Below are 288,358 nucleotides of genomic sequence, written 5' to 3' on the forward strand. Positions count from 1 at the left end.
AGAGGGCGCTGCTCACAACACATCACTTAAGTGTGTGATACCAATAGAGTGCGTTGCTCACAACACTCATCACTCCAGTGTATAATACCAAAAGTGGGAGCTGCTCACAACACTCATCACTCCAGTGTGTAATACCAATACAGGGCGCTGCTCACAACACATCTCTCCAGTGTATTATACCAAAAGAGGGCGCTGCTCACAACACATCACTCCAGTGTGTAATACCAATACAGGGCGCTGCTCACAACACTCATCACTCCAGTGTGTAATACCAATACAGGGCGCTGCTCACAACACTCATCACTCCAGTGTGTAATACCAATACAGGGCGTTGCTCACAACACTCATCACTCCAGTGTGTAATACCAATACAGGGCGCTGCTCACAACACATTATTCCAGTGTGTGATACCAATAGAGGGCGCTGCTCACAACACTCATCACTCCAGTGTGTAATACCAATACAGGGCGCTGCTCACAACCCTCATCACTCCAGTGTGTGATACCAATACAGGGCGCTGCTCACAACACTCATCACTCCAGTGTGTAATACCAATAAACGGCGCTGCTCACAACACTCATCACTCCAGTGTGTAATACCAATAGAGGGCGCTGCTCACAACACTCATCACTCCAGTGTGTAATACCAATACAGGGCGCTGCTCACAACACTCATCACTCCAGTGTGTAATACCAATACAGGGCGTTGCTCACAACACTCATCACTCCAGTGTGTAATACCAATACAGGGCGCTGCTCACAACACATTACTCCAGTGTGTGATACCAATAGAGGGCGCTGCTCACAACACTCATCACTCCAGTATGTAATACCAATACAGGGCGCTGCTCACAACCCTCATCACTCCAGTGTGTGATACCAATACAGGGCGCTGCTCTCAACACTCATCACTCCAGTGTGTGATGCCAATACAGGGCGCTGCTCACAACACTCATCACTCCAGTGTGTAATACCAAAAGAGGGCGCTGCTCACAACACTCATCACTCCAGTGTGTAATACCAATACAGGGCGCTGCTCTCAACACTCATCACTACAGTGTGTAATACCAATATAGGGCGCTGCTCACAACACATCACTCAAGTTTGTAATATCAATAGAGGGCGCTGCTCACAACACATCACTACAGTGTGATACCAATAGAGGGCACTGCGCACAACACATCACTCCAGTGTTTAATACCAATAGAGGGCACTGCTCACAACACATCACTCCAGTGCGATACCAATAGAGGGCGATGCGCACAACACATCACTCCAGTGTATAATACCAAAAGAGGGCGCTGCTCACAACACATATCACTCCAGTGAGTAATACCAATAGAGGGCGCTGCTCACAACACATCACTCCAGTGTGTAATACCAATAGAGGGCACAGCGCACAACACATCACTCCAGTGTGTAATACCAATAGAGGGCGCTGCGCACAACACATCACTCCAGCGTGTGATACTAATAGAGGGCGCTGCTCACAACACATCACTCCAGTGTGATACCAATAGAGGGCGATGCCCCCAACACATCACTCCAGTGTGTTACCAATAGAGGGCTCTGATCATAACACGTCACTTCAGTTTCAGTGTTAGGCTACTTTCACACATCAGTTTTTCGGCGTCAGGCGCGATCCGGCGTCGTGCCGGAGCGCCGGATCCGGCAAATATTTCGTAAAACCGGATGTGACGGATCCGTCTTGTTCTTGACAGACAAAACCGGATCCGTCTCATCCGGTTCATCCGGTTTTTGTTCCGTTTTTCGACGGATTACGCCGGATCCGGTTTTTAAAATCGCCCCTTGTGGCCTTCCGAACGGGATTGGCTACTGAAAAACTATATATACTGTGTTCCTACAGCCCTTCTTTGACAGGTTGTAGAGGAGAAAGTGCAGGTTGGAGAGAAGAGCAAGTTACTGGCGAAGATGGATGTTGTGATTGGAAATATTTTGAAGAATTTGGCGGATTTTACAGCGGAGGCGAATCGTTTGAGGGTGATTGTTCTGGAGAAGGAGAGAGCGAGACAGCAGCGCATCAGGCATCGTAGACGACGTTTGTGGATCCACCCCATCACAGCCAAGAGAATGACGCGTGGGGTCTATTCTACACTCTGCATGGACCTTAGACGAAACCCGGATACATTTTTTGGATATGTTCGGATGAAAATGGAGAATTTTGATTACTTGGTGGAGCGCATTGCACACCTCATAAGAAAAGCGGACACCTATTGCCGCTTCTCTGTTTCCCCCGCAGAGCGTCTGATGGTGACTTTAAGGTAAGCCACATTTATTGGATCTGCTCGCTTCAGAGCACACTTTCACTGCAATCTTGTTGGTGGTAGTTTGTATCTCCAAGTGTTATAGCTGAGTTTTGGTATGTAATGCTGTGATTTTAAACTAATTGATTGTTTTTTAATTCCCCACATATTTCTTGCAACTGGAGAATCCCTTTCGTCACTGCATTTCCAGTACAGACTCGGGATTTCCACCATATCTGGAATAGTGAAGTACACATGCCGTGCACTGTGGGACTCCTTAGCTGAAGAGTTTTTACCAGAGCCCACAACAGAGAGGTGGATTGAAATTTCAGAAAAGTTTCAACAGATATGTCAGTTTCCGAACTGCTTGGGCGCTGTGGACGGGAAACATATCCGCATTGTAAAGCCAGCCGGATCGGGATCGGAATATTTCAATTACAAGAAATATTTTTCAATTGTCCTCATGGCCATCGCTGATGCGGAATACAAATTTATTGCTGTTGATATTGGGGCCTATGGCCGCTCCAATGACTCTCAAGTTTTCAAACTGTCTGCCATGGGGCATAAACTGTATGGAAACACCTTCCAGTTCCCACCCCCTAGACCGCTGCCGCAAACATCTTGTCCACCTATGCCATTTGTCTGTGTACGGGATGAAGCCTTCCAGCTGTTAGAACACCTTTTGAAACCATACGGTAGCAGAGGATTGTCAAGAACAAAACGCATTTTTAATTACCGCCTCACAAGAGCAAGAAGAATGGTTGAATGTACCTTTGGTATTCTGACAGCCAAATGGCGGGTCCTATTGACGGCGATCAACCTCAAGACAGAAACTGTGTACGAGGTGATCAAAGCTTGCGTGGTACTCCACAATTTTGTTATCTGCAAGGAACCCATTTCCATTGAGGACACCTCTGAAGAAACCATCTTGCAAGATTACCATGACATTACCACTAGAAGTTCTGTGACGGTTTCAGTAATGAGGGACAATTTTGCACTATACTTTATGTCACCTCAAGGCAGAGTACAGTGGCAGGATGACAGAGTGTGAAAGATTTGTGCCCTTAACCAAACTTGTGTACCTTCTGTACCAACAGTATATACCTTTGCCAAACAAAGTTGGCTATCTTGTCATGGTCTTACTATTTTTACCTTTAGGCCACAGGTGTGTATCTGGTTGTGTTTTATGCAAAGTATTTCACCTTTTAACAAAAGTTGTGTACATTGTTAGGAAATCACCAACAATAAACACAACTTTTTAGATGAAATACTTTGCTTCAAATACAACCAGGAACACAACTGTGGCAAAAAGCTAAAATTTACCCACAGTTATATACCTGGTTTTGAATACCTTTGAAATACCCTGTATTTAACCTTTTTTCTAAACATAGTTCGCCGCAGAAAGAAATGACAGACAACCATTGTGAAACGATAATTTAACTTTTATTTAAAATATTTTTTTTTTTGTAAAATGTTTTTCATGTCCAAAAAACTTTTTTAATAATTGTTTTAAACCCAATGGGCATATTTATTAAAAAACACATTATAAATCTGTGTAGTGTGGGGTGGAAATACTGCTGGAGGGGCTGCGGGACACTTCGACACTGGGAGTGTGGAGAGAGGACTGGGATCGTGGTGGGGAAGGAACAGTTAGAGGTGAAGGTGTGGAAAAAGCTACAGAATGGGTGGACATGTGGGAGGCAGAAGAGGTGGTGGGCGGTGGAGTGGAGGGTTGGGCAGGGACTGTAGGAGCAGATGATGTTGATGGCAAGTTGTATGGGGAAGGAGTTTGGTACGGGGAAGGAGTTTGGTACGGGGCAGGTTGCTGGAAGTGGGGAGATGTCTGGTACTGGGGAGGTTGCTGGTACTGGGGAGGTGGCTGGTGCTGGGGAGGTGGATGGTATGTAATAGGAGGGGGAGGATGGAAAGTGGCTGGAGGGGGTGCAGGTGGAGGAACTACTGGGGTGGGAGGAGGAGGTTGGGAGGTAACGTGCTGGAGAGCACCGTGGCATGAATCCATTACATGCATCTGCTGGGTAGGAGAAAGCGTTTCCATGCGCTCCACAACAGACCTGAAAAAGGTGTGGTTTGGCGAAGATCTTGCTTCTGAATGCATGGTTTGCAGAAGTGTCTTCACCTCCAGAATGCTGGAGTTGATCTGCTGAAAGCCTGCGGAGATTTGCTCTGACAAGACTTTTAGACAGTTCTGGAAAGATGCATTCAGATGCAAGAACTCTGGCGCATAAGTCTTTTCCTGACCCCTCTGCCGCTGCCACCCAGTACCCGCAGGTGTACTAGAGGTTGCAGGGGCAGAAGGGTGGGGTAAAGGGAAAGCGATCTCCTCACCAGCAGCTTCATGTAATGTAGGCGGCCATGATGCTCCTGTGCTGGTGGATGGGACAGATGGGTCGAATGTGTGGGAAGGCTGAGAAGGTGCAGATGTACCGGGGCGGTCGAAGTGTCCCTCGGTGCCGGTCTCCTCAGGGATCGCCTCAGAAGGATCCAATCGTGCAGGCTCCCGAGTGCTGCTCACTGTGCTGTGGAATAAAGAGAAAAAAAACCAATTAAAATAGTGACATGGCATGGCCCTGGCTGAAAAAAAATTGTTACATCTAAACATTTTTTTTCACATGTGTTGTGTAATATTTACTTCTGGTGAAAATTGTATCCCAGAGGAATGACAGAGCTCGTGCGTACTTGTACTTGCTCCTGCGTCCTCCAGATCCACTCGGGGCCCGCATCTCTTTATTGAATTCCTTCTTGAAACGATCCCTCACAGACCGCCACTGCTTCACAATTCTGTCCCCTGAAACGAGAAAGGACAAAGTGGTTAGTATACAACATCAGTGTTTCCCAAACTCCAGTCCTCATGGTCCCCAGGGGTCATGTTTTCAGGATTTCCATAGTAAATAGAAATCCTGAACACATGATCCGTGGGGACCACGAGGACTGGAGTTCGGGAAACACTGGTTTACATCAAGCAACCGGTACTGTATATACTTCGCTCTTTAATCTGGGCCCGAGCATCGAGGTCCTCCCAGCGGTCCACAAGGAGCGAACAGATTTCCTCCCAGAGTTGTCGGGTAACGATCAGGTCAGCATGGCGGCGGTCAGCCATATTCCATAGCGGCTCCCTTTCTCTGACGAGATCGATGAGGTGGTCCACATCAATTCCTCCATCCTCACCGTCTGAGTCGGGAGCACGCTGTGATGGCTGTTAAAGTAAAAGAGAAAAATAGCAAAATTAGTCACCACACTTAAGACATGAAATAAAAAGTGTACCAAAATTTCACTTAAATATTATACTTACATGCTGGTGACCGCCGCGTTGCTGTCGCCGACGACCCTGGGAGGCACTGCGAGGACCTCTTGGCCGAGCACCAGATTGGGAAGACTAGAGAAGAAAAGAAAAAAATTTATGTGTTTGGATGTAGGCATTTGTTTGCTGTGTGTGGTCTGCAGAACATTGTTTTCTATGTGTTGTGTGTAGTATGATGTTGTGTTTCTGCGTTTGATGGAAAAAACTTACCAATTGTGAGCCCACTCCAGGTGTCTGTCCACCCCTTCCTTCTTCTTCTGGGAGCTCCTCTTCAGCTTGTGATTCCTGTTTTGAAATAAAAGGCAATGAATAGACATATATTACAGAGATGATGGATTTTGGAAATAAAAACTTACCGTCAAACGCTGACGATGCGAGGGAGGGCTCCCAGAAGAAGATGTGCTGTCTTCCTGCTGGCCAGACTCCATGCCTGTGGGTGGTGTTACTGCTGCTGCCAGTGCTGCCAGTGCTGCCACTGTTGCTGCTGCTGCATCTCTTGGGCGGCTGTTGAATAAAGAGAAACAAAGGGCCAATGAATATCTTGATATTCCATGGCCCTAGTTTGGAGGAATGGGGGATTTGATAATTACCGTCTCTCATCTGCTGCTGGACTCCCCTCCTGTTGTTCAGCATGCTGCTCCATTTGGGGTGGTGGTGGTGCTGATGGTGCTGCTGCATTGGTCTCCTGCCTTCTCCTTCGCCTGGTTGCTGTCTTGGGTGGCATGTTGGGTGTGGCTGAGGGTCCCACTGTCATGCTTTTATATATGTGTCTTGTGGGCAGAGCTACTGAGCATGCTCAGACCAAAAAAACCAGATGCGGCGCTCATAGGCTTTCATTGTGTGAAAAAGCCGGACACGCCGGATCCGGCGTGTCCGGCTTTTTCGCCGGAGACAAAAAACGTTACAGCAGCCGTTTTTTCCAAACGCTGGATCGCGACACATTGCCGGATCCGGCGAAAACCGGATGAAACGCATGGCCATCCGGCTCGATCCGGCTCTAATGCAAGTCAATGGGGGGGAAACCGGATCCGGCATTGCATTTCGCCGATCCGGTTTTTGTCAAAAGTGCCAGATCGCGCCTAACGCTGAAAACCTGATGTGTGACAGAGGCCTTAGGCTACTTTCACACATCAGTTTTTCGGCGTCAGGCGCGATCCGGCGTCGTGCCGGAGCGCCGGATCCGGCAAATATTTCGTAAAACCGGATGTGACGGATCCGTTTTTCTGCCGGATCCGTCTTGTTCTTGACAGACAAAACCGGATCCGTCTCATCCGGTTCATCCGGTTTTTGTTCCGTTTTTCGACGGATTACGCCGGATCCGGTTTTTAAAATCGCCCCTTGTGGCCTTCCGAACGGGATTGGCTACTGAAAAACTATATATAGCGTGTTCCTACAGCTCTTCTTTGACAGGTTGTAGAGGAGAAAGTGCAGGTTGGAGAGAAGAGCAAGTTACTGGCGAAGATGGATGTTGTGATTGGAAATATTTTGAAGAATTTGGCGGATTTTACAGCGGAGGTGAATCGTTTGAGGGTGATTGTTCTGGAGAAGGAGAGAGCGAGACAGCAGCGCATCAGGCATCGTAGACGACGTTTGTGGATCCACCCCATCACAGCCAAGAGAATGACGCGTGGTGTCTATTCTACACTCTGCATGGACCTTAGACGAAACCCGGATACATTTTTTTGGATATGTTCGGATGAAAATGGAGAATTTTGATTACTTGGTGGAGCGCATTGCACACCTCATAAGAAAAGCGGACACCTATTGCCGCTTCTCTGTTTCACCCGCAGAGCGTCTGATGGTGACTTTAAGGTAAGCCACATTTATTGGATCTGCTCGCTTCAGAGCACACTTTCACTGCAATCTTGTTGGTGGTAGTTTGTATCTCCAAGTGTTATAGCTGAGTTTTGGTATGTAATGCTGTGATTTTAAACTAATTGATTGTTTTTTAATTCCCCACAGATTTCTTGCAACTGGAGAATCCCTTTCGTCACTGCATTTCCAGTACAGACTCGGGATTTCCACCATATCTGGAATAGTGAAGTACACATGCCGTGCACTGTGGGACTCCTTAGCTGAAGAGTTTTTACCAGAGCCCACAACAGAGAGGTGGATTGAAATTTCAGAAAAGTTTCAACAGATATGTCAGTTTCCGAACTGCTTGGGCGCTGTGGACGGGAAACATATCCGCATTGTAAAGCCAGCCGGATCGGGATCGGAATATTTCAATTGCAAGAAATATTTTTCAATTGTCCTCATGGCCATCGCTGACGCGGAATACAAATTTATTGCTGTTGATATTGGGGCCTATGGCCGCTCCAATGAGTCTCAAGTTTTCAAACTGTCTGCCATGGGGAGTAAACTGTATGGAAACACCTTCCAGTTCCCACCCCCTAGACCGCTGCTGCAAACATCTGGTCCACCTATGCCATTTATACTTTATGTCACCTCAAGGCAGAGTACACTGGCAGGATGACAGAGTGTGAAAGATTTGTGCCCTTAACCAAACTTGTGTACCTTCTGTACCAACAGTATATACCTTTGCCAACCAAAGTTGGCTATCTTGTCATGGTCTTACTATTTTTACCTTTAGGCCACAGGTGTGTACCTGGTTGTGTTTTATGCAAAGTATTTCACCTTTTAACAAAAGTTGTGTACATTGTTAGGAAATCACCAACAATAAACACAACTTTTTAGGTGAAATACTTTGCTTCAAACACAACCAGGAACACAACTGTGGCAAAAAGCTAAAATTTACCCACAGTTATATACCTGGTTTTGAATACCGTTTTACCTTTGAAATACCCTGTATTTAACCTTTTTTTTAAACATAGTTCGCCGCAGAAAGAAATGACAGACAACCATTGTGAAACGATTTTTATTTAAAATATTTTTTTTTTTGTAAAATGTTTTTCATGTGCAAAAAACTTTTTTAATAATTGTTTTAAACCCAATGGGCATATTTATTAAAAAACACATTATAAATCTGTGTAGTGTGGGGTGGAAATACTGCTGGAGGGGCTGCGGGACACTTCGACACTGGGAGTGTGGAGAGAGGACTGGGATCGTGGTGGGGAAGGAACAGTTAGAGGTGAAGGTGTGGAAAAAGCTACAGAATGGGTGGACATGTGGGAGGCAGAAGAGGTGGTGGGTGGTGGAGTGGAGGGTTGGGCAGGGACTGTAGGAGCAGATGATGTTGATGGCAAGTTGTATGGGGAAGGAGTTTGGTACGGGGAAGGAGTTTGGTACGGGGCAGGTTGCTGGAAGTGGGGAGATGTCTGGTACTGGGGAGGTTGCTGGTACTGGGGAGGTTGCTGGTACTGGGGAGGTGGCTGGTGCTGGGGAGGTGGATGGTATGTAATAGGAGGGGGAGGATGGAAAGTGGCTGGAGGGGGTGCAGGTGGAGGAACTACTGGGGTGGGAGGAGGAGGTTGGGAGGTAACGTGCTGGAGAGCACCGTGGCATGAATGCATTACATGCATCTGCTGGGTAGGAGAAAGCGTTTCCATGCACTCCACAACAGACCTGAAAAAGGTGTGGTTTGGCGAAGATCTTGCTTCTGAATGCATGGTTTGCAGAAGTGTCTTCACCTCCAGAATGCTGGAGTTGATCTGCTGAAAGCCTGCGGAGATTTGCTCTGACAAGACTTTTAGACAGTTCTGGAAAGATGCATTCAGATGCAAGAACTCTGGCGCATAAGTCTTTTCCTGACCCCTCTGCCGCTGCCACCCAGTACCCGCAGGTGTACTAGAGGTGGCAGGGGCAGAAGGGTGGGGTAAAGGGAAAGCAATCTCCTCACCAGCAGCTTCATGTAATGTAGGCGGCCACGATGCTCCTGTGCTGGTGGATGGGACAGATGGGTCGAATGTGTGGGAAGGCTGGGAAGGTGCAGATGTACCGGGGCGGTCGAAGTGTCCCTCGGTGCCGGTCTCCTCAGGGATCGCCTCAGAAGGATCCAATCGTGCAGGCTCCCGAGTGCTGCTCACCGTGCTGTGGAATAAAGAGAAAAAAAAACAATTAAAATAGTGACATGGCATGGCCCTGGCTGAAAAATAATTGTTACATCTAAACATTTTTTTTCACATGTGGTGTGTAATATTTACCTTCTGGTGACCATTGTATCCCGGAGGAACGACAGTGCTCGTGCGTACTTGTACTTGCTCCTACGTCCTCCAGATCCACTTGGGGCCCGCATCTCTTTATTGAATTCCTTCTTGAAACGATCCCTCACAGACCGCCACCGCTTCACAATTCTGTCCCCTGAAACGAGAAAGGACAAAGTGGTTAGTATACAACATCAGTGTTTCCCAAACTCCAGTCCTCATGGTCCCCAGGGGTCATGTTTTCAGGATTTCCATAGTACATAGAAATCCTGAACACATGATCCGTGGGGACCACGAGGACTGGAGTTCGGGAAACACTGGTTTACATCAAGCAACCGGTACTGTATATACTTACGCTCTTTAATCTGGGCCCGAGCATCGAGGTCCTCCCAGCGGTCCACAAGGAGCGAACAGATTTCCTCCCAGAGTCGTCGGGTAACGATCAGGTCAGCATGGCGGCGGTCAGCCATATTCCATAGCGGCTCCCTTTCTCTGACGAGATTGATGAGGTGGTCCACATCAATTCCTCCATCCTCACCGTCTGAGTCGGGAGCACGCTGTGATGGCTGTTAAAGTAAAAGAGAAAAATAGCAAAATTAGTCACCACACGTAAGACATGAAATAAAAAGTGTACCAAAATTTCACTTAAATATTATACTTACACGCTGGTGACCGCCGCGTTGCTGTCGCCGACAACCCTGGGAGGCACTGCGAGGACCTCTTGGCCGAGCACCAGATTGGGAAGACTAGAGAAGAAAAGAAAAAAATGTATGTGTTTGGATGTAGGCATTTGTTTGCTGTGTGTGGTCTGCAGAACATTGTTTTCTATGTGTTGTGTGTAGTGTGATGTTGTGTTTCTGCGTTTGATGCAAAAAACTTACCAATTGTGAGCCCACTCCAGGTGTCTGTCCACCCCTTCCTTCTTCTTCTGGGAGCTCCTCTTCAGCTTGTGATTCCTGTTTTGAAATAAAAGGCAATGAATAGACATATATTACAGAGATGATGGATTTTGGAAATAAAAACTTACCGTCAAACGCTGACGATGCGAGGGAGGGCTCCCAGAAGAAGATGTGCTGTCTTCCTGCTGGCCAGACTCCATGCCTGTGGGTGGTGTTACTGCTGCTGCCAGTGCTGCCAGTGCTGCCACTGTTGCTGCTGCTGCATCTCTTGGGCGGCTGTTGAATAAAGAGAAACAAAGGGCCAATGAATATCTTCATATTCCATGGCCCTAGTTTGGAGGAATGGGGGAATTGATAATTACCGTCTCTCATCTGCTGCTGGACTCCCCTCCTGTTGTTCAGCATGCTGCTCCATTTGGGGTGGTGGTGGTGCTGATGGTGCTGCTGCATTGGTCTCCTGCCTTCTCCTTCGCCTGGTTGCTGTCTTGGGTGGCATGTTGGGTGTGGCTGAGGGTCCCACTGTCATGCTTTTATATATGTGTCTTGTGGGCAGAGCTACTGAGCATGCTCAGACCAAAAAAACCGGATGCGGCGCTCATAGGCTTTCATTGTGTGAAAAAGCCGGACACGCCGGATCCGGCGTGTCCGGCTTTTTCACCGGAGAAAAAAAACGTTACAGTAGCCGTTTTTTCCAGACGCCGGATCGCGACACATTGCCGGATCCGGCGAAAACCGGATGAAACGCATGGCCATCCGGCTCGATCCGGCTCTAATGCAAGTCAATGGGGGGGAAACCGGATCCGGCATTGCATTTCGCCGGATCCGGTTTTTGTCAAAAGTGCCGGATCGCGCCTGACGCTGAAAACCTGATGTGTGACAGAGGCCTTAGGCTACTTTCACACATCAGTTTTTCGTCGTCAGGCGCGATCCGGCGTCGTGCCGGAGGGCCGGATCCGGCAAATATTTCGTAAAACCGGATGTGACGGATCCGTTTTTCTGCCGGATCCGTCTTGTTCTTGACAGACAAAACCGGTTCCGTCTCATCCGGTTCATCCGGTTTTTGTTCCGTTTTTCGACGGATTACGCCGGATCCGGTTTTTAAAATCGCCCCTTGTGGCCTTCCGAACGGGATTGGCTACTGAAAAACTATATATAGCGTGTTCCTACAGCCCTTCTTTGACAGGTTGTAGAGGAGAAAGTGCAGGTTGGAGAGAAGAGCAAGTTACTGGCGAAGATGGATGTTGTGATTGGAAATATTTTGAAGAATTTGGCGGATTTTACAGCGGAGGCGAATCGTTTGAGGGTGATTGTTCTGGAGAAGGAGAGAGCGAGACAGCAGCGCATCAGGCATCATAGACGACGTTTGTGGATCCACTCCATCACAGCCAAGAGAATGACGCGTGGGGTCTATTCTACACTCTGCATGGACCTTAGACGAAACCCGGATACATTTTTTGGATATGTTCGGATGAAAATGGAGAATTTTGATTACTTGGTGGAGCGCATTGCACACCTCATAAGAAAAGCGGACACCTATTGCCGCTTCTCTGTTTCCCCCGCAGAGCGTCTGATGGTGACTTTAAGGTAAGCCACATTTATTGGATCTGCTCGCTTCAGAGCACACTTTCACTGCAATCTTGTTGGTGGTAGTTTGTATCTCCAAGTGTTATAGCTGAGTTTTGGTATGTAATGCTGTGATTTTAAACTAATTGATTGTTTTTTAATTCCCCACAGATTTCTTGCAACTGGAGAATCCCTTTCGTCACTGCATTTCCAGTACAGACTCGGGATTTCCACCATATCTGGAATAGTGAAGTACACATGCCGTGCACTGTGGGACTCCTTAGCTGAAGAGTTTTTACCAGAGCCCACAACAGAGAGGTGGATTGAAATTTCAGAAAAGTTTCAACAGATATGTCAGTTTCCGAACTGCTTGGGCGCTGTGGACGGGAAACATATCCGCATTGTAAAGCCAGCCGGATCGGGATCGGAATATTTCAATTACAAGAAATATTTTTCAATTGTCCTCATGGCCATCGCTGACGCGGAATACAAATTTATTGCTGTTGATATTGGGGCCTATGGCCGCTCCAATGAGTCTCAAGTTTTCAAACTGTCTGCCATGGGGCGTAAACTGTATGGAAACACCTTCCAGTTCCCACCCCCTAGACCGCTGCTGCAAACATCTGGTCCACCTATGCCATTTATACTTTATGTCACCTCAAGGCAGAGTACACTGGCAGGATGACAGAGTGTGAAAGATTTGTGCCCTTAACCAAACTTGTGTACCTTCTGTACCAACAGTATATACCTTTGCCAACCAAAGTTGGCTATCTTGTCATGGTCTTACTATTTTTACCTTTAGGCCACAGGTGTGTACCTGGTTGTGTTTTATGCAAAGTATTTCACCTTTTAACAAAAGTTGTGTACATTGTTAGGAAATCACCAACAATAAACACAACTTTTTAGGTGAAATACTTTGCTTCAAACACAACCAGGAACACAACTGTGGCAAAAAGCTAAAATTTACCCACAGTTATATACCTGGTTTTGAATACCTTTTTACCTTTGAAATACCCTGTATTTAACCTTTTTTTTAAACATAGTTCGCCGCAGAAAGAAATGACAGACAACCATTGTGAAACGATTTTTATTTAAAATATTTTTTTTTTTGTAAAATGTTTTTCATATGCAAAAAACTTTTTTAATAATTGTTTTAAACCCAATGGGCATATTTATTAAAAAACACATTATAAATCTGTGTAGTGTGGGGTGGAAATACTGCTGGAGGGGCTGCGGGACACTTCGACACTGGGAGTGTGGAGAGAGGACTGGGATCGTGGTGGGGAAGGAACAGTTAGAGGTGAAGGTGTGGAAAAAGCTACAGAATGGGTGGACATGTGGGAGGCAGAAGAGGTGGTGGGTGGTGGATTGGAGGGTTGGGCAGGGACTGTAGGAGTAGATGATGTTGATGGCAAGTTGTATGTTGAAGGAGTTTGGTACGGGGAAGGAGTTTGGTACGGGGCAGGTTGCTGGAAGTGGGGAGATGTCTGTTACTGGGGAGGTTGCTGGTACTGGGGAGGTTGCTGGTACTGGGGAGGTGGCTGGTGCTGGGGAGGTGGATGGTATGTAATAGGAGGGGGAGGATGGAAAGTGGCTGGAGGGGGTGCAGGTGGAGGAACTACTGGGGTGGGAGGAGGAGGTTGGGAGGTAACGTGCTGGAGAGCACCGTGGCATGAATGCATTACATGCATCTGCTGGGTAGGAGAAAGCGTTTCCATGCGCTCCACAACAGACCTGAAAAAGGTGTGGTTTGGCGAAGATCTTGCTTCTGAATGCATGGTTTGCAGAAGTGTCTTCACCTCCAGAATGCTGGAGTTGATCTGCTGAAAGCCTGCGGAGATTTGCTCTGACAAGACTTTTAGACAGTTCTGGAAAGATGCATTCAGATGCAAGAACTCTGGCGCATAAGTCTTTTCCTGACCCCTCTGCCGCTGCCACCCAGTACCCGCAGGTGTACTAGAGGTGGCAGGGGCAGAAGGGTGGGGTAAAGGGAAAGCGATCTCCTCACCAGCAGCTTCATGTAATGTAGGCGGCCACGATGCTCCTGTGCTGGTGGATGGGACAGATGGGTCGAATGTGTGGGAAGGCGGGGAAGGTGCAGATGTACCGGGGCGGTCGAAGTGTCCCTCGGTGCCGGTCTCCTCAGGGATCGCCTCAGAAGGATCCAATCGTGCAGGCTCCCGAGTGCTGCTCACCGTGCTGTGGAATAAAGAGAAAAAAAAAACAATTAAAATAGTGACATGGCATGGCCCTGGCTGAAAAAAAATTGTTACATCTAAACATTTTTTTTCACATGTGGTGTGTAATATTTACCTTCTGGTGACCATTGTATCCCGGAGGAACGACAGGGCTCGTGCGTACTTGTACTTGCTCCTGCGTCCTCCAGATCCACTCGGGGCCCGCATCTCTTTATTGAATTCCTTCTTGAAACGATCCCTCACAGACCGCCACCGCTTCACAATTCTGTCCCCTGAAACGAGAAAGGACAAAGTGGTTAGTATACAACATCAGTGTTTCCCAAACTCCAGTCCTCATGGTCCCCAGGGGTCATGTTTTCAGGATTTCCATAGTAAATAGAAATCCTGAACACATGATCCGTGGGGACCACGAGGACTGGAGTTCGGGAAACACTGGTTTACATCAAGCAACCGGTACTGTATATACTTACGCTCTTTAATCTGGGCCCGAGCATCGAGGTCCTCCCAGCGGTCCACAAGGAGCGAACAGATTTCCTCCCAGAGTCGTCAGGTAACGATCAGGTCAGCATGGCGGCGGTGTTAAATATTAATAATCCGTTAATTTCTTATAAGACTCAGTTCTGTACATTGCTTTAGCTTACACGACATAGGCTATTTTTAAGCTTGGCTCATGGTAGAAAGACAGCTCCATATATGTAGAGACCACGTGCTTTAGGAGACGTATATAATTCATGGCTAACTCTAGAGGTCGCTGAATCCTTCCCTCACCATCATGAGACACAGACACAAGATGACATAACTGAACAACTGGTATGTTACTTTACTACAAAGAAGCCTAAGAGAGACAGAGGCCATTTGCCATGTGAGATCCCGGAGAGAAAGAAGAATACATGTCGCTTTTGCTATGAACTGATGGACAATCTCTCTTTCACCTATTTTTTATTCACCTGTTTTTCTGTAATAACCTTTCTTTGATGGAAGAATCCAAATAAACCACTATATTTTTATCTGGTAACTAGTCCTGAGTATTTTACAGGATAGGCATTATTTTACATTGGAGAGCCAGCCAGATCTGAATTTTGTATTTTTTTTTGTGGATTTCCCTCCACTTGCCCACAAGGGGGATTGAACTTTGCTCATATGTGCAAGTTGTCAGGAACTCCACTAATCACAAGAATCAGGCAGAACCTAGACGTGAGGACTAAGAATTGCCAGATGGATTGAGAAGTACTACAAGTGCCAAAAGTACCAGACGTGCTGAAGCCAGACGTGTGAAGACAAGTGCCCAGCGTTGTCCATCAAAGGAACAAGCTGAGACATTTCAAGGTAAGATAAAATGGATGTCGTTAATTTTTATGCTAAGCAGAGTAAATTGAAATTTAAGTCTGTAGACAATTCTAATTCAGAAGTATTATGGCTTAGATTATATGCTGAGTGCGAACTGGCGAATCAGAAGTTAGACTGTAAATTCTTCAATAGAGAAAGAGAGAGATTAAAAAATATTCTACAGATGGTAGATATATTTCATAGATCTGTGTCAGAGAAATCCAAAAATGATTGTGTAGAGGATAGTGATATTCCCGAGATTCACTGTAATGTGGAGAAACAGTTACAAGTAGCAGCAGCTATTGAAGGTGACCTTGCAGACGTGGAACAAGATGGAGAAGTAGGAGGAGACTTCAGAACTGACGTAGAGGACGTACAAGGGAAAGACGTACCACTAAAAATAGACGAATCAGAGGCCCAAATCCGAAGGAAAGTAAGAAAAACTTTGCTAAAGATATGCAAAATAATACCTGCATATGATAATACAATCCATGTTTGTAGAAACTCTGAGGTTTTTGAAAGTTGTGTTGATAAATTTGATTTATCTAACGAGGAGAAGAATCAGTTGTTCAAAATGTGGATCCCTGTAAATTTTGCTAGGAGATTGACTTTAAAGTTATCTGGTGAAACACATGAGAATTTAACTGATAAGGACAGATTAAAAATTCTGATTTTTTGTTCATCAAAAGAAAATCATCCAGATATTGATATTCTTCAAAAATTAAGGATTGGTCGGAAGGAATGTATTTTTACGTTCATGTCCATATATGAACGTTTGTATAGAATGCTGAGTGAGAATGTCAAAACACAGTCCCTCATAAGGAGTTTTGTAAGCAAATTTTGGTTTTTAAATCCTGCATCTCGTGTTATTGCGTCACAAAAAGATTCTTTGTTTGAATGTGCGCAATCCCTTGATTTTGCCAGAAAACACGAGAATCGTGAAAGGAAAGTAAATTGTGCTAATTTTGTGAAGACAGGCAGAGTAAAATCTTATCAGAAGCCTGCATTAGCAAAACCTTCTAAAATGAGTTTTCCCCAAAATCAAATCTATGAAGAACAAAGAAAATCACATGTTTGTTATAAGCCATATGGAATGATGCAAAGGAACACCGAAAAGACACAAATTGAATTAAGAAAAATGATGAGCTTTGATTTTCTTTCTGTAACCAAGATGGCGGAATTTGACAGACAAAAGCAGGTGGTGAGTGACATCATGGCCTGTAAACTGAATACTCTGCTCCAAGACTCTATCAGCTTCAAAATGGCAAGAACCTTTCAGGATATTTTTTGCAGAGAAATAAGTATGGGTTTAGGAATTGGCTAGAAAAAGTAATTATATATAGTGTAAAAGTGTTATACGATGTATTAGTTATATGTAATTATTATATAGAGTATAATCCTGTAGTTTTATAGTTTGTGGATATATACATATTCATACAGTATATACAGAGTGTTTGTAGAAGTAGAAATAGTAGAACTGTATTTTTTAATGAAAATTAAAATCTACATCAGTAATAATATTTAGAATTATGAATATGATATTAACCTTATTTTTTATGTTTCCTTAGAATTTTCATTTCAAAGCAGGACTTAATCGGGAAAAATTCTCTTACAAGGATTTATGCCTTTATTTACACAGGAAGTTGCAATAATTGCATGAATTTATATATTTAACACTGAAATAATATGCATATAACTAATTGCATTTTAAAATATGTTCTGTGTGTGTGCCTTCACTGCATGGCATGAATGACAACCACAGCAGGTGAAATTTGAACCTTGTTCTAATAATAAGTATACCAGTAACCAGTATACTAGGTCCCTGTTCTTTAGGAAAATAATTTTTAAGGGGTCTCAACTTTTGCAAACCAATGGAATTTTTTTTCCAGGCCTAAATGTCAAGTATAGCTATACATATACATATATTTATGTCATGTGGGGAATATTCAAAGAAATATTAAGACTAAATTTAAATAGTTTACAATGCATTGATAATTAGGATAATTTGGGTTAAAATACGTGTATTCATCACACCTTCGTATGTGAGGTATTTGGTTTAAACTTAATATGTGACACAGTCTGAGTGACAGTGACTGAGTGTATGAGCAGCTGCTGAGCGAGTAATGTGATACGTTTGTGAGGCCTCAGGATCCTGAATGCATGAGAGAAAGAAAAAAAAAAAAACCCCCAAAAGCTTTTATCTTTAGGAGGAATATGCAGATCAGTTAAATTATTAGAATATTAGGATATATAATGAAATATTATCTATACAACATATATTTCTATAGTAATTATTATTTCTTGATTTAGTTAATTGTGGATAAGTGCAAAGTGCAATCGCACATCAAAATGGTTTATGCAAATTAATATTTCCAAAGGATAATTTTATGATATTTGAATTAATCTTGATGGTTACACATCTTCAGACAAATAATGGTATAAGCAAGTATAAATTCACATAATTTATACATTAATTATTTTTAATTTTGGTTTTGATAAATTAATTATTTCATAGAACAATATTTTTTGGTATTAAGGGGGAAAATATGTTTTTGATCCTGACTACATCATCACATTTGATTAATACCTCTTCTTCACACATTTTAATAGGAAAAAAATAAATAAGGTTCAATGGTATAAGTATTGGGTATAATAACATTAAGTATTATAAAGAGTCATTTCTTTACAGTAAGAGGAATATTATATGCAAAGTTGCATAATTTGAATATTTCGGTAACACAAGTTTATGACAATTATGAAATAATCCAGATCATGGAAATATTAAGGGTATATGTTACTGAAGACATAACTACTCTGCATCAACATAAAGGCCTTATTCTTATTTTTTATTCTTACTTTTCATTATTTTTAATTCTTTCACCAATATTTAGTAAAGTAATATCTACTGAGAATATTGCTTCATTAAATATAGCAATTATATGGTTTTATTACTAAGGAAATGTTTCACTTCTGGGTTATATGCAACAATTATTTTATTCATTCATTCGCTCACTCATATATTCTTATTTTGGTTCATGGCTTTACATTCCTACATATTATTTGTATAATAAATAGATTCCTTATTAATAAAGATGAAAACACTGGTTACATAAAACACAGTGACACCTATGGGTTGAAAAAGGTAATTACACCTATGACATAAAAAAAAAAAAAAAAAAAAAATGTTCTATCACATGGAAAAAAAATATGGATAATAATGTATTATCACTTATTATTGGTTTATTATTTCAAATATTGAAATCTATATATGGTACAAATTCTGATAATAATTATATGGATATTACTGATTGCTATGGTACGCTGTGATATTATAGGATAGGAAAATTACCAGATTTGGTATAGAATAGGGAATGAAGACTTCAAGCAAGATATTGAAATTACGTTAATAAAGACTTTTCATATTTCTAAACTTTATTGATTCTTACCAGTTGCAAGAAGAAGAATGCCGCTATCCAGAAGTCCCAGAAGGTAACAAAGCTGTGATTTCTGAGTAATAGACTGTGTTACTTACAAGTGCAGTATCCACCACTGACAGTTACAAGTGCAGTATCCACCACTGACAGTCACAAGTGCAGTATCCATCACTGACAGTCACAATTAAAGTGTCTAACCTGACAACCAGAGGACGATGCTCCTATGATGCTGAGATGAACTGTGTTATCACGTTCTAACTAAGTTTCAGAGGTTTCAATCACCTGAAAAGCTTTGATGTAAAGCTGGTGAACAATAAGGTAACCCTGACATATGTCCTGTGCATTAGGACAAGGACTGGTTATGGTGCTATGTTTAGCAAGGAAGAGTCATTTTAACCCTTGCTTTGCTGACCAAAGACGTCACACCTGTTCAAAGACCAGTGCCGATGGAGGATTCCAGAATATCCAAGGCGAGCCAATGTAAGCCCAGGTTTTTAAAGATGACACTGCACAGATATTAAAGCTGCATAGACTTTGTTTTCGTATTAACATTTGAATTTATGGACTTTGATTTTTACACAACATGATTTCTACAACATCTATATGCTATAGAAAAACTGTGTTTTTAAAAGAACCAAGAAGAAGACAGAAGACATCAAAATAAAGACCAGATGACATCAGATGATGATGACTGGACCTGAGATGCTTCAATTTAGACTTAGGGAAGTATAATTATACATATTTTATATGAATATTGTTCACGGCTTACCATAACATGAATTCACATCAATTATGTCATTGAGTACTTATAATGGTAATCTGATATTATTATTATTGATATTAAATTATTTTGTCAAAGAAGAAGAAAAGAATAAAAAAAGATCTCATTATATTTTGAGGGTTCCAATTAATGTCTGTCTCCCTCAAAAGGGGGAATTGTTAAATATTAATAATCCGTTAAATTCTTATAAGACTCAGTTCTGTACATTGCTTTAGCTTACACGACATAGGCTATTTTTAAGCTTGGCTCATGGTAGAAAGACAGCTCCATATATGTAGAGACCACGTGCTTTAGGAGACATATATAATTCATGGCTAACTCTAGAGGTCGCTGAATCCTTCCCTCACCATCATGAGACACAGACACAAGATGACATAACTGAACAACTGGTATGTTACTTTACTACAAAGAAGCCTTAGAGAGACAGAGGCCATTTGCCATGTGAGATCCCGGAGAGAAAGAAGAATACATGTCGCTTTTGCTATGAACTGATGGGCAATCTCTCTTTCACCTATTTTTATTCACCTGTTTTTCTGTAATAACCTTTCTTTGATGGAAGAATCCAAATAAACCACTATATTTTTATCTGGTAACTAGTCCTGAGCATTTTACAGGATAGGCATTATTTTACAGGCGGTCAGCCATATTCCATAGCGGCTCCCTTTCTCTGACGAGATCGATGAGGTGGTCCACATCAATTCCTCCATCCTCACCGTCTGAGTCGGGAGCACGCTGTGATGGCTGTTAAAGTAAAAGAGAAAAATAGCAAAATTAGTCACCACACTTAAGACATGAAATAAAAAGTGTACCAAAATTTCACTTAAATATTATACTTACACGCTGGTGACCGCCGCGTTGCTGTCGCCGACGACCCTGGGAGGCACTGCGAGGACCTCTTGGCCGAGCACCAGATTGGGAAGACTAGAGAAGAAAAGAAAAAAATGTATGTGTTTGGATGTAGGCATTTGTTTGCTGTGTGTGGTCTGCAGAACATTGTTTTCTATGTGTTGTGTGTAGTGTGATGTTGTGTTTCTGCGTTTGATGCAAAAAACTTACCAATTGTGAGCCCACTCCAGGTGTCTGTCCACCCCTTCCTTCTTCTTCTGGGAGCTCCTCTTCAGCTTGTGATTCCTGTTTTGAAATAAAAGGCAATGAATAGACATATATTACAGAGATGATGGATTTTGGAAATAAAAACTTACCGTCAAACGCTGACGATGCGAGGGAGGGCTCCCAGAAGAAGATGTGCTGTCTTCCTGCTGGCCAGACTCCATGCCTGTGGGTGGTGTTACTGCTGCTGCCAGTGCTGCCAGTGCTGCCACTGTTGCTGCTGCTGCATCTCTTGGGCGGCTGTTGAATAAAGAGAAACAAAGGGCCAATGAATATCTTGATATTCCATGGCCCTAGTTTGGAGGAATGGGGGATTTGATAATTACCGTCTCTCATCTGCTGCTGGACTCCCCTCCTGTTGTTCAGCATGCTGCTCCATTTGGGGTGGTGGTGGTGCTGATGGTGCTGCTGCATTGGTCTCCTGCCTTCTCCTTCGCCTGGTTGCTGTCTTGGGTGGCATGTTGGGTGTGGCTGAGGGTCCCACTGTCATGCTTTTATATATGTGTCTTGTGGGCAGAGCTACTGAGCATGCTCAGACCAAAAAAACCGGATGCGGCGCTCATAGGCTTTCATTGTGTGAAAAAGCCGGACACGCCGGATCCGGCGTGTCCGGCTTTTTCGCCGGAGACAAAAAACGTTACAGCAGCCGTTTTTTCCAGACGCTGGATCGCGACACATTGCCGGATCCGGCGAAAACCGGATGAAACGCAAGGCCATCCGGCTCGATCCGGTTCTAATGCAAGTCAATGGGGGGGAAACCGGATCCGGCATTGCATTTCGCCGGATCCGGTTTTTGTCAAAAGTGCCGGATCGCGCCTAACGCTGAAAACCTGATGTGTGACAGAGGCCTTAGGCTACTTTCACACATCAGTTTTTCGGCGTCAGGCGCGATCCGGCGTCGTGCCGGAGCGCCGGATCCGGCAAATATTTCGTAAAACCGGATGTGACGGATCCGTTTTTCTGCCGGATCCGTCTTGTTCTTGACAGACAAAACCGGATCCGTCTCATCCTGTTCATCCGGTTTTTGTTCCGTTTTTCGACGGATTACGCCGGATCCGGTTTTTAAAATCGCCCCTTGTGGCCTTCCGAACGGGATTGGCTACTGAAAAACTATATATAGCGTGTTCCTACAGCCCTTCTTTGACAGGTTGTAGAGGAGAAAGTGCAGGTTGGAGAGAAGAGCAAGTTACTGGCAAAGATGGATGTTGTGATTGGAAATATTTTGAAGAATTTGGCGGATTTTACAGCGGAGGCGAATCGTTTGAGGGTGATTGTTCTGGAGAAGGAGAGAGCAAGACAGCAGCGCATCAGGCATCGTAGACGACGTTTGTGGATCCACCCCGTCACAGCCAAGAGAATGACGCGTGGGGTCTATTCTACACTCTGCATGGACCTTAGACGAAACCCGGATACATTTTTTGGATATGTTCGGATGAAAATGGAGAATTTTGATTACTTGGTGGAGCGCATTGCACACCTCATAAGAAAAGCGGACACCTATTGCCGCTTCTCTGTTTCACCCGCAGAGCGTCTGATGGTGACTTTAAGGTAAGCCACATTTATTGGATCTGCACGCTTCAGAGCACACTTTCACTGCAATCTTGTTGGTGGTAGTTTGTATCTCCAAGTGTTATAGCTGAGTTTTGGTATGTAATGCTGTGATTTTAAACTAATTGATTGTTTTTTAATTCCCCACAGATTTCTTGCAACTGGAGAATCCCTTTCGTCACTGCATTTCCAGTACAGACTCGGGATTTCCACCATATCTGGAATAGTGAAGTACACATGCCGTGCACTGTGGGACTCCTTAGCTGAAGAGTTTTTACCAGAGCCCACAACAGAGAGGTGGATTGAAATTTCAGAAAAGTTTCAACAGATATGTCAGTTTCCGAACTGCTTGGGCGCTGTGGACGGGAAACATATCCGCATTGTAAAGCCAGCCGGATCGGGATCGGAATATTTCAATTACAAGAAATATTTTTCAATTGTCCTCATGGCCATCGCTGACGCGGAATACAAATTTATTGCTGTTGATATTGGGGCCTATGGCCGCTCCAATTACTCTCAAGTTTTCAAACTCTGCCATGGGGCGTAAACTGTATGGAAACACCTTCCAGTTCCCACCCCCTAGACCGCTGCTGCAAACATCTGGTCCACCTATGCCATTTGTCTGTGTAGGGGATGAAGCCTTCCAGCTGTCAGAACACCTTTTGAAACCATACGGTAGCAGAGGATTGTCAAGAACAAAACACATTTTTAATTACCGCCTCACAAGAGCAAGAAGAATGGTTGAATGTACCTTTGGTATTCTGACAGCCAAATGGCGGGTCCTATTGTCTGCGATCAACCTCAAGACAGAAACTGTGGACGAGGTGATCAAAGCTTGCGTGGTACTCCACAATTTTGTTATCTGCAAGGAACCCATTTCCATTGAGGACACCTCTGAAGAAACCATCTTGCAAGATTACCATGACATTACCACTAGAAGTTCTGTGACGGTTTCAGTAATGAGGGACAATTTTGCACTATACTTTATGTCACCTCAAGGCAGAGTACAGTGGCAGGATGACAGAGTGTGAAAGATTTGTGCCCTTAACCAAACTTGTGTACCTTCTGTACCAACAGTATATACCTTTTCCAACCAAAGTTGGCTATCTTGTCATGGTCTTACTATTTTTACCTTTAGGCCACAGGTGTGTACCTGGTTGTGTTTTATGCAAAGTATTTCACCTTTTAACAAAAGTTGTGTACATTGTTAGGAAATCACCAACAATAAACACAACTTTTTAGGTGAAATACTTTGCTTCAAACACAACCAGGAACACAACTGTGGCAAAAAGCTAAAATTTACCCACAGTTATATATCTGGTTTTGAATACCTTTTTACCTTTGAAATACCCTGTATTTAACCTTTTTTTTAAACATAGTTCGCCGCAGAAAGAAATGACAGACAACCATTGTGAAACGATAATTTAACTTTTATTTAAAATATTTTTTTTTTGTAAAATGTTTTTCATGTGCAAAAAACTTTTTTAATAAAGGTTTTAAACCCAATGGGCATTTTTATTAAAAAACACATTATAAATCTGTGTAGTGTGGGGTGGAAATACTGCTGGAGGGGCTGCGGGACACTTCGACACTGGGAGTGTGGAGAGAGGACTGGGATCGTGGTGGGGAATGAACAGTTAGAGGTGAAGGTGTGGAAAAAGCTACAGAATGGGTGGACATGTGGGAGGCAGAAGAGATGGTGGGCGGTGGAGTGGAGGGTTGGGCAGGGACTGTAGGAGCAGATGATGTTGATGGCAAGTTGTATGGGGAAGGAGTTTGGTACGGGGCAGGTTGCTGGAAGTGGGGAGATGTCTGGTACTGGGGAGGTTGCTGGTACTGGGGAGGTTGCTGGTACTGGGGAGGTGGCTGGTGCTGGGGAGGTGGATGGTATGTAATAGGAGAGGGAGGATGGAAAGTGGCTGGAGGGGGTGCAGGTGGAGGAACTACTGGGGTGGGAGGAGGAGGTTGGGAGGTAACGTGTTGGAGAGCACCGTGGCATGAATGCATTACATGCATCTGCTGGGTAGGAGAAAGCGTTTCCATGCGCTCCACAACAGACCTGAAAAAGGTGTGGTTTGGCGAAGATCTTGCTTCTGAATGCATGGTTTGCAGAAGTGTCTTCACCTCCAGAATGCTGGAGTTGATCTGCTGAAAGCCTGCGGAGATTTGCTCTGACAAGACTTTTAGACAGTTCTGGAAAGATGCATTCAGATGCAAGAACTCTGGCGCATAAGTCTTTTCCTGACCCCTCTGCCGCTGCCACCCAGTACCCGCAGGTGTACTAGAGGTGGCAGGGGCAGAAGGGTGGGGTAAAGGGAAAGCGATCTCCTCACCAGCAGCTTCATGTAATGTAGGCGGCCACGATGCTCCTGTGCTGGTGGATGGGACAGATGGGTCGAATGTGTGGGAAGGCGGGGAAGGTGCAGATGTACCGGGGCGGTCGAAGTGTCCCTCGGTGCCGGTCTCCTCAGGGATCGCCTCAGAAGGATCCAATCGTGCAGGCTCCCGAGTGCTGCTCACCGTGCTGTGGAATAAAGAGAAAAAAAAAAACAATTAAAATAGTGACATGGCATGGCCCTGGCTGAAAAAAAATTGTTACATCTAAACATTTTTTTTCACATGTGGTGTGTAATATTTACCTTCTGGTGACCATTGTATCCCGGAGGAACGACAGGGCTCGTGCGTACTTGTACTTGCTCCTGCGTCCTCCAGATCCACTCGGGGCCCGCATCTCTTTATTGAACTCCTTCTTGAAACGATCCCTCACAGACCGCCACCGCTTCACAATTCTGTCCCCTGAAACGAGAAAGGACAAAGTGGTTAGTATACAACATCAGTGTTTCCCAAACTCCAGTCCTCATGGTCCCCAGGGGTCATGTTTTCAGGATTTCCATAGTAAATAGAAATCCTGAACACATGATCCGTGGGGACCACGAGGACTAGAGTTCGGGAAACACTGGTTTACATCAAGCAACCGGTACTGTATATACTTACGCTCTTTAATCTGGGCCCGAGCATCGAGGTCCTCCCAGCGGTCCACAAGGAGCGAACAGATTTCCTCCCAGAGTTGTCGGGTAACGATCAGGTCAGCATGGCGGCGGTCAGCCATATTCCATAGCGGCTCCCTTTCTCTGACGAGATCGATGAGGTGGTCCACATCAATTCCTCCATCCTCACCGTCTGAGTCGGGAGCATGCTGTGATGGCTGTTAAAGTAAAAGAGAAAAATAGCAAAATTAGTCACCACACTTAAGACATGAAATAAAAAGTGTACCAAAATTTCACTTAAATATACTTACACGCTGGTGACTGCCGCGTTGCTGTCGCCGACGACCCTGGGAGGCACTGCGAGGACCTCTTGGCCGAGCACCAGATTGGGAAGACTAGAGAAGAAAAGAAAAAATTTTATGTTTGGATGTAGGCATTTGTTTGCTGTGTGTGGTCTGCAGAACATTGTTTTCTATGTGTTGTGTGTAGTGTGATGTTGTGTTTCTGCGTTTGATGCAAAAAACTTACCAATTGTGAGCCCACTCCAGGTGTCTGTCCACCCCTTCCTTCTTCTTCTGGGAGCTCCTCTTCAGCTTGTGATTCCTGTTTTGAAATAAAAGGCAATGAATAGACATATATTACAGAGATGATGGATTTTGGAAATAAAAACTTACCGTCAAACGCTAACGATGCGAGGGAGGGCTCCCAGAAGAAGATGTGCTGTCTTCCTGCTGGCCAGACTCCATGCCTGTGGGTGGTGTTACTGCTGCTGCCAGTGCTGCCAGTGCTGCCACTGTTGCTGCTGCTGCATCTCTTGGGCGGCTGTTGAATAAAGAGAAACAAAGGGCCAATGAATATCTTGATATTCCATGGCCCTAGTTTGGAGGAATGGGGGATTTGATAATTACCGTCTCTCATCTGCTGCTGGACTCCCCTCCTGTTGTTCAGCATGCTGCTCCATTTGGGGTGGTGGTGGTGCTGATGGTGCTGCTGCATTGGTCTCCTGCCTTCTCCTTCGCCTGGTTGCTGTCTTGGGTGGCATGTTGGGTGTGGCTGAGGGTCCCACTGTCATGCTTTTATATATGTGTCTTGTGGGCAGAGCTACTGAGCATGCTCAGACCAAAAAAAACGGATCCGGCCACCGGATCCGGCGCTTTGTGGCGCTCATAGGCTTTCATTGTGTGAAAAAGCCGGACACGCCGGATCCGGCGTGTCCGGCTTTTTCGCCGGAGACAAAAAACGTTACAGTAGCCATTTTTTCCAGACGCCGGATCGCGACACATTGCCGGATCCGGCGAAAACCGGATGAAACGCATGGCCATCCGGCTCTAATGCAAGTCAATGGGGCGGAAACCAGATCCGGCATTGCATTTCGCCGGATCCGGTTTTTGTCAAAAGTGCCGGATCGCGCCTGACGGCGAAAACCTGATGTGTGAAAGAGGCCTTAGGCTAGTTTCACACTAGCGTTTTGAGGCAATCCGTATGCGTCATGTGTCCCTATCTTTAACATGGTGTATGTAGGGGCATGACTTTACATCAGTTTGCGTGTGTCAGCGTACGCATGTGTTGTTTTTCGGTGTGCAGCGGGCGAACGCATTATGTTGGATTTTTGGAACCGGCAAAAATCTGTCAAATATGCGCATGCGGATGAGTGCGTCAAATAAACGCATTACTGTCTATGGGAATGCATTGGTACACAAGGACATGTGTACACATGCGTTTTTCACATAATCAAGTCCGGGAAATGAGACACACCCATTGGGTGTGGCTTGTGTCAAGGAAATTCTCCGGACGCATGCGCTGAAAAAACGCAAACGCATGCAAACAGCATTTTTTGCCATCATGCGAAAGCTGATGCGAATAAAAAATGCAGGATAAACGTGTTTGTATGCGTTTTGATGTGTTTGTGCAGGCAGACGATACGCTGCGCACACAAACGATAATGTTCACAACCTTTCATTTAATGGTACAATCTCTTCTGCTACAATCCCTGCTTGCTGTCATCTAGTGCAACCTTTCATTTAATGGTATATAACAGTGCCTACTGAATGTTTGCTAAATTCATTTGTTGCATTGATCTCAATACTTACTGCTGTATAGCCATCTTGGGGACAGTAGAGATATTATCAGGTGTAAGGTGTTACTAGCATATGGATGTAGCCAGGCCCTGTGCCTTTGATTGTCTAACATCCCCTGGTGTGCTAGGCAATTGGTAATTTATCCCAAAGCAGTTCCCACAATCCCTCTCACCTGATCCTCTACTCAGTCCTATATATTCAGATGCCTTCTAGGGGGGAAAGTGTGTCTCCCTGGAGCAAAAGTATAACGGCAGCAAAAGTAACTCGAAAATGCAGTTATTACTACGGCAGTTAGTCTCGGCAGGAGTCAGGACCCCACACTATCTACCTGTCTCTTTTGGGTATGTCTGCTGAGTCAGCCCTTCTTATTACTTGGACCTAGCTTCTCTTAACCTGTCTTATTTCTTCACCATGTTAACATATGCCCTCACAGTGTTTGCTCCTTTAGTCCTCACTCTCCTTCGCTATCCCCAAACCCCAGCACCCTCTAACCAAATAATCATCTCTCCTTCCCTCTTTCCTCCCCACCTGACCTCCTCTGCTGAACTGTTCCTCAACCTCAAATCTGTCCGAATGAAACATAAAACAAGCTGCCCACTCTCCTTCTCCCATCTGCTCTCCCTTTCTCTGCTTCTCCTCACTGCTGGCGACATATCTCCCAATCCTGGACCCCCACAGCTCTCACCCCCTACTACTTCCCCTTCCTACCACTCCCTTTTTAACAAGAACTACCACAATCTTTCCAACTTAAAACCTGTGCCATTGACACCCAACCCCCTGCTCCCTCTCTCGGGAGCACTTTGGAATGCCCGCTCCATATGCAATTAGCTCCATGTGATTCATGACCTCTTTCTCTCTGACAATCTTGCCTTCCTCGGCCTCACAGAAACATGGCTGACACCCTCTGACACCGCCTCCCCTGCTGCGCTGTGTTACGGCGGCCTCCACTTTACCCACACTCCTCGCCCTGGCAACAGACACGGTGGAGGAGTGGGTCTTCTCCTTTCTTCCAACTGCACCTTCAACCCAATACCACCTCTTCCCTCCCTAATCCTCCCCTCTTTTGAAGTCCACTCTGTCCGCATCTACTCTCCCTCCACAGAAACCTTGCACACCTAGACACCCACGCGCTCTCTGACTATTTTCTACCACTGGCATCCATATCCTCACTCCATGACACAGACAGTGCCACTGCTTTCTACAATGCCACTCTCGCATCAGCTATTGACATGGTTGCCCCTCTCGTTCATGGCAGAATGCGACGTATCAACAGACAACCCTGGCACAATAACACCACTAAAAAGCTCCGGCAAGTGTCCAGGATTGCAGAGCGGCACTGGAAGAAAACAAATTCGCAAGATGACTTCACCACATTCAAACAGGCAACACTCGATTTCAAATCTGCCCTCACCTCTGCTAAACAAGCTTACTTCACAACCCTCGTATCTTCCCTATCTTACAACCCAAAACAGTTATTCAAAACTTTTAACTCCCTCCTCCGCCCACCACTGCCTACTCCCACCTCCCTCATCTCTGCCAAGGACTTTGCCACACACTTCAAAAACAAGATTGACCAAACAAGGCAAGTCTTCATCACTCAACCACCACAACCGCTTTGTATACCAGACCAATGCCCAAACCCCATAACCTCACTCTCCAACATCACTGAAGGGGAGCTTAATCGCCTCTTCTCCAAATCGCACCTCACAACCTGTGCACTTGACCCCATCCCATCTCCTCCCCAAACTCACCACCACACTTATCCCATCTCTAACGCACCTCTTCAACCTATCACTAATGTCCGGTTCCTTCCCTTCTACTTTCAAGCATGCCACAATCACGCCTATCCTTAAAAAGCCAACCATCGACCCAACCGCTATGTCCAGCTATCGCCCAATATCGTTGCTTCCATTCGCTTCCAAACTCCTGGAACAGCATGTCCACGCTGAACTTTCCTCCCACCTATCATCTAACTTGATCTTTGACAATCTACAATCTGGTTTCCTCCCCCATCACTCCACTGAGACAGCCCTGACCAAAATTACTAACGACCTACTTACAGCCAAATCAAATGGACAATACTCTATACTACTGCTTCTAGACCTGTCTGCTGCATTGGACACAGTTGACCACTGCCTCCTACTACAGATCCTCTCCTCCTTCGGCATCAAAGGCCTTGCCCTATCCTAGATCTCCTCATACCTTTCCAACCGCACATTCAGCGTCTCCCACTCCCACACCACCTCCTCATCCCACCATCTCTCTGTTGGAGTCCCCCAAGGCTCTGTTTTAGGGCCCCTACTCTTCTCAATCTATACACTTGGTCTGGGGCAACTCATAAAGTCTCACAGATTCCACTACCACCTTTATGCTGATGACACTCAGATCTACCTCTCTGGCCCAGACGTCACCTCTCTGCTGTCCAGAATCCCAGAGTGTCTATCAGCCATATCCTCCTTCTTCTCCTCTCGCTTCCTCAAACTCAATGTAGACACATCTGAACTCATCATCTTTCTTCCATCTCACAGATCTTCTTTACCCGACCTAGCTATAACAATTAATGACATCACACAATCCCCAGTCCAGAAGTCCGCTGCCTCGGAGTAACATTTGACTCTGCCCTGTCCTTCAAACCGCACATCCAAGCTCTTTCTACCTCCTGTCGCCTCCAGCTCAAAAATATTTCCAGAATCCGTCCTTTCCTCAACCCTCAATCTACTAAAATGCTTGTGCATGCCCTCATCATATCCCGCCTCGACTAGTGCAACATCCTTTTCTGTGGTCTCTCTGCTAACACTCTCGCACCTCTCCAGTCCATCCTTAACTCTGCCGCCCGACTAATTCATCTCTCTCCTCGCTACTCCGCCGCTTCTCCCCTCTGCAAATCTCTTCACTGGCTCCCACTCCCTCAGCGTATCCAATTCAAATTACTACTGACCTACAAGGCCATCTATAACCTGTCTCCTCCAAATATCTCTGAATTAATCTCCCGATATCTTCCCTCATGTAATCTCCGATCCTCCCAAGACCTCCTTCTCTCCTCCACACTTATTCGCTCATCACCCAACCGCCTCCAAGACTTCTCCCGAATAGCCCCTATTCTCTGGAATTCTTTGCCCCAACAAGTCTGACTATCAACCACATTCGGATCCTTCAGACGGAACCTGAAAACCCACCTCTTCAAGAAAGCCTACAGCCTGCAATGACCCCGCTACCTCCTTCTCTCTCACCACTACCGGTGATATCACCTCAACCAACACCAGAACTGCTGCAACCCACCAACCTACTGTCTCCTTCCCCACCATCCTGTAGCATGTAAGCCCGAAAGGGCAGGGTCCTCTCTCCACTCTGTATCAGTCTGTCATTGTTCGTTTGTTTACTGTAAGTGATATCTGTAATTTGTATGTAACCCCTTCTCATGTACAGCACCATGGAATCAATGGTGCTATATAAATAAATAATAATAATAATAATGTGAACCTAGTCTTAGGGGGAGATTTGGCCCTGAAACACGTAAACCGGTGTCTGGGACCTTTGCTATTTCTGCCATTTTTTCTATTGTCAGTTGTCTATGCTTTTATATGAAGATTTTGGAATAAAGTTTGTTGGAGTGCAACTTTTTGGTGCTGGATTTTTCACTACATCACAAGTGTGTAATACCAATAGAGGGGGCTGCTCACAACACAGAACATACACATCGCAGGTGTGTAATACCAATAGAGGGCGCTGCTCACAACACATCACATCACTCCACTGTGTAATACCAACAGAGGGCGCTGCTCACAACACATACACAACACAAGTGTGTAATACCAATAGAGGGCGCTGCTCAGAACACAGAACATACACATCACAGGTGTGTAATACCAATAGAGGGCGCTGCTCACAACACATCACATCACTCCACTGTGTAATACCAACAGAGGGCGCTGCTCACAACACATACACATCACAAGTGTGTCATACCAATAGAGTAGTTATAATGCCTTTTAATGACTAACAAAAATAAAATAAACCATGTTACAAAGCAAGCTTTCAGGACTTCTTAGGGCCCTTCCTCAGGCATGGTATAAGGTCTGGTTCACATTAGCGTATGTGTGCTCAGCGTATACCTGCATACCGATCCGCATGCATCTTACGTACATATATTTAACATTGTGTATGAAGAGACATGTGTTCGCATGCGTCATTTCACGGGGCATTTTATGAGGCGTCAATTTGGCACAGACATACGCATTCAGATGAGTGCATCAAAACAACGCATTACTGTCTATGGGAACGCATTGGTACGCAAGGACTTGGGTACACATGCGTTCGATACACATGCGTACTTCGCACTAATCATGTACAGAAAATTATTTCGCCACCTGCAAAATCTCTGCTGTATAAAAGGGGGTCTGGAGACAGAAATTCTTCTGGAACAGCATTTGCCGCATTACAAAATGTGTTGAAAATTCAAACGCATGTGCTGAAAAACGCAAACGCATGCAAAAGCGCATGCACACAGCATTTTTTTGCCGTCAAGCTTAAGATGATGCGGATAAAAAACATGGTGCAAACATGCGTTTGCGCATGTACATGATACATTGTGCACATAAATGCTAATGTGATCAGCGAGCTCCCAGCGCTGTAAGCAGTCGCTGTCGCTGGGAGCTGGTATCCAAGGTAAACAGCGGGTAACTAAGTGCGCGGCACTTAGTTACCCACTGTTTATCTTGGATACCAGCTCCCAGCGTCTGCTTACAGCGCTGGGAGCTCGCTGATTGTTGCTCTCCAGCTGCCACACGCAGTGATGCATGCTGGCCAGTGGGAGACCAACGATCAAAAAATGGCCCAGTGCATTCCTGCACGATCAGCAATACCCGGCGGCGGCGGGGGGGGACGGCTGCTGATGAGTCACAAAATCGGTGACTCATCAGCGATCTCGCTAGCGACCTCGCTTAGTGTGAAGTACCCCTAAAAGATCAGAGGCCTGGTGCCCTCAACTTGAGCAGATTCTTCAAATTTTTCATGATAGATTTAGTCCTGTGTGGATGGAATCAAAGACTAAGGCTAGGTTCACATTAGCGTTTGTGCGCGCAGCGTATCGTCTCCTTCAGTTAGCTCCGCCTATTTCTGCATGTGGCTTGCGTACCCTATCTTTAACATTGGGTACGCAGGCCGTGCAGCAGTATGGAGATGCCGCTGCATGCGTCATTTTGTGCACCGTGCGCAGTGCAACCAGCCTAAGGCCTCTTTCACACATCAGGCTTAAGCCATCAGACGCAATCCGGCGTCTGGAAAAAATGGCTACTGTAATGTTTTTTGTCTCCGGCGAAAAAGCCGGACCCACCGGATCCGGCACATCCGGCTTTTTCACACAATGAAAGTCTATGAGCGCCGCAATGTGCCTGATCCGGTTTTTTGGGTCTGAGCATGCTCAGTAGCTCTACCCACAGCACACATATATAAAACCATGACAGTGGGACCCTCAGCCACACCCAACATGCCACCCAAGACAGGAACCAGGTGCAGGAGAAGGCACGAGAGAATTCCACCACCACCCCAAATGGAGCAAAGGGACCATGCTGAACAACCGGAGGGGAGTCCACCAGCAGATGACAGACGGTAATTATCAAATCCCCCATTCCTCAAAACTAGGGCCATGGAATATCAAGATATTCATTGGCCCTTTGTTTCTCTTTATTCAACAGCCGCCCAAGAGATGCAGCAGCAGCAGCAGCACCACCCACAGGCATGGAGTCTGACCAGCAGGAGGACAGCACATCTTCTTCTGGGAGCCCTCCCTCGCATCGTCAGCATTTGACGGTAAGTTTTTATTTCCAAAATCCATCATCTCTGTAATATATGTCTATTCATTGGCTTTTATTTCAAAACAGGAATCACAAGCTGAAGAGGAGCTCCCAGAAGAAGAAGGAAGGGGTGGACAGACGCTTGGAGTGGGCTCACAATTGGTAAGTTTTGTTCATCAAATGCAGAAACACAACATCACACTACACACAACACATAGAAAACAATGTACCGCAGACATCACACAGCAAACAAATATGCCAACATCCAAACACATAAATTTTTTCCTTTTCTTCTCTAGTCTTCCCAATCTGGTGCTCGGCCAAGAGGTCCTCGCAGTGCCTCCCAGGGTCGTCGGCGACAGCAACGTGGCGGTCACCAGCGTGTAAGTATAATATTTAAGTTAAATTTTGGTACACTTTTTATTTCATGTCTTAAAGTGTGGTGCCTAATTTTGCTATTTTTCTCTTTTACTTTAACAGCCTTCACAGCGTGCTCCCGACTCTGATGGTGAGGATGAAGGAATTGATGTGGACCAGCTAATCGATCTCGTCAGAGAAAGGGAGCCGCTATGGAATATGGCTGACCGCCGCCATGCTGACCTGATAGTTACCAGACGGCTCTGGGAGGAAATCTGTTCGCTCCTTGTGGACCGCTGGGAGGACCTCGATGCTCGGGCCCAGATTAAAGAGCGTAAGTATATACAGTACTGGTTGCTTGATGTAAACCAGTGTTTCCCGAACTCCAGTCCTCGTGGTCCCCACGTATCATGTGTTCAGGATTTCTATTTACTATGGAAATCCTGAAAACATGACCCCTGGGGACCATGAGGACTGGAGTTTGGGAAACACTGATGTTGTATACTAACCACTTTGTCCTTTCTCGTTTCAGGGGAGAGAATTGTGAAGCGGTGGCGGTCTGTGAGGGATCGTTTCAAGAAGGAGTTCAATAAAGAGATGCGGGCCCCGAGTGGATCTGGAGGACGCAGGAGCCCTGTCATTCCTCCGGGATACAATGGTCACCAGAAGGTAAATATTACACACCACATGTAAAAAAGAAATGTTTAGATGTAAAAAAAATTTTTCAGCCAGGGCCATGCCATGTCACTAGTTTAATTGTTTTTTTTTCTCTTTATTCCACAGAACGGTGAGCAGCACTCGGGAGCCTGCACGGTTGGACCCTTCTGAGGTGATCCTTGAGGAGACCGGCTACGAGGGACACTTCGACCACCCCGGTACATCTGCACCTTCCCAGCCTTCCCACACATTAGACCCATCTGTCCCATCCACCAGCACCGGAGCATCGTGGCCGACAACATTACATGAAGCTGCTGGTGAGGAGATCGCTTTCCCTTTACCCCACCCTTCTGCCCCTGCCACCTCTAGTACACCTGCGGGTACTGGGTGGCAGCGGCAGAGGGGTCAGGAAAAGACTTATGCGCCAGAGTTCTTGCATCTGAATGCATCTTTCCAGAACTATCTAAAAGTCTTGTCAGAGCAAATCTCCGCAGGCTTTCAGCAGATCAACTCCAGCATTCTGGAGGTGAAGACACTTCTGCAAACCATGCATTCAGAAGCAAGATCTTCGCCAAACCACACCTTTTTCAGGTCTGTTGTGGAGCGCATGGAAATGCTCTCTCCTAGCCAGCAGATGCATGTAATGCATTCGTGCCACGGTGCTCTCCAGCACGTTACCTCCCAACCTCCTCCTCCCACCCCAGTAGTTCCTCCACCTGCACCCCCTCCAGCCACTTTCCCTCCTATTACATACCAGCAACCTCCCCATTACCAGACATCTCCCCACTTCCAGCAACCTGCCCCGTACCAAACTCCTTCCCCGTACCACTTTCCATCCACATTATCTGCTCCTACAGTCCCTGCCCAACCCTCCACTCCACCACCCACCACCTCTTCTGCCTCCCACATGTCCACCCATTCTGTAGCTTTTTCCACACCATCACCTCTAACTGTTCCTTTCCCACCACGATCCCAGTCCTCTCTCCACACTCCCAGTGTCGAAGTGTCCCGCAGCCCCTCCAGCAGTATTTCCACCCCACACTACAGAAATTTATAAAAATGTGTGTTTTTAAATAAATGACCAATTTTCTGGTTTAAAAGATTTATTACAAAATTTTTAAATTTCAAAAAAGTATTCTAAAAAAAACTTTTCAATAGAAGTTTAATTATTGATTTACACTGGTTGTCTGTCATTTCTTTCTGCGGCGAAATATGGTAAAAAAAAGGTTAAATACAGGGTATTTAAAAGAGAAAACAAAAAGCAAAAAACAAATATCCTGAACTAAAAAGTAAAAAATATACTGCAAATAATGCATAAAGGTAATAATAATAATAAAGGTATTTAGTAAACATAATTTTGATCAAAATAATGCCATCCCGCCACGTCACGGCAACCCTTGTGGGACAGTCCCTAGTCTAGTATTTAAAACCTTTTCACTTGCCAAGTGACGTGAATGTGAATAAGGATCGAGCGGCTGAACCACTAGTAACAGCTTAGGCCAGACTGGATGGCTTTCCCAGCTCAGAAAGAGGGCGGTCACACCCATATATGCACTGAATGCACAATGAAATGAATAAAAAACAAATCTGAACTGAGAAAAGTAAGTTAATGTGTATGCACAATGTAAGTGCATATTAACACATGACCATTAACCAGAGAAAACAAAAAGCAAAAAACAAATATCCTGAACTAAAAAGTAAAAAATATACTGCAAATAATGCATAAAGGTAATAATAATAATAAGGGTATTTAGTAAGCATAATTTTGATCAAAATAATGTACAAGCCATCCCGCCACGTCACGGCAACCCTTGTGGGACAGTCCCTACTCTATTATTTAAAACCTTTTCACTTGCCAAGTGGCGTGAATGTGAATAAGGGTCGAGCGGCTGAACCACTAGTAACAGCTTAGGCCAGACTGGATGGCTTTCCCAGCTCAGAAAGAGGGCGGTCACACCCCTATATGCACTGAATGCACAATGAAATGAATAAAAAACAAATCTGAACTGAGGGTTGCTGTGACGTGGCGGGATGGCTTGTACATTATTTTGATCAAAATTATGTTTACTAAATACCCTTATTATTATTACCTTTATGCATTATTTGCAGTATATTTTTTACTTTTTAGTTCAGGATATTTGTTTTTTGCTTTTTGTTTTCTCTGGTTAATGGTCATGTGTTAATATGCACTTACATTGTGCATACACATTAACTTACTTTCTCAGTTCAGATTTGTTTTTTATTGTTTTTTAGGGTATTTAAAAGGTAAAAAGGTTTTCAAAACCAGGCATATAACTGTAGGTAAAAGGTAAATAAATTTTACCTTTTTGCCACAGTTGTGTTCCTGGTTGTGTTTGAAGCAAAGTATTTCACCTGAAAAGTTGTGTATCTTGTTGGTGATTTCCTAACAATGTACACAACTTTTGTTAAAAGGTGAAATACTTTGCATAAAACACAACCAGGTACACACCTGTGGCCTAAAGGTAAAAATAGTAAGACCATGACAAGATAGCCAACTTTGGTTGGCAAAGGTATATACTGTTGGTACAGAAGGTACACAAGTTTGGTTAAGGGCACAAATCTTTCACACTCTGTCATCCTGCCAGTGTACTCTGCCTTGAGGTGACAAAGTACAGTGCAAAATTGTCCCTCATTACTGAAACCGTCACAGAACTTCTAGTGGTAATGTCATGGTAATCTTGCAAGGTGGTTTCTTCAGAGGTGTCCTCAATGGAAATGGGTTCCTTGCAGATAACAAAATTGTGGAGTACCACGCAAGCTTTGATCACCTCGTCCACAGTTTCTGTCTTGAGGTTGATCGCAGTCAATAGGACCCGCCATTTGGCTGTCAGAATACCAAAGGCACATTCAACCATTCTTCTTGCTCTTGTGAGGCGGTAATTAAAAATGCATTTTGTTTTTGACAATCCTCTGCTACCATACGGTTTCAAAAGGTGTTCTGACAGCTGGAAGGCTTCATCCCCTACACAGACAAATGGTATAGGTGGACCAGATGTTTGCGGCAGCCGTCTAGGGGCTGGGATCTGGAAGGTGTTTCCATACAGTTTACGCACCATGGCAGACAGTTTGAAAACTTGAGAGTCATTTGAGTGGCCATAGGCCCCAATATCAACAGCAATAAATTTGTATTCCGCGTCAGCGATGGCCATGAGGACAATTGAAAAATATTTCTTGTAACTGAAATATTCCGATCCCGATCCGGCTGGCTTTACAATGCGGATATGTTTCCCGTCAACAGCGCCCAAGCAGTTCGGAAACTGATATATCTGTAGAAACTTTTCAGAAATTTCAGTCCACCTCTCTGTTGTGGGCTCTGGTAAAAACTCTTCAGCTAAGGAGTCCCACAGTGCACGGCATGTGTGCTTCACTATTCCAGATATGGTGGAAATCCCGAGTCTGTACTGGAAATGCAGTGATGAAAGGGATTCTCCAGTTGCAAGAAATCTGTGGGGAATTAAAAAACAATCAATTAGTTTAAAATAACAGCATTACATACCAAAACTCAGCTATAACACTTGGAGATACAAACTACCACCAACAAGATTCCAGTGAAAGTGTGCTCTGATGCGAGCATATCCAATAAATGTGGCTTACCTTAAAGTCACCATCAGACGCTCTGCGGGTGAAACAGAGAAGCGGCAATAGGTGTCCGCTTTTCTTATGAGGTGTGCAATGCGCTCCACCAAGTTTTCAAAATTCTCCATTTTCATCCGAACATATCCAAAAAATTTCTCCGGGTTTCGTCTAAGGTCCATGCAGAGCATAGAATAGACCCCACGCGTCATTCTCTTGGCTGTGATGGGGTGGATCCACAAACGTCGTCTACGATGCCTGATGCGCTGCTGTCTCGCTCTCTCCTTCTCCAGAACAATCACCTTCAAACGATTCGCCTGTGCTGTAAAATCCGCCAAATTCTTCAAAATATTTCCAATCACAACATCCATCTTCGCCAGTCACTTGCTCTTCTCTCCAACCTGCACTTTCTCCTCTACAACCTGTCAAAAAAGGGCTGTAGGAACACGGTATATATAGTTTTTCAGTAGCCAATCCCGTTCGGAAGGCCACAAGGGGCCTTTTTAAAATCCGGATCCGGCGTAATCCGTCGAAAAATGGATCGAAAACCGGATGAACCGGATGAGACGGATCCGGTTTTGGCTGTCATGCGCAAGACGAATCCGGCAGAAAACCGGATCCGTCACATCCGGTTTTATAAAACATTTGCCGGATCCAGCGCTCCGGCACGATGCCGAAACGCGCCAGACCGCGAAAACCTGATGTGTGAAAGTAGCCTAAGGCTAGTTTCACACTAGCGTTTTTTGCCAGCAGTGCACGGCACGGCTAAGCCCCGCCCCCTCTGGTCATCTCCGCCTAGTATCGCACACGGCTGCATGCGATCTGCACACCCTATCTCTAGCATAGGGTGCGCAGACAGTGCGCTGACTGTGCGCTAGCCCTTTTGACGTGTGCGCCGAATGCACCATGTTGCATTTTGGCGCGCTCAGAGCACCGTCAAAAGGGCGCAGCGCACGCTAAATTCTACTAGCGCACGGTCTGCGCACCCTATGCTAAAGACAAGGTGTGCAGATCGCATGCAGCCGTGTGCGATACTAGGCGGAGGTGACTGGAGGGGGCGGGCAGGGGCGGGCAGGGTGCGGGGCTTAGCGGCGGCATGTGCTGCTGGCAAAAAATGCTAGTGTGAAACTAGCCTTAGGCTAGTTTCACATTAGCGTGCGCAGTCCAAACGCATACAAAAAACGCTTCAAGCATTTTGCATGCGTTTGCTTATTTTATGCGCATGCATTTTAACCAGTTTGTAGCCATATTGACTCTTAAAACGCATGCAATTTTAAACGCTGACGTACGCATGTCCGTGCGCACGTCTGCATTCCCATAGAGTGTAATGTGATTTTTTTGCCGCATTCCGTGCGCACGCGTGCGCATGCGTTTTTTGAGACAGGTCGGACGGACCAAAAATGCAACAGGTTGCGTCTGACGCGCCTGGGCGCACACCACAAAAAACGCATGCGCATGAAAATGCATACGAACGCGTGCAAACGCTAGACCATGCGCCCCCATGTTAAAGATAGGGGATCAGGACGCATGCGCATGTACGCACACGATGCGCTGCGCTAAGAAACGCTAGTGTGAAACCAGCCTTAGTGAGTCCACTTACAGAAAGAGCAACTACCACCTCTGAAGGGTCCCCGACTATTTTTGTTAAGGATTTGTGAGTCCAACTCTTTATCTATATAAGGCTACTTTCACATAAGCGTTTAAAAAAAACAAAAACGCATACAAACGCGTGCAAACGCTAGACCATGCGCCCGCCATGTTAAACATAGGGGCGCATGGCCGCTCATGAAGCGCAGTGCTAAAAAACGCTAATGTGAACCCAGTCTAACACCCAAGCCCCTTGACTAATCTATTTAAACTAGTTTTCCATTATAGGACCAAGGGGCCTACAGATCTCACCCCAACCCCTATGAGAAAAAACTTCTTGTTGTGGCCTAATTGGATAATCAGTTTACACCTGCTGGGGGTGGTAACCCCTCTTGCTGTGTTCCTCCTCCCTAAAGGTACTGTCACACTTAAGGTACTGTCACACTTAGCGATGTACCAGCGATCCCGAGCAGCGATATGACGCGGTCAGGATCGCTGGTACATCGCTAAGTAGTTGCTAGTGAGCTGCCACACAGGCAGATCTCAGCAGCGACATCGCTGGGGACGGGGGTCGCTACTTACCTGTCACACTAGGCGACCCTGCGTCCTCCTGCCCGGCTCCACGCTTGTCTCTCCACAGGAAGCTGATGACGAGAAACAGTCCTGGACATTCTCAGGCAATCAGCGATAACCAGCGGGGGAGCGGGTCATAGGTAAGTATCAGACACAGCGATATCGCTAGCAATATCGCTATAACGTCACAAGTTATAGCGATATTGCTAGCGATATCGTTAGTGTGACAGTACCTTAACTATGATCATTTCTCTTGCTAGGGGTTCACAAGGGCCACACAGGGTGAGTCTTTGTTGAGCGGAGGAGCCAATTTGCGTTTCAGGCTAGGGTGCCAACCTCTACAGCAAGGCAGGGTTGTCCACAGGGAAAGATCAGGGCGAGTGATAGGTTTGTCCTGCAACCTTCTAGCTTTCCTGTCTCTTGTTGACAGGCTTTTTTGTGTACCAGGATATTTGGGTCCCTTTGTGCCCTTTGTACTTCAGCCAGTGTAATTTTTGTGCCTGTATGGGTAAATGTCTAAATAAGGCTACTTTCACACTTGCGTTTTTTTGCGCTGCGCACCGTGCGCAGTGTAAACGCACTTAAAAAATGCATCATGCGTTTTTGTGCGCTTTTTTTATTATAAAAAACACATGCGTTTTTGCGCACCCATAGACTATAATGGGTGGTTCGTGAAACAAAAACGCATTTCGTGCGCATGCGCTTTTTTGGGACAAGTCGGACGCACAAAAAAATGCAACAGAGTGCATTTTGTGAGCCCGAGCGCACACTACAAAAAAACGCATGCGTATACAAACGCGTAGAAACGCATGTGTATGCGCACCCATGTAAAGAATAGGAAAAAAAGCATGCTTTTTTTGCGCAAAAAAGGCTGGTTTCACATTTGCGTTTTTGCACATACGTGCGCATGCGTTTGCCCCCTATATTTAACATGGGTGAGCATACGTGCGCGTTGGCATGCGCACGTATGCGTTTTTCGTGCACTGCGTTTTTTTTGGTGTGCGTCCTTAATTTCCAGACGCTACATGTTGCATTTTTTGGTCCGCCCAAACGCTTAAAAAAAAGTATGTGCACGTTTTGCGCAAAAATTACCATTATGGTCTATGGGTGCGCATACGTGCGCATTGGCATGCGCATGTATGCGTTTTTTTTGCGCATGCGTTTTTTTGGTGTCCATTGGTTAGACTAGTTATAAAAATCCCCACCAAAAAAAACTTCATGTCTATATAAAAGGAGGTGTCTGCCTGCAATGTACCATAACTATAGAGACAGCCAGGAGAGCAGAAAGACTGCAAAAGAAGACACCATTTTCAATTCCAGCTTCAGCGGCAAGAATGTGAGTATTATTACATCTAATGTATGCCTGTCCTTTTAAATTGTATATGTACTAATGCTTTGTATTATTTTTACATGCAGTATGTCATCGGAATATTCACCATCCCGGCAGGAACTGGCGCAAGCAGACCGCGAGGTGATTATTTTCGTGCGTTTGGTAAGTATATCTGCTGCTTCTCAAAATCTCTAACGTTTGTTGGCTTTTTTCAGACATCGTCATCTTTAGCGGACGCGACTAGTGAGGGCGAACAGCAGGAGCAGCAAAGCCATGTACTGGTGGTGATACGGAGAATGTAAGTATCAAATGATTTGTAATGTTGTTTATTTTTTATCTTCTATATTTCCTCTTTTCTGGATCTTTTTTATAACATTTTATTCACACAAAATTCTAATATTCTAATGAATGTGTTTTGTCTAGGTTCCACAATGGGATGAAGATGTCTACCTGGATAATGAGCACCTTATCCGCCTGGTCCAGGAGCGTGCCCCATTGTGGGACAGCCGTGACTGGCTGTACAAGGACAATGTGGTGACCCGGCGGCTATGGAATGAGGTGGCTGCAGCGTTGATGGATGGCTGGGACAGCGCCACTGCATCCTCCAAAAAGGCGTTTAGTAAGTATTTCCTTGCTCTGTTATGCCGCAGTGACTATTGCCCTTGATGGCACTGTTGGGTTTCGTGCTAGATATATTCTAGCAGGAAACCCAACAGTGTCATCTGGCTCAACAGTGACTGCTTTGGGTATTGTATTGCTGTATTGTGCCGCAGTGACTATTGTCCTTGATGGCACTGTTGGGTTTCCTGCTAGATATATTCTAGCAGGAAACCCAACAGTGTCATCTGGCTCAACAGTGACTGCTTTGGGTATTGTATTGCTGTATTGTCCCGCAGTGACTATTGTCCTTAATGGCACTGTTGGGTTTCGTGCTAGATATATTCTAGCAGGAAACCCAACAGTGTCATCTGGCTCAACAGTGACTGCTTTGGGTATTGTATTGCTGTATTGTGCCGCATTGACTCTTGTTCGTGATGGCACTGTTGGGTTTAGTGATAGCATATGTCGTGCATCATACACAATTGTTAAATGTTGTTTGTTTTTCCAACAGTGGACAAAGTCTGAACACGTTGGTGCTCAATCAGGGACCGCTTCAACACTGATGTTTGTGCTGAGGGCCAGGTTCGCAGTGGTTCAGCGTCAAGGACAAGAACAAGATACCGGTACTATCAAGCGTTGCAGTTCCTAAGACCGGTCCTTGCCACCAGATCGTAAGTATTATAATTTTTTGGTTTTTATTTTTATTAATCTGTGTTTTTCTAATCCAAAGATGATGCTTCTTGTAAAGGCATGATAGTAATGATTTTCCTTTCTTCCACAGCACCTGGAGCAGCACCCTGCAACCTGGCCCTGGAGCGGTCCTTCATCGGACAACCTTGGACCAATCTCAGCCATCCGACAGCCAGGAAGCACCTTGCACATCAGCAACACAAACAGCTGCTGACCAGGAAGCTGGTCAATCAGGTGTTCCCCTGTCCCAGGTCTCTGCCACTGGTTATGCGGGCACTACCCGCCAGCGGAAGAGGCCTTGGACAGGAATGTCTTGACCGAGTTTATGCACTTGAGCGAGGCCTTTAATGCCAGCCTCAAGTCGCTGTCAGAGTGGAAAGCGGTTTTTCACTCATGGAACGTGATTTTAACCATGTGGAACACCGCTTCCATTATGTCAAACAGCGCCTTGACCGTCTGGAGGCCGACCTCAACAGACCAGTGCACCATTTTAGTAAGATTGAAAAGGGCATGGTGGAACACCTTAGTCCTGAGCAACAGCTGAGTGTGCTGCAGGCCTGCAACAATGCTTTCTTGCAGGCTATGTAGCCTAGTCGGTACGGGCAGCAATCAGTGGTGTCATTTCCAACTGTGCCACCATTGACTCGCTTCACCTCACTACCGACTTGTGCTGCATACCACTGCACGGACACCTCTATTCAAAGCCAGGACACCCACCATTACACCACCACAAGTCTGAGAGCTGCAGGTCACTTCACCGACACCACCATGACAAGCGCTGCTCCTGTCTGGAGCACCACCGCCACCCCCATGCATGCTTGGAGCACAGCCACAGTAACCACTCCTCAAACGTGGAACAGCCCTGCCGCAAACACTACAACATGTACTAGCCCTGCCACCACCACTCCGCAAACTTGGACCATCTCTGCCGCCACCAGTCCTCCAGCAATGATGAGCACTGCCACCGCCACCACAGAGCATCAGCGGCAGCCACATCTGCAGCAGCAGCCACAGCAGCAGCAGCCACAGCAGCAGCAGCATGCACAGCAGCAGGCACAGAAGCAGGCACAGCAGCAGATGGGGGACCCACATTCCTTATTTGCCCCAAGTTCCAGGTGGCTTCAACAATCAAGGCGGGCATTTGGCCCAAGTAGGTCCAGGCAGGCCAGTTTAAGGAGACAAACAGTTAGGACCACTGTAGCTGAACCTCTATCCTCTCCTCCTAATGTGTCAAGTTCCATTCCCATAACTGGACTCCCTTCCCCCACAAGTTTTGTTGCCCCTTCCCCTAGAACACCTTCATCGACTATAAGCCGTTCATCTTCACTGCACACCCCCAACTTGCAACCATCTGCCCCCAAACGCAGAAAAAAATAAAGTTTCTTATAATTTTTTTGGTTAAAAATAAATTTAAATTTCTGGTTCACCATAACAAAGTTTGATTAATGTTTTTGGCGCCGCCTACACACTGCGCCGTACACACAATGCGCCTTAAACTTTGCAAGGTGTCATAAAAAGTGTTTTGAGGATTGGCTGTTTTTACCATCCTCTTTTCACTTATTGTGATACTAGGCAAGGGAGATTATAGATATACCTTGTAATTAACAACATACTCCTATTACGTGTGTTGAATCTACTGATGCAAAAAAAAGTCGGAGTTTCTTTCGAAACCCTACCACAATGTTACTTAATGGGAGAGAAAAGTCGGCATTGAGCGCATTACATTCATCCACTCAATGCAGACTTTTATTCCCCATTGACTTGCATTGGGGTCGGGTTTTGAACGAAACTCCGAATTTTTTTCCTCTAGTCGGACCAGTTTCATTTGAAACGAATTTGGTTTCATGAAACCCGATCCTACCAAAGTCGCTCAACTCTAATCATAACTATTTATCAATCATGGCCTGGTTAATACACATATCATATTTAACCTGCAGCGTTGCTTACGTACAAATATATTTCACGCAGACTAGTGATGCTGCAGTTTAACTCATTTGTGTATTTACCTGCCCAGGTGTGAGAACATCATGAATTCACAGGTATACATGGGAATTTTTTTATTTTATTGGAGTGTAAAAAACATAGTGCACTCGGTACTGGTATCAAAACAGGTTTTTTATTAACATACACACACAAAAACATTTTTACACCATTTCATCTTGCCAGTGCACCCATCCTACATCAGAGATAAAGTAGGCCACAAATTGGTCCCTCATTTGACCAACTTCAACGGATGACCTGAGAGGGTACTGAGTGAATTCAGGCAATGGGTTAGGAGCAGCATCATCGAGTTCAAAGGTCGGGTGCTCTTTAGCCATCACAAATTTATGTAGAACCACACACGCCTTCACCACCTCATCCACTGTTTCAAGTTTAGGATTAATGGCTGTGCCGAGAATTCGCCATCTGGAGACAAGTATACCAAAGGCACACTCTACAGTTCTTCTGGCCCTGGTCAGCCTGTAATTAAAGATTTTTTTGGTGTGGTCCAAGTCCCGGCTGGAGTAGGGTTTCAGTAGGTTTGCGCACATTTGAAAAGCCTCATCCCCAACCATTACAAAGGGCAGTGGCGGAGCTTCGGTGTGAGGAAGAGGCCGTGGCATAGGGAAATTAAATTGGTTGCCATACAACCTCCGGCCCATGTCTGAGTTTTTAAAAGCCTGGGAGTCATTACCATGGCCAAATGCCTCAATGTCTACTGCTACAAACATACATCCGGCATCCGCAATGGCCATGAGTACTGTTGAAAAGTACTTTTTGTAATTATAGTACTCAGATTCAGTTCTTTTGGGTTTGATGATCCGTATGTGTTTACCATCAACAGCTCCCAAACAGTTGGGGAAATTGCAGACTGTCCAGAATTTGTCAGCAATTTCCATCCACTTTTCAGCGGTGGGCAGGTGTCCGCAACAATTCCAGACAAGGTAGAGATTCCAATACGGTACTGGAAGTGTAGTGAAGATAGGGTCTCTCCAGTCACCAGGAATCTGCAAAACAGAGAAAGAAGTAAAATTAATATTTCTGTATATGGTTTTTTAAAACTATAAAATAAAAAATTAGTACATTCACGAAAAATAATTAGGTCAGGTTTTGAATAGTACATGTAAAAAAAAAAAATCAGACCCCACCCCTTGGTTTCTAAATATTACGTACCGTAATGTCACCAGGAGCCGTTCCTCAGGAGGAATCGCACGACGGAGCTGTCCTGTCTCCGGATGGATTCTTGGACACGAGCAAGCAAATCCCTGAAGCTTTCTTGGGACATCCGGATATAATCTGTAAATTTCTCCAGGTTTGCCTGTAGCTCACTGTAGAGGGTGTGGTACACATAGAATCATAGAATCATAGAATCATAGAATCGTAGAGTTGGAAGGGACCTCCTGGGCCATCTGGTCCAACCCCCTGCTCAAAGCAGGATTCGCTAAATCATCCCAGTCAGATGTCTGTCCAGCCTCTGTTTGAAGACTTCCATTGAAGGAGAACTCACCACTTCTCGTGGCAGCCTGTTCCACTCATTGATCACTCTAACTGTCAAAAAGTTTTTTCTAATATCTAATCTGTGTCTCCTCCCATTCAGTTTCATCCCATTGCTTCTAGTCTTTCCTTGTGCAAATGAGAATAAAGTTGATCCTTCTACAATGTGACAGCCCTTTAGATATTTGTAGACAGCTATTAAGTCTCCTCTCAGTCTTCTCTTTTGCAAACTAAACATTCCCAAATCCTGCAACCTTTCCTCATAAGACAGGGTTTGCAGACCGGTCACCATTCTGGTCGCTCTTTTCTGAACTTGCTCCAGTTTGTTGATGTCTTTTTTAAAATGTGGTGCCCAAAACTGGACACAATATTCCAGATGAGGTCTGACCAAAGAGGAGTAGAGGGAAATAATGACTTCACGTGATCTAGACTGTATGCTTCTGTTAATACATCCTAGAATTGCATTTGCCTTTTTTGCTGCTGCATCACACTGTTGACTCATATTCAGTCTGTGATCTATTAGTATACCCAAGTCTTTTTCACATGTGCTGTCACTTAGCCCTATTCCTCCCATTCTATATATGCTTTTTCCATTTTTATTGCCCAGATGTAGTACTTTGCATTTCTCCCTGTTAAAAACCATTCTGTTAGTTGCTGCCCACTTCTCCAGTTTATTTAAATCTTTTTGAATCCTCTCTCTCTCTTCTCTAGTATTAGCTATCCCTCCTAGCTTTGTGTCATCAGCAAATTTAATCAGTTTACCCTCAATTCCTTCATCTAAATCGTTGATAAAGATGTTGAACAATACAGGGCCCAGGACAGAGCCCTGTGGTACCCCACTTGAGACATTCTTCCAACTGGATGTGCAGCCATTTACGACCACTCTTTGGGTCCGATCACTAAGCCAGTTATGAATCCACCTAACAGTTGCCTTGTCCATTCCATACTTAATCATTTTTTCAATAAGGATTGTATGAGAGACTTTGTCAAATGCTTTGCTGAAGTCAAGATATACTATATCTACAGCATTTCCTTGATCCACCCAATCAGTGATACCGTCATAGAAGGAAATTAAGTTAGTCTGACATGACTTATTAGTTACAAACCCATGCTGACTCTGTTTAATCACTTCATTCTTATCCAGGTATTGACATACATGTTGTTTAATAATTTGTTCAAAGATCTTTCCTGGTATAGAAGTCAGACTCACCGGCCTATAGTTACCTGGGTCCACCTTCTTCCCCTTTTTGAAGATAGGAACAACATTTGCTCTTCTCCAGTCTTCTGGCACTTCTCCTGTTCTCCAAGAATTTTCAAAGATTATAGAGAGGGGTTCAAAAATTTCTTCTGCTATCTCCTTCAGTACTCTGGGGTGTAATTCATCTGGACCTGGAGACTTGAATTCATTTAGGCTAGCTAAGTGTTTCCTCACTATCTTTCTGTTTATAGATATCGTGGATTCTTCTATTCCCTTAATAGGACAGTGAATAACAGTTGATGTTACATTTCCTTTCTGAGAGAAAACAGATGCAAAATAGGAATTTAAAAGTTCAGCCTTCTCAACATCCTGTCTTACCATTTCATCATTTTCATCCTGTAAAAATCCTATAGCATCTTTGACTTTTCTTTTACTTTTGACATATCCCCAAAATCCTTTATTATTGCTTTTGACATCTCTTGCAAGCCTCAATTCATTTTCAGCTTTAGCTAATCTGATTTGTGCCCTGCAGGTTCTGCAGACAGCATTATATTCTTCTTTAGATATGCCTCCCTCTTTCCATTTTATAAACATTTTTTTCTTCCTTTTTAGCATGTGCTTAAGTTCTGTGTTCATCCATCCTGGTTTCCTTAACTGCTTCCTATTCTTCCCTCTTTTCGGAATTGTTAACAACTGTGCTTTGAGAATTTCATTTTTCAAGATTTCCCATCCTTCCTGGACATTTTTGTCTTTAAGGATACACCACGGCTCTCCCGGAGTTCAACAATCGGATGTATCCACATACGCCGCCGCTGCCGTCTTCGCTGTCTCTCTCTCTTCCTTTGTTCATGGCAAGCAACTGCATATGCCCTAGCCATCGCGATGTCCAAATCCAAGTTGAAGTGAAAACTCTTCAAGCGCAGATCCATGTTGACACAAGAAAAATCAAGCAAATGTGAAGAATACTGTAGACAGGGTCTATATATTAACATAACACACCACCACTGAAGTCTAGATTTTTTTTTGATGAGGACAAACAATGTGCAAAAAAACGCAAACGCACTAAAAACGCATACAAACGCTGCATTTTTTCCTGCATGCGCATAAAAATGCTTGAAAAAAACGCAGAGCTTGTATGCGCTTTTATGCGTTTTTTTCATGCGTTTGTGTGTGCAAAAAACGCACCACAAAAAACGCAAGTCTGAAAGTAGCCAAAACCGTGCAAAAAAACGCAAGTGTGAAACCAGCCTTAGGCTAAGTTCACACGTGGCGTTTTTTTCACGTTTCCACGGCGGATTTAACAGTGCGATTTTGCCGTGAAAAATAAGCATCCCATGCATGCCTATGGGATTCCGCAATGCTGTGGTATTGCTGCGGTTTTTACTGCGGCGGAATCACTTCGCGGTAAAAAACGCAGCATGCTTATTAATTTAGCGGAATCGCGGCGATTCCGCCCACATAGGAATGCATTGTTCTGCTTACTTCCCGCATGTGGCTGTGCATACCATGCGAAAAGTAAGCAGAACATTTGCGGATGGTAGCCACGGTCCGGAGGAGAGAAGACTGTCCTCCGGGCTCTGGGTACCATATCCCTGTAAAAAATAGAATTTAAAATAAAAAATATTGTTATTCTCACCTACCGACGTCCCGCGCAGCCTTCCCGCCTCTCTCCACGCTCCCGATCCCAGTAATCCTTCGCCAGTGATGACGTCCGTTCTGGCGGGATCGCAAAGTCTCGCGGTCATCCGCGAGACGTCGCGATCCCGCGAGAATAGACGTCATCGCGGTAATTGTCGCAAAGGATTACTGGGACCGGGAGGAGCGTGGAGAGAGGCGGGAAGGCTGCGCGGGACGTCGGAAAGGGAGAATAACAATATATATTTTTTTTATTATTATTTTTTACATTCTTTTACCATTGAGGCCGCATAGGCGGCCTCAATAGTAAAAAGTTGGTCACACTCGTCAAACACTATGTTTGACGAGTGTGACCAACCTGTCAATCAGTTCTCCAAGCGATGCTCCAGATCGCTTGGAAAACGCTAGCAATTCTGCAAGCTAATTAAGCTTGCAAAATGCTAGTTTTTCTGTGGGAAAATCGCGGGAATTTAAAATGCGTTTTTCCCGCGGAAAGGAATTCCGGAATTCTCTCGGTAATTTCCACGAGAGTTCCGCTACGTGTGAACCCAGCCTTAGGCTACTTTCACACATCAGTTTTTTGCCGTCAGGCAGGATCCGGCTATTTTTAGAAAAAACGGATCCGGCATAAATTTTGGAGAACTGTAGAAACGGATCCGTTTTTCTGCCGGATCCGTCTAGCAGGTTATATCTGTTTCCAGGGGGCTGGTCAATTGGATCTGAGCATGCGCAGACTTAAAAAAACGGATCCGGTGGCTGGATCCGTCTTTTTCTGGATCCGGCGCATTCCGGCGCCCATAGACTTTCATTGTGGGAAAAAGCCGGAAGCGTCGGATCCGGCGCTTCCGGCTTTTTCGCCGGAGACAAGAAAAACGTTACAGTAGCCGTTTTTTCCAGACGCCGGAATGAGACAAGTAGCCGGATCCAGCAAAAAACGGATGAAACGCAATGCCATCCGGCGCTAATGCAAGTCAATGGGGAAAAACTGGATCCGGCATTGCATTTCGCCGGATCCGGTTTTACAAAAAAAAGCCGGATCGCACCTGACGGCGAAAAACTGATGTGTGAAGGAGGCCTTAGTTTCTCATAACACAAGCCCATACACATCATAAGTATATAGTACCAACAGAGGGCGCTGCTCACAACACAGCACATACACATCATAGGTATGCAATACCAATAGAGGGCGCTGCTCACAACACATCACATACACATCATAAGTATGCAATACCAATAGAGGGCGCTGTTCACAACACAGCACATACACATCACAAGTGTGTAATACCAATAGAGGGCGCTGCTCACAGCACAGAATATAAACATCATGTGTGTAATACCAATAGAGGGCGCTGCTCACAACACAGCACATACACATCACAAGTGTGTAATACCAATAGAAGGCGCTGCTCAATCGACCATACACATCACAGGTGTGAAATACCAATAGAGGGCGCTGCTCACAAAACACATACACATCACAAGTGTGTAATACCAATAGAGGGCGCTGCTCACACAGCACACACAAATCACAAATGTGTAATACCAATAGAGGGCGCTGCTCAATCGACCATACACATCACAGATGTGTAATACCAATAGAAGGCGCTGCTCACAACACTGAACATACACATCACAGATGTGTAATACCAACAAAGGGCGCTGCTCACAATAGAAGTACATACATATCACAAATGTGTTGAGCATTTGCAAGTATTTTTTGATCTGGTTGTATTCTTTGCTATAGGTGGTGACAAATATGGGTTTTTGATTCTCCTGGTCTTTTTTATGGAATTTTACCATGTCAGCTCTGGGAATTTTTTCCACTGTTTTTTTTTGCTGCTTCCAAAGACCAATTCTGATATCCTCTTTCCCTCAAACATGCACAGATTTCTTCTCTTTCTTTAGTAGTGATGAGTTTATTAGTCAATGGAACTTTACTGTGTCCAAGAGCTCTAAGGAGATGAGTAGTGTTGAGCATTCCGATACCTCAAGTATCGGCCGATATTCACTGTATCGGAATTCCGATACTGAGTTCCGATACTTTTAGCATATCGAATACCGGAATCGGAAGTTCCCATAATGCTATGAGCCAGTTTGATTTGATTCAGCCAATGACAATCCTCTGAAGTGTGGGCACATCCTGTTAGGCATGTAGGCATGTTAACTAATGGCATGGCTGTGATTGGTGTCTGAAATGATGTCATGATGCACTATAAAAGCCGCTGCAGCCGCCATTTCTGGTTCACTCTGCTGTGAATTCAGTTAGGGAGAGGCTGCTGTTCAAGACTGTGAGGGACAGTTAGAGATAGCGATTTTCACAATCATAGTGTGCTTTACCCAGGCTACATAATCCACCACTGTAGCTTTCTTTTGCCTTGCAGCAGTGTTCACAGCTGTCTGCAAGGTCTGTGTGAGTGCAGCTCACGCTGAGTAGTGTGTCCTGCAGCCACGTCTGGTTGTAGGCCGCTCAGCGTGTCACTGCCTCATACATATTTTTATTTTTTTCATTCTCCTATTAGTGTGCACTGTGCATCCATCTGTATCCATATACACTGGTTGCAAACACTCTAGGAGTACACAGCGGAGCCTTTCTGCAGCCTGTCAGTGCTAGTGCCCAGTTTGCTGCACTGTTCACGGCTGTCTGAGAGGTCTCTGACTGTGTGTGAGTGAAGCTCACGCTGTAGTGTGTCCTGCAGCTATGTCTGGTTGTAGGCCGCTCAGCGTGTGTCACTGCCTCATACATATTTTTCTTTAATTGCAGCACATTTTTTATTCTCCTATTAGTGTGCATCCATCTATATCCATCTACATTGGTTGGTTGCAAACACTATATAGGAGTAGATAGAGGGGCCTTTTTTCTGGCTTGTGCCCTTCAGCTGCAGCCAAATTAGTATTACCCTATTTTTTGGAGCCTCATCTTTTGCATTGTAGGTTTCCTTCCTGCATTGTAATAGCTCCAAAAAGTTTGTGATACTATCACTTTCAAATCTTTGGTCACATCCTTTTAGTTTTTTTTCAAAAAACAAAACAAAATAAAGTTCACCAAACACTCTATTTGACAGTTGTGTAGGCCACATTAGCTCCTATTAAAGTGTAGTCGACACACACACTTCATAAAATTAGTGTTTCTTATACCTGTAACCAGCTGTTCAGGAATAAGCAGACTAAGCCCCCCCTTTGTACTTTTCTGCCTATCTTTCTCAGTCTAGCAAGATGAAGAAGGCAGGGAGTAAGGCACGTGGCCGTGGGCGTGGAGTTTCAGCAGGGAGAGGACATGGGGATTCTGCTGGGAGAGCACGTGGGGATTCAGCAGGGAGAGGACGTGGGGATTCTGTGCCTGCTGCGGGCACCAGTGAGTCAGCATCCCCCCCCCAGTTTTAGCAGGCAACAGTCCTTTATGCGCAGCTTTGTAGTACCTCGCCATACCCCACTGGTGTGGGAGGAACAAATTGAAGCCGTTGTCGGATGGATGGCAGCTAACGCATCGACTTCAATGACTTCCACGTCCTCTCAGGGCCAGAGCACTGAAGAGCAACCATCTGTCTCTTCACCACCTGCCAAAGTGCCCAGGCAGTCAGAGAGCCCTGGACAGGAGCCATCACAGTCTCTTCTTCTGTTCTCTGAATCTGTTGGCTTGGAAAGAGGGGGACAGCCAAGCAGCATTCAAGAATGTGAAGAAGAGGGAGTATGCAGTGATGCGCAACTTCTTTGTCCCTCTGAATCTGAAGAGGCGGGTGGGCCAGTGCCTATGGTCAGCACACCTCAGTACGCATCAGATGATGACGAGACTCAGGTGCCACTTTCTGGTGCATACGCTGCTGGCGAGGCAACCCAGGAGAAGCAGGTGTTTGAAGTGGGGAGTGGAGATGATGAGGTCCTTGACCCATCATGGCGTGAGGAACAGGAAGGTGGTGGGAGCAGCTCTGAGGAAGAGATTCCCCGAGCGGCCAAAACAGGAGGGAGAGGGAGGGGGCAGACTTGCCTGTAGCCTCCACTTCAGCACCGGTTAGGAGCAATCCTCTTTCAAAAGCCAAAACGGGCGCTCCCAAGACTTGCAGTGCGTGGTCCTTTTTTGACACAGTTGCAGATGACAATGCAAGCTGTGTCATCAGAAAGTCAAAAGAGGTAAAAAATGTCAGCAACCTCAATACCACAAATATGTGGAAACATGTGCGGACCAAGCACGAGGTGGAGTTACACAGGCACACTGAAGACGTAGGCCAACGTACAGCACCACCTACCACCTCTTCAGCTCGTGTTGGGGCCTCTTCCTCCAGCTCACACACAGCTGGTTCGGTTTCCTCACAGGATTGCCAAGGAAGAACCTCTGGCACTGTTGTCCGGAGACCCAGTGACATTCCACCCACAGCACCACGTTCCCAGTCATCCTCACACTCCCAGGCCACTCTACAGCTATCGGTAGCACAGGCATGGGATAAAAGGCGGCCATACTCGGCAAACCATCCCCGAGCACAGGCTCTGAATGCTGGCATTGCCAAACTACTGGCCCTTGAAATGCTGTCATTCAGGCTGGTGGAGATTGACACCTTCCAGAACTTCATGGCATTGGCAGTCCCACAATACACCATGCCCAGCCGCTTTTATTTCAGCAGGCAAGCCGTCCCTGCCCTGCAAAAACATGTGGAGGGAAAAATAAAACATGCGCTACTAAACGCCTTCAGTAGCAAGGTCCACCTGACCACCGATGCGTGAACCAGTAACCATGGACAGGGACGATACCTTTCCCTCACTGCCCATTGGGTCAATGTTGTGGAGCCGGGTACAGATCTGGAGAGTGGCGCTGTACGTGTTCTGCCAACTCAACGGATTGCAGGAATCCAGTCTGTACACATTGACTCCTCTTCCTACTCAAGTTCCTCAGAAACAGCGCTGTAGGAGCCTGTTAAGACCGATATGAGCACAGCCGTGGCCAAACATCAACAGGCCGTACTCAAATTAATTTCTTTGGGGAATCGAAGCCACACAGCGCAGGAACTCTGGAATGCCATCAAGCAGGAGAGCGACGTGTGGTTTGTGCCAGCGAATCTCCAGCCGGGCTTGGTAGTGTGTGACAATGGCCGAAATTTGGTGGCAGCTCTGGGCCTAGGCAACCTCACTCACATCCCATGTCTGGCACATGTGCTGAACTTGGTCGTGCAGAGCTTTCTGAGGGACTATCCGGATCTTGATGCACTGCTGCACAAGGTCTGCATAGAGTGCGCTCACTTGCGGCGTTCCAGCATGGCAAGATCGCGCCTTGCTGCTCTGCAGCGCCGATTACGCCTTCCGGAACATCACATCATATGTGACCTACCCACCAGGTGGAATTCAACATTACATATGTTGGAGCGGTTGTGTGAGCAGCAGGCAGCAGTTATGGAGTACCAGCTGCATCAGGCACAAACAAGTCGCACTGTGCGCCGGTCACACTTCAACACCACTGAGTGGGCCTCTATGAAGGACATCTGCCTCGTTTTGCGTGCCTTCGATGATTCCAAGCGGATGGCGAGTGCAGATGATGCACTAGTCAGCATGACTGTCCCCCTTATCTGCCTGCTTCAAAAAACACTGCAAGCACTAAGGGAGGAGGTTTTGGAAGAGGTGGAGGATGAGGAGTCACAAATGCCATCTGCTTCTGGACAGTCTGCGCTACGTGGTTCCTCACAAAGGCCTAGGCAGGGGACACTTTGTGACCAGGATGAGGAGGAGTCAATGGAGGAGGAAGACATCTCTCCAGAGGAGGGAGGTACACAATGCTCTAGTCGGTATGTACAGCGAGGGTGGGGTGATGCAGAGCAGGCAGAGATGACGACTCAAGCAGGGGACAGCGTTTCTTTGGCAGTTGGGAGTCTGCAGCACATGGTTGATTTCATGCTGCAGTGCCTGAGAAATGACCGCCGCATCGCCCACATTCTCAACACGACTGATTATTGGGTGTACACCCTCCTAGATCCTCGCTACCGGGACAACTTACAAAGCCTCATATCACCGTTGAACCGGGAGCGTAAACTGCGGGAGTACTAAGACACACTGGTGCAGTCCGTCATGTTCTCCATTCCACCCAACAGCAGTGCTGCTAGTGCTTTACAAAGCAGCTCTGTGCGTCGAGGCAGTGGAGGAAGCTCGGCACAAAGAGGGAGCAGAGGCAGCACCTCAGCACAAGGCAAGACCACTATGACCCAAATGTGGCAAAGTTTTGTGTGTCCGCCACAAATGTCTACACCATCACAGACGGCTCCAGTCAGCAGGAGGCAACGTTTCCGTCAGATGGTGACAGACTACATGTCTTGCCCTGTCAGTGTACTCCCAGATGGCTCTTCCCCCTTCAAGTTTTGGGTCTCAAAGCTGGATACATGGCCAGAGCTTAGCCAGTATGCATTGGAGGTGCTGACTTGCCCTGCTGTCATTGTATTATCGGAATGCGTCTTTAGTGCCGCAGGTGCTGTACTAACAGACTGTCGCACGCGACTATCCTCCGATAACGTTGACCGGCTTACTTTTCTGAAAATGAACAAGGCCTGGATCTCGCCAGAATTTGCCACTCCTCTACCAGAATAAATAATTGGTTGGCAACAGTATCCAGGTCTCCTGTTGTGTTGATGTTTCTACCACCTGAACTGTAATCCCTGGGCTTCAACACAGCCAGTTGTCGCTCAGAAGTGCCATCTGCACAGAGAAAATCACTAGCTCCTGTGTTAGTGGGGTTCAGTAACGCCATCTGCTCCCCTGCTGTGTGGATGGCAAAGTCTCCTGCTCCCTCCACAATCGAACTACTACTGATTTTTAACCGTGCTCCACTATGGCCTCTGGCTCAACTGTCTCTAGTATTTCCCCTGGCCTCCAATCCCGCCAGTTGCTGCTCTGAAGTGGCGTCTGCACAATCCACACTTGTTCCTGTGTTACTGGCGCTCAGTCACTTCAGTTGATCCCCTGATGTGTGTCCGGCAAGGTCTCCTGCTCTGTCAACATTCCCATTACTAGTAGTGGGAATGTGGACAGAGCAGGAGACCTTGCCGGACACACATCAGAGGATCAACTGATGTGACTGAGCCCCAGTAACACAGGAACAAGTGTGGATTGTGCAGACGCCACTTCAGAGCAGCAACTGGCGGGGTGGGAGGCCAGGGGAAATACTAGAGACAGTGGAGCCAGAGGCCATAGTGGAGCACGGTTACAATCAGTAGTAGTCTACAACCTATATCAAACTTGCTGCAAGTTGGCCTCCGCCTGCTGCATGATTGATCCTGGGCTTCAACACAGCCAGTTGTCGCTCGGAAGTGCTGTCCGCACAGAGAAAAACACTAGCTCTTGTGTTAGTGGGGTTCAGTAACGTCTGCTGTTCCCCTGCTGTGTGGACGGCAATATCTCCTGATGCCTCCATATTCAAAACACATCAGGCCTCAGCCTGCTCCATGCTTGATCCTGGGCCCCAACAACGCCAGTTGGTGTTCAGAAGTGTCGTCTTCACAGAGAAAAACACACTAGCTCCTGTGTTAGTGGGGTTCAGTAACGTCAGCTGTTCCCCTGCTGTGTGGACGACAAAGTCTCCTGCTGCCTACATATTCAAAAACCATCAGGCCTCAGCCTGCTCCATGCTTGATCCTGGGCTCCAACAATGCCAGTTGGTGTTCAGAAGTGCCGTCTTCACAGAGAAAAACACACTAGCTCCTGTGTTAGTGGGGTTCAGTAACGTCAGCTGTTCCCCTGCTGTGTGGATGACAAAGTCTCCTGCTGCCTCCACATTCAAAAACCATCAGGCCTCAGCCTGCTCCATGCTTGATCCTGGGCCCCAACAACGCCAGTTGGTGTTCAGAAGTGCTGTCTTCACAGAGAAAAGCACAATAGCTCCTGTGTTAGTGGGGTTCAGTAACGCCAGCTGCTCCCCTGCTGTGTGGACTACAAAGTCTCCTGCTGCCTCCAAAATCACACTACATCTTATTTTCTACTCGCTCCAAGTAGGCCTCAGCCTGCTCCATGATTGATCCTGGGCTTCAACACAGCCAGTTGTTGCTTGGTGCCGTCCGCACAGAGAGAAACACTAGCTCCTGTGTCAATGGGGTTCAGTAATGCAAGCTGGTCCCCTGCTGTGTGGATGGCAAAGTCTCCTGCTGCCTCCACATTCAAAAACCATCAGGCCTCAGCTTGCTCCATGCTTGATCCTGGGCTCCAACAACGTCAGTTGGTGTTCAGAAGTGCCATTTTCACAGAGAAAAGCACAATAGCTCCTGTGTTAGTGGGGTTCAGTAACGCCAGCTGCTCCCCTGCTGTGTGGACGACAAAGTCTCCTGCTGCCTCCAAATTCACACTACATCTTATTTTCTACTCTCTCCAAGTAGGCCTCAGCCTACTCCATGATTGATCCTGGGCTTCAACACAGCCAGTTGTTGCTTCGAAGTGCCCTCCGCACAGAGAAAAACACATGCTCCAGTGTGGGGTTCAGTAACGCCAGCTGCTCCCCTGCTGTGTGGACGACAAAGTCTCCTGCTGCCTCCAAAATCACGCTACATCTTATTTACTACTCACTCCAAGTAGGCCACAGCCTGCTGCATGATTGACCGTGGGTTCCAACATCGCCAGTTGCTGCTCAGAAGTGTCTTTGGCACGGGTACTCCCTCCTGCCCAGCCTGGTTCCAGCATGCCTGCTGTTTCCGGGGATTGTCAAAGTCACTTTGCCACCAAAATGTTGTCCAGTCGTGTTGCGGTCGGGTTAGCCGAGTCTATGGTGCCCGCAGTTTAGGTGCTTCCTATGTGGGCTGCGGGCTCTGGTACTAAAGGCTGGTTCCGTAGTGCCAATAGGACAGGCACCCGCTGTAGGACTGTGGGTTTCGGTAACTGTAGCTGGCTCGCGGCCTTGCAACGTTGTTTTTCAGGGGTAGCTTCTGCTACCCATCCGGGTTCCAGTACCGTCAGCTGGTTCTCGGCAGTGCCTTTAGCCTAGGTGCCTCCTTCTCGGTATCCGAGTTCCAGCAACGTCTGCTGGTCCTTGGTAGTGCTTTGTAGCACAGGTACCTCCTGCTTAGTAACCATGTTCCAGCACTGTCAGCTGGTCCATGGTTGTGCCATTGGCTCTTGTTCCTTCTGCTGCCACTCTGGGTACCAGCACCTTCAGCTGGTTCTCGGTAGTTCCATTGACACTTGTAGCTTCTGCTACCCATCCGGGTTCCAGCACCGTCAGCTAGTTCTCGGCAGTGAATCTGGCCTAGGTGCCTCCTTCTCGGTATCCGAGTTCCAGCAACGTCTGCTGGTCCTTGGTAGTGCTTTGTAGCACAGGTACCTCCTGCTTAGCTACCAGGTTCCAGCACTGTCAGCTGGTCCACGGTTGTGCCATTGGCTCTTGTTCCTTCTGCTGCCACTCTGGGTACCAGCACCGTCAGCTGGTTCTCGGTAGTTCCATTGACTCTTGTAGCTTCTGCTACCCATCCGGGTTCCAGCACCGTCAGCTGGTTCTCGGCAGTGCCTTTGGCCTAGGTGCCTCCCTCTCGGTATCCGAGTTCCAGCAACGTCTGCTGGTCCTTGGTAGTGCTTTGTAGCACAGGTACCTCCTGCTTAGTAACCGGGTTCCAGCACCGTCAGCTGGTCCACGGTTGTGCCATTGGATCTTGTTCCTTCTGCTGCCCCTCCGGGTTCCAGCACCGTCAGCTGGTCCTCGCTAGTTCCATTTGCTCTTGTTCCTTCTGCTACCCATCCGGGTTCCAGTACCGTCAGCTGGTTCTCGGCAGTGCCTTTGGCCTAGGTGCCTCCTTCTCGGTATCCGAGTTCCAGCAACGTCTGCTGGTCCTTGGTAGTGCTTTATAGCACAGGTACCTCCTGCTTAGTAACCGTGTTCCAGCACCGTCAGCTGGTCCACGGTTGTGCCATTGGCTCTTGTTCCTTCTGCTGCCTATCCGGGTTCCAGTACCATCAGCTGGTTCTCGGCAGTTCCTCAGCCTTCTTGTACCTTCTGCTACTTTTCAAAGTTCACGCTTGTGGAAATGGTTTTTGGTTCTCACTCTGGATCTCCCTGACGACGACCCTGAAGACGACGACCCTAAAGACCACACCGAAGAAGACCAAAAAGATGACCCTGAATATGATGACCAAGAGGACAAAGAACATGAAGACAGCCACCAAGATGCAGAACAACAAGAGACAGAAGACCAAGAAGCAGAAGAACAAAAAGCAGAAGGACCAAAAGCAGAAGAACATTAAGCATAAGACTAAAAATCAGAGCAAAAGATGTTATCTAAATTATAACATATATTTCCACAATAAGGGCCTAAGAAAACATGGCACTTCCCAACAAATATGTACACCAAACAGATCAAGGAAGCATATTGCCATAAAATACATATTGCTTTATTGAAATACATACAAAAGACACAGACATTATAAAAAGAGATGGATATACCAATAGAAATCACAGATACATATGTGTTCATAAGATGTAAAAAAGTATATACCAGAGGTAATATATCAAGAAAGTCATAGTAAAATACACCCAGTAAGGAACATAAGGGGCACACAAGGGGCAAAAATCATGAGCAAAAAAAAACATTGTGTAACCCACTGCAATCGCAGTGATGCCTGAGAGAGATGCTCCAAGAGCATCCAAGATTGTGAAATGATATGTTTAATACAACCAAGGCAATGAATGCTGAAATGGAAAGAAAGCTCTCTATTATCTTGGGGATCGCGTTATCACAGGTCATATGTTCATTTCTTTTTCTTAAGGGGCTGCTGTTACACACTTTGAACAGGGGAACACATGCTATGTGCATATCCCTGTTGATAGTTATATTGCTTACATGGCATTTAACTTTGAGCACACAGTGTGAGATATGCTTTATGCCATTGGATTATTATTACTTAGCATCTGTTGCTAGTGCATTATATCATATACTCTTTGTCCATAATTAAGACAGTGGTAAGCACTGAGTCTGGCGACATGCTTACATAGATTATAATGAGTCTCTCAACTAATACTTTTTCTCTATGTTTACTGCTCGGGCCATAGTTAATGTAATTTTGGAAGCCATTGGAATACCACTGCCCAGTTTTATTATTATTTTAGCAGAATAACACTAACTGTTAGTACCTTTTTAGTATATGTTTTCTGCTTGAAAGCTTGCTAGTGATATGCACTGAATTTGGCGATATGTCTACATAGATTATAGAGAGCTTTCTTTCCATTTCAGGATTCACTGCCTTGGTTGTATTAAACATATCATTTCACAATCTTGGATGCTCTTGGAGCATCTCTCTCAGGCATCTCTGTTAACACAATTTTTTTTTTTGCTCATGATTTTTGCCCCTTGTGTGCCCCTTATGTTCCTTACTGGGTGTATTTTACTATGACTTTATTGATCTATTACCTCTGGTATATACTTTTTTAAATCTTATGAACACATATGTATCTGTGATTTCTATTGGTATATCCATCTCTTTTTATAATGTCTGTGTCTTTTGTATGTATTTCAATAAAGCAATATGTATTTTATGGCAATATGCTTCCTTGATCTGTTTGGTGTATATCTAAATTATAAGCAGAAGACGACTAAGCAGTGTATGGGGGTGAGTCCGTTCCTCCTTGTGGTGCCCCTGGAAAAGGCCTGCTGCTGCAGGCCAAACTGAACGCGGACAAATCCTGTTGTAAATCTTTTGTGACAGGCAGAACGTAAGGTGTAATCTTATAACTTTTATAGATAACAACTACAGGAATGCCTGACACAAATAAGAATATGATGAAGAAGAAGAATAGGAAGAAGATGAATAAGAAGAATATGAAGAATGTACAAAAAAAGAATAATAGGAAGAAGATGAAGAAGAAGAAGATGAATAAGGTGAAGAAGAAGTTGATGAAAAAGATGCTGCTGCTGCTGCGGGTGATGATGAAGGAGAAAGTGTTGGAGAAGTAAAAAAGAAGGTGAAGAGCATGGAAGTAGTGAAACATACATATCTGACAAAATATACAAAAGGTTCACATAGTCAATATCTTTGTAACTCCGAACACCTTTAAAAAATTTTTTTATTCCTGCTATTCCATTTGATTGGGCTAAAGCTCTATGCCTTTAATGTCTCCTCCACCTCCCCCAATACATTCTACATTATTCTTAGTTGTTTTTCTTCATGTAGAATTAAACTACAAGGAAAGAAATTTTTTTTTTTAATTCCGATATTTCTGTTCCATTGACTTGAATGGGACTTCCGGGATCGGAATCGGCGATACCTGATACTTTTTTGATATCGGCCGACCCAATCCGATCCGATATTTTTCAATATCGGGTGGTATCGCTCAACACTAGAGATGAGGCTTATCATTGACAGAGAAGAAAAAAATCCTGAGTGAATTGAGGGGGTGGAATTCCTGCAGCACAGAAGTCTATAATCAGGTCAGTTTCAGGTCAACAGTTTGATATTCTTGATAAAAAGCTCAAAGAAAAGATAAAAAAGTTGGAAACTACATCGGTACTTAAAGGATTATGAACTGGACAAAGTTTACACCTGGGCTATTAAGCGTGATATACCGGCGACACCTAAACCTATATGTAAAAAGCCACAAACTGAGGTCCCTAGACAAGGCAGTTCAAAAGTCGGATGAATTTGCTGTCTAAAGGTCTGGAATACACTCCGGATTTTCACTTTGACTTTTTCAATACAGTATTGGATGTAAACCGTTTTGTCAGGAGTCTCAGAATGAAAAGACATGTTTTCAAGGAACCATTGGAAGCTAATGATATGGATCCAGCAATGACACCTAGTGAAGATATGCATGTTGCTATGAAATGGGATGACCAATTTGTACATAAGACTTTGATACAGCTGGACTTCGAGTCTAGGAGAGAACAATCTACTACTCAGTTGCTGAATATTTTCGGACAAAAAAATCCCTCTTTTTATCCGGTCCAGTCTAGGGTGCCGGTATTGGACCGTTTTCAGGAATTAGTGCAGAACGAATTGAAAAATTTGTATTTGCGTTCCTCATATAGCAAGCAGAATTTCAGAGTGGTTCAGTCTTTACAGGATAATCCTGAATTGGTAATAAGAAAAGTGGATAAGGGAGGGGCAGTTGTCTTGTTGAACAAAACCCTGTATAATATCTTAAATTGCCAAATTCTGGAGGATAGTAATACTTATTCTGTTTTTCAAGGTAATCCAACCTTGAGATGTAATGAGAAACTTAAGAAACTTCTTGATATGGGTCATTCTATGGGGGTGCTGCCGGATAAAGAGGTAGAGTAAATGTACATAAGTGATCCAGTGGTCACAATTTTTCATTCTGTACCTAAGCTTCATAAAGAGACATTTCCTCCACCCATGAGACCCCTTGTCTCTAGGATGGGATTCTTTAGGGTATGTGCACACGCTGCAGATTCTGCTGCGGATCCGCAGTGGATTTGGCCCTGCAGAACCGCAACAGTTCTGCAGGCAGTGCACAGTATAATGTTATCCTATGGGATTTCAAATCCGCAGTGCACATGCTGCAGATTTTTCCGTGCGGAAAAGCTGCGGTTTGAAATCCGCAGCATGTCAATTCTTTCTGCGGATTCCACTGCGGTTTGACACCTATTCCATTGTCCAGGTGTCAAATGGCAGGGGAAAACTGCTGGCCAATCTGCAGGTCACTTTACCTGCGGTTTTACCTGCAGATCCGCACGGAAAAAATCCACAGATGAATCTGCAGCCTTAGTGAAAAATTATCTAAATGGGTGGACTCTCTCTTACAGCCTGTGGTCCAGATTTGTCCAAGTTACATCACAGAAGGATGTCGTTTACTGACATTTTGGATCATACTGTGTGGAATGACAAGTTTATGTGGGTTACTTACAAAATAGAATCTTTCTATTCGTGTATCCTACATAATATGGGCATACTAGCTGTTTCCGAAATGCTGTTCAAGTATTCTACCTACACCTCTGACTTGATGTTAGTTTCCTGCCTTTGTATAGGAGGAATCCCGACCCTTGCCTTCTGCGGTCTCCCATTCCTCTCCAGCCGCAGAGGAACGTGCTCAGCAAAGACGTCGCTCCTGGCGTCTTTCTCAGTCTTCTACTGTTGGCTTGGTTATTGCTGTTGGGTTCAGCTATAGTAACCTGCAATAGCCAGCAGCTCTTGGGACTAAGTCCTTCTTTCGGCCCACTGAGCATGCCTGTGGGAAGTCGTCTCATTGGAGGTCTGAGGTCACATGCTCAGGACCTATTGCTGCTCACATTGGACCACTAGGAAGGTCCCGGAAGGATGCTGCTATAAAAGAGTCGCATGGTCATGCGCTAGTATACATGGTAATTGGTAGAGATGTGTGTGATGATGGATGCTTGTGACCAGCTGACTTACTCATTATGAAACCCCTTCCCTTTGATACGCATTTTGGTAGGGTTTACAGTCCTGAGTCAGCGCCGAGTTGTGGCACTGCTTAGCGCCACAGTGCTCCCAGCTCCACACATGCTAGCGCCAGAGTGCACCACTTTACCTAAGGCACTACGCTACTGCAGGTACTGCAGCATCTGAGCAGCGCCGTGTGCATCCTATGCACTTTCCAGCCCTGAGGGTATGCTGGTTAGTGGCGTCCGCCAGAGCTGCACTGTACACAGTGTGGTAAGCAACGTGCAGCTGCACCCTGTGACTGCTAACAGGGCACAGCATTCTATGTCTGTCTATGCATCGCTGTTGCGGTGCTGAGCGCTAGTGGGGCTAGTGGGGCTCTAACCCTGTGTCCTTGGGGCAGAGTCCTGTGTCTTAGTACTAACGCTCTCCTGCCGAGTCCTGTGAGGATAAGACTGCTCTCGCACTTGTTCCAGCGGCTCAGTGAGGTAACTGAGTTTGCTCCTGTACACACCGGGGCAGCGGTTAACCCGCCGGTGTCTAGTTAGTGCTCCGCCATTACTGAGCAGCAGTTAACATCTCTGCACAGTGGACCCCTGGCTGCGAACGCACCTCTATACCATCTTATATTATTTGGTGCATTCCGGAAGCCCATAACACTTGATTTCTTTTGTTTGCAATGCCGTCGATTTCCTACTCAGACACAATTATTTTCTGTACAATTTTTTTTTTTGCATTGTTAGGCTGGTTTCATTCGCAGCAATACCCGTATGCGTGATGATTCCCTATCTTTAACATAGTGTACGCAGGGGCATGCGTTTGCATCAGTTCTCAAGCGTCAGCATACGCATGCGTCGCTTTTCGGTATGCAGCGGGGTCCGGCAAACGCATCATGTTGGATTTTTGGAAGCGGCAAAATCCGTCAAATAAGCGCATTCATGCACATGCGGATGAGTGTGTCAATTAAACGCATCACTGTCTATGGGAACACATGCGTTTTTCACATCATCATGTCAGAGAAATGAGACTTGCCCATTGGGTGTGGCTTGCGTAAAGGAAATTCTCCGAACGCATGCGCTGAAAAAGCGCAAACATGTGCAAAAAGCGCATGCAAATGAAGCGTTTTTTTGCCGTCATGCGTAAGCTGATGTGGATAAAAAACACGGCGTAAACATGCATTTGTATGCGCTTTTACACGCGTTTGGGCATGCAGACGATACGCTGCGAAAAAAGAAGGTATCCAGCTCCAGAGATAAAATCCAAAATCTTTATTGAAACAAATTAAAAGGTAATAAGCTGCTTGATAACCAGTGTATACTGGAGGAAGGAATGTCCTAGATAACTGGACGCGTTTCGTACAAGTGTAGTGCTCTTAGTCCTCAGTTTCACAATGAGCAGTCTTGCAAAAGTTAAAATACTCCCCAAACAGGTGGTAAACAAATGAAAATAATTGCTCCACTAAGAAAAGTTTAACACCCAGATAACATGGCAGAGAAGAAAAAGAAAAACAAAAACAAAAAAAAAAAACATAACACATTTAAGTTACGACGGTGCATGTCATATATAGATGGTACAGACAATAGTCAATAGTGCAACATAAATTCCTTCTTTAAGTTCAAGCCCAAAGGTACTCGGGTGTTTAATACGCTGCGCACACAAACGCTAATATGAACCTAGCCTTAAGGCACGTCAATGGGAGCAACATTCTCTCCATCTTTTGCCAATTTATTTGTGTCTTGGGGAAGATGCAAACATCTTCTCTAAAAACAATCCACTGCAGTCTAGTATATTCAGCTATGCTAGATATGTGGATGACATGATTATTATTTGATCTGCTGACGTTTCTGATATTGTGATAACTCATGAATTTGGGAATAACAACAATTGTAGCCTTTTTTTACCCACACTTATAATAAAACCAACCAGTTTTTTGGACCTATTGATCTCTGTGGATGACAGGAATTAGGTAAAAACTTCTTTCTGCAAGGAAACTATGGGCAACACCATTTCAAGAGCGGATTCATGTCATCCCAGACATGTGAGGGTTAATATTCCAAGGGGAGAAATATATAGACCCAAAAGAAACTGCAGTGACCATGAATCCAATATTCAAGAGAGAAGAAATCTGTGCACATTGGAGGGAAAGAGGTAATCAGAATTGGTCTTTGGAGAAAGCACAAAAAAAAAACCTTGAAAAAATTCCCAGAGCTGACATGGTAAAATTCCATAACAAAGGATGAAAAAAAGAGGAGAATCAGAAACCTATATTTGTCACCACCTATAGCAAAGAATACAACCAGATAAAGATGATTATAAAAAAATAATTGCCAATGCTCAAAAGCGATCATGCTTTGGAATGTATTCTTCAGGAAGAGTGTTTATTTTCCACAAGGAAAGTTCCTACCCTTTCCAATCTCCTAACATCAGGGCCGTATTTGCCACTATGCACTTGAGGGCATGTGCCTAGGACGGGACTCTGCGGGGGGGGTAAGTACAAGTATTTTTTTTTTTTTTAAGTTCGGGTCCGGCCCTCCCGTTCCTTTCCTCAACACCCCCCCATCATACTCACCTCCCCCTGCGGCAGCTCCGATTGTCCAGCGCCGATATCTTCTTCCTGTGTAAGCGTGCAGTCACACGTGGTACCGCTGATTAAGGTCATGAATATGGACGCCACTCCATTCTCATAGGCGTGGCGCCCATATTCATGACCTTAATGAGCGGTACCACATGACCAAATGATCACACACAGGAAGAACTAGAATATTCTGGCGGCGCCTGGCTAGACAGTCACAAGGCATACATACACATGCAGCAGGAGTAGGGACCGGACCGCGCCATGACTCAGGTGAGCCAGGTTCAGAATGAGTGGCGGGGCAGTGGGGAATGAGCCAGGGGAAGACTGAGCGGCGGGGCGGTGGAGGAATCAGCGCTGGGGGGAATGAGGGCTGGGGGAGAATGAGCAGCCGAGGGGAGAATGAGCGCTGGGGGGGAGAATGAGCGCTGGGGGAAAATGAGCGGCCGGGGGGAGAATGAGCGCTGGGGGGAATGAGCGGACGGGGGGAGAATGAGCGGCAGGGGGAGAGTGAGCCCCGGGGGGCAAAAAAAGGTATTAAAGCTTACATTTAACAGCATAAGGACTAGTACATTGCCGTACTTTGGTCTACGTGTGGTCCGACAAAACATTGGATTATACAGTACTCAGACCAATGTTATTCTATGATTCCGGGGCACATGTCTGACTTTTTCTTCCGACTGAAGGGAAAAATAGATGCATGCCTGAGTCTCATTCAATATTTGGATCACACTTGCCCATGCAAGTCAGTGAGTCTGTGGAAATCATCATTCTGCACTTATATGACATCTGAGTGCAGTCTGATTTCCATAGACTGACAATAGAGAAGATTGAGAATTTTTTTCTCTGACTTCTCCTCATCCCAGAGAATTGGATCACAACATGTTGACACTCCAACAGCTTGATCATTGTGTGATTTGCATAAACGTCCCGATTCTCTCGAATGAGAGAATACACAATTGTCTGCACCGAGCCTTAGGGCAGAGGCAGACTGCCGTATTTCTCGTGCGAGAATCGCATTGTAAACCTCGTTCTGCCAGTCCGTGCAGAGCGATGCGATCCTTGCACGAGTTATACGGCCATCTGACTCAGTCCATAGTCTGTGATTTGCAACTTGTGGCTCTCTTAACTATTGCAAGACTACGATTGCCAGTATGCACTGTCAGCCTGCTGCTGTCAAACCATGTTAGGAGCTGCGGTTAGGCAACAACCGGACGACCCCAGGCTGGAGCCCACTTTATTAAGTATATTGCGTTATGCTGCTTCATTCGCATTCATGATGGATATTCCCTAAATACAGCTAGAGATGAGTCTCCTACAAAATTTTATCAGCATAATAATTCATGACCTTAAGCATGCTGGGATCGTACATGATTAGCACGCCAGTCACATCTTTATTACTGAGGTCTCTATTTTTGTCCGTTGTGTCGGTGGTTTGGGTACACGTGCATTATCACATACATTGTCCTTTAAAATGCTGAAATGTGGCCATGTTTGGTTACCTGTGAAAAGGTGATGAGTAGAGTTGAGCGAAACGGGTCGAAAAAATTCAAAAGTTGCCGACTTTTGGCAAAGTCGGGTTTCATGAAACGAAACCCGACCCTAGGATGAGGTCGGCGCTCTTTTTCAGCCAATCAGGATCCACGGACACTGTGGGCAACGTGATGACCTAGGCACGGGTCACCACCATCTTTCAGAAGGGCATGCAAGTGATTGGCTTGCTTTGGTGGGCGTCACAGGGGGTATAAAAGGGCGTGCACGCCGACCGCCATCTTACTTCTGCCGATCTTAGTATAGGGAGAGGTTGCTGCTGATTCTGTAGGGAGAGCGTTAGGCAGGGAAGAAGACAAAAAAACTGCTTCTGCTGCTAGCGATTTGGCCTGCACAACACACAAGTCACTGTGTGTGCAGTGCAAGGGGAGGCTATATTGTGGTGTATCAGTGGTGTTGGTTGTTGGGCTGCCTTTTAAGGCTTCCTGACACGCTGGCATTGCTGTTTACCCACTGCTCTGCAAACTGCTTTTTTAAAAGCAATCCAATCTCCCTTATCCTCTAGTCACTTTTGTCACAGCTGTGCCATCGAGCCTGTCACATAGCGCTCAGATATCAGTGGGCCTCACACAATCCACAAGTGTCCAGTGTCCAAAAGTGTGCGCAGAGATTCAAAATCTCCATTATCCTCTCGTCACTTTGGTCACAGGCAGCTGTGCCATCGAGCGTGTCACATAGCGCTCAGATATCAGTGGGCCTCACACAATCCACAAGTGTCCAGTGTCCAAAAGTGTGCGCAGAGATTCAAAATCTCCATTATCCTATCGTCACTTTGGTCACAGGCAGCTGTGCCATCGAGCGTGTCACATAGCACTCAGATATCAGTGGGCCTCACACAATCCACAAGTGTCCAGTGTCCAAAAGTGTGCGCAGAGATTCAAAATCTCCATTATCCTCTCGTCACTTTGGTCACAGGCAGCTGTGCCATCGAGCGTGTCACATAGCGCTCAGATATCAGTGGGCCTCACACAATCCACAAGTGTCCAGTGTCCAAAAGTGTGCGCAGAGATTCAAAATCTCCATTATCCTCTCGTCACTTTGGTCACAGCTGTGCCATCGAGCCTGTCACATAGCGCTCAGATATCAGTGGGCCTCACACAATCCACAAGTGTCCAGTGTCCAAAAGTGCGCGCAGAGATTCAAAATCTCCATTATCCTCTCGTCACTTTGGTCACAGGCAGCTGTGCCATCGAGCGTGTCACATAGCGCTCAGATATCAGTGGGCCTCACACAATCCACAAGTGTCCAGTGTCCAAAAGTGTGCGCAGAGATTCAAAATCTCCATTATCCTCTCGTCACTTTGGTCACAGGCAGCTGTGCCATCGAGCGTGTCACATAGCGGTCAGATATCAGTGGGCCTCACACAATCCACAAGTGTCCAGTGTCCAAAAGTGTGCGCAGAGATTCAAAATCTCCATTATCCTCTCGTCACTTTGGTCACAGGCAGCTGTGCCATCGAGCGTGTCACATAGCGCTCAGATATCAGTGGGCCTCACACAATCCAAAAGTGTCCACTGTCCACAAGTGTGTGCAGAAATTCTAAATCTCCCCTGTCCTATAGACACCTTGTACCTTGTTTTACATTACTATATAGTTTGCTGGATTTTGTCTACATTTCTACCAAAAATGAGGAAGGCTGGTGGAAGAGGCCGTGGAATTGGGCGGGGGTTGGCAGCTGGTAATGATGGTGTTGGTGGTGGATCTGATGGTAGTGGCAAGAGCAAAATAGGACCGAATGCAGGAGGTGCTGACCCTGCGTCATCGTCTGGCTACATAAGGCCTCGAACGCTTAGTTTTCTAGGAGTTGGCAAACCGCTTTTAAAGGCAGAGCATCAGGAAAAAGTTTTGTCTTACATTGCTGACTCAGCCTCCAGCTCTATCGCCTCCTCTTCTTCAGTTGTAAAAAGTAAAAGCACTGAGTCGTCATTGGAGGCTCATGTTCATGAACCACACCTTTCCTTGTGTCATTCACCCCAACCAAGATTGAAGGATGACGCAGGCCATACTACTGATTACTCCATGGAGCTGTTTTCACATACCATGCCTGGATTATCAAGTGAAATGGTGAATTACCCAGGCCAAGATGAATCTGACATGGAGTGCACTGATGCACAGCCGCTGATGGATGATTCTGCTGGTACATTCACTCAGAGCACTACATTGTCCTCGCAGTGTACAGAGCCAGATTTTGACCCTGATGAGACTCAGGTGCCCCTTCCCGCACACTATACCACCATACACGGTGACACAGAGAAAGGTGCACATGACATAGAAGTGGAGGTGATGGATGACCCAGTTGTTGACCCAGATTGGCATCCATTGGGGGAAGAGGGTGCTGCTTCCAATAGCTCAGATGAGGAGCATCCACAGCAGACATCGACATCGCAACAGCTGTTATCTGGCAGGCCCGGAGCACTCCAAAGACAGGTTCCAAACATCAAAAGAGTTGCTGGACAGCTTGTCCAGAGGGTCAAAAGATCACAGCGTGCTAGGCCGCAAAATGTCTGCCAAAGTAGGAAGAGTGCAGTGTGGCACTTTTTTGAACAAAATCCTCATGATCAGGCCAAGGTTATCTGTAAGAAGTGCGCAAAGACCTTTAGCCGAGGAAAAATCTGAAAAATTTGAATACCAGTTGCATGCTTAGACATTTAACCAGCATGCACTTGCAAGCGTGGACACAACACCAAACCTCAAGTGCCACATGTGCAACTGATCACAACGAAGGTAGTCAGCAACGCTACATTGTTTCCCCCACTGTAAGCCCACCGGTTAGCACAGCAGCAAATGTTGAGGTGTCGTTGCAAGACCACAGCAGTCAGGGAATCCCACTGTTATATCAACGAAAGACTGATTCTAGGCCATCAGAAAGAACACCAACTCCATCACCATCATCAACCCTCTCTCAGTCCGCCCTGTCCACCGCTACTTCCACCATATGCAGCTCTCAAGTCCAGCTCACCCTCCCAGACACTATGAGTAGGTCAAGAAAGTACTCAGTCTCTCATCCGCGTACACTGGGTTTGAACGCCCACATTGCCAAACTAATCTCGTTTGAGATGATGCCCTTTCGGTTGGTGGAAAGCACAGCTTTCCGCGAACTCATGGCCTATGCAGTACCACGCTATGACCTACCCAGTCGCCACTTCTTCTCTCGCAAAGCCATCCCAGCCCTCCACCATCATGTGAAAGACCGCATTGTCCATGCACTCAAGCAGTCAGTGAGCGGAAAGGTGCACCTCACAACTGATGCATGGTCCAGTCGGCATGGCCAGGGCCGTTACGTGTCCATCACTGCGCACTGGGTTAATGTGGTGGATGCAGGGTCCACAGGGGACAGCGGTGGTGGGACAGTGCTGCCTAGCCCACGGTATAGGAAACAGTTGGCTGTAGGCGTTCGACCCTCCTCCTCCTCCTCCTCCAGAAGCGAAAGCTCGTCCACAGAGCGCAGTCGTACGAGCACTCCATCTGCAGCTGCCACTGTTGCACACGATGTGTCCCCCTATCGAGCAGCTAGTGGAAAGCGTCAGCAGGCTGTGTTGCAGATGATGTGTTTGGGCGACAGACACACCGCCGAGGTGCTGGCCGAGTACTTGAAGCGACAAACTGAGTCATGGCTGGGCAGTGTACATCTTGAGGCAGGCAAGGTAGTTAGTGATAACGGCCGTAATTTTGTGGCAGCCATAGCCCTTTCAAAACTCAGCCACATACCTTGCTTGGCTCACACCTTGAACCTGGTGGTGCAGTGCTTCCTCAAAAATTATCCGGAGTTAACAGCCCTGCTCCAGAAGGTGCGAAGACTGTGCGCGCACATCCGCCGGTCGCCTGTACACTCCGTTAGTATGCAGAAGCTGCAGCGATTGCTCCACCTTCCCAACCACCGCCTCATTATCGACATTGCAACAAGGTGGAACTCCACCCTGCACATGGTGGAGCGGCTGTGCGAGCAGAGGCAGGCCATAATGCATTTGTGGGAGGATACACGGCCAGGCACTTTGAGAGCAGACATGGAGTTGACAGGCGTGCAGTGGTCGAAGCTGAAAGACCTTTGTAAAGTCCTTCAGTGTTTTGAGGAATGCACACGGCTGGTAAGCGCAGACGACGCCATCCTAAGCATGAGCATCCCACTTATGCGTCTGCTCATGCAAACTTTGACGCACCTTAAAAAAAAAAAAAAAAAAAAAAGGAGCAGGCGTCTGCAGCCAATGTTGATGAGGAGGAAGAGGAGGAGGGAATCCTTGATGACATTCAGCCATTGTCTGCTCAGGGACCTCTCCTGGACGAGGTGGAGGAAGAAGAGGAGGAGGAGGAGGATGATGGGGATGATTACTTAGGGGAGGAGGATGCATCTCGTGGGGCAAGTGAAAATGTTGGCGTGGCAAGGTCTGGTACAGGGTTTGTGCGTGACTGGAGGGATGTGGATTTGCCAGAAAGTGCTCCTCCACCCAGCACTCGCAGTGCATCATTGACACCGGGAACATTGGCCCACATGTCAGATTATGCCTTGCGGATCCTAAAAAGGGACCCCCGCATTGCCAAAATGATGAACGATGACGACTACTGGTTGGCCAGCATCCTGGATCCACGCTATAAAGGCAAATTACAAAACATCATGCCACAGGAGAACCTTGACCTAATATTGGCTAATAAACAAGCAACTCTGGTAAATCGGTTGCTTGAGGCATTCCCAGCACACAGCAGCAGTGATGGTTCTCACACGAGCCGTACGGGCCGGGGGCAGCTTGGCAGAGGTGTTCGTGGTGCACACAGCAGAAGTGGCGTTGGAGACAGGGGTTTCATGACAATGTTGTGGACTGATTTTTCAAATACCGCTCACACAACTGGTAATACTGCATCGATGGAAAGTGACAGGAGACAGCAGTTGTCAACTATGGTTACAAACTACTTTTCCTCCCATATCGATGTTCTCCCACACAGGTCATTCCCCTTTGACTATTGGGCCGCTAAACTGGACACCTGGCCTGAATTGGCCCAATATGCCTTACAGGAGCTCGCTTGCCCAGCTGCAAGTGTGCTATCGGAAAGAGTCTTCAGTGCAGCTGGATCAATCCTGACAGAAAAAAGGACCCGTCTGTCAACCCAAAATGTGGATGATCTAACCTTCATTAAAATGAACCACGCATGGGTTTCCAAGGATTTTGTCCCACCTTCCCCTGATGACACATAGGGTGACAGAAAAATGGCTTGCTTTGGTCCACCTCTTCCTGGTACTTCACCTATTTCGCCTTTTGCATCAGCTGAATGTCCAACATCAACATATGCCACTTTCTAAAACTCCCTAACTGTGCTGCCTCCCCCCCCATGGCCGGGGTCACCACCTACCGCACGACACCGTGCGAGTGCCGTTGCCCTGGACAGGTGGGTAGGCCGACTCTTGGGCGCGGGCACTGGCACAGGGTCCCTCATAGTGCAATCAAGTGTCTCTGACGGTGGTGGTGCACACCCGCCGTCAGACACACCTCTGTACTATGAGGGGCCCAGTGACAGTACCGACGCCCACGAGTGGGCCCCCCTTGCTTGGGCAGGGCCCCAGCATTCGCAATCTTTACCTCTCCCTGCTCCTCCGCTGTGTAATCTGGGCCGTCAAATCCATACTGTGCCTGACACCGTCTGAGCCTGCCTCCTGAGACATATATTTTGAATGTGTACGCTATCCATACATGTTATCCGGGGATACGGTACCCTTTCTAACCTTTGTGCAATCACGTGCAATCCATACTGTGCCTGACACCGTCTGAGCCTGCCTCCTGAGACATATATTTTGAATGTGTACGCTATCCATACATGTTATCCGGGGATACGGTACCCTTTCTAACCTTTGTGCAATCACGTGCAATCCATACTGTGCCTGACACCGTCTGAGCCTGCCTCCTGAGACATATATTTTGAATGTGTACGCTATCCATACATGTTATCCAGGGATACGGTACCCTTTCTAACCTTTGTGCAATCACGTGCAATCCATACTGGGCCTAACACCGTCTGAGCCTGCCTCCTGAGACATATATTTTGAATGTGTACGCTATCCATACATGTTATCCGGGGATACGGTACCCTTTCTAACCTTTGTGCAATCACGTGCAATCCATACTGGGCCTAACACCGTCTGAGCCTGCCTCCTGAGACATATATTTTGAATGTGTACGCTATCCATACATGTTATCCGGGGATACGGTACCCTTTCTAACCTTTGTGCAATCACGTGCAATCCATACTGGGCCTAACACCGTCTGAGCCTGCCTCCTGAGACATATATTTTGAATGTGTACGCTATCCATACATGTTATCCGGGGATACGGTACCCTTTCTAACCTTTGTGCAATCACGTGCAATCCATACTGGGCCTGACACCGTCTGAGCCTGCCTCCTGAGACATATATTTTGAATGTGTACGCTATCCATACATGTTATCCAGGGATACGGTACCCTTTCTAACCTTTGTGCAATCACGTGCAATCCATACTGGGCGTGAGAACGGCTGGCGAGCTGTTAAGCAAGCTACAGCACCTGTCCAGACAAGTACAGGGATTCCCTAGCGAGGAGACTTATTTGATTGTTTTCAATGTTGGGACAGCAATTTTTGGGGAGCACTATACTCTGGAGAATGATAGATGGGGCCCACCATACACTGGAACATTTCAAAGGTGGACATCAGACACTGGAGCAGCATTTACAGGGCCCATTATACACTAGAGCATTAGAAATGGGGCCCATTATGTTTGGAGCATTATTTGGGCCCATAAGACAGTGGAGCTTCATCCATGGGGACCAACATATACTGTAGCATTATGTGGAGCTCATCATATACTGTTTCAAACATTATATGGGACCAATGATTCTGTATGGAGAAATAGATGGGCCTCGTCATGAGATGTAAAAAGTGAGGTATTTTTCATTGTACTATACCGCTATTTATCTGCCGTATCGGAGCATGATGAGTTGTGGTATGTGTTAAAGGGGCGCTCTTTCGCCCAGGGCACATGAAAACCTACAGCCAGCCCTCCCCCCCCACAACTTTAGCCAAATAACCCCCATTTTTCAGTGCGTAACTTGTATTATGAAGTTAATTAAGGTTGACAAGCTTAAGTAAGAAGAATTGATGCTTTTGGCATTCAAATGGGCACTGTAGGTGTGTTTCCTGTCCTCCTCTCACTGCCGACTTTTATTCCCCATTGACTTACATTGGGTTTCGTGTTTCGGGACGACCCCGACTTTTCCCTATAATCGGACGATCTTGCTCGACCCGACTTTTGGAAAAGTCGGGTTTCACGAAACGAAACGCGACCCTAAAAAACCAAAAGTCGCTCAACTCTAGTGATGAGTGATTCCTCTTAATCTGTGGAGCATCATATCTATCATCCATATCACTGACTACGATGGGCAACATTGGGCCATATCCAAACATTATCCAATAATATGGGGGAACCTGTTGTAAATTCCCTGGCTCAGACTTCTAAGCCGAAGCTCCCCTTGCTCCCTCTGGTGGTTACTGGGGGTAGTGGAGCTGTCCAGATTGACAGAGGTCTGCCACCTGATGATGATGATGACGATTGGAGGTCTGGGGTTACTGATTGGAGTATTTAAGTCTGCAGACTTCCTTCAATCCCTGCTGGTGATTGCTTTCCTGTGCATTCTGAGGTCTGAAGTCTCCTGCCCGGATCCTGCATTGCTCAGCTAAGTGCTTATTTGCTAATCCTTTGCATCTGATCTGTTTTTGTCTCTCTCTGCTTGTTGTGCGGGTTCAGCTTGCTCCTCTGGGGGCTGTGCTGGACCACCGCTCCATATGTTGCAGCCTGTGTCAGTTTGTTCAGTCCCCTGTTATATTGATCTCTTTTGCTTTGCTTCTAGTTCATACCAGAGTGCTGATAAAGTGGGGGCGAAGTTGTGTGACTTCAGTGTTTTTTTGTACATTAGACATGTTGGATTTTTCAGGGTTTTTGCGTGATTGCAGACAATGTCTTTCCTTTCCTATCCTATCTAGTCAGTTTGGGCCCCATCATTTGCTCAGTCTATTTTTCTGCCTGCGTTTGTGTTTCATCTTGTCTCACCGACAGTATATGTTTGGGGGCTATCTATTCCTTTTGGGGTCTGCTCCGGGGCAGTTTAGATTTCACCTTTCTTGCTTTAGGCTTAGTTAGCTCTCCAGCTGTGCCGAGGCGTCTAGGGCATCGTAGGTACGCTCCATGGCTACTACTAGTTGTGTGGATAGGATCAGGGGTCTGCAATCCGCTTAGTTACCAAACCCCTCTCTGGTTTTCTGGTGGCTTGGCCTAGTCCTGCCGTCCTCCTCGGTGACCCATTCATAACAGGAACCGTAGCAAATATAAAACTAATCCTCACTATGGTGACAAGTGGGCAGACCCGCATATCTCCTGTTTAAGAAGACACAGAATGTGAGATGGACCAGTGCTGGGAAACTCTCTCAGAAGCCATGTTGAGCACGGAGTCCCACGGCCATTGATTCTTCATGTTACGGGCTTGCGGAACGTACCAAATAATAAAGATGGAATAAGGTGTGTTCGCAGCCCGGGGTCCACCGTGCAGAGATGTTAAACTGCTTCTCTGTAATGGCGGAGAACTAAGTGAACACCGGGGAGATATCCGCTGACCCGATGTACACAGGGGCGACCTCTGCTACCTCACAGAGCCGCTGAAACAAATGCCGGAGCCTGTTAACACTCACAGGGCTCGGCTGGGTGAGCACTAGCTAACGATCACAGAACTCTGCCTCAGAGACTCGGGGTTAGAGTCCCTCTAGACCACTAGCGCTCGGCGCCGCAGCTGCGGTGCCAGCAAGAGAACAGATAAGTATTAATTGCACCAAGTGCGCACTGCACCACTCCGGCGGACGCGACTAACCACTCAGAGCAGGGAGGAAAGTGCTTAACTAGCGCACGGCGCCACTGTAAGGAACGCTGCTGCTTGAGCAGTGCATAAGTGCCTTGTGCTGGATGGCACTATATGGTGCTAACGCTCATGTGGAGAGTGGGATCCTCTGTGGCACGTAGACTATGCCACTACTGGTGCAGACTCTGACTCTGTAACCCCTATACCATACACAACCAAAGAGAGGGGATCTTAATGAGTCAGTCACCAGTCTCATGTATCCATCTTCACAGACTACTATCCCTAAGAGTCTATACTTCCCAGTAGTGGACCAATCCGAGCAGGAACGGGACCTGTGCATGTGACCTCCGACCTCCAATGAGAGGTTGTCCCACAGGCATGCTCAGTACCCAAAAGACAGGACTTAGTCTCAGAAGCGTCTACTTGCTGCTGACTCAAGCATGGAGTTATAGCAGAGCTAGAAGGAGCAAGCAGACGCCAAGCATCAGCCTGGGCAAGACGTCTGGAGCGATGTCTCTGCTGAGCAGGAATCTCTGCGGCTGCAGAGGACATGGCTTGAGATTCCCCCTGTGCAGTGGGGGAAACTCGACACCTAACACTTCATGTGACAGAATCGGGCCAATTATACAAATATTCTTGGATCAAACTCTGTCAGAGTCTGATTCGAGTGTCAGTGCTCTGTGCTCTGATGGTCTCGCATGAGAGAATCATAGCACAGGTGCGGAGGAGACGGAGAAAAGTAATTTCTCCATTGCCTGTGTCCGCGGTAATCGCACTGCACTTGGATGACCTCCGAGTGCAGTCCGATGCTTCACGTGCACCCATAGTATGAGTGTTTTGTGAACCGAGTCTCACAGCCACTTGCAGATCTGAGCTGCCCCATAGAATAACACTGGGCCAAGTGTTACCTGATAAAGTGTCACATAGCACTCGGCCGTGTTATACGAGCGAGGCCTAACACTGAGCTTTTCAAAAGGGCTTCTCGACCACTGGACAACCCCAGATGAATTAATTCAGGAGCCTATGTAACATAAAAACTGTCCATACTCACCTACAGTGGCGCGGTTCACACGATGTCAGCAGTGCTGTTCCCGGAGGGTGACTTGTGTCATGTGTCGACCTCAGGTAATGAGCGGCTCAGCCAGTCCATGCGCTACATTGTGATCTCACTCCAATTTATATGGTTATCTGAGTGCATCCTAACATGGGGCAATTAGCATATATTTCATAGCGTTGCTTGCGTTTTTGCATGCATTTGCGTTTTTTATGCATATGCGTTTTTAGGTGTGACATTTTTTCCATTGTCTAGAGAACATTCTAGACTTGTTTCACTCAAAAACGCATGCGCAAAAAAAGCAACCGTGCCCAAGACCATGCGCACGCATGCGTTCCCATAGACTTCAATGTGTTGTTTTTGCGCATTCCGTGCGCAAGCGTTTTTTTGCCGAGACAGGGCGCACCAAAAAATGCAACATGTTGCGTCTGGCGCAAAAGACAAAAAAACGCATGCGCATGAAAACGCAAGTGTGCGCAAGACCATGCGCACGTCATGTTAAACATAGGTGCGCAGTGCGCATGCGCACGGGTGCGCACGATGCGCTGCGCACAAAAGCGCAAATGTGAAACCAGCCTCACTGAGGACAGTGTCTGCATTAGTCATACTCGCCAATGGGGGGAGGCAGCACGAAAAGTGCCTAGGGCAGCACAAACTAAATACTACGGCCCTGCCTAACATCTAGTATGGTAATGGATAATCCTGTGAAAACGTCTTGGAACTCTTCTGTTTCTGTCATTTTTTAAAATTTGTCGGTTGTCTATGCTTTTATATGAAGATTTTGGAATAAAGTTCGTTGGAGTGCGACATTTTGGTGCTGGATTTTTCACTATATAGAAAGCGTGTAATACCAATAGAGGGCGCTACTCACAACACATACACATCACAAGTGTGTAATACCAATAGAGGGCGCTGCTCACAACACAGTACATATCACAAGTGTGTAATACCAATAGAGGGCACTGCTCACAACACATACACATCACAAGTGTGTAATACCAATAGAGGGAACTACTCACAACACATACACATCACAAGTGTGTAATACCAATAGAGGGCGCTGCTCACAACACAGAACACATACACATCACAAGTGTGTAATACCAATAGAGGGCGCTGCTCACAACACATATACATCACAAGCGTGTAATACCAATAGAGGGCGCTGCTCACAACACAGTACACATCACAAGTGTGTAATACCAATAGAGGGCACTGCTCACAACACAGAACACATACACATCACAAGTGTGTAATACCAATAGAAGGCGCTGCTCACAACACATATACATCACAAACGTGTAATACCAATAGAGGGCGCTGCTCACAACACAGTACACATCACAAGTGTGTAATACCAATAGAGGGCGCTGCTCACAATACAAACACATACATATCACAAGTGTGTAATACCAATAGAGGGAGCTGCTCACAGCACAGTACACATCCCAAGTGTGTAATACCAATAGAGGGCGCTGCTCACAACACTGCATTTAAACATTCAACAGTGCGGAGAAATTGAAAAAAAAACAAAAACCTTTGTCGTTTATTTTTTTTTACAGCATTAACCTTGCCCTTAATATGACCTGGTAGTTCTTTTCCATGGGACCTACAATTAGGGTATGTGCACGTTTAGTGTTTAGGATCTGCTGCAAACACTGGAATATGCAGGCAAGAATACGTGGAGTAAAATATGTATAGTGGTTTTTCCCTAACCATTTTAATGGGTGAAAAACGTTGAAAGAGAGCTCATAGAAATGACAAGCTGCAGCTTTGAAAAAACGCTCTGAATGCACAAATCTACAAGGAAAAAATAAGCAGTGTGTGCACAAGAGCTCAGAAACCTCATTCACTTTGCTGCTAATGTAAAACTGCACTTTTTTTCTGGGGCAAAAAAGCAGCATGTGAACAAGCCCCTGAGGTCGTAGTAGCTACACAGGATCTAATATAGATGTTATTTACAATTTTTTATGGTCGTAAAACTAAACTCAGCTGATATGTTCGGAGAGCAAAAACTTTTGTTAGGAGATGATGTGACCAAAAAAAAAAAAAAAAAGATTCCGCCAATTTGATATTTTTTCGGCATAATCCAAGAAGGATATTCAGAAATTGCAGCCAGCAGCCACAAACAGATGAGTCTTGGTCATGGAAAATGCAATGTAATCGTAAAGAATTGTGTGCAGAAGGTTTTTTCCCACCTTTGGTCTGGGATTTGCATTTCTTTGAAGTCACATTACAAACCAGAGTAGAGGGCATCACCAACAAAAGTCATAAAATGCAGGATGGGGGGGATGAGCACCAATGGACCAAGATTTAAAATTAGTTTAAGACTTTGGGTGTTGGTTATTTCTTGGGGGCTTGTCCCAGTTTCTGTCTTCTCCTCCCCCAAAGGCACTGGAGATTATGCACAAAAGATGTTGGGTTGTGTTCACACATGGCATTTTTTTCGGCGACAAAAAAAATAATGCTGTTTTAAACAGTACCAGCCAAGTGAATGAGATTTCACAAAAATCAAGTAGACAAAAAAGTGTTTTTGACGCTGCTTCTATTCTGCCAGGAATACAGGTTTTGCTGCAGAAAAAAAACGCTGCAAAAATAGGGTGAACTTAGCCTGAAGTCCTGCTTGATTTCCTGACAAGGATCAGATGAGAATAATGACCCCTGCTGCACTCTGGAACTGGAGAGATGACTTCCTGAAGTTTATAAATCCTGATGCCGGACATCAGGGTCTTCCGTAACCCAGGAGATGAAAAGTTAGGCGTTAGGCCGTATGCGATATGCTAGTGAATGACACTCCGCCCCTGCTCTGCTGCGAGTGGGAGCCGAGTGTCATGAGACTGTGCTCCGAGCCTCTCGCACAGCAGCTGTGGAGGAGCTTGACAAATTAATTTCTCCACCTCCTCCATTGCCGGGGTCAGCGTATATCGTATATAGGCGTATATGGGTGCGAGTGAGAACGCTGCGATTTCACTCGCACGTTGAAAAAGGCCAAGGTAAAAAACGCTGATGGGAGCTGCCCCATAGATGAATACTGCTTTATCGCATAGCACTCGTCTGTATTCATCGCTAAAGTGACCCCAGCCTTAGGCTAGTTTCACACTAGCGCTTTTGAGCGCAGCGACGGCTTGCCCACGGCCGCCGCTAAGCCCCGCCCCCTGCCGCGCCTCCTCCGGTAGCTCCGCCTACCGGCGCATGACGCTGCATGCGTCCTGCGTCCCCTCTCTTTCTCACTGGGGTGCAGGCTGTGCGCAGTATGCGTTTGGCGGCGCATGCGCCTTTTTGACGGTGCGCCGACCTGCTCCAAACGCAACCTGCTGCAGTTTGGTTGCGCTCGGCGCACCGTCAAAAAGGCGCCCCCAGTGATAAAGATAGGGGACGCAGGACGCATGCAGCGTCATGCGCCGGTAGGCGGAGCTACCGGAGGAGGCGCGGCAGGGGGCGGGGCTGAGCGGCGGCCGTGCGCAGGCCGTCGCTGCGCTCAAAAGCGCTAGTGTGAAACTAGCCTAATTCTCACACTCTGCGAGGGGGATAGGAGGAGAACTCTCATCTTCCTGCCTTCACTGATAGTTTCCAGAACACATCAATTTGAGGTATTTGTCAGCCACTAGGAGAGAAATTATGAGATTCGGCTTCCTAAATTCCTGGCGTCATTGTCTATCCTGGAGCTGGTCCTGAGGGATTAAAGGGAGCATTCTACAATGATGTAGATAAGCCACCGATCCGACCTGCAAGTGAAGAAAAATAAGTTTTATTATACTCACCGGGGGGGAGGGGGGGGCAGTCAGCTCCGACGGGTGTCGCGCCTCCCATCTTCTTACAATGCCGCCCTCCTGTTGCTTTGTCGTTCTCTGGCACCGCGCTTCTGCGCAGGCGTACTTCTGCGCAGGCGTACTTCTCTGCCCTGTTGAGGACAGAGCAAAGTACTGCAGTGTGCAGGCGCTGGGTCTCTCTGACCTTTCCCAGCACCTGCGCACTGCAGTACTTTGCTCTGCCTTTAACCCCTTCACCCCCAAGGGTGGTTTGCACGTTCATGACCGGGCCAATTTTTACAATTCTGACCACTGTACCTTTATGAGGTCATAACTCTGGAACGCTTCCATGGATCCCGGAGATTCTGACATTGTTTTCTCGTGACATATTGTACTTCATGTTAGTGGTAAAAATTCATTCAAATAACTTGCGTTTATTTGTGAGAAAAACGGAAATTTGGCAAAAATTTTGAAAATTTCGCAATTTTCCAACTTTAAATTTTTATGCCCTTAAATCACAGAGATACGGCACACAAAAAACTTGATAACTAACATTTCCCACATGTTTACTTTACATCACACAATTTTGGAACCAAAATTTTTTTTTGTTAGGAAGTTATAAGGGTTAAAAGTTGACTAGCGATTTCTCATTTTTACAACACCATTTTATTTTTAGGACCACATCACATTTGAAGCCACTTTGAGGGGTCTATATGCTAGAAAATACCCAAAAGTGACACCATTCTAAAAACTGCACCCCTTAAGGTGCTCAAAACCACATTCAAGAAGTTTATTAACCCTTTAGGTGCGTCACAGGAATTTTTTTGAATATTTAAAAAAAAATGAACATCTAACTTTTTTTCATAAAAAAAAACTTCAGGTTCAATTTTTTTTATTTTACCAAGGGTAACAGGAGAAATTGAACTGCAAAAGTTATTGTGCAATTTGTCCTGAGTACGCAGATACCTGATATGTGGGGGGAACGACTGTTTCGGCGCATGGCAGAGCTCAGAATGGAAGGAGCGCCGTTTGACTTTTTCAATGCAAAATTGGCTGCAATTCAGATTAGACGCCATGTCACGTTTGGAGAGTCCCTGATGTACCTAAACAGTGGAAACCCCCTACAAGTGACCCCATTTTGGAAACTAGACCCCCCAAGGAACTTATCTAGGTATGTGGTGAGAACTTTGAACCCACAAGGGCTTTATAGAAGTTTATAACGTACAGCGGTACAATTAAAAAATCATTTTTTCCAAAAAAATGATCTTTTCACTCCAATTTTTATTTTCCCAAGGGTAACAGGACCCTAAAAGTTATTGTGCAATTTGTCCTGAGTACGCTGATACCCCACATGTGGGGGTAAACCACTATTTGGGCGCATGGCAGAGCTCGGAAGGGAAGCAGCGCCATTTGACGTTTTTGGTTGGAATTGAGATCGGACACCATGTCGCGTTTGGAAAACCCCTGATGTACCAAAACAGTGGAAACCCCCCACAAATGACACCATTTTGGAAACTAGACCCCCTAAGGAACTTATCTAGATGTGTGGTGAGAACTTTGAACCCCATGGGCTTCACAGAAGTTTATAACATAAAGCCATACAATTAAAAAATCATATTTTTTCCACAAAAATGATCTCTTCACCCTCAATTCTTATTTTTCCAAGGGTAACAGGACCCTAAAAGTTATTGTGCAATTTGTCCTGAGTACGCTGATACCCCACATGTGGGGGTAAACCACTATTTGGGCGCATGGCAGAGCTCGGAAGGGAAGCAGCGCCATTTGACGTTTTTGGCTGGAATTGAGATCGGACACCATGTCGCGTTTGGAAAACTCCTGATGTACCAAAACAGTGGAAACCCCCCACAAATGACACCATTTTGGAAACTAGACCCCCTAAGGAACTTATCTAGATGTGTGGTGAGAACTTTGAACCCCCATGGGCTTCACAGAAGTTTATAACATAAAGCCATACAATTAAAAAATCATATTTTTTCCACAAAAATGATCTTTTCACCCTCAATTCTTATTTTTCCAAGGGTAACAGGACCCTAAAAGTTATTGTGCAATTTGTCCTAAGTACGCTGATACCCCATATGTGGGGGTAAACCACTATTTGGGCGCATGGCAGAGCTCGGAAGGGAAGCAGCGCCATTTGACGTTTTTGGCTGGAATTGAGATCGGACACCATGTCGCGTTTGGAAAACTCCTGATGTACCAAAACAGTGGAACCCCCCCACAAATGACACCATTTTGGAAACTAGACCCCCTAAGGAACTTATATAGATGTGTGGTGAGCACTTTGAACCCCCCAGTGCTTCACAGAAGTTTATAATGCCAGGGCATGAAAATAAAAAAATTGTATTTTTTCCACAAACATGATCAATTAGTCCCCAATTTTTTTATTTTCCCAAGGGTAACAGGAGAAATTGAACCACAAAAGTTGTTGTCCAATTTGTCCTGAGTACGCTGACACCCCATATGTGGGATAAAACTACTGTATGGACACACGTCAGGGCTCGGAAGGGAAGTAGTGACGTTTTGGAATGCAGACTTTGATGGAATGGTCTGCGGGTGTCATGTTGCCTTTGGAGAGCCCCTAATGTACCTAAACAGTGGAAACCCCCACAAGTGACCCCATTTTGGAAACGAGACCCCCTAAGGAACTTATCTAGATGTGTGGTGAGCGCTTTGAACCCCCAAGGGCTTCACAGAAGTTTATAATGCCCGGGCATGAAAATAAAAAAAATCGTATTTTTTTCCACAAACATGATCAATTAGTCCCCAATTTTTTCATTTTCCCAAGGGTAACAGGAGAAATTGGACCCCCAAAAGTTGTTGTCCAATTTGTCCTGAGTACGCTGACACCCCATATGTGGGAGAAAACTACTGTATGGACACACGTCGGGGCTCGGAAGGGAAGCAGTGACGTTTTGGAATGCAGACTTTGATGGAATGGTCTGCGGGTGTCATGTGCATTTGGAGAGCCCCTGATGTACCTAAACTATTGAAACTCCCCACAAGTGACCCCATTTTGGACACTAGACCCCCCACGGAACTTATCTAGATGTGTGGTGAGCACTTTGAACCCCCAAGTGCTTCACAGAAGTTTATAACACTCGGACGTGAAAATAAAAAAATCATTTTTTTCCACAAAAATGATATTTTTGCCCCCAATTTTTTATTTTCCTAAGGGTAACAGGAGAAATTGGACCCCAAAAATTGTTTTGCAATTTGTCCTGAGTAGGCTGATACCCTACATGTGGGGGTAAAACACTGTTTGGGCGCATAGCAGAGCTTGGAAGGGAAGGAGCACCATTTGACTTTTTCAACTCAGAATTGGCTGGAATTGAGATCAGACGCCATGTTGCATTTGGAGAGCCCCTGATGTGCCCAAACAGTGGAAACCCCCAATTCTAACTCCAACCCGAACCCCAACACTCCCCTAACCCTAACCCTAGCCCTAACCCTACCCCAACACACCCCTAGCCCTAACCCTAACCCTAATGGAAAAATGGAAATAAATACATTTTTTTTATTTTATTATTTTTCCCTAACTAAGGGGGTGATAATGGGGGGTTTGATTTACTATTTATGGCGATTTTTATGTTTGGCGGCTGTCGCACGCTAAAAGACGCTTTTTATTGTAAAAATAGTTTTTGCATCACCACATATTGAGAGCTATAATTTTTCCGTATTTTGACCCACCGAGTCATGTGAGGTCTTATTTTTTGCGGGACGAGTTGACGTTTTTATTGGTACCATTTTCGGGCACGTGGAATTTTTTGATCGCTTTTTATTCCGATTTTTGGGACGCAGAATGAACAAAAACCAGCGTTTCATGAATTTCTTTTGGGGGGGGTGCGTTTACACCGTTCCGCGTGCGGTAAAATTGATAAAGAGGTTTTATTCTTCACGTCAGTACGGTTACAGCGATACCTCATTTAGGTCGTTTTTCTTTGTTTTTGTCGGTTTTATGCAATGAAAACTATTTTATATAAAAAATAATTATTTTTGCATCGCTTTATTCAGCGAGCTATAACTTTTTTATTTTTTCGCTGATGATGCTGTGTGGTGGCTCGTTTTTTGCGGGACAAGATGACGTTTTCAGCGGTACCATGGATATTTATATGCGTCTTTTTGATCGCGCGTTATTACACTTTTTGTTTGGCGGTATGATAATAAATCATTATTTTTTGCTTCGTTTTTTATTTTTATTTTTTAAGGGGTTCGCTAAAGGGGTTAACTAATGGGACAGTTTTATAGGGCGGGTCGTTACGGACGCGGCAATACCTAATATGTGTACTTTTATGTTTTTTTTTTTTATTTCCAAAAAATGGATTTATTGGGGGAATATTTTTTTTTTTTTCTAATATATTTGGCGATTTTTTTTAAAATTATTTTTACACTTTTTTTTATTTTTTTTTTTACTTTATTAAATAGTCCCAGGTGGGACATCACTGTCTTGTGACAGATCGCTGATCTGTCACATCACAGATCACTGTGACAGATCAGCGATCTGACACAGGCACTGCAGAAGGCTTCCTCATGCCTGCGCTTTGCAGGCACTGAGGAAGCCAGCCTCCTCAGGCCCCCGTCGCCATCTTGGATTCGGGGGCCTGGAGGAAAGGAGCCCCCCCGCAGCAGCGCTGCACATTGCGCTGCCGTGGGGGGCTCAGGGAAGCACGGAGGGAGCCCCCTCCCTGCCGATGCTTCCCTTTAACCCCCGGTACACCGCGATCGTGTTTGATCGCGGTGTGCAAGGGGTTAACGTGTCGGGGGCGGTCACCCTGACACATTGTGCCGGGTGTCAGCTGTGATAATCAGCTGACACCCGGCCGCGATCAGCGGCGCTCACCACGTGGGCGCCGCTGATCGCGGTAGACGTACTATCCCGTCCACGGTCATACGGGCCCGGGTACCGTGGACGGGATAGTACGTCGGATGTCAGGAAGGGGTTAACAGGGCAGGGAAGAGCAAATGCGGAGGAGCGCGATGCCGGGGAGCAATGAAGAAGCAGGAGGGTGGTATCGCAAGAAGATGGGAGGCGCCGGACCCGGACCTACGACATCCATCGGACCTGACCGCAACAAAAACCCTGTAAAAAAAAAATAAATAAATAAAACTTATTTTTCTTATCTTGCAGGTCAGACTGGGGGCTTATCTACAGCATTATAGAATGTTGTAGATAAGCCCTGAAAGGCAGTGGCCGCATCTTATAGCGGCCAAAAGAGGTGACAGGTGCACTTTAAGAGGTTTCTGCTCTTTCCACCTTTGGGATCCAACATACAATTTTAGCCAAAAAGCACAAAAGGGAAAATAGTAGAACAGAGAAGTAGTGTCGAAGATCAAGCTTTGTTCTATTCCCTTCTGAGAGAATGTTTGGTCCAGCATTGGATGGCAATAGAGACCGTGTTTCACATCACTTTCAGTACTCAAATGCCAGATCATGGAGATAGAAGGAGTAAGGCTGGGGAGCTCAGGAAGGCCCCCAGCTCGAAACCATTCTGCTTTACCAGGAGGCACAGGAAGAATGGTGAGGGGCTGCATGAGAGAGGGGAAGGCATCCGCGATGGTCTCTCAGCTGCCCAGTCTGCAAAAATAAAGGTATTAAAAGCAGTCTCTGTTGCCAGCCACAGAGCAACACAAGATGATCTTCTCATGCCCTATAGGGACAGGAAAACTACTGGAGATAGGAAGTAAGGTGAGGCTATTTGACCTGTTTGAATCTAATAAATCTGTCACCTTGATGCCTTCTGTTTGGTGTGGATGTCACTCCAGTGGCAGATGCAGGTATATTTTTATGCTAGATAGCTGGTGCTGAGGAGCCCAACCTGATTGAAAAAACCAAAACACCAGCAAGTGAATCCAGCAGGTTGGGGTGAAGAATCAGCAGGTATAGGAGATGAGGGGGACAGCGATTCTTCTCCTGGTCGCCTCCTGAGGAATGCATTAGCCCAAAAGCTTCCTTGACTAGTTGTGGGTGCCCGAACAGCTGCATATCGACACAACAACTTGGCAGCCTCCTCAGAAGCAGGGTCATGATTCATTACCCATTCTTACATATCGGATGGGAATAATTAAAGGAATTGCTCTGAATCATCAGATCCTTCAGTCCATGAAAGCTGGTGGTTTTCAATTGTCCAATCCACTGTTGGAAAGTAGTGGATAGCTGAGAAATGACCACTGTAGGTCTCACAGGTGCTACATTTTAAGTCTCAGAACATTTGTCGATGTGACTAGGGGGTAAAGTTCAAAAGCCGAAGCAGCACACTTTTGATCTTCACATAACCTTGAATCTGCTCAGGAGTTAGATCAACAAAGACTTCTACACACTTAGGGTACCGTTACACCTAGCGACTCCCCAGCGATTCCGACCAGCGATATGACGCGGTCAGGATCGCTGGTGAATCGCTAGATGGTCGCTAGTGAGCTGCCACTCAGGCAGATCTCACCAGCGACATCACAGGGGACGGGGATCGCTACTTACCTGTCAGACGAGGCGATCCTGCGTCCTCCCGCCCGCGTCCACGCGTCGCTCGTCGTCACAGCAGGAAGTGACCGATGAGAAATGATCCAGGAGCTTCTCGCGCGATCAGTGATGACCAGCGGGGGAGCCGGTCGGAGGTAAGTATCATATGCAGCGATATCGCTAGCAATATCGCTGTAACGTCACAAAATCGGTGACTTTACAGCGATATTGCTAGCGATATCGCAGTGTGTAACGGGGGCTTTAGGGTCCCGTTTCACATAGTGACGCAACAGTGATCCCGACAACGATACGACCTGGTAAGGATCGCTGGTGCGTCGCTAGTAAGCTGTCAAACAGGCAGATCACTTCAACGACGCAACAACGATATGGCGAACCGGATAGCGACCTCAACGCTCGTTGGGACCTCATCACACAGCAGCTATTCTGAACGACTCACGCCTGCGTCCCTGAGTTCTGCGTCACCAAGAGGCCGCTCGACGGCGTCAAACACAGCGATGCATGCTGGCCAGTGGGAAGCCAACGATCAAAAAATGGCCCAGGACATTTGAGCACGATCAGCGATATCCAGCGGGGAGCGGGGGGGGGGGGGGGTCGCCGCTATGTGTCACACGTAGCGCGATCACTGTTGCGTCACAAAATCTGTGACGTTTCAGCGATCTCGTTATGTGAGTCAGGGCCTTTAAACATCTAGTACATTTGACTCATGAGCATGAAGATCAAGGAAGTCCTTCCTGTCCTCTGGTCAGCCTGCAGAGCTGTGTATCAGGGAAGCCCCTTGCAGAGAAGAACAAAGACACACATTCTCCCCCCAAGATACAGGACAAGGAATGTTAATGGTGGGTCTGATTGTGTTATGGTCAATGCATGCAGTCACACAGTCTTCGGTACAAATGGGGAGGCAGAAATATCATCATATCTTCAATTCAGTTGACACCCAAGAAATGACCAACATCTATGATTGATAAACCATCTGTAAATTTATGGACACTCAGTAGAAACCCGATGCTGTTCTCTGCCCTCCGTATTGTCCAACAAAAAAGCACGATAGGTGAATTTTCCCTCCACATGCACTAAAAAGACTGCCATGCGCAGTACAAACAGGACCCTTCTCAGAAGAAGATGCCTTGTCCTTATTCCTAGCATTGTCTTGCCCGGGGGTTGAGGGCAGCGTGTAAGTACAGAGGCAGGGGGAGGGTTGGCAGAGTCACGCATGTGCCTGGGAATCGCTACTTGAGACACACTTCTTATGAATGTCTAGGGGAAGAGGACACTTCATTTTGCCGGCTCCAGTGTTAGAACATAGAGAGAACACTGGACACAGGAAAGGACGCTAGCCTCGCCCTGCAGGGCACCACTGACGCAGGAGACACCCTGGCAGGTAAAAAGGTGTGCTTGGCAGAGAGAGCTTATTCCTATAGAGAAAACCATGGGAAAACATCTGAAAAAAAACTCAACACCAAATGTGAAGAAAAATGGCACAAGGATACTGTGTTTTATATCCCATTACTGTCTTTTCACTGCACGGCACCACTTCTCCTATCCTGTATTGTACTTCTAAGTATCTCCTCTGGCTCCTATTCAGGGAATTTTGGGGTGTGGTCATTATGGGGTGTGTGAAATGTCCATAAAAATTTTAGGCCATCTGTGAATTTGAGTTCAGACATTTTTTATTATTTTTTTGAGGTTGCCAACCCTCCCAACATCTACTACTATTTTCCATTATGGAAATTCCAGTTCCATATGCAATTATTCATTTTTCATGAAAGCCTAAATGAATGGGATAAACGGTGTGGCGCATCGGGATGGTCAAACACTGACGCATTTCTGTTAAAGGAAACCTGTCACCTGTTTTGAATGCTATCAGATGTGGCCACTGCCTTTCAGGGCTTATCTACAGCATTCTATAATACTGTAGATAAGACCCAGATTTGACCTGCATGTGAAGAAAAATAAAAGATATATTATACTCACCCGGGGGGGGGGGGGGGGGCAGTCAGGTCCGATGAGTGTCGTAGGTTCGGGTCCTGCACCTCCCATCTTCCTGCAATGCCACCCTCCTGCTTCTTCATCGCTCCTCGGCATCGCGCTCCTGCGCAGGCGTACTTTTCTGCCCTGTTGAGGGCAGAACAAAGTACTGCAGTGCACAGGCACCAGGAAAGATCAGAGAGGCTCAGCGCCTGCGCAATGCAGCACTTTCCTCTGCCCTCAACAGGGCAGGTAAGTACGCCTGCGCAGTAACATGATGCCAGGGGGCAATGAAGAAGCAGGAGGGCGGCATCGCAAGAAGATGGGAGGCGCCGGACCTGCGACAACCATCGGACTGGACTGCATTGGAACGCCCCCTGGGTGAAAATAATAAAACTTATTTTTCTTTACTTGCAGGTTGGTTCGGGGGCTTATCTACAGCATTATAGAATGTAACACGAGTCAAGTCCCACTCTCTGACCACAACATTCTCTTCTTCACGCTCACAAATCCTCGCCCACCCCAGCTCTCTCCTACCTACCACACATTCAGAAATCTACAAGCCATTAACCCTCAGACACTTTCAGATTCCCTACACTCATCACTGTCCCCAATCTCCTCTATTTCCTGTCCTAATCTGGCTGTTCATCACTACGACGACAATCTTAGAAGCACCCTTGACCAAGTAGCTTCCCTCACCCTCAGAGCCTCCAAGCACAGAGTAAAAGAGCCCTGGCTCACATCGCAAACTCTACTTCTCCAGTGATGCTCTAGGAGTGCTGAACGCCTATGGAGAAAAACCCACACACCAGAAGACTTCATCCACTTCAAATTTATGTTAAGAACCTATAACGCTGCCCTTCACCTCGCCAAACAGACCTACTTCACCACCCTGATCTCCTCGCTAGCCAACAACCCCAAGAAACTTTTTGACACATTTCACTCCCTCCTCAGGCCAAAAGCACAAGCCCCTATCACAGACATTTGTGTTGATGACCTGGCCTCCCAATTTACAGAAAAAATAGATAATATCCATCAGGAAATCTGCTCCCAACCACCAAGTGCTGTGACTCCCAATCGCTCCTGCATCTCCCCTGGCTCACTTTCCACATTTGATCCCATCACAGAAGAAGTCTCCAGACTCCTCTCTTCTACTCGTCCGACTACATGCACTACCGACCCCATTCCCTCACATCTCCTCCAGTCTCTCCAGTCGTCACAACCCACCTAACTGCAATCTTTAATCTCTCCCTCTCCTCAGGCATTCCCATCCTCCTTCAAACACGCCATCGTTACTCCATTGCTAAAAAAACCCCGCTCTCGACCCATCTTGCACAAACAACTACAGACCAGTCTCCAATCTCCCCTTCATCTTTAAACTTTTGGAGTGCCTGGTTTACTCCCACCTTACCTGTTACCTCTCCACTCTCTCCCTTCTAGACCCTTCACAGTCCAGCTTCCGCCCCCTACATTCGACTGAAACTGCACTCATCAAAGTGACCAATGACCTTTTGACAGCAAAACGTAACGGTGGCCACTCTCTGCTCTTCGTGACCTATCTGCAGCTTTCGATACTGTTGACCACCATCTCCTACTCTCTAGGCTCCAGTCACTAGGTATTAAGGACACTGCTCTCTCCTGGTTCTCTTCCTATCTCTCTGACAGCTCCTTCAGTGTTTTGCTCTCTGGCTCCACGTCATCTCCTCTTCCTCTGCCAGTCGGGGTACCTCAGGCTCAGTCCTTGGCCCCCATCTTTTCTCTCTCTACACGGCCCCAATTGGACAGACCATCAGCAGATTTGGCTTTCAGTTCCATCTTTATGCTGATGACACACAACTATATACGTCTTCCCCCGACCTTACCCCCGCTCCACTACAGAACGCCAGTGACTGTCTGTCCACAGTCTCCAACATCAAGTCCGCTCTCTATCAGAAACTTAACCTCTCCAAAACTGAACTTCTTCTGCTCCCACCATCTACTAACCTCCCTAAATCTGACATTTCCCTCTCCATGGATGGTACCACAATAACACCCTGGCAGGAGGCGTGCTGTCTTGGTGTTATGTTTGACACCAATCCCTCCTTCACATCCCATATACAATCTCTTGCCCGCTCTTGCCGCTTACACCTAAAGAACGTCTTTAGAAACCGCCCTTTTCTCAACTTGGAAACAACGAAAACCCTCACTGTAGCATTGATCCACTCCCACCTGGATTACTGCAGCGTTCTATTAATTGGCCTCGCCGTAACTCGACTATCCCCTCTCCAGTCCATACTTAATGCAGCAGCCAGGGTCATCTATCTGACTAATCGGTACTCGGATGCGTCCGCTCTTCGCCAGTCCTTACATTGGCTGCCCATTCATTATAGGATCCAATTCAAAGTACTTGTTCTCACCCACAAAGCTCTCCACAGTGCAGCACCCCACTACATCTCCTCTCTCATTACTGTCCATCGGCCTAACCGACCGCTGCGCTCTGCAAACGACTTTCGACTAACCTCTGCACTAATCCGTACCTCCCACTCCCGACTCCAAGACTTCTCCCGTGCTGCTCCTATCCTCTGGAATGCTCTACCCCAAGAAATCAGGACTATCCACAATTTGCATAGTTTCAGGCGCTCCCTCAAAACACATTTGTTCAGAGCGGCCTATCACATTCACTAATCAAAGTCATTCTATGTGTAAGTGTGCGTGTGTAGCCCATTCACTATCTCCATCCTGTTACACTCGGTCCCTGTCCTGGTGCGGCGCCCAGGTCTGCCACTGTTACACCTGGTCCCCATCCTGGCGCTGCGTCCAGGTCTGCAGCTGCCCCTCGTTCTGGGCACTCACCTCGAGCCTTACGTGCTGTCCTTGGGTGGCAGCTGGACTCCTCTGGATCTCATGCTGCTGCTCAGCGTTCAGGTCTCCCTCCTGCCTCCACCTCCTGGCATCCTGTGGGGAGATCTGTAGCTAAAGCTATTAGGGCACGCACGCCCGCTTTCCTGCCTTCTTAAAGGGACGGCGTGCATTGTTCAAAAAATGCCATTAACCAATGGCAGCGCACTGGCTGCTATTTCTGGCCTCTCCTACCTAGGGAGAGCGCCGGAGCAACGAGTATTTATCATTGCTACATCCGGTTCTGCATCTGCAGTCTTTGTGCATTTCCTAATGCTCTCTGTTTCCACAGCATATCTGCATCCTGTGCTTCCTGGTTATATCTTCAACCATCTGGGCGAAAGCCATCCCGTTCCGCCAACAGCCATCCATGTCTGAGGACTGTGAGAAGGTCACTGGAACCGACTCCTTACCATCTACCCGGATCCAGGACCCGGTTCATTACGGACTCTGCTGTAACTATTGTTATCCCTTTTGGTCCCGCTGGGACAGCTGCCACGTGTTCAGGGTCTAACTGGAGGTAGCACCTGTGTCCTCCGGGTATTCCATTCTGGCCCTGAGGGGCTTTACTACGGGTGCCCGGGGCTCACTAGTCACGCCCCCTTCGGAGCCCCTGAACCGTGGTCCCGAGGTTCCACTTTAAAAATAAAACGAATGTGAACTTCACCCTCTCTGCCTCTGCTTCCATTCATTACACATCCATCCCTCACTCCCTCAAGATGGCTGGACCATCATTGCAAATACACACCTGTACTTTTTATCTCCCCCACCTCATTGTTAATTGTAAGCTCTCACGCGCAAGGTCGCAATATTTTGCTTTAATTATTGTATTGTTAATGTGGCGCCCCCAGGAGTATGGTCACCACAGTGGCATTACCTTCCTCCTAGGGAGAGTGATGTCATGCCTGGAGGCAATGAAGGGTCTCTCTGGTAGTTAATCAATACATGCAACACAGTTCCCACTCCGGGTCAGCAGAGGGAGCTCTGAACCCAGAACTGAGGGGAGGAGCTGTGTTATGAATGGGTCACCGAGGAGGAAAAAACCTAAACATGTTAAGCCCAGAAAAACCAGAGAGGTTGAAAACTATGCAGATTGCAGATGCCTGAGCCTACCACACAACTAGCAGCAGCCGTGGAGCATGCCTACGATGAACCTAGACGCCTTGTCACGACCGGAGGACTAAATAAGCCTAAAGCAAGAAAAGGGAAAACTAACTGCCCCAGAGCAGACCCCAAAGGAATAGACAGCCCCCACGCATGTATTGACGGTGAAACAAGATGAAAACACAAACACAGGTAGGAAAATAGGCTGAGCAAACGATGGGGCCCAAACTAACTTGAGAGGATAGGAAAGGAAAGACACTGTCTGCAATCTGCCCAAAACCGTACAAAATGTTACGAGTGGCGGAAGGCACTAAATAAAAAATAAATGAAGTGCCTTCGCTGTTATGAATGAGTCACCATAGGAGGCAAAAGCAGAAATACTAGCTAAGTCCAGAAAACCAGAGAAGTTGGCAGCTATCAGATTGCAGACCCCTGAACCTAACAACAACAACTAGCAGTAGCCGTGGGGGGTTCCTACGGTGCCCTAGACCCCTCGATCACAGCTGGAGAACTACATAGCCTAAAAACAGAAAGGGAAATCTAAACTGCCCCAGAGCAGACCCCAAAGCAATAGGCAGCCCCCAACATATAATGATGGTGAAGCAAGATGAAAAAACACTCACACAGATAGAAAGATAGGCTGAGCAAATGATGGGGCCCAAGCTAACTAAATGGGACAGAATAGAAAAGCTGCTGTCTGCAATCCGCCAAAACCCTCTCAAAAACAAGAGCCAACAGACTGATAGGGAAAAAAGCCCTGAAGACGCTAGGCTTCAAAAAGACTATATCAGTACTCAGGTATTATCTGAAGACAGAGCAAAAAGGAATTCAGCTCACCCAGCAGGGAAAGGTAGAAATCCAGAAAAACAAGGCAAAACAAAACCAAAACACAAATGCAAAAAGTAGAGCAGAAAACTTAGCTTTTGAGGAGCAGGAATCAGACTGGTCTCCAAGAATCCCTCAGAGTAATCACCCGCAAGGCAGAAGGGCGTCGGCTGCCTTATATCCAGTCAGCAATCCCAGTCACCCAGTCATCATCATTCTGCTCAGGTGCTTTGTAATCAGCCTCACTATCTTCCTTCACCAGAAGAGGGAGTTCATCAGACCTCAATGGTGAAGGGGAAAATGAACTCACAACACTTCGCCACTCGGGGTCCACCGTGCGGCAGGTGGTATAACCGCTGCTAGAGTGGCAGAGCACTGAGGCGATAACGTGCACGGGGTTAACTGCACCCTAAGTGCACAGGAGCGAACTCTGTTATGCTCACAGAGCTGCAGACAAAAGTATACAAAAGTACGCTGAGTCTGTTCTGGGACACAGACTAACAGCAAAACTGTCACGGTAATTAAAGTCACAGAAGTAGCCTTTAGGCAGCAGGACTACTCCCTCTAGACCTACTGTTAAAGAAGACAGGAGGCATCGCAACTGCAGACGCCGGAGAACTGCAAGCGCAGCGCGGTGTGAACAGAGCCACAGAGGAGACAAAGCAATGTCGTTGGCGCGATGCAGGACGCTAGCTGCTGAGAGGTATAGCTGGAGCGCGCTGGCGCTAGCGCTGCTACTGGCGGCTGCACAATCACTCACACAATAGTAATATCAGAGGGAAGGGGTTTCATAATAAGTCAGTCACCAGTCCAAGCATCCATCACCATACATACAGCAGCAGTATGAAAATACTAGCGCATGGCATAGCGGCCATGCACACTTTTTATAGCATACGGGACCTGCCAGAAATCTCCAGAGCTCTGAGCTAAGCCAATGGAATCAGGAGCAGGACCTGAGCACCTGACTCCTGACCTCCAATGGGAGCTCATTCCAGGAGCATGCTCAGAAGCTGGCTGAAAGGACTTAGCCTCTGGAGACAAATGTGAGGATCTGGATCTCTGCATAAGAATGGCAGGACACAGATTCCTAACATTACCCCCTCTCTTAAGACCCCCTCCTCCCCGAGCCCTCCGGGCAAATACCCTGTGCCCTACGGTGGTATAGGGCTCAAACTCGTCCAAGGGCGAGCTTAGTGTCCTGGTAGGGGTTACAGTAACCCGAGACACCTGGAAGGCATCAGAGGAACCGAGGTCACCAGGTTTCAAGAGGGACACTTGGGAGATAGTAGGAGCGGGGGTGACAGAGGCACGCTGCTGCGTGCTGGCAGATGTCACCACCCTCTGTCTAGGAGGGTTAGGCTGAGCACATAAGGTGCAAGCCTGAATGAATTTTTTGATATCTCGAGCTCTATGGGGCCACCAATACGCTCCGGCCAAGAGCTTCGAGACTTGCATGTAGCCTCGGTGGTGAGACGCATTGGAGTCATGCGCCCAGGCGAGTACCTGAGCCCTAAGATGAGGAGGGACAAAGGTCTCGACAACCAGCTCAGACTCAGACCATTGCGGGGAGCTGGCTTCCGGAGAAACCGCACATACATGGTGACAACCACAAATGGATTCCTGGTCCGAGTCTGTATTAAAATCGGTACGAGACACTTCCATGGGCTCAGGGGGTAAGACCTCTGGCTCAGGTAGCTCAAAAAATTTGGGAAGCGGAGTACCCTTTCGTTTTGAATGAGCAAGCTCCAAGCCGCGCTCCAAAAAACGGAGGGCAATACGCGAGGAGATGGAAATCAACTCTTCCAAGGTAGTAGGAATCTCTCTGGTAGAAAGAGCGCCTTTGACGTGCTCCGCCAACCCTCTCAAAAAGACAGGGATAAGGGCCCTATCAGCCCACTCCAACTCGGACGCCAGTGTCCGAAAACGTATGGCATGCTGGCTCACCGAGAGGGATCCCTGAGAGAGTGCGAGTAGCTGTAGGGAGGTGTCGTGCGTGACACATGGACCGAGGAAAACCTGCTTGATGGCCATCAGCAGGTGCGCTGTGGTTCGTATATCGGGATCACCACATTCCCATAACGGCATAGCCCATTCTAGAGCCTTGCCAGACAGTAGGGATATAATGAACGCCACTTTGGCCCGTTCCTTAGGGAATTGTGCAGCCAGCAGCTCCAGATGGATCGAGCACTTGCTGATAAAACCCCTGCAGAAGGCGCCATCCCCGGAGAACTTATCTGGCAACGGGAGGCGGGTAACTGTCGGCTCTAGGCTAGACTTGGACAAATGCGCTACTGCATCCGTTAACGCCTGTACGGCAGCATCTGTAGCTTGTGCAGCTGAGAGAGACTTCTCAAAAGCGGCCACCCGGTCGCCGAGCTGCTTAACACATTGCAACAGTTGCTGCAGATCTGCCATCTCCAGCCAGACCCTGGCGCTAGTATTATGTTACGTGTGGCGGAAGGCACTAAATAAAAAATAAATCAAGTGCCTTCGCCACTCGGAGTCCACCATGCGGCAGGTGGTATAACTGCTGCTAGAGTGGCAGAGCACTGAGGCGATAACGTGCACCCTAAATGCACAGGAGCGAGCTCTGTTATGCTCACAGAGCTGCAGACAAAAGTATACAAAAGTACGCTGAGTCTGTTCTGGGACACAGACTAACAGCGAAACTGTCACGGTAATTAAAGTCACAGAATTAGCCTTTAGGCAGCAGGACTACTCCCTCTAGACCTACCGTTAAAAAAGACAGGAGGCGTCGCAACTGCAGACGCCGGAGACCTGCAATCGCAGCGTGGTGTGAACAGAGCCACAGAGGAGACACCGCAATGTCGTTGGCGCGATGCAGGACGCTAGCTGCTGAGAGGTATAGCTGGAGTGCGCTGGCGCTAGCGCTGCTACTGGCGGCTGCCAAATCACTCACACAATCGTAATATCAGAGGGAAGACGTTTCATAATAAGTCAGTCACCAGTCCAAGCATCCATCACCATACATACAGCAGCAGTATGAAAATACTAGCGCATGGCATAGCGGCCATGCGCACTTTTTATAGCGTATGGGACCTGCCAGAAATCTCCAGAGCTCTGAGCTAAGCCAATGGAATCAGGAGCAGGACCTGAGCACCTGACTCCTGACCTCCAATGGGAGCTCATTCCAGGAGCATGCTCAGAAGCTGGCTGAAAGGACTTAGCCTCTGGAGACAAATGTGAGGATCTGGATCTCTGCATAAGAATGGCAGGACACAGATTCCTAACACAAAATAATGTCCAACACTTCCGATAGCAAAATTAACCCTGAAGTCACTAGACTTCTCCCACTCTATCAGCACTCTGAAATATTCTGAGAGAGAGCAAAAAGAGGCCAATCTAATAAGGGACAAAAAGCAAATTGGCAAATACAGATAAATAAGAGTGGAGATTCAGCACAGCCCAAGCCGGGGCTGGATGACCACACAAAAAAAACTAAATAGAACAACAAAATCAAGTGTGAACATTAGCAGAGAACTTAGCTTGAGCTGACTGGAACAGAGCTGAGAACCTAGACCTGACAAGCAGAAGGAATCACCAGCAACTGAATAGGGCGTTGGCTGTCTTAAATCCAATCTGAGCCTTCTGAGGTCCAATCGTCATCATCATTCTCAGGTGTCTGATCTCCACCGATCAAATCAGCCTCACTACCTCCTGTTACCACCTGAGGAAGTCTGGAAGGAGAACTCACAACTGGTAAACCAGAGAATGAACTCACAACAGAGCTGTCTCTGGGGGCCAGGAAGGAGTGAGTCAGTTAGTGTGAGGAGGGCAATGTGTGTAGACGTGTGGAGAGAAGCTGGAGGTTGAGCTGAGGATAGAGAGCTCCCTCCCAGTGACAGCGCATGAACTGGAGCCTGGTCTCCACGGGTGTATGGATACTGGCGGTCCTGCACCAGAAACCAGAGGAATAGGAAGCTGTAAATGCTCTATTCCCACATAATCCTCGGAGGCACAACAGCGACAGGTGAACCAAGAGAGATAGGAGGCTACAGCTGTCTGCCATATGAGGTAGTTCTAAGAGAAGATAAGAAGGATGAACTTCAGTGTAACTCTGTACTGCATGTACCTCAAGCTAGCGCTAGGAAGGAGACTACACAACCCATCTGATAAAGAGATCCCTGAGTTGCTTCCAGACTAGCCTGCTCCTGTGCCATCTGTAACCAGGACTGTTGTGAGTTCATTTTTCCCTTCATTACTGAGGCCCAAGGAACTCCCTCTTCTGGTAAAGAAAGGTAGTGAGCCTGATTGTCAAACACCTGAGGCTGATGATTGTGACTGGCTGAGTGGAGTTACGGACTGGATATAATGCTGCCGACGCCCTTCTGCCCTGCGGGTGATTTCTCTGTGGCATCCTTGGAGACCAGTCTGAATTCCTGCTCCTCCAAAGCTAAGTTTGCTGCTCGGCCTTTTGCTTTTGTGCTTTGACTTTGTTTTTGCTTTGTTTTTCTGGATTTCTGCCATTCCCTGCTGGGGTGTGCTGAATTCATTTAGCTCTGTCTTCTGAAAATACCTGAGTGCTGATTCAGTTTTTGAAGCCTAGCTGCTTCAGGGCCTTTTTCATATCAGCTGGTTGGCTTATGTCTTTGATAGGGTTTTGGCAGATTGCAGACAGCAGCCTTCCTGTCCTTTCCTATCTAGGTAGTTTTGGGGCCCCCGTCTTTGCTCAGTCTATCTTTCTGTCTGTGTTAGTATTTTCATCTTGCTTCACCGTCATTATATGTTGGGGGCTGCCTATTGCTTTGGGGTCTGCTCTGGGGCAGTTTAGATTTCCCCTTTCTTTCTTTAGGCCTATGTATTTCTCCGGCTGTGATCGAGGGGTCTAGGGCATCGTAGGAACCCCCCACGGCTACTGCTAGTTGTGTTGATAGGTTCAGGGGTCTGCAATCTGATAGTTGCCAACTTCTCTGGTTTTCTGGACTTAGCTTGTATTTCTGCTTTTGCCTCCTACGGTGACTCATTCATAACACAGGACCCTGGACTGCATTTGCCAAGTAAAGGTAAAGAAACTGCAACCTATTGTGTCCTTGCCTTCTTGCTGCAACCTCCCCGGCACTGCTACATTTATGTGCCTGACACTGCACCTTCTTTCCCAATACCCATCTACACTGCCCTGGGACAACAGCCCTGCCTGTGAAGGGCTATACCATCCTTGCTGCACCAAACCATCTGTCCTAGAGGATCTGTCTGCAGCGTCGGCTTAACATCATCCATTGCCGAACACCACAGGTAGCGTCACAAATCATCTATTCATAAACTTTATTCCGTCACTTCACTCCCTTACATGGACGCCCAGGGCCACGGACCGGGTCACTGCTACTGTGACACTTCCCTGTGAAATACCGTCCCGGTACCGAGTACCCCACTGCCCTGGCGGGCGATCCATTAACGTTGCTACTTATGACTTGTGTTTTGAAGCTGTTAAATTGTAAAGCGCTGCGGAATATGTTGGCGCTATATAAAGATTATTATTATTATTATTAAGGCAACTGGCTCTAGACGTGTTTGGATAAATAACTAATTTTATACTTTGATACCATGTTTTATATAGATTATGACACTTTTATATGAATTTGCCTGCAGCTAAGGACATATCTAGTCTGGTTGCATCATTTTTATGCATTTCATCTTCATACATGGTTTACCTATACTAATGTAGGGCATCGTAAGGACAGCTGCCGTGGAGCAGGGGCGCCATTTTCGCCTATATAGGATGCCAACTTTCGCTGTTAGGCAGAGGTCCAGAAATTAGGACAATCAATAGGGTGTAGTTATTTCTTTACGACAATACACTCTATTTATTTTGCACAGTAATATACCTGGATTGATTATCTGCTCTCCCTTTTTGATTTACTTCCCATTTGTCTCCTACTTTTTTGTGGATTTGGTTGTGCAGCCCTCTGTTCACATTATGAGACAGTGATAGTTTTTTTGGTTATAACTTGTTGATTATTTATGCTAGCATGATGACATACTATGGACATAAGGGAGAGCAGCCGAGGAGCGGGAGTGCCATTGTCGCATTATAAGGGTGCCAACCTCCGCTGTTGAGGCGGGTTTCACAAAAGGGTATCTAATAGAGCAAGTTTAAGAATCCAGGATCATCAACACTATCTACACATTTTTAATATTGTAAAGTGTGTGGTACATGTCATTGGTACTATTTTATTTGCAATTGACTAATAAAAGTAATATTTTTAATTAGGGGTTTACATATGTGAGCTACTACTTTGAGACTTCGGTTTGCTTACCAAATAATTCTTTTGACATGGGTGTAGTGTTATATAACCACAGGGGGCACTACACTGCATAACTGCACTAATAAATAAAACGAGCTACTGACAAATTGATCGTCTACATGTAATATGATAGGGCTAAAAAGACTGAAATCAACAATATGACTTGTCTTTGTTATACTATTGGTTGCTCGTGTCTAGGATAGGCCATCACTTTAAGGCTATGGGCCCACGTAGCGTTTTAAAATGCACAATGAAAACCGGACTCCTTCCCAGAAATCGCGCGGTATTTTTAAGCGCGATTTCACCACGATTTTACTGCGATTTTCTCAAGCACTTTGCAAGCGATTTGAAGCATCGCTTGGAAAGTGATTGACAGGTTGGTCACACTCGTCAAACATAGTGTTTGACAAGTGTGACCAGCTTTTTACTATTGAGGCCGCCTATGCGGCCTCAATAGTAAAAGATAAAATGTTAAAAAAATAAAAAATCGCGGTATATTTACCTTCCAACGTCCCGCGCTGCCATCCCGGGCCTCAGCGTTCCCAGTGATGCCTTGCAAGACCTGTGATGACGTTGGTCTCGCGTTACTATAGCGATCTTGCGAGACTACGTCATCACAGGACCTTGCCGCAAGGCATTACTGGGAATGCTGAGGCCCGGGAATGCAGCGCGGGACGTCGGAAGGTAAATATACCCTGATTTTTTATTCTTTTTTTTACAGGGGTATGGTACCCAGGGCCTGTAGGACAGTTTCCTCTCCTCCACACCGTGGGTACCAACCGCACATGAGACGCTTAACTTCCCGCATGGTGGGCATAGCCACATGCGGGAAGTAAGCGATTCTCATGCATTCCTATGGGTGTGGAATCGCGGCAATTCTTTGCGATTCCGCACAAAAGAATGATCATGCTGCGATTTTTTCCGCGATGCAATTCCACCGCGGAAAAAACGCAGCATTAGCACAGCATGTGCGGAATGCCATAGGAATGCATGGGGTGCGTCATGTACAAGATTTTTAAACGTTTTCGGAGCGTTTTCGCGCCAAAAATCGCAGCAAAAATGCTTAAAAATCGCATCGTGGGCACACAGCCTAAAGGCAACCTGTCACCAGGATTGGCCGATATGACATAAGGACACCACCTTTCAGGGCTGATAACAGAAGAAAAATAACTTATTATGCTCACCTGCGGGGCGGTCCAGTACGAGGGGTGTCACTGGTCTCGGTCCGGCGCCTCTCATCTTCTTATGATCGCTGCCCTCCTGCTTGATTTTTGTGGATGACACGTCCCTGTATCATCCACAAGGTCTCCTCTGCATTGCACTCCTGCGCAGGCATACTTCTCTGCCCTGTTGAGAGCAGAGCAAAGTACTGCAGCGCGCATGCGCCGGGACTCTTTAACCTTTCTCGGCGCCTGCGCACTGCAGTACTTTGCTCTGCTCTCAACAGCGCAGAGAAGTACGCCTGCACAGGAGCGCAATGCCGGGGAGACACTATGGATGGCAAAGGGAGGCGTCATCCACAAGAACCAAGAAGGAGGAGGACGGCCGCAAGAAGAAGGGAGGCGCCAGACCAAGAGTGACACCTCTTGGACCGGACCGCAGGCGAGTATAATAAAAGTTATTTTTCTTTTGTTACAGGTATGGTTGGGGGCAGATATACAGCATTATAGAATGCTGTAGATCAGCCTTTAAAGGTGGTGGCCATATCTTATATCAGCCAAACTTGATGACAGGTTCGCTTTAAGTGATCAGTTGAGATCGGAACTCTGGGACCTTGATTGTATATATGGAGCTAAGAAAAAAATCTAATAGAAGTCAAATAAAACCCCAAGACAGCGTCCGTGCTGCCAGAAGTAATGGAAAACACACACACAACTGGGAATATCGGGTATACAGTAAGTAGGTTAGTAGAGGGGAGGAATCACAAGTTGTTCAGTTATTGACAGATTCAGTTTTAGATGGAGGGAGGACTGACAGACATCGGAAAGACAATCACTGGCATTTACTGTAAGTGCAATGCAGAGGTGAGATCAGGATCAGGAGACTATGTGTATAATTGGGCCCAGCATCGGACTGGAGCACCTTGGGCCCACCAGAGAAAATCCTTCTTGGGGCCCACTATGTAGCTACATAGAAATAAATGCAAGACCACCAACTGTGCGATATAACACGCTAATATCAGGGCATAACATAAGGTAGTACATGTCTTAATGATGTAGCAGGGGTTGGCACCCACATTTTGGTTCAAACTCAATAATAAATATGTTCTCTGGTGTTTATTAACCACTAAGCCAATGTGCTATAACACCAGTGTAGTGGAGGGGATTTTATGACATCTCATCTATACGCTGAGAAAATCCACGGCGGGAATTGACAGATGCAGTTTTAAAATATTCACCACCAATTTCATCCTTTGCAATACAAAGAATCAGGTCAGTGGTAAAGGTGCGGCATTACATAGTAGTAAACGCAGCAATATCTGCACAATGTCTGTGTGGATATATCTGCAGTTAATTTGCTGCTTGATTTCTGCAGCAAATACATGATATGAATGCCCCCTCTTCTAGTGGTGGGGGTCCTAAATCACTTATATATGACATTGGAGTAATATCGAAAGTTTTCCTTAGCATCCCCCATACACTTTTTACAGAAATCTCTCTGCCACCTATAAGACCATAACGTTTTATGAAGGGCCTCATTTTGTTAGTAGTAGGGAAAGAAAAGTTTTACAGGGGTGATAAAGGGGAGAGGAGCTCAATCAGGGGGAGGTGGTGCAGTCAGTCAGGGGTAATACAGTGAGAGAGGGGCTCAGTCTGTGTGATACAAAGGGAGGTGGGGCAGTCAGGGTGATACAAAGGGAGGTGGTGCAGTCAGGGTGATACAGGGGGAGGTGGCACAGTCAGGGGTGATGCAGGGGTAGAGGGGCGCAGACAGGGTGATATAGGAGGAGGTGGCGCAGTCAGGGTGATACAGGGGGAGGTGGTGCAGTCAGGGTGATACAGGGGGAGGTGGTGCAGTCAGGGTGATACAGGGGGAGGTGGCACAGCTAGGGGTGATACAGGGGGAGGGGACACAGTCAGGGGTGATACAGGGGGAGGTAGTTCAGTCGGAGGTAATACAGGGCGAAAGAGACTCAATCAGGATGATACAGGGGAGGTGGCTCAGTCAGGGGTGATGCAGGGGTAGAGGGGCTCAGTCAGGGGGTGATACAGAGGGAGGTTGTGCAGTCAGGGGTGATACAGGGGGAGGTAGTTCAGTCGGAGGTAATACAGAGCGGAAGAGGCTCAATCAGGATGATACATGGGTGATGCAGGGGTGATACGGGGAGGGGGTGCAGTCAGGAGTGATACAACGGAGCAGGGGCGTAACTACCGTGGTCTCAGAGGTTGCAGTTGCGACGGGGCCCGCAGTGCTTATGGATCTGATTGCGAGTTTGCACTTTGAAGGTGAGCTGTGTAGTGGGTGTGTGAGGGGAGTGGCAGCCTCTGGGGGCTGCAGCTGCTCATTGGCTGTGCAGCTCCGTGCTTTGGTTGGCTGCCAGGCTGCAATTGGCCTGTCGTGATGGCTGTTCTGTGCACACAGGACCTGTGATGAGGGCAGAGGGGAGGAGTCAGGGGTCACATGATCAGGAGCCTCCGTATATGCAGGACTCTGCTGTGCTGGTTGTCATGGTGCTGGATGAGGGTAAGTTTATGTGTGGCGTCAGGAGGGGTTTACAGGGTGGATGTAGCAGAGCAGTGTGTGTACAAGGTGTACGGAGCAGAGCCGCGTGTGTGCGAGGTGTACGGAGCAGAGCTGCGTGTGTGCGAGGTGTACGGAGCAGAGCCGCGTGTGTGCGAGGTGTACGGAGCAGAGCCGCGTGTGTGCGAGGTGTACGGAGCAGAGCCGCGTGTGTGCGAGGTGTACGGAGCAGAGCCGCGTGTGTGCGAGGTGTACGGAGCAGAGCCGCGTGTGTACGAGGTGTGTGGAGCAGAGCCGCGTGTGTACGAGGTGTACGGAGCAGAGCCACGTGTGTACGAGGTGTACGGAGCAGAGCCGCGTGTGTACGAGGTGTGCGGAGCAGAGCCGCGTGTGTATGAGGTGTACAGAGCGGAGATGTGCGTGTATTTTGGCATGGGGGGCCCCATTTCAAAGTTCGCACCGGGGCCCATAACTTTCCATAACTTTGCAGATATGCCACTGCAAGGGAGGGGGCTCAGTCAGGGGTGATAAGGGGGAGGGGGTGCAGTCAAGGTAATTCAGGGGCGAGGGGTGCAGTCAGGGGTGATACAGGGGGAGGGGGCTCAGTCAGGGGTGATAGAGTGAGGGGGTGTAGTCAGTCAGGAGTGAAAGGAGAGATGAGGTAATGGGACCCTGCTTTATCCCTATGTAACTTAGCCCCTCCCCCTCTATCACCCCAGACTAAATGCCCACCATTTACACTTAAGCCCCCGTTACACATAGCGATATCGCTAGCAATATTGCTGTAAAGTCACCGATTTTGTGACGTAGCAGCGATATTGCTAGCGATATCGCTACATGTGATACTTACCTCCGACCGGCTCCCCCGCTGATTATCGCTGGTCGCGCGAGAAGGTCCTGGATCATTTCTCGTCGGACGCTTCCTGTGGCGCCGACGAGCGAAGCGTGGACGCAGGCGGGAGGACGTCAGGATCGCCGCGTCTGACAGGTAAGTAGCGACCCCCGATCTCTACTATGTCGCTGGTGAGATCTGTCTGTGTGGCAGCTCACTAGTGACCACTTAGCGATGCACCAGCGATCCATATCGTTGTCGGGATCGCTGGTGCATCGCTAAGTGTAACGTTACCCTTACTTTAGGCTGGCAGCTTCAACCACTGCAGCTGTAGCAGGGGGTCATCTATCTCCCTCTGCTGCTTACACTGTGGGGGAGGGGCGTTATAGATGATATATATATATATATATATACCTGAGCTGTGCTGTACAGCGGTGAGAAGAGGTCACAAACAAAGCTAACACTGGATTAGCTGCGCTGCGGGCAATCACTGTTAACCTTATCAAGAGCTGCTCCACTCTCCCTGGTTGCTCATCGCAGGGAAGAGCAGTGACACAAAAAGTCATTCAGGACACAAGAGCGCTCTATTACTTACAAATAGTGCTCTGCAGTCTGCAGCAGCTGAACATGTCTGCTGTTATCAGTGAGGCTCGCACTGCTCAGCTCTGAGCAGGAGGCTGGAGTAGTGGTGACATCACACTGGGAGGAGTCCTGCTTTCAGCTCCTCTCACAGAGCAGTGAATATTTATTTTTCTTTAGCAGTGGGGACAGCAGCAGCCAGGTTCTGCTTCCTGTCACCCCCTGCTGCTCCGCTGGCACCGGGGGCCCCCATAGCAGCTGCCTACTGGCTGGGGACCCCTGGAGCAGTGGGGTCCAAAACAGCTGCTGGCCAGTATGCCAGCAGCTGCCTATGCTTGGGCCCACCGGAAAATCCTCCGGCTCTCCGGTGGCCAGTCCGACCCTGATTGGGCCTCATCGACATAGAGATGGTGCTTTAAACTAAATCTACAGATTGTTTGCCCAATAGTGGCAGTGTATAGAGAGAAGAGGAGGGGCCTAGGACTGAACCCTGAGGAACCTCTGACAGAAAGGAGAAGACCAAAGAAAATATACCACATTTTTTAGACTAAGACTCAATTTTAAGCAAGAAAGAATCTTGCTTAAATGTGCCTGTGTCTTATGGTCTGCATACACTGTGTTACAAAGGTTTTGTCCCTTGGACAATTTTGAGTGTTCCTGAAAGATTTTTTTCATGCTGATTTCAGAAATAACTTCAGATTTTTCCTATCACGTAAGGTTTTTGAGAAATGATACAAAACAATATAATATTCTGTCATAATTCTAAAAACTCATATATGAACTTTTTCTGAAACAGTATATTCTGAATTTTCCACTGAAATAAATCGCTGATCTACACATATGCAAGCACTTATTATGCGAATTCGGCACAGGCGCATTGAATCATTTGGCTGACCGTGTACGGAGCATACCACATTTCCTGGACAGGGGAGGAATCAAAAGACAATACTGACATACTTAGAGCATGGCTGAATGGATCACGGACCTTCAATGCCGTTCACTGTCCCAATGATATGGAGAGAGCAGAGAGATCATGTAACAGATTGCTACTTCTGCCTTACAAATGCAACAGGATATTCATCAAAGAACAAGAAATCAATAGAATATCCTAACCTTCCTTAGGCCATAAGACCAGTGCCACACGATGAAAGTCTTCGTGTTCCAAAGCTGTCCAAAGTATGGACAATGGAGGACGACGAAGATGAACTAACAATGCCAGCGGAAAATGAAACTGCTGCAGGCCCAGACTTTGAGCCTTCTACATCTAATCCACATTTGTTAAGTCAAGCTGATCTGAGTGACTTGGTCAGGGATTTGAAATTGTCAAAGAGGCAGGCAGAATTATTGGGATCAAGGCTACAAGAACGGAATCTCTTATTACCAGGAACAAGAATTTCTATTTTTCACAGTCGCCAAGAAGACCTTCATAGATTTTTCAACCATGTCGACAGTTTAACCTTTTGCAACGTTGTCTTGGGGTTGTTTGGTGCTCTTGGATGCGAACATGACCCGAAGGAATGGCGACTGTTCATTGACTCGTCAGTTGTAAGTCTGAAGGCTGTTTTACTACACAATGGAAATATCTATCCTTCTATACCCATTGGACATGCCGTACACATGAAAAAAACGTATGAGAATATGGAGTTACTGTTGACCTACATTAATTATAGAAGTTACAACTGGAACATATGTGGTGATCTAAAAGTTGTTGCACTTCTTCTTGGACTGCAGCTTGGATATACCAAGTATTGTCTTATTTGTGAGTGGGACAGTCATGCACGAGAAATGCACTATTTCAGAAAGGACTGGCCACTCCACGAAAACCTGGTTGCTGGACAGAAGAATTTTAAACATAATCCTCTCGCTGATCCAGCAAAGATATTTCTTCCTCCTTTGCATATTAAACTTGGGCTTATGAAGAATTTTGTCAAAGCAATGAACAAAGAATCAGAAGCCTTTTCTTACTTGCAACAGAAATTTCCAATAATAAGTGATGCAAAGATTAAAGAAGGTATTTTTATTGGCCCACAGATCAGAGATACAATGAATGACAGTAGCTTTGATGGTCTTTTGCAAGGTGCTCAACAAGTGGCATGGAGAGCCTTTAAAGATGTGACCTTCAACTTCCTTGGCAACAGCAGGGCACCAAACTTTGAACAACTCGTGGACAACATGCTCACAGCATATCATTTGATGAAATGCAATAGGTCACTAAAAATGCATTTTCTACATTCTCACTTTAATTTTTTTCCAGCCAATCTTGGTGCCGTTAGCAATGAACACGGTGAAAGATTTCACCAAAACATTGCGCTGATGGGGAAAAGGTACCTGGGAAAGTGGAGTACATAAATGCTGGCTAACTATTGCTGGAATCTTATTCGAGAAGCATCTGACACGGAATATAAATGAAAATAGTCTGCAAAACACTTTTGAACAATTGCTTTTGCTACGGACATCGATGCACATGTATGTAGTGTCTCGGACGTCATAATGTAGACTATAAACTGTTGTTTCTTAACCTTTTACTGCCAGCTGATGGAATAGTACATCAGCTGGCAGCATCTCTATCATCTATAATGCTGTAGATAAGCCCCCGATGCGACCTGTAAGATAAGTTATTTTTCCCATTATACTCACCTGAGGGGCAGTCCGAACCAATGGGTGTCGCAGGTCCGGGTCCTCCCATCTTCTTAAAATGCTGTAGATAAGCCCTGAAAGGTGGTGGCCACATCTTATATCCGCCAAAACAGCTGACAGGTTCGCTTTAAAGTGGTTCTCCAGGCTTTCATTACAATGGGCAGCACGGTGGCTCAGTGGTTAGCGCTGCAGCTTTGCAGCGCTGGGGTCCTGGGTTCGAATCCCACCAAGGACAACATCTGCAAGGAGTTTGTATGTTCTCCCCGTGTTTGCGTGGGTTTCCTCCGGGTACTCCGGTTTCCTCCCACATCCAAAAGACATACTGATAGGGAATTTAGATTGTGAGCCTCATCGGGGACAGTGATGATAATGTGTGTAAACTGTAAAGCGCTGCGGAATATGTTAGCGCTATATAAAAATAAAGATTATTATAAAAATAAAGATTATTATTATTATTATTATTATGGTGTGTCTAGGCTGCAGAATGCTGACAGTGAGTAATATACCCATCAGAATTTTGCATCGTGTCCAAGATATCACACTTCATCATGTGAACAGCTCTCACCTGATTCTGGAGAAGCTGCTCACAGCCCGACTAGAGTTTTCCTGTCTGGCATAGACTGGACTTAAAATCACTACTGACACCACAACCCCAGCTCTGTGCAGATGCTGATATACAGTGGGTACAGAAAGTATTCAGACCCCTTTAAATGTTTCACTCTTTGTGTCATTGCAGCCATTTGGTAAATTTAAAAAAGTTAAGTTTTTTTCTCTTTAATGGACACTCTGCACCCCATCTTGACTGAAAAAAACAGAAATGTAGAAATTTTTGCAAATTTATTAAAAAAGAAAAACTGAAATATCACATGGTCATAAGTATTCAGACCCTTTGCTCAGTTTGAGTAGAAGCACCCTTTTGAGCTATTACAACCATGAATCTTCTTGGGAATGATGCAATAAGATTTCACACCTGGATTTGGGGATCCTCTGCCTTTCTTCCTTGCAGATCCACTCCAGTTTCATCAGGATGGATGGTGAATGTTGGTGGACAGCCATTTTCAGGTCTCTCCAGAGATGCTCAATTGGTTTTAGGTCAGGGCTCTGGCTGGGCCAGTCAAGAATGGTCACAGAGTTGTTCTGAAGCCACTCCTTTGTTATTTTAGCTGTGTGCTTAGGGTCATTGTCTTGTTGGAAGGTGAATCTTTGGCCAAGTCAGAGGTCCAGAGCACTCTCGAAGAGGTTTTCATGAAGGATATCTCTGTACTTGGCCGCATTAATGTTTCCTTAAATTGCAACCAGTCGTCCTGTCCCTACAGCTGAAAAACACCCCCATAGAATGATGCTGCCACCAGGTGATAAGCAGTCCCTTGTTTTCTCCACACATACCGCTTAGAATTATCACCAAAAAAATTTCTGTCTTCGTCTCATCAGACCAGAGAATGTTATTTCTCATAGTCCGGGAGTCCTTCTTGTGTTTTTTAGCAAACTCGTGGCGGGCTTTCATATGTCTGGCACTGAGGAGAGGCTTTCGTTGTGCCACTCTGCCATAAACGCCCGACTGGTGGAGGGCTGCAGTAAGGCTGCATTCACACGTCGCTTTTTTTGCATTTTTTAATGCAAAAAAACAGCATCCGATGCAATCATATAGGATTCCGCAATGCTGTGCTAATGCTGCGGATTTTCCCACGGCGGAATCGCATCGTGGAAAAATATGCAGCATGCTCATTATTTTGCGGAATCGCGGCGATCCCGCACCCATAGGATTGCATTGTTCCGCTTACTTCCCGCATGTGGCTGTGCCCACCATGCGAAAAGTAAGCAGAACATTTGCGGATGGTACCCACAGTCTGGAGTAGAGGAGACTGTCCTCCGCGCTGTGGGTACCATATCTCTGCAAAAAATAGAATAAAAAAAAATAAAAAATGGTGTTATATTCACCTTCCGGCGTCCCACGCAGCCTTCCTGGGCCTCAGCGATGCTCCCGTTCCCAGTAATGCCTTGCGAGACCTTTGATGATGTCGCGGTCTCGCGATAATGTAGCAGTCCCTATTCATCGTGGGACCGCGACGTCAAAGGTCTCGCATGGCATTACTGGGAACAGAAGCATCGCTGAGGCCCGGGAAGTCTGCGCGGGATGCCGGAAGGTGAATATAACACCATTTTTTTTTTAAATTATTTTTAACATTATATCTTTTACTATTGATGTGGCATAGGCAGCCTCAATAGTAAAAAAGTTGGTCACACTCGTCAAACACTATGTTTGATGAGTGTGACCAACCTGTCAATCAGTTCTCCAAGCGATGCTACAGGTCGCTTGGAAAACGCTAGCATTCTGCAAGCTAATTACGCTTGCAAATCGCTAGTTTTTCCGTGGGAAAAAAATCGCATTTTAAATTGGAATTCCGGAATTCTCGCGAGAGTTCTGCTACATGTGCACATAGCCTGATAGTTGACTTTGTTGCACTTTCTCCCATCTCCCTACTGCATCTCTGCAGCTCAACCACAATGATATTGGGGTTCTTTCTTTACCTCTCCCACGATTGCTCTGTTTGGCTGGATGGCCAGGTCTAGGAAGACTTCTGGTGGTCCCAGACTTCTTCCATTTAATAAGCGAATGTGCACACGCTGCGGATCCGCAGCGGTTTTGGCCCTGCGGATCCACAGCAGTTTCTGCTGCGTTGTACAGTACCATTAAAATCAATGAACAAAAAACGCTGTGCACATGCTGCGGATTTTCCCATGTGGATTTGCTGCGATTTCAAATCTGAAGCGGTTTTACACCTGCTCCATTGTACAGGTGTCAAACCGCAGTGCAATACCGCAGACTAATCCGCAGATAAACCGCAGGTCTTTTGACCTGCGGATTTTGCCAAATCCGCAGCACAATCCGCAACGTGTGCACTTACCCTAAGGATTATAGAGGCCACTGTGCTCTTAGGAACCTTGAGTACTGCAGAAATTCTTTTTTAACCTTGGCCAGATCTGTGCCTTGCCACAATTCGGTCTCTGAGCTCCTTTGCGAGTTCCTTTGACCTCATGATTTTCATTTGGTCTGACATGCATTGAGAGCTGTGAGGTCTTATATAGACAGGTGTGTGCCTTTACAAATCAAGTCCTATCAGTTTAATTAAACACAGCTGGACTCCAATGAAGGAGGAGATCCATCTCAAGGAGGATCACAAGGAAATGGACAGCATGTGACTTAAATATGAGTGCCTGAGCAAAGGGTCTGAATACTTATGACCATGTGATATTTCAGTTTTTCTTTCTTACTAAATTTGCAAAAATTACTACATTACTGTTTTTTTTCAGCCAAGATAGGTTGCAGAGTGTACATTAATGAGAAAAAAATGAACTTTTTTGAATTTACCAAATGGCTGCAATGAAACAAAGAGTGAAAATATTTAAGGGGTCTGAATACTTTCCGTACCCACTGTAGCTGATAAGACAGATCAGTCCTGAGGAGGAGAGACAGCATAAGCACTGCTTCTCACTAAATTAAATATAAATATGACTAATGGGTTTTCATTTTGGGTAAGCCATAATCAGCAACATTAACAGAAATAAACACGTGAAATACATCACTCTGTGTGTAATGACGCTATATAATATATGAGTTTCTCTTTTTGTATTGAAGAACTGAAATAAATTAACTTTTGATGATATTCTAATTTATAGAGATGTAATTGTATATTTACAGCAAGTGAGTATACATGGAGACGTCTCTCTTATCAGCGCTAGCATAATGGCATCCATGGCTGGTGCATAAGACAGCAAAGTGGCTGCTGCCTCCGCTCTTTCATGAAACGTTCTACAGCCTCAGGCAGGTCAGGGAGTGATACCTTCGCTGTCAGCACCGCAGTGCTCCCTCTTCAGTGCTCACTCAGCTTCTGCCTCCATCTGATGCATGGCTGCTGGTTTCCACAGGAGGAGCTGCACTGGAAACTGCTCAAAAATCCATCTCACTCCCTCATCAGGCCCTGGTCTTCTCCTGATTGTCTCTCCTGGCAGTGAGCTGACTGACCCTCCCCCACGCCCGCCAGGTACTAAAAAAGCAGTGCAGAGAAACTTGTAAAATGGTCAGACTTCACTATAAGGCTGGAGTCACACTAACCTGCGCAAAATACGCTCCGCATTTTACATGCATAATATGGATGAATCACCACTAAATAGTGGTCCGTAGGTCATCCGTAAGCAAGGTGAGGTCGTGTATTTTGCGCATGTGTGTATCCGTATGTAATCCGTATGCAATCCGTATGGCGAGATTTTCTCGCAGCCTTGCAAAATGGACATTTAACGGTTTTGAGGCCTGCAAACAATTTAAATCATTAGCCTGCACCCTATTTAGACACTCAGAAACAGGTGGCTGCCTACATTCTGTACATTTGTCACCTTGCTTTCACGAGGTGTGTTGGTGTTCTTTGTGCAGCATGGCAGAGGGTCTGACATTCAATACAACTGAGCAGGTTCTCTTTACCTGGCTTTTGTCACGGCGCTTTGGGCAACCATATCCTGTGATAGTGGATCCGCGGAGGAGGAGACGCATGTGGGTACATCCACTTTTGAGGCAACGACTCACAAGAGGTCATTTTCACCGCCTCTATTCGTCTCTGCGGGAGCATCCGGAGAAATTTTACTAGTACTGTCGAATGAGCATTTCCACATTTGATCGCCTCTTGGAGACAGTGCGCCCTGGGATCACCTTTCAGGACACTAGGATGCGCAAAGCCATATCTGCAGAAGAGCGACTTCTACTCACAATACGGTATGTACTACACAACCATATTCTCTATGTTCATAATGTGTGTGTTAATTTATGTTTTTTGGCCTTCTTGGACAATGTTTAATACCCTCATCTTACTCAAAATATGTTTCACCTGACACAGCAGAATGTTACATCTAATATGTCCTGCATATCACTTAGTCATTGTGCCACCAAATATGTGTGTGTTGTTCTCTCTCATTTCCTACCAAGTTTGGTCGGCATGTAACTGATTTTTTTTTAGTTTAGCCATTCTAAACTGTACTATTTCTGTTGTTCTACAGCTTCCTGTCCACTGGCCTGTCTTATGCCGCCCTCCACCATGAGTTTCTCATTGGAAAGTCAACCATTTCAGGCATAGTGAGGTCTATATGTGCACAAATCTGGACAAGACTCCATCAGGTGGTCCTACCCGAGCCAAGGATGGAAGACTGGTTAAGGATTTCAAGGGACTTTGAGGAGGACTGCCAGTTTCCAAATTGTATTGGGGCCCTGGATGGCAAACATATCAGGGTGCGTAAGCCGCCGAACTCAGGCTCCTAATTCTTCAATTATAAACAATACTTTTCTGTTGTATTGTTGGCTCTGGTAGACCCTCAATACAAGTTTATAATTGTTGACATTGGGGCCTATGGAAGGACGGGAGACTCACGAGTCTTCAATACTTCTATAATGGGTCGGCGGCTACGCACCAACCAGTTGGATCTACCACCACCACGCCAGCTACCAGGCTCCCCCGAACAATCAGTCCCTTATGTCCTTGTGGCAGATGAGGCCTTTCAGTTATCAAGCAATGTCATGAGGCCATATCCCCGGCGCAACCTTGACCACAGGCGCAGAATTTTTAACTTGCGCCTATCACGTGCTAGGCGACTGGTGGAGTGTTCCTTTGGGATTCTTTGTGCCAAATGGCGGGTACTCCAGTCTGCCATTCAGTTGAGTGAGCAAAATGTGAATGAAGTTGTCAAAGCCTGTGTTGTTCTACATAACTTCACCAGAATACATGATTGTTCCTCCTCTGATGGTGTTGTGCATAGGCCGGACAATGTGCGCAGGGTGAGACCACCTATCATCCCTCAACGTAGACCGCTCTCTGGCCTCAAAGTGTGTGATATATTCACGAATTACTTTCTCTCACCTGAGGGGGCAACTTCTTGGCAAGAGAATGCTGTGTCTATGTTATAATTTGTTTCTTTAAAAGTGTGTCTAAATATATATTACTCAAGCCTTTATGATTCTATGACTGTTTCATTGCATTGGTTGGTGTCTGTTAGTATGTTGTGAGGGATTGTGAAAAATCACACAGAGACGTTAACTAGAGTAGACAAATTTTAAGTTTTGCCTTTTTTTTTTTGTTTTGCTTAAAGGCAAACATAATTTTGCCATAACACAAATTTGGCAATGGCCAAAATGACCCTTTGTGCCTTCTTTAACTTGGTGTAACATTAACATTACAGAAAAAACTGCAACAAACATTATGCAATAACAACATTGCTGCATGCCTACATTAACCTTGATTAGGCAACAAAGGGTGAGCGCCATCACCTAAATAAAGTCAATAAGATAACACTCACATTTCCTCATAATGTTATCCAATCATAGAAAGATTCCACCATGACAGGCAAGGCTACCTCACATCTTTCACACAGATATTACCTGTCTGTAGAACAGACAATATTTAAGCATGCTATACTGGAAAGGATGAAAATACAAAACTCACTTGTTAAGACAGAGAGAGCGTGATATTCTGAATGCTGGTCACCTCAAATTGTTTTACTAGAGATTGCTAACAACAAAGTTGACTACTTAGCTAAAGGCAAGCACGCCTTTCCTATGCGTTAGCAAGTGAATAGTGTATTTTCATCCTTTCATGTAACAGTATAGCGCATTTAAATATTCTCTTTTATACACACATTTAATATCTGTGTGAAAGGCGTGAGGTAGCGTTGCCTGTCATGATGGATTGTTTCATATGTTTGGAAAACATTGTTTAAAAATGTGAGTGTTAAATTATGTTCTAAATGTTGGTGAAGGAGAACACCTGTTTTTTTGTCTACATTAGAATCACCAGTTACATGTCACTGGACATCTCCAAACTTTTGAATCATAAATCCTCATATGTAGGGGAATGGGAACGTGGAGGAACAGCCTGTGGGTGCTGCTGGACATTGTGGCCAACATCGCTCTGTGTGGGGCCATACTGTTGCCCATGATGCTGTAGTTGTCCAGCCTCCTGGGCTTGTTGGTGATACTGGCCAGAGTACTGATGATGGTGAGGGGCTTCTTGTTGGCTATGGTAGGCCCGTGGCTCATACCCACCAACATAGCCAGATCGTCCCCAACCAGGTTGGGACCAGCCTCCAACACTGGGTGGGTGCAAGTGGCCATATTGGTGGGGTTGGCTTGAGGAAGACATTTGGGGCTGCGGAATAGAAGGATGGGTAGGGGGAGGAAGGGCTTGAGGTGTTGGCCCACGTATTAGGGGCTGTTCAGACCCTGCTTGAGCAAGCATCTGTGTGGATGGTCTCATGCGCATTAAATTTCTTGGTGAGAGCTGCCACCTCTCCAGAAATTCAAACACCTCATATGGGGTATTGGGGGGGGGTGCTTGCATCAAGCAGGATCTGAATACATCCCCTAATACGGAGCCTGACCTCATGGGTAAGGGCACAGAGATAAAGGGTGAGGCTACGTGCATATGCCTCCTCACCATCATCTGTAGTGACTCTGGACAAGTAATTCAGCACCCCTGTGTCCACATTGGTCCTGCTCTCTTGAATGGTGACCTGGCGCCTTCTTCTTATTCGCCGTGATGCTAGAGCAGCCTGTGAGGAGGGCCTGATCTGGGCAGTTGGGCTGCTGCTCAAGTTGCCCGGCTCTTCCAGGATGGGTGATGTTGCAGCAGCAGACCGTCCTGGTGGTGTGTTGTGTAGGGCAGCCATTGTGTGTTCTGGTGATGCCTCCTCTTCAGCCATCCTTCTTGTAGGGGGAGAAGATGGGCCAGCCACCTCATCCCCTACAGGATCTATAATGGGCTCTGCCTCTGAGGCAGTTCCTTGATCCGTAAGGTTGGATTGAGTTCTGTTATGAAATAGAACAGAGGCAAAAATACATCAATATTTTTGTCCCTGTAAAGTATTTGTGTAATGTTTTTGTGTCATGTGGTGTGAGGTATGTACTTACGGTCTCAGAGCCAGAATTGGGGCGAGGAAGTTCAGCCGGTCATAGTATATATATTTGCGCTATACATGGCCAGCATCCCCACTCCTGGACCGCTGCTGGCGTTCCCGGCGGTACTGGTCCCGGATGCTTCTCCACCGTTTCATCACATCTTCCACTGCAATGTGACAGGAAAGATTGTCAAAATCACATATTTGAGAGGTCACATTTTCAAACAGTAGTTTAGGCATGGGGCCTTCTGGGGTGTGTGTTCTACCCATGGTGGCATATGTAATTGGGCCGATACCCAGGGTCTCATTAGCTCCACTGAAACTAATTTTATTGGCTAGGAGGATGAGGAGCTTGTGGCCTAACCCCTAATTATGGCTGTGTGAAGCCATGTGTCACAACCTAATGTAACGGCCTCATGAGGCTAAGAAAAGTACATGCACAGGAAGGGGGGGTGCTGATTGTAGATTAATTTTATAGCACGTGCTAAGGTTAATTATATTTTTATGGTTGCACTTACGAATTTTATGCTGGTCATCACGTGGTCTGTCACCAAAGTCATGGTACATCTGGCGACAGATGCGCCTCCATGACGCCTCCTTTCTTGTGCGGTTCGCAAAGTTTGCGTCGCGTGGGTCCCATATTTCTGGACGCTCCTGCACCAGCACAATGAGGAGCTCTACATTAATGAATGTGGACGCCATGCTGCTGCTGTACTCCGTGGAGGCTGACTTCCTGGATGTCTGGAGCGGTTTTTGAGCTCATTTGCATGTCTAGGCTTCCTGATGATGGATTGGCCCATTTCCTGTTCACCAGCCAAAAGACCTGCGTATTGCTCGCAGGTCACACGTGTGTTCCGTGTGTAATCCGTATTTTTTGCGCACCCATAGACTTGCATTGGCGTACTACGGGCGTAGTACGCTGACAATCGCAGCATGCTGCGAGTGGCACGGAGCGTAGGATACGGAGGAGAAATATACGCCTGGCGCGAGTGACCCCATAGAGAATCATTTGTCCGTGTCTAATGCGTGCTTTTTGCGCCTCTCACTCTCCCGTATTCCTCGCCAGTGTGACTCCGGCCTAACAATTCTTTCCAGCCCTGCAGAGTTTGGAGAGACTGCCCTGTTCATTAATGTCATGAATAGAAAGCTAGAAGTGCAGTGATCACTGACACCAAAGAGCACATTAAGCAGGGTCAAGATTTCAATTACATTCAGGATGAGGGGAAAGGCTGGGTAATAGCTGGTATAGGCATTGTGTAATACTATTGTAGGAACTCGAGCATTCTGATAGCGTGGGGCAATGATCAGACAGAAGCGGGTTACTTTAGTGCAAATAGTGTATTTTTATAACAGCAGTGACACCCAAAAACAATATGCTGATAACCTGAAATGAGACAAGTCCTAAAGCTATATAGCCATTCAGTAAAGTTCCTAAGACAGAGGCCTCATAAACATGTGATCCAAAGGTGAGTGTAACACTCAGGTGGCGTGGCACAGTTCACAACGTAGTGATGCAGAGAGAGTCCAATCCAGGTATGTAGTAAGCACAGGGAAGTCTCGAACAAGTCTATAGGTAAGTCCCAGACGAGCAAAAGCACAGGACAGTCCAAAAGCTGATTTAAAAGTTGATCCCAGGAGCAGCGTCAACACAGGCGAGTCCAGGAACAGGTTCACATTAAAGCATACGGTTGGTGACAGTTCCGACTGCTCTCACTGGGGAGAGTGAAGGGTTTAGGCCTCTTTCACACTTCAGTTTTTTACAATCAGTCACAATCCGCCAGGTTTTGAAAAAAAAAACGGATCCTCAATTTTCTCTTGAGGATCCTTTTTTTTCCCCATTGACTTCCATTAATGGCGGATTGTGACGGATTGCTGTCCGTTGCATTCGTGTTTTTTGAGGATCCGCCAAAAGTTGCTGTCTGTCACCATCCTCAAAGATTTCAAAACGGAGCTTGCAGCGTTTTTTTCTCTGGCGGATCCTCCAGACACTGATTTAACCGGAAATTCTTTCTGGGTGCCGGACAAAAAAAAACAAACCATTCTCATTCATTCATATATTTTTTTTTTTTTTTTTCCTCTCTCTCTCTCTCTCTCTCTCTCTCTCTCTCCTTCCCGGCCAGCGGTTCCTTTAAATACCCTCATTTTCAGGATCCATCTGAAAACGGATGCTGTGCCATCCGTTCACATCAGTTGAGAACGGATCCGCTTGTCTGACTTTTTGGCGGATTTGAACTGATGCAAAAAAACTGAAGTGTGAAAGAGGCCTAAGAACAACACATAGTTCAGGAACACAGTTCTTACCAGCTAAAGTGAACCAAGGGTTAAGTTCCAAAGATGAGTGCAGCTTTCCCTACAGAGCACAGGGAATGTCCAGAGCCGAAGCAGAATACTCCAGCAAGGAATGCAGCACCTGAGCCGGGTTTTATACACATGAACAGGATGTAGGGCAAACAAGAACAGCAACCTCCATCTTGACAAAGGGCAAATTAATTCACAAGGTGATTTAGAAAACCCGGAATACTGACACATTGTAACGATCAGGGTATGATGATCTCTACCACGCATACACGCTTAGGCTGGTTTCACATTTTGCGCATGCGTCCATATATTTAACATGGTGTACGCAGGGACATGCGTTTACATGCTTTTGCGTACGCAAGCGTCTTTTCAAGGTGTGCGGCAGGGCGCGGAGAACTCAACATGTTGCATTTTTTGAGTCATCAAAAATCTGTCAAATATGTGCAGGCATGCGCGTGCGGATGAGTGTGTCAAAAAACGCATTACTGTCTATGGCAGGGGTCCTCAAACTACGGCCCGCGGGCCGCATGCGGCCCTCCAAAGACTTTTACCCGGCCCCCCGCCAGGCTGAGTTTGAGCTCTTGAGCTGCACTGCAGTTCAGTGCCGGCGGGCCGTGTAATTGCGGGCGGGACGTGGCGCCGAGGAAAGGCGTTGCGCAGCCCTCCCGCAGCACAGTGCACAGAGACGACGTGATTGTCATCACGCCGCCTGCGCGGCCTGATGACGTTACGCCGCCTGGGCCTGTGGCGGAAGAAGTCGGAGACGAGCGGGCGCCTCTTCAGAGCAGCGCGGGGACATAGGTGAGTACTTTTTTTTTTAATGCCGGGTCCTATTGGAGTCATTTTCCTGCCTAGTGGGGACCTGTGCTACCTATTGGGGATATTTTCCTGCCTAGTGGGGACCTGTGCTACCTATTGGGGACATTTTCCTGCCTAGTGGGGACCTGTGCTACCTATTGGGGACATTTTTCTGCCTAGTGGGGACATTGTTCTGCCTAGTGGGGACCTGTGCTACCTATTGGGGACATTTACCTGCCTAGTGGGGACCTGTGCTACCTATTGGGGACATTTACCTGCCTAGTGGGGACCCGTGCTACCTATTGGGGACATTTTTCTCCCTAGTGGGGACATTTTCCTGCCTAGTGGGGACCTGTGCTACCTATTGGGGACATTTTCCTGCCTAGTGGGGACCTGTGCTACCTATTGGGGACATTTTTCTGCCTAGTGGGGACATTTTCCTGCCTAATGGGGACCTGTGCTGCCTAATGGGGACCTGTGCTGCCTATTGGGGACATTTACCTGCCTATTGGGGACATTTATCTGCCTAATGGGGACATCTACCTGCCTATTGGGGACCTGTGCTGCCTAATGGGGACATTTACCTGCCTATTGGGGACATTTATCTGCCTAATGGGGACATCTACCTGCCTATTGGGGACCTGTGCTGCCTAATGGGGACATTTACCTGCCTAATGGGGACATTTGCCTGCCTAATGGAGACCTGTGCTGCCTATTGGGGATATTTACCTGCCTATTGGGGACCTGTGCTGCCTATTGGGGACATTTACCTGCCTTTTGGGGACCTGTGCTGCCTATTGGGGACATTTACCTGCCTTTTGGGGACCTGTGCTGCCTATTGGGGACATTTACCTGCCTATTGGGGACGTATGCTACCTATTGGGTACATTTACCTGCCTTTTAGGGACCAATGCTGCCTATTGGGGATTCTTGCACCACACCAGTCTGAGCCTGAGGTAAAAGTGGAGTTCCACCAATATGGGCACTGGTGAGGCTGCATTGATGGGCACTGATCAGGCTGCATTGATGGGCACTGATCAGACTGCATTGATGGGCACTGATCAGACTGCATTGATGGGCACTGATCAGAGTGCATTGATGGGCACTGATCAGGCTGCATTGATGGGCAGTGCAGTCTGTATGTCTCTGTGTGGGCAGTTTTATTGCTGGTATATTGTTTTTGTAGCGCTGTATATATGTTGGTATTTTACTAATAGCAATTTTGAATCCCTAGGAAACAATGATATCAAGAAAGAGAAAAAATTGACTCGAAGTGTAGGATATTCGAAGAACCCAAAAAAATCGGTAAGTTTGATGATTTAACTTCATTTTTAATATTGTATTTGTTCCTATTTTTGTTTTACTACTTCTAAATAAGATATGTGCAGTGTGCACAGGAATTTATTCATAATTTTTTTTAAACTATATTCCGGCCCTCCAACGGTCCGAGGGACCGTAATCTGGCCCCCTGTTTAAAAAGTTTGAGGACCCCTGGTCTATGGGAACGCATTGGTACACAAGGACATGCATACGCATGCGTTCTTCAAAATGTAAATAGAAATCCCATGAGACACGCCCATTTTTGTCTGATGTCATGTCGAACACATAATAATGTTTATTTTTATATAGCGCTAACATATTCCGCAGCGCTTTACAGTTTGCACACATTATCATCACTATCCCCGATGGGGCTCACAATCTAAATTCCCTATCACTGTCTTTGGAGTGTGACAGGAAACCGGAGTACCCGGAGGAAACCCACGCAAACACAGGGAGAACATACAAACTCCTTGCAGATGTTGTCCTTGGTGGGATTCGAACCCAGGACTCCAGCGCTGCAAGGCTGCAGTGCTATCCACTGAATGCATGCACATAAACAACGCAAACTAAACGCATACAAACGCATGCACACGCAGCATTTTTCCGCCATGTGTAAGATGATGCGCATAAAAACCACTGTGTAAACATGCATTTTGCATGGATTTGCGCATGCAGATGATTCGCTGCTGACTCAAATGCTAATGTGAACCTAGCCTACAGTATTTCTACAGATAGTACCACCCTATTATGGTGACCTGGGCCGTATTTCCCATTAGGCACTCGTGGGCCTGTGCCTGTAGCGGGACCCAGCGGAGGGGCGGCACCTCAGCAATGTTTTTTTTTTCTTCTTCTCCAGTCGGGACCGTCCATCCCTCCTCCCCCCTCCTCCCTCGATGACATCATACTCACCTCCTGGCTCCTCCAGCGGTGCCTGCAGCTCCGATTTCTGGCGCCGCTATGCTTCCTGACTGTGCGCGGTCACGTGGTACCGCACATTACAGTAATCAATATGGACGCCACGCCACTCTCATAGGCGTGGCGTCCATATTCATGAGTTTAATGAGCGGTACAACATGACCGCGCACACAGTCAGGAAGCATAGCGGCGCCGCTGGAGGTAACAACATGCACGTGCCGGGGCCGCGTGACTCGGAGGACTCAAGTGAGCTCGAAGGGAAAGGGGGGAGGATGAGCCCAGAGAGCCATGCATACGGGGGGAGAGGATGATCCCGGAGCCATGCATACGGGGGGGAGAGGATGATCCCGGAGCCATGCATACAGGGGGGGAGAGGATGATCCCGGAGCCATGCATACAGCGGGGGAGAGGATGAGCCCGGAGCCATGCATACAGGGGGGGAGAGAGGATGAGCCCGGAGCCATGCATACAGGGGGGGAAGAGGATGATCCCAGAGCCATGCATACAGGGGGGGAGAGTATGAGCCCAGAGCCATGCATACGGGGGGGAGAGGATGAGCCTGGAGCCATGCATATGGGGGGGAGAGGATGTGCCTGGAGCCATGCATACAGGGGGGGGAAGAGGATGTGCCTGGAGCCATGCATACAGGGGGGACCGGAGTGTGTGGCTGCATGAATTTCTACGTAGCTGACCTCTCTGGTCCCGAGTGCCGGTGGCAGTGCCGTGTATTGAGGTGCGAGATTCGTGCGAGTTTGTCGCAAGTGTGACCCCAGCCTAACGCAGATTTTATGTGTGTTTCTTTATTTAACGCTCTATGTACCATTTTATTATAAATATTACTAAACATCGGGCTTGGTATTATCTTGGTATTAGATATACACAGTACCTTGGAAAAGTATTCGGCCCCCTGGGACTTTTCAACCTTTTCCACATATTATGCTTCAAACATAAAAAGACCAAATATACATTTTTGGTGAAGAATTAACAACAAGTGGGACACAATTGTGAAGTTGTACGAAATTTATTGGCTATTTTAAATTTTTGTGGAAATTCAAAAACTGAAAAGTGGGGCGTGCAATATTATTCAGCCCCTTTAACTTAATACTTTTTTGAGCCACGTTTTGCTGCGATTACAGCTGCAAGTCGCTTGGGGTATATCTCTATCAGTTTTGTACATCGAGAGACTGAAATTCTTGCCCATTCTTCCTTGGCAAACAGCTCGAGCTCAGTGAGGTCTGATGATGATCGTTTGTGAACAGCAGTTTTTAGCTCTTTCCACAGATTCTCGATTGGATTCAGGTCTGGACTTTGACTTGGCCATTCTATCACCTGGATACGTTTATTTGTGAACCATTCCATTGTAGATTTTGCTTTATGTTTGGGATCGTTGTCTTGTTGGAAGACAAATCTCCGTCCCAGTCTCAGGTCTTTTGCAGACTCCAACAGGTTTCCTTCAAGAATGGTCCTGTATTTGGCTCCATCCATCTTTCCATCAATTTTAACCATCTTCCCTGTCCCTGCTGAAGAAAAGTAGGTCCAAACCATGATGCTGCCACCATCATGTTTGACAGTGAGGATGGTGTGTTCAGGATGATGAGCTGTGTTGCCTTTAGGCCAAACATATCGCTTGGCATTGTTGCCAAAAAGTTTGATTTTGGTTTCATTTGACCAGAGCACCTTCTTCCACATGTTTCGTGTGTCTCCCAGGTGACTTGCTGCAAACTTTAAACGACACTTGGAAATCTTTGAGAAATGGCTTTCTTCTTGCCACTCTTCCATAAAGGCCAGATTTGTGCAGTGTACGACTGATTGTTGTACGACTGTCCCACCTCAGCTGTAGATCTCTGCAGTTCATCCAGAGTGATCATGGGCTTCTTGGCTGCATCTCTGATCAGTCTGGCAGGCACCGTACTGCTTAAGGATCGTGCATCTGACTGTAGAGCTCCCATGGATTTGATGATAAGCAAACTCCGTGCAGTGCCTCTCCTTCCCACTACTCCCCCCCAGGTGATGCCATAATTAGGACGCCCCACTGACCAATGGAAAGAGAGAGGAAGGGGCGTCCGGCCACACCTTCAGGGGTTAAATTCAGGTGCTGGGGTGGGGGTCTCTTTCCTCTCCGGCTGATACCTAGAAGCTTTTGTCCAGGAATCCCCTGAAGCCATGTCTGAGGCATTGATCGCGGCCCTGCGGCAGAGAGCAGCACAGGTGGGTGATCCATGTATTATAGCCCTTTTATCTAAACTGAATGCGCACCCACCAGTGCCCTCTCCTGATCCCCTATTGCCGCTGGCCTCTCCCGGGGGCCCAATCCTACCCTGGGCCTCAGGCTTCTCTGTCACCCCCTCCAGCTCTGCCCTCACTGCACGCAGCCTCCTCATCCCACTATGCCCCGACCTCACCTGTCTCCTCCACTGGCCTTCTCCCCCCTATGACGTCCTCTACTCAGCAGCCAACCGGCTTATCTGGCACTGCTCCGGCCTCCTCTGGGGCTGCTCCGGCCTCCTCATCAGCAGACCCAGCGAGACCTGGCAGGTGCTCTGAATGCTCATTGCACCCACCAGAGCATCTCCATGTCGGCGGTGGCGCCGCCTCTAGTCATCGACGCCCCCGGACTGCTGCAGCGGCTGCTCCGGTCCCCGTTCGATCCACTCGTGCCACATCAAGTAGGCCGCAGGCCCGGACGCAATTGTTAGGCTCTGGGCGTCTATCCAAGCCAGTAGCCACGCCCACTTCCTCCACGAACGGTCCGCCCATCTCCCCACCACCCCTTGTCTGGTGCAGAGCTGTGGGCTGAGTCAGTCGAAAGCTCCGCCCACTTCCGCCCAGCGTCATCACAGAGGCCCGCCAAGCAGTACGCCCACCTCTAATATTTTGATTGGTGCCAGGCATCAGAGCCGGCCACAGGCTCCGCCCACCCAGTGTCACCAGTTCCAGTGGCCTGCCCATCACAGTCCCCACCACAACAATACCGAGGCCAGGGCAGCAGCCTTTAGAGGGCAGGCAGCGCAGCACCGAGCACAGAATCACCCATTCCAGTAGTAGCAATGTCCCACTACCAAGCCAGGTCTCCCACGTCTCTCCTGCGGGCACAACACTGCCGCCTGTGCGGAACGTCGGGAGTTCAGGTGGAAATAGCCATGCTGCTGCCGAGCGTGTTGTTCGGTCCAACCCGACCGTTCAGGACGCTCTGCAGCGAAACCTATGTGTAACACGAAACACAAACACATCATACTACACACCACCAACCCCCCCGAACAAACACGTTCATCGCACACTATTCCATCCCCCTCGATACGCAAAACACAGTCAGTGAACACCCATAGTTATAGCAATAATAACTCCACACCACTTAGTCGAGAACCTACCAACCAGCATATACCCAACCATCACGGACGTAGTCACATATGTCACAGATCCTCCACACCCTCCTCAGCGGATTCCCACCACCACCATTCTCGCTGTCCCTCTGTCTGTCGCTGTTCCCATTACAGGCGAAGGCATAGCTCCAACAGTAGCTGCCGCAGGTCACGCTCCTCCAGATGGAGGTCGCCTTCCACATCAGGATGGTCCAATGCGTCCGAGGGGCACCGCAGCAGGCGTTCTTGGACATCCAGCAAAAGACGTTGCATGAAATCTCCACCCCAGACCACTAGCCGGAGGTGCATCGATGAACATTTTATGACCTCCAGCCAGACCATCTTTCAGGAAGGAGCGCTGCCACGAGCTCACGACGGCCTTTGGCTGCCACGTGCTCCATCGTCGTCATCAAGCCAAGAAGATCCATCCGTATCCATCATGGCCCAACATCATCAAAGTTCTATCACCGAAGCAGGATTTCAGCCACATTCCGTTGGCCAACAAATTTCGGGCCATATCAGGCCGCCAGCTGGGAGCAGGATATCGCCAGGGTACCTCCTTTACCTGGAGACGCTCGATCGGCGACAGACAGCGGTGAGTTACGTATAACCAACCCACTTAACAAAATACACAGCACAGAAGAGAGCAACCTGGCATCTGCCATCAGGGCTCTAGTTGACCACTTAAATCTGCCCGGAGGTCAAACCGTCAACAGGAACATACCTCAATCAGCTAGTCTACACAAAGATGCCTTTTTCTGCGGAATTAGTCCGCTAGGCACACACATAGACCTAGAGAAGAAAGAGAAGATCTGGAATAATGACTATGTAGACATATGGTCACTCATCAGCGGACCAACAGTCAGTAGAAAAGGAAAGAAGGACTGGCGAGTGGTCATACGATAGAAATAAAGGTAAAATAGCGCATACAATGAACAACTGGCTGCAGGCCTTCGCTGTCCTAGGATGTATAATGGGCCAAAAACATCCTGAACGCTGCTCTGAGTTATTCATATACCAGGATTTAATATATACAGTTGTGGCCAAAAGTATCGACACCCCTGCAATTCTGTCAAATAATACTCAGTTTCTTCCTGAAAATGATTGCAAACACAAATTCTTTGGTATTATTATCTTCATTTAATTTGTCTTAAATGAAAAAACACAAAAGAGAATGAAGCAAAAAGCAAAACATTGCTCATTTCACGCAAAACTCCAAAAATGGGCCAGACAAAAGTATTGGCACCCTCAGCCTAATACTTGGTTGCACAACCTTTAGCCAAAATTACTGCGACCAACCGCTTCCGGTAACCATCAATGAGTTTCTTACAATGCTCTGCTGGAATTTTAGACCATTCTTCTTTGGCAAACTGCTCCAGGTCCCTGATATTTGAAGGGTGCCTTCTCCAAACTGCCATTTTTAGATCTCTCCACAGGTGTTCTATGGGATTCAGGTCTGGACTCATTGCTGGCCACCTTAGAAGTCTCCAGTGCTTTCTCTCAAACCATTTTCTAGTGCTTTTTGAAGTGTGTTTTGGGTCACTGTCCAGCTGGAAGACCCATGACCTCTGAGGGAGACCCAGCTTTCTTACACTGGGCCCTACATTATGCTGCAAAATTTGTTGGTAGTCTTCAGACTTCATAATGCAATGCACACGGTCAAGCAGTCCAGTGCCAGAGGCAGCAAAGCAACCCCAAAACATCAGTGAACCTCCGCCATGTTTGACTGTAGGGACCGTGTTCTTTTCTTTGAATGCCTCTTTTTTTCTCCTGTGAACTCTGTTGATGCCTTTGCCCAAAAAGCTCTACTTTTGTCTCATCTGACCAGAGAACATTCTTCCAAAACGTTTTAGGCTTTTTCAGGTAAGTTTTGGCAAACTCCAGCCTGGCTTTTTATGTCTCGGGGTAAGAAGTGGGGTCTTCCTGGGTCTCCTACCATGCAGTCCCTTTTCATTCAGACGCCGACGGATAGTATGGGTTGACACTGTTGTACCCTCGGACTGCAGGGCAGCTTGAACTTGTTTGGATGTTAGTCGAGGTTCTTTATCCAACATCCGCACAATCTTGCGTTGAAATCTCTTGTCAATTTTTCTTTTCCATCCACATCTAGGGAGGTTAGCCACAGTGCCATGGGCTTTAAACTTCTTGATGACACTGCACACGGTAGACACAGGAACATTCAGGTGTCATGATCCAGCGTGGATCTGACAGATTAAATGGATAAGTAAACTTTTTTTCCTTTGGCTAAGTGCCAAAGTGATGTGATTGCCCCCGGTGGCCATTAGAATTATTACACGTGGTGTCGTTCATTCTAAGTTGCCCCGGTGGTGGTGAGTGGCAGTGCACTTTAGTTTAGTTTCTTTGGTTTAGTGCACGTAATTATAATTCAGGTGTGAGGCTCTATAAAAGAGAGCCAGGTGTGTTCAATCACTGTTGGTGATATTGTGTTTGTCATTTGGGAAGCGGTCATGAAATCATTTTCTGCTCCACCAGTTGAGAGTTCCCCTTCCGTTCTCCCTCTGGTGGTGACAGGAGGTAGTGCGGTTTGTTTAAGTGGTAGTTATCTGCCACCTGATGAGGAAGATAACGATTGGATCTCTGGAGTATCAGACTGGATATAAGACAGCCGACGCCCTATCCGGGTGCTGGTGATTCAGTCTGCTTCTCAGGTCCTGGACTTCAGCTCTCTTCCAGTCTTCTCAAGTTAAGTTTGTTTTTTGCTAATGTTCACACTTGCGCTTGTTGGTCAATTCAGTTTGTTGTGTAATCAGCCTGCCCCTGCTGGGGCTATGCTGAAATTCCACTCCTATTAATCAGTATTTGCCAATCTGATTTTTGTCCCTTATTAGATTGGCCTCTTTTTTGCTCTGTCTCAGAATATTTCAGAGTGCTGATATAGGTTTAGAAGTCTAGTGACTTCAGGGTTAATTTTGCTATCAGAAGTGTTGGACATTATTTTTGTAGGTTGTTTTTGGCAGATTGCAGACAGTGTCTTTCCTTTTCTGTCCTTTTTAGTTAGCCGGGCCCCATCGTTTGCTCAGCCTATTTTCCTCCCTTTGTTTGTATTTTCATCTTGTTTCACCGTCAATACATGTGGGGGGCTGTCTTTCCTTTGGGGTCTGCTCTGGGGCAGTTAGTTTTCCTCTTTTCCTGCTTTAGGCTTATGTAGTTCTCCGTTTGTGACGAGGCGTCTAGGACCAACGTAAGAATGCTCCACGACTGCTGCTAGTTGTGCGGATAAGATCAGGGACCTGCAATCTGCATAGTTACCAACTTCTCTGGGTTTCTGAGACTTAGCTTGTTGTCTTGTTTTTCCTCCTCGGTTTCCCATTCATAACAGAATCATCAGCCATACCGCAGAATAGTTGGAGAAAGAAAAAAAAAAAGAAAAAGAAAAAAAAAAAGTGTCAGAATTTTTTTTTTATGTATTTTTTCCTCTTTTTTTCTGGGGCCGTAGGAGGATTTTTTTTCCTAATGGAGATTAAGCAACTGTCTGATCGTGTGGAGCAGCTTGCTGCTGAAGAACAGGGAATTTCCACCTACCTTATTCAGTCACATGCTGCTGAACCCAAGATTCCTACTTCTGATGTGTTTTCTGGGGATCGGTCTAGATTTCTGAATTTTAAGAATAATTGTAAATTATTTCTTGCTTTGAGGCCTAACTCATCGGGGAGCTCTGTGCAGCAGGTTAAAATTGTCATCTCCTTGCTGCGCGGCGATCCCCAAGATTGGGCTTTTTCTCTAACACCTGAAAATCCTATTCTGACTAATGTGGATGCATTTTTTCAGGCCTTGGGGTTGTTGTATGATGAACCTAATGCCGTTGATCAAGCTGAGAGAACCCTGTTGGCATTAAACCAGGGTCAAGATCCTGCAGAGTTGAACTGTCAAAAATTCCAAAAGTGGGCGGTCTTTACTACATGGAATGATAGTGCATTGGCAGCTCTCTTTCGGAAAGGCTTGTCAGAGACCGTAAAAGATGTTATGGTGGGATTTCCTGTTCCCTCTGGTCTGGATGGCTCTATGTCATTAGGCATTCAAGTTGATCGGCGTTTATGTGAACATAAAACTACACGGGAGGCGCTGCCACCTTTTGAACAAATGTCTGAACCTATGCAATGTGATGGGGTTTTGTCTAGGGCGCAACGTCGGGAGTTTAGAAGGCGTAATAAGCTGTGTTTTTTTTGTGGAGACGCCTCTCATACTATTTCTGTCTGCCCTAAATGAGAGAAATGTTTTGCACACACATTTGCTGTGGGCAGTATACAACCTAAGTTCCTTTTGGCAATTACTCTGATCTGCTCCTTGTCCACATTTTCCATTAAGGCTTTTGTGGATTCAGGAGCAGCTCTGAATCTGATGGATTTGGACTTTGCTAAACGTTGTGGTTTGTCCATGACGCCCCTGCAGACACCCATTCCTTTGAGGAGTATTGATGCCACTCCTTTGGCGGAGAATAAACCTCAGTTTTGGACCCAGGTGATAATGCGAGTTGCCCCAGACCACCAAGAAAATTGTAAATTTTTGGTGTTGCATAATTTGCATGATACTATTGTTCTGGGGTTCCCCTGGTTGCAAACTCATAACCCAGTTTTGGATTGGAAATCTGTGTCTGTGGTGAGTTGGGATTGTCAGTGTGTTCTTAGGGACGCTCCTGTTATCTCCACCTCTCCTCAGTCTCATGATATTCCTGATTATCTGGCTGATTTCTCTGATGTTTTTAGTGAGAGTAGGTCTGCCTCTTTGCCTCCTCATAGGAGTTATGACTGTGCAATTGAGTTGATGCCTGGGGGTAAATTTCCCAAGGGTGGGCTTTTCAACTTATCTGTACCCGAACATGATGCTATGCGATCCTATATTAAGGAGTCGTTGGAGAAGGGTCATATTAGACAATCCTTGTCACCGTTAGGCGCTGTTTTTTTTTTTATTGCCCAGAAAGATGGTTCATTAAGACCGTGTATTGATTATCGTTCCCTTAACAAGATGACGGTTAAATATCAGTACCCGTTACCTCTGATGTCTGATTTATTCTCCAGAGTTAAGAGTGCCTGCTGGTTTACTAAGCTTGACCTCGGGGTGCGTATAATCTTATTCGCATCAAGCACGGGGATGAATGGAAGACGGCGTTTAATACTCTGGAGGGACATTTTGAGTACCTGGTGATGCCTTTAGGGCTCTCTAATGCCCCTTCTGTCTTCCAATCCTTTATGAATGATATTTTCTGAAACTTTGTGGATAAGTTTTTGATCATGTATCTGGATGCTATTTTGATCTTTTCTAGTGATTGGGATTCCCATGTGGAACATGTCCGGACTGTGTTCCGGATTTTGAGGGAGAATTCCCTGTTTGTTGAGGGATCGAAGTGCCTCTTTGGTGTACAGAGGATTTCATTTTTGGGATTTATCTTGTCTCCATCGACTATTGAAATGGACCTGGCCAAGGTACAGGCCATTTAAGATTGGGTTCAGCCTACTTCTTTGAAGGCTCTCCAGAAGTTTTTGGGTTTTTCTAATTTCTATCGTAAATTTATAGGTAATTTTTCTAGTAGCGGAGATTTACTTCAGCTCCAGTTTTACGGCAACCTGATGTCTCACTTCCATTTCAAGTGGAGGTGGACGCTTCTGAGATTGGTGCAGGAGCTGTGTTGTCCCAAAAAGACCCTGTGACTTCTAAGATGAATCCCTGTGCCTTCTTTTCTCGAAAGTTTTCCCCATCTGAACGCAACTGTTATGAGTTCATTTCCTCCTTCACCTCTGATGTCTGATGAACTCCCTCTGCTGGTGAAAAGAGGTAGTGAAATTGATCTGGATGGGAAGAACCTGTTATCTGAACAGGTGGAGTGTGATTGGACATCCGGAATTTCTGAGTGGATATAAGGCAGCCGACGCCCTGCAGGGTTGCTGGTGATCCTTTCTGGTCTGAGCTCTGGCATCCAGTTTAATTCCTGTCTACTAAAAGCTAAGTTTTTGCTCTGTTATTTTTCCATGAGATTTTGTCTGTTTTCTTAGTGTTTGTGTTCAGCCTGCCCTGGTTGGGACGGTCTGAACTCCATTTTTGTCTCCGATCAGTTGATCTCTTTGCTCTGTCTTCAGAATATACCTGAGTGCTGATATAGTGATTTTGAAGTCTAGTGACTTCAGGGCCTTTTCTATCAGACGTGTTGGACATTATTTTTGGCAGGGTTTTTTGCGTGATTGCAGCCAGCATCTTTTCTGTCCTTTCCTATCTAGTTAGTTGGGCCCCATCATTTGCTCAGCCTGTCTTTCTGTCTGTGTTTGTGTTTTCATCTGTTTTTCACCGACAATACATGTTGGGGGCTGTCTATTGCTTTGGGGTCTGCTCTGGGGCAGTTTAGATTTCCCCTTTCTTTCTTTAGGCTTATTTAGCTCTCCGGCTGTGACGAGGGGTCTAGGGCACCGTAGGAACCCCCCACGGCTACTGTTAGTTGTGGTGAATAGGATCAGGGGTCTGCAATCCGCTAGCTACCAAGCTCTCCGGTTTTCTGGACTTAGCTTGTGTTTTTGTTTTTTCCTCCTCCGGTGACTCATTCATAACAGAATCACCAACCATACCGCAGATTCTAGGGTACTCAATAGCAGGAAAGAATTGTAAAAAAAAATAAAAAAATAAGTGTCAGAATTTTTTTTTTGTGTATATTTTTTCCTCTATTTCTCTGAGGCCGTAGGGGGAATTTTTTCTCAATGTAGATTAAGCAATTGTCTGATCTTGTGGAGCAGCTCATTGCTGAAGTGCGGGGAATTTCCGCCTATCTTGCTCATTCACATGCTGCTGAACCAAAGATCCCTACTCCTGATGTGTTTTTTGGGGATCGGTCTAAATTTTAGAATTTTAAGAATAATTGTAAATTATTTTTTGCCTTGAAGCCTAACTCATCGGGGAGCTCCGCGCAGCAGGTTAAAATTGTCATCTCTTTGCTGCGCGGCGATCCCCAGGATTGGGCGTTTTCTTTAAAACCTGATGATCCTATTCTAACTAATGTGAACACATTTTTTCAAGCCTTGGGGTTGTTGTATGATGAACCTAATGCTATTGATCAGGCTGAAAAGGCCCTGTTGGCATTGAGCCAGGGTCAGGATTCTGCAGAGTTGTACTGTCAAAAATTCCGAAAGTGGGCGGTCCTTACTACCTGGAATGATGGTGCCTTGGCAGCTCTCTTTCGGAAGGGTTTGTCAGAAACCGTAAAAGACACTATGGTGGGATTTCCTGTTCCCTCTGGTCTTGACGATTCTATGTCATAAGCCATTCAGGTGGATCAGCGTTTACGTGAACATAAAATTACACGAGAAATGTTGCCACCTGTTGAACAAATGTCTGAACCTATGCAATGTGATAGAGTTTTGTCTAGGGCGCAGCGTCAGGAGTTCAGAAGGCGTAATAAGCTGTGTTTTTTTTGTGGAGATGCCTCTCATATTATGTCTGTCTGCCCTAAATGAGAGAAACGTTTTGCATACACATTTGCTGTGAGTGGTGTTCAACCTAAGTTTCTTCTGGCAATTACTCTGATCTGCTCCCTGTCCACATTTTCCGCTAAGGCTTTTGTGGATTCGGGAGCAGCTCTGAACCTGATGGACTTGGATTTTGCTAAACGTTGTGGGTTTCCTATGACACCCCTGCGGACGCCTATCCCTTTGAGGGGTATTGATGCTACTCCTTTGGCGAAGAATAAACCTCAGTTTTGGACCCAGGTGGTAATGCGGGTCGCCCCAGACCATCAAGAAAATTGCAGATTTTTGGTGTTGCATAATTTGCATGATACCATTGTTCTGGGGTTTCCCTGGTTGCAAATCCATAATCCAGTTTTGGATTGGAAATCTTTGTCTTTGGTGAGTTGGGGTTGTCGGTGTGCCCTTAGTGATGCTCCTGTTTTCTCCACCTCTCCCCAGTCGCATGATGTTCCTGACTATTTGGCTGGTATATTTATGATGTATTTAGTGAGAATGAGTCTGCGTCTTTGCCTCCTCATAGGAGTTATGACTGTGCAATTGAGCTGAGCCCTGGGTGTAAATTTCCCAAGGGTCGACTTTTCAATTTATCTGTACCCGAGCATGAGGCTATGCGATCCTATAATAAGGAGTCGTTGGAGAAGGGTCATATTAGACCATCCTCTTCACCCTTAGGTGCTGGATTTTTTTTCGTGGCCAAGAAAGATGGTTCATTAAGGCCTTGTATTGACTATCGTTCCCTCAACAAAATTACTGTTAAATATCAGTATCCGTTACCCCTGATTTCTGATCTATTCTCCAGAATTAAAGGTGCTTGCTGGTTTACCAAGCTTGACCTCAGGGGGCGTATAATCTTATTCGCATTAAGCATGGGTATGAATTGAAGACGGCATTTAATACTCCGGAGGGACATTTTGAGTACCTGGTGGTGCCTTTTGGGCTCACTAATGCCCCTTCTGTCTTCCAGTGCTTCATGAATGATATTTTCCGAGACTTTGTGGATAAATTTTTGATCATCTATCTGGATGATATTTTGATCTTTTCCAGGGATTGGGACTCTCATGTGGAACATGTTCGGATTGTGTTCCGGATTTGGAGGGAGAATTCCCTGTATGTTAAGGGGTCGAAATGGCTTTTTGGTGTACAGAGGATTTCATTTTTGGGATTTATTTTGTCTCCGTCAACTATTGAAATGGACCCGGCCAAGGTACAGGCCATTTATGAATGGGTTCAGCCCACTTCTTTAAAGGCCCTCCAGAAGTTTTTGGGTTTTGCTAATTTTTATAGTAAATTTATAGCTAATTTTTCTGGTATTGCCAAACCATTGACTGATTTGACTAAGAAGGGTGCTGATGTGCTGAATTGGTCTCCGGAGGCTGTTTCTTCCTTTCAGGAGCTGAAGCGAAGGTTCACTTCTGCTCCGGTCTTGCGGCAACCTGATGTCTCACTCCCGTTTCAGGTAGAGGTGGACGCTTCTGAGATTGGTGCAGGAGCTGTTTTGTCCCAAAAAGATCCTGTAACATCTAAAATAAATACCTGTGATTTCTTTTCCCGAAAGTTCTCCCCATCCGAACGTAACTATGATGTGGGGAATCGGGAACTGTTAGCCATGAAATGGGCATTTGAGGAGTGGAGACATTGGTTGGAGGGAGCTAAACATCAAGTCGTGGTCCTTACTGACCACAAGAATTTGATTTACCTGGAGTCGGCCAAACGCTTGAATCCTAGACAGGCTAGGTGGGCCTTGTTTTTCACACTTTTTGATTTTGTGGTCTCTTTTCTTCCGGGCACTAAGAATGTCAAGGCAGACGCCCTCTCTAGGAGTTTCTTTGCTGATTCTCCTATTGTGACCAAGCCTGCTACCATCTTAGGTGAGGGGGTAGTTCTTTCTGCCATCTCGCCCGATTTGAGACGTGCTCTGGAAGAGTTTCAGGAGGACAAACCTGAGCGTTGTCCCATTGAAAAATTGTATGTTCCTGACCAGTGGAGGAAGAGAGTAATGACTGAAGTTCATTGCTCCACATTGGCTGGTCATCCAGGTATTTTTGGTACTAGAGATTTGGTGAGTCGGTCTTTTTGGTGGCCCGCCTTGTCTCGTGATGTTAGGAATTTTGTGCAGTCCTGTGGGACTTGCTCTCGGTCTAAACCTTGTTCTCGCTCTAGTGGGTTGTTTATGCCTTTGCCGGTGCCCAGGAGGCCATGGACCCATATTTCAATGGATTTTATCTCTGATATGCCTGTCTCTCAGAGAATGACTGTTATTTGGGTGATTTGTGATAGATTCTCTAAGATGGTCCATCTTGTACCACTCCCTAAGTTGCCATCTTCCTCAGAGTTGGTGCCCTTGTTTTTGCAACAGGTGGTTCGCTTGCACGGGATTCCTGAGAACATTGTATCTGACAGAGGAGTTCAGTTTGTTTCTAGATTTTGGAGGACTTTCTGTTCCAAGCTGGGAATTCAGTTGTCCTTCTCCTCTGCGTTTCACCCTCAGACCAATGGGCAGACGGAGAGAGCAAACCAGACTTTGGAGTCGTATTTGAGATGTTTTATTTCTGCTGATCAGGATGATTGGGTTTCATTTTTGCCCTTGGCCGAATTTGCTTTAAATAATAGAGCTAGTTCTGCCACTTTGATGTCACCTTTTTTTGTAACTTTGGGTTTCATCCTTGATTCTCTTCAGGGCAGGTGGAGTCTTCTGCCTGCCCAGGTGTTGACACTGTGGTGGAGAGAATGCACCAGATCTGGGACCAAGTGGTGGATAAGTTCTCTCTCTCCCAGGAAAAGGCCCAGCGGTTTTCCAACCGGCATAGGACCATTGGTCCCCGGTTTAAGGTGGGTGATATGGTTTGGTTGTCATCAAAGAATATCTCTATGAAGGTGGCTTCTCCAAAGTTTAAACTTAGATTTATTGGACCTTACAAGATTTTGGAGATTCTTAATCCAGTCTCTTTTCGATTGGCTCTCCCTGTTACATTCAAGATCCATCACGTGTTTCATAAGTCTCTGTTAAAGAGGTTTGTTGAGCCAGTAGTTCCTGTGGTGGCACCTCCTGACCCTGTATTGGTTGAAGGTAATGTGGAATATGAGGTTGAGAAGATACTGGACTCTCGTCTGGCTAGACAGAGACTCCAGTATTTGGTTAAATGGAAGGGTTATGGCTAGGAGGATAATTCTTGGGTCTCTGCATCCGATATTCATGCCGAAAGATTGGTTCGTGAGTGTGGAGTGTGATTGGACATCCGGAATTTCTGAGTGGATATAAGGCAGCCGACGCCCTGCAGGGTTGCTAGTGATCCTTTTTGCTCCGAGCTCTGGCATCTAGTTTAATTCCTGTCTACTAAAAGCTAAGTTTTTGCTCTGCTATTTTTCCATGAGATTTTGTCTGTCTTCTTAGTGTTTGTGTTCAGCCTGCCCTGGTTGGGATGGACTGAACTCCATTTTTGCCTCTGATCAGTTGATCGCTTTGCTCTGTCTTCAGAATATACCTGAGTGCTATTATAGTGATTTTGAAGTCTAGTGACTTCAGGGCCTTTTCTATCAGACGTGTTGGACATTATTTTTGGCAGGGTTTTTTGCGTGATTGCAGCCAGCATCTTTACTGTCCTTTCCTATCTAGTTAGTTGGGCCCCATCATTTGCTCAGCCTGTCTTTCTGTCTGTGTTTGTGTTTTCATCTGTTTTTCACCGACAATACATGTTGGGGGCTGTCTATTGCTTTGGGGTCTGCTCTGGGGCAGTTTAGATTTCCCCTTTCTTTCTTTAGGCTTATTTAGCTCTCCGGCTGTGACGAGGGGTCTAGGGCACCGTAGGAACCCCCCACGGCTACTGTTAGTTGTGGTGAATAGGATCAGGGGTCTGCAATCCGCTAGCTACCAACCTCTCCGGTTTTCTGGACTTAGCTTGTGTTTTTGTTTTTTCCTCCTCCGGTGACTCATTCATAACACGCAACTATGACGTGGGGAATCGGGAATTATTGGCCATGAAATGGGCATTTGAGGAGTGGAGAGATTGGTTGGAGGGAGCTAGACATCAATTTGTGGTCCTCACCGATCACAAGAATCTGATTTATCTGGAGTCGGCCAAACGCTGGAATCCTAGATAGGTTTGATGGGCCTTGTTTTTCACGCGTTTTAATTTTGTGGTCTCTTTTCTTCCGGGCACTAAGAATGTTAAGGCAGACACCCTTTCTAGGAGTTTCTTTGCTGATTCTCTTAATGTGACCGAGCCTACTACTATCCTACGTGAGGGGTTAGTTCTTTCTGCCATTTGGCCGATTTGAGATGCGCCCTGGAGGAATTTCAGGAGGATAAAGCTGAGCGTTGCCCTATGGGAAGATTGTATGTTCCTGACCAGTGGAGAAAGAGAGTGATGTCTGAAGTCCATTGCTCCGCATTGGCTGGTCATCCGGGTATTTTTGGTACCAGAGATTTGGTGAGTCGGTCGTTTTGGTGGCCTGCCTTATCTCGTGATGTCAGGAATTTTGTGCAGTCCTGTGGGACTTCTTCTCGGGGTAAGCCCTGTTCTCATTCTAGTGGGTTGCTGATGCCCCTGCCGGTGCCCAAGAGGCCATGGACCCATATCTCAATGGATTTTATCTCTGATCTTCCTGTCTCTCAGAGAATGACTGTTATCTGGGTGATTTGTGATAGATTTTCGAAGATGGTCCATCTTGTACCACTCCCAAAGTTGCCAGCTTCCGCTGAGTTGGTGCCCTTGTTTTTACAACAGGTGGTTCGGTTACACGGGATTCCTGAGAACATTGTGTCCGATAGAGGGGTCCAGTTTGTTTCCAGATTCTGGAAAGCCTTTTGTTCCAATCTGGGAATTCAGTTATCCTTCTCCTCCGTGTTTCATCCCCAGCACAATGAGCAGACTGAGAGAACAAACCAGACCCTGGAGTCTTATTTAAGATGTTTTATATCTGCTGAAGAAGATGATGATCTCATTTTTGCCCTTGGTCAAATTTGCGCTGAACAATAGAGCTAGTTCTGCCACTCTGATGTCACCCTTTTTCTGTAATTTTGGGTTTCATTCTCGATTCTCTTCAAGGCAAGGGGAATCTTCGTCCTGCCCAGGTGTGGACACTGTGGTTGTGAGAATGCAGCAGATATGGGACCAAGTGGTGGATAATTTGTCACTCTCTCAGGAAAAGGCCCAGTATTTTTCCAACCGGCGTAGGACCATTGGTCCCCGGTTTAAAGTGGGTGACATGGTTTGGCTGTCGTCTAAGAATATTCCTTTGAAGGTTGCATCTCCAAAATTTAAGCCAAGATTTATTGGACCTTATAAGATTTTGGAGATTCTTAATCCTGTTTCTTTTTGATTGGCTCTTCCAATTACGTTCAAAATCCATAACGTATTTCACAAGTCACTGTTGAAGATGTTTGTTGAGCCAGTAGTTCCTGTGGCGGCACCTCCTGATCCTGTATTGGTTAAAGGCAATGTGGAATATGAGGTAGAGAAAATATTGGATTCTCATTTGGTTAGACGGAGACTCCAGTATTTGGTCAAATGGAAGGGTTATGGCCAGGAGGATAATTCTTGGGTCTCTGCCTCTGATATTCATGCCAATAAATTGGTTCGTGCTTTTCACCGGGCCCATCCTGATCGGTCTGGTGGCATGGATGAGGGTTCGGTGACCCCTCCTCAAGGGGGGGGGGTACTGTCATGAACTCATTTTCTGCTCCACCAGTTGAGAGTTCCCCTTCCGTTCTCCCTCTGGTGGTGACAGGAGGTAGTGTGGTTGGTTTAAGTGGTAGTGATCTGCCACCTGATGAGGAAGATAACGATTGGATCTCTGGAGTATCAGACTGGATATAAGACAGCCGACGCCCTATCCGGGTGCTGGTGATTCAGTCTGCTTCTCAGGTCCTGGACTTCAGCTCTCTTCCAGTCTTCTCAAGTTAAGTTTGTTTTTTGCTAATGTTCACACTTGCGCTTGTTGGTCAATTCAGTTTGTTGTGTAATCAGCCTGCCCCTGCTGGGGCTATGCTGAAATTCCACTCCTATTAATCAGTATTTGCCAATCTGATTTTTGTCCCTTATTAGATTGGCCTCTTTTTTGCTCTGTCTCAGAATATTTCAGAGTGCTGATATAGGTTTAGAAGTCTAGTGACTTCAGGGTTAATTTTGCTATCAGAAGTGTTGGACATTATTTTTGTAGGTTGTTTTTGGCAGATTGCAGTGTCTTTCCTTTTCTGTCCTTTTTAGTTAGCCGGGCCCCATCGTTTGCTCAGCCTATTTTCCTGCCTTTGTTTGTATTTTCATCTTGTTTCACCGTCAATACATGTGGGGGGCTGTCTTTCCTTTGGTGTCTGCTCTGGGGCAGTTAGTTTTCCTCTTTTCCTGCTTTAGGCTTATGTAGTTCTCCGGTTGTGACGAGGCATCTAGGACCAACGTAAGAACGCTCCACGACTGCTGCTAGTTGTGCGGTTAAGATCAGGGACCTGCAATCTGCATAGTTACCAACTTCTCTGGTTTTCTGAGACTTAGCTTGTCGTCTTGTTTTTCCTCCTCGGTTTCCCATTCATAACAGGAGGCGAGCCTGGGTGAGGAAGGAGCTGAACATGAGTCCTGCGCAGCCCAGCCAGAGGGGACGAGTAGCAGCTATGTGGTCTGCAAGAAGGGCTGGCATGGCGTGGTGGAGTCACAGTTTATGGTGTCGGCAAGAAGTGCTTGCATGGCTTGGTGGTGTGACGACTATGGAGAGAGTTGCACTAAGCATGCGGGACTTGGTTGCTGAGAGCTGGACTCACTTTTTGGGCAAGAGCTGAACTCATCTTTAGGACTCTGTTACTGGACTTCTGCAATTGGTGGTGGACTCTGCTCCAAGGCTGCACTATGGTGAAGGATCTAGTTATGGTGATGGATCTGGGTGGAGGAGAAGATGCACACAGGTGGTGGGCTCTGTTGCTAGGAGCGTACGCAACAGAGCAAAGCTAAGTGGTGTTTCGCCTGTATTGTCATTTTCCCTCATGTGTGTTTAGTGCAGTGGTGGGATTAGTTTCCGCACCGACCAATTCTCTAGTGAGGGTTTAGGTTTAGGGCGAGCTAGGGTTTTTAGGTTCCTGTGCGTCGCCCGGTGCGGAACCGGCATAGGGAACGTTAGGAGTGCAGGGACACTGACTCAGGGGAGTACAGGAGGTCTCCACTTCCCTATTCCCTATTGCAGGGCCCACTATTGTTAATGTTACCCAGGTTCCCCCTTTATTATTTAAATTCGCCTTACTGGAGGCGGGGTTTCCAGGGTCACGTGTGTCATATGGGTTCGCCTTGCGGTACTCACTGCGTCCAGACACACGTGACCGTGACAGTATCACCAACCCTACATTTTTTTTTCTAGTGAGCTTTGGCCATGTGGAGACATGTGAGTAATTGCTGCCGGGCCTCACTGAGGTGAGTGGGGAGCGGCAAGGTGTGTTAGAGCCGCTGTAGCAGCAGTTATCAGGGTCTGGGGCCTCATGTGGCAACCAGGAAATCAAAATGGCGGCTTTGGCAAATTGCGGGTCTGGCAAAAGCCCCCTTGAGTCGTTGCTGGTGAGCGGGACTTGTTCATACAGGCGGACGTACCCAGTCAGATGGGTGGAGTTGGTCCCCATGGTGCTGTCTGGGGTTCCCCGAGGTGAAGGGGTACGTCCCTGTAGTGAGCAGACTGGTGTATAGTCCGCGGGGCTCACGCCAAATCTTCAATACCACCAAAGAAGCCGCCCCCTCCTGGTCGTGTGGAGGAAGGTGACCAGCGAGTGTATATTTCCTCCATATTCCTGTCCCCTCTCCTCCAGGTTTGAGCAGCAGGTGTGCTGCGGGGGATTAGGGACAAATCTCACCCCTCGCCATTAACCAGCCCTGGGAGGCGCAGACCTCCTGGTGAAAGGGTTGGAGAGTGGTGTCCCTTGATGAATAGCGGGGGTGTGAGTGTGGTGGCGCAGGGGGACGCCTCTGTTGTTGATCCAAGAATGAGTTCACCGAATAATGACAAACGAATGTGTGGCAATAAACGTTCAGGTCCGGATCTGTGTGTGAACGAGCATGTATGGGTGGCCACCAAAAAACATCTTGTGGAAGTGTGTTGTGGAGTCTGATCAGCTCATAGCAAACATACACATACATAAACTCATTCCCCAGGTCGGCGCTATAGAGATGAGTGGTGCCTTCAAAACGAACGTGTATTGACAATACCAGCGGTGTGTTTGTCATTAACCTGAAGTGTCAGGTAGTGGTGGGGTGAACTCAGGATCTCGGCGTCCCCGCTGTAGGTGTTTACCTAATGAGGAGTGGTCTTGAGGGTCCAGAGGCCCCTCATTAAGGAGGGGGTACTGTCATGATCCAGCGTGGATCTGACAGATTAAATGGATAAGCGAACTTTTTTCCTTTGGCTAGGTGCCAAAGTGATGTGATTGCCCCCGGTGGCCATTAGAATTATTACACGTGGTGTCGTTCATTCTAAGTTGCCCCGGTGGCGGTGAGTGGTAGTGCACTTTAGTTTCTTTGGTTTAGTGCACGTAATTATAATTCAGGTGTGAGGCTCTATAAAAGAGAGCCAGGTATGTTCAATAACTGTTGGTGATATTGTGTTCGTCATTTGGGGAGCGAGCCTGGGTGAGGAAGGAGCTGAACATGAGTCCTGGGCAGCCCAGCCAGAGGGGACGAGTAGCAGCTATGTGGTCTGCAAGAAGGGCTGGCATGGCGTGGTGGAGTCACAGTTTATGGTGTCAGCAGGAAGTGCTTGCATGGCTTGGTGGAGTGACGACTATGGAGAGAGTTGCACTCAGGATGCGAGACTTGGTTGCTGAGAGCTGGACTCAAGCATGCTTGACTTTTTGGGCAGGAGCTGAACTCATCTTTGGGACTCTGTTACTGGACTTCTGCAATTGGTGGTGGACTCTGCTCCAAGGCTGCACTATGGTGAAGGATCCAGTTATGGTGATGGATCCGGGTGGAGGAGAAGATGCACACAGGTGGCGGGCTCTGTTGCTAGGAGCGTACGCAACAGAGCAAAGCTAAGTGGTGTTTCCCCTGTATTGTCATTTTCCCTCATGTGTGTTTAGTGCAGTGGTGGGATTAGTTTCCGCACCGACCAATTCCCTAGTGAGGGTTTAGGTTCCTGTGCGTCGCCCGGTGCGGAACCGCATAGGGAACGTTAGAAGTGCAGGGACACTTGCTCAGGGGAGTACAGGAGGTCTCCACTTCCCTATTCCCAATTGCAGGGCCCACCATTGTTAATGTTACCCAGGTTCCCCCTTTATTATTTAAATTCGCCATACTGGAGGCGGGGTTTCCAGACTACTTTATATATACGTGTAATATCTAAATTTGCCAGTTGGAGGCGGTGTATCCAGCTGCACGTCCTATTATTTAAATTCGCCCAACTGGAGGCGGTGTATCTAGGGTCACATGTGTCATATGGGTTCGCCTTGCGGTACTCGCTGCGTCCAGACACACGTGACCGTGACATCAGGTCTTTGGAGATGGACTTGTAGCCTTGAGATTGCTCATGCTTCCTCACAATTTGGTTTCTCAAGTCCTCAGACAGTTCTTTGGTCTTCTTTCTTTTCTCCATGCTCAATGTGGTACACTCAAGGACACAGGACAGAGGTTGAGTTAACTTTAATCCATGTCAACTGGCTGCAAGTGTGATTTAGTTATTGCCAACACCTGTTAGGTACCACAGGTAAGTTACAGGTGCTGTTAATTACACAAATTAGAGAAGCATCACGTGATTTTTCGAACAGTGCCAATACTTTTGTCGACCCTCTTTTTATGTTTGGTGTGGAATTATATCCAATTTGGCTTTGGGACAATTCTTTTTGTGTTTTTTCATTTAAGACAAATTAAATGAAGATAATAATACCAAAGAATTTCTGTTTGCAATCATTTTCAGGAAGAAACTGAGTATTATCTGTCAGAATTGCAGGGGTGTCAATACTTTTGGCCACAACTGTAACTCCTATAAGTCTCATGGCGGTGCTGCTTGGAGGTGCTATGACGAGGAGTTCCGCAGGAGGCTAGCCCTGCAACCAGATCTAGGATGGGGAGTTAAAGCCACAGATGTTTGGCTACGACTAATGCTTACACAAAAACACCCTCCCTTTTCATCGACGACCACTAGTTTCTCAGCAGCCGCAGGCCAGAACTCAGTGGTCGTACGGGGACCAGGGACCTGCTTGTTATACAATGATGGAAACTGTCGCTTCCAGGTGGCATGCAGATATAGACACGATTGCTCAGCCTGCGGAGGCGGACACGCCTCGCAAGCGGAACTGCTACGAGACTGTCACGTTACCCTCGGACTCGGGGCCTGCTGTCCCGGCCTCGGCCACTAAGAAGCGCTGGACTGTCACATCGCCGTCAGACTCGGCCCTGAGTGATGGCGGCGACAGAGAAGGGTCTCCTGTGCAGGCATCTGACGGACGCAGGCTCCGCTCCTCAGTCGGTCGTGGGGCGGTTGGTGCTTTACCATCTGGCCTGCTCCTGGGGGCGGTCCTGATGACATCAGCAGTCCGGGAGCCTGTGAGGGATGACCTGATCCCTCAAAGACTTTGGGACTGGTCTTGCAAGCCGCTGGATATATTCTTGGTTCCCCTATGTGCTACTGTGTGATTGACTATTGTTTGACTCTGACCTCAGCCTGGATTTCTGACCCCTCTATTGCCTGACTATTTTGTACTTCTGCTATTCTCCCGGTTTGTGACCTTGGCCTGGATATTCTGACTCTGCTACTGCCTAACGATTCTGTACCTCTGCCGTCCTCCTGGTTTATGACTCTGACCTTGGCCTGAATTTGACTCTGCTATTGCCTGACGTTTTTTGTACCTCTGCTGTCTGCCTGGTTAAGACTCGGATTCCCGACTACGCTTTTGGTCCTGTTTTTTAACCCCTCTCTGACGACCGTCCTGCTCTGGCCGCTGCTCATATTCAGACAGCGCCTCCTGGGCTCTGCTGTAAATCCAGATCCCTGTATAGGGGTAAAGGGTATCGGAGTTCCTCGGGGTGCTGTCTTACTGCAGCCCAGACTTGCAGACGGACGTTACATTATATCCGGCCCAAAAATTAACTGCTTCTTGTGTATATATCCAACATATACAAAAGCAGTCTCCCTGAACTTTTTTTTTCCCTTCTTCTGACTGAGCTGATTGCTGGCCTGAGCACCTGTTGCATTGCACAGCCTGGAAGATCACTCTCATTCTCTTGCACAAGCATGCTGCAGTCTGGAGTCTTCAGGGAGAAAGTTGAACGTCAGAGATCCATGCTCCTGGGACGTCGGCCTCTGGGCAGCTCTGGCCATGGTTGCCCAGTGGCTCAGGTATTGCCCGCAGATGCGGCTAAAGTTTTATTACCTATTTCTCTTTCTTTTGGTCAGAAATCTCAGTGTTTGAACGTGGATGTGGATCTGAAGGAAATTTTATGGATTCTTTGGCTGCTAAACGTCTCGGTGTACCCCTATTAAGACTAAATGCCCCTATAAAAACTATGGCTATTAATGGCACATCCATTGTCCAGGAGGGGGTTAAATTTGTTACTGACAAAATCACTATGTCTGTGGGAGCGTTACATACCGAGTTTATGTCATTTTTTGTGATGGATAATTTATCTGCTGCAGTCATTTTGGATTTTGGGAATGCCATGGCTACGCCAGCACAATCCAGTCATCAACTGGCACCTAGGCGATGATGTACGCTGGAGTTCGCACTTTCAGGATAACTGCATATCACTAGCAGTAAATCAAGTTAAAGTTAAAAACCCCATCATATCGTTTGCTTTCAGAGACTATGAAGATGTTTTTTCTATTGTAGATTCTGAGAAGCTACCCCCTCACAGACAATATGATTGCCCTATAGACCTGATTCCAGATGCCCGTCTCCCAAAAGGGAGAATATTTAATCTCTCTGGTCCAGAACGTCAGGCTATGAACGAGTACATAGCAGATAGCTTAAAAAAGGGTTTATTAGACCATCCATTTTACCAGTTGGAGCCGGGTTCTTCTTTGTAGAAAAGAAAGATGGTGGTCTGAGACCCTGCATTGATTACCGGGAGTTGAACGCAATCACTATAAAGAACCAGTATCCGCTTCCAGTCATCCCTGATCTTTTTAATCAGCTAATGGGAGCCCGCTGGTTTACTAAACTTGACCTCCGGGGGGGCATACAATCTAGTCCGCATAAGAGACGGGGATGAGTGGAAAACATCCTTTAATACCCCCTCTTGGCCATTTTGAGTACCTTGTAATGCCGTTTGGACTTAGTAACGCACCTGCCGTGTTCCAGCACTTTGTAAATGATATTTTCAGAAACATTTGTGGGGTGCATGTCGTCGTGTATTTAGATGACATTTTGATTTACTCTGCTGACCCTGTGACACGCTCAACACGTCTGTTCTGTACTGCAGAGACTGCGAGAACACTCCTTGTTTGCTAAACTGGAGAAATGTGTTTTTTTTTTGCAGAGGAGGTACAGTTTTTAGGGTACATGGTTTCAGGCAAAGGCTTTCGTATGGATCCTGCCAAGATCCAACCTATCAAAGCTTGGGTGCAACCCAAATCGCTAAAAGCGCTGCAGCGATTTTTAGGGTTTGCAAACTACTACCGTAAATTCATCAGAGGTTTCTCCGAAATTGCCAAACCACTCACTGATTTGACCCGAAAAGGGGCAGACGTGGCCAATTGGAACCCTGAGGCAATTCAGGCTTTTGCTACGCTAAAAGAGTGCTTTGTGGCCAACCCAGTTTTGGTTCAGCCTGATCTGGACCGCCCATTTATTGTAGAAGTGGATGCCTCTGAGGTCGGAGTGGGAGCAGTGCTGTCGCAAGGCACTGCATCCCTCAGCTTCGCCCATGTGCTTTTTTTCCCCGAAAATTCTGTCACTGAGGAAAACTATGACATAGGTAATCGGGAATTATTAGCGATTAAATGGGCCTTCGAGGAATGGCGCCACTTCCTCGAAGGCGCCAAACATAAGATCACGGTAATTACCGACCACAAGAATCTGACCTACCTGGAGTCAGCTAAAAGATTAAATACTAGACAAGCAAGGTGGGCCTTATTCTTCTCTAGGTTTGATTTTTTAATCACCTTTCGCCCTGGTTCTAAAAATGTGAGGGCCGATGCCCTCTCTCGCAGTTTTTGCCCCTCACAAGCCGAGGACTGTGAGCCAGTCCCGATACTGGCCAATGGAATCGTTGTGTCAGCAGTATCTCTGGACCTTCTGGAGGAGATCCGTAGCTCCCCAGAACAGGCTCCTGACACTATGCCCCCCAAAAAATTGTTCGTCCCGGCCACGTTTCGCATGCAAGTTCTTAAAGAGTCGCATGACTCTGTTCTGGCAGGCCATCTTGGTCTCAATAATACCACCCGACTGGTAACTAGGAACTTTTGGTGGCCGACGGTGGTTAAGGACTGTAAAGATTATGTGTTAGCGTGTGAAGTCTGTGCCTGCGCCAAGTCCTCCCATAATCGCCCTGCCGGCTGGCTCCAGTCCTTGCCCACCCCTGAGAGTCCATGGACCCACATCTGTTATGAATGAGTCACCGGAGGAGGAGAAAACAAAAATACAACTAAGTCCAGAAAACCGGAGAGGTTGGTAGCTATCGGATTGCAGACCCTTGATCCTATACACCACAAATAACAGTAGTCGTGGGGGGTTCCTACAGTACCCTAGACCCCTCGTCACAGCTGGAGAACTACATAAGCCTAAAGATGGAAAGGGGAAATCTAAACTGCCCCAGAGCAGACCCCAAAGCAATAGACAGCCCCCAACATGTATTGTCGGTGAAATACAGATGAAAACACAAACACAGACAGAAAGACAGGCTGAGCAAACGATGGGGCCCAACTAACTAGATAGGAAAGGACAGAAAAGATGCTGGCTGCAATCCGCAAAAAACCCTACCAAAAATGTCCCAACCGTCTGATAGTGAAAAAGGCCCTGAAGTCGGTAGACTTCAAAATCACTATATCAGCACTCAGGTATATTCTGAAGACAGAGCAAAGAGATAAACTGATCAGAGACAAAAATGGAATTCAGCCAGTCCCAACCAGGACTGGCTGAATATAAACACTAAGGAAACCAGACAAAATCTGATGGAATAATAGCAGGGCAAAAACTTAGCTTTTAGTAGACAGGAACTAAACTGGAAGCAAGAGCTCAGAGCAGAAAGGATCACCAGCAGCCATGCAGGGTGTCGGCTGCCTTATATCCACTCAGAAATTCCAGATGTCCAATCACACTCCGCCTGTTCAGATGACAGGTTCTTCCCATCCCAATCAATTTCACTACCTCTCTTCACCAGCAGAGGGAGTTCATCAGACATCAAAGGTGAAGGGGAGAATGAACTCACAACACACATCTCCATGGACTTCATTACGGACCTGCCGCCCTCAGATGGGAAAACGTGTATCTGGGTGGTGGTGGACAGGTTCAGCTAACAGTGTCACTTTGTCCCCCTGTCTGGGCTACCAAACTCAGAAACCCTGAGTAAACTCTTCATTGTGCATGTTGTACGTCTGCATGGTGCTCCAGTGAATATTGTGTCCGACAGAGGTACCCAGTTCATCTCAAAATACTGGAGAGCGTTCTGCAAACGCATTGAGATTGAGCTGTCCTTCTCTGCCTACCACCCCAAATCCAATGGTCAAACCGAAAGAACCAACCAGGCACTGGAGCAATACCTCCACTGTTATGTGTCAGAACATCAGTCTGATTGGGTGGAACATCTGCCACTAGCTGAGTTTGCCCTAAATAATCGTTACCAGGATTCCATTAAGACTACCCCATTTTTCTGCAACCATGGACTGCATCCGCGGTTTGGTTCGTTCTCGGCCAGGATGTCGGAGCTCCCCGGGGTAGAGGAAAATATACATCACTTAAAAATGATTTGGTCTGAGGTAAACTCGAACTTGAAAGGGGCCCAGGTTAGACAGGCTTCGGCTGCGAACAGGCGACGATCTAAGGGGCCGCACCTGGGAGTTGGAGACAAGGTTTAGCTCTCTACCAAAAACATCAAACTTAAAGTGCCGTCTGCCAAACTGGGTCCCAGATTTATTGGTCCATACGAAATTATAGAGGTAGTTAACCCGGTAGCTTTCCTTTTAAAACTTCCACAGTCTTTTAAGTTGCCCAATGTGTTCCACAAGTCTCTCCTCAAGCTGTATCGCTCCCCGATTCACCCTGTCCAGTCCCCTCCTCCTCCTGTTTCGGTCGGAGGGGCCTTGGAGTATGAAGTCCAGGGTATCCTTGACTCCCGCCTTGTGAGAGGCTCCATACAGTATCTTGTACACTGGAAGATCTACGGCCCAGAGGAGAAGTCCTGGGTCCCCGCAAGGAACATCCATGCCAAGGCATTAATTAGGAGATTTCATCTCCTTCATCCTGAAAAATTGGGTTTTGAGGGTCCTGAGGTCCTTCTTAGAGGGGGGGTACTGTCACGTTACCCTCGGACCCGGGGCCTGCTGTCCCGGCCTCGGCTACTAAGAGGCGCCGGACTGTCACATCGCCGTCAGACTCGGGGCCTGCTGTTCCTACCTCGGCCATTGGGAGGTGCCATGGTTCGGCCCCGAGTGATGGTGGCGACAGAGAAGGTGCTCCTGTGCAGGCATCTGACGGACGCAGGCTCCGCTCCTCAGTCGGTCGTGGAGCGGTTGGTGCTTTGCCATCTGGCCTGCTCCTGGGGGCGGTCCTGATGACATCAGCAGTCCGGGAGCCTGTGAGGGATGACCTGATCCCTCAAATACTTTGGGACTGGTCTTGCAAGCCGCCGGATATATTCTTGGTTCCCCTATGTGCTACTGTGTAATTGACTATTGTTTGACTCTGACCTCAGCATGGATTTCTGACCCCTCCTATTGCCTGACGATTTTGCACTTCTGCTATTCTCCCAGTTTGTGACCTTGGCCTGGATATTCTGACTATGCTACTGCCTAACGATTCTGTACCTCTGCCGTCCTCCTGGTTTATGACTCTGACCTTGGCCTGAATTTGACTCTGCTATTGCCTGACGTTTTTTGTACCTCTGCTGTCCGCATGGTTAAGACTCGGATTCCCAACTACGCTTTTGGTCCCGTTTTTTAACCCCTCTCTGACGACCGTCCTGCTCTGGCCGCTGCTCATATTCAGACAGCGCCTCCTGGACTCTGCTGTAAATCCAGATCCCTGTATAGGGGTAAAGGGTATCGGAGTTGCTCGGGGTGCTGTCTTACCGCAGCCCAGACTTGCAGACGGACGTTACAGAGACAAAACCACGGTGAGCATAGCCGTAATGGGACCTTGGCTAAGCCTTTATCCCAATAAAGAAGCTGCTCAGCAATTATGTGACGGTTTTAAGTACGTTTTTTTCATCCCCTTTAAATTTAACTGAGAACCAACATCAGTAAAAAAACTAAAATCAGCTCGAGAGTTCCCGGAGATTTTACAGCAAAAAATCGTAAAAGAGGTCGAACTAGGCAGGATGGCGGGCCCATTTCAGTCATTACCATTTAAAAATTTCAGTATCTCGCCTTTAGGTGTTGTGCCCAAAAAAGAATCAGGTAAATATCGGCTAATACATCACCTTTCCTACCCAAAAGGCGATTTGGTCAATGACGCAATACCCCCAGAAGACTCGTCGGTAACCTACGCTTCGTTTGACAGAGCAGTTGAGCTTGTGCGTGAAGAGGGGACCGGTGCCCCCCTGCTGGCAATAACAGACATAGAGTCAGCTTTCCGTCTTTTACCCGTGCACCCTGAATGCTTTCATTTGTTGGGTTGTAAGGTGGAACAGCTTTTTTATTTCGACATGTGCCTACCAATGGGCTGTTCCATTTCCTGTCACTATTTCGAGCTTTTCAGCACCTTCTTAGACTGGCTAGTGCATCACGAAACAGGCAGCAATTCAACAATCCACTACCTTGATGACTTTTTGTTCGTCGGACCTAGGGAATCTAAACTCTGTTCTTTCCTTCTTCAGAAGTTTAAATTTATTTCTAGGTGTTTTGTTGTCCCACTATTGCCAGAGAAAACGATAGGTCCATGTAACGTTCTCCCTTTCCTCGGTATTGAAATAGACACAAATGAGATGATTTTTCGTTTACCGGCGGATAAATTGGAAAAAACACTCCAAATGGTTAAAAGTTTCCTCGTTGAAAAGAAAATCACCCTCCAGCAAATGCAGTCCTTACTAGGTTTACTCAACTTTGCTTGTCGTGTAATGCCAGTTGGCAGGGTTTTCTCACGCAGGTTATCATTAGCTACAAAGGGCATCGCCCAGCCGGGCCACAGAATCAATGAAAGCTGATTTGTCCATCTAGAAAACATTCTTGGAAACCTACAATGGGCATACATGTGTCATGTCTCAGGAAACACTAAACAGCGCCCTAGGTCTACTGCTGGGTGCGGATCTCACAAATGTTTTTGTTGCAATCTACAGCAACCAATGGTGCAAAAGCAGATGACCGGTCCTATGGACCTCTGCCAACTGGGGCCGCAACCCCGTTTTGTTGGAGATATTTGCCATAGTTACATCAGTCGAACTATGGGGTGACAAATTGAAAAATGCAAATATCAGATTTCTAATCAAAAACCCTGGAAGCGCTAAATACTTAAACAGTATGTCTTCCTCATCACCACCGATTCTTGTGCTGTTGAGCCGCCTTGCATTATTATGCCTTAGACACAACATCTGGTGCCAAGCCAGAGTGACATCTACTATGGATGATAAGATGGTTACTCTTTGTTGTCTTCCGATTGGCAGGCCTTCAAAGTCTTCCTTCCAAGCGCAGAACCAACGGGCCTACTGTGTCCTCCCTCCCTCTGGGACACAGTGGCCAATCACTGATGCCCTTGATCTGCGCCTCAGTGACACCAGCTACCTGGAAGGTTTATGGTAAGGCATGGGAAGAGTGGTGCTCGCTAATTAAAGGGAGGCCAGTCGATACGTGTGATCGGGCAATATGCGACATGGTGGTAGAACTCCTGAATCAGCTCAAGAGTAGTGGCGCGTCGGGCACATTAGCGCAGCGTCATTTATCGGGAGTAGCCTTTTTCTTTCAGCTAATGGGATGGGCCGATGTAACTAAATATTTTTTCATAAAGCAAGCCGTTAAAGGCTGGAAAAGGCTCCAACCCAGTCAGGAATGTCGTCGCCCCGTTTCTTTAAGTCTGCTGTATGATATTATAACAATATCTAAAACGGTGTGCAAGTCACAATACGAGTCAACCCTAATATCTACAGCGTTTGCAATCGCATTCTTCGGGGCGCTGCGGATTAGTGAACTAGTGCCGCATTCTAAAACAGCATCAAAAGGCAGGTTAATATATGAGGATCTCATAATATGCATCGACGCTTTGCGAATTAGAGTGCGGAAATCCAAATGTGACCCCACCGGTAGATGGTCGTGGGTCCTGGTCAAGGCCCTAGACAGCCACATATGCCCTGTCAAAATAGTCAGACACTACGCGGCTATAAGACACGAAAGTAGATTTTTCCTCTCACACCGACGGGTCCCCACTTACTAAATATCAATTTCACATAATCTTTAAGAAATGTATACAAGCTTTCGGTGTAGACCCCAAAGAATACGGGACACATGGCCGCACAAAACCCCTTCACATAAAATAAATACTCCAGACAATAAGTTTGGCAGAAAAGTGGCCGTGATGTTTATTTTTGGGCTACATATTCTGTAAATAAATACTCCATTCAATAAATAACATATCAAAACACCATATTTCCAATAACAAATCCAATCCACCCAATTAAGGTCGATTTCCCCACAAAGGGAACATCACGACAAGAAAAACAGCTAACAAAAGGGGAGGGAGGGCGGGATCTTCTCTTCTTCTGTCAGAGACGTAATGCCACAGATAAGATAAACAGTTCTACATATTAGTGTAGAAAAAACAACCGCCAAAATCAACTGACCAATGACTGTTGCTTTAAAAAAGAGCGCCAAGAACCAGATAAAACCGGTTCCAGCTTGACACAGGGCCTTGACAGAACATAAGACCAGATTGTTAACCCTATCGTGACCAAAACATCATGTAAAAACATAAGGGTTTATGCGGCCATGAGTCCCCCCCTCTATTGTTATACTGGTTACGGGGAGGGGGGCTAACATTTTTTTAGAATCGGGGCGGCCACTGAAGCAGCTAGGGCCGATGTAGCAGAAGTTGAAGTGCAGAGATTGGGACGTTGGAAATCCGCATGCTTTGCAAGATACATAAGACCAGACCTGCCATAACACATCTTGTCTCTTACAGGAGGTCATAAGCCCGCAGTTTGGGTTTTGGGACATTCTTTTATTTATTGGAAGTGCAAAAGAGCAGAGATATGCCCTGGTGGAAATAATTTTTACTTCCCACAACTAGAGGTCATCTGGAGAGGCATCAGAGGGCTCCAGTGGGATCAGATCTTCCCGGAGTTGGTTAAAATTTCTAAAATGGCAAAAGGGCCACTGATATTGGTGTTACATGCTGGTGGTAATGATTTGTGCAAGCAAACAGGTGCGGAGCTGTTCACAACAATGAAAACTGACATAAAGCGGGCTATTTGTTTTATACCAGATATGGTGGTGGTATGGTCCGATATTATATCACGAATGGTCTGGCATGGAGCTAAAGACCTTAAGGCCATCGACAAGTCAAGGAGAAGGATAAACGCAAAGATGGCAAAGTTTGTCAAAGAGAATTATGGCATCGTGGTTCACCACCACAATCTAGAGAAAGACATCTCACTCTTCCTGAGACCGGACGGCGTTCATTTAACGGATATCGGGCTAGATATGTTTTTAACTAATTTGCAGGACGGGGTTGAACAGGCCTTATTGATGTTGTATGGGGGTCAGAGTCCTGTGTAGGTCGTACACATGATCCTCCGTGGCGGTAGTGAAGGGGGGGCAAGGTTCGTAACCTCTCATCAGCCGACTTGCCCAGCGGTCGCGGGCCTACAGCTTTGAGTCCGTTGCGAATTGTACTTGCCTCTCTCTGCTTATTAATAAACTGTGACAGACCTGTTCAACCCATCTATGCTTGTCGGTGTTTTGTTATTACGGGATTGGTGGGAGGCAGGAAGGCACTGCTTACGACACACAGGTCTCTGCAGTCTTCTCCTTGTTTGAGATGAAAGTTTAGAGGGACAGCTGGTTCTTGGTAGATTTCCAGTGGTATGATACACCTTCCATTTTAATATGTGCTCCCTGGGATGTTTAAAGTTTTGGAAATAATTTTGTATCCAAATCCGGCTTTAAACTTCTCCACAACAGTATCACGGACCTGCCTGCTGTGTTCCTTAGTCTTCATGATGCTCTCTGTGCTTCAAACAGAACCCTGAGACTATCAAAGAGCAGGTGCATTTATACGGAGACTTGATTACACACAGGTGGATTATATTTATCATCATTAGTCATTTAGGATAACATTAGATCATTCAGAGATCCAAAATGAACTTCTGGAGTGAGTTTGCTGCACTGAAAGTAAAGGGGCTGAATAATATTGCACGCCCCACTTTTCAGTTTTTGACTTTCCACAAAAATTTAAAATAACCAATAAATTTAATTCAACTTCACAATTGTGTCCCACTTGTTTATTCTTCACCAAAAATTTACATTTGGTATCTTTATGTTTGAAGCATGATATGTGGGAAAAGGTTGAAAAGTTTCAGGGGGCCGAATACTGGCATGTCCCTGCATACCCAATGTTAAAGACAGGTACGCAGGACGACGCAGGACGCATGTGGAAGTAGGCGGAGCTTAAGGGAGGACGTATACAGCCATACGCCATACGCAGACTAGTCAAACGCAAGTGTGAACATCGCCTTATTCACTGTAAGTAATGCTGTACACCCTCTGGGCACTTCAAAAAGGGGCTGCAGCTGCCTTGTCTGCCTGCCCCAAAACCCCGGCCCTGGAGCACACATAAAGCTGACAGAGGCTGGCAAGGTCGGATTGACATCGTTCCCCATTGCAATATATGAGGCTCCCTGCTACATTGACTCATGGAGCTTAATCCCTTTTCCTTCAGATTCATATGATTTAGATAAGTTTTGCTATTAATCATTTAGTATTAAGTATGCCTCCTGATTAACCGATTGTCGGAGAAACGCGTCTAGAATTGCTTACTTAATGGCTATAGGTTGCTATAGCCTGGATTATTTATAGGTTTCCATTATTTTGTATTGATGTTGCACTGTTGTGAGATATTCTGCGGGGTGAATTGACATAGTTCAAACTATCATACTTTAAATTGCCCTACTACTTTTGATTGGTGAATACTGTGTGGGCACACCATTTGTTTGTGGCACCTCAGGAGTTCCTCGTTATTCTTGGGCCTAATAGGGCGCATTAGGAGGAGCCGTCGATGAGCGGGGGTGCCAATGCACAGGTTGTAGGGTGCCAACCTCCGCAGTTAAGTAGGACAATTTATAGGTGCATTGGAGTCACTACCAGGTTGATGTCTATTAATGAGAATTATATATTGATTTTGATTTTTTCTGTTTTGTTTACTTTTCTATTGTTTGTGCATACTGATTTTGAGTTATTTGGTCTTCAATTTTTCTGCAGTGTGATATATTTGGGAATAGGTGCAATTATTATTAATATTGTGTCTATTTGTTGTAAAAAAAAATTGGGGGGTGGGAGGAGGATTTGTGCAATATATGCATATATATGTTTTTGCACCTTATACCATCAACCTGAATATACTCGGTACATCTCTATGATTATTTTCACCGTGCATGATTTTTCTGAATTGTTGCGTCTGCAGTCTGATCCTTTTCCGCTCCTTCACTTTAGGGCCTACTAGGGCTCATTAGGGAAAGTCTACGTTGAGCGGGGGCGCCACGGCGCAGGTCCTAGGGTGCCAACCTCCGCAGCAAGGTAGGGTATCAACAGCTGGATATTAGGGATACCTTGCACTTTCCTATTATAGTTGAACAGCAGAACTAGTCCTTTTTTGGCCGTATGTTTGTTTTGTCTGTTTTATATTCTATTAATTATTAAAGGATAAGTTTTATCTAAATTAATATCGACATAGTGCTTAAGTCGGTGATTTATTGTTCAGAGACACCTGCACAAATATGGTCTTTATGCAAGAGTCATCAGATGAAAACCTCTCCTGGGTCCTCAAGTGCAAGAATCACATGCAAAGAAAAAAAACCCTGTGCTCAAGAAGAAGCAGCAATTCGAATTATTCCCAAGTTGATCTTTTCCTCCATAGAAAATACGTAAACTTGCATCATCGCTTTACGCCCTGGTTATAAAAGGATTAACATTGACAGAGCCAAAGCCAATAGAGGGCGCCATCCACAAGTGTAACCCTTTCCTGTCCTGTGCACCTGTCTCCTTATGGCCTCATTCATAGAATCATAGAATCATAGAATCGTAGAGTTGGAAGGGACCTCCTGGGCCATCTGGTCCAACCCCCTGCTCAAAGCAGGATTCGCTAAATCATCCCAGTCATATGTCTGTCCAGCCTCTGTTTGAAGACTTCCATTGAAGGAGAACTCACCACTTCTCGTGGCAGCTTGTTCCACTCATTGATCACTCTGTCAAAAAGTTTTTTCTAATATCTAATCTGTGTCTTCTCCCATTCAGTTTCATCCCATTGCTTCTAGTCTTTCCTTGTGCAAATGAGAATAAAGTTGATCCTTCTACAGTGTGACAGCCCTTTAGATATTTGTAGACAGCTATTAAGTCTCCTCTCCGTCTTCTCTTTTGTAAACTAAACATTCCCAAATCCTGCAACCTTTCCTCATAAGATAGGGTTTGCAGACCGGTCACCATTCTGGTCACTCTTTTCTGAACTTGCTCCAGTTTGTTGATGTCTTTTTTAAAATGTGGTGCCCAAAACTGGACACAATATTCCAGATGAGGTCTGACCAAAGAAGAGTAGAGGGAAATAATGACTTCACATGATCTAGACTGTATGCTTCTGTTAATACATCCTAGAATTGCATTTGCCTTTTTTGCTGCTGCATCACACTGTTGACTCATATTCAGTCTGTGATCTATTAGTATACCCAAGTCTTTTTCACATGTGCTGTTGCTTAGCCCTATTCCTCCCATTCTGTATATGCTTTTTTCATTTTTATTGCCCAGATGTAGTACTTTGCATTTTTCCCTGTTAAAAACCATTGTTAGTTGCTGCCCACTTCTCCAGTTTATTTATATCTTTTTGAATCCCTCTCCCTCTCTTCTCTAGTATTAGCTATCCCTCCTAGCTTTGTGTCATCAGCAAATTTAATCAGTTTACCCTCAATTCCTTCATCTAAATCGTTGATAAAGATGTTGAACAATACAGGGCCCAGGACAGAGCCCTGTGGTACCCAGGGCCGGACTGGGACTAAAATTCAGCCCTGGCATTTGAAGTTACACAGGCCCACTAGTCACATGGTGACTATATAATATTTTTGTACAGTTGTAGGTTACAAGCAGTGAGAGGAGATTAACACGACTATATAACATGTAGTCACAACAGTGTCCAGTATTTCAGCTCAGTCCTATTTATTGCTTTTAGGTACAGTACTCCTCCCAAAGCTCTGTCCCCTTTTGTACACACGGTGACAGAATTCCTGGCAGAACTGTTATCCATTGGGCAACCAGACCCCCTGGTCATAGCTGCCCCTATCATACCTCCCAACTTTTGAGGAAGGGTAAGAGGGACAAAGACTGCGTCGCGCGCAGCGCGCCGCTGCAAATTTTAGGCCACGCCGGGCCACACCCATTCTGCAACTAGTCACACCCATGTCCACGCCTAATCGCACCCATTTAGCACTGCTGATCACACTGACTTGTACTGAGGGCACAGTGGCTGGCATTATGGGCACACTGACTGGCACTAAGGAAGAGAGAAAACAGAGAGAGAGAAAAAAGAAAAAAGAGAAAGAAAGAAAGAGGGGAAAGAAAGAACAGAGAGACAGAGAAAGAATAGAGAGAGAAAGAAAGAGGGGAAAGAAAGAACAGAGAGAGACAGAGAAAGAATAGAGAGAAAAAGAAAGAGGGGAAAGAAAGAACAGAGAGAGACAGAGAAAGAATAGAGAGAGAAAGAAGTAAAGAAAAGAAAGAAAGAACAGAAAGAAAGAAAGAAAGAAAGAAAGAGAGGAAAGAAAAAGAAAGAAAGAGGGGAAAGAAAGAACAGAGAGAGAGAGAAAGAAAAAAGAAAGATTAGAGAGAGAAAGAAAGAACAGAGAGAGAAAGAAAATGAGGGAAAGACAGAACAGAGAATGAGAAAGAACAGAGAAAGAAAGAAAAAGAGAGAAAGAAATAAATAAAGAAAGATTCTATAAAGATACTATAGCAGCCCGGCTCCCATTGTAGTGCCCATCTGAGCCTCCCGATGCAGGACATATCATGATCTGCTCACATGGCCGGCATCCCCGATTTCAAGGCGATCCTGCTGTCTGCGCTGTCGGAGGAGGACACGGTGATGGATCTGAAGCATTCCTGGTTCTGTTACAATCTCCTCAAGAAATTATCTCATTTCCGGTCAGCTTCAAGCACGTCACTTCAGGTGGAACATCACGTGTGTTTGAAAATGCTCCTCGGGGCTCCGTCGTGTACTCCTGTGTCCGTGGGAAAAGCCCGCTTTGTATGCTTCGTACACACTTGGCTCCGCTCCGTACACCTCGTACACACACAGCTCCGTTCTGTACACCTCATACACACACGGCTCTGCTCCGTACACCTCGTACACGCGGCTCAGTTCCATACACCTCATACGCACACGGCTCTGCTCCGTACACCTCGTACACGCGGCTCCGCTCCATACACCTCGTACACGCGGCTCCGCTCCATACACCTCGTGCACGCGGCTCTGCTCCATACACCTCGTGCACGCGGCTCCGCTCCATACACCTCGTGCACGCGGCTCCGCTCCATACACCTCGTGCACGCGGCACCGCTTCATACACCTCGTGCACGCGGCTCTGTTCCGTACACCTCATACACACACGGCTCCGCTCCGTACACCTTGTACACGCGGCTCTGCTCCGTACACCTCATGCACGCGGCTCTGCTCCGTACACCTCGTACACGCGGCTCTGTTCCGTACACCTGGTACACACACGGCTCCGCTCCATACACCTCGTACACACACGGCTCCGCTCCATACACCTCATACACACACGGCTCCGCTCAGTACACCCCATACACATACAGCCCTGCTACATCTACCCTGTAAACCCCTCCTGACCCCACACATACTTATCTCATCCAGCACCATGACAACAGCCAACAGCACAGCAGAGTCTTGCAGACACCAAGAGGCAAGGCTGTGCGCACAGGACCTGTGATGAGGTCACAGGAGGGGCGGAGTCAGGGGTCACATGATCAGGGGTCTGGACAAAGGCTCCTGATCATGTGACCCCCTGACTCCTCCCCTCCTGTGACCTCATCACAGGTCCTGCGAACAGAGAAGGCAAGCGACACTGTGAGTGGCTGCGGGGGGGGGGTCTCATGCTACGGCGAGGATGGGGTGTGTGGGGGGAGGCGTGGTGGCTTATCTCCCTGCAGTGCGGGAGGAACTTGGAAACTATCACCGCCGTGCCCACAGAGGGCCGGCGGCAGGAGCCACAGTGGCCGCAGCCGCTGGCACATGACAGCGGCCCAGCGGGAAAATGCCCGGTTGGTTATATTGCCAATCCGGGCCTGGTGGTACCCCACTTGAGACATTATTCCAACTGGATGTGCAGCCATTTACGACCACTCTTTGGGTCCGATCACTAAGCCAGTTATGAATCCACCTAACAGTTGCCTTGTCCATTCCATACTTAGTCATTTTTTCAATAAGGATTGTATGAGATACTTTGTCAAATGCTTTGCTGAAGTCAAGATACACTATATCTACAGCATTTCCTTGATCCACCCAATCAGTCAATTCAGACATCAGTTTCTCCTGTATGATTTTTGTGTGTGATTTTTCACGGACAGGACTACTACTGATTATATGGGGCTGTTCAAATGTCCGCGTATTATGTGGATTGAGCGGTCTGAACAAAAATACGGAGACCTGTGAGACTGATCTAAAAATCACAGGTCAATCTCGTCAACGCAGGTCTATGGCATCCATATATGTGTCACCCATTAGTCACCAACTGTTTAAAAGGGAAAGCAGAAGATAATGCCACATTTTTTTTTTTGCATACAAGAAAAACTGATGAAAAACAACAAAAATCTTGCACACATGAAAAAACACTGAGGTCTGAACGAGGTCTAATACGTTTTGTCCAATACTGGTTTTATGACACTTTCTGGAGGCAAAATGAAAACAAAAAAAAAAAAATAAATCAATGAAAAAATAAAACAAAATGTTTTCTTAACCCATAATAGGACAGAGACCCTGCACAGCGAGTTGTTATGATCCCGAGCAGGGATAATCTACAGAGGGAAAGCACTGGTCTCAAGTTTGGCAGTTCACACAAGTCCATGGGATAAAGGATAACTTCCTTATCACTGTGGGTCTGACCGCTGGGAGCACATCAATCCTGAGAACCGTTGCGCAGAAGATCCCCATGTGTATGGGGCGAAGGTCACACATGGTGGCTCCATCCAATGTAGTGGAGAACTAATGGGATAAACCATCAGCCATTTTTCTGCTTACTGGATCCTCTCTGGATGGATGGTTACAGGACGCGAGATATCAGCCTATGGCCTCATTCACATCCAAGTTAAATAACAATGAGTTGATTTTTGCAAATAAACCCATAATTTTATGGTTCTGCACAGACATACGGGAAAATAACAGATTGGGGACTGGGACCCAGGAGACTCCGAGCGGGTACTGTACTGAGCAGTTTGAGGGTAAGACTCGAACATAAAAGTCAGTGGAGTCTGTCGGACCCCCGTACAGACAGGAACGTCTCCGTTAGGCTGTGTGCCCATGTAGCATTTAAGCATTTTTGATGCGTTTTGAAAATCGCTACGTGGGCACATAACCTTACACTTCTTGCTCTCATGGATCCGTCGCTTTATGAGAAATTTCAATATTAATAAAACCCATTCCGGAATACAAGGACGACACCTGACAAACAAAATGGCCGGTATCTCCTGGATAGCAAACGTCACACAGATAGGACACTAGGCTCTGCTGATGGAGTATGAGGCTACTGCTCTCTGCTATCAGCTTCCGATATACTGGCATATTATCTGCATATCTCATGTGCTGCTCACTCACTGTACACACAATGTGGTCCTGATATCTCCTTCAGAGAGCCGAGGGGCTGATAACAGAGAGAGCACAAGTAGGGGGAATAAGGGGCTGATAACAGAGAGCACAAGGAGGGGGGAATAAGGGGCTGATAAAAGAGTACATGGAGGGGGGAATAAGGGGCTGATAACAGAGAGCACAAGGAGGGGGGAATAAGGGGCTGATAACAGAGCACATGGAGGGGGGAATAAGGTGCTGATAACAGAGAGAGTACAAGGAGGGGGCATAGGGGGCTGATAACAGAGAGAGCACAAGGAAGGGAAATAAGGGGCTGATAACAAAGAGAGCACAAGGAGGGGGAATAAGGGGCTGATAACAGAGAGAGCACAAGGAGGGGGGAATAAGGGACTGATAACAGAGAGAGCACAAGGAGAGGGAATAAGGGGCTGATAACAGAGAGAGCACAAGGAGGGGGAATAAGGGGCTGATAACAGAGAGAGCACAAGGAGGGGGAATAGAGGGCTGATAACAGAGAGAGCACAAGGAAGGGAAATAAGGGGCTGATAACAGAGAGAGCACAAGTAAGGGGAATAAGGGGCTGATAACAGAGAGCACAAGGAGGGGGAATAGAGGGCTGATAACAGAGAGAGCACAAGGAAGGGAAATAAGGGGTTGATAACAGAGAGAGCACAAGTAGGGGGAATAAGGGGATGATAACACAGAGCACAAGGAGGGGGGAATAAAGGGCTGATAATAGAGCACATGGAGGGGGGAATAAGGGACTGATAACAGAGAGAGCACAAGGAAGGGAAATAAGGGGCTGATAACAGAGAGCACAAGGAGGGGGAATAAGGGGCTGATAACAGAGAGAGCACAAGGAGGGGGAATAAGGGGCTGATAACAGAGAGAGCACAAGGAGGGGGGAATAAGGGACTGATAACAGAGAGAGCACAAGGAGGGGGAATAAGGGGCTGATAACAGAGAGAGCACAAGTAGGGGGAATAAGGGGCTGATAACAGAGAGCACAAGGAGGGGGGAATAAGGGGCTGATAACAGAGAGAGCACAAGGAGGGGGGAATAAGGGACTGATAACAGAGAGAGCACAAGGAGGGGGAATAAGGGGCTGATAACAGAGAGAGCACAAGTAGGGGGAATAAGGGGCTGATAACAGAGAGCACAAGGAGGGGGGAATAAGGGGCTGATAACAGAGAGAGCACAAGGAGGGGGGAATAAGGGACTGATAACAGAGAGCACAAGGAGGGGGAATAAGGGGCTGATAACAGAGAGAGCACAAGGAGGGGGAATAAGGGGCTGATAACAGAGAGAGCACAAGGAGGGGGAATAAGGGACTGATAACAGAGAGAGCACAAGGAGGGGGAATAGAGGGCTGATAACAGAGAGAGCACAAGGAGGGGGAATAAGGGGCTGATAACAGAGAGAGCACAAGGAGGGGGAATAAGGGGCTGATAACAGAGAGAGCACAAGGAGGGGGGAATAAGGGTCTGATAACAGAGAGAGCACATGGAGGGGGAATAAGGGGCTGATAACAGAGAGAGCACAAGGAGGGGGAATAAGGGGCTGATAACAGAGAGAGCACAAGGAGGGGGAATAAGGGGCTGATAACAGAGAGAGCACAAGGAGGGGGAATAAGGGGCTGATAACAGAGCACAAGGAGGGGGAATAAGGGGCTGATAGCAGAGAGAGCACAAGGAGGGGGAATAAGGGGCTGATAACAGAGAGAGCACAAGGAGAGGGAATAAGGGGCTGAAAACAGAGAGAGCACAAGGAGGGGGAATAAGGGGCTGATAACAGAGAGAGCACAAGGAGGGGGAATAAGGGGCTGATAACAGAGAGCGCACAAGGAGGGGGAATAAGGGGCTGATAATAGAGAGAGCACAAGGAGAGGGAATAAGGGGCTGAAAACAGAGAGAGCACAAGGAGGGGGAATAAGGGGCTGATAATAGAAAGAGCACAAGGAGGGGGAATAAGGGGCTGATAACAGAGAGCACAAGGAGGGGGGAATAAGGGGCTGATAACAGAGCACATGGAGGGGGGAATAAGGTGCTGATAACAGAGAGAGCACAAGGAGGGGGAATAAGGGGCTGATAACAGAGAGAGCACAAGGAGGGGGAATAAGGGGCTGATAATAGAGAGAGCACAAGGAGGGGGAATAAGGGGCTGATAATAGAGAGAGCACAAGGAGGGGAATAAGGGGCTGATAACAGAGAGAGCACAAGGAGAGGGAATAAGGGGCTGAAAACAGAGAGAGCACAAGGAGGGGGAATAAGGGGCTGATAACAGAGAGAGCACAAGGAGGGGGAATAAGGGGCTGATAACAGAGAGCGCACAAGGAGGGGGAATAAGGGGCTGATAATAGAGAGAGCACAAGGAGGGGGAATAAGGGGCTGATAATAGAAAGAGCACAAGGAGGGGGAATAAGGGGCTGATAACAGAGAGCACAAGGAGGGGGGAATAAGGGGCTGATAACAGAGCACATGGAGGGGGGAATAAGGTGCTGATAACAGAGAGAGCACAAGGAGGGGGAATAAGGGGCTGATAACAGAGAGAGCACAAGGAGGGGGAATAAGGGGCTGATAATAGAGAGAGCACAAGGAGGGGGAATAAGGGGCTGATAATAGAGAGAGCACAAGGAGGGGAAACAAGGGGCTGATAACAGAGAGAGCACAAGTAGGGGGAATAAGGGGCTGATAACAGAGAGCACAAGGAGGGGGGAATAAGGTGCTGATAACAGAGCACATGGAGGGGGGAATAAGGTGCTGATAACAGAGAGAGCACAAGGAGGGGGAATAAGGGACTGATAACAGAGAGCACAAGGAGGGGGAATAGGGGGCTGATAACAGAGCACAAGGAAGGGAAATAAGGGGCTGATAACAGAGAGAGCACAAGGAGGGGGAATAGGGGGCTGGTAACAGAGCACAAGAAGGGGGAATAAAGGGCTGATAACAGAGAGAGCACAAGGAGGGGGAATAAGGGGCTGATAACAGAGAGAGCACAAGGAGGGGGAATAAGGGGCTGATAAAAGAGAGAGCACAAGGAGGGGGAATAAGGGGCTGATAACAGAGAGAGCACAAGGAGGGGGAATAAGGGGCTGATAACAGAGAGAGCACAAGGAGGGGGGATAAGGGGCTGATAACAGAGAGAGCACAAGGAGGGGGGAATAAGGGTCTGATAACAGAGAGAGCACACGGAGGGGGAATAAGGGGCTGATAACAGAGAGAGCACAAGGAGGGGGAATAAGGGGCTGATAACAGAGAGAGCACAAGGAGGGGGAATAAGGGGCTGATAACAGAGAGAGCACAAGGAGGGGAAATAAGGGGCTGATAACAGAGCACAAGGAGGGGGAATAAGGGGCTGATAACAGAGAACACAAGGAGGGGGAATAAGGGGCTGATAACAGAGAGAGCACAAGGAGGGGGAATAAGGGGCTGATAGCAGAGAGAGCACAAGGAGGGGGAATAAGGGGCTGATAACAGAGAGAGCACAAGGAGAGGGAATAAGGGGCTGAAAACAGAGAGCACAAGGAGGGGGAATAAGGGGCTGATAACAGAGAGAGCACAAGGAGGGGGAATAAGGGGCTGATAACAGAGAGCGCACAAGGAGGGGGAATAAGGGGCTGATAATACAGAGAGCACAAGGAGGGGGAATAAGGGGCTGATAATAGAAAGAGCACAAGGAGGGGGAATAAGGGGCTGATAACAGAGAGAGCACAAGGAGGGGGAATAAGGGGCTGATAACAGAGAGCACAAGAAGGGGGGAATAAGGGGCTGATAACAGCACATGGAGGGGGGAATAAGGTGCTGATAACAGAGAGAGCACAAGGAGGGGGAATAAGGGGCTGATAACAGAGAGAGCACAAGGAGGGGGAATAAGGGGCTGATAATAGAGAGAGCACAAGGAGGGGGAATAAGGGGCTGATAATAGAGAGAGCACAAGGAGGGGAAACAAGGGGCTGATAACAGAGAGAGCACAAGTAGGGGGAATAAGGGGCTGATAACAGAGAGCACAAGGAGAGGGGAATAAGGTGCTGATAACAGAGCACATGGAGGGGGGAATAAGGTGCTGATAACAGAGAGAGCACAAGGAGGGGGAATAAGGGACTGATAACAGAGAGCACAAGGAGGGGGAATAGGGGGCTGATAACAGAGCACAAGGAAGGGAAATAAGGGGCTGATAACAGAGAGAGCACAAGGAGGGGGAATAGGGTGCTGATAACAGAGCACAAGAAGGGGGAATAAAGGGCTGATAACAGAGAGAGCACAAGGAGGGGGAATAAGGGGCTGATAACAGAGAGAGCACAAGGAGGGGGAATAAGGGGCTGATAACAGAGAGAGCACAAGTAGGGAGAATAAGGGGCTGATAACAGAGAGCACAAGGAGGGGGAAATAAGGGTCTGATAACAGAGAGAGCACAAGGAGGGGGAATAAGGGGCTGATAACAGAGAGAGCACAAGGAGGGGGAATAAGGGGCTGATAACAGAGAGAGCACAAGGAGGGGGAATAAGGGGCTGATAACAGAGAGAGCACAAGGAGGGGGAATAAGGGGCTGATAACAGAGAGAGCACAAGGAGGGGGGAATAAGGGACTGATAACAGAGAGAGCACAAGGAGGGGGAATAAGGGGCTGATAACAGAGCACAAGGAGGGGGAATAAGGGGCTGATAACAGAGAGAACACAAGGAGGGGGAATAAGGGGCAGATAACAGAGAGAGCACAAGGAGGGGGAATAAGGGGCTGATAACAGAGAGAGCACAAGGAGGGGGAATAAAGGGCTGATAACAGAGAGAGCACAAGGAGGGGGAATAAGGGGCTGATAACAGAGAGAGCACAAGGAGGGGGAATAAGGGGCTGATTACAGAGCACAAGGAGGGGGAATAAGGGGCTGATAACAGAGAGAACACAAGGAGGGGGAATAAGGGGCTGATAACAGAGAGAACACAAGGAGGGGGAATAAGGGGCTGATACCAGAGAGAGCACAAGGAGGGGGAATAAGGGGCTGATAACAGAGAGAGTACAAGGAGTGGGGAATAAGGGACTGATAACAGAGAGCACAAGGAGGGGGAATAAGGGGCTGATAACAGAGCACAAGGAGGGGGAATAAGGGGCTGATAACAGAGAGAACACAAGGAGGGGGAATAAGGGGCTGATAACAGAGAGAGCACAAGGAGGGGGAATAAGGGGCTGATAACAGAGAGAGCACAAGGAGGGGGGAATAAGGGACTGATAACAGAGAGAGCACAAGGAGGGGGAATAAGGGGCTGATAACAGAGAGAGCACAAGGAGGGGGAGTAAGGGGCTGATAACAGAGAGAGCACAAGTAGGGGGAATAAGGGGCTGATAACAGAGAGAGCACAAGGAGGGGGTATAAGGGGCTGATAATAGAGAGAGCACAAGGAGGGGGAATAGGGGGCTGATAATATAGAGCACAATGGGGGGGATCTGGAGGCTGGTAACAGAGAGCACAAGGAGGGAGATAAGGGGCTGATAACAGAGAGAACAATAAGAAAGAACAGGAGGCTGATAACAGAGAGCACAAGAAATAAGAACTCGAGACTGATACCAGAAGGTACAAGGGGGAAATGGAGGCTGATAACAGAGGACACAAGGAGAGGGAACTGTGCTGTCTGTTATCAGCCCCTTATCTCCTGTGCTCTCTGTTATCATCCCCAAATTCCCTGTGCTTACTGTTATCAGCCCCTTAAGGGGGTTTTACACATAGCGATATCGCTAACAATATCGCTAAAACGTCACTGGTTTTGTGACGTTATAGCGATATCGCTAGCGATATCGCTATATGTGATACTTACCTCCGACCGGCTCCCCCGTTGTCCATCGCTGATCACGAGAGATCGGGCGGCTCCATTTCTCGTCGTCTGCATCCTGCTGGGCTTCCTGCTGTGTGAGACGAGCGACGCTGGAGGCGGGCGGGATCTGTGTGTGAAAGGTGAGTATCGTGCTCTGCGTCCCTGCTGCATCGCTGTGAGGTTTTTCTGTGTGAAAGCTCACTAGCCATCATTTAGCGATGCAGCAGCAATCCTGACCGGGTCGTATCGCTGGTCGTATCGCTGGTGCATCGCTAAATGTAAAAGGGACTTTATTCCTTGTGGTGCTCTCTCTTATCAGCTCTTCATTTCAAATTCAAAGAAGCTTTATTGGCAGGACTAAATACACATTAGTTTTGCCAAAGGAAGTGTACAAAAGGGAATAGGGATAGGGACTGTAGGGATGTTGGGTAGGGGTTGTAGGAAAGGTGGATGTGGGCAGATCCAGGATGGGGCTATAGAAGTCCATGGCATAGGGAGGGGGGATGGGGGGATCGGGGCAGAACCAGGATCGGGCTATTTCTCTGACCTTTCGTTCACAGCACTATGATAGCACCATGACAAACCGAAACCTTGCAGGTGATTGGCTGATCATTGCCCAGCTCTGCTCTTACCGGGCAGCCATCCGTTTCCGTCCTCGCTTTCCAGCTGACTGGGGCTCTACCGCCCTTTACACCCGTTTTTGCTACACTGCCAGTTCCTTCCACGATTTTCTACTTTCTGCCCAGTGTGTATCGGGTGTCCTCCCTTATTTTCCCTCTATACTGCAATGATGACGTCAAATTTGCTTCGCAAAGTGTGCTGGGACTTGTCGTCACACACGCGCAATAAACCTGGTGGTGGGGAGCACGGTAACTCTAGGTGCCGTTGTTTCACCTGTGTACTACTGAACGATATCCTCTATACTTGTGACCTGTGACGTCATCACTACAGAACACACGTACGGTTTCTCACTTTCCTCATAGCCAAGGGAAGAAATCACCCCTCCCCCTTCAGAAGGGAACCTTCACAACACAGCAAATACTGTGTGACACCTATAGAGGGCGCTGTGCATAGGATTTCCCCAAATCACTATACAAGTCCGCTATTCCCACATTGCTCTGATTTTTTTTTTTTTACATTTAATAATGAAAAAATAATAATTCTACATAAATAAAGCTGTATTTTCTATTTTTGTTATGTGTTATTACCTTGATGTGTTTTAATTTGATTATGAAATAAATATTAAAATGATCATCATAATATTAATTAATAATTATAATGATATAATCTAAATGACAATAATGATTAATAGACCAATGATAATTGTTATTATGTTTATTATAGTGCCATTTATTCCATGGCACTTTATATGTAATTATATAATGTAATGCAAACATAATTATAATTAATATTACTAACAGATAATAATAATACACAATAATAATATAATAATAATATATACTGTAATACATACTAATAATATTATAATAATACGTAGTAATAATAATAATAACAACAATAATAATATTAGCACCTTGCGACCCCCTCAGACACATTGGAGAATTAACACAGAGAACTTCCAGGAATGTTATCCCCATTAACCCCTTGCTTCCTAGGAGATTTTTTTGTTTGTTTTTTTTCTCCCAAGAGCCATAACTTTTTTTTTTTTTATCCTTCCTTCCACATCGCCGTAAGAGGGATGGTTTATTGAGGGGCAAGTTGAAGTTCTGATTGACACCGTTCATCATTTTATCATATAATGTCCCGAAAAACAGGACAAAAGTCCAACCGTAGTGAAATGATGGAAATTGATTTTTTTTTGTACTTTGTTTTTCTGGCGTTCATCTCTATATATAAATCTGAATGTGTGTGTGTGTATCACCAACCAATCATGAAGCAGCAGAGTGGGACACCAACCAATCACGAAGCAGCAGAGTGGGGCTGAGGACGGATACAGAAGGACAGTGCATGGAGAGCGGGGCTGTGGAGGAAGATAGTCTTCAGGACAGGGGCCGAATAGTGCCGGCACCCTCCCAACCCTGTCCCGGCTCAGTTGGCGCGCCCCATCGCCAACTGCGCTATCCCCCCTCTCCCCTGCAGCTTCCCAGTCTAAATCTAGTCCCCGGCTTCTACTGCGGCCTACTACAGTGCTAGGCCACGCCCACTGCAGGCCGCCCAATCACATGCGCTGCAGCTCAGCTCTAGCTCCGCCCACTCCGCCTAGCTCCGTCCACTCCGGCCGAACTAAGAATCCGCGCACCTCTCTCTCCTGGTCCCGGCGTCACCGTGTGTGGTGCATGGAGAGCGGGAATGTGGAGGAAGGAAGACAGCGGGGCTGTAGAGGGAGAGAGCGGGAGAGCAGGGCTGTGAAGGAAGAGAATGGGGCTGTGGACGAGGAGCGCACGGCTGTGAAGGAAGAGAATGGGGCTGTGGAGGGAGAGAGCGGGAGAGCAGGGCTGTGGACGAAGAGACCGGGGCTGTGGAGGGAGAGAGTGGGAGAGCAGGGCTGTGGACGAAGAGACCTGGGCTGTGGAGGGAGAGAGCAGGACAGCAGGGCTGTCGAAGAAGAGAGCGGGGCTGTGGAGGAACACCGGGACACGGATGTAGAGCGCGGCTGTGGAGGGATAGAACGGGGCGGCGGGTGAGGAGCGTGGCTGCGGAAGGAGAGAGTGTGATGGCGGGTGGAGAGCGGGGCTGTTAAGGAAGACAGCGGGACCCACCGTTAAGTACTATGCCAGGGCAATTCAGCTAGTCACAAAATAATAATGACCTGCCGCCATGATTCTCCAGGTCAGTGCGATCACTGCAATACCAAATTAAGACAAATTTAAGAAAAAAACCCATAACTTTTTAAGAGAAAAAATTGATCTGTGTCGCATTCTGTTTCTCCATCTAAGGAGCTGTATTGGGGCTTGTTCTTGGCGCAGTAAGGTGATGTTTTCACTGACATTATTTTGGGGCACATGTGACATTTTGATCACTTTTTATTGGTGACTGAAAAATGGCAAATCTGTTGTTTTGTCTCTTTTTCTCTCCTATATCGGGCATGTGATGACAAATATGCAAAAGGGGAGGGGTGAGTAGAACTTTAAATTTTTTTTTACTTTTTTAATACCTGTTTTCACCTGTTAGGCCTCCTTCACACATGCTGATATTTCCAATATTGGAAAAACCTGTACCGGAGATATCCATGTCCATGTGTATGTGTGTTTCATATGGGTCGCTGTTGTGAGCTCATCTGTACATTCACCTTTTGTGTCCGAGGATCTCCCTCTTCTGGTGAAGGAAGGTAGTGAGGCTGATTTGGATGAAAGAAACCAAACACCTGATCAGGTGGATTGTGACTGGGTAACAGGAACTTCAGATTGGATATAAGGTAGCCGACGCCCTTCTGAGTGGCTGGTGATTTCTCTGCAGGATTCTTGGAGACCAGTCTGATTCCTGCTTCCCAAAGATAAGTTTTTGCTCTGCTATTGAACTTATTAGTTTTTGGTTTTGTTTACCTTGTTTTTTGAGTTCAGCCATCCCCGGCCGGGGATGTGCTGGATTCTTATTCCTTGATCAGTGTTCTCTTTTGCTCTGCTTTCAGAATATTCTGAGTTCTGATATAGGGTTTGAAGTCTAGTGACTTCATGATCCTTTTTGCTTATCAGTTGTGTTGGTAATATTTTTAGCAGGGTTTTCTCGGATTGCAGACAGCAGCCTTTCTGTCCTGTCCTTTTAGTTAGCTTGGGCCCCATCGTTTGCTCAACCTATCTTTCTATCTGTGTTAGTGTTTTCATCTTGTTTCACCGTCATTATATGTTGGGGGCTGCCTATTGCTTTGGGGTCTGCTCTGGGGCAGTCAGTTTTTCCCTTTTCTCTCTTTAGGCTTATTTAGATCTCCGGCTGTGACGAGGTGTCTAGGATCACCGTAGGAACACTCCACGGCTACTGCTAGTTGTGTGATAGGATTAGGGGTCTGCAATCCGCTAGTTTCCAACCTCTCTGATTTTCTGGGCTGAGCTTGTGTTTTGTTTTTTCCTCCTCGGTGACACAATCATAACAGGTTGCGGGGTACTCGGTACAGGGCCGGTGTCAGGGGGATGTGTCGCGGCGGTGGTGACCTGGTCCGTGGCCCTGGGCGCCCAAATCAATGGTGGTTTTTAATGTAATTTATGGGAATAGTTTGTGACGCCACCTGTGGTGCTTGGCAAGTAAGATGTTAAGCCAACACTGCATGCAGATCCACTGGGACTGATGAGATAGTGCAGCAAAGATGGTGTAGCTCCCCACAGGTGGAGCTGTAGTCCCAGGGCAGTGTGGATGTCAGAATAGAAGAGAGGCACAAGCGGTGAGGGGATTGGTACCCAGGTTTAAGGAGGGGGAATAAGGGGCTGATAACAGAGAGAGCACAAGGAGGGGGAATAAGGGGCTGATAACAGAGCACAAGGAGGGGGGAATAAGGGGCTGATAACAGAGAGAGTACAAGGAGGAGGGGATAAGGGGCTGATAACAGAGAGAGCACAAGGAGGGGGAAATGGAGGCTGATAACAGAAAGCACAAGAAGGGAGAATAAGGGGCTGATAACAGAAAGCACAAGAAGGGAGAATAAGGGGCTGATAACAGAGCACAAGAAGGGGGAATAAGGGGCTGATAACAGAGCACAAGGAGGGGGAATATGGGGCTGATAACAGAGCACAAGGAAGGGGAATAAGGGGCTGATAACAGCACAAGGAGGGGGAATAAGGGGATGATAACAAAGCAAAAGGAGGGGGAATAATGGGCTGATAGCAGAGAGCACAAGGAGGGGGGATAAGGGGCTGATAACAGAGGACAAGGAGGGGGAATAAGAGGCTGATAACAGAGCACAAGGAGGGGGAATAAGGGGCTGATAATAGATCACAAGGAGGGGGAATATGGGGCTGATAACAGAGCACAAGGAGGGGGAATATGGGGCTGATAACAGAGCACAAGGAGGGGGAATAAGGGGCTGATAACAGAGGACAAGGAGGGGGAATATGGGGCTGATAACAGAGGACATGGAGGGGGAATAAGGGGCTGATAACAGAGGACAAGGAGGGGGAATAAGGGGCTGATAACAGAGGACATGGAGGTGGAATAAGGGTCTGATAACAGAGAGAGCAAAACGAGGGGGAATAAGGGGCGATAACAGAGAGAGCAAAAGGAGGTGGAATAAGGGTCTGATAACAGAGAGAGCACAAGGAGGGGGAATAAGGAGCTGATAACAGAGAGAGCACAAGGAGGGGGAATAAGGAGCTGATAACAGAGAGAGCACAAGGAGGGGGAATAAGGGGCTGATAACAGAGAGCACAAGGAGGGAGAAATGGAGGCTGATAATAGAGAGCACAAGGAGGCGGAATAAGGGGCTGATAACCAGGGCTGTGGAGTCGGTAAGCCAAACCTGCGACTCTGACTCCGACTCCTGAATTTCCCTTCCACTGCCTCCGACTCCACATACTAAATAACATTTGTGTAGTCTATGAATTTGTTCTAAGAAATAGAATGGCCTCCATCAGATCCTCCTTCATAGATGACCTGATCTAATAATTTTAAGGCCAGAGATCAACCTCTCTACACTAACTTGGGTTGGAGGCAAAGCCGTAACCACATGGGCAACATCTCTAACAATTTCCAAGTATAAAGGAATTGCCTCATGCACAGTCAGTTTTGATGAACGGTTGAATTTTTCTTTTTCTTTGAGAGCAAGTGAAACATTTTGCTGAAATATGGTCAATCTGCTTGCTATAGGAGACGGAGTGAAATCTTTTTCCATGCAGCAACGCTTTGCCTGCTCCATATCATCCAAATACATGTCAAAGTCAAACTCCTCATCTGATGAGGATGAAGATATGGCAGCAGTAGCACTGTCAGGACCCAAGTCCTCTTGCACCTGGCAGTCCTCCTGTAGGCCACTCATCCTAACTGCTACCTCAGTCAGAGCTTCTTTTCCTTTAGTAAGCTGTTGATCATCAAGCAATATACGATGACTTGGGTCCACATAAACAGCTGCCAGAAAAATTTTATTTTCCAATAGCTGTGTCTCTCTCTGTTTAATTGAAGCAGAAATGCTATCTGCGATTAAATCTCTGGGACAGGCAAAATATCAAGTTCTTCCACTCCCTTATGAAAATGCCAGGAGTTAAATCCTCAGCTTGTAATTTTTTAGTCACAGTAAATAGGTGATTAAGCAGTTCCTTCAATTCAGCCACCTGTGTCCATTGACCTTCATTTAGGGTTACCTGAGGGTTCGCCATATCTATAAGAAACGGTTTAAGCTAGGATCAAAACTGGGGGGGCAGAACCTCATACCGTTCCGCAGAATCTCATACTGCACACCTCAGCTGCTGCAGAACCTTATACTGCACACCCCTACACTTGAAAATAAAGCCTGCACCTTAAGATGTGGTGAATGCAGTCTATTTATTCCAACTATCAATTGATGTTGATGTGCTACTGAAGACGAGCAATGCTTGTCCTGGGCGTCCTTTTGGGCAGCTATGAGGTGTACCTGACTGGTGCTAAAAAAAGGAGTGTTAGTTCTAAGCGCAAGGCCGGGGCCCGGTCCCCGAGGTTGTATGGACACTTATGGTTCTGCAGCAGACAACGGTGGAGTAGTAGGTTGTAAATGCACTACTCCCATCTAAGACTTGGGGCACAACAGCACTTGGATAGAAAGCCGGGACTCAGGAGAAGGGAGTCCCTGAAGCAGGCTACAGCTGTCTGCCGTACAAGTAGAGTTCTTGGGAACATCTGTCAGGAGGAACTCCAGTGTAACTCAGTACTAGGAGATCTTCACACTTAAAGGAGCTATAGAGGAGACGTTCAGAAAGGTACATGTTGGCGGAGTGTTGGAGGGGAGCATCCTATCTTGCCTGAAGGTTGTCTGAGTCTCTGACCCGGAGGACACGGCCCCGAGGCAGGCACCTGTGTGTACTACAGACTGTGAGTAAAGCTTTGGAACTACAAGCCCTGGTGTCCTCCATTCATTATCACGCCAACACACTCAGCACCGCTACATCTGGGTACCAGCTTCCACACCGCCTGCACCTCTCCTCATCCATAACACCTACACTGCCCTGGGGCTACAGCTCCACCTGTGCGGAGCTTCAACATCTTGGCTGCACCACACCACCAGCCCCAGAGGAGCTGTATGCAGCATTGGCTTAACACCTCATTTGCCGAACACCACAGGTGGCGTCACGAACTATTCATTCAAACCATTACATTCCACCATTGATTTGGGCACCCAGGGCCATGGACCGGGTCACCGCCGCTGTGACACAGCCCACTGACACCGGCCCGGTACCGAGTACCCCGCAGCCCTGGGAGGGCGACCCAAAAACATCTATGAGCTCAAAAACCTTTCAGGTGATGTGGTTTTTTAAAAAGCTGATCTGCTTTTGCAGCTGATAAACGTATCCTCAAAAAACGCAGCAAAAACGCTGTGTGTGAATGTAGCCTTAGATCAGGAATAGAACACCCATTTAGAGGACATTTCATAACTTTCCCAAATTCCTATGAAAAAATATTCAGCACATTCTGCATTGAACTACTGTACCCAATTTATTATATATTTTAGGAGTCGGAGTCGGACCATTTTATACCGACTCCACCAAAATGAACTCCGACTCCGACTCCACAGCCATGCTGATAACAGAGAGAGCACAAGGAGGGGGAATAAGGGGCTGATAACAGAGAGAATAAGGAGGGGGAATAAGGGGCTTATAACAGAGAGCACAAGGAGGGGGAATAAGGGGCTGATAACAGAGAGAACAAGAAGGGGTAATAAGGGGCTGATAACAGAGAGTACAAGAAGGGGTAATAAGGGGCTGATAACAGAGAGCACAAGGAGGGGGAATAAGGGGTTGATAACATAGAGCACAAGGAGGGGGAACTGGAGGCTGATAACAGAGAGCACAAGGAGGGAGATAAGGGGCTGATAACAGAGAGAACAAGGAGGGGCAATAAGGGGCTGATAACAGAGAGAACAAGGAGGGGGCATAAGGGGCTGATAACAGAGAGAGCACAAGGAGGGGGAAATGGAGGCTGATAGCAGAAAGCACAAGAAAGGAGAATAAGGGGCTGATAACAGCACAAGAAGGGGGAATAAGGGGCTGATAACAGAGAGACCACAAGGAGGGGGGATAAGGGGCTGCTAACAAGGAGAGCACAAGGAGGGGGAACTGGAGGCTGATAACAGAGCACAAGAAGGAGAACAGGAGACTGATAGAGAGAGCACAAGGAGGGGAATAAGAGGCTTATAAAAGAGAGAGCACAAGAAGGGGAATAAGGGGCTGATAACAGCGCAAGGAGGGGGAATAAGGGGCTGAAAACAGCACAAGGAGGGGGAATAAGGGGCTGAAAACAGAGCACAAGGAGGGGGAATAAGGGGCTGATAACAGAGAGCACAAGGAGGGGGAATAAGGGGCTGATAACAGAGAGCACAAGGAGGGGGAATAAGGGGCTGATAACAGAGAGAGCACAAGGAGGGGGAATAAGGGGCTGATAACAGAGAGCACAAAGAGGGGGAATAAGGGACTGATAACAGAGAGAGCACAAGGAGGGGGAATAAGGGGCTGATAACAGAGAGCACAAGGAGGGGGAATAAGGGGCTGATAACAGAGAGCACAAGGAGGGGGAATAAGGGGCTGATAACAGAGAGCACATGGAGGGGGAATAGGGGGCTGATAATATAGAGCACAATGAGGGGGAACTGGAGGCTGATAACAGAGAGCACAAGTGGGGGAACTGGAGGCTGGTAACAGAGAGCACAAGGAGGGAGATAAGGGGCTGATAACAGAGAGAACAATAAGGAAGAACAGGAGGCTGATAACAGAGCACAAGAAGGAAGAACTGGAGGCTGATAACAGAGGCACAAGAAGGGAAAACAAGCGGCTGATAACAGAGAGCACAAGAAATAAGAACTCGAGACTGATACCAGAAGGTACAAGGGGGAAATGGAGGCTGATAACAGAGGACACAAGGAGAGGGAACTGTGCTCTCTGTTATCAGCCCCTTATCTCCTGTGCTCTCTGTTATCATCCCCAAATTCCCTGTGCTTACTGTTATCAGCCCCTTAAGGGGGTTTTACACATAGCGATATCGCTAGCAATATCGCTAAAACATCACTGGTTTTGTGACGTTATAGCGATATCGCTAGCGATATCGCTATGTGTGATACTTACCTCCGACCGGCTACCCCGTTGTCCATCGCTGATCGCGCGAGATCGGCCGGCTCCATTTCTCGTCGTCTGCATCCTGCTGGGCTTCCTGCTGTGTGAGACGAGCGACGCTGGAGGCGGGCGGGATCTGTGTGTGAAAGGTGAGTATCGTGCGCTGCGTCGCTGCTGCATCGCTGTGAGGTCTTTCTGTGTGAAAGCTCACTAGCCATCATTTAGCGATGCACCAGCGATCCTGACCGGGTCGTATCGCTGGTCGGATCGCTGGTGCATCGCTAAATGTAAAAGGGCCTTTATTCCTTGTGGTGCTCTCTCTTATCAGCTCTTCATTTCAAATTCAAATTCAAAGAAGCTTTATTGGCAGGACTAAATACACATTAGTTTTGCCAAAGGAAGTGTACAAAAGGGAATAGGGATAGGGACTGTAGGGATGTTGGGTAGGGGTTGTAGGAAAGGTGGATGTGGGCAGATCCAGGATGGGGCTATAGAAGTCCATGGCATAGGGAGGGGGGATGGGGGGATCGGGGCAGAACCAGGATGGGGCTATTTCTCTGACCTTTCGTTTACAGCACTATGATAGCACCATGACAAACCGAAACCTTGCAGGTGATTGGCTGATCATTGCCCAGCTCTGCTCTTACCGGGCAGCCGTCCGGTTCCGTCCTCGCTTTCCAGCTGACTGGGGCTCTACCGCCCTTTACACCCGTTTTTGCCACACTGCCAGTTCCTTCCATGATTTTCTACTTTCTGCCCAGTGTGTATCGGGTGTCCTCCCTTATTTTCCCTCTATACTGCAATGATGACGTCAAATTTGCTTCGCAAAGTGTGCTGGGACTTGTCGTCACACACGCGCAATAAACCTGGTGGTGGGGAGCACGGTAACTCTAGGTGCCGTTGTTTCACCTGTGTACTACTGAACGATATCCTCTATACTTGTGACCTGTGACGTCATCACTACAGAACACACGTACGGTTTCTCACTTTCCTCATAGCCAAGGGAAGAAATCACCCCTCCCCCTTCAGAAGGGAACCTTCACAACACAGCAAATACTGTGTGACACCTATAGAGGGCGCTGTGCATAGGATTTCCCCAAATCACTATACAAGTCCGCTATTCCCACATTGCTCTGATTTTTTTTTTTTTTACATTTAATAATGAAAAAATAATAATTCTACATAAATAAAGCTGTATTTTCTATTTTTGTTATGTGTTATTACCTTGATGTGTTTTAATTTGATTATGAAATAAATATTAAAATGATCATCATAATATTAATTAATAATTATAATGATATAATCTAAATGACAATAATGATTAATAGACCAATGATAATTGTTATTATGTTTATTATAGTGCCATTTATTCCATGGCACTTTATATGTAATTATATAATGTAATGCAAACATAATTATAATTAATATTGCTAACAGTTAATAATAATACATAATATAATAATAATAATAATACACAATAATAATATAATAGGATATAATACATACTAATAATATTATAATAATACGTAGTAGTAATAATAATAACAACAATAATAATATTAGCACCTTGCGACCCCCTCAGACACATTGGAGAATTAACACAGAGAACTTCCAGGAATGTTATCCCCATTAACCCCTTGCTTCCTAGGAGATTTTTTGTTTGTTGTTTTTTTTTCTCCCAAGAGCCGTAACTTTTTTTTTTATCCTTCCTTCCACATCGCCGTAAGAGGGATGGTTTATTGAGGAGCAAGTTGAAGTTCTGATTGACACCGTTCATCATTTTATCATATAATGTCCCGAAAAACAGGACAAAAGTCCAACCGTAGTGAAATGATGGAAATTGATTTTTTTTTGTACTTTGTTTTTCTGGCGTTCATCTCTATATATAAATCTGAATGTGTGTGTGTGTATCACCAACCAATCATGAAGCAGCAGAGTGGGACACCAACCAATCACGAAGCAGCAGAGTGGGGCTGAGGACGGATACAGAAGGACAGTGCATGGAGAGCGGGGCTGTGGAGGAAGATAGTCTTCAGGACAGGGGCCGAATAGTGCCGGCACCCTCCCAACCCTGTCCCGGCTCAGTTGGCGCGCCCCATCGCCTACTGCGCTATCCCCCCTCTCCCCTGCAGCTTCCCAGTCTAAATCTAGTCCCCGGCTTCTACTGCGGCCTACTACAGTGCTAGGCCACGCCCACCGCAGGCCGCCCAATCACATGCGCTGCAGCTCAGCTCTAGCTCTGCCCACTCCGCCTAGCCCCGTCCACTCCGGCCGAACTAACAATCCACGCACCTCTCTCTCCTGGTCCCGGCGTCACCGTGTGTGGTGCATGGAGAGCGGGAATGTGGAGGAAGACAGCGGGGCTGTAGAGGGAGAGAGCGGGAGAGCAGGGCTGTGAAGGAAGAGAATGGGGCTGTGGACGAGGAGAGCACGGCTGTGAAGGAAGAGAATGGGGCTGTGGAGGGAGAGAGCGGGAGAGCAGGGCTGTGGACGAAGAGACCGGGGCTGTGGAGGGAGAGAGCGGGAGAGCAGGGCTGTGGACGAAGAGACCGGGGCTGTGGAGGAAGAGAGCGGGAGAGCAGGGCTGTGAAGGAAGAGAATGGGGCTGTGGACGAGGAGAGCACGGCTGTGAAGGAAGAGAATGGGGCTGTGGAGGGAGAGAGCGGGAGAGCAGGGCTGTGGACGAAGAGACCGGGGCTGTAGAGGGAGAGAGCGGGAGAGCAGGGCTGTGGACGAAGAGACCGGGGCTGTGGAGGAAGAGAGCGGGAGAGCAGGGCTGTGGAGGGACACCGGGACACGGATGTAGAGCGCGGCTGCGGAGGGATAGAACCGGACGGCGGGTGAGGAGCGTGGCTGCGGAAGGAGAGAGTGTGATGGCGGGTGGAGAGCGGGGCTGTTAAGGAAGACAGCGGGACCCACCATTAAGTACTATGCCAGGGCAATTCAGCTAGTCACAAAATAATAATGACCTGCCGCCATGATTCTCCAGGTCAGTGCGATCACTGCAATACCAAATTAAGACAAATTTAAGAAAAAAAAACATAACTTTTTAAGAGAAAAAATTGATCTGTGTCGCATTCTGTTTCTCCATCTAAGGAGCTGTATTGGGGCTTGTTCTTGGCGCAGTGAGCTGATGTTTTCACTGACATTATTTTGGGGCACATGTGACATTTTGATCACTTTTTATTGGTGACTGAAAAATGGCAAATCTGTTGTTTTGTCTCTTTTTCTCTCCTATATCGGGCTTGTGATGACAAATATGCAGAAGGGGAGGGGTGAGTAGAACTTTAAATTTTTTTTAACATTTTTAATACCTGTTTTCACCTGTTAGGCCTCCTTCACACATCCTGATATTTCCAATATTGGAAAAAACCTGTACCGGAGATATCCATGTCCATGTGTATGTGTGTTTCATATGGGTCGCTGTTGTGAGCTCATCTGTACATTCACCTTTTGTGTCCGAGGATCTCCCTCTTCTGGTGAAGGAAGGTAGTGAGGCTGATTTGGATGAAAGAAACCAAACACCTGATCAGGTGGATTGTGACTGGGTAACAGGAACTTCAGATTGGATATAAGGCAGCCGACGCCCTTAATAATAATAATAATAATAATCTTTATATAGCACCAACATATTCCGCAGCGCTTTACAGTTTAACAGTTTCAAAACACAAGTCATAAGTAACAACGTTAACAATACAATAATTGAAGCAAAATAAGATGAAATGAGATGACCCTGCTCGTGAGAGCTTACAGTCTACAATGAGGTGGGGGAGATACAAAGTACAGGTGTGTATTTACAATTGTGTATTTACAATGAAGGTCCAGCCATCTTGAGGGAGTGAAGGATGGATGGAGATAGTGAATGGCCTACACAAGCACACTTACACAGAGAATTACTTTGATCAGTGAACGTTACAGGCCGCTCTGAACAAGTATGTTTTGAGGGAACGCCTAAAACTATGCAAATTGTGGATAGTCCTGATTTCTTGGGGTAGAGCATTCCAGAGGATAGGAGCAGCACGGGAGAAGTCTTGGAGTCGGGAGTGGGAGGTACGGATTAGTGCAGAGGTTAGTCGAAAGTCGTTTGCGGAGCGCAGCGATCGGCTAGGCCGATAGACAGAAATGAGGGAAGAAATGTAAGGGGGTGCTGCACTGTGGAGAGCTTTGTGGGTGAGAACAAGTAGCCAATGTAAGGACTGGCGAAGAGCGGATGCGTCCGAGTACCGATTAGCCAGATGGACGATCCTGGCCGCTGCATTAAGTATGGACTGGAGGGGGGATAGTCGAGTGACGGGGAGGCCAATTAATAGAGCATTGCAGTAATCCAGGCGGGAGTGGATCAATCACCAGGCCTTCTGAGTGGCTGGTGATTTCTCTGCTGGATTCTTGGAGACCAGTCTGATTCCTGCTTCCCAAAGATAAGTTTTTGCTCTGCTATTGAACTTATTAGTTTTTGGTTTTGTTTACCTTGTTTTTTGAGTTCAGCCATCCCCGGCCGGGGATGTGCTGGATTCTTATTCCTTGATCAGTGTTCTCTTTTGCTCTGCTTTCAGAATATTCTGAGTGCTGATATAGGGTTTGAAGTCTAGTGACTTCATGATCCTTTTTGCTTATCAGTTGTGTTGGTAATATTTTTAGCAGGGTTTTCTCGGATTGCAGACAGCAGCCTTTCTGTCCTGTCCTTTTTAGTTAGCTTGGGCCCCATCGTTTGCTCAACCTATCTTTCTATCTGTGTTAGTGTTTTCATCTTGTTTCACCGTCATTATATGTTGGGGGCTGCCTATTGCTTTGGGGTCTGCTCTGGGGCAGTCAGTTTTTCCCTTTTCTCTCTTTAGGCTTATTTAGATCTCCGGCTGTGACGAGGTGTCTAGGATCACCGTAGGAACACTCCACGGCTACTGCTAGTTGTGTGATAGGATTAGGGGTCTGCAATCCGCTAGTTTCCAACCTCTCTGATTTTCTGGGCTGAGCTTGTGTTTTGCTTTTTCCTCCTCGGTGACTCAATCATAACAGGTTGCGGGGTACTCGGTACCAGGCCGGTGTCAGGGGGATGTGTCACGGCGGCGGTGACCCGGTCCGTGGCCCTGGGCACCCAAATCAATGGTGGTTTTTAATGTAATTTATGGGAATAGTTCGTGACGCCACCTGTGGTGCTTGGCAAGTAAGATGTTAAGCCAACACTGCATGCAGATCCACTGGGACTGATGAGATGGTGCAGCAAACATGGTGTAGCTCCCCACAGGTGGAGCTGTAGTCCCAGGGCAGTGTGGATGTCAGAATAGAGGAGAGGCACAAGCGGTGAGGGGATTGGTACCCAGGTGTAGCGGTGCTGAAGATGTTAGTGCGCAAATGAATGGAGGACACCAGGGCTTGCAGTTTCAACACTTTACTCACAGTTCATAGTGCACTCTGGTGCCCGCTTCCATGCCGTGTCCTCCGGGGCAGAGACTCAATCAACCTCCCGGGGAAGTCAGGGTTCTCCTCTCCAACACTCCGCCATCATGTACCTTTCCTGAACGACTTCGCCAATGCGCCTTTTAGTGGAAAGCTCTCCAGTACCGTGGTACTCTGGAGTTCCTCCTGTCAGATGTTCCTAACAACTCTACTCGTATGGCAGACAGCTGTAGCCTCTGTCGGGAACCCCTTTCTCCGGAGTCCTGGCTCTCTATTCAGTTGCTGTTGTGCCCCAAGTCTTAGATGGGAGTAGTGCATTTACAGCCAACTACTCCACTGGTGTCTGCTGCAGAACCATAAGTGTCCATACAACCTCGGGGACCGGGACCCGGCATTGCACTGAGAACCTATAGGCAGGGTTCCTCTTCTGACCCACAGCTTCTCTCTGTTCTCTCTACTCCTTCGTTCCGTACTTGTCTTTCTCTCCTATGGAAGCTTAGGTTGCAGTTCTACGTCTTTCTCTTTCTTGTTCCTTCCCCGTGCCAGCTGGCTCAGATCACTGAAGCAGCTCCAGCACTCCATCTTCTATTCCTCTTCTAGGGATCTCGTTCCACTAAGACCAGTCCTCAGCCTCTCCTGACTGTCTTCCTCCGCCTTGACCTCCCCTCAGGCTGACCTCCTGTCAGCCTGCTCTCAGACTCATCTCGGCCTGACTGACCTCAGACTGAACTCAACTGTAATTCTAAATCTTCCCACTCTTTTATATGGATCTCAACTCCACCCACCTCCCAGCTCATCCAGTGTTCCAAGCCTGGAACCACCAGAGGCACTCCTAATGTCTAGGAGGAGAGAGAGCCCTCCAAATGGTGTACTGAACTACCCTGTTGTGTGGGATGCGAGTGTTGGAGTGTGAAAAGGAGCTCCCAACTTACCTAGGTGGTGGGGCACTACACCTTAGGAGAAGGTGCAGTACCTCTGTGGCGACTGAGCCTCAGGGGCGCCACACATACGTGTGCCGCATAGTATCACACGTACTGGCGCCTGAGAAAAGCCGGCACAGTTTGTGCTGTTCTCAGGTGCCGGGTGCTGAAAACAGCTCATATCATTGTCCACTGCTCTGCCTGTGAACAGAGGATTCAAAAAGATATAAATAAACTGGAGCAGTGGGCAGCAACTAACAGAATGATTTTTAACAGGGAAAAATGCAAAGTACTACACCTGGGCAATAAAAATGAAAACAGCATATACATAATGGGAGGAATAGGACTAAGCAACAGCACATGTGAAAAAGACTTGGGTATACTAATAGATCACAGACTGAATATGAGTCAACAGTGTGATGCAGCAGCAAAAAAGGCAAATGCAATTCTAGGATGTATTAACAGAAGCATATAGTCTAGATCACATGAAGTCATTATTGCCCTCTACTCTTCTTTGGTCAGACCTCATCTGGAATACTGTGTCCAGTTTTGGGCGCCACACTTTAAAAAAGACCAACAAACTGGAGCAAGTTCAGAAAAGAGCGACCAGAATGGTGACCGGTCTGCAAACCATGTGTTATGAGGAAAGGTTGCAGGATTTGGGAATGTTTAGCTTGCAGAAGAGAAGACTGAGAGGAGACTTAATAGCTGTCTACAAACATCTCAAGGGCTGTCACATTGTAGAAGGATCATCTTTATTCTCATTTGCACAAGGAAAGACTAGAAGCAATGGGATGAAACTGAATGGGAGGAGACACGGATTAGATATTAGAAATTTTTTTTTGACAGTGTGATCACTGAGTGGAACAGGCTGCCACAGGAGATGGTGAGTTGTCCTTCAATAGAAGTTTTCAAACAGAGGCTGGACAGACATCTGTCTGGGATGATTCAGCGAATCCTGCTTTGAGCAGGGGGTTGGACCAGATGACCCAGGAGGTCCCTTCCAACTCTACGATTCTATGAAAATTAAGAATAACATAATAAAACACATTATACTCATCTTAACAGCTAATGCCCTGAAGCTGCTGTCCCTTGTAAACAAAAATAAAAACAACAATATCCCTCACCTGTTGGAAGTTGAAAGTTTACCTCCGGTCACCGGGCGTCGGCTGATGGAACTATTAGGCCGGGGTCACACTAACCGACGCAAAATACGGTCAGTATTTTACATGCGTAATACAGATGAATGACCCCTAAAGAGTGCTCCGTATGTCATCCGTAATCAAGGTGTGGTCGCGTATTTTGCGCATGTAAGCATCCGTATATAATCCGTTTGGCATCCGTATGGCGAGATTTTCTCGCAGCCTTGCAAAATGGACATATAATGGAGCCCAATGACAGGGTTTATAACAGAAACCAAAGAATAGGTATAGACACATATATATATATATATATATAAATATATATATATATATATTTGCATTCTATGTGTATATATATATCTATTCTTTCATTTCTTTATTAAACCTGTCAGTATGAGTTTACTGTATCGTGCACTGAATTGCCGGCTTTGCTAAAAGAAACCTGGTGCGTATTTCTCGCAAGTCACATGTGTGGTCCGTGTGTAATCCGTATTTTTTGCGCACCCATAGACTTGCATTGGCGTACTACGGCCGTAGTACGCTGGCAATCGCAGCATGCTGCGATTGGCACGGACCGTAGAATACGGATGAGAAATATACGCCTGGTGCGAGTGACCCCATAGAGAATCATTTGTCCGTGTCTAATGCGTGCTTTTAGCGCCTCTCACTCGGCCGTATTCCTCGCCAGTGTGACCCCGGCCTTACTCCCATAAGCATATGCCTGCTGTCGCTGATGGGAGTATTCATCAGCTGGTGCCTGCGCTATAAATAAATACAAAAGTCATGATTTCCCTTGTATTTTTGATAACCAGCCAGGAAAAAAAATGACAGCTGCAGACTGCAACCCTTAGCTGTCAGCTTTATCATGGCTGGTTATCAAGAATGGAGGGGCCCCCATGGCAGTTCTGTACCATTGATTCCCAGGCATCGGTATGTGTCACATTGATGACACATGGATAACATCCATGTGTCATCAGTGTGCACGTGTGCAAGACATTTTGCGGCCCGTGCTGCTGTTAAACAATTGACACATTGTCCGTGGAACCACAAAACCACAATGACATGTGCACAGGCCCATTCACTTGAATAGGTTTACATGTGTAAATGTTTTTGGTGAAAACTGTCACCACGCGTAGCGGAGACACTGATGTTTGAAAGAGCCCTGAGGAACAGAGCCCAGTGAAGAAAAAAAGAACACTTTCTGTAAAATCAATAGATGGTGCCGTGCACATGTAAGGAGGTGGCCGGTCCCCTCAGTTGCGCCCTCTCCTTCTGCCATATGACCCCCAGTGCACCTCTTATGTACATATGTTATATGCCTATGTTCTATATGTGTTATGACTTATAATGTGCTGTGATGTAATGAGCATGTTTCCCCTTTAATGCTTATCCAGTTAGGGATAGAACTAGTTAAATAAGGGGGCTGGACCTGCAGCCACAAGGAGAGAGGAAGCTGCTGCTTCCTCAGAACTGTAGGGTTGGCCAGGGCAGGCATGTATTATAGATGCGGAACTATCAGACCCCCGGACGGGAGAGGACTGTTGCCCTGGCTAAAGGCTAATGACTAAGGACCAAGGACTGAGGATTAAGGACTGCAACATGGGCCCAGGACTCTGGAAAGGCCCCCGCTTCTGAAGGGGTTATCCCGGCGCATGGACTAAAGCAGATCTTCAGCTGTTGCAGCTGCTGTGGATGCGGATGTGGAGAGTGCAGGGAGAGATCAGGAAATACAGTGTTGTTCTCTTTTTTTCCTGTTCATTAAACGTTATTCTCCATTGGACAACGGTTGCCTCTCGGACTCTGCCCCGTTGGACAACGGCTGCCTCTCGGACTCTAATTTGCTTGGACTACCGTGGACGGAGAGAGAAGGTAATCTGTGGGAAAGAGATGTGTTGGTCCCATCTACTATCTGTGTACAAGGGCCCAGGGGGTGCTCACTGACTGTTTGCTTAGTGACTCTATGTACTGTGCCTTTAACTAAAGGGGGTTTTACACATAGCGATATCACGTCACCGATTTTGTGACTTTATAGCGATATCGCTAGCGATATCGCTATGTCTGATACTTACCTCCGACCGGCTCCCCCGCTGTCCATCGCTGATCGCGCGAGAATGTCCGGCTCCATTTCTCGTCGGGCGCTTCCTGCTGGGCTTCCTGCTGTGACGACGAGCGACGCGTGGAGGCGGGCGGGAGGACGTCAGGATCGCTAAGTGTGAAAGGTGAGTATCGTCCGCTGTATTGCTGCTGCATCGCTGTGAGGTCTGCCTGTGTGACAGCTCACTAGCGATCATTTAGCGGTGCACCAGCGATCCTGACCGGGGTGGATCGCTGGTCGGATCGCTGGTGCATCGCTAAATGTAAAGGGGCCTTTACTCGCCACAACTACCCCCCCGGTCGCTCTTGTTACACTTGGCATAGTTGGCAGGATGGACCGCCGCAGCCTAAAGATAGATGGATGGAATATGTGAGACTTATGATTTTGGAATGCTGTCCACCATGAGAGAATTAAAGAAGGTGACTGACCGTGATTCTGAAGTGTCCGCTGTAGAAAGATTAGAGATGTCAGTTGACTTGGACTGTGAATCTGAAATATGTGATGTGCTGTCCGAACTGGAAGAAATGGAGCTGTCGGCTGACAGCAATCCTAAGATTTGTGACTTTGAAATTGGGACTTGTAATGTGCCTGCCATGACAGGATTGCGGATGGCGGATGTTATGAACTCAGGAATGGCACTAACCATAGCTGAAAAGATGGCGGCTGTTGGCATGAAAAGTAAAGACAAGACTGTTTGTGATGGGGGTTACCCAGGAAAGTTGGTGCCAGAAGAAAGAAGGTCGCACCTTGTTGTGACAGAGCTCCCGCCCCTGCGACCAAACCTAGAGAAACGGGTGGAGTCGCAGGAAATGATCCCACCCACGAATGGGTGGAACCCAAAAAAGAGGGACTGTCTGTAACAGAGGATGAGACCCCATTATTGGCTGGCATTGAGAGGCACATCATGTCTTACCGCGGCGGCATTAGCCGCCAGGATTGGAAGCACCCCAAGGCCTGAGCGGAGGCAGGCCTGAGGTTCGAGGCCTGGTGGTCAGAAGAGCTGGAGGAGTGACCCCCATGGCGGCAGCCAAGTCAACAACCAGAGGAGGATGAAGACCTGATGACACCCCGGCGGGAACCCCGAGGAGTTCGGAAGATCCTGGAGGCGGCCTTGCAGGGTATCATGATTGTCGCAATCACTGATGATGATGGCCGCACAAGAGGACTACCGACTGCTGCGGCGGTGAGTAAGAAACCCCTGCCCGGTCACCCTGATGCTTTGGCCTTGGCCTACTCACTGCCCGTAGCTCCGCCATCATCCCCAGAGGCGTCCCAGCTGCCGACCCTGCCGTCATCCCCGGAGGTGCCTTGGCTACCGACTCCGCCATCTTCCCTGGCCATGCCAGCATCCGCACTTCCCCAGGCTGCAACTGTTCCAGCTGACATCCGTGGCATGCGCTTAGGGCAACCGGAAGCATCTATCGCTACAGAAGCCGAGTGGATCCACAGGGTAATCCGCGAAAAGAGGTGGTGTGTTGAGTGTTCTGGCACCCTCAAATTTGTGCTTAAGAAAAGCGAGATGACAGACAGCTAAAGTCTTTCCTATCGATGCATTGAGGTAGACGCAGGGGGCCCTTTACAACTTTTATTGATAGGATCAGTGCAAACTATAAGAAAAATGAAAGTACTCAGTACAAGGCATACAACATATCGAAATACATAGCATTATGTATGGTACAGGGCATTCACAGTTTAATTGCACAACATGCGGTAGTATAAACATATGCAATATCAAAAGACTACTTTGATATAAAACATATGGAACAGAGAAGCTATATAATGCAATATGGTGAGCTCTAACAAGGGGGAAATAACTCACCGACTGTGCTATGTGGATGTAAACAACCAGATGGGCTGAAAATCAGGGAGAAACAATCAGCATGCCATTATCCATGAGGCCAAAATGGCTGCTGGAGAAGAAGGGGGCAAGGCTAAAGCAGAGGCTGATGGGGAACTACGGAAGCCTTGATGAGCCTTAAATATTAAATTGCATAGTAAGAAATGAAACAGAAAGTAAACTGTAATTAGAACATTGACAATAGATGGCGTTGCTAGATAAGTTATCAGAATATACCACAGGTCTAGACAAGCATAGCAAAACTGATTATATGCTTTTGCATAAAGGCATGCCAGTGAGCTCCGCATCCTTGAGGAGCTGCAGCGCCCTGGCGGAGGAACGGCTGCAAGCCAGATACCACGCGGCCTCGTCAGGTATCTAAACCAGAACAGGGGCTATGGCTTTGTGTAAGAGCTGGAGACCGGAGCCAAGGTCTACATTAATGCTGGCTCTCTCATGTTCAATGGCCCCCTCCGGGAGGGGGATTATGTGGAGTTTTGCATTTCCGTGCAGTCGCCGCACACGTCAAAACGCCGCATGCGAACGCATCCACATACAACGCATGTCCCTGCATACCCAATGTTAAAGATAGGTACGCAGGGAAACGCTGGATGCATGCGGCAGTTGGTGGAGCGTGGGCGGAGCTTCACCTAGGAAGGAAGGAGAAAGTAGGCTGCCATCCGCAGCCCTCCTCAACGCAAGTGTGAAACCAGCCTTATTTTGGTTTTATGTTTCTTTGTGAAAATAAAGCAAAAAACAAATGCATTTGATCCCCCTTTACCCCTTAAGAATAAAATGACTGATCTTTCATAACAGATCTGTCATTGATCATGTAAGACTCTGGTAACAAGTGTGCTGGAGCCAGCGCTCGGCTCACACACGCAAGTGCCCACTCGGTGAGGATCTGGGCCTTCACCAGAGTGGATGCCAACTGTGTTTTACAGTGGGCACTCCAGTCTACTTGCTGCCATCAAAACTTGCTCCAGTTGCAGCCATTTAACCCCTTTGCTACATTAATTGTGATAACGAAATTTAAAGGCTGGAAATGGGGTCTTGGAAATCAGGCTTGTATCTTTTTATGCTTGGCTTGGCTAATTTTACAATAAACTGCAATATTACAATATTGGAGATTAAAGTCATTTAGAGGGGTCTACTAAAAAAATTAAAAAAGTATTAAAAAATATTTTTAAAATTATATCAATGTTCATATAACTCTTCTTTTCCTGGAACATTAATAAAATATAAAAAAGTTATATGTGTAAAACATTTTTTACATGTGTGTGACTACCTGAACTTATTAAGTATTTTAATATTTATCCTGATGTTGAAAATAAAATATATATTGCAGAATTTCAGTGTTATTTTTGCCTACCAAAAAGTTAGAATTGGAAGAAATCAGACAGTTGTATGGACCCCAAAATGGTGATAATTTAAAACTGCAGCTCTTATCACAAAGAACAAGCCCTGATACATCTGTACTGACCAAAAATATAAAAAAGATAAAGGACTTGGAAGATGTGAAGGAAAAATCACAAGTGAAGTGGAACTCACTGGGCCTCTGTCCCGCAAAGACCCACATAAATCTGGATTTGGAAAAGTGACAAAACGTTTATTTTTGTGTAACACAAGTCAATCGGATAATGATTTGCAAACTTATGACATGTTCTGATAGAAAAGGCAGGGAAATGGTAGAAGAAATTGTTCTAATCCATCCTGCCTGCTTCATCTGTGGTGGGGGAGGGGAATTTCATTTACCATAGTTCTTATGAAAGAAAATTTTCTATACCAATAGATGGAGCTGCACACAGCAACTAAGGGTCCTGTTTCACTTAGTGACGCACCAGTGATCCTGACAACGATACGACCAGGTAGGGATCGCTGGTGCGTCGCTAAATGATCTCTAGTAAGCTGCCAAATTGCCAGATCTCTTCAGCGACGCAGCAATGATCCAGCGATCAAACACAGTGATGCATGCTGGCCAGCGGGATGCCGACAATGAAAAAATGGCCCAGGACATTCCTACATGATCAGCGATATCCAGCAGGTAGCCCGGTCGCCGCTATGTGTCACATGTAATGAGATCGCAGGCGAGATCGCTGTTGCGTCACAAAATCGATCTCGCTATGTGAGACGGGGCCTTAACACTGCATGCTAACTAGAAAAGAAAACAGTCACGTACTGTAGACTGCCGTCTGGGTGTCCGCCAGGAGTAGGCGTATATGCCTGAAAATGATGCACAACAGAGAGCACAATCGCTCTGCTAGCACCATTATAGTCTACTAGCTGAAGAGCCTGGCGCTGCCCGGGCATAGTAACTAACTACGGTTAGTTATAACAAATTGTAATGATTATATATATATATAAAGCTGAGTGTAGAGCCCCACCCACTCCTCATAGCAACATTCACTATAATGTCCCACATCATCTCGTCAGCCAGAGCTACCGGACTACTACCCCTAATATCCCACATCGTCCCGTCAGCCAGTGCCACCGGACTACTACCCCTAATATCCCACATCATCCCATCAAAGCCACGGGACTACTACTCCTAATATCCCACATCATCCAGTCAGCCAGAGCCACCGGACAATTACCACTAATATCCCACATCATCCCGACACAGCCGCCGGACTACTACCCCTAGTATACTGCATTATATCGTGAGCCAGAGCCACCGGACAACTGCCACTAATATCCCACATCATCCCGTCACAGCTGCCGGACTACTACCCACAATATCCCACCTCATCCCATCCTCCAGAACCACCGGACAAGTACCACTAATATCTCAGATCATCCCGTCAGCCAGAGCCACTGGACTACTACCCCTAATATCCCACATCATCCTGTCAACCAGAGCCACCGGACTACTACCCCTAAAATCCCACATCATCCCGTCAGGCAGAGCCACCGGATTACTCCCCCTAATATCCCACATCATCCCATCAGCCAGAGCCACTGGACTATTACCCCTAATATCCCACATCATCCCGTCAGTCTGGGGTCAGAACCAGAGTGCTGAGTGGAACGGTCCTAACTTCCATACTGGGGATCCCTTTAAGAGAGGCCTGGGGTCAGTACCAAAGCGCAGGGTGGATTTGCCCTCACTTCCATACTGGGGATCCCTTTAAGAGGGGCCTTGGGTCAGAACCGGTGCGCTGAGTGGATTTGCCCAAACTTCCATACCGGGGATCGCTTTAAGAGAGCCTGGGATCAGAACCAGAGCGCTGAGTGGATTTGCCCTTACTTGCATACCAATGATTTTTTTTATAGAACTCTGGGGTCAGAATCAGAGTGCTGAGGGATTTACCCTATCTTCCATACAGGAGATCCCTTTAAGAGAGCCTGGGGGTCAGTACCAGAGCATTTGAAGGCAATGGCCCTGACTTCCATACCAAGGATCCCTTTAAGACAGGCCTGAGGTCAGAACCAAAGCGCTGGATGGATGTGCCCTGACTTCCATACCAGAGATCCCTTTAAGAAAAGCCTGGGGTCAGTACCAAAGCGCAGTGTGGATTTGCCCTAACTTCCATACCAATGATCCCTTTAAGGGACCCTGGGGTCTCTCTCTCTCCCCTTTTCCTGAGTTCTGTTCCTTTAAATTTCATACACTGGCTGCTGCGACGGATCCGTCCAAAAACCGGATCAGGGGCATCAGTTTTTTGCAAATCTATAATGGATCCGTTTTTTCACACTTTGACGGTTTGGTATGGAGGATGTGTGATGGGTATATAGGCACGGAAGGGGGGATTCATTTCTGTCATGTGCTCGCTGCTCCTTTCTGGGGGGTAGACAATGGCTGGGAGCTTATGTTCCCAGGGATGCTAGATTTCTCCCACCATGTCAGTGTTTGCTGAGGTGTTGTCAAGTGAGAAAACTTGCTCAGAGCAACCAATCACAGCTCAGCTTCTTTTAACCAGCTCTGGTGAAATGAGAGATGCTTAGTGATTGGTTGCAAGGAAAACTGTTGCTCATAGCAACCAATCACAGCTCAGCTTCTTTTGAACAGCTCTGGTGAAAAGAAAGATGCTTCGTGATTGGTTGGTGATACACACATACATTCAGTTTTATATATATAGATGGCCCTGTCGGTGCAATAGACTGTAATGTGAGGGTTTTGGGTCCAAGCCCCAGTGACCCACATACATGCAGATATGCACAATATAAAAGTATCCTTAAGATAAGAAGACAAACTAGACACACCATTTACAGACAAGTGTTTTGATGTGTTTGCCCTTTATCAGTGCAAAGAAGGAAAAACTGGTTTGGCTAGGTGACTGGCCTCTGATAGGTGGTTTAAGGGTTAAAGTTTCTCCTTGTGTAGAATGCCAAGTTCGTGCTTCTTCAATAGAAGACATCTTGAAATCACAGTCTGCTTTGATATCTTTGCCTGAGAGAGACCTGGCAGATGCAGTATAACTAACTTGTGTTTTGTAGCTGTGCTTATTTTTGCCATGACCTGTGACATAAAACTGTCTTCCAGCACCACTCCAGTTTTCTTCTGCATCATGTGACTCATACACCTACTACATATGGATTTATTTGTGAGCCAGAAGTGGCTTTTACATTGTAAGGCTAAGTTCACATTTGCGTACCGGGGCTTTGCGGAGAGCTGCATACTTCCTCAGTTAAACCCCGCCTACTTTTGCATACTTCTGCATGTGTCCTACGTACCTATCTTTAACATTGGGTAGGACATGCGTCTGCATGCGTCGATTTGTTGTGCCCCCGTCTGCACAAAAATGCAACATGTTGCGTTCGGCTGCATGTCAAAACGACGCATGCGGATACATTCGCATACATCCGCATGTCCTGCATACTCAATGTTAAAGATAGGTACTGTCATGGTTGATTCGCGGTGGGTGCACCGGAGACTCCATTAAGAGGGGGGTACTGTCATGGTTAGGACATGGTTAATGTCCTGTTCTCACAGGGTTAACTTTTGCCGGCCTCTCTTTGGATCTGGGAGGGGTATTTATACTCACTCCAAACTAGAATTCTCTGTCAGTTATACTGCTGTTCTGGTGTGTCTGACCCCTGGTGTGCCTGTACTCTGCGTTGTTTGTTTGCTTCCCGTGTATGACCTGGCTTGTTCCTTCACTCTACTCCGTCTCTCGTTTTTGTACATTTGTCAGTTCTGGTTCTGACCTCCTGGCTTGGCTATCGTTACTCCGTTACAGGTTACCCCTATTGTACCGTCTAATGCCCTTTCTGGTTTTCTGATCTATTGTTACGTCCTGACTGTCCTTTCTGTCTGATCCTTTGGCACTGTATTGCTATCTCATGCTTTGACCTTGGCTTGATCTGGTTTCTGTCTCTGTCTATGCCCCTTGGTAACATTGTCCTGTAGTTACCTTTCTAGGAGTTTCCCTGCAGCTCCTAGCTCTGTGGAGCTTAGGCCACGCCCCCAGCAGTCACGTGCATCAGGTCCTGGAGCATGCATTGTCACCACTGCTGCCCGCTCCGCAGGTATCTTTGTGCACAGTCTTTGTACTCAGGACACGGGCACTGGCTCAGTGAGCAAGTGCAGTGCGGTGTTCCTGACATTATAACTGACCGCTTCAGTTTTTTTTTCCTCTGAAGAGAAGAAAAAAAAAAAAGGTGTGTGTTATCCTCATGGATCCCATACAAGCTTTGGCTGATCAGGTCAAGCACCTGACCCAAATGTTCCATAAACTCAATGTGGAACAGCGCACGATGGCCCATACCCAGCAACAGTTGGTGGTTACTGTGCAGGGGGCTGTCGATGCAGGGGCTTCTAGTTCTAGGGGTAGAGATGTGTCATTAGCGTCCCCTGAATCTCCGGTCAAATTGCCTGATCCTTTCTCAGGGGATAAAAAGGAGTTCAGATCTTTCAGAGAAGGATGCAAGCTTATTTTTTCTCTAAGGCCCCGCTCCTCCGGGGATGAGTTCCAGAGGGTGCGGGTCATTATTTCCCTACTTCGGGGGGCTCCACATGGGCTTTCTCTCTCTCTTCCTCTGCTCCTGAATGTATGTCAGTGAACTTGTTCTTTGAGGCTCTGGGGCACATCTATGACGAGCCTGATAGAGTGCGTCTGGCTGAGGATATGGTGATGAGTGTGACACAGGGGAGGCACTCTGCTGAATGGTTCTGCTCAGAGTTTAGACGTTGGACCGCCGAAATATCCTAGAACGACGACGCCCTGAGGGGGTTGTTTCGCAGGGGCCTTTCTGACCGTCTGCAGGATGCTCTGGCATTACATCTGCCTCCTGATACCCTGGAGGATGCCATGATGCAGGCGGTCCGTATGGACCGGAGACTCCATGCTAGAGGAATGATGCAACAAGAGTCTCCCTTGTACCCCAAATTGTGTGACTCTGCACCTGTATCTGAGCCCATGAAGGTTGGGTCAGTCTCGGTTAAGTAGAAAGAGAGAAGGCACCGTAGAGACAACCTACTATGCTTTTACTGTGGAGCCTCTGGACAGTGGAAAATGAATTGCCCCTCCTGCCCTTCTTCAGAGAAACGATCAGAGAAATGACTGAGTCTGGGCAACAATCGAGGAGGTTTTCCAGACTCCCAGGTACATTTTTTCTCACTGTCACGGGGTCCTTCTCTGGTATCACACAATCAACAGAGCGAGCGAAGAGTGAACAATTCCAAGACCTTTATTCAGGCAAAAATACGAAAAGGTCCATATTCAGTCCACCACACAAAGGATAAGATAGTCCAGAATAAGAATGCAGTCCAGTATCAGGATAAAATGTCCAGGGAAACGAGATTCCAAAACACTCTAGCACCAGAGGATAATAATGCATCCTTCTCTCTGAAATGCAGCCTTTTCACCATCTTGTCTCTACCGGAACTGACTTGTTGTCCAGCTGCTGTTCTTTCCCCCACCCCCTTCCTTGTCCAGGGGTAGTCAAACAAGTTGCCTCCCAGAGGAGAACAAAAGGCCTTAGGGATTAATGCACTACAGGGGGTCATCAAGAGACAGATACAGTGAGGCTGTAGACTTACAATGTAATAAGAAAAACACTGTGAAAATAACTGGAATTGTTAAAAATAGGAATATACAAAAAATGACATCCACATAACATATCACCCCATCACAACCTCTCCCCCCCATAATAAGTGAGCACGCCATGAGGTCTACACAGACCTCTGGCCTGCTCACTTTAGTCCATATTGCTCAGTTTTTTATAGTTCCTTGTACAGTGGCAGGGGTAGGTCGGCCTGGGGAGCCTATGGTTCTTCCTGTCGAGACAGTCCATCGGCGTTCTGGTGTTGGCTTCCCCGCTTGTATTGGATGGAGAAGCTGTAGGGTTGTAAGGACAAGCTCCACCGCAGCAATCTTCCATTGTCCCCTGATACACGATTCAGCCATGTGAGGGGGTTGTGGTCTGTAACAATTGTGAAGTCTCTGCCATACAAGTAGGGCTGCAATTTTTTTAGCGCCAATACGATGGCAAGGCACTCCTTTTCAATAGTGGCATAGGCAACTTCCCGATCCAGTAGTTTCCTACTGGCAAAAGCAACAGGATGTTCTTCTCTGGCGGCGTTCACTTGGCTAAGTACTGCCCCAATCCCAAAGGTGGATGCATCTGTCTGCACGAGGAACCTGCGTTTATAATCCGGGGCAGCCAAGACAGGAGCAGTGACGAGTGCAGTCTTTAACGCTGAAAAGGCATCCTCGCATGCAGGCGTCCATGTCACATTCCTAGGCATGTTCTTGCGGGTCAGGTCGGTTAGGGGCTTGGCCAAGGTGCTGAAGTTAGAAACAAATTTGCGATAGTAACCAGCAGTTCCTAAAAACGCAAGTACCTGCTTTTTAGTCTGGGGTCTACACCAGTTGCTAATGGCTTCCACCTTGGCAGGCTCTGGCCTTAGTGTCCCACCCCCTACTCTATGCCTGAGGTACTGCACCTCAGCCATCCCTATTTGGCACTTATCAGGGTGAATGGTCAGTCCTGCAGTAAGGATACAGTCCAGCACTATGCCCAAGTGTTTAAGATGTTCCTCCCAGGTTGTGCTAAAAATGGCTATGTCGTCTAAGTAAGCACAGGCAAAGTCCTGACATTGTTGTAACAGTCGATCCACCAGTCTCTGGAAAGTAGCGGGGGCAGTTTTCATCCCAAAGGGCATTCCCAGGAACTCATAAAGCCCAAATGGAGTAATGAAGGCTGAGCGCTCCCGAGCGTCCTCCGTTAGGGGTATCTGCCAGTACCCCTTGCTCAAGTCTAACGTAGTCACAAATTGGGCACTGGCCAGACGATCCAATAGATCATCAATCCTGGGCATGGGATAAGCATCACTCTTGGTGGCATCATTTAGTCGTCTGTAATCAACGCAGAATCGTTTTGTACCATCCTTCTTGGGGACCAGGACGACAGGAGAGGCCCAAGAACTGTGAGATGGCTGAATAACTCCCAGTTGTTTCATCTCCTCCAGTTCGTTCTTTATCATGCCTTGAACAGCCTCTGGAACCCGGTAGGCAGCCTGCTGGATGGGGCGTTGTCCGGGGGTTTCCACATGGTGACTGGTGAGAGTAGTCTTCCCCGGCTTTGAGGAGAAAGCAGCAGCCCTCGGCCTTAGTACGGCGACAATATCGTCCTTTTGTATATCCAATAAATGGGAGCCCAGGGGCACTTGTTCCAGTGATCCTCCCGCTCGGGCAACCTGGAGGAGATCTGGGAGATACTCGTCGTCGGCGGTATCACTAGGGGGGTGGCAGACAGCTAGAACAGGCAGAGATCGGTCGTGGTAGTCTTTCAGCATGTTAATGTGGACGGTTTTCTGCCATTGACCACTAGAGTCCAGGGCAATAACATAGTTAGTCATTAATTTTCTTGAAAACCTGATAAGGGCCTTCCCACACTGCTTGAAGCTTGTTGGCAGGGGAAGCGGTAATCATGAGCACTTGCTGTCCTTCCATAAATTCCCGGTTCCTGGCATTACGGTCATACCAGGTTTTTTGTCTGGACTGGGTCATTCGCTGATGTTCTTTAGCGAAGTTAGCTAGCTGGGCGAGACGGTCTCTGAGCTCTAGAACATAGGAAACGATGGGCATTCCGGTATCTGAGATGTCTCCCTCCAAATGTTCTTTCAGAAGCGTGAGAGGCCCACGGACCTTCCGGCTAAACAGTAGTTCGAAGGGAGAGAACCCTGTGGACTCTTGGGGAACCTCCCGATAGGCGAAGAGGAGATGTGGCAGGTACTTTTCCCAGTCTTTTTCAACGTCAACAAAAGCCCTCAGCATATTTTTTAGGGTTCCATTAAAGCGTTCACATAGTCCGTTGGTCTGCGGGTGGTATGGGGTGGTGCGAATGGCTCGAACACCACAGGTATGCCATAGGGACTGGACCAGATCTGACATGAACTGAGTGCCTTGATCCGACAATATTTCACTAGGAAACCCTACCCGGGTAAAGATGGTAACAAGGGCCTCGGCTACCTTTACTGCTGTAATACTGGACAGGGCCACAGCTTCAGGATACCTAGTGGCATAATCCACCACGGTCAGGATATATTTTTTCCCTGACCTGCTGGGGTGGGCCAGAGGACCTATGTAATGATGTATAGTAGGTTTCTATGAAGACAGTGGCTAGATGATAGAGTCACAGACACAGGTATACGTGAAAGTAGTTTGTATTAAACAAGCAGCACAGAACAGCACAGGTGCTGGCGGAGCCAGACAATGACAGCAGTGGTAACAGCAGCAGAACTCAGTCCAGTAGATAGCAAGTTGTACACCAGCACTATGTAGAAGTAAGCAGACACAATCTTAAGAATGCAGGCAAGGACAGTCACTTAGCCCTCTCCCTTGCGGGAGGGGAATCTTCGGGCACAGTGCAGTGGCAGAGAAAGTCACTAGGTAATTGATACTGGATGTGTAAAGGTAGCAGGGATAAGTCTCTCAGGTGAAACGCACACAGCAGTCAAGATCTTCAGCGCATACCGTGAGTGCTGTAGTAGCGGTGAGCGGTGGAGGCAGAGCTGGAAGGAGCCTTCAGGCAGACACCGTCAGAGGGTCCAGGCGGCGGCAGTAGGCAGCAGGTAATCCAGGTGGATTCAGCAGGAAGGAAGGAGGTAGCACAGCGTGCAACTCCCAGCTAGCAGATCAGGTACAGGACGAGATATACAAGCAAGGTAGTCACGTCCAGGAAAGCTATTTAAACCCGGCGGGCGGGACCAACAGGCGGTGATGTCACAGGAACCAGTATGGCCGAATGAAGCCAGGCTTAAGGGCAACAGTAAGGGCAAAGTCCGGAACACAGCAGAATAGGAACGATGCTTACATTATTCCCCCCTTAAAGAATGTCCTCCGGACAATCTTCGACCAGGCTTGTCCGGGTACCTTAGATGAAACTGCTCCAGCAGCCGCGGAGCACAGATATTCTCCACCGGTTCCCAGGAATTCTCCTCCACAGAGTATCCTTGCCACTTGACCAGGTATTGCAGCTTCCTTCTGAAGATCCGTGAATCCAGAATCTTCTCCACGACATATTGTTCATGTCCATCAACGAGCACTGGAGCTGGAGGAGAGGAAGTACGCCCAGGGAAGGAATTTGGTACAACTGGCTTTAGTAGGGAAACATGGAACACCGGGTGAACCTTCCAGGCAGGGGGTAATTTCAGACGCACCGCTACCGAATTCACTAGAGCCACGATCTTGTATGGCCCTACAAACTTCTGCCCAAGCTTGACAGTCAGTGCCCTCACCCTCAGATTCTTGGTAGACAACCAGACCGTATCTCCCACCCTATACACCGGAGCCGGCCTCCTGGTACGATCTGCTGCTCTCTTATACCTCTCCTGCGCTGTCGTCAAGGTGGTCTTCAGAGCTTCCAAATTCTGCTGTAAGAAAGAAAGACGGTCAGACACAGCAGGCACTGCAGCCTCCTTGGGGAACTGCGGCAAGATGTTTGGGTGGTAACCCTGATTAGCAAAGAACGGTGACTGCTTAGTCGAGGAGTGCTGCGAGTTGTTATATGTGAATTCTGCCAGGGGAAGCAGATCTACCCAATCGTCCTGCAGATGACTTAAGTAGCAACGGAGGTACTGCTCCAGGGTCTGATTCGTACGTTCCGTCTGTCCATTGGTCTGTGGATGGTAAGCCGAAGACAGACTTACTCTAATATCCAGAGCCGCGCAGAAACACCTCCAGAACCTAGACGTGAACTGCACCCCACGATCAGAGATCACCTCATCCGGGACTCCGTGCAGACGGACCACCTCTTGAATCAACAAGTCTGCAGTCTGTTTTGCTGTGGGTAATCCAGCGCAAGGGATAAAGTGTGCTGCCTTAGTGAGGCGGTCCACGACCACTAGAATGGTGTTCTTACCCTTGGAGACTGGTAGTTCAACAATAAAGTCCATTGAGATGGATCTCCAGGGACGAGATGGTATAGGCAAGGGTTGTAACAACCCGGAAGGCGAAGCACGAGGCGTCTTGAACCGAGCACATACCTCGCAGGATGACACGTATCCCTCCACGTCCTTCCGGTACGAAGGCCACCAGAAGTACCGAGCCAGGAACTCTTGGGTCTTCGTTATTCCACGATGTCCCCCAATCTTAGAATCATGGATCAGTCGGAGGACTTCAAGTCTTGTCACCTCTGGTACATACAGCCGATTCTCCTGTAACCACACTCCTCCACTGAAATTTAGGCTTACTTCGGGGGTAGGTTGCCTTAGCAACAGATCTGCTGCGTATGCTGCTTTGATCTCAGACAGAAGATCCTGATGATGGATTGCAGAGATGAAATGAGCGGGAGACACAACAGTACTAGGAGACGGCTTAATCACTTCCTCAGGAGCAGCAATCCTAGATAGCGCATCTGCCTTACCATTCCGTGCCCCCGACCTGTAGGAGATGATGAAGTTGAATTGGTTTAGAAACAAGCTCCAACGTGCCTGACGTGGGTTCAAACATCTTACGGACTGCATGAATTCCAAGTTTCGGTGGTCGGTAAGAACTGTAATCGGAGTTGAGGACCCCAGCAGCAAGTGTCTCCACTCCTTGAACGCCGTCACAATCGCCAGTAACTCCTTGTTCCCTACGTCATAGTTCTTCTGCGCCGGGGATAGCTTCTGAGAAAGAAAGGCACAAGGATGAAGAACTGCCTTCTCACCTCCTCTCTGTGACAACACTGCGCCGATGGCGACATCCGATGCGTCCACCTCAAGAGTAAAGCTCAGGTCTGGGTCTGGATGTCTTAAGATGGGAGCCGACACAAATTTGTCCTTCAGCCGTGTGAACGCCTCCTGGGCTTGCGGAGTCCACCGGAACGGTACCCCCTTCTTAGTCAGTTGGGTGATGGGAGCCACAATCTCAGAGAAGTTACGGATGAAGCGCCTATAGAAGTTGGCGAATCCCACAAACCTCTGAACTTCTTTCACCGATCCTGGCGCTGGCCACTCCTGGATCGCTCTGGTCTTTTGATCGTCCATCTGGAGACCCTGTGGAGAGATGACATAACCGAGGAACTGCACTGTTGCCCTGTGGAACTCGCATTTCTCCAATTTGATGTAAAGATGGTTATGCAGCAGGCGTTGCAGCACTGTCCTCACGTGGAGCCGATGTTCCTCGAGATCACTGGAAAAGATTAAAATGTCATCGAGATACACAACCATAAATACATCAAGCACATCTCGGAAAATGTCATTAACAAAATGCTGAAAGGTTGCAGGAGCATTTCGTAGTCCGAACGGCATGACCCGTGACTCGAAGTGTCCATAACGGCAGCGGAAGGCCGTCTTCCACTCATCTCCAGACCGAATTCTCACGAGGTTGTAGGCTCCCCGAAGATCCAGTTTGGTGAATATCTTAGCCTGCTTCACCCTCTCCAGTAGTTCAGAGATTAAGGGTAGCGGATGCCGATTCATGACCGTTACCTTGTTTAAATCACGGTAGTCCATGCAAGGACGCAGACCCCCGTCCTTTTTCTTCACGAAGAAGATTGGTGCACCCGCAGGAGAAGTAGACGGTCGGATGAAGCCCTTGGCGAGATTCTCGTCGATGAAGTCCTTCAAGGCCTTTAATTCAGGACCAGACAAAGGGTAAATACGCCCGAATGGGATCTCCGCCCCAGATACCAGTTCTATCGGGCAATCATAAGGCCGGTGGGGAGGTAACATATCTGCCCTCTTCTTGTCACATACCTCTGCCAGATCCTGATACTCCGGTGGTAACTGTCCCTCAGTCGTAGCTACTACCTTGGGGATAGCAGCGACCTTAGGAATAGCGGGGTTGCTGTTAGAACTTGGAGGGAACTGCACTTCCCTGGTCTCCCAGTTGATACGAGGATTCTGAACCTGGAGCCAAGGTAACCCCAGGATAATAGGGAAGTGAGGAGAAGATATTAGTAAAAAGGACAAATGTTCCACATGTTCCTCTCCAATGCATACCTTCACCGACTCAGTCTCCATGGTTACCGGTCCAGATGTAAGTGGCGACCCGTCTACTGTCTCCATCAAGACTGACGACTCCCTCTTCACTGCCCTGATTCCATGCTTCCTTGCAAACGCGATATCCATGAAGTTCCCACTGGCCCCGGAGTCCAACATGGCGGCGCTCTCGACACACCGACCCTGGAAGCAGACCCTCAAGGATAGGTAATAGTGGGAATTCTTCTTAGTAGCGGAGTAGGAGGAAACGACGGATGTCATCGAGATCACCACTGCGTTCAATGGAAGAGATGCCAGCGAATTCATATCGGCAAAGTCCAGGTCTCTCTGATTGTCTCTGCCCCCCGAATTGTTCAGATCTAGGACGCAGGACTCCCCCGCCTCGGAGTTACAATCAATGATAGCTGCAGCCGTCTTACGTCTCCTGACTGGACACTCGGAGATGAAGTGACCGGTCCCCCCGCAGTAGAAGCACAGGTTTTCCTTAAAGCGATGCTCCTTGCGGGCATCAGGAGGATTTCTACGTACGGCATCCACCTGCATCGGTTCGGGCTCAAGCTCGGGATTCCTCCTGCTGGTGACATCTCTGGAGGGAGAAGAGAATGGAACAGTGTTATTAAACCGTAGATCAGACCAGCGCTCCTGTCTGCGCTCGGAGAGTCGATTGTCAATGCGGATGCAGTGATTGATGAAGTCCCCAAGAAGCACGGGCGAGTCCCCGCGTGCCAGTTCATCCTTAACTGCCGTAGACAATCCCCTGCGGAAGATGGCCTGCTTGGCTGCCCCGTTCCAGGTGGTGTCTAAAGCCCATCTACGGAAGTCCAATGCATACTCCAGCATCGAACGCTTCCCCTGCCGAAGGGTCAGCAGCGTCGTCTCAGCAGTATTAGCTCGGTTCGGGTCATCAAACATCTGCGTCATTGCGGCAATGAAATTGTCCATAGAGTTAAGCAGAGGGTCGTCGGTCTCAATCAAAGGGTTGGCCCACGTGAGCGCCTTACCAGACAGCAGCATGACTATAGTCAGAACTTTGGAGCGTTCAGTAGTGAACTGTGGGGCATGAGCAGCAAAGAAGATCCGGCACTGGTTCAAAAATCCTCGGAATTTATCCCTCTCACCAGCGAACCGGAAGGGTGGAAGCTTCGGGAAGGTCGGTGTAGTATCCCGGGCAGCACCTGCTACCTGCGCGGCTGGGGCCTGTTCCAGAGCAGCAATCCGATCGAGCTGCATAGGAATCGCTTGCTCCAACGCCAGAACACGATCACCCTGAAGAGGAGCTGCTTGTTCCAGCGCCGTAATCCGATTTGCCAGTCGTTGCAACTGTGCCTCTGCTGCCCCGGCGTTGTGTTCGATACGTTGCTCCAGCGTGTCCAGCTGGGTCCTAATGCCTGCCACATCCTGCCGTATCAAAGCAAACTGCTTGCTTACACGTTTCTCCAGGGACTCTACACCTGCGGTCTCCATATTGGGGGCTTGTATATCCTGTAATGATGTATAGTAGGTTTCTATGAAGACAGTGGCTAGATGATAGAGTCACAGACACAGGTATACGTGAAAGTAGTTTGTATTAAACAAGCAGCACAGAACAGCACAGGTGCTGGCGGAGCCAGACAATGACAGCAGTGGTAACAGCAGCAGAACTCAGTCCAGTAGATAGCAAGTTGTACACCAGCACTATGTAGAAGTAAGCAGACACAATCTTAAGAATGCAGGCAAGGACAGTCACTTAGCCCTCTCCCTTGCGGGAGGGGAATCTTCGGGCACAGTGCAGTGGCAGAGAAAGTCACTAGGTAATTGATACTGGATGTGTAAAGGTAGCAGGGATAAGTCTCTCAGGTGAAACGCACACAGCAGTCAAGATCTTCAGCGCATACCGTGAGTGCTGTACTAGCGGTGAGCGGTGGAGGCAGAGCTGGAAGGAGCCTTCAGGCAGACACCGTCAGAGGGTCCAGGCGGCGGCAGTAGGCAGCAGGTAATCCAGGTGGATTCAGCAGGAAGGAAGGAGGTAGCACAGCGTGCAACTCCCAGCTAGCAGATCAGGTACAGGACGAGATATACAAGCAAGGTAGTCACGTCCAGGAAAGCTATTTAAACCCGGCGGGCGGGACCAACAGGCGGTGATGTCACAGGAACCAGTATGGCCGAATGAAGCCAGGCTTAAGGGCAACAGTAAGGGCAAAGTCCGGAACACAGCAGAATAGGAACGATGCTTACAACCTATGATGTCGACGGCTACACGTTGAAATGATTCCTCAATTATGGGCAGGGATTGCAGGGGTACCTTATGTCGAGCTCCTGGATGCCGCATTCGCTGGCACACATCGCAGGTGCGGCAATAATGGGCTACCGACTGCGAGACGCCCGGCCAGTAAAAACTTTGGGTGAGTCTCTTTTCAGTCCTTTTTCTCCCTTGATGCCCAGCCAAGGGGATGTCATGGGCCAGTTGAAGTAGCTGTGCCCTGTACTTCTGAGGGACAATGAGTTGCCTGGTCCTTGCGTCAGGGTTGCCCTGGTCACTGCCCTTTGTTACACGATAATACAGTCCGTTTTCTCGAATGAAGCCATCCCCATTATCTCCCATGTGCCCAGTTTCTGCCTTTCGCCTGAGGGCTGCTAAGGTAGTGTCACCCTCTATTTCTCTCCTAAACTCCTCTCTGTCCCAAGACTCTCCCAATGTAGTAGCAGCGAAAGTATTGCTTACCGACTCTGATGCGGTTCGTGGTGGTTGCTCCCCGGTGGGGTCCGGATGACGTAGTGCTTGAAGGGCCTGTAGTCGGGTGACTGCTCCCACAAATTGGCACTGTAACTCCCCAATGTCGTTCCCAAGGAGGATATCTGCAGGAAGTCCTCCCATAACTCCAATCCAACACAGTTTTTCTCCACAACCATAATCCAAACGCACAGAAGCTCGCTGTATATATTTGCGGGCACCGCCCGCCAGGACAATGGGAATTCCCGGACCCTGGTAAATTGCCTCTGGTCGAACCACACGGGGGTCAGCGATAGTCAAGAATGCCCCCGTGTCTCTAAATCCTGACACTTTGTACACATCAATAAAGACATCCTGCAGGTGGCGTTGCCGTTGCTCTGAGTAGCTAAAGGACAGAGCCCGGAGTCCGTACACTCCAGGAGGGGTATCTATGGTGCCGTGGTCGGTGGTCCACTCTGGTGGGGGTGGTGGTAGCTCTTCCTCAGGTGTGGTGGAATGTACAAGATGCACTGGACGAGGTGGGGCTGCCTGGGGCTCCTTCCGAATCCTGGAGGGACAGCCAGACTGCAAATGTCCAGGTTGCCCACACACATAACACCTCCTCTCTGTGATACCCCCAGGTCGTGGTCGGAACTGTTGGGGCCTAGGATTGTGAGGTGTGATTGTCATCGGCTTGCGACTAGGTGGAAGGGCAGATATAATTGGAGGGGGACGGGGCGCAGGAGCAGGCCGTGGTTCATTGTCCAGAAGCCTCCTCCATTGCGGCCAGATAGTAAGGGCTTCATCGGCCAGGGCTGCAGCTCTATCCACGGTACACGGCGTGCGCTCCCGGACCCATTCCCGTACCTCTGCAGGGCACTTGGCAAGAAATTGTTCTTTAAGGAACGCCTGTATAACATCTTCCACAGTAAAGGCGTTTTCTGCTTCCAGCCATCTCCGACATGCCTCGGACATCTTATGTGCATACATCCTAAACGATCCCCCCGTGGTGCATGGTAGGTCTCGGAACTTGGCCCTATGTGAGTCTGGGGTGATAGCATGGTAATCCAGGATAGTCCGCTTTACAACGTTATAATCCCGATTCTGCAGTGCATCAATGGTTCGGTAAGCCTCCGCCATGCTTCCGTTCAGGAGACCCACTAACAAACGCATCCAGCTAGAGTGGGGCACCTCCATCACAGCACACTGCTGCTCAAAGTCTTTGAAGAACCCCTCCACATCTCCAGAAGCCTCATCAAACGGCTTAAACTCTGTCCGGGTGATCCGTACAGGCTCCCGGATTGTTGGGGTTACACTCCACATTGCGTAACTCCCTTTTTCAAGCTCCATCGCTTCCTGTTTCCGCTGTGCCCTCCGGGCAGCCTCCTCCTTGTACTCCTGAGAGACGCCGGGGCCCAGAACCGCCATCTCTTCTTCATACCACACCAACCACTGGCTTTTCTGGATGGGGATCCCTGTCTCCAGTGCTCGTCCTTCAGACATCTGGGAGGAGGTGGCCGGGCTAGCGCCCACCAGTAGATCGATTAAGGCCTCTTTAGTCAGTCCCTGGTAGTTCAGGCCCAGGTCTCTGGCTCTCTCCTGTAAACTGCATACAGTCCAATTTCTGTACTCACTCTGTGGGTGGTTCTCCATTGGGTTACGCTCTGTTGATCCCACTGCTGCCACCAGTTGTCACTGGGTCCTTCTCTGGTATCACACAATCAACAGAGCGAGCGAAGAGTGAACAATTCCAAGACCTTTATTCAGGCAAAAATACGAAAAGGTCCATATTCAGTCCACCACACAAAGGATAAGATAGTCCAGAATAAGAATGCAGTCCAGTATCAGGATAAAATGTCCAGGGAAACGAGATTCCAAAACACTCTAGCACCAGAGGATAATAATGCATCCTTCTCTTTGAAATGCAGCCTTTTCACCATCTTGTCTCTACCGGAACTGACTTGTTGTCCAGCTGCTGTTCTTTCCCCTACCCCCTTCGTTGTCCAGGGGTAGTCAAACAAGTTGCCTCCCAGAGGAGAACAAAAGGCCCTAGGGATTAATGCACTACAGGGGGTCATCAAGAGACAGATACAGTGAGGCTGTAGACTTACAATGTAATAAGAAAAACACTATGAAAATAACTGGAATTGTTAAAATAGGAATATACAAAAAATGACATCCACATAACATATCACCCCATCACAACCACGTACAAAAATGGTGCTCCAGGTTGAATTGGAAATTTCTGGCGGTCCTGTTATGACCACCGCCTTTGTTGACTGTGGTTCCTCCATTAATCTGATTGATGCCCAAGTTGTGACTCTTAATAAGATAGGGACAGTCAGGTTAAAAGACCCTGTTAAAATTGTGGCTGTGGATTCATCCCCTCTTACCCGGGATGGAATTTGTTTTACATCTGAAGTTTTTTCTATGAAAGTGGGTTCCACTCATGTGGAAAATTTAAGTTGTTTCATTATGAATAATCTGCCTGTAGGACTGGTATTGGGAATGGCCTGGTTGCAACGTCACAATCCTCTTATTGATTGGGTGAAGGGGGAGATCACCCTATGGGGATGTAATGATATTGGTCTGTGTTGTAACCCGGTTCCTTTTGTCAATCCGATAAAATCCGTATCTGTGTCATCTGTCGGTCTGGAGGGTATTCCGGAGTACCTGAAAGACTTTAAAGATGTGTTTTTTTTCCGAAAGCGAGGTTGAGGCGCTCCCACCACATAGACCATATGATTGTGCTATCGATTTAGTACCTGGAGCCAAATTACCCAAGGCTCGTTTGTTTAATTTGTCTGGGCCTGAGCGCCAAGCTATGAAAGAGAAAGCCTTCGCAAGGGGCATATTCGGCCCTTGGTCTCACCCGTGGCAGCGGGGTTTTTCTTTGTAAAGAAAAAAGATGGTGAGTTGCGACCTTGCCTCGACTTTCGAGAACTGAACAAAATTACTGTTAAGAACACGTACCCTCTCCCGTTGATTCCTGATCTATGCAATCAACTCACGGGGGCCAAATGGTTTTCTAAGCTCGATCTACGAGGGGCTTATAACCTTATAAGGATCCAGGAGGGGGACGAATGGAAAACAGCGTTCCTGACAACTGAGGGGCTGTTTGAAAACCTGGTTATGCCCTTTGGCCTCACTAACGCTCCTGCGGTTTTTCAGAATTTTATTAATGTTGTTTTTTCTGACTTGATTGGACGTTACGTAGTCATTTACCTGGATGACATCTTGATTTACTCTGAGGACAGTCAGTCACACTTGCATCATCTGCGTACGGTGCTTATGAGACTCTGGGAGAACCATTTGTATGCTAAGCTGGAGAAGTGCTCATTTTTTATGCAAGAACTGTCTTTTCTGGGTGTAATTGTATCCGGGGAGGGATTCCGCATGGATCCAGGGAAGGTTCAGGCCATTACAGATTGGGTGCAGCCTCATGACCTGAAGGGGTTGCAGCGATTTCTGGGCTTCGCTAATTATTATAGGAAGTTCATTAAAGGGTTCTCGCAGGTGGTAAAACCCTTGACGGACCTCACTCTTAAAGAGGCAGATGTAAAAAATTCCTTCCTGGCATTAAAGAAGTGTTTTACTACAGCCCCTGTGTTGGTACAACCCGATTCGTCAAGACCTTTTATCGTCGAGGTCGACGCTTCGGAGGTGGGGGTGGGGGCAGTATTGTCACAGAGCCCCTCTACCCTGACTAACCTCAAACCCTGTGCCTTTTTCTCTAAGAAGTTATCTTCGGCCGAGAGAAACTATGATGTCGGTAACAGGGAATTGTTAGCAGTTAAATTGGCCTTCGAAGAATGGAGGCATTTTTTGGAGGGGGCCGCTCATCCCATTCCCGTCATCACTGATCATAAAAACCTGGCCTATATCGAGTCTGCTAAGAGATTGACCCCCAGACAGGCTCGGTAGGCACTTTTTTTTTCTCGATTTTCATTTTACCATAACGTTCCAACCAGGGTCTAAAAATGTAAAGGCTGATGCCTTATCCCGAAGTTTTGATTCTGTGTCCCCTCCAGAACCTCCTTCCTCCATTCTTCAACCGGGAGTGGTTGTAGCTGAAATCTCCTCTGAGTTACAGAGAGATTTTGGAAGCACAAGCACAAGCTCCCAGGAATAAACCCCCAAGTAAATTGTTTGTACCTGAACAATTCCGTCCCACACTCCTTCAAGAATTTCATGACTCTGTATTAAGTGCACACCCTGGTATTGCAGCTACCCGGGGGGCAGTAGCTAGGGGTTTTTGGTGGCCCTCTGGGTATTGATATAAAATGGTTTGTGAATACTTTTGGGGTGTGCGTGCGCTCTAAAAGCTCTCAGGTCCGGCCGGCCAGGGAATTGGTGCCTTTGCCAATTCCGGAAAAACCATGGACACACCTGTCCATGGACTTTATCACTAATCTTCCACCTTCCAAGGGCAACTCAGTGGTATGGGTAGTGGTTGATTGGTTTTCTAAGCAAGCCCACTTTGTGCCATTACCTGCATTACCATCCGCTGAAACCTTGGCCCGCCTGTTTATATAGCACATTGTTCGACTGCATGGAGTGCCTGTGAACGTGGTGTCGGACAGGGGTGTGCAATTTGTGGCCAGGTTTTGGACAGCGTTTTGTATGAAGTTGGGGTCACGTTGTCATTCTCCTCTGCCTATCACCCGGAATCCAACGGACAAACGGAACGCACCAACCAGTCATTGGAGCAGATTCTGAGATGCCTGGCCTCCTCCAGACAGGAAGACTGGTGTGAGGTATTACCCATGGCAGAATTTGCATTCAACTGTCGGATTAATCAGTCTACTGGAAAGTCTCCCTTTCTGGTCAATTATGGGTTTGTTCCGCAGTTTGGGGAATTTCCTCGTATGGATTCGGATTGCCCTGGTGCTGAGGGGACGGTACAACAATTAAAAACCCTCTGGAAGGAGGTACAGGGGAACATCTCCAAAGCCCAGAAAAAGTTCAAACATTTTGCAGACAGGAGGAGGGGGGTGGTTCCTGCGTTGACAGCGGGGGAAAAAGTCTGGTTGTCCACCCGTAACATCAAACTTAAAATACCCTCTATGAAGTTGGGCCCCAAATTTATTGGCCCATACAAGATTGTAGAGGTCATCAACCCGGTGGCATACAGATTACAGTTGCCCACCTCCTTCAAAATATCTAACGTCTTCCACAGGTCCCTATTAAAACCTGTGGGGACAGTGAGAGAAGATCCCTCATCTGTGGCTCCACCAGTGTTGGTAGAGGGTCAACTGGAGTACGAGGTAGGGCGCATCATTGATTCGCGGTGGGTGCGCCGGAGACTCCATTAAGAGGGGGGTACTGTCATGGTTAGGACATGGTTAATGTCCTGTTCTCACAGGGTTAACTTTTGCCGGCCTCTCTTTGGATCTGGGAGGGGTATTTATACTCACTCCAAACTAGCATTCTCTGTCAGTTATACTGCTGTTCTGGTGTGTCTGACCCCTGGTGTGCCTGTACTCTGCGTTGTTTGTTTGCTTCCCGTGTATGACCTGGCTTGTTCCTTCACTCTGTACTCCGTCTCTCGTTTTTGTACAATTGTCTGTTCTGGTTCTGACCTCCTGGCTTGGCTATCGTTACTCCGTTACAGGTTACCCCTATTGTACCGTCAAATGCCCGTTCTGGTTTTCTGATCTATTGCTACATCCTGACTGTCCTTTCTGTCTGATCCTTAGGTACTGTATTGCTATCTCGTGCTTTGACCTCGGCTTGATCTGGTTTCTGTCTCTGTCTATGCCCCTTCGTAACATTGTCCTGTAGTTACCTTTCTAGGAGTTTCCCTGCAGCTCCTAGCTCTGTGGAGCTTAGGCCACGCCCCAGCAGTCACGTGCTTCAGGTCCTGGAGCATGCATTGTCACCACTGCTGCCCACTCCGCAGGTATCTTTGTGCACAGTCTTTGTACTCAGGACACGGGCACTGGCTCAGTGAGCAAGTGCAGTGCGGTGTTCCTGAGAGGTACGCAGGACGTATGCGGAAGTAAGCGGGCTTAACAGAGGAAGTATGCAGCCTTCCGCAAAGCCCCGGTACGCAAATGTGAAACCAGCCTAAGCCTATAAAGGCTTGTTCTGACTCTCCATAGACCTACATTGTGAAAGTCACTTCCAGCTCACACATATGCCCCAGTGTAGTAGGAATAGCTATCATTTGACCTGTAAAAGGACCAGAGAGGCAACGGAAGCCAGGGGTATATTAACAAACTTATTGTAATTCATGGTTCTTCTTTCCCCTCCATGCAGGGATGCTGACATACTCACCTCCCCAGCTGCATGGTGTGCTCCCCATTTCCAGCTTCCTGTCTGTGCATGCCACACAAATCTCGCGACAGCATGCGCGCTCCCCTGTTCTTGGTAGCCCTCCCCCGAGTCAAATGTAGGGGAGGTCTCAAGGGAATACGAACACTGTATAGTGTTATTGTTTTTGTTTTTTCAGTCATGAATTTCAAAATAGTGGTTTGTTGTTTTTCTAAGGTCAAAGGTAGCATGGTAATAAGCTGTTCGTGCACGAGCTGGTGGTTACTGTTTTTTTTTTCCAGTATTCTTGGTGCCTTTTTCCCTCATTCTGATTGGTCTAAATCAAAAAGACCGGGAAGTATTTTAGTATATATATATATATATATATATATATATATATATATACACTCACTGGCCACTTTATTAGGTACACCATGCTAGTAAGGGGTTGGACCCCCTTTTGCCTTCAGAACTGCCTCAATTCTTCGTGGCAGAGATTCAACAAGGTGCTGGAAGCATTCCTCAGAGATTTTGGACCATATTGACATGATGGCATCACACAGTTGGCGCAGATTTGTCGGCTGCACATCCCTGATGCGAATCTCCCGTTCCACCACATCCCAAAGATGCTCTATTGGATTGAGATCTGGTGACTGAGGAGGCCATTTGAGTACAGTAAACTCATTGTCATGTTCAAGAAACCAATCTGAGATGATTCGAGCTTTATGACATGGCGCATTATCCTGCTGAAAGTAGCCATCAGATGTTGGGTACATTGTGGTCATAAAGGGATGGACATGGTCAGCAACAATACTCAGGTAGGCTGTGGCGTTGCAACGATGCTCAATTGGTACCAAGGGGCCCAAAGAGTGCCCAGAAAAAATTCCCCACACCATGACACCACCACCACCAGCCTGAACCGTTGATACAAGGCAGGATGGATCCATGCTTTCATGTTGTTTACGCCAAATTCTGACCCTACCATCTGAATGTCGCAGCAGAAATCGAGACTCATCAGACCAGGCAACGTTTTTCCAATCTTCTACTGTCCAATTTCGATGAGCTTGTGCAAATTGTAGCCTCAGTTTCCTGTTCTTAGCTGAGAGGAGTGGTACCCAGTGTGGTCTTCTGCTGCTGTAGCCCATCTGCCTCAAAGTTCGACGCACTGTGCGTTCAGAGATGCTCTTCTGCCTACCTTGGTTGTAACGGGTGGCAATTTGAGTCACTGTTGCCTTTCTATCAGCTCGAACCAGTCTGCCCATTCTCCTCAGACCTATGGCATCAAGATAGCATTTCCGGCCACAGAACTGCCGCTCACTGGATTTTTTTTCTTTTTCGGACCATTCTCTGTAAACCCTAGAGATGGTTGTGCGTGAAAATCCCAGTAGATCAGCAGTTTCTGAAATTCTCAGACCAGCCCTTCTGGCACCAACAATCATGCCACGTTCAAAGGCACTCAAATCACCTTTCTTCCCCATACTGATGCTCGGTTTGAACTGCAGGAGATTGTCTTGACCATGTCTACATGCCTAAATGCACTGAGTTGCCGCCATGTGATTGGCTGATTAGAAATTAAGTCTTAACACACAGTTGGACAGGTGTACCTAATAAAGTGGCCAGTGAGTGTATACTGGTTTTTGAACATTCTCCTCATTCGTTTAAGAAGAAAAGAAGTTCAAGAAGAAGATTGAAGATGGACAGCCTATTCCAGCAGCTCGTGCAGAGGGCTGGTGAAGAGGACGGAGCGTAGTGGATGCGGAGCTGCCTTGCTATTAAACCTGCCCAGGCAGCCGGCGGAGTCTCTGCTCCGGATCCTGTCCCAACGCGCCCAAGCCAGCCAGCATCCCTTACCATGTGTGAATCCAGTGCTGCAGCCTGTTCTATGAGGAAGTGGCACCCGAGGATCCCGTACTCCCCGCCCACCGCGTCACAGATACTGGGAAGTCGTGCGAGGGAGGCTCGCGAGAAGACGCTGTCAAACTGGAACTCCTTCGGCTTATCGCGGGATTCTCGGCAACATCATCGGCCGGCGCCGCAGACATCAGCTGGCCACTTAAGTGCATCATCCAGCCACCACAGCCATAAAAAGCGCTGCGCCGGCCTCTGTCAGCGCGGCGGAGCCATCCAGCAGCCACTCCGGAGCATGGCATCAGGAATCATCTGCAGCCACAGCCCCATGTCAAACTTGGAGATCGTCTAATTCAGAGGTAGAAGATATCCTAGCGGGTCAAGCGCCCATGCAGCTCTGCTCGCCCCCCTCTTTGGGCTTGAGCGGTAGCTCCTCTGGTGATCATGATGCTACAGCTTCTGAAAGGGGTGAGTTTTCATGTGCCCCTGTCCGTTTCATACTGCGAACTTAAATCCCTCCTTAACTCTCTTCTAGCTGAGGCATTAGATGACTCTTCTAGAGCTAATAATTGCAATGCTAGCCAGCCCTCACATAGCCTTAACCCCGTAAATCCTGGTGTGCCACAGTCTTTCTTGAAAGAGACTCTACATTACATGTGAAATATCCCCATTGGGATTCCATTTGAGTGCCTCGGAAAAAGAGAGTATATGGAGTAGGTGTTATGTACATTTATTTACTCTTTTGCCTTTTCAAAGAGAACAGCATAGTAGATTAGATAAGAGAGATGATAGATTTGTAAGTGATGACAAAAAGCCTACTGTTGTTAAGTCTTTTAAAAACTGCTGTTCTCGGCGAAAAAGTCCTCATTTCTGTTGCGGCCTTTTTCAACACATAGACATCATTCTTGAAGCATATCGTAATTTCGGTGGCTTAGCCTGACTCAATTATGATGAAGTTTTCCATCAAAAACTATCTGTACACTCAAATTTTTCCTGGGGTTCTAAAGATGTTGGCCTTTGATTGAACCTGATATTACCGCAGAGACAGTTATATGCGAAACAACCTCTGGTTCCACCAACTAAAAAGGGCATTTGCTTCGCTTTCAACGAAGCATCTTGTAAATGGGCACACAATTGACGGTTTAAGCATGGATGTTCTTTTTGCGGTGGGTCCCATTCTCTGACTAAATGCTTCAAAAGGCAGGGTACTATTTCTCACCAAGGCCCTGTAAAAGATAATTTTCTTAAAAGCTCCGACCCCAGTGATATGGGAAAATTTTTTGCAATGGCTAAACATCTACCCAGACCCACTGAGTAAAGATCTTTTGCTTCAAGGTTTTTCTTCTGAATTTTTTATTCCACTGTTTAAAGGTTTAGGTTGCATTTTAGTAAAGAATTTACCATCCGTGAATGAATTTCCTGATGTAGCCAGATCAAAAATTTGTAAAGAAATCCAGCTGGGGAGAGTTGCGGGTCCTTTTGATGACCCCCTTTTATTAATTTCCGTATTTCACCTCTTGGTATTGTTCCAAAAAAGGAACCTGGCTCCTTTAGGCTTATTCATCATCTTTCATATCCTCAAGGGTCATCATTGAATGATGAAGTTGATAAGTCATTGGTATGTGTTCATTATACATCATTTGATGCTGCTTTGGATATACTGAGAATTTACGGTAAGGATTCTCTAGTATCCAAATCTGACATACAGTCTCCTTTCCGTTTACTTCCAGTTAACCCATCAGTTTTTAACTCTTTGGGTTTTTCGTTTGATAATAAATTCTTTTTTGACAAATGTTTACTAATGGGTTTTTCCCTTTCATGTTTTTATATTGAAGCATTTTCTTCCTTTTTGCAGTGGGTCATTAAAGCTAAATGTATTGATGGGGCATTCTTCATTATCTGGATGACTTCCTGTTTTTAAGCCCCCCAATTCTAATGTTTGCCAAGGTCTTCTTGATACATTTCGCTCAGTCTGTTTTCAATTTGGGATACCTATTGCTTTGGAGAAGACTGTTGCACCCACCAAATCTCTCGAGTTTTTGGGTATCGTTATTGATTCTGCTAAAATGGAATGCAGGCTACCTGAGGAAAAAATTTGTTAAATTACAAAATGCACCTTTTATAGTTCTTTCCAAAAATAAAGTCACGTTAAAATAGCTGCAGTCCTTGTTAGGATCGTTAAATTTTGCTTTGAGAGTGCTTCCCATGGGGAGGGTTTTCTCTAGATGTTTTTATGACGCCACTAAGGGCCTTAAATCACCTGGCTCTCATGTCAGGATTAAATCTTGAGATTAGAGAGGATGTAAAAATTTGGCTAGAATTCCTCTCCGGTTTTAACGGTCGATCTGTTTGGCAAAGTTCTTTTGTAGTTTCTATTTCCATCCCACTGTATTTTTTCACGGACAAATCAGCCGGTTTTAGTGTTTTTTGTTTTTTCTCATTGGTCAAGTCAGAGCTGGCCCACATCTTGGGTTTAAATAAATTTAAGACAATGAGATGCTTATGGACCTTTTTTCATTATTCTCATGTTTAATTTTATGGGGACATCTTTTGCAAAGTAAGAGACTATTCTATCTAATCGTCAAAGTGTCGTATTTTCCATTAATACCCTTTCTTCTAAAAATAGGTTTGCTGCTAGGATTCTTAGATCTCTGATCCTACATTGTTTAAAACATAATATCTGACTGAAATCTCGGCAGGGCTTCAATGATGATCGACTAATTTGTAATTCAATTTGTCACTGGCAGTGGTTTGTATTCCGTCACTTAACCCCGTACGCAGACGTGGAACGAACGCCTTGCCCCTCGTCTCTCTGGGACTTTATTTCCGGTTAACATCTCAATTTATAAGAAAATCTCTAGCGGACAAAACATGGGCTGATTACCTAGCCACATGGCAACAGTGGGTTAATTTTTGTGCTTCATATGAGATCTCCTATACGGATTCCTCATCATTATCAGCTATGCAATTCGCTGAGTATTTATGTAAAAAAGGATTATATTCAGCTCTATCTAAAGTGATTTTGGGGGCCTCATTCTTTTTAAAGCTGGCCAGCGGGACTCCTTTATCAAGTTTTTTCCCAGTCAAACAATTTTTGAAGGGTTTTTACGAAAGGGACTTTTAAAAACTATTAAAGGCATCCAATTTCTTTTCAGCTCCTTAAGGACCTATCCTGCACTCTAGAGTCGATTTGCATTAATTAGTTTGAGTCTTGCCTTTTTTCTATGGCTTTTTGCCTAGCATTTTTTGCTGCAATGCGTGTTAGCGAAGTAGTTTCGGCGAAAAAATCTGATCCATCAGGTTTAATGTTTTCTGATGTGATTATGAGATTCCTGTGTGATTTTATTCATACATAAATCTAAAATGGACCAGTTGGTTAGAGGGTCTAGTTTACGTCTAAATGCCATTACGAACTTGTCCATCTGCCCAGTTGCAAACATGAGGAACTGGTTACGTTTAATGCCAGCGTTCTCCGGCCCTTTTTTCATACATAGCAATGGGGAACCAGTAACCATTTTCCAATTTAATGCTCTTCTAAAAAAATGTCTGTCTAAGTTAGGTAAAAGCCATCTAAGAATCTCATCTCATTCATTTAGAATTGGCGCAGCGACAGAAGCAGCTAGGTCTGGGTTTGGGGATGTTGAGATTATGCACTTAGGCAGATGGGATTCTAGACTTTTTAAATTGTACATTCGTCATGGCCTTTATTCTTATTAAAATATTGTATTCCCTTTCAGATCCTCTTTATGTTTGGATTATTGGACACTCATTCATATTTTGGGCTCGGAAGAGAGCTTGCCAGAGGTCTTATTCTGAAAATCTATCTTTTAGTTCTTCTCATATCAGGATTTTCTGGCATAGTGTCAGGGGCATGTTATGGAAAGATTTAGTTAAGGAACTGGTAAATCTCTCAATTAAACGTCCTTCACCTGATCTAATAATAATTCATTTAGGGGGCAATGATCTCGGCAGAAACAAAACGCTAGATCTCTTAGCGGAAATGCAGAATGATATTGCGTATTTAAAGCTTAAGTTCCTTGGTACTTCATTTGTTTTTTCCGAGATCATCCCTAGACTCTTCTGGACAACCCCGAAGCTATCTTTCCTTGACAGAATTAGGAAAAGGGTAAATAAATGGATGGAACTTTTTATGTTCTTAGTGCAAGGTTTTTCCTTCAGACACGTGGATTTGGAAGGCTTTACTCGAGGCTTATATAGGAACAGTTTGGTTCACTTATCGGAAATAGGTTTAGACATTTTCAGCTTAGACCTCCAGTCCATGATTGAGCAATGGCGTTTTGAGGGGGCCATGTCTCGAAGAGTCATGGCGTTTGGGAAAAGTTCCCAGGTATCTGGGTGGATTGGTTGGTTTGCTTATATTTATTCATATGGGTAATGTGTTAATTTATGTAAATTATTTAAAGAAGAACTTTTGATGTTACCCTGAATAAACACCATGGACATTGTTCTTCCACAATTTATTGTGTCTGAGTTTTTATTTTATGTAGGGTCTAATCTATAAGTATCAATGTGTTCTGCATTCCCATGGTAGCCCTCCCCTGAATCAAATATAGGGGAGGTCTCAAGGGAATATGGACACTACCTGTATAGTGTTATTGTTTTTAGTTTTTTCAGTCATGAAGTTCAAAATGGTGGTTTGTCGTTTTTCTAAGGTCAAAGGTCGGATGGCAGTAAGCTGTGAGTGCATGAGCCGGTGCTTACTGTTTTTTTCCAGTCTTCTTGGCTCCTTTTTCCCCTCATTCTAATTGGTCTAAATCAAAAAGACTGGGAAGTATTTTAGTATATATATATATACTGGTTTTTGGGCATTCTTCTCATTCATTTAAGAAGAAAAGAAGTTCCCCTCCCTCCTCCCCTTTTTATTGTTTTTGTCATGATGTTATATTCGAGGGAAAGTCTCCCAGGTATCTGGGTGGATTGCTCGGTTTGTTTATATTTATTCATATGGGTAATGTGTTAATTTATGCAAATTATTTAAAGAAGAACTTTTGATGTTGCCCTGAATAAACACCACGGCCATTGTTCTTCCACAATGTATTGTGTCTGAGTTTTTATTTTATGTAGTGTCTAATTTATAAGTATCAATGTGTTCTGTATTCCCATGAAGCTGGCAGGCATCTAGTATCCAGCAGAGAGGTACCTGAGCAACCCCTGTATTTTCCCTACATTGCTTGTGTGTGAAACTGTATGTTGCCAGGTCTCCTGTCCTAAACTAGTAATTTTAGGAGTGATGAGTGAGCATTCTCGCCACTACTCAGTACTCGCCCGAGCATCTCACTGCTCTAGATGCTCGGAGCTCATCGAGTATTTCTGGGGTTGCTCGGTGGGAGCTCCAGGTTCCCTCCCTGCATGTTTGGCGCTCTTTAGAGAACCAATGAACATGCAGGGATTGCCTGCCACACACTGTAATGCTGCTGCCATGTTGGTTGTGGCATTACAGTGATTGGCTGGCCGCACAGCGTCATCAGGTCTATATCAGACCTGGCACCGCCATGCTCGTCACAGTCTACTCCGTATTCAGGCAGTGTAGGGAGAGGTGCTGCTGAGCTAGGGAAAGATTTGCATGACTATTAGTGTAGGTATACCACAATATATTATACACATATCTACCATAACTAACTGATGAATAATCCAGCTGCATAGATATCAGTGCTAGGCAGGCACGCAGTGTATGTGGCAGACTTCAGTGCATATAGCAAGAGGGCCCATTACAGTTCTGTCTGCTGCTGCTTTTACAGATATTTCTAGATATAGCCCCAGGTATCAGGGGCCAGCAACAATTTTTTTCTATCTTAATCCTGATTATTTGCTTAAAAAGCAATCCAGAGAACACCATTTTTCTGCTCCATTTGCTTGTTGGCACTGCAGAATACAGCCAGATACTTTTCATATTACAGCACTAAAAATCCATCTATCTAAAGCTGTGGTATGTCCGTCACATGGATCACATATAAGTGCACTCAAAATTCTCTCATTTCTGGCCTCCATTTAAATTTTGTTGCAGTGTGTTAGCAAAGTTATTAAAACTAGTTACCTGCAGGCCAGCTATTTAATACTGAAAACAAAAAAAGTCAAAATAAGCATAAAGTAATTATAATAAATTTTGAAGAAATAACTTCACCCCCAAAAACAGAGGCATAAAGCCTAGCAACAAAATAAAAAATGGAAATGCTCCCAATGGAAGGATAAACACAAGAGAAATAGAGCAAAGAAACACCATCCAATAAAAAGATTTTCGTATTTTATTAATTCAAATAATTTTGAAAATATGTAAAAACCAATATAAAGGCTTATAACAATAAAGAGGAAAAGAGGAATACCATGGCCAACACAGGGGTACACATGGTGATACTGAGATCAGGGGTTATACAATATGCGTAACAACAGAGTAAATTCTAGACACAGATCCATCAAAGAGGTATGGGCAAATGTAAATACCATTGTCCAGAATAGTAAACACATCAATAATCCATCAGTATCAGAGTGAATATTGCTTACCCATAATCACCAGTACACCAGTGTTCTCTCCTGTGACCCCCTGACGCGCGTTTCGCGTTGAATGCTTTCTCAAAAGGGGTGTAAACAAATGCCATATCTCTATAGTTATATAATGGTATCAATTAATGCCGGTATACTGTGCGCACGCGCCGATGACGTCACACGCCAAGAACGTTGCCTCCCACCTCCATGGCCGTCAACAAGCGGGGCGCGCATGTAGGTGGAACTCCACCTGCTGACATCATAAACATGCACGCCAAGCCAATATAGATAACCACAGAGGAGAGTAGGAGGGGCGTGGAGTAAAGTGCGCGTGCGCACCCCAACCGCCATTGCAATGAAGACCATGGCAGCAGCCATGTTAGAGAGGTTAAAAATCGGCCCATAAAATACATATGGTGTAAATGCAGCCCGAACTATAAAGAAGGGATGCAGTGATCAAGTGCTCAATAGAACGCAAGAAAATGTAGACAAAGCATTAATAATATATCAAATAACAATACATAAAGTGCAAAAGTGCATCTTAAAAGTGACAGTGCATTATCCTATACTCGTTTCACAGAATACTGCGATACTGAGAATATATATATATATTTTACAAAAAATCAATACTAATAAACAGAGACAATATTAACAAAATAATAAGGAAAAAAAAAAATGAGGAAAAGAGAAAATAAATAAAGAGGTGAAAAAGAAATATATATGGGCACAAAAAATAATAACAAATAAACAAAAATAGTCTTCTTATCCAGTTGGAAAGGATCCCTTGGTTATGTTCAAATACTCGATGGTATCCCACATAAAGGATTTTCGGCTCTATTGACTGATGTAATGTCAAATCAGACACAAGTTCCAAGAGATCAAGACCCGGCAAGACAAGGACTATAACAAAAACTAGGAAAAATGACAAAATTAAAAATAATACATAAAAACGTGGGACGATGATGCAAATTCAATCTTCAGATATATATTAACACCAAACCTTACCCAAATAAATAAAAAAGGGGGGGACGCTACCACAGAGACTAAGACAGATGGGTGGAAATAGAAAAAACCATCAAAGGAAAGGAACAAAAGTGAGCTTCTCATTGAGCCCTTTAGGGGTGACGGTGTCGAGAGTGACAATCCACCTACATTCACGTTGTGCCAAGAGGCGGACCAAATTGCCACCCCTGACACCGCCATGGACCCTATCAATGCCCCTCACCCTAAGGCCGCTGGGATCAGAACCATGACACAACAAAAAATGTCTTGGTAAGGTCTTAAGCACATTTGGGTCCACAGCGTTCTTCGCGGCTAAGATATCACAAACTTGTTCGCGCGTCCAAACCTTCAATTCCCTCGAGGTGAGACCCACATAAATTAGGGAGCAGGGAAATGTTGTGTAATATATCACATAAGTTGTATTACACGAGATATAATTGAATATTTTAAACTCCCTGCTCCCATCAGAAGTGCTGAAGGTCCCACTCCTAAGGATATTAGGACACGCAACACATGCCCCGCAGGGGAAGCACCCAACTCGGGGATTACTCATATTAAAAATAAACTGTGACTTAGTCATATAATGACTTTTAACAAGATGGTCTTTTAAATTCCTCCCCTTGCGTTGTACCATCAAAGGACGCTGTGGTAAATCCCCAGCCTAAAACTTATCCGTGTGTAAGACTGGCCAATGTCTATTCAATGCGTCACGAATCAGATCCCAGCGGCAACTAGAAGTAGAAATAAATCTCACCTCATTAGAATCAATTGGGGCCTTCCTTTTGGAGGACACAAGTAGTTCCTCCCTTTTAGTGCGTTTAGCACGTCTATAGCCCTCCCTAATACAACGATTGCTGTATCCCCTATCTCGAAACCGCTCTGCAAGGCAGACAGATTGCCATTCAAATCGGGCCATAGTCGAGCAGGTCCGCCTGTTCCTCAAGAATTGTCCAACTGGGATGGCTTTAATCACAGAAAAATTGTGTGCTGAGGAGGCGTGTAAGAGAGAATTCTCTGCCGTCTCTTTACGATATAAATCGGTCTAAATGGACTCATCCTCTGCCACACACAATGTGATATCCAAAAAATCAATACATTTAGCATGATAATTTAAAGTAAATCTATTATTAAATGGATTAGCATTGAGGGACCACATGAAATTGGATAGGCTGGTCTCGTCACCCCTCCATATCATCAAAACATCATCAACGTAACGAAACCAACCCACCACCTGGTCCGTGGTGTGAGCCCCATCCCCATAGAAAACCTGCCTCTCCCAAAAACCAAGAAACAGGTTTGCATAGGCCGGGGCACACGCCGCGCCCATTGCGGTACCCTGTAACTGTAAATAAAATTTGTCTTTAAAAACAAAAAATGTTTTTGTCAAAGCGAATTCCAATAAATCCAAAACAAAATCCAAAAAATGGCCATCCCAGATGGCAGTCTCGAGAAAGAAGCGGACCGCCCGAAGGCCATCACTGTGTCTAATAAAGGTGTATAACGATTCAATATCGATGGCTACTAGGATCATATCCGCCTCTAGAGACAGCCCGTCGACCTTAGTCAGAACATCAGTGGTATCCCTGACATAGGAGGGGAGTGTTTCGACCAAAGGTTTTAAATGATGGTCAATAAATATTTTCACTCAATCCCCCCCTAGCGATAGGTCTTCCAGGAGGATTTCGGATGTCCTTGTGCACCTTTGGAAGCAGATAAAAAATAGGTACTTTAGGGTACTTAGGCACAAGGGCATCCAGAATCCTCCTCGGTACAATACCCGACTCGTCAGAATGGTCTTCAATTCCAAGGAAAAAGACACAGTGGGGTTGCTGGGCAAAATACGGTAAGTTTGTTTGTCCCTAAGCTGGCAAAATGCTTCGCTTTCATACTTTTCTATCGGCCAGATCACCACGTTCCCTCCCTTATCAGCAGGTTTAATAACCACAGAGTCAAGAGATTGCAACTCTCTCAAAGCCTGTCTCTGTGGTACAGTCAGATTATCCCTACAAATATTTTTAGGTATCTTACGCAGATCCTCAGTGACCAATTTACAGAAAATCTCCACTTGTGGACACAGTGATAAGGGAGGAAGCGTGAGTGAGCGTGGCATAATAGAACGTGGTACCATACCAATACCTACGTTATCAGGTTGTTGTTCTTTCAAAAGATCCTCCAAATCGGTAATCGCTTGTTGCTCCACTATATTTAAATCACCATCGGCTCGATGGTGTAATTTTCGTAGGAACAATTTACGACAGAAAAGATGTAAGTCTTTTAAGACTGTAAAAAAATCAAAGCCATTATTAGGGACAAAATTAAGGCCCAGTTGCAACACTTCCAACTGTGTCTCAGAAAGAGTATGGGAGGACAAATTTATTACCTGCAGTCTAGAGTTTTTAATCCTGCGTTCATGTATAGGAGATGTATGTTGCCTTCTTTTATTGGCATAACGTCCTCTGGTGACTCTAGTAGAGACTGCATTTCTAGGATTGTCAGTTCCAGAGTTCTTTATATGATCTGATTTAACACTGGCTTCATCAGCCGAAGTCAAAGAAAATAATGAGCCAGAGCGTGATTGTGGGGTGGGTCGCACCCGAGTTGTCCGATTCTTCCATCTGTATACTTTATTTTCCAGAGAGTCTAAATTATCTCTCTGCAATTTTTTTAATTTGACAGCACATATTTCCTGTTCCCACTCAGTGAAATCCTTTTCAAGATCTCCATTAAGCTTCTCCAAAGCATCAGCAGTTAAACTATCCTTCAAAGAGATTTGAATACCATCCATTTCTTTTTCTAGATCTCCCAACTTTCTCTCATCCAGTCTAACCAACAATTCCATAAAGCCCCGGGAACACTTATTAGCAGTATCCTCCCATTCTTTTTTAAAAATGAGATCCTCAACTGGGAATGCTGGAAAAATTTGCACCCGTAAACCTCTTGGAATTAAAGCACGAGTAAGGTACTGCCCCAAGGAGACCTTGTTCCACCACAATCTCGTCCATCTATGTAGTAGCGTCCTTAATTTAACAATTTGCTCCTTTGCATTACCACCATTCGTGTTAAAAATACCAGCAGTATCCTCCTTAAAAACCTCCTGAAGTTGAGACAACCACGTTTGGACTCGAGCACGGTAATCCATTTGCTTATGACTAGTAGCTGTGAACACACAGAAATCACATATGAAAACAAAAAAAGTCAAAATAAGCATAAAGTAATTATAATAAATGTTGAAGAAATAACTTCACCCCCAAAAACAGAGGCATAATGCCTAGCAACAAAATAAAAAATGGAAATGCTCTCAATGGAAGGATAAACACAAGAGAAATAGAGCAAAGAAACACCATCCAATAAAAAGATTTTTGTATTTTATTAATTCAAATAATTTTGAAAATATGTAAAAACCAATATAAAGGCTTATAACAATAAAGAGAAAAAGAGGAATACCACGGCCAACACAGGGTTACACATGGTGATACTGAGATCAGGGTTTATACAATATGCGTAACAACAGAGTAAATCCTAGACACAAATCCATCAAAGAGGTATGGGCAAATGTAAATACCATTTTCCAGAATAGTAAACACATCAATAATCCATCAGTATCAGAGTGAATATCGCTTACCCATAACCACCAGTACACCAGTGTTCTCTCCTGTGACCCGCTGACGCGTGTTTCGCGTTGAATGCTTTCTCAAAAGGGGTGTAAACAAATGCCATATCCCTATAGTTATATAATGGTGTCAATTATGCCAGTATACTGGCGCACGCGCCGATGATGTCACACGCCAAGAATATTGTCTCCCACCTCCGTGGCCGTCAACAAGCGGCACGCATGTAGGTGGAACTCCACCTGCTGACGTCATAAACATGCGCGCCAAGCCAATATAGATAACCTCTGTGGTTATCTATATTGGCTTGGCGCGCATGTTAATGACGTCAGCAGGTGGAGTTCCACCTACATGCTCGCCGCTTGTTGACGGCCACGGAGGTGGGAGGCAACATTCTTGGCGTGTGACGTCATCGGCGCGTGCGCCCAGTATACCGGCATTAATTGATACCATTATATAACTATAGGGATATGGCATTTGTTTACACCCCTTTTGAGAAAGCATTCAGCGCGAAACACGCGTCAGGGGGTCACAGGAGAGAACACTGGTGTACTGGTGATTATGGGTAAGCGATATTCACTCTGATACTGATGGATTATTGATGTGTTTACTATTCTGGACAATGGTATTTACATTTGCCCATACCTCTTTGATGGATTTGTGTCTAGGATTTACTCTGTTGTTACGCATATTGTATAACCTCTGATCTCAGTATCACCATGTGTACCCCTGTGTTGGCCGTGGTATTCCTCTTTTCCTCTTTATTGTTATAAGCCTTTATATTGGTTTTTACATATTTTCAAAATTATTTGAATTAATAAAATACAAAAATCTTTTTATTGGATGGTGTTTCTTTGCTCTATTTCTCTTGTGTTTATCCTTCCATTGGGAGTATTTCCATTTTTTATTTTGTTGCTAGGCATTATGCCTCTGTTTTTGGGGGTGAAGTTATTTCTTCAACATTTATTATAATTACTTTATGCTTATTTTGACTTTTTTTGTTTTCATATGTGATTTCTGTGTGTTCACAGCTACTAGTCATAAGCAAATGGATTACCATGCCCGAGACCAAACGTGGTTGTCTCAACTTCAGGAGGTTTTTAAGGAGGATACTGCTGGTATTTTTAACATGAATGGTGGTGATGCAAAGGAGCAAATTGTTAAATTAAGGACGCTACTACATAGACGGACGAGATTGTGGTGGAACAAGGCCTCCTTGGGGCAGTACCTTACTCGTGCTTTAATTCCAAGAGGTTTACGGGTGCAAATTTTTCCAGCATTCCCAGTTGAGGATCTCATTTTTAAAAAAGAATGGGAGGATAATGCTAATAAGTGTTCCCGGGGCTTTATGGAATTGTTGGTTAGATTGGATGAGAGAAAGTTGGGAGATCTAGAAAAAGAAATTGATGGTATTCAAATCTCTTTGAAGGATAGTTTAACTGCTGATGCTTTGGAGAAGCTTAATGGAGATCTTGAAAAGGATTTGACTAAGTGGGAATAGGAAATATGTGTTGTCAAATCAAAAAAATTGCAGAGAGAAAATTTAGACTCTCTGGAAAATAAAGTATACAGATGGAAGAATCGGACAACTCGGGTGCGACCCACAATCATGCTCTGGCTCATTATCTTCTTTGACTTCGGCTGATGAAGCCAGTGTTAAATCAGATCATATAAAGAACTCTGGAACTGACAATCCTAGAACTGCAGTCTCTACTAGAGTCACCAGAGGACGTTATGCCAATAAAAGAAGGCAACATACATCTCCTATACATGAACGCAGGGTTAAAAACTCTAGACTGCAGGTAATAAATTTGTCCTCCCATACTCTTTCTGAGACACAGTTGGAAGTGTTGCAACTGGGCCTTAATTTTGTCCCTAATAATGGCTTTGATTTTTTTGCAGTCTTAAAAGACTTACATCTTTTCTGTCGTAAATTGATCCTACGAAAACTACACCATCGAGCCGATGGTGATTTAAATATAGTGGAGCAACAAGCAATTGCCAATTTGGAGGATCTTTTGAAAGAACAACAACCTGATAACGTAGGTATTGGTATGGTACCACGTTCTATTATGCCACGCTCACTCACGTTTCCTCCCTTATCACTGTGTCCACAAGTGGAGATTTTTTGTAAATTGGTCACTGAGGATCTGCGTAAGATACCTAAAAATATTTGTAGGGATAATCTGACTGTACCACAGAGACAGGCTTTGAGAGAGTTGCAATCTCTTGACTCTGTGGTTATTAAACCTGCTGATAAGGGAGGGAACGTGGTGATCTGGCTGATAGAAAAGTATGAAAGAGAAGCATTTCGCCAGCTTAGGGACAAACAAACTTACCATATTTTGCCCAGCAACCCCACTGTGTCTTTTTCCTTGGAAGTGAAGACCATTCTTGATTATGCTGACGAGTCGGGTATTGTACCGAGAAGGATTCTGGATGCCCTTGTGCCTAAGTACCCTAAAGTACCTACTTTTTATTTGCTTCCAAAGGTGCACAAGGACATCCGAAATCCTCCTGGAAGACCTATTGTTTCTGGCATGGGGGGCTTGAGTGAAAATATTAGTAAGTTTATTGACCATCATTTAAAACCTTTGGTCGAAACACTCCCCTCCTATGTCAGGGATACCACTGATGTTCTGACTAAGGTCGACGGGCTGTCTCTAGAGGTGGATATGCTCCTTGTAACCATCGATATCAAATCGTTATACGCCTCCATTAGACACAGTGATGGCCTTCGGGCGGTCCGCTTCTTTCTCGAGACTGCCAACTGGGATGGCCATTTTTTGGATTTTGTTTTGGATTTATTGGAATTTGCTTTGACAAAATTTTTTTTGTTTTTAAAGACAAATTTTATTTACAGTTACAGGGGACCGCAATGGGCGCGGCGTGTGCCCCGGCCTATGCAAACCTGTTTCTTGTTTTTTGGGAGAGGCAGGTTTTCTATGGGGATGGGGCTCACGCCACGGACCAGGTGGTGGGTTGGTTTCGTTACATTGATGATGTTTTGATGATATGGAGGGGTGACGAGACCAGCCTATCCAATTTCATGCGGTCCCTCAATGCTAATCCATTTAATCTTAGATTTACTTTAAATTATCATGCTAAATGTATTGATTTTTTGGATATCACATTGTGTGTGGCGGAGGATGGGTCCATTGAGACCGATTTATATCGTAAAGAGACGGCAGAGAATTCTCTCTTACACGCCTCCTCAGCACACAATTTTTCTGTGATTAAAGCCATCCCAGTTGGACAATTCTTGAGGAACAGGCGGGCCTGCTCGACTATGGCCCGATTTGAATGGCAATCTGTCTGCCTTGCAGAGCGGTTTCGAGATGGGGGATACAGCAATCGTTGTATTAGGGAGGGCTATAGATGTGCTAAATGCACTAAAAGGTAGGAACTACTTGTGTCCTCCAAAAGGAAGGCCCCAATTGATTCTAATGAGGTGAGATTTATTTCTACTTCTAGTTGCCGCTGGGATCTGTTTCGTGATGCATTGAATAGACATTGGCCAGTCTTACACACGGATAAGTTTTTGGCTGGGGATTTACCACAGCGTCCTTTGATGGTGCAACGCAGGGGGAGGAATTTAAAAGACCATCTTGTTAAAAGTCATTATATGACTAAACCACGGTTTATTTTTAATATGAGTAATCCCCGAGTTGGGTGCTTCCCCTGCGGGGCATGTGTTGCGTGTCCTAATATCCTTAGGAGTGGGACCTTCAGCACTTCTGATGGGAGCAGGGAGTTTAAAATACGCGATTACATCTCGTGTAATACAACTTATGTGATATATTATGCAACGTGGCCCTGCTCCCTAATTTATGTGGGTCTCACATCGAGGGAGTTGAAGGTTCGGACGCGCGAACACGTTCGTGATATCTTAGCCGCGAAGGACGCTGTAGACCCAAATGTGCTTAAGACTTTACCAAGACATTTTTTGTTGTGTCATGGTTCTGATCCCAGCGGCCTTAGGGTGAGGGGCATTGATAGGGTCCATGGCGGTGTCAGGGGTGGCAATTTGGTCCGTCTCTTGGCACAACGTGAATGTAGGTGGATTGTCACTCTCGACACCGTCACCCCTAAAGGACTCAATGAGAAGCTCACTTTTGTTCCTTTCCTTTGATGGGTTTTTCTATTTCCACCCATCTCTGTCTAAGTCTCTGTGGTAGCGTCCCCCCCTTCTTTATTTATATGGGGAAGGTTTGGTGTTAATATATATCTGAAGATTGAATTTGCATCATCGTCCCACGTTTTTATGTGTTATTTTTTAATTTTGTCATTTTTCCTAGTTTTTCTTATAGTCCTTGTCTTGCCGGGTCTTGATCTCTTGGAACTTGTGTCTGATTTGACATTACATCAGTCAATAGAGCCGAAAATCCTTTATGTGGGATACCATCGAATATTTTAACATAACCAAGGGATCCTTTCCAACTGGATAAGAAGACTATTTTCGTTTATTTGTTATTATTTTTTGTGCCCATATATATTTCTTTTTCACCTCTTTATTTATTTTCTCTTTTCCTTATTTTTTTTTCCTTATTATTTTGTTAATATTGTCTCTGTTTGTTAGTATTGATTTTTTGTAATATATATATATATTCTCAGTATCGCGGTATTCTGTGAAACGAGTATAGGATAATGCACTGTCACTTTTAAGATGCACTTTTGCACTTTATGTATTGTTATTTGATATATTGATCACTGCATACCCTTCTTTATAGTTCGGGCTGCATTTACACCATATGTATTTTATGGGCCTATTTTTATCCTCTCTAACATTGCTGCTGCCATGGTCTTCATTGTAATGGCGGTTGGGGTGCGCACGCGCGCTTTACTCCATGCCCCTCCTACTCTCCTCTGTGGTTATCTATATTGGCTTGGCGTGCATGTTTATAATGTCAGCAGGTGGAGTTCCACCTACATGCGCGCCCCGCTTGTTGATGGCCACGGAGGTGGGAGGCAACATTCTTGGCATGTGACGTCATCGGCGCGTGCGCCTAGTATAGCGGCATTAATTGATACCATTATATAACTTTAGGGATATGGCATTTGTTTACACCCCTTTTGAGAAAGCATTCAACGCGAAACGCGCATCAGGGGGTCACAGGAGAGAACACTGGTGTACTGGTGATTATGGGTAAGCGATATTCACTCTGATACTGATGGATTATTGATGTGTTTACTATTCTGGACAATGGTATTTACATTTGCCCATACCTCTTTGATGGATTTGTGTCTAGGATTTACTCTGTTGTTACGCATATTGTATAACCTGTTGTGAGTTCATTTTTCCCTTCACCATTGAGGTCGGATGAACTCCCTCCTCTGGTGAAGGAAGGTAGTGAGGCTGATTACCAAACACCTGGGCAGCTAGATGATGACTGGGTGGCTGGAATTGAGGACTGGATATAAGGCTGCCGACGCCCTTCTTCCTGGCTGGTGATTTTCCTGCTGCATTCTTGGAGACCAGTCTGATTCCTGCATCTCAAAGCTAAGTTTTTCTGCTCTTCTTTGTACTCTTCAGTTTTGTTTTTGTTTTGCCTTGTTTTTTGGGAGTTCTGCCATCCCCGGCCGGGGGGTGAGCTGAACTCCATTTTTGTCTCTGATCTGTTTATATTTTGCTCTGTCTTCAGAATATACCTGAGTGCTGATATAGTCTTTTGAAGCCTAGCGACTTCAGGGCCTGTTTTTCCTATCAGTCGGTTGGCTCATTTTGATAGGGTTTTTGCGGATGGCAGACAGCAGCTTTCCTATCCTGTCCTATGTAGTTAGCTTGGGCCCCATCATTTGCTCAACCTATCTTTCTATCTGTGTTAGTGTTTTCATCTTGCTTCACCGTCATTATATGTTGGGGGCTGCCTATTTCTTTGGGGTCTGCTCTGGGGCAGTTTAGTTTTCCCCTTTCTGTCTTTAGGCTATATAGTTCTCCGACTGTGATCGAGGGGTCTAGGGCACCGTAGGAACCCCCCACGGCTACTGCTAGTTGTTGTGGATAGGTTCAGGGGTCTGCAATCCGATAGCTGCCAACCTCTCTGGTTTTTCTGGACTTAGCTGGTATTTTGTTTTTTCCTAGTTCGGTGACTCATCATAACAGAATCACCAGCCATACCGCAGATCCTAGGGTACTCAATATCAGGAGAGAATTGTGTAAAAAAAAAAAAAAAAAAAAAGTGTCAGAATTTTTTTTTTTTTTGTGTGCATATTTTTTCCTCTATATCTCTGAGGCCATAGGGGGAATTTTTCTCTCAATGGAGATGAAGCAATTGTCTGATCGTGTGGAGCAGCTCGCTGCTGAAGTGCAGGGAATTTCCGCCTATCTTGCTCATTCACATGCTGCTGAACCAAAGATTCCTACCCCTGATGTATTTTTGGGGATTGGTCTAAATTCTTGAATTTCAAGAATAATTGTAAATTATTTTTTGCCTTGAAGCCTAACTCGTCGGGGAACTCTGCGCAGCAGGTTAAAATTGTCATCTCTTTGCTGCACGGCGATCCCCAGGATTGGGCGTTTTCTTTGAAACCTGATGATCCTATTCTGAATAATGTGAATGCATTTTTTCAAGCCTTGGGGTTGTTGTATGATGAACCTAATGCTATTGATCAGGCTGAAAAGACCCTGTTGGCATTAAGCCAGGGTCGGGATTCGGCAGAGTTGTACTGTCAAAAATTCCGAAAGTGGGCGGTCCCTACTACCTGGAATGATGGTGCCTTGGCAGCCCTCTTTCGGAAGGGTTTGTCAGAAACTAAAAGATACTATGGTGGGATTTCCTAATCCCTCTGGTCTTGACGATTCTATGTCATTAGCCATTCAGGTGGATCGGCGCTTACGTGAACGCAAAACTACACGAGAGATGTTACCACTTGTTGAACAAATGTCTGAACCTATGCAATGTGATAGAGTTTTGTCTAGGGCGCAACGTCAGGAGTTCAGAAGGCGTAATAAGCTGTGTTTTTTTTGTGGAGATGCCTCGCATATTATTTCTGTCTGCCCTAAACGAGAGAAACGTTGTGCACACACGTTTTCTGTGGGTGGTGTTCAACCTAAGTTTCTTCTGGCAATTACTCTGATCTGCTCCCTGTCCACATTTTTCGCCAAGGCTTTTGTGGATTCAGGAGCAGCTCTGAACCTGATGGACTTGGATTTTGCTAAACGTTGTGGATTTCCTATGACACCTCTGCGGATGCCTATCCCTTTGAGGGGTATTGATGCTACTCCTTTGGCGAAGAATAAACCTCAGTTTTGGACCCAGGTGGTAATGTGGGTCGCCCCAGACCATCAAGAAAATTGCAGATTTTTGGTGTTGCATAATTTGCATGATACCATTGTTCTGGGGTTTCCCTGGTTGCAAATCCATAATCCAGTTCTGGATTGGAAATCTTTGTCTGTGGTGAGTTGGGGTTGTCGGTGTGCCCTTAGTGATGCTCCTGTTTTCTCCACCTCTCCCCAGTCTCATGATGTTCCTGACTATTTGGCTGACTTTTATTATGTATTTAGTGAGAATGAGTCTGCGTCTGCCTCCTCATAGGAGTTATGACTGTGCAATTGAGCTGAACCCGGGGTGTAAATTCCCCAAGGGTCGGCTTTTCAATTTATCTGTACCCGAGCAAGAGGCTATGCGATCCTATATTAAGGAGGCATTGGAGAAGGGTCATATTAGACCATCTTCTTCACCCTTAGGTGCTGGTTTTTTTTTCGTGGCTAAAAAGGATGGTTCATTAAGGCCTTGTATTGACTATCGTGCCCTCAACAAAATTACTGTTAAATATCAGTATCCGTTACCCCTGATTTCTGATCTATTCTCCAGAGTTAAAGGTGCTTGCTGGTTTACCAAGCTTGACCTCAGGGGGGCGTATAATCTTATTCGCATTAAGCATGGGGATGAATGGAAGACGGCGTTTAATACTCCGGAGGGACATTTTGAGTACCTGGTGATGCCTTTTGGGCTCACTAATGCCCCTTCTGTCTTCCAGTGCTTCATGAACGATATATTCCGAGACTTTGTGGATAAATTTTTGATTATCTATCTGGATGATATTTTGATCTTCTCCAAGAATTGGGACTCTCATGTGGAACATGTTCGGACTGTGTTCCGGATTTTGAGGGAGAATTCCCTGTATGTCAAGGGATCGAAATGCCTTTTAGGGGTACAGAGGATTTCATTTTTGGGATTTATTTTGTCTCCGTCAACTATTGAAATGGACCCGGCCAAGGTGCAGGCCATTTATGATTGGGTTCAGCCCACTTCTTTGAAGGCCCTCCAGAAGTTTTTGGGTTTTGCTAATTTTTATCGGAAATTTATAGCTAATTTTTCTGGTATTGCCAAGCCATTGACGGATTTGACTAGGAAGGGTGCTGATGTGCTGAATTGGTCTCCGGAGGCTGTTTCTTCCTTTCAGGAGCTGAAGCGAAGATTCACTTCTGCTCCGGTTTTGCGGCAACCTGATGTCTCACTCCCATTTCAGGTGGAGGTGGACGCTTCTGAGATTGGTGCAGGAGCGGTGTTGTCCCAAAAAGATCCTGTGACATCTAAAATGAATCCTTGTGCTTTCTTTTCCCGAAAGTTCTCCCCATCCGAACGTAACTATGATGTGGGGAATCGGGAACTGTTGGCCATGAAATGGGCATTTGAGGAGTGGAGACATTAGTTGGAGGGAGCCAAACACCAAGTCGTGGTCCTTACTGACCACAAGAATTTGATTTACTTGGAGTCGGCCAAGAGCTTGAATCCTAGACAGGCTAGGTAGGCCTTGTTTTTCACACGTTTTGATTTTGTGGTCTCTTTTCTTCCGGGCACTAAGAATGTCAAGGCAGACGCCCTCTCTAGGAGTTTCCTTGCTGATTCTCCTGTTGTGACTAAGCCTGCTACCATCTTAGGCGAGGGGGTAGTTCTTTCTGCCATCTCGCCCGATTTGAGACGTGCTCTGGAAGAGTTTCAGGAGGACAAACCTGAGCGTTGTCCCAGTGGAAAGTTGTATGTTCCTGACCAGTGGAGGAAGAGAGTGATGTCTGAAGTTCATTGCTCTGCATTGGCTGGTCATCCAGGTATTTTTGGTACTAGAGATCTGGTGAGTCAGTCTTTTTGGTGGCCCGCCTTGTCTCATGATGTCAGGAATTTTGTGCAGTCCTGTGGGACTTGCTCCCGGTCTAAACCTTGTTCTCACTCTAGTGGCTTGTTGATGACTTTGCCGGTGCCCAGGAGGCCATGGACCCATATTTCAATGGATTTTATCTCTGATATGCCTGTCTCTCAGAGAATGACTGTTATTTGGGTGATTTGTGATAGATTCTCTAAGATGGTCCATCTTGTACCACTCCCTAAGTTGCCATCTTCTTCTGAGTTGGTGCCCTTGTTTTTGCAACAGGTGGTTCGCTTGCACGGGATTCCTGAGAACATTGTATCTGACAGAGGAGTTCAGTTTGTTTCTAGATTTTGGAGGACTTTCTGTTCCAAGCTGGGAATTCAGTTGTCCTTCTCCTCTGCGTTTCACCCTCAGACCAATGGGCAGACGGAGAGAACAAACCAGACTTTGGAGTCGTATTTGAGATGTTTTATTTCTGCTGATCAGGATGATTGGGTTTCATTTTTGCCCTTGGCCGAATTTGCTTTAAATAATAGAGCTAGTTCTGCCACTTTGATGTCACCTTTTTTTGTAACTTTGGTTTTCACCCTCGAATTTTCTTCAGGGCAGGTGGAGCCTTCTGCCTGCCCAGGTGTTGACACTGTGGTGGAGAGAATGCACCAGATCTGGGACCAAGTAGTGGATAAGTTGTCTCTCTCCCAGGAAAAGGCCCAGCGGTTTTCCAACCGGCGTAGGACCATTGGTCCCCAGTTTAAGGTGGGTGATATGGTTTGGTTGTCATCAAAAAATATCGCTATGAAGGTGGCTTCTCCTAAGTTTAAGCCTAGATTTATTGGACCTTACAAGATTTTGGAGATTATTAATCCGGTCCTTTTTCGGTTGGCTCTTCCTGTCACATTTAAAATTCATAATGTGTTTCATAAGTCCTTGTTGAAGAGGTTTGTTGAACCAGTAGTTCCTGTGGTGGCACCTCCTGACCCTATATTGGTTGAAGGTAACATGCAATATGAGGTAGAGAAGATACTGGATTCCCATCTGGCTAGACGGAGACTCCAGTATTTGGTTAAGTGGAAGGGTTATGGTCAGGAGGATAATTCCTGGGTCTCTGCCTCTGATATTCATGCCGAAAGATTGGTTGCGTGCCTTTCATCGGGCTCACCCGGATCGCCCTGGTGGCATGGATGAGGGTTCGGTGACCCCTCCTCAAGGGGGAGGTACTGTTGTGAGTTCATTTTTCCCTTCACCATTGAGGTCGGATGAACTCCCTCCTCTGGTGAAGGAAGGTAGTGAGGCTGATTACCAAACACCTGGGCAGCTAGATGATGACTGGGTGGCTGGAATTGAGGACTGGATATAAGGCTGCCGACGCCCTTCTTCCTGGCTGGTGATTTTCCTGCTGGATTCTTGGAGACCAGTCTGATTCCTGCATCTCAAAGCTAAGTTTTTCTGCTCTTCTTTGTACTCTTCAGTTTTGTTTTGCCTTGTTTTTTGGGAGTTCTGCCATCCCTGGCCGGAGGTGAGCTGAACTCCATTTTTGTCTCTGATCTGTTGATATTTTGCTCTGTCTTCAGAATATACCTGAGTGCTGATATAGTCTTTTGAAACCTAGCGACTTCAGGGCCTGTTTTTCCTATCAGTCGGTTGGCTCATTTTGATAGGGTTTTTGCGGATGGCAGACAGCAGCTTTCCTATCCTGTCCTATGTAGTTAGCTTGGGCCCCATAATTTGCTCAACCTATCTTTCTATCTGTGTTAGTGTTTTCATCTTGCTTCACCGTCATTATATGTTGGGGGCTGCCTATTGCTTTGGGGTCTGCTCTGGGGCAGTTTAGTTTTTCCCCTTTCTGTCTTTAGGCTATATAGTTCTCCGGCTGTGATCGAGGGGTCTAGCGCACCGCAGGAACCCCCCACGGCTACTGCTAGTTGTTGTGGATAGGTTCAGGGGTCTGCAATCCGATAGCTGCCAACCTCTCTGGTTTTTCTGGACTTAGCTGGTATTTTGTTTTTTCCTCCTTCGGTGACTCATCATAACAATAACCCCTGATCTCAGTATCACCATGTGTACCCCTGTGTTGGCCGTGGTATTCCTCTTTTCCTCTTTATTGTTTAAGCCTTTATATTGGTTTTTACATATTTTCAAAATTATTTGAATTAATAAAATACAAAAATCTTTTTATTGGATGGTGTTTCTTTGCTCTATTTCTCTTGTGTTTATCCTTCCATTGGGAGTATTTCCATTTTTTATTTTGTTGCTAGGCATTATGCCTCTGTTTTTGGGGGTGAAGTTATTTCTTCAACATTTATTATAATTACTTTATGCTTATTTTGACTCTTTTTGTTTTCATATGTGATTTCTGTGTGTTCACAGCTACTAGTCATAAGCAAATGGATTACCGTGCTCGAGACCAAACGTGGTTGTCTCAACTTCAGGAGGTTTTTAAGGAGGATACTGCTGGTATTTTTAACACGAATGGTGGTGATGCAAAGGAGCAAATTGTTAAATTAAGGACGCTACTACATAGACAGATGAGATTGTGGTGGAACAAGGCCTCCTTGGGGCAGTACCTTACTCGTGCTTTAATTCCAAGAGGTTTACGGGTGCAAATTTTTCCAGCATTCCCAGTTGAGGATCTCATTTTTAAAAAAGAATGGGAGGATACTGCTAATAAGTGTTCCCGGGGCTTTATGGAATTGGTGGTTAGATTGGATGAGAGAAATTTGGGAGATCTAGAAAAAGAAATTGATGGTATTCAAATCTCTTTGAAGGATAGTTTAACTGCTGATGCTTTGGAGAAGCTTAATGGAGATCTTGAAAAGGATTTGACTTTGTGGGAATAGGAAATATGTGCTGTCAAATCAAAAAAATTGCAGAGAGATAATTTAGACTCTCTGGAAAATAAAGTATACAGATGGAAGAATCGGACAACTCGGGTGCGACCCACCCCACAATCACGCTCTGGCTCATTATCTTCTTTGACTTCGGCTGATGAAGCCAGTGTTAAATCAGATCATATAAAGAACTCTGAACACCTACATGCGCGCCGCTTGTTGACGGCCACGGAGGTGAGAGGCAACATTCTTGGAGTGTGACATCATCGGCGCGTGCGCCCAGTATACCGGCATTAATTGATACCATTATATAACTATAGGGATATGGCATGTGTATACACCCCTTTTGAGAAAGCATTCAACGCAAAACGCGCGTCAGGGGGTCACAGGAGATAACACTGGTGTACTGGTGATTATGGGTAAGCAATATTCACTCTGATACTGATGGATTATTGATGTGTTTACTATTCTGGACAATGGTATTTACATTTGCCCATACCTCTTTGATGGATTTGTGTCTAGGATTTACTCTGTTGTTACGCATATTGTATAACCCCTGATCTCAATATCACCATGTGTACCCCTGTGTTGGCCGTGGTATTCCTCTTTTCCTCTTTGTTGTTATAAGCCTTTATATTGGTTTTTACATATTTTCAAAATTATTTGAATTAATAAAATGCAAAAATCTTTTTATTGGATGGTGTTTCTTTGCTCTATTTCTCTTGTGTTTATCCAGCTATTTAATACCGTGGTTTTCTGTCACACAGATTACATATAAGTTTGCTCCAAATTCCGCCATTTGTAGTGAACATGGAAAATATTGTCTTCCATTTTAAATGGGAAAGGCGCGTGTGCCAAGAGACAGGGAATTGGACATGATGGTGCTGGTGCATGCAGAGGCCGAGGCCATGGGCAAGCTGAAATTGTGCCACAACAAACACCCCCGACCTTCCTGTCCCAATTACTAGGGGAACGCAGCACTCCACTATTGAACCCAGAGCAGTGTCAAAAAGTTGTTGGTTGGATAGCAGATATGCTTCCAGTCACTTTGCCACCACCACCACCCCCTTGTCTTCCACATGGCCAAGTCTTTGTAGCCGTTAGTCTGGACCGCATATTCCTCACACTGATCCTACTGTACTTCCTCCCACCATACCGAGTGCCTGAAGACAACTGATCCCACACTTGGACACTCCAAAGAGCTGTTTACTTTTTCATTTATAGATTCGTGCCTCTTGCCCGGTCCACTTGAAGCATGGCAAGAGGAGATCTCATGTAGCGATGCCCAAATATTTGAGCAGCCACGGTCACACAAAGGTGAAGGTGGTAAAGTGTCACAAGAAGTGGATGATGATAAGACACAATTGCCAGAAAGTCAGGAGGAGGACCAGGGTGCGGAAGTAGAAGACGAGGTGGTGGATGATACAGCAACTGACCCAACCTGGCAGGAGAACATGCAGAGCAAGGACAGCAGCACACGGGGAGGGAGGCGTAGCACCCCAACAGGCAGGAAGAAGCAGTGTGGTGGCCACAGACAGAAGGCAGCAAACATTCCCTGTAACATCAACACGACGGAAGTTGCCAGTACAACTGTTAGGTCTTCCTGAGTCTGGTTGCTTTTTAAAGACTGCCGATAACCCCAAAAATGCCATTTCACCACCTGCCAGGCCAGCATCAACAGGCGTAGCAAAACTACCAGCCTGACCTCCACCAGCATGATCAGGCACACGGCAGCAAAGCACCTGACTTTGTGGGCTGAACCCTAGGGTCCAAGAACAGTGTCTGGGGGAGACACCACTACTTCTTCCGCTGTTGTGCGTGCAAACTAATCCCCTATCCATGGTGCATGCGAAGATGCCTACTGCCCTGCACCTGTCATTGCACACACTGAACTAGCACCATCAGCAAACACATCCACATCCTTGTCACAGCGCAGTGTTCAGTTGTCCATTCCCCAGTCCTTGGAACGCAAGCGCAAATGCGCATCCAAAGCCACACAGGCCACACTACTAAATTCCCACATTTCGCGACTGCTTGCGCTCAAAATGTTGCCTTTTAGGCTTGTGGAGACGGAAGCTTTCGGCAAACAGATGGCGGCAGCCATCCCTTGGTACTCGGTCCCCAGCTGCCACTGTTTCTCTCAATGTGCTGTTCCCGCATTACACAAGCACATATCCCACAACATTAGCTGTGCCCTTGAAGAAATCACAGGAATGCGGGATGCAGTGACGTGCAGGAGGCAGAGCAAGGGTTAACAGGTTTATTTACAGGGGAATACTACACAGGGAGGAGAAGGGTTAAACAGTATAGATGGCAATGTGAAGTAAAACAGTTAAAATAATGGCAATTCGGTAACAAGCATATCAGGAAGTCCTAACACTGCAGCTTCTGCTGCGCACTCAATAGCGCCGGCAACAGTGGGCCCAGTGTCTTTTCTAGTGGGGTCCAGCAAACGACAATACCCTGTCTTATGGTGACAGTGGTCGGTCTCTGGTACCTTGCACTGCCCCTAGTCCATATACTGTAGTGGCTAAACAATGGTGAGGGCCACAGTCCTATATGAGTGCAGTGTGGCTTCGCAAAATACGCTCCCAGTCTCTTTCAGATGGCACGTGCACGGTACTCACAATCCTGAAGAGTCTGGCACCTGGCTTTATGATGGTCACTGGGCACACACTGCCCCTCTCTCTCTCTCTGGTCCCCGCTGTTGATGGCGGGCGACAGCGGACTGTGTCACGCTGTGCTCCCTGGACAGAGCACCTCTCTCTCTGGCTGCTGCAGCACCCGGCTTGGCTCTGCTGTGCTGGTAGTGCTCTGCTCCGCATGGCTCTACTCTGCACAGCTCTGCTCTGCAGGCGACAGGGGCTCCTTCTATATGTCCCATCGCCACACTGGTACCCTCTGGTGGGGGAAGCAGGGCGCGCTGCTCACCGCTCTGCGTGCTGCTCTCTGCGCTGCCCCCTGCAATGCTCTCCGCCGGCACCCTGCTTCACGCGCTTTTTCTTTTTATGCCTCTGTCGCTGCATGCCCTTTTATCGCTCCTCCCAATCTTCTGGGTTCAAGGGTTTGTCCGGCTTGCTCAGCCTTCCCCCATGAACAGGGGAAGGCCCGCCTGTCTAAAGCTTCCCCTCGGAAACAGAGGATGCAGCCCTTTCAGTTCCGAACCCGGCATGCAGGTACCCATGGTCTCACCGACCTCCTTACATTCCTCCTCTCTTTTAGCTCACCATTCCATGGGCAAGAACTCTTCATGCTCCTCTTTGCTCTTCTGAGGGGGGACAGATCCCCACAATTTTTGCATCCTCTCCTGCCTTTCTTCTTCCACCATCTGCCAAAAGAAATGGTCTAGGAGTTGCTCGTCAGTCAAGTCGAGAAATTCTTCCTCTTCATCACTAATAGCTATAGGAGCAAATTACTCATACGAACTTTGCGCTGTTACATTATGTATTTCAACTGCTTCCATTGTCTTCTCCCGCATGTCCTCCAGCTGACTTTGGGTCTCCGCCAGTAGTCGGTCGACTCCTCGCAGCCCCACTCTTCGTTTCTGGAGGGTTTTCTCAACACAGTCAATTTCATCCTCTGTGCTGACGTGAAGCTCCAGCATCAGACTCTTCACCTGACCATCTACGACGCTCTGCAACTGTTGGTCTGCCTTCACCAAGGTCACATCTCCTTCGTCTTTCGCTCCAGCTCCTCAGCCTCACTCTCTGCCTCACACAGCCGCTTCATCTCCCCTCCTTTGTGAACTGGTAGCAAGCAAGGTAGCGACATACTTCGATGGACTACTCTAGTCGACGCCTGAGCTGTGCAGACACCTCACTGTAGATGGTCAACACCTATGTCACCTCTTCTAGACATTTGATGTCGTGGCTCTATCTTGCTCTGGGTGGGACTCTCTTCTTCCCACCGTACCATTCACTCCATGGGTGGTGCTCCCTCCTATTAGCGGGACCTTCGAAGGGGTGAGCGTTCTCTGCCATCCTCGGCCCACTTTTCCGCATGTCCACCACTCACTTCTGAGCCTGTCTGGTGGGTGCTTCCTTCTGAATCGTAGGCCTTTGCGGGAAGTGTATCCCATCTGCGAACTCTCTTCACTCCATGACCAGGAAGCAAATTTCGGGGCGACTACGGGGTACCTCTGATGCTACACACCTTTCCTCTAACTTCTTCTATCCTTCGCCACGAATTACCTCGGGGTATGATGCTGGGCCTCAAGACAGCAGCAAGGGTTTTCTTCAGGCTTTCAACTTCATCATAATAATAATAATAATAAATTTTATTTTTATAGCGCCGACATATTCCGCAGCACTTTACATTTCAGAGGGGATTTGTACAGACAATAGACATTACAGCATAACAATAATCACATACAGTAGATTATAACAAATACCAAGAGGAATGAGGGCCCTGCTCGCAAGCTTACAGTCTATGAGGAAAGAGGTAGACACGAAAGGTGGGTGGTAACAGTTGCCCTGATTGTATGGACCAGCCATAATGTTAAGTGTGTAACAGTACAGACACAAAGGGCTAATGGATGCATAAAGCATGTGGGAACATGATGCTGGGAACCTGGTTATGGTAAAACTTTTGGCTCTGCCACACAGGGATAGGTTAGGTTAATGTGTTGAGGCGATAGGCCAGTCTGAATAAATGCGTTTTCAGGACACGCTTAAAATTGTGGGGATTGGGGACTAATCGTATTGACCTGGGAAGTGCATCCCAAAGAATTGGCGTGGCACGTGTAAAGTCTTGGAGACGGGAGTGGGAGGTTCTGACTATTGAGGATACTAACCTCAGGTCATCAGCAGAAAGGAGGGCGCGGGTAGGGTGGTATACTGAAACAAGGGAGGAGATGTAGGGTGGTGCTGAGCCATGGAGGGCTTTGTGGGTGAGGGTAATAAGTTTATACTGAATTCTGGAGTGGATGGGTAGCCAGTGTAATGACTGGCACAAGGTAGAGGCATCGGTGTAACGATTGGTGAGGAATATGATCCTGGCTGCAGCATTCAAGACAGATTGGAGAGGGGAGAGTTTTGTAAGAGGGAGACCGATTAGAAGAGAGTTACAATAGTCGAGACGAGAATGAATAAGAGAAACAGTAAGAGTTTTTGCAGAGTCAAAAGTAAGAAAAGGTCGAATTCTAGAAATGTTTTTGAGGTGCAGATGACAAGAGCGAGCCAGTGATCGAATGTGGGGGGCAAAGGAAAGCTCGGAATCAAGTATGACCCCAAGACAGCGGGCATGTTGCTGGGGAGTAATAGTGGAACCACAGACGGAAATGGCAATGTCGGGTGTAGGTACATTAGTAGCGGGAGGAAACACAAGGAGTTCAGTCTTTGACAGGTTCAGTTTCAGATATAGTGAGGACATGATATTAGACACAGCGTTTAGACAATCGCCAGTGTTTTCTAGAAAGGCTGGCGTGATGTCAGGAGAAGAAGCGTATAATTGGGTGTCATCAGCATAGAGATGGTAATGGAAACCAAATCTACTGATTGTTTGACCAATAGGGGCAGTGTACAAGGAGAAGAGGAGGGGGCCTAGAACCGATCCTTGAGGAACCCCAACAGTAAGGGGAAGGTGAGAGGAGGAGGAACCGGCAAAAGAAACAGTAAAGGAGCGGTCGGAGAGATAGGAGGAGAACCAGGAGAGAACGGTGTCCTTGAGGCCAATGGAATGGAGCATAGTGAGGAGGAGCTGATGATCCACAGTGTCGAATGCTGCAGAGAGATCCAAGAGAATTAGCATGGAGTAATGACCATTTGTTTTAGCTGTTAGCAGATCATTAGAGACTTTAGTGAGGGCAGTTTCAGTGGAGTGTAAAGAGCGGAAACCGGATTGGAGAGGGTCGAGAACAGAGTTTTCTGAGAGATAGCGGATAAGACGGGAGTGGACCAGGCGTTCCAGGAGTTTAGAGATGAAGGGAAGATTAGAGACAGGTCTATAGTTAGCGGCACAGTTTTGGTCGAGGGATGGTTTTTTAAGTAGTGGATGTATGATGGCATGCTTAAATGAGGAGGGAAAAATACCAGAAGAGAGAGAGAGGTTAAATATTTTAGTTAGGTGAGGGGTGACAGCAGGGGAAAGGGACTGGAGGAGATGTGACGGAAATGGGTCACTGGTGCAAGTAGTTGGGCGAGAAGATGCAAGGAGCCTGCTTACTTCTTCTTCTGTGACTGTGTCATATATTTGTTGCAGTCCTTGCCGTGATTCGCGGGACCACTTCGGATCTTCCTCGTTCGTGGTGGGTACTCCGCAACACGGGAACATTCCTGTCAAGGCTGCAACCCCCTGCTCCTGCTCGCGTATACGTGCTTCACTCCCCACTTCAGTAAACACCATGCGCGGGTTTGTCTGCAAGCGCTCCCGCAAAGACTGGTTTACCAGCAAGTCTCGCAAGCCTGTCACCAACTGGTCTTGCAGCACTAGGTCAGGGGGTCCTACGCCTGTGCCGTCTTTCATAATAATGGCAGTGTGGATTTCCTGTTGCACGTTCATATACTGCATCACAGTCTCCCCCTCTCTTTGAATACACCTGAATAAACGCACGAGTAACTCCCCTACATCCGTGGGGTCACCATGTGTCTCCTCTAGTATCTGTAACACCTTGTCAAAAGTTTCTCGCTCATGGGTAGGTCACAGCATGATGGAATCCCTCGCCTCTCCATCTAGAGCCATCACGGCAAACTCCGCCTCTAACGCAGGGGTCATGGGGTACATCCTCATCATTCCCCTGACCGGCTCAGTCCAGCAGCACAACATGGTGTTACTTCCAGTAAACTTCGGGAGATTGCTCCATACTGCCCCCAGCGGTATACTGGCCCTTGGAGTACCCCCAACCACTTTGTCTGCCTTCTTGGCGTCTGGAGACTGCATCCTGCCAGTCAAGCCAAGTGTAGGAATCGCAGGAACGCGGGATGCAGTGACACGCGGAGGCAGAACAAGGGTTAACAGGTTTATTTATAGGGGAATACTCCACGCAGGAAGGGGAAGGGTTAAACAGTATAGGTGGCAAAGTGAAGTACAACGGTTCAAATAATTGCAATTCCAGTAACTAGCATATCAGGAAGTCCTAACACTGCAGCTCCTGTTGCTCACTCAATGGCGCCGGCAACGACGGGCAAGGTGTCTTTTCTAGTCCGGTCTGGCAAACGACAATATCCCGTCATCTGGTGACAGTGGTAGGTCTCCTGTATCTTCCACTGCCCCATGTCCATATACTGTAATGGCTAAACAATGGTGAGGGCCACAGTCCTGTATGAGTCCAGCGTGGCTCCACAAAATATGCACTGGTAAAGTCAGGTCAAATGTGTCTGGGCAGATATTCTCTAGCACAGTAGAGGTGTGGATAATGGCCATGCTCCCGATCTCTTTCAGGAGGCATGCGCAGGGTAATCACGATCCTGAAGAGTATGGCACCTGGCTTTATGATGGTCACTGGGCACACACTGCCTGTCTCTCTCTCTCTGGTCCCCGCTGTTGATGGCAGGCGACAGCGGCCTTTGGTCTATGTGGTGCTGGTGCTCCCTGGATGGAGGAATTCTCTTTCTGGCTGCTGTAGCACCTGGCTTGGCTCTGCTGTGCTGGCACAGCTCTGCTCCGCATGGCTCTGCTCTGCATGGCTCTGCTTTTCACAGCTCTGTGCTGCAGGCGACGGGGACTCCTATATGGCCCGTTGACACACAGGTACCCTCTGGTGGGGAAAGCAGGGCACGCTGCTCACCGCTCTGCGTGCTGCACTCTGCGCTGCCTCCTGCACTGCTCTCCGCAGTTGGCAGACTCCCCTGCTTTGCATGCTTTTTCTTTTTATGCCTCCATCGCTGCGTGCCCTTTTCTGGCTCCTCCTGCTTTCCTGGGTACAAGGGTTGGTCCGGCTTACTCAGGCTTCCCCCCCATGAACAGGGGAAGGTCTGCCTCTCTAAAGTTCCCCCCGGAAACAGAGGATGCAGCACTTACAGTTCTGGACCCACCACGCAGGTACCCGCGGTCTCATCGACCTCCTTACCCCCTCAACAATGCAGTTACTGGGAAAGTCCACGGACACATGGACAAGTCCTTGTGGGCAGGGCTGGTGTCAGAGACACCACACTACACTCGCTCACAGAGCCAGTGCGCGTGTCCTGAGTACAGAAACAGTGCTAAAAGATACCTGTGGAGCAGGGCAGCAGAGGTGACAATGCGTGCTTCAAACTATTAGTGTCAGGGTCCAGTCAGCACTGGAAAGTAAAGAGGCACAGGACCTGTAGACACTGAAATTAGCAAGCTGGCACAGGACCTATGGTCAGGTGACTGCAGGGGGGCGGGGCTTAGCATCCTGCTTTCAGATATGACAGGACACCATACAACAACTCAGAGTCAGGCAGCAAAACGGAGGTCCCAACAATACGGGCAAATGAGGCACAGGAGGGACAAACAGACGGGCAGCCAGACAAAGCCAAAGGTCGACGTGGTACCAAGGGGATGAGCAGAGAGACGTCAGGTCACAAGCAGAGAGTCATACACGAGAGGTAGCGTAGTACAAGAGGGACAGGCAGAACTCGTAACAGGGACAGAACCGGATCAAAACCAAACAAGCAAGCAAGATATCAGGCACAAGGCACACGTACGCACAAGGTCAACTAACTCAGCCGAGGGCAGGAGTATAACTGACACCGGACCTAGGTCCAGTGAGCATTAAATAGCCACCCTCTGCCAGAGAGAGGCGGAACAATTAACCCCCAGTCTGATCAGGATGGGCCAAAGCGAAACCCTGTCCTGGATCATGACAGTACCCTCTCAATGGGGGGCCACCGGACCCCCAGGTCTCTCAGGGTACTTGGCGTGAGAGGCCGGGACCAACCAATCCGCATGGACCAATCGAGCAGGAACCCATGACCGTTCTTCAGGACCGTAGCATTTACAATGTATCAGATATTGAAGGGCACGACGGACCAACCTAGAGTTGACGATTCGTTCCACCTCGTACTCCGACTGCCCGTCTACCAAAACCGGTGGTGGGGAAGCTGATGATCCCTCCCCACCGGACCTCACAGGTTTCAAAAGGGCCTTATGGAAAACATTCAGGATCGGCAGAGATGGCGGGAGCCGCAACCGAAAAGCCACCGGGTTAACTGCTTCAGTAATTACATAGGGACCTATAAACTTGGGTCCAAGCTTCGCATAGGGGACCTTGAGCCTTATATTCTAGGTGGACAACCCTACCTTATCCCCAACCTGGAACACCGGTCCCGCAGATCATTTTTTGTCCCCAAAAAACTTAAATTTGTCCTGGGCCTTCGAGATGTTACTCTGGACCTCCCACCATACCTCCCCCAACCGCTGGATCGTCTCATCCGCCCCAGGACACCCAGAATTCAAACGGGAAAATTCTCCAAAATGAGGATGAAACCCATAATTACAGAAAAAGGGAGATGTACCCGTAGACTGGTTAATGCGGTTGTTAAATGCAAACTCGGCCAACGGTAACACAGAACACCAATCATCCTGTCGGGCTGAGGTCAAGCAATGCAAAATTTGCTCCAGAGATCGATTGGTCCGCTCGGTCTGCCCATTTTTCTCAGGATGATAAGCAGATGAAAAGGACAGACCAATACCCAACCTCTTGCAAAAAGCCCTCCAAAACCTGGAAACAAATTGCACTCCTCTATCAGACATCACATTCAAGGTTACCCCATGCAACCGCACCACATGCTCAATGATCAATCTGGACAATGTTTCCGCATTAGGTAGAGCTGCCAAAGGTACAAAATGTGTCTGCTTACTAAACCTGTCCACCACAACCCAAACGACGGTATTACCCTTGGAGGGGGGAAGGTTGGTGATGAAATCCATGGACAAATGAGTCAATGGTCTCTCAGGAATTGGCAGTGGTACCAATTCCCCGGCCGGCCAGTTATGGGGGGCTTTTGCACAGGCACAAACATCACAAGCAGACACATGTTCCCCAACATCAGAGGCTAAAGCAGACCACCAGAATACTCTAGCAATGGCCTTCCAGGTAGCTGAGATCCCAGGATGTCCACCCAGAACTGAGTCTTGGAACTCCAGGAGGACTTTGAGGCGAAACTGAGCTGGCACGAAAAGCTTATCCACCGGCTTGGTCGGAGGTGCCAGAGACTGAGCCTCCCGAATCTCCCGTTCCAACATATTAGAAATATCTGCCACCACCACCCCAGGCTGAAGAATGGAGGATGGAGGTTCCGGGGGGGGACACCGGATATAGACTGCGTGAGAAGGCATCCACTCTGACATTTTTAGATCCTGGCCGAAAAGTGATCAAGAAATTGAACCGGGAAAAAAAAAGTGACCATCTAGCCTGTCTGGGAGTCAACCTTTTAGCTGACTCAATGTAAGCTAGGTTTTTGTGGTCCATAATTGTTGGAATAATGCATAATGATCTGTATGTATTGCAACAACTACTACTGTACTGTTTTATATATTGTGCATAGTTCAGTGACAAAAAAAACCCAAAAAACAGACAGGATGCCCCCTCCTTCTCTTCCCTTTTTGCTGTTGTAATGCTCCCATGATGCAAGCCACAGCAGCTACCAGACTGATCACATTTCATGCTGTAAGGTGTTCAACCTGGATATGAATAAATCTACATTCTGTGTTGCTGACTCTGGATGTTACGCTGATTAATCCGCTGCTAACAGGTTATGGGCCCAGAGTCCTAGAGTCCCAGATCCCCAGAGCACAAGAGAAAAGAAAAGAAAGGAAGACAGCAAAGATGGCCACCAGCAGCAGCAACTCCATGAAGTTTACAGTACCAAGTCTCACTAACCAGAATTATCAATCCTGGAAATTCAAAGTGAAAATGCTGCTGATAAGAGAAGGTATGTGGAAATACACACAGGAGCCTAAACCTGACCCAGTATCACAGGAGTGGATAGAGATGGATCAGAAAGCACAAAGTACCATCTCACTCAGTATAGATGATGATCAGATTGTGCATGTGTGCAAAAGTGAAACTGCAAGAGAAATGTGGGAGCAGCTGCAAAAAGTGCATGAGAGGATAAATTTAAGCAATAAACTTTATCTCATGAGAAAATTGTACCAGTCTAAACTACAGAATGGCCAGGATATGCAGGACTACATAACAAGCATTCTAGAGATTGTAGAACGCCTGAGAGGCATTGGGGAAGATTTGAAGGACTTTCATGTAGCCGCATTACTGCTTAGTGGTCTTCCAGAAAACTATGACACGCTTGTAACCGCACTAGATGCGCGCCCAGATGATGAGCTTACACTGGAGTATGTCAGAGGGAAGCTCATAGATGAATATAAGCGGAAAGCAGAAGGTGTAAACAGCAGGACATGCGATGCAGAATCTGCTTTACAGACACAAAATCTAAATGATAACAGAAAGCACCTAAAAGAAACACGTGAATGTTTTGTTTGCAAGAAATCAGGACATTTGAAAGCCGACTGCAGAGTCTGGAAAGCTAGAATGAATCAGCTGAAAAAACAAAGCAGTCTTCAAAGGGATAAAAGTGCTGTGTCTGCAGAAAATGATTCTGTGAATACTGAAACTGCATTTACTTTCAGTGTAAATACATCAAAGCATGCATGGTGTATAGACTCTGGAGCAACTAGTCACATGACTAATAACAGGGACTTCTTTTCTAAGCTTAACCAAAGTAAGTCAGAGAAAGTGATTATGGCTAATGGTCAGTACATGACTTCACAAGGTATAGGAGATGGTTATATTGATTGTCAAATCTCACCAACACAAAGCAAGAAGATCCCAGTAAAAGATGTGATCTATGTGCCTAGTCTTGAGAGTAATTTACTATCTGTGAAGAAACTCACAAAACAAGGAAATGAAGTTACATTTAAGCATGATAGCTGCATCGTCTCAAAAGAGGGCCACACACTAGCAGAAGGAAAAATCACAAATGAACTTTACCAGCTTAAATGCAAAGAGTGTGTGTATACTGCTCAGGAAGAAAGGCACAATAACTGCATTCATGTATGGCATAGGCGCCTAGCACACAGAGACCCAGAAGCAATAAGGAAGTTAGTTCAAAAGCAACTAGCTGAGACCATTACAATTGATCTATGTAACCAGATAATGAAATGTACTAGCTGCATCAAAGGGAAAATGTCTAGAAAAGCTTTTCTTAAGAGAAGTACTACAAGAACAGAACAGACACTAGATTTAATACATACAGATGTCTGTGGTCCAATGAGTACTCAGACTCCTGGGAAGAAGAGATATTTTCTCTCATTTATTGATGATCATTCAAGATATACAGTTGTCCATCTGCTTCACAGCAAGAAAGAAGTTCCAGAGAAACTTGAAGTATATCTAGCTGAGGTATATAATAAATTTGGGAGAATGCCAAAGATTCTACGTGCAGATAATGGGACTGAATACACAAGTAATGAGACAGAGCATTTTAAAGAAAAATGGAATCCTATTTCAGACCACTGTACCGTACAATCCTGAGCAAAATAGTGTCGCGGAAAGAAGGAACCGAACACTCTGTGAAAGTGGAAGAAGTATGTTGTTTGATGCAAATCTGCCCACAGCATATTGGGGTGAAGCAATCATGACAGCTTGCTATCTTCAGAACAGACTACCAGGTAAAGCTACAGAGAAAACTCTGTTTGAGCAATGGAACAGCAGAAAGCCAAAACTACATATACATATAAGAATATTCGGAAGTAAAGCGCTTGTACATGTTCCCAAAGAAAGGCGAACTAAGTGGGAATCTCACGCTAAGGAAGGGATCCTGGTAGGCTACAGCAAAACCCAGAAAGGTTATAGGATTCTACACCCAGAAACAAACAAGGTCACAATAAGTAGAGATGTAGTGATTGATGAGAACTTTGTGTCCCCCAAGTTTTGTGACATCACGCCAGTAGTCCAGCTGAAGTCACAATTACAAGACAATAACAAGAAGGATGTAGAGGTCTGGCTGGATTCTTCAACCACTGAAGGAACAACAGAAAAATCAGGTGAATCTGAAAGCAGGAGATCTTCAAGATCAAACAGAGGCGTACCAGCTAAACGTCTATCCTACATAGTCGAGACACTACCTGAATCAGAGCCGCAGTCATGGGATGAAATGCAAGAACTACCTGTCCATGAAAGAAAAAAAGTGGATCAGTGCTGCTAATGAGGAAATCAAATCGCGTCATCAACTTCAAACTTGGAAACTCACCAAGCTGCCACAGGGCAAAAAGGCAATCAAGTGCAAGTGGGTCTTCAAAACCAAATATGATTCTGAAGGTAAAGTCCACAGATTTAAAGCAAGGTTGGTGGCAAAAGGATATTCTCAAAAGTATGGCGAAGATTACGATGCTACGTTTGCTCCAGTCGCTAAACAGACCACGTTCAGAACTTTGTTAGCTGTAGCTGCTGTACAAAAGATGAATGTCAGATATTTGGATATAAAAACTGTCTTTTTAAATGATGACATTGAGGAGGACTTATACATGACTCAACCTGAAGGTTGTGTAAAAGGGGGTGAAGAGAATCTTGTTTGCAAACTACAAAAATCCCTTTATGGTCTTAAGCAATCAGTGTTACGGTTTGTGCTTTAGATGGCAGATAAAGACAATAACCCGGAGTGGACCCTCTGGGTCACAGCTCCAGCGCCCCTGCGGGCGAGCTGACCAGGTGGGGCCACCCCCTATACAGGGAGTGTTTGGGGCAGACCCACAAGGGATGGAACCGTAACAGCCGGAGCCAAAGGGGCGACTGGGTGAGCACCAGGGGGTACTAGGGTGAAGAGTCAGTGGAGCAGCGGTACAGAGGACAATGAATAAGGAGCCAGAGAGAGACACGGACGCAGAGGGTTTCGAGCTGGCGAATGCTGGAGGCTGCAAGAGAGAGGGAGAGGTGAGAGGCTAAACGGACAAGGACCACAGGGCAGGAGACTCACAGTACAGTAGGGAAGAAGGCAGGAGTGAGCAGCAGAGGAGAGGCGAGGTCAGGAACGCAGGGATAGCGAACACAGAGGCAAAACAGCAAGACACAGACAAGGAGCCACAAGGAGAAGGTACAGGGCCTGGGAGCGTAGAGAGCGCTGACCAAAGTGACAGCGGATCAGAACGATACACAGGCATCTTACCTGGGAAGACGCCGGGCAGAAATAGAGGATGGGCGCCGCCATGTTGGGGGTGGAGCCAGCGCGTCACATGGTGTAATCAGAGTGCCGGCCGCAGGAGTGTAGGACCGACGTCGGGGAGGCCGGAGGCCAGGAGCGGCGACGCGCCGGGGAGTGGGTGCGCGCCGGGAGGTGCGCACAGGAACCTGCAGGTGAGCATCGGCGGCGGGCGTGACAGTACCCCCCTCTACTCCCTCCCCTCCTAAGGTTGTCAAAAAATCGTTTCATGATCAGAGGTGCATTAATGTTTTCTCGAGGTTTCCAGGACCTCTCCTCAGGACCGAAACCTTTCCAATCGACCAAAAACAAAGTTCGACCTCTAACTGTTTTTGTGGCAAGTATCTCTTTAACCTCAAAGGTATTATCAGAACTGCTGGGTTGGAAATTTTGCGACGCAGTTGAGTGGAAGTGATTAAATACCGCAGGTTTGAGGAGGGATACATGAAAAACATTAGGAATTCTTAGCGAGACAGGCAATTTTAATTTGTAGGCCACGTCATTGACATGCTTTAGGATTTCAGAAGGACCAATGAAACGTGGCAAAACAACAAGACACAGACAAGGAGCCACAAGGAGAAGGTACAGGGCCTGGGAGCGTAGAGAGCGCTGACCAAAGGGACAGCGGATCAGAATGATACACAGGCATCTTACCTGGGAAGACGCCGGGCAGAAATAGAGGATGGGTGCCGCCATGTTGGGGGCGGAGCCAGCGCGTCACATGGTGTAATCAGAGTGCCGGCCGCAGGAGTGTAGGACCGACGTCGGGGAGGCCGGAGGCCAGGAGCGGGGACGCGCCGGGGAGCGGGTGCGCGCCAGGAGGTGCGCACAGGACCCTGCAGGTGAGCATCGGCGGCGGGCGTGACAGTACCCCCCTCTACTCCCTCCCCTCCTAAGGTTGTCAAAAAATCGCTTCATGATCAGAGGTGCATTAATGTTTTCTCGAGGTTTCCAGGACCTCTCCTCAGGACCGAAACCTTTCCAATCGACCAAAAACAAAGTTCGACCTCTAACCGTTTTTGTGGCAAGTATCTCTTTAACCTCAAAGGTTTTATCAGAACTGCTGGGTTGGAAATTTTGCAACGCAGTTGAGTGGAAGTGATTAAATACCGCAGGTTTGAGGAGGGATACATGAAAAACATTAGGAATTCTTAGCGAGACAGGCAATTTTAATTTGTAGGCCACGTCATTGACATGCTTTAGGATTTCAAAAGGACCAATGAAACGTGGACCCAACTTATAAGAAGGGACCTTTAGTCTGATATACCGTGTGGATAGCCAGACCCTCTCCCCGGGGGAGTACGGAGGAGCGTCTAAACGTCTCTTATCGGCATAATCCTTCATTTTGTGACTGGCTCTCTCAAGGGCCTCCCTGGTGTCCCTCCAAATCTGGGAGAAATCTACCAACACAGAGTCCGCCGCCGGTACACCCGAGGTGGGGGACACGGGAAGGGGAATGGCGGGATGTTGTCCAAAAACCACAAAAAAGGGAGACTTGGCAGAAGCTTCACTGGGATGATTATTGTACGCAAATTCAGCCCACGGAAGAAGAGACACCCAGTCATCTTGGTGAGCATTGGAAAAAGGCCGGAGGTAGGAAGTTAGGACCTGATTGACCCGTTCTACTTGTCCGTTAGACTGGGGGTGATAGGCTGAGGAAAAATCCAGTGTTATCTTCATCAAGCCGCAGAGAGCTTGCCAAAATCAAGAGGTAAATTGGACTCCTCTGTCCGAGACAATGTGCTGGGGAAAGCCATGGAGACGGAAGACGTGGAGCAAGAAAATCTTCGCCAACTCAGGGGCAGAAGGCAGACCAGACAATGGAACAAAGTGAGCCATCTTAGAAAACCGATCCACGACCACTAAGATAACTGTACATCTTGAGCACAGTGGCAGATCGGTGATGAAGTCCATAGCTATGTGGGTCCATGGAGTCGTAGGTATGGGTAATGGATGCAGGAGCCCATAGGGCCGGCGTCGAGGGACCTTGTTCTTGGCACACGAAGGACAGGAAGCGATGAAGTCCAAGACATCTTGGCGAAGCGATGGCCACCAATAGTGATGAGAGACGAGATAGAGAGTCTTTCTCACTCCAGCGTGTCCAGAAAATTTAGATGAGTGCCCCAACGTAGGACCCTAGCCTTGTCCCCGTCTTGAACGAAGGTCTTACCAGGTGGTGGAGAAAGTAGGCTTAGGGGAGCCACAGTGATAATCTTAGCCGGATTGATGATTTGCGCTGGACCATCCTCATTGTCCACAGGCGAAAAGGAACGCGACAGGGCGTCAGCCTTGACGTTCTTATTCCCTGGCCAGAAGTGGAGCTGAAAATCAAAGCGCCCGAAGAACAGAGACCATCTAGCTTGACGTGGGTTGAGTCTTTGGGCGGTCTGAACATAAGCCAAGTTCTTTTGATTCGTGAATATGATGAACGGATGGACAGCTCCTTCAAGAAGATGGCGCCACTCCTCGAGAGCGAGTTTAATGGCCAGTAGTTCTCTGTCTCCAATGGAGTAATTTCGTTCTGGGGCGGAGATAGCCTTGGAGAAGAACCCACATGTGACCACGCGTCCCGAGGAGGCTTTTTGCAGAAGGACAGCTCCTGCTCCCACAGACGAAGCATCAACCTCCAGGAGGAATGGCCTATTGGCATCTGGACGGTGGAGTACCGGAGACTTAGCGAATTCCTGTTTTAAATTCTTAAAGGCGACCTCGGCCTCCAACGGCCAAGTGTGGGGATTAACCCCTTTGTGAGTGAGAGCCGACATAGGCTTGGCCAGGGAGGAAAAATGCGGGATAAATTGCCTGTAGAAATTGGCGAAGCCCAAAAAACGCTGGATTGCCTTCACTCCTTGGGGACGCGGCCACTTGAGAACGGCAGAGACCTTTTCAGGATCCATGTCCAAGCCAGTACTCGAAACAATGTAGCCAAGGAACGGCAGGGAGGCCTGCTCAAAGAGGCATTTCTCCAATTTGGCAAATAGGAAATTCTCCCTGAGACGATGTAGAACTTGACTGACATCTCAGCGGTGAGTAGACAAGTCGGGGGAGAAGATCAAGATGTCGTCCAAATAGACCACTACACAGACATAGAGGAGATCTCGAAAGATGTCATTGACGAGTTCTTGGACTACTGCAGGGGTGTTGCAGAGTCCAAATGGCATTACTAAGTACTCGTAATGCCCGTCCCGTGTGTTGAATGCGGTCTTCCATTCATCCCCGGACCGTATACGCACAAGATTGTAGGCTCCTCGCAGGTCTAGCTTGGTGAAGACTCGTGCTCCTCTCAAGCGATCGAAGAGTTCAGGAATTAATTTAAGCGGGTACTTGTTTTTCACAGTGATGCGGTTAAGGCCCCAATAATCAATACACAGACGAAGAGACCCGTCCTTCTTCTTCACAAAAAAGAAACCTGCTCCCGCAGGTGAGGATAATTTCCGAATGAAGCCTTTGGCTAAGTTCTCTTGAATGTACCGACATAGCTTGCGTTTCGGCTGAAGAGAGAGGAAAAATTCTCCCACGGGGAGGAGTGGCACCAGGAACGAGCTCGATAGGGCAGTCATAAGGTCGGTGGGATGGAAGAACCTCAGCTTCTCTCTTGTCGAAGACATCCGTGTAGGCCCTATATGCGGGCGGCAAACTAGAGGGACCAGGGAGGAGACGGGGAACACCCACGGGATGCACCGGCTGCAGACACCGAGACCAACAAGACTCCCCCCAGCACAAAACATTGCTGTTTCGCCAATCCAGGGTGGGCTCATGAAGTTGCAACCAGGGAAGACCAAGGAGAACAGGATGGGAGATGCCGGCTAAAACAAAAAACGAGAGTCTCTCCTTGTGCAAGGCGCCAACCTGGAGCTCGATCTCATGCGTAACTAGCTTAACGGACTCTCGCAAGGGATTACCGTCTACAGATGCAAGGACCTGGGGGCTGTCAAGGGGCTTTACAGGGACCAAAAATTTGGAGACTATATCGAGCCTAATAAAATTCCCAGCGGCGCCCGAATCCACGTAGGCTGCCAAGGAAACTCGCTTGTCACCCACATGTAATAGGACAGACAGAGAAAGGGGTTGAGAGGAATCATGCACACCTAGGGAGGCCTCTCTTACCTGACCTAGGCGGAGAAGTTTTCCGGACAGGTTCAGAGCAAATGAGACCCACTGCCGCAATAAAAACATAGGCCGTGAGAACTTCTCTCCTTGCGATGCTGTTCGGAGAGCTTCAAGCGATCCACCTGCATAGGTTCGGGTACTGATGCAGAGGAAAAAGCCCTAGAACGAGGGCTGAGAGGTCTGCGAGGAGATGGCAGCGGGCGTGCGAGTCTTCTCTCACGGGCCCGTTCTTGGAATCGCAGATCGATTTGGGTCGCCAAAGAGATTAGATCCTCAAGAGCCGTGGGAGTGTCGCGGCCCGCTAGCTCATCCTTTATATGACCCGAAAGCCCCCTCCAAAACGCTCCCACCAATGCCTCATTGTTCCAGCCCAAATCGGACGACAGAGTCCGAAATTGAATGTCATATTGCCCCACAGCTAGGGATCCTTGGCTTAAGCTGAACAAAGACTCAGTAGGAGGCGAGACGGCCTGGCTCGTCGAATACGCGACGAAACGTGTCCAAAAAATCTGACAAGTGGGCAACTAGGGGGTCATCACGCTCCCAGAGGAGGTTTACCCATGCCAAAGCATCCCCCTCAAGATGGGAGATTATGAAGGCCACTTTAGACCGGTCCGTGGGGTATGCCTGAGGCTGCAATTTGAAGTGGAGGTGACATTGGTTCAGGAACCCTCGGCACAGTTTAGTGTCACCGTTATAGTGGGGTGGTTTGGCCAACCGCGGTAGGGGGTGGGGACTAGCAACTGGGGGAGGAGCGGCTGCCTGGAGCGAGAGTAAGCGGCCGTCAACCGAGGCCATGTAGCTGAGGATGTGATTCTGTGCGTCCCGCTGCTGCGCTAACTCTTGATGCAAGCCAGCCAGCTGGGCCGCATTACCAGGATCAGAGGTTTGGAGGGCGGAGAGGCGCGCGTCCATTGATTTCATAAAGGACATTATGCGCGTTTGGTTCTCTCGTAAAAAAATTAACTCCTTCTGAGTAGCCGTGACTCCAGCGGGGTCCATAGCCTGTGTATCTGTTACGGTTTGTGCTTTAGATGGCAGATAAAGACAATAATCCGGAGTGGACCCTCTGGGTCACGGCTCCAGAGCCCCTGCGGGCGAGCTGACCAGGTGGGGCCACCCCCTATACAGGGAGTGTTTGGGGCAGACCCACAAGGGATGGAACTGTAACAGCCGGAGCCAAAGGGGCGACTGGCTGAGCACCAGGGGGTACTAGGGTGAAGAGTCAGCAGAGCAGCGGTACAAAGGACAACGAATAAGGAGCCAGAGAGAGACACGGACGTGGAGGGTTCCGAGCTGGCGAATGCTGGAGGCTGCAAGAGAGAGGGAGAGGTGAGAGGCTAAACGGACAAGGACCACAGGGCAGGAGACTCACAGTACAGTAGGGAAGAAGGCAGGAGTGAGCAGCAGAGGAGAGGCGAGGTCAGGAACGCAGGGATAGCGAACACAGAGGCAAAACAACAAGACACAGACAAGGAGCCACAAGGAGAAGGTACAGGGCCTGGGAGCGTAGAGAGCGCTAACCAAAGGGACAGCGGATCAGAATGATACACAGGCGTCTTACCTGGGAAGACGCCGGGCAGAAATAGAGGATGGGCGCCGCCATGTTGGGGGCGTAGCCAGCGCGTCACATGGTGTAATCAGAGTGCCGGCCGCAGGAGTGTAGGACCGACGTCGGGGATGCCGGAGGTCAGGAGCGGGGACACGCCGGGGAGCGGGTGCGCGCCGGGAGGTGCGCACAGGACCCTGCAGGTGAGCATTGGCGGCGGGCGTGACAATCAGCAAGAGCATGGAATACCAAGATGAATAAGGTCTTGTTGGAAGAAGGTTTTAACCCCTTCCTGCCATCCGACGTACTATCCCGTCCACGGTACCCGGGCCCGTATGACCGGGGACGGGATAGTACGTCGGCGCGATCAGCGGCGCCCACGTGGTGAGCGCCGCTGATCGCGGCCGGGTGTCAGCTGATTATCACAGCTGACACCCGGCACAATGTGTCAGGGGCGGTCACGGACCGCCCCCGACACGTTAACCCCTTGCACACCGCGATCAAACACGATCGCGGTGTACCGGGGGTTAAAGGGAAGCATCGGCAGGGAGGGGGCTCCCTCCGTGCTTCCCTGAGCCCCCCACGGCAGCGCAATGTGCAGCGCTGCTGCGGGGGACTCCCTTCCTCCAGGCCCCCGAATCCAAGATGGCGACGGGGGCCTTCGGGGGCCTGCGGAAGCTGGCTTCCTCAGTGCCTGCAAAGCGCAGGCATGAGGAAGCCTTCTGCAGTGCCTGTGTCAGATCGCTGATCTGTCACAGTGATCTGTGATGTGACAGATCAGCGATCTGTCACAGGACAGTGATGTCCCACCTGGGACTATTTAATAAAGTAAAAAAAAAAATAAAAAAAAGTGTAAAAATAATTAAAAAAAAATCGCCAAATAAATTAGAAAAAAAAAAAAAATATTCCCCCAATAAATCCATTTTTTGGAAATAATAAAAAAAACCAAACAATAAAAGTACACATATTAGGTATCGCCGCGTCCATAACGACCCGCCCTATAAAACTGTCCCATTAGTTAACCCCTTTAGCGAACCCCTTAAAAAATAAAAATAAAAAACGAAGCAAAAAATAATGATTTATTATCATACCGCCAAACAAAAAGTGTAATAACGCGCGATCAAAAAGACGCATATAAATATCCATGGTACCGCTGAAAATGTCATCTTGTCCCGCAAAAAACGAGCTGCCACACAGCATCATCAGTGAAAAAATAAAAAAGTTATAGCTCGCTGAATAAAGCGATGCAAAAATAATTATTTTTTATATAAAATAGTTTTCATTGCATAAAACCGACAAAAACATAAAAAACGACCTAAATGAGGTATCGCTGTAACCGTACTGACCCGAAGAATAAAACCGCTTTATCAATTTTACCGCACGCGGAACGGTGTAAACGCACCCCCCCAAAAGAAATTCATGAAACGCTGTTTTTTGTTCATTCTGCGTCCCAAAAATCGGAATAAAAAGCGATCAAAAAATTTCACGTGCCCGAAAATGGTACCAATAAAAACGTCAACTTGTCCCGCAAAAAATAAGACCTCACATGACTCGGTGGGTCAAAATACGGAAAAATTATAGTTCTCAATATGTGGTGATGCAAAAACTATTTTTACAATAAAAAGCGTCTTTTAGCGTGCGACAGCCGCCAAACATAAAAACCGCCATAAATAGTAAATCAAACCCCCCGTTATCACCCCCTTAGTTAGGGAAAAATAAAAAAATTAAAAAAATGTATTTATTTCCATTTTTCCATTAGGGTTAGGGCTAGGGGTGTGTTGGGGTAGGGTTAGGGTTAGGGTAGGGTTAGGGTTAGGGCTAGGGTTAGGGTTAGGGCTAGGGTTAGGGTTAGGGCTAGGGTTAGGGCTAGGGTTAGGGTTAGGGGCGTGTTGGGGTTCGGGTTGGAGTTAGAATTGGGGGTTTCCACTGTTTGGGCACATCAGGGGCTCTCCAAATGCAACATGGCGTCTGATCTCAATTCCAGCCAATTCTGAGTTGAAAAAGTCAAATGGTGCTCCTTCCCTTCCAAGCTCTGCTATGCACCCAAACAGTGTTTTACCCCCACATGTAGGGTATCAGCCTACTCAGGTCAAATTGCAAAACAATTTTTGGGGTCCAATTTCTCCCGTTACCCTTAGGAAAATAAAAAATTGGGGGCAAAAATATCATTTTTGTGGAAAAAAATGATTTTTTTATTTTCACGTCCGAGTGTTATAAACTTCTGTGAAGCACTTGGGGGTTCAAAGTGCTCACCACACATCTAGATAAGTTCCGTGGGGGGTCTAGTCTCCAAAATGGGGTCACTTGTGGGGAGTTTCAATAGTTTAGGTACATCAGGGGCTCTCCAAACGCACATGACACCCGTAGACCATTCCATCAAAGTCTGCATTCCAAAATGTCACTACTTCCCTTCCGAGCCCCGACGTGTGCCCATACAGTAGTTTTCTCCCACATGTGGGGTATCAGCATACTCAGGACAAATTGGACAACAACTTTTGGGGTCCAATTTCTCCTGGTACCCTTGGGAAAATGAAAAAATTGGGGACTAATTGATCATGTTTGTGGAAAAAATACGATTTTTTTATTTTCATGCCCTGGCATTATAAACTTCTGTGAAGCCCTTGGGGGTTCAAAGTGCTCACCTCACATCTAGATACGTTCCTTAGTGGGTCTAGTTTTCAAAATGGGGTCATTTGTGAGGGGTTTCCACTGTTTAGGTACATTAGGGGCTCTCCAAAGGCAACATGACACCCGCAGACCATTCCATCAAAGTCTGCATTCCAAAACGTCACTACTTCCCTTCCGAGCCCCGACGTGTGCCCATACAGTAGTTTTCTCCCACATGTGGGGTATCAGCATACTCAGGACAAATTGGACAACAACTTTTGGGGTCCAATTTCTCCTGGTACCCTTGGGAAAATAAAAAAATGGTGATTAAAAGATCATGTTTGTGGAAAAAATACGAATTTTTTATTTTCACGCCCGGGTGTTATAAACTTCTGTGAAGCACTGGGGGGGTCAAAGTGCTCACCACACATCTAGATAAGTTCCTTAGGGGGTCTAGTTTCCAAAATGGTGTCATTTGTGGGGGGGTTCCACTGTTTTGGTACATCAGGAGTTTTCCAAACGCGACATGGTGTCCGATCTCAATTCCAGCCCAAAACGTCAAATGGCGCTGCTTCCCTTCCGAGCTCTGCCATGCGCCCAAATAGTGGTTTACCCCCACATGTGGGGTATCAGCGTACTCAGGACAAATTGCACAATAACTATTAGGGTCCTGTTACCCTTGGAAAAATAAGAATTGAGGGTGAAAAGATCATTTTTGTGGAAAAAATATGATTTTTTAATTGTATGGCTTTATGTTATAAACTTCTGTGAAGCCCATGGGGGTTCCAAGTTCTCACCACACATCTAGATAAGTTCCTTAGGGGGTCTAGTTTCCAAAATGGTGTCATTTGTGGGGGGTTTCCACTGTTTTGGTACATCAGGGGTTTTCCAAACGCGACATCGTGTCCGATCTCAATTCCAGCCAAAAACGTCAAATGGCGCTGCTTCCCTTCCGAGCTCTGCCATGCGCCCAAATAGTGGTTTACCCCCACATGTGGGGTATCAGCGTACTCAGGACAAATTGCACAATAACTTTTAGGGTCCTGTTACCCTTGGAAAAATAAGAATTGAGGGTGAAAAGATCATTTTTGTGGAAAAAATATGATTTTTTAATTGTATGGCTTTATGTTATAAACTTCTGTGAAGCCCATGGGGGTTCAAAGTTCTCACCACACATCTAGATAAGTTCCTTAGGGGGTCTAGTTTCCAAAATGGTGTCATTTGTGTGGGGTTTCCACTGTTTTGGTACATCAGGGGTTTTCCAAACACGACATCGTGTCCGATCTCAATTCCAGCCAAAAACGTCAAATGGCGCTGCTTCCCTTCCGAGCTCTGCCATGCGCCCAAATAGTGGTTTACCCCCACATGTGGGCTATCAGCGTACTCAGGACAAATTGCACAATAACTTTTAGGGTCCTGTTACCCTTGGGAAAATAAAAATTGGGTTGAAAAGATCATTTTTGTGGAAAAAATATGATTTTTTAATTGTACCGCTGTACGTTATAAACTTCTGTAAAGCCCTTGTGGGTTCAAAGTTCTCACCACATATCTAGATAAGTTCCTTGGGGGGTCTAGTTTCCAAAATGGGGTCACTTGTAGGGGGTTTCCACTGTTTAGGTACATCAGGGACTCTCCAAACGTGACATGGTGTCCAATCTGAATTCCAGCCAATTTTGCATTGAAAAAGTCAAACGGCGCTCCTTCCATTCTGAGCTCTGCCATGCGCCGAAACAGTCGTTCCCCCCCACATATCAGGTATCTGCGTACTCAGGACAAATTGCACAATAACTTTTGCAGTTTAATTTCTCCTGTTACCCTTGGTAAAATAAAAAAAATTGAACCTGAAGTATTTTTTTTATGAAAAAAAGTTAGATGTTCATTTTTTTTTAAATATTCAAAAAAATTCCTGTGACGCACCTAAAGGGTTAATAAACTTCTTGAATGTGGTTTTAAGCACCTTAAGGGGTGCAGTTTTTAGAATGGTGTCACTTTTGGGTATTTTCTATCATATAGACCCCTCAAAGTGGCTTCAAATGTGATGTGGTCATAAAAATAAAATGGTGTTGTAAAAATGAGAAATCGCTGGTCAACTTTTAACCCTTATAACTTCCTAACAAAAAAAAATTTTGGTTCCAAAATTGTGCTGATGTAAAGTAAACATGTGGGAAATGTTAGTTATCAAGTTTTTTGTGTGCCGTATCTCTGTGATTTAAGGGCATAAAAATTCAAAGTTGGAAAATCGCGAAATTTTCAAAATTTAGATGCAGATTGAGCTGGTGATTCGCATGATCGTAAATCCACAAGCGGATACTTGTTTAAAGTTGGAGAAAGTTTAATCTCCTGGTCTAGTAGGAAACAAGTGTATGTTGCTGTAACAACCTTGCTGGCGTCACTGCATGGCCTCCCATCCCCCGCACACCAACTTACTTTCTGCTTCAAGCCATGCTGTGAAATCTGTCTGTTGCCAGCCCTGAGCTCCATGTGCTATGCCTCTTGTTTTCCTGCTTGCTCTCAATGTTTTCTGACTGTGTGTATAGGGGGGCGGCGCCTGAACTCTCTGGTTCTTATGCAGTCTGGGTGCACCTGGGTAATCTGTCCCTGACCAATCACCTGGAGCCCTTGACTATTTAGTTTCACCACTCCCACTGAAACATTGCCTGTGCAATGTCTAAACTCAGTTAGCTCCTTGCTGCTGAACTAGCCAGGCCCTGTTCTGTGTATCTCCTTCTCTGTAGGAATACTCTGTCTCGCTTTGTACCTTGTCCGCCTGCCAGGAGGCAGAATATCCTGGTCCTTGTGTCTTTGTCCCTGTGTCTCTGTCTGAACTCAGTCTTACCTCTGTCTGTCAGTCTCCTTGTTTGTGGTTCCTTCTCTGCCGTGTCTTTCCTTGTGTCCTCCCTGTGTGTGCATCTGCACCCTCGCAGCTTTATCTGTGTTCCGCACTCCTGCAGCTCTGCCTGTTCCGCACTCCTGCGGCTCTGCCTGTTCCGCACTCCTGCGGCTCTGCCTGCTCCGCACTCCTGCGGCTCTGCCTGCTCTGCACTCCTGCGTGAACAGGTCCAAACCTGTTCTCTCATATACCACACCTTCCTGCCTATATCCATACCTGCATCTCCTGTGTGAACAGGTCCAAACCTGTTCTCTCATATACCACTCCTTCCTGCCTATATCCATAACTGCATTTCCTGTGTGAACAGGTCCAAACCTGTTCTCTCATATACCACTCCTTCCTGCCTATATCCATACCTGCATCTCCTGTGTGAACAGGTCCAAACCTGTTCTCTCATATACCACTCCTTCCTGCCTATATCCATACCTGCATCTCCTGTGTGAACAGGTCCAAACCTGTTCTCTCATATACCACACCTTCCTACCTATATCCATACCTGCATCTCCTGTGTGAACAGGTCCAAACCTGTTCTCTCATATACCACTCCTGTGTCATGATCCAGTGTTGGATCTGGCGGTATTAAAAGCACAAAGTGAACTTTTTTTACTTTGGAAAGTTCAAAGGTGTTTTGACTGTCCCCGGTGGTGGTTGTGGTATTGCACCTTAGGTTAGGTTGCACTTAATTATGGTGCAGGTGTGACACTCTATAAATGGGTCTCAGGGTGTTCACTCACTGCTGGTGATATTTCTTGCTGAGTTGTTGGAGAGCCTGGTGTAATGATGGAGCTGGATAGGAGTCCTGCGCAGTCAGCCAGAGAGAACGAGTGCCAGCTAATGGTGTCTGCAGGAAGGACTGGCATGGCCTGGTGGAGTCGCAGTTTATGGTGTCGGCGGGAAGTGCGGGCATGGCTTAGAGGAGTGGCGACTAGGAAGAGAGTTGCACTCAGCATGTTCGACTTGGTTGCTGAGAACTGGACTCGACCATGCTTGGATTCTTGGCAGAGGCTGGACTCATCTTGGGACTCTGGGTACTGGACTGCTGCAAGTGGTGATGGACTCTGCTCCCAGGCTGCACGATGGTGACGGATCCAGTTATGGTGATGGATCCAGGTGGAGGGGAAGATGCACGCAGGTGGTGGGCTCTGTTGCTAGGAGCGCACGCAACAGAGCAAAGCTAAGTGGTGTTCCCCCTGTATTGTCTCTTTCCTCATGTGTGTTATTAGTGCAGTGGTGGGATTAGTCTCCGCACCAACCCATTCCCTAGTGAGGGTTTAGGGTCAGGGTGAGCAAGGGCGTAAAGGTACGCGTGCGGCGACAGGTGCGGAGCCTGTTTAGGGAATGTAAGGAGTGCAGGGACACTGGCTCAGGGGAGCTTAGGAGGTCTCCATGTCCCCATTCCCTATCGCAGGGCCCACCATTGTTAGTTTCCCAGGTTCCCCCTTATTATTTAAATTCGCCGTACTGGAGGAGGTGTTTCCAGAAATGTATATGTATAACGTGTAATACCTAAATTCGCCAGGTGGAGGCGGCGTATCCACCTGCACGTTCTATTATTTAAATGCGCCCCACTGGAGGCGGTGTATCCAGGGTCACGTGTGTTATGGGTCCGCCTTGCGGTATCATCTGCGACCTGACACACGTGATCATGACATTATCACCAGCCCTTACTTTTTTTTCTGGTGAGCTTTGGCCATGTGGAAACCTGTGGTAATAGCTGCCGGTCCTCACTGAGGTGCAGTGGGGAGCGGCAAGGTATGTTTAAGCCGCTGCAGCAGCAGTTATCAGGGTCTGGGGCCTCTGCTCAGATAACCAGAGAAACAAAAATGGCGGCTGCGGTCTGGCAAAAGCCCCTAGAGTCGCTGCTGGGGAGTGGGACTTGCTCATGCACGGGGAGGTACCCAGGCAGGTGGGAGGAATGGTGCCCCACGGAGCTGCCTGGTATTCCCCGAGGTGAAGGGGTACATCCCTGTGGTGAGCAGACTAGGTGTATAGTCGCTGCTGGGGAGCTGGACTTGCTCATACAGGGGACGCACCCAGGCAGGTGGGAGGAATGGTGCCCCACGGAGCTGCCTGGTATTCCCCGAGGTGAAGGGGTACGTCCCTGTAGTGAGCAGATTGGTGAATAGTCCACGGGGCTCATGCCAAATTTTCGATGCCGCCCCTCCTGGTCGTGTGGAGGCGACCAGCGAGTGTATATATTTTCCTCCATATCCCTGCGGCTATGGTACTAAAACCCCCTAGAGTCGCTGCTGGGGAGCAGGACTGGTTCATGCAGGCGGGCGCACCCAGGCAGGTGGGAGGAATGGTGCCCCACGGAGCTGCCTGGTATTCCCCGAGGTGAAGGGGTACGCCCCTGTGATGAGCTGACTGGTGTGATAGTCCGCGGGGTTTTAAGCCAAATCTTCATACCATCGAAGAAGCCGCCCTCCTGGTCGTGTGGAGGTGACCAGCGAGAGTATATTTCCTCCATTTCCCGGTCCCCTTCTCCTCCTGGTGTGTGCAGCAGGTGTGCTGCGGGGAGTAGGGACAAATCTCTACCCTCGCCATTAACCAACCCTAGGAGGCGCAGTCCTCATGGTGAAAGGGTTGGAGGGTGGTGTCCCTTGGTGAATAGTGGGGCTGTGAGTGTGGTGACACAGGGGGATGCCTCTGTTGTCCAGTCCAGAGTGAGTTCACCAAGTTATGACAAATGTACTGTATGTGTGCAATAAACGTTCAGGTCCGGACCTGTGTGTGAACGAGCATGTATGGGTGCCACCAAAAAACATCTTGGAAATGTGTTGTGGAGTCTGATCAGCTCTTAGCATACATACACATACATAATCTCGTTCCCCAGGTCGGCGCTGTGGAGATGAGTGGTGCCTCCAAAATGAACATGTATTGCCAATACCAGCGGTGTTTGTCATGAACCTGAAGTGTCAGGTAATGGTGGGGTGAACTCAGGATCTGGGCGTCCCCGCTGTAGGTGTTTCCCTAATGAGGGGTGGTCTTGAGGGTCCAGAGGCCCCTCATTAAGGAGGGGGTACTGTCATGATCCAGTGTTGGATCTGGCGGTATTAAAAGCACAAAGTGAACTTTTTTTTCTTTGGAAAGTTCAAAGGTGTTTTGACTGTCCCCGGTGGTGGTTGTGGTATTGCACCTTAGGTTAGGTTGCACTTAATTATGGTGCAGGTGTGACACTCTATAAATGGGTCTCAGGGTGTTCACTCACTGCTGGTGATATTTCTTGCTGAGTTGTTGGAGAGCCTGTTGGAATGATGGAGCTGGATAGGAGTCCTGCGCAGTCAGCCAGAGAGAACGAGTGCCAGCTAATGGTGTCTGCAGGAAGGACTGGCATGGCCTGGTGGAGTCGCAGTTTATGGTGTCGGCGGGAAGTGCGGGCATGGCTTAGAGGAGTGGCGACTAGGAAGAGAGTTGCACTCAGCATGTTCGACTTGGTTGCTGAGAACTGGACTCGAGCATGCTTGGATTCTTGGCAGAGCCTGGACTCATCTTGGGACTCTGGGTACTGGACTGCTGCAAGTGGTGATGGACTCTGCTCCCAGGCTGCACGATGGTGACGGATCCAGTTATGGTGATGGATCCAGGTGGAGGGGAAGATGCACGCAGGTGGTGGGCTCTGTTGCTAGGAGCGCACGCAACAGAGCAAAGCTAAGTGGTGTTCCCCATGTATTGTCTCTTTCCTCATGTGTGTTATTAGTGCAGTGGTGGATTAGTCTCCGCACCAACCCATTCCCTAGTGAGGGTTTAGGGTCAGGGTGAGCAAGGGCGTAAAGGTACGCGTGCGGCGACAGGTGCGGAGCCTGTTTAGGGAATGTAAGGAGTGCAGGGACACTGGCTCAGGGGAGCTTAGGAGGTCTCCATGTCCCCATTCCCTATCACAGGGCCCACCATTGTTAGTTTCCCAGGTTCCCCCCTTATTATTTAAATTCGCCGTACTGGAGGCGGTGTTTCCAGAAATGTATATGTATAACGTGTAATACCTAAATTCGCCAGGTGGAGGCGGCGTATCCACCTGCACGTTCTATTATTTAAATGCGCCCCACTGGAGGCGGTGTATCCAGGGTCACGTGTGTTATGGGTCCGCCTTGCGGTATCATCTGCGACCTGACACACGTGATCATGACATTCTGCTTGCCCTGTGTCTCCAAGCCGTGTCCGCTTGCCCAGTGTCTCCAAGCCGTGCCCAGTGTCTCCAAGCCGTGCCCACTTGCCCAGTGTCTCCAAGCCGTGCCCGCTTGCCCAGTGTCTCCAAGCCGTGTCCGCTTGCCCAGTGTCTCCAAGCCGTGTCCAGTGTCTCCAAGCCGTGTCCAGTGTCTCCAAGCCATGCCTGCTTGCCCAGTGTCTCCAAGCCATGCCCGCTTGCCCAGTGTCTCCAAGCCGTGTCTCCAAGCCGTGCCTCCAAGCCGTGCCTGCCTGCCAGTGTACCAAGCCGTGCCTGCTTGCCCAGTGTCTCAGCCTGCTTGTCACTCGCACCTGTCCAGGTGTCCTGTTCCCGAGTGGGATCAGCAGCCACAGCCAGACACCACCCTGTAGTGGCACCTGGCAGCTACCTGCCGCACAAGCCTGACCTCACCATCAGAGGCTCCAGTGAAGACCAAGGTAGCTGTCGCAGTCACGCCGCTTCCAGGGTAGTCTGGTCTGTGGCACAGTGGGGCCACAACCCCCGGCTCGCGCCATTCAGCCAAGGCGCGAGCGTGACAGTTTGCACAGGCCATGGTCCCCGCTGAGTCCCATGTCCTTCCGCTCGCAGAGCGTCATGAACTCTCTCCCTGCCAGTGTGAGCCACCGGAAGAGTTTGTTCCACCTTGTGTGGTTCCAATTGTGGAGACTTCTGAACCACTCATAGTCTCCAAGGCCATCTATGAGCAGCTCCTGGCCTACGAAGAGCACGACCCAGCAGATCCGCCTAGGTTCTATGGGGACCCCAAAGAGTGCCAAGGGTTCCTGAAAAAGTGCCTGCACTACATCCTGCAGAATGCAGTTTGTTTCCCCTCTGACCGGGTCAAGGTGGCATATATCATGTCCTACCTAGCTGGTGATGCCTTGATATGGATCTGTCCCCTTTGGGAAGCAGAGGATCCTGTTGTCTTGAGCCTGGGGGCCTTCCTGGTGGCCTTCCGTAAAGTGTTCGACATGCCTCGTCCAGCTGTTCTTGAAAAGTCTTCCCCTCCAAGCTTCCAGAGACAAGAGGAACCTGTGGATGAATCGTCTCAACCACCTATGACAGTCCAGCCATCACCTGTTCCACAGTCTGCCGATGCGGCCTCCCATGCAAGATCCAAGAGGTCTAAAAAGAAAAAGCGGGCCAAGTTGCAGCCGGAATCTGGCCTCTGTCCTGTGAAGCCTGTACTCCAGAACCCTGGGCCAGTAGAAGAGGCTGTCCCTGGCGAGAGTACTCCCTCTCCATTAAACTCTTTGACTGTTTCTCTGCCTTCAGGGAGCTTTGGTGTATTTAAGTCACCAGTCTTACAGAGTCAGTGTGTGGTCACTGTCATACAGCTCCTGAAGCCGGCGTGGGCGTTGTCTCGAGGTGGCCGAGCCCTATTGGAGAACAGTCTAGTCCTGCAAGGACAACTACAGCTCCAGGTCGGAGCTTTGTATACGAAGAAGTTCGTCTTCCATTTGCTGTTTGGTATGCCCATGGGTCATTCTGAACCAGAGATCCTGATGCCCATTTATGTTTGGAGACCCAGCAAGGCACCACACTTGAAACAACCAAGTGACAAGAGGTGTCTGGTTCCCTTGTGTCGCATTCAGTCAGCAAAGTTGTCTTCTTTGCCTGGTTTGCTAGTCGCCGAGTCAAGGTGTCAGGATGCCTCTGAAGAGGGGGAGGCGGTCTCCTCACACGTCCCCAGCGACTATACCAGTGTCCTGCTCCCAAGAGCACCCCTGCCTCTTGATTGCCTTCCCCAGGATAAAGGGCTGAAGATGGATCCTGAGTGTATGCCTTCAGCACCCCTGTGGCCCAGGGGTGAAGGTCCCAAGACAGAGCTTTACCCATTATCTAACCAGGAAGATGTGGTCCAGTTTTTTCAGGGTAACAGGCTGAAGTGGCTCCCTGTATGTATGCCTCCAGCTTCTATTTGGCAGGTGGGTGAAGATGTTGGAGCAGTGACCTACCTATCTCCATTTCTCACCAACCGGGAGGAGGAGGTCCAATTTTTCTGGCACATCGGGCGGAAGTCGGACTCGGTGATGGTGTCTTCTGTTTCTAGCTGGCCGGCTGATGTAGGGGTCAAGTCTGAAGCTTCCAGGTCCCTGCCTTCTGCCAATCAGGAGGAAGAAGTCTTTGTACCCTCTGTGTTGGAAACTGACTCCCTTGGGCACCAAGAAACCGGGCAATCTGGGATCCCTGATGGCACACATACTCCACCCTACCAAAAGGATGTCGTGTCAACCTGGACTGTGTGTGGTCCCATACTCCTTCTTCAGGCCATTCTGGCAGGCTTAAGGAAGAGGGGCCGTAAAGGGGGGCGTACTGTAACAACCTTGCTGGCATCACTGCATGGCCTCCCATCCCCCGCACACCAACTTACTTTCTGCTTCAAGCCATGCTGTGAAATCTGTCTGTTGCCAGCCCTGAGCTCCATGTGCTATGCCTCTTGTTTTCCTGCTTGCTCTCCATGTTTCCTGACTGTGTGTATAGGGGGGCAGCGCCTGAACTCTCTGGTTCTTATGCAGTCTGGGTGCACCTGGGTAATCTGTCCCTGACCAATCACCTGGAGCCCTTGACTATTTAATTTCACCACTCCCACTGAAACATTGCCTGTGCAATGTCTAAACTCAGTTAGCTCCTTGCTGCTGAACTAGCCAGGCCCTGTTCTGTGTATCTCCTTCTCTGTAGGAATACTCTGTCTCGCTTTGTACCTTGTCCGCCTGCCAGGAGGCAGAATATCCTGGCCCTTGAGTCTTGTTCCCTGTACCTTGTCCGTACTCTGTCTGCCTGCCAGGAGGCAGAATATCCTGGTCCTTGTGTCTTTGTCCCTGTGTCTCTGTCTGAACTCAGTCTTACCTCTGTCTGTCAGTCTCCTTGTTTGTGGTTCCTTCTCTGCCGTGTCTTTCCTTGTGTCCTCCCTGTGTGTGCATCTGCACCCTCGCAGCTTTATCTGTGTTCCGCACTCCTGCGGCTCTGCGTGTTCCGCACTCCTGCGGCTCTGCCTTCTCCGCACTCCTGCGGCTCTGCCTGCTCCGCACTCCTGCGGCTCTGCCTGTTCCGCCCTCCTGCGGCTCTGCCTGTTCCGCACTCCTGCGGCTCTGCCTGTTCCGCACTCCTGCGGCTCTGCCTGCTCCGCACTCCTGCGGCTCTGCCTGCTCCGCACTCCTGCGGCTCTGCCTGCTCCGCACTCCTGCGGCTCTGCCTGCTCCGCACTCCTGCGTGAACAGGTCCAAACCTGTTCTCTCATATACCACACCTTCCTGCCTATATCCATACCTGAATCTCCTGTATGAACAGGTCCAAACCTGTTCTCTCATATACCACTCCTTCCTGCCTATATCCATACCTGCATCTCCTGTGTGAACAGGTCCAAACCTGTTCTCTCATATACCACTCCTTCCTGCCTATATTAATACCTGCATCTCCTGTGTGAACAGGTCCAAACCTGTTCTCTCATATACCACTCCTTCCTGCCTATATCCATACCTGCATCTCCTGTGTGAACAGGTCCAAACCTGTTCTCTCATATACCACACCTTCCTACCTATATCCATACCTGCATCTCCTGTGTGAACAGGTCCAAAGCTGTTCTCTCATATACCACTCCTGCTTGCCCAGTGTCTCCAAGCCGTGTCCAGTGTCTCCAAGCCGTGCCCGCTTGCCCAGTGTCTCCAAGCCGTGTCCGCTTGCCCAGTGTCTCCAAGCCGTGTCCAGTGTCTCCAAGCCGTGCCCACTTGCCCAGTGTCTCCAAGCCGTGCCCGCTTGCCCAGTGTCTCCAAGCCGTGCCCGCTTGCCCAGTGTCTCCAAGCCGTGTCTCCAAGCCATGCCTCCAAGCCGTGCCTGCCTGCCAGTGTACCAAGCCGTGCCTGCTTGCCCAGTGTCTCAGCCTGCTTGTCACTCGCACCTGTCCAGGTGTCCTGTTCCCGAGTGGGATCAGCAGCCACAGCCAGACACCACCCTGGAGTGGCACCCGGCAGCTACCTGCCGCACAAGCCTGACCTCACCATCAGAGGCTCCAGTGAAGACCAAGGTAGCTGTCGCAGTCACGCCCCTTCCAGGGTAGTCTGGTCTGTGGCACAGTGGGGCCACAACCCCCGGCTCGCGCCATTCAGCCAAGGCGCGAGCGTGACAGTTGCCTTGTCATCTACAGAAGCGGAGTATGTGTCCGCAGCCTATGCAAGCCAGGAGGTCATTTGGCTAAGACAATTGATGGATGATCTTGGCACACCGTCAACTCAGCCGATGGTGATTTATGAGGACAACCAAGGATGCATTAAACTTGCATGCAGTGAAAAGATCAGTGCTAGAACCAAGCACATTGACGTCAGACATCATCATTTACGTGATTTGATAGATCGTGGTATAATTCAGTTCGTCTCTTGTGAAACTGATAAGATGGCAGCTGACATTATGACAAAGCCATTGCTATGAGCCAGGTTCCAAGAATTGAGGACCATACTGGGACTAAGAGGATAAGTAGTTGTTGAGTGGGGGTGTTGGAATAATGCATATTGATCTGTATGTATTGCAACAACTACTACTGTACTGTTTTATATATTGTGCATATTGTGAGATTGTTAACAAAGCTCAGTGACAAAAAAAAAACAAAACAGGATGCCCCCTCCTTCTCTTCCCTTCTTGCTGTTGTAATGCTCCCATGCTGCAAGCCACAGCAGATACCAGACTGATCACATTTCATGCTGTAAGCTGTTCAACCTGGATATGAATAAATCTACATTCTGTGTTGCTGACTCTGGATGTTACGCTGATTAATCCGCTGCTAACAGTAATTACTGTTATAGGATGGACAGCCCCCTCCAAAAAATGCCTACATTCTTCAAAGGCCAACTTTACGGCCAGAAGTTCTCGATTCCCCACATCATAGTTTCTCTCCGCAGGGGAGAACTTCTTTGAGAAAAAGGCGCAAGGTCTCAAATTGGTCAAAGTGGCGGGTCCCTGGGACAATACCACCCCCACCCCCACCTCTGAGGTGTCTACCTAAAAAAAAAATGGTTCAGACGAGTCCGGTTGAATAAGAACTGGGGCAGACATGAAACATTTTTTTAAAAACTGAAACGCCGCTGCCGCTGCCGCTGCGGTTGACCAATTCTTGATATCAGCCCCCTTTTGAGTCATGTCTGTGAGGGGTTGAACCACCTGTGAGAACCCTCTTATAAATTTACGTTAATAATTGGCGAATCCTAGGAAATGCTGCAGAGCCTTCAAATCACAAGTCTGAACCCACTCGACAATGGCCTGCACCTTATTGGATCCATGCGATACCCCTCAGCAGACACAATGAACCCCAGAAAAGACAGTTCCTGGACAAAAAATAAGCATTTTTCTAATTTAGCAAAGAGACAGTTCTCCCGGAGCCTTTGAAGAACTGCCCGAACATGACCAATGTGAGCCTGTTTATCAGGAGAGTAGATCAATATGTCATCCAAATATACCACCATAAAACGTCCAATGAAATCAGAGAACACATGATTAATGAAATTTTGGAAAACTGCTGGAGCATTGGTCAGACCGAAAGGCATGACCAAGTTTTCAAACAACCCTTCAGTAGTGAGAAAAGCGGTTTTCCACTCATCTCCGTCCCGGACTCGGATAAGGTTATACGCTCCCCGTAGATCTAACTTTGAAAACCACTTAGCTCCGGACAACTGATTGTATAAATCAGGAATAAGTGGAAGGGGATACGTATTCCTCACAGTTATCTTATTTAACTCATGAAAATCGAGGCATGGGCGTAAACCACCGTCTTTTTTCTTTACAAAAAAGAACCCCGCCGCTACGGGAGAAACAGAAGGATGAATGTGTCCCTTATGGAGACTCTCGGAAATATATTCCTTCATCGCGGCCCGTTCTGGACCCAAAAGGTTATACAAGCGGGCTTTGGGCAATTTAGCACCTGGAACCAGGTCAATGGCACAATCAAATGGGCGGTGTGGTGGTAAAACCTCAGCCTCTTTTTCGGAGAAAACATCCATATAGTCTTTCAGGCACTCCGGAATACCTTCCAGACCCACGGACGACACAGACACCGTAACAAGACATTTTTCAGAACAATATGGACCCCATTTAACTATGTCCCGATATTCCCAATTAATTACAGGATTATGCAATTGTAACCAGGGGAACCCTAACACCAGTCCCGCAGGCAGGTTGTCCATAACAAAACATGAAATATGTTCCTGGTGTACGGAACTCACTTTAAGGAGAAACTCTTCAGTGCGAAGCATAACGTTATTCTTAACCAGTGGTGTTTTGTCAATGGCAACAATGTGAATAGGAGTCTCCAACCTAACTGTCCCTAACTTACACCTGGCCACCAAGTCCAAGTCAATATAGTTCAATGATGAACCGCAATCCATGAAGGCAGAAGTGGATGTAGAGACACTCCCACAGCAAAGTTCCACTTGTAACAACATTTTAGAGAAGGCAGAAAAGGGTACCTGAGAGCCTGGGTGACCTCCATGACAATCACCCGGGCTCAGTCGCTTGTTGGTCAGAGGACCGAAGGGGCAATCCTTTTTCCAATGTCCAGAATCGCCACAGTGAAAACAGCATTTTCCCATGCGCCGTTGTCTCCTTTCATTTTCTTTGAGGTCGATGGTTCCCATCTCCGTGACTTCCAATGTATGACTGGCTCCCCTTCCTTGGGAGAATAATGGTCTCTCAATTTGCACCACTACCCTCGCCCGTAGCCTGCGATCCATTCGGACTGCCTGTGTCATAGCCTCTTCAAGGGAATCAGGCGGAGGGTGGAGAGCCAAGGCATCTTTCAGATGTTCAGACAGGCCTCTTTGGAACAAACTCCGGAGGGTGGCGTCATTCCAGCAGACCTCAGCAGCCCAGCGTCTGAACTCTGAACAAAACAACTCGGCTGAGTGCTTTCCCTGGCACACACTCATCACCATGTCCTCAGCCATACGCATTCGATCAGGCTCATCATAAATATGCCCCAGGGCTTCAAAAAATGCATCCACATTCATACGCTCAGGGGCCGTTGTCAAAAGGGAGAAAGCCCAAGCTTGGGGGGCTCCCCTTAACAGAGACATAATGACCCCCACTCTCTGACCTTCATCCCCAGAAGAGTGTGGTCTCAATGAAAAAAAAAGCTTACAGCCCTCCTTGAAAACTCTGAATTTCCTTTTATCTCCAGAAAAGGTATCTGGTAACTTAACCGGAGACTCAGGGGAAACTAATATAACATCCCGAGCCCCCCGAAGAGAATACCCCCTGCACAGTGTCAGCGATCAGCTGCTGAGACTGAGCCAGGACTTGTTCTCCAAGGAGTTTCTGAGACATCTGAGTCAGGTGTCTCACCTGCTCAGAAAGAGCGTACATAGGATCCATCACATACACAGGAGAATGGGAGCAGAGAAAAAAAAAATTGTATGGGTCAGTTATAATGTCAGAGACACCGCACTACACTCGCTCACAGAGCAAGTGCGCGTGTCCTGAGTACAGAAACAGTGCTAAAAGATACCTGTGGAGCAGGGCAGCAGAGGTGACAATGCGTGCTTCAAACTATTAGTGTCAGGGTCCAGTCAGCACCGGAAAGTAAAGAGGCACAGGACCTGCGGACACTGAAATTAGCAAGCTGGCACATGACCTATGGTCAGGTGACTGCAAGGGGGCGGGGCTTAGCGTCCTGCTTTCAGATATGACAGGACACCATACAACAACTCAGAGTCAGGCAAAACGGAGGTCACAACAGTACAGGCAAACGAGGCACAGGAGGGATAAACAGACGGGTAGTCAGACAAAGCCAAAGGTCATACACAAGAGGGCGACGTGGTACCAAGGGGACGAGCAGAGTGAAGTCGGGTCACAAGCAGAGAGTCATGCACGAGAGGTAGCGTAGTACAAGAGGGACAGGCAGAACTCGTGACAGGGACAGAACCGGATCAAAACCAAACAAGCAAGCAAGATATCAGGCATAAGGCACACGTACGCACATGGTCAACTAACTCAGCCGAGGGCAGGAGTATAACTGACACCGGACCTAGGTCCAGTGAGCATTAAATAGCCGCCCTCTGCCAGAGAGAGGCAGAACAATTAACCCACATTCTGATCAGGACAGGCCAAAGCGAAACCCCGTCCTGGATCATGACAGCTGGTACATCTTGCTGATGGCATTCTGGGTTAACATAACTTTTAGAAAGTCAACTACATCTTCCGCCACCCTTGCAAGGCTTCAGCAGCGTTTACAGCTTCCGGATCACTGACTGGTGTGTGATGTCCCCACGCGATGTAACATAAAACACTGCAGATGTTGGGAAGGATTTGTGAGCATAAGAGGGCAGTTGTTGACTACAAGCATCAACAAGGCCGTTGGCATTCAGTTAAGACTCAACACATAAGACCTCTGGAGTGGACATGGATGTCAGACATATGTAACCATCCTCCAAAACTTTGAGGACTCCATCGCCATAATTAGTGCCACCATCCCACTTCTCTGTGTTCTAAAACGCTCTCTGCTCACAATCAAAGAGGATGCATTGCAGGCAGAGCACAATGAGATGGAGCAAGGAACCATAGAGGGTGATTACACACAGCCCAGCCTCATCTCATCCCAAGGTAGATTGGGTGACAATGAGGAAGAGGAGGAGGAAGAACAGGAGCTAGTTTCATGCGCTATAGACGGCACTACCTGCACATCTGTCATACTGTCTGTTCAGTGTGGAAGGCCTGAGGACAGGGAGGAGGAGAGCATGGTCAGTCGTCCTCTTGGTGAGGACCCGGAAATCTTGCCTGTTAGCAGTCTGGCATGCATGGCTGAGTTTTTTACGCTGCCTTTCCCGTAACCCTCACATTCTCTAAAATTTTGGGTGACAGTTATTACTGGTTGGTGATACTTCTAGATCCACACTACAAGGAGAACTTTCTATCTCTTATTCCTGAGGCCAACAGGTCTACTAAAATGGGACAGTACCAGAAGGCCTTTGTTGCGGAATTATTTAAAAAAATTCCTATCTGAAAACGCTGGCAGAGGTTACAGTACATGGACAACCAAGGAATACAGGCGAGAGAGACACAACTCCAATCCAGCAGAGGCAGGGCAACACTGTCAAAGTTCTGGTAGAGTTTTCTCAGAACCTCCCATTGCACAGGCCCTGAGGCGTGGGGTACTCTCACAAGGAGTGCAAAGCTTGGGAAGATGCTGAGGGAATACCTTGCTGACTGTACCAACGTCCTCCATGATTCCACTGTGTCTTAAAATTACACTGGTCACCACAAAAAAAATGATCAGCAAATATAATATGTCTGTTTTATGGAGTTTGATGTGCTGCTCCAAAAATATGCTTAGTTTTGCTCTATCACATAAAGTTTCTGAGATAGAAGTATTTTTGTTATTACGTTATTTCTGCATTTTCAGTCTATGTGGTTTTTCCTATGTTATTCTATTTCTTTGCTTGTCTAAAGGCCCATCACACACAGCGAGATCGCTGGCGAGATCGCTGATTTTTTGACGCAATAGCGATCTCGCCAGCGAGATCACTGTGTGTGGCATGCATCAGCGACCGGGCCCCCCCGCCGGGTATCGCTGATCGTGCAGGAATGTCCTGGGCCATTTTTTCGATCGTTGGTCTCCCGCTGGCCAGCACATCACTGCGTGTGGCAGCGGGAGACCAACTATCAGCGAGCTCCCAGCGCTGTAATCAGACGCTGGGAGCTGGTTTCCAAGGTAAATATCGGGTAGCTAAGTGAGTGCGAAGCTTAGTTACCCGCTGTGTACCTTGGATACCTGCGTGCTCGCACTGGGAGCTGGTATCCAAGGTACACAGCGGGTAACTAAGTGCCACGCACGCTTAGTTACCCGATATTTACCTTGGATACCAGCATCCAAAGCGAGAACGCAGGTATCCAAGGTACACAGCGGGTAACTAAGTGACGCTCTCACTTAGTTACCCGATATTTACCTTGGATACCAGCGTCCTCGCTGGTCCTGATCGCTGGTGAAATCTGCCTGTTTGGCAGCTCACCAGCAATCATGTAGCGAGGCACCAGCGATCCTGACAAGGTCGTATCGTTGTCGGGATCGCTGGTGCATTGTTATGTGTGACGGGGCCTTTACTTAATTGTGAATTTTCTTACAGAGACAACACCAGTAAAGGTTTTAGTGATTTTTATGGGAAGGAGTATTGACAGTGCAGTAAACCAATGACTGCTTCTCGGAAAGTCACAAGTTATGGGTAAGAGTTAATTATATGAGGCGGTAAGATTTGAGTCAGTCAGAAAAGGATGGTGTTGGCAGCAAGGGCTGATATGTGAGACTTTGACAGGAGACAGGCCTCTACAGGGATCTGAGCTCTGCCACAGGGAGATAGAAGGGAAGGCAGCGGACAGCCGCCATTGTGAGAAGGATTTTCACTGCATTTCTGGGAGGGCATGTCGCCTCAGAGGGAAGAGAACATCTCAGCCACTGAGGTGTAAATGAGTGAGGGTCTCCACAGAGGCAGAACCTGAAAGCAGCCAATATCACACTGAGAAACTGCCTGTCTGCAAATGTTCATCTGTAAGGAATAGGCTGATCCGTTTACCTCACAACTGTATATAGTTATCTACCAGATTACCTCCAGTAAAATCAGTTCTAAATATAAGCTGCCTCTGTCATCTCTGGGGAAATATTTACATATAGTCGGTCGGCTAATCGCATTTTTTATTTAGTTTGTCACCACCACCATTGAACTGAACTTACTCTACTGTTTGATATGATTAAAAGGAGAAAAATTCCCAACAGTGTTTCATTCATCCGAACAGATTCTGCTATGTGTGTGGTCCTTTTACACCAAAAGGCCAAGTACGTTCAATCACTCATGATATTAAAAAAGTGCACCAGATGTACTTTAAGTGTCCACTTGGTGATCAAGACAAAAGCTGGTACCCTCTTGTGATATACATATCAAAATGTCCACAATAGTGATATATACCACCTCAAACAAGATAACAATAAACCATATCCACCACCACTAGATGACAGACAAAGAGGCATCAATAGATCAGAGATAAAATTTCAACCAAGTTTATTACACATCAATTTCATATAAATAAAACAAGGGATATACATAAAAAATTGCCATGGATATCGTATAGACCATGGACCAAATGGGGATTAGAACATAAAACCAGCACAAATGAATTCACAATAGGGACCAGTACTTTATAAACCATGTATAATAAAAGTGCTCAGTGCAGTGATTTAGTCACCGTGTACCTATTTACTGTGAATCACAATGCAATAAGTGCTTAACACAAAAAGGTGTTAGGCTATGTACCCACGTATGCAGAAGAAAACGGACTCCTTCCCAGGAAAAACGCGTGTTTTTTTGCACGTTTTTTTATGCGTTTTTACAGGAGCATCCTTCTGCTCATAGAATATAGTTAGAAATGCGGATTTTTCCGCAAAATTAATGAGCATGCTGCGTTTTTTACCGCAATGCACAAAAAGTGCGGAATTCATTAAAATGAATGGGATGCTTTTTGCAAGCGTTTTTTAAGCATTTTTGCCCATAAAAGAGCTTAAAAAACGTGAAAAAGCGCTTACCTGGGTACACAGCCTTAGGGTTAACTTGCTACGTACAACATGCTTGCCATCTAATTGCAAAGAGATACTCCACTTACATATGTATAGGTCCTGGTACAGCCACCCACACCCACCCCGACAGCGTCGTTTCACCTCACAGGCTTCCTCAATCGGGAGCTTGGGTGTTTCATGAAATGTACGGCTATAAATATCCCTCCACACAGCTGAGAGCAATGTTGGCATCACCGGCTTATGTCTGCGCATGCGCCAGTGCACAGACTTCCTCCATGAATAATAGTGACTTCCTGTTCCTCACTCTTGGAACGCAAGTGTGGAATGCTACACGTCACTACAGGGAGCAAGGCAGGAAATCACGAGATTATCATGACCAGCGCATGTGCTGCATGCGCTAAAGCCGAGCGCCGACACTCTATTAATATGAACAAACGGGGGAAACCCATGAAATATTGCCGATGAAAAAAATTAACAAAAGGGTATATGTGATGATAAAACTAACATAATCATCTAATATATAAAGCTCAAGTGTGTGTATGTATGTGTGTATGTCCGGGATTGGCATCCGCACCATCGCAGCTACAGCCACAAAATTTGGCACAGCCGCACGTCTGGACCCCGAGAGTGTCCTAGGCTATGTTGTGAGGCGAAATTTTAACCCAGCGCGTTCCAATTCACCAAACAATTTTGCCCCTATCTACATAATGGGGAAAAAGTGTGTGCGTCTCAGGCCCCGCCCCTCATTATGATGTCATAATGGTTGCCATGGCGACGCTGATGTCATCATAGGTTGCAAGCCCCGCCACTCATTATGATGTCATAATGGTTGACTATGGGATGGAGGATGTGTGATGGGTATATGGGCACTGGACTATGGGATGGAGGATATGTATGACGGGTATATGGGCACGGGACTATGGAATGGAGGATGTGTGATGGGTATATGGGCACTGGACTATGGGATGGAGGACATGAATGACGGGTATATGGGCACGGGACTATGGGATGGCGGATACCAGGTAATGCCTTGTCAATATACTCACACCATTCATTGCTCTTAAAATTCAAGTAAGTCAACAGTGTACACAAAGGTTAATTCTTTCCAGTAATCAAGATTAAACATACTGTTTCAACAAGCATTGTCTTTTAGTATACTCAACACTAAGGCTGCATCTCAATAGCCATTGTGAGTCTGACCTCATGAACCCTGGTTTTCAAGAACTGGACATGAGGCCTTCAAATGCTGACATTTCAGGTGCCTATATTTCAATATACAGTACTTTCAATATGTACTCAAAATAGGCATTTTTTATATAATCCACACTACAGGGAAACAATTACAATGGTGGGCCCTGCTATAGGGAACGGGGAAATGGACACCTCCTGCACTCTCCTGAGGCTGTGCCCTGGTCTATCCTGATGTCCCTATACAGGTTCCTTCAACCTGTCACCGAGCAGGATACCTTGTCCCTCACTTACCCTGCACCTATCCCTCACTAGGGAATTGGTAAGTGCGGACACTGGTCCCACCGCTGCACTAATAAAACACCAAGGGGAGATACAACAGACAGGGTTAAACAAAACAACACTTAGCTTTCTCTGCTGCTTATGCACCGTGCAGCAGAGTGAGGCTCCTGAACTCAGCTTTCAGCAGAATCACCACTGCTCCAGAAATCTCCTCTCTTCAGCAGAACCACCACTGCTCCCGATAAGCTGAACCACCACTGCACCAGGTAGCTCCAGTCTTCACCACGGTTGGTATCCAAAAAGTACCTGTCGTAACCAACAGTCAGCTGATGCACCAGGTGACCTTATATAGGAAGGTGGGAGTGTTCACCTCCAGCAGACTAACTAAACATATCACACCAGTGGCTACCGGGGGGAAAAACTGACATTAACCCCCGATGGCCAGAAAGGAAAAAGTTTATATCTGAGAAGCCCAAACTGACACAGATCCAAAAATGGATCGTGACACTTACTTTTAACATGGTTACTACATGCCTTGCATGAATTTCAAGGAAAAAAAACATTCTGCTCTGACTTAAAAGACCTTGGCAAATCAACAGAATAATGACTGTGCACCAACAAGTCTTTAAGATTTCTAGACCGTCTTGGTACTATTGATGGATATTCTGGCAAAACCATTTTTAATACTGGGTCAGATAACAAAATTCCCCAGTGCTTGCGCACAATGTTAGTCAATTCAGACCACTGTTTATTGTAACCCGTGATAAATCTTATGTGATCCACTGTAGATTTTTTTTATCTTGCTTACCACTACCATACAATAACTCATCCCTGGCTTTTATTTCTGCCTTTTTAAATCCTCTCTATATCTGCCTCTTACTATATCCCCTATCACTAAATCTGCAAACTAAATCCGATGCTTGATCTTCATAATCTTTATTTAAAGTACATATCCTTTTAACTCGCATAAATTGACCAGTTGGGATCCTGTTTATGGTTGACTTATAATGGGCAGAAGAAGCATGCAACAAGGTGTTTGTTGCAGTTGGTTTTCTGTCAGGGTGGCTGTGGGTTGCTGTACCAAGACCTATACATATGTAAGTGGAGGATCTCTTTACAATTAGGTGGCTAGCATGTTGTACGTAGCAAGTTAACCCTAACACCTTTTTGTATTAAGCACTTGCATTGTGATTCACAGTAAATACCGTAGGTACACGGTGACTAAATCACTGCATTGAGCACTTTTATTATACATGGTTTATAAAGTACTGGTCCCCAGGGCGGGACTGGGACAAAAAAGCAGACCTGCCATACAAACCCCACCAGCCCACATACTATAGCACTCATCAGCCCTGATCAGTGAATTTTTGTTATACCTTGTCATCCCCTCATCACTCTATTAAAGGAGTTATTTGAAGAGCCACATGTTAATGGTGTCACAGTGCGTATGATTGACCACAGCTCCATTTACATGGTGCTCTTCAAAGCTACGTTTCCTAGGATCATGGGGGTCCCAGCGGTCAGATCCACAACAAACGGAAAGTCATCCCCTATCCAAAAGATAGGGGAGAACTTCTGAATTTTGATAACCCTCCGTACAGTATTTTGGGCACCACATAGTCCTCCATACAGTATTATGTGCACCACTTAGTCCTCCATACATTGTTATTGGTACCACATAGTCCTCTTTACAGTATTATGGGCATCATATAGTCCTCTATACAGTATTATAGGCACCATATTGTCCTCCATACAGTATTATGGGCCCCACATAGTTCTCCATATGGTATTATGGGCACCTCATAGTCCTCCATACTGTATTATGGGCACCATATAGTCCTCCACAGAGTATTATGGGCACCACATAATGCTCCATACAGTATAATGGCCCCATATATTGCTCTATACAGTACAATGGGTCCCACATATTCCTCCTTACGGTACAATGAGCCCACATAATGCTCCATATAGTATTATGTGCCCCACACATTACTGCATACACTTTTATGAGCCCCATATAATGCTCCATGCAGTATAATGGGCCCTCATACTGTATATTACTTCACATAGTATAATGGGCCCCATATATTACCGTATATACTCATGTCTAAGCCGAGATTTTCAGCCCATTTGTGGGGGCTGAAAGTCCCCCTCTCAGCTTATGCACGAGTCATATACCTGGGGGTCGGCAGGGTAGGGGGAGCGGGGGTGTCAGAGATCATACTGACCCCCCTGGCGCGGTCCCTGCAGCCCTCCCGCTTCTTCAACTGTCTCCCTTCCTGCTTTCAGCAGTCACGTGGTACCGCTCATTAAACTCATGAATATGCGCATATTTATGAGTTTAATGAGCAGTACCACGTGACCGTTGAAAGAAGGAAGAGCTGCCAGAGACCGTGGGAGTTGGAGAAGCGGGGCTGCAGAGACCGCGCCAGGAGGGGGTAAATATATCTAATATTCACCTGTCCCGGGTCCATCGTTGCTTACCGCTGTCTGCTGCGTCCTGTGTCAGTGACATTTAGGCAGCAGGGGGTGTGGTGACGTGGTTAGTCTGTGCCACACCCTCTGCTGGCTGACACAGAAAGCAGCAGACAGCGATGAGCAGCGATGGACCCCAGACAGGTGAATATCTCAGGTGTCGGGTCCTGAGCAGGAGAGGTGAGTATGGCATTTTTTTTGCAGCAGCATATGGGGGCATAATATATGGAGCATCTTATGGGGGCAGTATATAGGGGCATATTCTATGGGGCAGCATATGAGGGCATATTCTATGAGGCAGCATATGGGGGCATGTTCTAAGGGGCAGCATATGGGGGCATAATCTATTGGGCAGCATATGGGGGCATAGTCTATGGAGCAGCATATGGGGGCATATTCTATGGGGCAGCATATGGGGACATAGTCTATGGAGGGAAGCATATGGGGCATATTCTATGGAGCAGCATATGGGGGCATAATCTATGGGGCAGCATATTGGGGAATAATCTATGGAGCAGCATATGAGGGCACAATCTATGGAGCATCATATGGGGCATAATCTATGGAGCATTTTATTGGACATAATCTATGGAGCATCTTATGGGGCATAATCTTTGGAGCATTTTATGGAGCATCTTATGGAGAATAATCTATAGAGCATCTTATGGGGCATACTCTATGGAGCATCTTATGGGGCCATAACCTTTATGGAGCATAATATGGGACATATTATTCTATGGAGCATCTTATGGGGGCATTATAAATCTTTGTGCAGCATTATATGGGGTATATTTTGTATGGAGCATCTTATGGGGCCCATTATGAACTGTATGGAGCATTATATGGGGCTCCTGATTCAATATGGATATTCAAAAACATTTAACCTACTGATGTCTCAAATAATTTTAGTTTTATTGGTATATATTTATATTTTTGAAATTTACCAGTAGCTGCTGCATTTTCCACCCTAGGCTTATATGCGAGTCAATAAGTTTTCCCAGTTTTTTGTGGCAAAATTAGGGGGGGTCGGCTTATACCTGGGTCGGCTTATACACAAGTATATATGGTACTTTATACAGTATAATGGGCCCCATATATTACTTCATACAGTATAATGGGCCCCATATATTACTTCATACAGTATAATGGGCCCCATATAATACTTCTCCCTGTCCCCACTGCTCTGGTCTCCTCAGTGTATTCTGATCCTCAACACTGCTTGGCACAGAGGATGCGCTGTACTGATGTCCTTATGCCCTCTGCACTAAGACGTCACAGAACTCAGACGCAGAGGGGGAATGATGAGAGAGGGAGCATCAGCAGATGGCTCCCTCACTCATCATTGTTTTCAACTGTGTCGGTGCTGGCACCGGAGCCCCACTATTTATGAGCCCCATAGCATGCCCAGTCCCCGACAGCACTTGCCCGCTTTCGTGGGTGGTGTTGTCAGCCTTGATATATGTGTCATAATTGAGCACCACCAAATATTAACCAGTGGGTGAAATGCTTTTAGGACACACACCCTTAATTCAAAGGGATTTATAAAAAGAAAATAATCAGCACACCGATTAAATAAGAGAAAAGTGGAGGACCTTTTATTAGCCCATGTGGTAATATTTCAATTCCATAGAAGAAAAATGATCTGTTATAGATCCAAAACTTTGTCACATGGGATAATAAAGAGTCCGCCACTTTGCACAATTCATCCGAGCACTTTTTATTTTCATAGATACACAAACTTAGAGCCAATATTTATTGTATATTTACACCATGTATACAGGATAGGAGGAGTGTGCACAATGTACACAGCTCCACAATATATACTGTGGTAAGGAATATAGAGTGGAGCTGTGTATATACTATATAGTGTAGAGATGGGCCAGTGTATATAGTGTGGATTCCACACTATATACACAGCAACATACTATATGAACAGCTCTACACTATATACTCATAACTCTACATTATAATTGACAGTATTATACTATATTATGTTACATACTGCTGAATATATATCACATTGAGACTACTGTATATACATATGTATATACGGATGCTGGGGCTGATGTATATATGGGTGCTGGGGCTGATGTATATACGGGTGCTAGGGCTGATGTATATATGGGTGCTGGGACTGATGTATATACGGGTGCTGGGGCTGGTGTATATACGGGTGCTGGGGCTGATGTATATATGGGTGCTAGGGCTGGTGTACTTATATACGGGTGCTGGGGCTGATGTACTGTATATATGGGTGCTGGGGCTGATGTATATACCGGTGCTGGGGCTGGTGTATATACAGGTGCTGGGGCTGATGTATATACGGGTGCTGGGGCTGATGTATATACGCGTGTTGGGGCTGGTGTATTTATGGTCCAAGGGGCTGATGTTTTTTCCATTGCTGGGGCTAGTGTATATATGGTCCGGGGGGCTGATGTATATACAGGTGCTGGGGCTGATGTATATATGGTCCAAGGGGCTGATGTTTTTTCCGCTGCTGGGGCTAGTGTATATATGGTCCGGGGGGCTGATGTATATACAGGTGCTGGGGTTGATGTATATACAGGTGCTGGGGCTGGTGTATATATGGTGTGGGGGGCTGATGTATATATGGGTGCTGGGGCTGATGTATATACAGGTGCTGGGGCTGATGTATATACGGGTGCTGGGGCTGGTGTATATATGGTCCGGGGGGCTGATGTATATAAGGATGCTGGGGCTGATGTATATACAGGTGCTGGGGCTGATGTATATAGAGGTGATGGGGCTGGTGTATATATGGTGCTGGGGCTGATGTATATACGGGTGCTGGGGCTGATGTGTGTACAGGTGCTGGGGCTGATGTATATACAGGTGCTGGAGCTGGTGTATATATACTGTAGGTGCTGACTAGAGGCTGATCAGTGATGTATATACATACAGCCCGTATATACATCAGCCTCAAGTCAGCACCAGTATATATATCAGCCTCAAGTCAGCACCAGTATATACATCAGCACTTGTGTATTATACAGGAGCTGTTGTATATACTGGTGCTGGGGCTTACTTATATATACTGTTGCTGAGGCTTACGTATAGATAGGTGTTGACTCGAGGCTGATGTATATACAGTGTACAATGTGTATACATCAGTCTCGAGTCAGCACCTATCTATACGTAAGCCCCAGCACCTGTGTATTATACAGGTGCTGGGGCTGGTTTATATACAGGTCCTGCTGGGGCTGATGTATATACCGATGCAGTGCTGGGGGGTTCATGTATTTTAATTTAAATGTGTTTGGGCTGAGATTACACTCACCCAGACCCAGACTGAATACAGGCAGAAGATTACAGGTGCGGGTAGGAGCTCCGCAATTCCTGTGCTGTGTGTCCCAGTCCTTGTTACTTCAGGCTGCAGCCAGGGGCGGGAGAACAGAGCTCATTCATTCTGCTCACATAGAATGTCTTGATGTCAAAGTTCGCATGTTCTTAACCCCTGCAGCAGGGGTCCTGCTACATGGGTTGCAAGCAATAACTGCTGCTTGTGAGCACCGGTATAACTGGGCATACCTCCCAACTTTTGAAGAAGGGAAAGAGGGACAAAGGGTGCGGCGCACGCCGCGACAAATTTTAGGCCACACCCTGACCACACCCATTTCACAACTAGTCACACCTATGTCCACACCCCAACCACACAAATTTAGCACTGCTGATCACACTGACTGGTACTGAGGGCACAGTGGCTGGTCCTATGGGCACAGTGGCGGGCATTATGGGCACAGTGGCTGGTACTGAGGAAAAGAAAGAAAAAGAGAGAAAAATAGACAGAGGGAGAGAAAGAACAGAGAGAGAGAAAAAAAGAAAGAGAGGAAAGAAAGAACATAGGGAGAAAGAAAAGAAAGAAAGAACAGAGAGAGAAAGAAAGATGGGAAAGAAAGAACAGAGAGAGAGAGAAAAAGAAAGAACAGAGAGAGAAAGAAAGAGGGAAAGAGAAGAGAGAGAGAAAGAAAGAACAGAGAAAGAAAGGAAGAATAGAGAGGGAAAGAACAGAGAGAGAAAAAGATTAGAGAGAGAAAGAAAGAACAAAGTGAAAGAAAGAAAGAAAGAAAGAGGGGAAAGAAAGAAAGAACAGAGAGAAAGAAAGAAGAAAGAAAGAAAAAGAACAGAGAAAGAAAGAAAGAGAGGACAGAAAAAAGAGCAGAAAGAGAGGAAAAAAGAACAGAGGGAGAGAGAAAGAAAGGGGGAAGAAATAAAGAAAGAACAGAGAGAAAGAAAGAACAGAGAGAGAAAGAAAAAACAGAGAGAAAGAAAGATGGGAAAGAAAGAATAGAGAGAGAGGAAAGAAAAAGAGAGAGAAAGAAAGAACAGAGAGAGAAAGAAATAAAGATTAGAGACAGAAAGAAAGAACAGAGAGAGAAAGAAAAAAAGAAAGATTAGAGAGAGAAAGAAGGAAAGAAAGAACAGAGAGAGAAACAGAGAGAGAAAGAAATATTCTATGAAGATACCATAGCACCCCAGCTCCCATTGTAGCGCCCACCTGAGACTCCAGGTGCAGGACATATCATGATCCGCTCACATGGCCGTCATCCCTGATTCCAAGGCAATCCCGCTATCCGCGCTGTTGGAGGAACACCTGGTGATGGATCTGAAGCATTCCCTGAAGTGCCTCCATGGTTCCGTCACAATCTCCTCCTGAAATTACCTCATTTCCGGTCAGCTTCCAGAATATCTCTTCCGGAAGAACATCACGTGTGAGTTTTAAAGTGCTCCTCGGGGCTTCGCCGTGTACTGTGTCCGCGGGAAAAGTAACCTCCCGGCCGTGGCAGTCTCTCTCAAAATCGGGACTGTCCCGCTGGATCTGGGATGGTTGGGAGGTATGAATGCTCCCCACCATACACCTCGCACGCCTCATACACACACGGTTCCGCTTTGCATGCCTCGTACACATGCGACTCTGCTCCATACACCTTGTACACAGATGGCTCCACTCCGTAAACCTTGTACACAAGCGGCTTTGCGCCATACACCTTGTACACATGCGGTTCTGCTCCGTACACCTCGTACACACGCTGCTCCGCTCCATACACATGCAGCTCCACTCCGTACACACACGGCTCTGCTCCGCTCTGTAAACACAAGGCTCAGGACCGTACACTTTATACACACAGGGCTCCGTTCCATAAACCTCGTACACATACAGCTCCGCTCCGTAGACCTTGTACACATCTCCGCTCCGTACACCTCCGGCTCCGCTCTGTACACCTCCTGCTCTGTTCCGTACATCTCGTACACACGCGGCTCTGCTCCGTACTTCTCGTACACACGCGGCTCCGATCCGTACACCTCGTACACACGCAGCTCCTATCTGTACACACACAGCTCTGCTCCACTCTGTACACACACGGCTCCACTCTGTACACCCCGCACACACCCGGCTCTGCTCCGCTCCGTACACCTTGTACACATCCGGCTCCACTCCGTGCACCTTGTACACAAACAATTCCGCTCCGTACACCTCGTACACACGGCTCCGCACCATACACTTTGTACACACTCGGCTCCACCCTGTTCACCTCACACACACAGCTCCGCTCTGTACACCTCATACACACATAGCTCCGCTCCGTGCACACACGGCTCTGCACTGTACACCTCGTACACACATGGCTCTGCTCCGTACACCTCGTACACGTGCGGCTCCGCTCCGTACACATGACTCCGCATCATACACCTCGTACACACATGGGTCCGCTCCTACACCTCGTACACACATGGCTCTGCACCGTACACCTCGTACATGTGCGGCTCCGCTCCGTACACCTCGTACACACGACTCCGCATTGTACACCTCGTACGCACATAGGTCCGCTCCGTACACCTCATACACACGGCTCTGCTCCTTACACCTCGTACACACACAGCTCTGCTACATCCACCCTGTAAACCCCTTACATACTTCTTTCATCCAGCACCATGACAACCAGAACAGCAGAATCCTGTATAAACCAAGGGTTGTGCGCACAGGCGCTGTGATGAGGTCACAGGAGGGGAGGAGTCAGGGGTCACAAGATCAGGGGCCTCGGATAGAGGCCCCTGATCATGTGACCCCTGACTCCTCCCCTCCTGTGACCTCATCACAGGTCCTGTGTGCAGAGAACAGAACAGCCTAGCGACGCTGTGTGGGACTGCAGGGGGATCTCTTGGATGGCGAGGATGGGGTGCGTGGGGGTGCATAGCGGCTTATCTCCCTGTAGTGCCCACAGAGGGCCGGCAGCAGGAAGAACAAGCCAGTGGCCGCATCAGCTGGCAAGCAGCCAGATTAGCAGGCGCTGCCAGCCCGCGGCCCACATGACAGAGGCCCAGCGGAAAAATGCCCAGTTGGGCAGATTATCAATCCGGGCCTGCTGGTCCCTATTGTGAATTTATTTGTGCTGGTTTTATGTTCTAATCCTGTATTGCCAAGTTTTTTGACACTAAGGTTCAGATACGGGTTTAAAGAAGGCTACTACTTGTGATATAACGCAATTTTATTACAAGGTTCAAAATTAAAGAAATAGTATGATTGAATAGTATGATTGCATACACTTTTGTATATTTTAAGATACAAAGGTTAAGTACATATAAAGATTGAATACATATAATGATTAAGTATATATGAAGATTAACTATTTACAGTATACTCACATCATCAATCACCAAGAGGCTTTTAAACATCATCCGTCTGGAATATCAGAGAAGCAGCGCCAAGACAGAGAACCCCTGGAAGATTCATAACACTGCATGGGTGTCCCCAATTATGCAGGTATCAACACTGCACATGTGCACAGGTGTCCAAGTTGTGCTTCTGTCTTAAGGCCCCTTTACATTGAGCGATGCACCAGCGATCCCGACCACGATACAACCCGGTCAGGATCGCTGGTGCATCGCTAAATGGTCTCTAGTGAGCTGCCACACAGGCAGATCTCACAGCGATGCAGCAGCGATCTAGCGGTCGTTACTTACCTTTCAGACACGCCGATCCTGACGTCCTCCTGCCCGCGTCCGCGCATCGCTCGTCGGCGCCAGCAGGAAGCCCAGCAGAAAGCGCCCGACGAGAAATGGAGCTGCGCGATCAGCGATGGACAGTGGGGGAGCCGGTCGGAGGTAAGTATAACACATAGCGATATCGCTAGCGATATCGCTGCTGCGTCACCAAATCGGTGATGCTTTAGCGATATTGTTAGCGATATCGCTATGTGTAAAACCCCCTTTAATTATGTTTCTCTGGCCTTAAATAATAAATCTACACTTAAGTGGAATTCTAGTTTCACCCAGCCCTTTCAGTGGCCAGCTTTCAAGATTGGATGAAAAGGGGGTTTTACACATACCGATATCACTAGCGATATCGCTATAACGTCAACGATTTTGTGATGTTATAGCGATATCGCTAGCGATATCGCTATGTGTGATACTTACCTCCGACCGGCTCCCCCGCTAGTTATCGCTGATCGCGCGAGAAGGTCCGGCTCCATTTCTCTTCGTCAGCTTCCTGCTGGCGCCGCGAGCGACGCGTGGACGCGGGTGGGAAGATGTCAGGATCGCTGTGCGTGAAAGGTGAGTATCGTGCGCTGCATGGCTGCTGCATCGCTGTGAGGTCTGCCTGTGTGACAGCTCACTAGTGATCATTTAGCGATGCACCAGCGATCCTGACCGGGTCGGATCACTAAATGTAAAGGGGCCTAAACTGAAATATCATGGAATCATCAGACAATGGGTCATAGACCCTTAGAATATAAAAGCCACAATGGATTTAGATAAAGCTACCAGAGACAAACCTTAATGTTTTTACAATAACAAACATAGAAATTTAGAACTATTTGTGAAACAAGAGTTCTGGAGATTGTGTCACTTGTGAGTATTGTCTGTGACATCAGAAATGCAGCTAATGGTCTGATAAACTCACCACAGACAGAGGTTACGTAAACCTTAATGTTTTATAATGACAAACATATAAACATACTATTGTTTGTGAAACAATAGTTCTCAAGATTGTCACTGTGGGCATTGTCTGTCTGTAACTATTAATGTCTAACTAGAAATGCAGCTATGTAATATACAGAATTCATTCTATATATTTCAATATTAACTCAAAATAGCCACTCAAAATAGTAATTTTTGTATTCGCACTACAATCCACCCTTGGCTATTTTGAGCCAAACATTATCTATACAAGGTACCATATCCTAAAGGGACAGTTTTAGTAGATGATAGGCATAAGGATAATAATGGAAGTGTACACTGTATACAACAACACAAAGCAACGCATGCACAAATCATTGTAAAAATTGCTATTGTATATGACGTTTTGAGTCACATCTTCTTCTTGTATGTCTTCATCTTGAATTGATACCCCTATAAGCTTTGTCCATAACTGTAAAGGGGTTGGTACCACCACGAGACAAGTTTCTAATATATTGGTAGCAGTAGTAGTCTTTGTCATACCAAAATGACTAGTGTTCATCAGCTAAGCCAAGTAAATCCATAGATTCTGTTTGGTTTTCCATAAAGCTCTATTTTCCATGGTTGGTCTCTCTGTTTTTCATCTGAAGATCTCTTGGATAGTGGCAGAAGTTGAAAGGACCATGACACTGTGGCTGCAACGATGCACCATTTCCAGATTCTGATCTAAAGGGAAAAATATATATATTATTCTCTGAGATAACACCTGTCAGTCGGGACTTGTTCCCACTTTTTTGCTCGGGTTTCATAACTATCAGCACATTATCTGCTCCACGAACAATTACTTCAGCAGGTTCTGGAGGTCCTTTGTCCCCCCCCCCCAGATTTTTGCACTATCATTGATAGGATGTGAGGATTCAAATCCTTTATCAAATCTAACCTGATGGACACCCCTCTGGTCTGTGCCCATTGGTAAGCAGCTATTTCTCCCAGGTGTCCATATTTCTGGTGTGCCCATTGAGTCAATCTGAGCAGTCCCTCAGTGGCGTCAGTCTTTCAATTGGATTCAGCGACTGATATTTTGGAATGTTCCTCTGCTAATAAGTTAAAGAGTCTTTCCCGTGTACCTGAAGCACAATAAGCATCAACACTAAACACAATCACTTTAATTCTTTGTACAATTGGCCAGATATGTTGCCACAACTCTTTCTACACACACAGGATTGTTTCATTCAGTAATAGTAGGCACAAGCACACCAGTCTCCTCCTAATCCTGTAATTATAACCTTGTGCCCACACTGAATTGTTCTGGATTTACATAAATAAACTGGCCTCCAAAGCTTTATCATGTTGGCTGTTTTTATTATTCAGTTAATCACCAAATCTACATGGGGGCGTCTATCCATTTGTGGAGTATGGCCAGAAAGTCAATAACTCTTAGGGCCCTTTTACATTTAGCGATGCACCAGCGATCCCGACCACGATACGACCCGGTCAGGATCGCTGGTGCATCGCTAAATGATCGCTAGTGAGCTGCCACACAGGCAGATCTCACAGCGATGCAGCAGCGATACAGCGGACGATACTTACCTTTCAGACGCGGCGATCCTGACGTCCTCTCGCCTGCGTCCACGCGTCGCTCGTCGGCACCACAGGAAGCCCAGCAGGAAGCGCCCGACGAGAAATGGAGCCGGCCGATCTCGCGCAATCAGCGATGGACAGCGGGGGAGCCGGTCGGAGGTAAGTGTCACACATCGGTGATGTTATAGCGATATTGCTAGCGATATTGCTATGTGTAAAACCCCCTTTAGCTTCTTCCCCCCCATTGATCCTCCATTTTAGATGATGACATCTTGGAAGGATAAAATGATAACCTCTTCATATGGGCTTTGAATTCCTGTATCAAGGATTTAATTTCAGCATAAAGATCCTCAATCCCCGGTGCTGTGGGCTTTGAAGAAGATGGAAAGGGAGTGGGCCCTCTCTCTCCCCATGTCCTGTCTCGCCCCTGCTGTGGAGATTCAGAATCTTTTACTGTAACCTCTCTATTATGTGAAACATCTGGCTTTTTATTAATTCTTCTCTTTTAATACAGTTTCCACTTCTCTCCAGTACCAATCCCGTCTCATTTATCCCTGTGGACGCCATCCTTTATTAAGGCCCTAAACATATATTTCTGGGTAATGCGGGGTCTAGGAATGTAATGACTTTTGTCACTGTAATGCTGCTCTTCAGAGGGAAAATTACCTTTTTGTTTGGGACCCCAATCTCCCAGATCCCTTAACTCTCGAATTGCCTCCAATGTATTAGCAA

This window comes from Dendrobates tinctorius, unplaced genomic scaffold (assembly GCF_039654945.1).
Source record: "Dendrobates tinctorius isolate UK_male_01 unplaced genomic scaffold, ASM3965494v1 ptg000212l, whole genome shotgun sequence".
In the NCBI taxonomy this organism is placed as follows: domain Eukaryota; kingdom Metazoa; phylum Chordata; class Amphibia; order Anura; family Dendrobatidae; genus Dendrobates; species Dendrobates tinctorius.